Below are 253,420 nucleotides of genomic sequence, written 5' to 3'. Positions count from 1 at the left end.
TCCAGTTTTGTTATGTATGACGAACGAAGATCTTTCGTGCCCCTTTGTATAGAGTCAGCGTTCATTAATCTAGACATGCAACCCACATGGCTTACTTTGATAAAGACTTAGGAAGTTTGCTTTACCATTCTAAAGAACTTCTGTGTTACATTCAAAGTTGTCATGCGAAAAGTAAGACACGAGGTCGGCCTTTCAACTCACCTGAATTCCTAGTTTGAAAAGCGTACCTTCAAGTGTTCGTTGTGCTGAGCATTTTCCGAGTGTGGGAGATCGAAAACCTTGTAAAACCTAGTAGGGGATGGGGGTTCACGCAGAAATTAGGCAAATTTTTTAACACAGTCAATTGAATACCAATGCTTCTACGCGGGTTAAGTTTGGCAGCAAACAGGACAAATACTACAAATCCCAATTTACATACTTTCTTTTCAGCATGCCACTAGATTGTTTGGAACAAAACCTCCCTGGGGACTTGGGATCTGCATTTATAGGGAATGGGATTCGATCAGAGTGGTGGCCATGGAAGATGCTTAAACTAATACCTGACCAAATAAACACTACATCTCCCACATTCGTGAATTGAACAATGCTTTTTTCAGACTAATATCGTGATGGTCACTATAAAATTTTGATCTTTGTCAACTGTACTGCAAATGGGACACTGGCTTTTAGGAAATACCTCCCAAAATTACGGTTCTTCGCAGTGCACGTGATGACGTCATTCACCCTTCAGGATTCTTTTGTCTCGTTCCGGAAATGAGGTTACAGCCCCGAAGACTGCCTAAAAGCGCCGGGTAACGGGATTATCCGGTTACCGAGTTCGTTCCATGTGTTGCTTTACTGGAGACAATATTAACCAGTCTTAAAACGAAACGATATGGGTGTGGCATTAACACTTACTGGCTTGATGCAGAAACTAGCTGCAAAAGCGGTGGGTTTCTTTGGCTCAAGGAAATACTCGGGCACCGTTAGATGATTATCCTTCCCGTTAGCCGTTGGGCTTCTCGGAAATGCAGAAACAAAATAATGACGAGTGCTGCATCCGCCCCTTACACGCACCTCTTTAGTGACGACCAATTACTTCCCTGTAATCCATTAACTTAACATAGCTCTACTGATAAATAAAAAGCTCGGCTGACCCTGAATTACGTCATGAGAACGCTGCCCCTCCCTGTCCTTTACTTCAGTCAAGATTGAACATCCTTATCCGATATATGGCGGGGATAAATGTTAGATTGTTTTTCTAAAACAATTAAAAAATGGTTTGTTATGTTTACACTCAAGTGGTCTTTCCCTATAGTAAATGTTACTCTTTGTGTTGATAATATGGAGAGGGATCTTCAAGATTTTGCCAACATTTCGATCCTCTCCCAGACACGCTGTGTAAACTATGACTTCTAAGTTTCGGAACGCGATGAAACAGTGCACTTGGCGATATAACAAACGCATTTTGTTTTTAATAACATCACTGATCCTTCTGCACAAACATTTCTAAACAAAATCTACGATAAAACATCGTATTTACAAATCTCCAAACTCAAAACTGTTTGGAAGTTCTCATATATGTAACAAGCAGTACAAACTTTTCTCGACAAAATAGAGAAATTTACAGGACTGAAGAAAAATCAAACTACGACGAAGCTCTGAAACGAATAGAGTTGTCGCTGAAACGAATATTTGCAACAAATAACAATCAAGAGAGCTGTGGCCAAACATTTTGAGAAAAGGATGGAGAGAAGGGGGAAGGAAAATAACGGGGATTTCCTCTGGTCTGGAGATAATAAAAGCATTCGAGATTAATTTAACTTATTCTTTATCTTGGCTCACAGCACAGGAAAACGGTGGTTCTAAATTTCAATTGAGCAAAAGTTGGGATTGTTAAAGCCAATTTACTATTAAAAATATGCTTGTATTGTACAGTAGTTCTTTAAAAAACTTGACTTGTGCTTTAGAAATAAAAGAAAAAATAGCCTCGTAAGGATTTGAGGACGCGATGGGTGTGGTCATTGAGAGGTAAGTACGGGGAAAGGAGCAACGAGTACAAGTTCCATTCTATTGTTCCAGGGCACCTACGAAATAAGATCATCTAATCTCAGGCAATGTTCTCCTTACATGGGTTTCAATTACAGCGGTAAATGTACAAGTTAACTAACATTAAATGTAAAAGCTACGTTTGTAGTCAAGGAAAATTATTGGATAGCCCTCCCTCTAACCCTCCCCCTGAAACAGAAATCTGCATTGTTTCTTCTCAAAGACAGTTGGATCAGATTCCATACATTCAATCTTTCGACATTTGTTTAAAGAATAATCGGAAAAGCTTCTTAAAAATACACAACCAACAAGCATGAAGGAACCGAATAAAATATTATACAAGTAACTCAAAAATACAAAAATATACGGTAACACCAACAACTTTCGCCTTTACAAAATATTATCAAAAATAAGGCAAGATCGAGCAACTAAGGAAATATAAATAAGACCGAAAATGGTTGAATCGTATAATATGTATAAAAATATTTCTTTGAAAGTTTGATACAAAGAAAGACAAAAACGCTTTGAAAGATTTTCCAGCGTAGTTTGGCAAAAGTAAAAACCATGCAATTATCAGTCGCCTTATTACTGGCTTTTTGGGCCTAATCTTCAGAACCAAAGCCATCAAAAACAACCTTATGGTATATTTATTTATTTCAAACGTAAATGGCAAAAAAAGGCTTGTCAAGTGCTGAAAACCAAGCGATAATTAAACTGTACATCAATTAAAAGGAAGGACTGCTTTCCTTTAATCTGTTTTCTCGCAAATGATCGGTTGATTAAAAATATACTATATTTATACAATACTTTATTTCACTTACAGTTATATGTTGATCTTTTATTTAAAATCATAAATCTCCTTCTTTGATTTGCTTTTCTCCTTCGACAAGGAAAATCTGGAAGGCTTTCTTCAGCAAATGAATTCCAAGAAGTCGTTTTTTCTTCAATTTCCAAGAAGCAGCCGATCCATAATAGTCACCTTTTTTTAGGTTCGTTAGTCGCGTAAGTCCTGAGAATAAAACCCAAATAAAGTCAATTTCTATTTTGCAAAATGATAATATCCTGTTTTGACCAGTTTCACCAACAACCTCAGACAGACTTTATCAAAGGTTCAAATACGTCCACAATTTCAGAAATACGGTTTTGTGGACATGACATACCACTGCAAGTATTTTAAATCAATCTATTGATAAGAAAACATCATAACTTGGTATGAATCCTTCACTTTTCTTACGCAAAACAAAAAAGCTTGATATTTTCTTATCTTTATTGAATTCTCATTTCTAAACGATATCCTATCAGAAATTTAATTTTAGGTTATGATGAAGTAAAAAACTAATAATGCAAGACAAAAATTTAAAAAATTATTGTACTATTATGGCTGAAATCAAGTAGACGTCTGGTCTTCCTGGAAGTCGTGTTTTAATTCGGGTTTCCTGAGCTCTTCAAATGAGCTTTTAATTTTCGTTTGAACTGATAGGGCGAAGGGATCTCCCTTAGTTCTATGGGAATTTCATTCCAAGCTTTGAGCCAAGAGAGCTGTAATCCTTTTGTTGTACACTCAAGCTGAAAATTTTGTGTGTCAAGATTTCAATTGTTTCTTGTGTTATAACTAGAAATTTCAATACTCTGATTACATTTCTTCCAGAGTTTCTCAGAGCACTGCTTATTGTCTACTTTGTGTGTTTCGCTTGATGACAATCGAATGTCTCGCTTTTCTCTCGAATGCCTCTCTATATACTTGGTCTGCCTGTTGCAGTTGAAAAAAGCCTAAAAATCGTTGATTTTTCCGCATACAGTAAAATGAAAGATAAATAAAAAAGTAATAATCGGAACTGCAAGCATCGAACTGACGCAAAACAACAAGATGATATCGTTCCAGATCACTGTCAACTCACCCATTGCTTCAATCATACATGCTTCTCGCGTGTAAGCTTCAACGGGAATTGTATTCTGGAACAAATTCAGGGAAACGACGCCATAACCAGACTGCCAAATATTAAGGATCATTTTCAGCTTTTCACTTGCCTGAAAAAACAAAACCATGCGCGTGACTAAGAAGCTTAAGGACAAAGTTCTTATGGCTTAAATACGAAAATGCTTTTAAAATGCATAACATTTTGTAAAAGCAAGTTAACTCTCCTGGACTTGTAGTTTCTGACATTGTCTTACGTTGGATTGCATGATTTTATTTTCTAAAAAGGGCGTGGTCGCAGAAAATAATATAATTTTCCTCTAGGTCCCTAGAATTTTGGGGACTGGCACCACCTCTGGATAAGGATATTGTAGTGATTTTAATATTGTAAATTAGGCCATATTCCTACATCATGCCATCACCATGACATCCACCTAGGTCATTCACAGCATCACCTAGCACATGACATTCCCTTCACCATTGTACACATGTTCACACATCTATGTCATGCTGATTTCTTCCCAAGTCTAGATCTTTCCTTCTCCATTGCATCATCATTACATCATCACAACACATCATTACTCAGCACATTTATTTTGTATATAAGTATGTTAATTTTTATGTAAGTCAGTTCAGTTCACATCAGAGTTACACAGGCAACACACTGTCTCTCACACTGGCTCCGTGTTCTCTGCACGTTAGACAAGAATCGAAGCGAACACCAACGATGGAAAGTCACAGGATATGACAGGAACCATTGCAACTCTTGCCACATAATAACGTTCCTATAATACTACCATTGAGAATAAATATGAAACATAGAAAGAGAGTCAGTGTAATTACCTTTGCAGCCTGGTCGTTCGCTTTCTTTAGCTTAACAGCATCAGTTAAGTGTTCGAGAGGCCTTGATTTGTTTCCTTTTCCAACGTAGAAGATCGAGCGTACAAAACAGCCAAATCTTTCTGTCTCGTCGAGGTCTTTGTTTTTCAGTTTTGTTGTTACTCTTGGGTCTATGAGGATGTAATTGAACGACGCTTTCTTCAGCCTGAAGAGCAAACATTAAATAACTTTAAAATGTATAGAAGAAATTGGAAAAATCTAAAATCTAGCAACAGGCAAAAATTAAGCATAGATTTTCGAATAGGTTACAACAATTAATTTAGGCAATTTTTTAATTGTTTTGAATCTAGTAAAGACAGTAGTAAACAACGAGGAAGCCACCATGAAGCTAGACAATTTTTTTATTAATCAAGTTAACACTTCTCGATTCTTATCATTCCATTATTTGGTATTTTGTGCTTGCAAATCAACTTCCAATACATTTATCTTTAAATACTTACAGCTATATAGTTTGTGACAAATATTTTCTATGGATGCAAGCTACAAATGCTTTTAAAATGAATAAAACTCAGAATCTCCTAATAAGCACCATTTTTATCTCATAGAAAACTTTCAGGCCTTTGGCAGTACCAAATAGAATAAAACCATCCATACAAAAACTAAAAATTTATTCAACTATGTATTGGTCTGGAAAATTGCGTGGAAAATACCAAATCTGGTGCATTGTTGGGTATACAAACGTAGATTAGACTAGATGATCTTTTAAAAGCAAAAACCAACCCTTCTCTCCATTTGTGTTTTTGCGGATTTTCAAAATTTTTAACGATCTCTTCTTCCAGTGAACTATAGTCCTCTGCACACGGTTGTGTTAACTCTCTTCTCATTTCTGGAACAAATTCCATGAATGTTGAACTCTAAAACAAAAGTTTCACATCATTAAGTCGTGAATTGAGAAGCAAATTTAGTGATATTTACATTGTAATATAGGACGATTTGACAAAATTATTGAAAAGAAACTCTAAAACTAGTATTTTCTCTAGTTTACAGTAAATTTTTGTCAACTTTGAACTAGGTTTGATATATGTTATAATAAAAATAACATTTAGTAAAAGTATGAGAAAAACAGTGACTTAAACTAAGATTTGATGAAGTTTAATTTCATAAGATGCTTGACGATGGGAAAATATAACACTAACATTAGCAACTAGGAGTTAAACTGCTGCACTGAAATAAAAGTTAGTACTGATATCAGAATACTAGAGATAAACACGCTTAGCAAACGAAGTTTGATACCATTAGAACGGAAAGGATGAAATATTCTTAAGCATAAAAAAGTATAGCTTCTACAAAACAAACTCGTTGTGGATCGAAAGTTGCCAGTAGCATAAAGACAGAATTTTCTAATGGAAAGGGCAAGAGGTTATAAAAATAATGCAGATCAAATTCAAGACGAACAACCTACCTTCCCTTTAGTAACAACGCCAGCCTCCACTCTAGCGAGATGCTTCATGTAAATATTCTTTGTGTTGTTGGTTATAGGTCCGGGTTTTTCATCAGCTTTGATCAACCTTTGCTTTAGCTCCTCCACATTCAAAGCCTGGATATCCTTCGGCACGACAATCGATTGTTCGCCGTTCGTTGACTCCAGTAAACTCACGTCTTTCCAGTCATACTCAACTGAGACCTCGTCGAAATCACCTTCTTCGCATTCATGACATTGATCATGATCGCAGTTGGGTAATGATGGTGAAATACTTGTATGCCCTTTTCTTGTCATGCACAACTCGCATGAACAGTCATACTTATGCTCCCATTTTTTTCTTGCACGAGTCGGCTTGTTAAGCTGTGCCTTGTGGTACGACTTGAGTTCTTCTGGTAATAAAGGGCTCTTCAATTCAGTGCGATCTTCAAACGTATGGTCAACTTTTTGTCGCATTCTAAAACCCGGACTCCTTGTCAAATTAGGGCGTTTCTCAACAATATCTTTTTCAGTTTTCCCTGTCGTAGCTCGGTTAGTTTCATCAGAAGATGACGTCACGCCGTTGAGCCTTTTCCTCGGGGAAGCAGGCAAGTCGGCCTTTGTTCCATCTGGCCTATCAGCTTCGGCCAATTCCCTGCTGTCCGTGTCAGTTGACGATGCTTCTTCGAAATTCTTTCCCGACCGCTCATCCATCATGTCCTTTCTACGCCTGCTTCTCAAAGTCACTGATGGCGAATTCCTCAAATCAAATTTGGGTTGGGAAACAGACACAACATCATCCGGACTGTTCTGTTGCGAAGTGTCGCCATTATAACCAGAAGAATTTCCGTCACTCTCGCCAGCAGCCGATTCTGCATCGGTAGGGAAAACATCGGCTTGATTTGAATCTAAAACATTAATCTTTCGCTGTATTGATGAGACTCTTTTTGTTTCTTTACCTTGCAAGGAGTCTTTCGATTCATTCACAGGCTCTTCAAAACCAAATTTAAAAATCTCGCCATCTGGAATATCGCCATTTGTCATATTTCCACCAAAAAATGACCGATCAAACAAACTACGCGTCATATTTGGAGCAACAGGTGTTCCTTCGGCGTACAAATTCCTTGGTGAACCGAACGTGTGCATTATGGGAAATTCTATCTCGGTTTCTTCATTGCCAGGCTGTGAGAGAGTCTCGTCTGTCGTTGGAGTTCGTGTGTTCGTTTCTGCAGAGCCAGTGCCCGTCACTGGCGGTATCGATGACAAGGAAGACTGAATGGCTGTGTGTTGCTGCAAAAACATTGCTCGTTTGTCAGGAGACTCTCTTGCTTGTTTCGATCGATTTGAGTTCGTTGTTTTTTCAGTTCTTGCACCCTCTACTTTTGAATCGTTAGTAGCTGATCCACCATTAACACGAGAAGACTCGAAGCTCTTTTGAGTAGTTTTATCAACCATTTTCGGTTTTTCTGGAGTGTGTCCAACCTCGCTGTCTCCTGGACTAGCCTCCTCTGCAAAGCCATTTTGGAATTGTCGAGCAGGCATGTTAATCAAAGGGAATGGAGTTCGAAAGAACCGAGGTCGCCCCGGCATATAACCATTTGGACTACTAACAGATGCACCATTGGTGCCTGTCCAACTATCTTGGCTTTTACGTGATTTCTTCCCAGATTGCATATTTACAAGTTTTGCTCTCCTAAGAAACATTTTCTCTGCAGATCTCCTGCCAGAACTCCGCCTAAATTGTTCACTTATAATACTTTCATTGGCATTCTTAATAAGAGAAACGGGTATTTCACCAAGAGAGATCCTAGACTCAAAGTCAGTTCCGATTACCAAAGATGCCTCGCCACTGATACCCTTGTGTAACATATACTTCTCTTCTCCATCCTTCAACTCAGTAATAAAGCCCCTTAAAGAATCCTTGGGGAGACTGAAGTAGCTTGTAGATGAATCAATATCCGAGTCCCAAGTGAAGGCAGTATCAAGCGACTCTAGAGAATCCGATTGACAAGATTTGTCTTGATGTTCAAAGCTTTTTGCATTTTTGATCAACGAATGTCTATGAGAAGGAAGAGAGAGATCAAAAAAAGAATCTTTACCAGTATTTAGAGTAGATGGGTGATCGGGATGTTGCATCTGGTTAAAATTTGGGTACATTTTCATGTCTCCGGGTTGATGGCCCTCAAACCCAGGCATTCCTGCCCACATTGGATTATATGGAAACTGAAAATAGCTGGGTGAAGGAACCTTTTTATAAAGGGTTTGACTTTGTTTTTCTTCTAGACCGATTGATTGCTGCATGCGATAGGAACTTTCACCATCAACTACATCCCCAAACTCTGTTGATTTTCTTTTTGGTGACATCAAAGATTCTCTAAGTTTGTTATTCTTTGATCCATGTCTGTAATTTGATGTCGGATTGAATAACACGGTTCTCTCATTTGGGGAAAAGTCGCTTTCTGATGAATCATTCAAGCTGTTCCGTAACAAATCTAAACATTTCAACTCATGATCACTTGTATTTTCTGCCAAATCAAACGCGGTTAGGCCATCAGAATTTCTTATTGTTGGGTCAGCACCACAAGCCAGAAGCAGCCTTGTTGCATTTTCCCTATTCCACATGACAGCAATATGAAGGGCTGTCTCACTGTCTGATGATTTCAAGTTTGGATCTCCATTGTATCTGAGCATCAATTTCAACAGCTGCATTCCCGCAGCACCATCTAGACCTGCAGCTAGGTGGATGGCTGCAAAGCCTTCTGGTCCAATGTAGTTAGGATCTGCACCCCTCTCAACTGCTTTTGTAGTTTTCCTACAAAAAATCAAAAAACCAGATTTAGAAGCACATGAAAAGGTGTGTAAGAAGTAAAAATCACAGGATAGGCTGCCCATCGGATTCTGTGAATCTTGCAAGGAGTATTAATATGAAAGGTATTCAGGAAAAAAGCAATATGACAACCAGAATTCAATGTAATGAGATAGAATTTTAAAATGGATCAAATTCAACGAAAAATTTTCAAATTCTTAGCCAAGGTAAAAAAAAATTTGCGTCAAAAGGGAACTCTGCTTCAGAAGGAAACATCAGTTTTGTTAGGTTTTTATTTGTTAATGAGAATTTTCACCAGATTTCTTCAAGATATTTTATTTGCAATGAGCTAAAACCAATACAGACACACTAATTATAAGACAGACACAAAACAGCTCTATGGATAATTACGGTTAAGCAATTGAACTTTGTTGTAAATCATTGTAAACAATTCTTCAAGGAGCTTGATTAGATCAAGACTTAATCAACATCACAGATTTCACATCTTATGAAATTTTTAGATTAGCATCTTTAGATTAGCTTAAAATCATTCATTCGTTTCAAATGTTTGCTTTTTATTATAATGTGTAATTTAATTGATTCCATTTAAAAAAGGGAATTCATTATTTTGTGAGGCCCCCTACACCTTGAAACCCTGGGCAATTTGCCCCCTTGCATCCCTCTCTTGGCGGCCTTGCTAGCAGCTAGCTCTGGCAAGGGGGATAAATGCAAAATAGCTTGTGAAAGTCCCCAAGAGTCATCAAGTATAAACTTTTTCAGACAAATTCAGATAAAAAAAATGTCTACTCCTATTGATCAAGTCATCACATTATACATATTTCTAAGCTATCTTTCAAAAATGAAAAAATATTTTGGATCTGATAGAAAATAATATAAAACAAATGAATTTAATATCGCTCAATTGTTAACAATGACCATTTAAATTTTCTTTGCTTTTTTTAAGCCTGTTATCAGATGTGCTTTATTTTCATTGAGTCTGGAATTCCCAATCCAAAGTACATTAAAGTGAATGACCCTGAGTTACAAGTGGTCCTCAAGTATTTCCTGTTTGTCAAAAATAGATGATTATCATTCAATCAAAATGCTAAAGCTAACATTTATAGGATATGAAAATGGCTTTGAAAAAAGCAGACATTTTACAACATACTAAAAGCTTTTTCGCCTGACACTCCTCAGAGCATAAAACGTCAGAATAAGGTTCCGAAAGAACACGATGGAAAATATATACCCAGTTGTGGATCGAAATAGGCCAATCAGAAAAACGCAAGCACAAGACCGGTACAGTTGACCAATCAGTGCCGCGAGCGTAAAGAAAAATTACCACTGGAGTCCAAGAGAGAGAACAAACTCCTACAGTCTACACAATGGGGGCTTTTTCGTTTGCATGTAGATCGATTCCAAAACTGCTAGATGGAAGGACAACTGGGCTTGTCAATTATCTGAAACATGTCGTCATTATAGAGTTTTCAACAATCTGGAGTTATAGAGTTATTCATAGGATACCAATTCATAGGAGCAAAACCTAGGATACAAGCTAACAGGCCTGATATTATGTGGGTGCAAAGGGCAGCTGTAATCTTTTATTCAGAATTTGCAACCAAAATTTAAGATATCTTGACTTGGAATGTCACTAGGCAGTGTAATACAAAAACCCTTTGCCTGCATGAAATTTAAACACAAATTTTGCTTGTGTCGACTGGGCTTTTGTGAAAACTTAAAATGGAAATGTCCCTCATGAGGAAATATGCAACTGGTATGTCAAAAACTGTGCTAAATTTTCACTGAAATCTGTTCAATTTGTTAGATCAGTTTCTTTTAATCTTGTTCTGTAATTTTTATATTGGAAATAGCTTATGAATTAGAATGATTGGTTTTAACAAGATTTTCTGTAAATGAATTTATGACTATCATTACCCTAAAACTGTCCTAGCCTTAGGTATACCAGAGTATCACCCTGGGTGATATCTTTCTTTCAGCAAGGCAATGAACTGATAAGCCAAGACTAAATTATCATCATGAACTTGCTATAACAAATGGTCTTATTATAATTATTTTGTAATTACAAATGCTAATTACAAATGTCTTTTAAAATTAATTAAGTAATGTGACAAAGCAATAAAGGGATAAGGTCAAGGGGGAGTTAATTCTGCATTTTGTTTTAAACAAGAAACAAAAATTAGCTAAGGGTTTTTAGCACATCAAAGTTGTGTTTGAATTTCAATTGTAAGTCAAACATTTCTAACGCATTTCATTCTCTTGACTGAAGCAACAAAGCATAAATTGATTAGAATCTTTGTGAATTGCAAAAATCTTATAGAAAATTAGACAAACAGTACTCGTTAAGAAAAATTGTTAAAGCTTTGCTATCGTGTGTGCAGGAATTGAAAGCCCCCTTTGGCAAAATGAAAGAAAGTGCCATGGAAAATTTCAGGCTTGACATGCTTAAAGCAGACTTGTGAGTTTTATGAATAGTCAGTTTGAGTTAGTCTTTGTTGAATATAGGCCAAAAGGGTTGATAAATAATAATGTTTTTATTTGTTATTTTTACTTCATATTTCAAGTATATCTTAAAATTTGGAAAAAATTGTGTGCTTCTGTTTTCTATTAGTATTATAAAAAGGTTATTCGTGGTTAAAATGTTGACCCCAATAGTCATTACAAACATGCGTGTCTACAGCTGACAACATGACTTAAGATTGCAAAAGGAAAATGTGCTTTAGACAAAAAAATTATTGCTCAATTAGATTTTGATAAATATCACAGCTTTTTAGAAGGGTTCAGATAGCTGTTGTCCTAGAATAATTGTGACGTAAGACTCCTGGGTGTAAACTACCCATGCGCTTTACAACATCAGTTGTGGTTTATTACCCTCTGGCTTTCTAATTGTAATATTTTTGCACAAAGAACAAATCGTAATTCACTTCGCTATCGCTAACTGAGATCGAAATATACACATGAATAAATTCGCAACGAAAATCGCTTGCTAAAATATAAACTGATGGCCTCATTTACTGGCAAAGATCCATCAAAGTGTAATCTGATCAGTTACATTTCACGGTTTTTGGCGATTGTTTTTGTGGCCTAGGTTCGGTTAATTTCTTGGACAACTTACTTCACATCTTTCCGTTTCAGACTGTTTATCAAATATTCTGCAAGCTCATCCTGTTGTTCAACTTCCATTGCTATTCAGCGTGATTTGTTCCAAAAGATCTGAGGATCATGTTATATCGATCATCAATCACGATTATTCTCGATTTCGAACCACGTTTCCGACGCCATCCAAAAAATTCAAATCACAATCAAAGCTTCGTTCTACCCGCCATTCTCCTGCGCATAATCATGTTGTCATTCCCACGCAGCTGTCTCCCGCAGACCGCAGACTTCCCGCGTATATCTAGAGAAACTCATATCGAGGCTGCATGTCAACAGGCGAAGGGCGACGAGGAAGAGTTCCAGAGAGAAAGTCAAGAATACCATCTTTTCTTTATAGTTATGTTTAAGAAAATATTTCTTTAGCATTTTGGGCTTTGGTTTCATTGAGAGCAATCAAATTTTAATCAAGTGAGATAGCTTTTAATTTTGCCTTTTCCAAATTTTAAAAAAAGATGATGAGACATAACTTAGTATGACGAGCCACAGGCATTTCTTTTTTGCTTTTTGATGAAAAACATTACGCAAGTTATTGATTACCAGTTTTAAACCCGATGCTCATTCTGAAAAGGTGGCAACTGTCTTAGATAGGCAGAATGTAAAATTCCAACGCTCTTAGAAGCACAATGTCTTGCCACATAATCAGCAAGTCTAGTAAAATTCACAGTAATTGTCCCTGTTTGGTTATTTTGATATTTCGTAATTAGTGTTATCAGTTCAGTTTCATTTGATTATCAATCAAACCTATTTACAATTCTACATACTAACAATACAATTAAATACAAAAACAATTCTAAAATTTGATATATCAAGGCTAACAGAACCAAACAATTGAATACAAATACAAGACAGACTATTTCCTGGAACAACATCCAAAATTTCTGCAGGCCCAGCTGCGAGGTAAATGCCAGCCTGCACCGCTGACCCAATTCTCTTTGAAGGAAAGAATTGCTAGATAAATGCTAGATATTCCATAAAATTGTCTCTTTGTTTTGTTTTCTAAGTTCATAACATTTTTTCTAGGAAGTGAGATTAACAAAGAGTGATGAAGTTTGAAGTGTTTTTAGCTCCATCCCTAGTTCTGCTCCCTGCATTTCTGCTTCTTGGAACTGGGTTCTCAACATATGTGCCATGTGTTCAAAAAGATTTTGGCCATGGATCAATAGTTTGTGTCTGTAATGATACATATTGTGATGAATTTGTTGATGAAGAGCCATCCCTATTAGCTGGTCACTATGTTGTGTATACAAGCACCAAGGATGGTCAGAGGTTTAATGAGTCTGTGAATGAAGTTAAGAGAGAAGCAGTCAATGATCAAGTTGATGTCAAACTGCAAATCAATGCCTCAGTTCATTTCCAAACTATATTTGGATTTGGAGGAGCTTTCACAGGTCAGTTTTTCTTATGTTACCCCACCTACAATCTTTTGAGATAAAGCTATTGAGGCAAACCCCTAAACATGTGCTAAGTAGCATGTACGTACAGTCCAACTTCTACCCCCTCCCCCTCCCCCATTGAAAGTTGGAGCTTGTGTTTTTTAGTATCAGGGATATCATAATTAAACTGGTCAGGGGAGGGGGGGGGGGGGGGGTAGAAAATCTCAACACCACCTGTCCAATTTAGTTTTTTGGGCTCAGAATGAGATCACAACCAGCCCCTTGCATCAAGTGTCTCAAATTTGCCTCTACTTTTAGGGGGTATTTTTAGCTAAAGCCTAAACATGATAATCAATTTACTTGATACAGCTCTCTTGAAATCAAATTCAGCCATTAAGACACCCCCCCCCCCCTTCATTATCCACCCAAAATCCACAGTTTGGAGCTTATGAAGTCCTTATCCTAGAAATATTCTTTTGCTGTCCAAAGTACAAGCTCCACTCTTTGAAGGCTTTCAGATTTCAAACATTGTTTGTAGAAAGCTCTTAATAATTATCAATTTTTCTTCAATTTTCTTTCCAGATGCAGCCACTTTGAATATTTTCAATTTAAGTGAGGCCCTTCAGCAGAAGGTATTTGATGCCTATTTTTCAAAGAATGGCATTGGTTACACTGTTGGAAGAGTGCCCATAGCAAGCTGTGATTTTTCTACACGTGTTTATTCATATGATGATCATGAAGGAGATTTCAAGCTTGAAAAGTTCCAGCTGACTGCTGAGGACTTAATACTTAAGATTCCAGGTAAATGCATATGTTTAAAACTTTGCTTTTTAGGATTTTATCAAGAGTTTTATCCACATTTGTCATTATCTTTTAAATCAAGTACCATTTTCATTAACTTAGAATTGAAATAAGTTTATTTATCAGGGTCAAAGCCTCTTTTTTCATAAATAAAATAGTACAATAAGCTTACATTGTTTGTATAGATAAACCATTAGATTAGAGCAAATACATTGAACCAATGTCCACAACCAAAACAGCAGCAGCAAAGTGTTTGTCACAATTGGGGCTAAAGGGGGGGTAAGAGGATGCCTATTTTACATTGGTGGCCCCTCCAGTTTAAGATGAGTTGGGTGGACCCTGTTTATTGTTACACTGAGCCAAGAACAGTTATTTAGAAACAAATGATTTAGCCATTAAAACAATGCTGCTGCTAGGAAATAGAAAATGTCCTCGATTTTCATTTGTGTTTTTGTGTCTCAAGTTTCTTATTGATAAAAAGTTGTGTTGTTGACTTTTTCAGCAATTAAAAGAGCTAAAGAGACATCAAAGCAAGAAATTAGGTTGTTTGCGAGTCCCTGGGCAGCACCGGCTTGGATGAAGACGAACAAGAAAATGCAAAACCCAGGAAAATTGATTGGAAATGTGAGCGGAGAGTACTACAAGACATGGGCAAATTATTTTATCAGGTTCCTTCAAGAATATGAGAAAAATGGTGTCAAGTTTTGGGGACTGACTGTCGAAAACGAGCCAAATGCAGGCCTATCCCCAAGGTATGATCCTTTTTATTTTTCTTGCTTCTATCCAATATTTTAATCTTTGATTATTGAACCTTTAGAAAAATCTTGCCCTTCATCGATTCAAAAAAATTTACAATTGGGAACAAATGTAGGTTTTCTGTTTGAAGTAAATCTCTGCTCCGAATTAGTAAAATGAGCTATTTTGCCCGTAATAAGATCCAACAAGCCTATGTATTCATTTAGACAAGTATTGATTTTTTTGGCATTAATAATAGGCTTAACATTGAAGATTAGCCGATTGGCTCCGTAACAATAGGTCTATTGTGTAGTCTAACAAATAGGAATGGCCAGTGAAATAACTAGAACAATAAAAAATTAGAACATGGGAAAGAGATTAGAAGATACGCATATAGCCAAAAATGTATTTACAGTAAAAAATGTTGGCTGCCATTTTTAATTCACTTAAGAGGTTTATTGCCTATGTTTGCAGCAGTAGGGCTTGTGCAATACTACGTAACGCGATAAACATTTTCAGACCATCTACCTATCTAGCCTGAGCCCCAGGTGTAACCGAGCGCAAAACCTTGTCCGAGCATTTTCCTAGAGATCGAGGAAAAATTAGTTATTCGATGAAATAATTCTGCATAATTAATAAACAACACGGTAGCTGTGAAAACGTGGTTTTCCATTAACTCGAAGTGAACGGCCGGTACAGAGCTTTGGGATCTTGAACTCAGGTTACTAACTACCCTGTATACACAGGTGTTGATAAAGGGGGGTCAGAGGGGGCAAAGAAACCCTGAAAAGGTAAACTGCTGTTTTGTCGGAAAACTTCTGATCTTGTCAGAAATTCGACATCGTTGGCTTTTTTTATTCAAGTGTTACATTTTGAGAGAAAATATCTTAAAGCTGAATTTGCTGGTTTCGATCTCTTTCAGCACTTAGGTATAGCACTTAGAAATGCCTTTTTCAGAGAAAAAAGCAAGAACAATCTTCGGATAGTATGATTTATGGCACGTGACTTACGTGATGTTATGTCCAAATTTCTGAAAAAAATAGCAGCTCCTATAAAATATCGGAAAATCTAAATTTCTCGCCCCTCCTATGAATTTTCCTATCTATGCCACTGCCTGCATAATCCACAATTAAATATTTATTGGCCTTGATTCTATCTATAACCATATCTATAGATGTCCGTGTATCTACCTACCTTAGATGCCCAAAGTTGCGTAGACGTGTCCATGTATGTTTTATGCTACTTCTACTGCTGTAATTATGAGAATTAAATAGTGCACAGTGGCGGTTTTAGTGATTGCGGGGCCTTGGGCCAAAAACATCTGCGGGACCCTTGTTCTTTACAATTTCTATCTTTTTTCTTAGGTATGGGGCCCCTTTTGGCTACGGTAAGCGCGGGACCTGGGACCATGGCCCCCCTGAACCCCCTTAAAACCGCCACTGATAATGCAAAGTGATATGATCGCATGCACTCACTTTTTTATAAGAAACTCGCTTAACGAAGCATGTACTGGGCAAGAAATCCATAAACATGATTGGCTGGTTGGCATAAAAATTTAGACACGGAATAAAAATGAACCTCCCTCATCTAAGCATAGCATTGGAACAGAAGCGAACCTCTTGATAGAATGGTCACTGGAATTTGTAAAGAATAGAAACATTGACAGGTCTCAATGCTTGCAGCTATGAAAAACCTCAAAGACTGGGAAATTTCCTAGCATGAAATATTAAATATAGGAACTTAATGTGCAAATTAATGACATTTATTATTATAATTTCCTAAAGCGTTGAGAAACAGGAGTACTTAGCATCGACCTTCGTGCCTTCAAGAAACGAAGGTATTATGAAAAATGGTCAGGTTGAATTAATTCATGTTAGAATTTTAAAGCTGGAGAAACACATGATTGATACCGTTTTTGAATTTATCCTTTTAAGCTATGCGTTTCAGTGCATGGGTTTTACTGCAGAATTGGAGCGAGATTTTATCAAGAAAGATTTAGGCCCAGCGCTGGTCGCTCATGGATACAAAGATGTGAAGCTGATGATGCTTGATGACCAGCGTCTTTTTGTAACACATTGGGCAAATGTTATTCTTGGTGATCCAGAAGCAAAGAAATATGTATCAGGTAAGGAGAAGAGATGAGTGGTTTTTTAATGATTCAAATTTTGTTCGGGAGACGAAACCTTTGGTCCTTTGTCTCGAAACAATACCGTAAAAAATCTTTTGGTGGTACACAACTTGAAAATGGCTTTGAAAAAAGCAAACATTTGAGTAAACTAAAGCTTTTCGTCTGACACTCTTCAGATTTTAAAACGTCAGAACATAAACAATACCATCTTCAACCAATCAGTGTCACAGTGGCATGGCACATGCGCATTAATAACAGTATGACCACATAACTCTTGAAATTCCCACCAGGGCTTCAAGTGAAAATGCGCATGTGCAATAACCCTGAAACGGGGGCTAGTGCATGGTCTGGAGGACGGGCATGATTCACCTCCCGAACAAGCATTATTGTTGGGGAGACAAGCTAGTAAAAATCGCGAGGCACCCCTCCATCCTGGAGTCAGAGAGCATGCGTAATAATAAATTCGTTTCTTGCCCATGATTTTTGACTTCAGGATGGGGGGCTGCCTCACTCATTAAAAAACTTTCTCTCTCTCATCTCTTCGTTCTTATCGCTCCCAGCAAATAAAGATGTTTCAAAAATGTTTGACCTGGAATGTTTTGAATTTGCACTTTCCCATATCCTTAGAAGTAATTTAAATAAATCTGACATATAGACTATTGACAAATAGATAATTTAGAATCTAATCTTTGATGTTATACCGTTTGTTAAGATTTTCTCGAATCTTTGCAATATCTATACTTCACTCCACTTCCTCTTCCAGGAATCGGCGTGCACTGGTATATGGATCCTTGGGTCCCACCGGCCTTTCTAGATGACACACACTCCAAATTCCCGGATGTATTTATCCTCTCAACCGAAGCCTGTGCTGGTTATGGCTACGATGGTCATGGCGTTTCCTTGGGAAACTGGGAAAGAGGCGAAGAATATGGTCACTACATAATGCAGGTAAATTTGCCATCTTTACATGATTGTTCGTTTTCTTGTAAGCGTGAAAGAATTGTAGCCCTAGTAGATTGAATTAACAAACACCCTTAAAGACATCCCTACGTTGTCACATCCATTTATATTGAATGTCTTGAAATCGAACGATTTGACATCGAATGATTTGCCAAGCAAAGTTAATCCTAATTCCTCTTAACTGCTCATTCAATGAAATGTTTAAGGAAGCCGAAGGAAAGTTGCTTGAAATTCGTTGTAGGTTATACTTTAAAAGATGAAGGAACTATTCTTAGATTTTTATCCATATTTTTATCATTTCTAGAGAAATATTGTACTAAGACTGCAAAGATGAAAATTTAATTCTTCTTATTTTAGAAAAATATTTCAGTATCATGCTCCTTAAGTACAGGAAAAATAAGAGAAAATAATTCAACATTAATAATGCTCCACGTTTTTGAAAAAAAATTTAATCATGAGTTTAATCATCAAGGTTATTCATTAATTATTCTGAGCGCATTTGCGATATTCACGAAAATATTGACTTTTCTCTTTTTGAAACGTGTTCATGTAATGCCAACCGTATTTAGGATAAAAATTCATCCTCTCGTGGAACAAGTATTTGTCACATTTAATTGTCTCTCGTTTCCAGGATCTGAATCACTGGTCTGTGGGCTGGACAGACTGGAACCTTGTTCTCAATATGCAAGGTGGCCCGAACTGGGTCAAAAACTTCGTCGATTCCCCGATTATTGCTGACTTTGAAAACATGGTTATATACAAACAGGTATGTATAACTTAACATGTTGTCAGTCGTTTGGCAATTATTCAATCTTTAGTTTGGGAATATTACAGTGCATAATCCTATCTTTCGTTAAGCTTATTTACATCAATTCATATCTTTCATTCGCATTTCTTTATGGCAATTTTTTTTTCTCAGCCAACATTCTACCACATGGGTCATTTCAGTCGGTTCGTCGAGCCTGGCTCTGTGAGAATATTTTCCAAAGCTGATCGTGAAACCTCACTGGAATACATTGCTTTTCTCACCCCGAGCAATACCCGTGTTCTTGTCGTCTTGAATCGTCAACCCAAAGCTTTCACTTTACAAGTATCTGAAGCGAGCATCGGAGACATTGTTTGGCACATCCCACCCCGATCTATACAAACATTTAAATGGAACTTCTAGCAACGAAATCAGTATACTGGAAAACATTAAATTAATGAATAATAATTTGAAATAAAAATTGTTTCTATGTTTTGAAAGATAAATTACTTTTGATGAAATATCGATATTATTTTGCAATAAAATCATGTCACAAATCCCGTGTAGGTTTTGATTCTTTTAAGTTGAATGACAACCTCGCAATTTTGCATTCCTCACAGCACCTTTACTATAGAATTGTGTATTTGCAAATTGTGTATAATGTTTAAACTGACTTTTGTACGAACGCTAGTGTACTCTGAAACTAAATTTTTAAAAAAATTATGCTTGGCATCATTTTAACAGCTTTGTTGATTTAAAAAGCGATTTTATTGATGTTAGATTTAATTCTTAATTTTAGCTATTTTATATGAATGTTTTTATATGTAAATGAATTCAATAAGTGTATAATTTTAAGAACTTTACCACGCAATGTCCTACTTTGTTCAATTTGTAATTCAAAGTTTATTTTTGTGCTTTGTTAAGTTTTGACTGAAATAGGTAACAGGTATTTCCACACGAAATCGCAAATATAAATATCAATTTATCTTTTACAAGTTGTTTCCGTGTGTATCACCTCGGGGCAACCAATATTTTATTTGTATCTCACGTGGAAAACATTTTAGTTTTATTGAAAATGATACGATGAAATCCACTGTTTTGAATTATTAACAAATGATCCCCTGTTTTCAGGCCGTTATTCCCCTGTACTGTATGGCTTCTGAACACAGGGAAGCGCAGGATAATTATTTTAACCAAAAGAGAACTTAGCTCATGTCTTCCAGAAACATTTCCTATTGGAATTTTAAAATGTTGAACTGAGACAGAACTCAATGTACGAAGAACGATTGTTTTGTATGAGAAAAAGATAATTTTTATCTACACCATAGACAGTCAAAGGCTTTTGATTAATCCATAAGGACAGCAACAATATGTTTGTTCCTTTCCAGTTCTGTTTTCCAGTCCTTAATACGTCTGAAAAGAGCGTGCTGGGGAGACAGGTGTTTTGTTTATGCGCATAAGAATTTCGAAAACTTTTCTTCAAGAGATGGAGAAAGTGGAAGCTCTATTGCTTTTTCAAATACCTTAGAAAGTGTTGTGAGTAGACTTATTGGCCTATAATAAAATCTATGTAAAGAAACACCCTGCCTGCCTTTACAGGTAATGCCACAGTTTGGCTCATGTCTTCCAGAAACATTATTAAAACGATAAACTGAGACAGAACTCAATGTACGAAGAACGATTGTCCCTTTTTCCTTTAGTGATGTTTCCTTGCTTTTATAGTTCTGTTCAGATACAGTTGTTCAACACATAGTAAGTTCAAATTATGCAACATTTTCTTTTTCGATACAACAAATGATACTTTTTCGTACAACACAAAATGTACTATGGTCACCGATACTCCATGGACATTTCGTTCACTTTTAGGGGAAATATGGAGCTAACATGTGCCGCGGAGAGGAATCTGGGGGCTATAGAGCCCCACTTTTCATTAGAAATATAAGAAATCAACTACCAATCATGCCTCTTTTCTATCAATTTTAGCCCCCCTCCCTCCCCACTTATTTTGGACCCCTCACTACTCTCAATGCTCTGCGGTGCCGGGCTAAATCAATAACTACATTAGGGTCTCGGCTCCTTAACTTATGTTTACCTCGGTGTGTTAGGCAATATTTGATGCTTTTCTGCTTCTTAACTTTTATACTTGTATGTAGTCGTGTCTTTATATACCATTTACAGTTATGTACTTTGTGAGGATGTCATCAGTTTGATGACGACAGCAATTATGACAACTCTACTTAGCCTCGTTTCAGAAAAAAATGAGAAACTTCGAAGGAAGATAACAAGATGGCTGCCGGTGGTGACGTGGACGAGCTTTTCGAGCTAAGAAATGCGTTTTACATAGGCAATTTTCAGCATTGTATAAATGAGGCACAGCGTGTAAAGGTAAATTTATCTTTTAGTGATAAATTCATGATTGATCCAGTAAGGACGGTGTTGTATATTTGATAATGTCGTGACGGACGACACCCGGACAGATGTGTGTCGGTTTGGTTATAGAAAATATTTTATATCTTGCCGACCTAAAAAGACACATGTACGTTCGAGACTAAAAATGAAAACTTTTTCATGCTTTGGAAGACTTCTTGCTTGCCCTACCCGGCATCTCAGTCAAATTGTGGAAGAGCAGAAGAAAAGCTCCTTGTTTTTCCAGACAACTTTTATCATTTGATACATTTCCTAGCAAAACAGATCTATACTTATGGAGCACAAATAAGGAACCAAGGGGCACAGGGCGCATGTCCTCTCTAAATGTTTTTAGAAACTTGAGGTAAAGTGCCTCGTTTTGGTTCACCCCCTTTTAGAATGCTTTTTATGTCCTTTTGGTCAGAATAGAACTTGGTTATATAAACAAAAATTTCTTAAATTGTAATTATCATTCATTAATTCTTTGTGACTAAGTAGTTTGTGAAATGTACTTTCTTCCTTTGCAGTGAGGGTACTGAAAATTACTTTAAATTTACCTAATATGGTTTCTTTATAATTAAAAATCTTCAATGGGATTGAAATTCTCCACTATACAAAGCCATCGGCAATGAGAAATTGACACCATGTATCTTTTGCTGCCAGTCTTTTTATGTAACATCAAACTTTTTCTTTTACAGCACCAGGGTAGTGGCATATTTTGTAATTATTAAAGCAGCTATAAACATGAATGTCATTCTGAATAAACATCAAATTTATGATTGTATGATGCTTTAGTGTTTAAGCTGTGTTCACTACTGCATTATGTCAATTTTATGTAATAAGGTTCTTTATATGGCCACTGTCTTTCTGTTCTGTTTCTTATGCCTATTACATTTGGTTACCATTTTTTGTGCCTGCTAAACTTGTTGATTTCATTTCACAGCCATCAACACCAGATCTCAGAATAGAAAGGGATGTTTTCTTATATCGAGCATATACTGCACAGGTAAGATTAAAAACCCATGTTTGATATTTAATTTCTATTTTTTCTTATCTGCTAATTGCAATGGGACAATTTAACATGATCTCAACTGTGTTATCATTGAAACCCATATTTCATTACACCCCATTAAATTCATTAACATATCTAGTATCAGAAATAATTGAAGTATTGTATGCAAAATAATTTGTTTTCAGAACTTTTGAAAGATTCTTGGTAACAAGGGAGGCACCATTGTAAATCTCCCCACTGAAACCTTGAAACAATTTTCTTCAATAAAACAAACAATTCATATGTTTTTTTCTTTGTCATTAATACTTTGTACTATTACTCTTAAACAGGGAAAATATGGTGTAGTGCTAGATGAGGTAAAGGGGTCATCTCCAGGAGAAGTTCAAGCAATTAGAGTCCTTGCAGACTATTTACAAAACCCAGGGAAAAAGTAAGTCTGTTGTCGGATTCTGACTGACCCAAAGATATTCTTTGGAATCTTTTGTCTTATAGGTAACAGGCAATAATTCTTTGTCCTATAAGTTAAATTTGTTTATTTTTGATATGATTTTTTCAGAATATAAAATGTAAAATGATAACACAAAGTTGATTATCTTAGGAAAGCTGTAATAAAAAGAATAAATTTGAGTATTTTTTAACAAAAAGTTCAGAAATGGTAAGGAAAGAGTCACATTTTTTTCAGCATTGCAACGAAAAATTCGATCATATTTTTCTAGAAAACTGCATTGACTTTTTATAACTACCTTTATTAAAACCAAATTTTTCCTTTCTTTATAGAGAGCATATACTAAAGCAGTTAGAGGCAAAGATAAATTCAAGTGATTTCAGCGAATACTTTCTTCTGATTGCATCAACAATTTACTTCCATGAACAGGTAATTACAAGACAAGCTCCAAGTTTTTGTTATTCATATTTTTATCAGCATTTACCTTTTCATTTTTAAAAAAAACAATGATATAGAATAAATACATTCCTTTATTTCAATAAAAGCCTTTTGTTTTATGATGATGATATTTATCATGAATTGTTGGGGATGTCAACAATTTAAAAAAGCTTTAAGAATGATCCATATAAAGCAAAAGAGATTGTGAATAAATATGGTACTGGATGGAAGGATAGCATTAACCTTTGAATGAGCTTCACAAGCAAAAATTGATGTCTATTGTACTATTTAATGATCCTCGAAATTAAGTTGACTTGTATATTCAGTAAACTGAATGATCAAACATTCCTTTTATTTTATTCACTGTTACAAACCACTGTTATTTTGTTATAAATTTATTTATTTTTCTATTGTCTGTTTGTTATTTATAAGCTCTATAATGTTTTTCCTGTTTTGCAGGATTATGATTCAGCCTTGAGATGCTTACATCAGTCACAAGCTCTAGAGAGGTGAGTTTTTTATTGGAAGCTATTTCTTGAGTATTTGAAGGCTTCATTTCAAACTTCTTGTTTCATTTAAAAGATTTTATTAAGCCACAAGAAAAACGAAATGGTTACCAAATAAATTGTGCATAAATATTCAGAAAAAGATTTTAGCTTCATAGTTTCAACCATGCATTTTGCTACAAGGTTTTGGACTTTTATTTGGTTAATCAATTACAAAATTAAACTAGAAATATCAGATTTTGGGAAAACTAGTGTAACCCTCCAGCCATCTGTGCTTCTTCAATCTTCAATCGTTAACTCCTAAAGGCTATACAACCAATCTGGAGCATTTACTCAAGGAGCATTAAAAAAAGGAAAATTAACTCAGGAGTAGGATTAATACCATTTCCACCCAGCACTCCAGTTTGTTGATTTCTACAAAATGTGGCTTATAACCAGTGTTGATGTCTCTATGCTTTTAAGACCTTTTTTCTTATAGTTGGCCTCTTTTAAACATTGATATGTGTGTATTTTTTCTTACTGAAACATTTTTATTCCATGTCCTTCAAGCTATGAAATTACTTTAATGGAGATGTTAAAAGCACTTTGTCCCATCAGTCAACTGTTCAGAATTAACAATAGGCTTGGCACGAAAAATATTGAGAATTCAAGTGGCCAGTGAAATTGTTCAAGACACAGTGCCTTTAATGTTATAGTGTATTTCTAAAAGGTTTTCTGACGGTACCAGCTGTACCATAGAATTTCATCATTTGTTGAATTTCCATTTTGTTTCTTTCAGCGAAGCATTATCAGTTCAAATGTATGTTGCAATGGATAGGATTGACCTAGCAAGGTTGACTATTGTACCTTTATTTTCTGAAATTTTGTTTGTTATGAAAAATCATTTTTCTACTTTTTATGCAAGAGATTGAAATAAAATGGATTCGTTTATTTTCAAATTATGATGATTATAAAAAGCAATCCTAAAAATATTATAAATCTATTCGGAAAGTAGGCAGTTGAGTAAACTAAGAGGATACTCAATACATTGCTTGTTGAAATGGAGATATGCAAGTTATGAATCTGGTAAGAATCAAGTTATTATTAATCCAAAAAGCTCGATTATCTTCAACAATTTACAGTTTATCAAGTCCATCGTAGACTGTAGTCATTTTCATGTTGCTTCAATCTTTAAGTTGAATGTCATTTTAAATGTAGAAAACTGTTTATTTTTTAACTTTTAACTCCTGTTTTTAGGAAAGAGCTTAAAAGAATGCAGGTTTGTAAAATGAGTTTTATAATTTGCAATTGGAGTTAGGCCTTTGATTTCATTTTAAATTAAACCATTTCTATTCTTTTAAAAATCTGGAACCAACAAAATATTATTGTTTGTTTTCCAAATGAAGAATAAATTTGATTGGCTTAGTGATCTTGAAGGAAAATTGCAAGGGATGTATTGCAGCACATTTTGTTTGCAAGACAGATTTCCTTGTATAATTGTTCTTTTGCAACAAATGTTGAGATTCTACAAGAGACACAAATGGGAACTGACCAAGATAATTTTATTATATTCTAAATAATTCCAAGATAGTACCAAGAAAATTTTATTATATTCTAAATAATTCCAAGATAGTACTAAGAAAATTTTATTATATTCTAAATAATGAATGAATGAATGAATGAATGAATGAATGAATGAATGAATGAATGAATGAATGAATGAATGAATGAATGAATGAATGAATGAATGAATGAATGAATGAATGAATGAATGAATGAATGAATGAATGAATGAATGAATGAATGAATGAATGAATGAATGAATGAACCTTAACCAATTTGAAACTAGCACAAAAAACGAGAAAACATCATGTTTAGCATGTAGTACCATAGATTACATCTGCTTTTTTGTTGTCATTTTTAAATTGTGCATTACAAAGGCCTATAAAGTAACTGGATTGAAACTATTTGTATTTCGAAATGTTTCCAAAGATGATTTTTTTCTTCAGGAAATCGATGAAGATGCAACATTGACACAGTTGGCTACTGCTTGGTTTAATTTGGCTGTGGTGAGTGTCTATCTAATATCTTACAGAATCATTGTTAGTCAGTACTATAGACTTTCAACTAGTCATAGAGTAAAGTTTCTTAGCAGTTCAATTTTCCCGTGGATACAAGGATGAAACTTTGTACCAGTAAAGAATATGACCTGATGCTTGCAAAAGTTATTTTTAGACTAGGATACCTGTACCTGGGTTGTGCTCCATCGTTTCATAGCTATGCAAGTTAAACAACTAAAACGTAATTTTTTGAATGATTTTACGATGTAAACAATAGGAGATTGAGATAAACAATGGTTAGGGCTATCATGGAATGGATTGGCACATTTTTATATCATATTGTTGGGAACATTTGTGCCAAATTTCAGCTGGTTTGGTAAGGTGTGGTGCAATGCCCTGGTGAATTGACATGGAATGACCCAGACCAAACTTCAAGAATTTCCCAACGCCCCTCGTAAAGTTAACCATCCTTTTGCTAAAGATTGAAGGTGTTGGGTGAAGGTGAAAAGGGAAGGTCAAGGGCGAGAGTCAAGTATTTGACAGCTGAGGCGTCGGTGATGTGTTGAGCGAGATTTGTTTGAGATATAAGATTGTGTGATTTGCTTTGACAATCTATGTGTTTTCTTACTCGTAGGGCGGAGAAAAAGCTCAAGATTCGTATTACATTTTCCAAGAACTAGCAGACAAGTACACGCCAACAGTGATGCTGCTAAATGGGCAAGCGGCTTGTTATATGCACATGGGGAAATTTGACGACGCTGAAAGCTTGTTGCAAGAAGCCCTTGAAAGAGTATGCAGAAGTCTTTCTGTCAATACGTTTTTATAATGGCATTCTTTTTTATAAAGTGTAAATACAAGTGCAAGGATAGGAAACAGAAAGATTAATTGCCTATATTGGATAATTATGTTTTGGTTAAAACACTTGCCATTTGCAGCTTAAGTTCCTCGAGTTAGTATTTCATTGACACTATTAGCAGCGGCTACCCTATTAGCAGCGACCTCCTTGCCCCATTATTAGCAGTGACCTCGGCTACCCTGTTATTAGCAGCGACCTCCCTTGCCCCATTATTAGCAGCGACCTCTCTTGCCCCATTATTAGCAGTGACCTCTCTTGCCCCATTATTAGCAGTGACCTCTGCTACCTTATTGGCGTCTTATTGGCGTGTTCCGACCTTGCCTTACGAAGACTTCTTTTTTTTCTTTCTCAGGATAGTAATAACGCCTCAACACTTATCAATCTTGCTGTTCTAAGCCAGCATTTGGGAAAAGCACCCGAGGTACTTCTGTTTTTAACTTTCTTTCGTGCGTGTGGCTCTTAAAATGAAATAAATCGATTTAACTATTTGTATCCATTAAACATTCAAGCCAAGTTCTGATCCGAGTTCCGATCTTAGACACAGCCGTTGAGGCGTATTGTGGGTGGCATACAGCCTCACACCCCACCTCCCCCAATACAGAGTTTGCCCTTTGATCTAGAATAGATATCAACATTTGACTGTGCGAAGATATCATCAACATAGAACAGGTTTGTAGATGGGTCTTGCTTAGCCTTTCTTGGATAAAGCTAAATGGTCCAAGTTATAATGGCTTCTGAGAAAATATTTGTCTCTGAATAGTGTCTCTGAATTGGGGATAGTGTCTCTGAATACCCTTCCAAATGGAAAAATATATGGCCCGATATTGGAGCTACAAACCTTGCCAAAAATACAGTAGAATCCCGTTATAACGTACTCGGTTATTACGTGCTTTTGGATTTAACGTACTGGTGTGCTTGGTCCCGGAAAAAGGTGTGCATGGTTTTAATCAATTTTTACTTACCCTCGCTACAACGTACTTCGGATATAACGTACTTAATACGCTGGTCCCTAAAGTACGTTATAACCGGATTATACTGTAATTGGAACGCCTTCCCCTGACGGCATGGAAACAGACATAGCAAGTCAATAACTACCTTTTCAAAATATTACCTTTGGTCCACACTTATCCCCCCCCCCCCCGCAATGTTGATTTATTTTATCAAAACGGTGAGATTGGGCAACATTTTAATTGCTGGGGGGGGGATTTTCCCAAAAAACCTTTAGGTTTGCGCAAGTGTTCCAAAATTTTGGCAAGGCTTGTATGTATCATTTTCACAACATAATGCTGCAAGGCTCTTTACAAAGCAAAGTTTTCAAACCATCTGAGAAATGCTGTAGATTTGTAAAATGAATAGTTGGACAATGTTCTCAGAAAAGTTCAAAACTGGAACCCCTACACCAATTTTTGTGCAGACTCTGGATTGGACTGGACGTATCATCACTTTTTAAATTCTAATGAAAATATTTTTTTTATTGTCGCAGGTGAGCAATCGATATGTATCACAGATGAAAGATTCAAATTTCAACCATCGCTTCACGAAAGACTTTTTCTCAAAGGTAATTTTTCTTAATTTGGGATCCCACTTGCCTTCCATTTATGGAAAAGTGATTTACACAATGGAATTTCATAAATTATATTCTAATTTTTGATTAATTGTCAATTTTTTTAAATTGATTTACTTATTTCAGGGTAAATAAGCCTATTTTATTCAGATGCGTGCCCAACAAATGCACGTGTATTAGAAATATTATAAGCATATTCCTAGCATCTCCCTTCCTAAAACATATCTAGGCCACATGTTTTACTTTGTAAATAAAAGACCATAAGAATAGAAAATATTGAAGACATTCCTTTAGACTAAAATGTTTTTTTTTTTCAGGAGAAAGACTTCGACCGAATTGCCGAGCAGTATGCAGCATCAGTTAGCAGCTGAAATTTTCGCATGTAAAGGGACTTATGAACCACTATCGGCAGTTACTGTGTAAACATATCTAGTGAATTTATATTATTGTTTTAAATGCAAAATAACTGATATTTTTGGCTAGTTTTTTTGTCCACCATTCTGTTCTCTCCCTAAAAATATCAAGGATTCATATTTTTAAGTGATTTAGAGGAATATGATGCAGAGGAGCTTTTTTCGTAAGCTAAAAATATACTTTATGCAAAGCTCATTATTTTTTCAGTTTTATTTTAGGTAACATCTTTTGATTTATGTATTTATTGCTTAATGATTGGTTTCAGTACAAAGTCTTCTTAAATATCTTGAGCTCTTGTTTGGTTGGTGAAACTGGATGAAACCTGAAAGGACTCTCTGATTTTTTATTTCCGTGTCCAGTCGATTGACAAAAAAAAATTCAAGTTCTCTCCAATTTCTTGCATATCCACATAAATATGGATCGGTCCCGTTTAGTTTTGCACATGTTTGATATTGTCTCCTTTTTAATTTGTTCGTATGCCTTTTCCTTTTCAACCATTCAAACTGGAAATATCTGGGGTAAAATCTGGGGTAAAAATTTCGAAACGAGCCAAGTTTTTTATCTACTTGCTAAAATGATGTAAGCCTAAATAGCATACACATATACAGTTTTACTGCAAAACAAAGAATGGCTTTAATTTGGTTACTTGCCCCAGTTTTTATCTAGGCATGAAAGACCCTTCAAAAAACTTACCAGTACAAATGTAATCTGGTAGTAGGATATTGGAAGGACCCAGCTTATGAACAGTCTGCTTGGGAATTGAAACATGTTACGTCTAAAAATGAAATGAAAAAGTTCTTGTCTGCTAGCTTTCAAAAATGCCTTTTTTCTAAAGCAATATGCAAACAAGAAATCCTTTGACTGAAGGCTTCTTTCTAAGCCTTTTTCGTGAGATACTGAAGTTTGCTTTATGAAGAGTTAGATACCTTGGGTTCATACTGCAACTTAGGAGGTATTTTCTACTTATTCGGATGAACCCAAAATAACTCCACTTCTGTTGAACTCGATTTCGATGTGGCAAGCACAAGTAATCTTTGACAGAGAGGGAGGATTATGATGACCAGGGAGGGATTTAAGCAACAATGATAAGGGGGGGGTGTTAGATGCTAACTGGATATTATGACACACAATTGGATTTTGTCACACCCTTCAGGTCGCCTGAAAATTATAAAAACGCCCATTTTCAAAATTTGGTTCTTAACTTTAAGGTAGAGAAGACAGGAAGATGAATAATATTAAATCTTGGCGTCATTTGGTTACATTTCTAGTGAGACTCGAAAATGACTATTTAGTTAAAATAACACACTCATCATACATTGGCCTCCATAAGCAAGCATTACCCCAACTCTTGACTTCCGTTCATAGAATCAGTTTGAAAAATGGCTTTGAAAAAAGCAAACATTTCGATAAGCTTTTCTGCTGACATTCATTAAGTATTAAAGGCCAGACAGAGTATTTAATTTTTATGTAGATAGATTCTAGAAGCAGGGACGGATTTAATCGGCAAAGATTGGGGGTGTCACACCCTTGAGGTCATTCAAAATTGATGGAAACACCCATTTTAAAATTCGATTTTTAAAAAGGTAAAGAAAATCATAAGATTAATAAAGTAAAACCCTGGTGTTATTTGACTACTACTGACCATCAAAAATGATTTTTACCGAATGGAAGCAATTTTTACCTAAAGGCGCAGAAATTGTGGGGGTTGTCATACCCCCTTACACTCCTCGCTAAATCCATCCCTGACGACGACGCAGCCATAAACCGGGGGAAGCTTGACATTTTAGTAATGGTGTTTTCATTATTTCATTTCATTTAATTCAATTTCAAAATTCCAATACGTACAAACATCATTCAATATGCAATAAGTGACTAATATTATATAAAAGAATACAAAAGATGGAAAGCAGAAAATTGCTGTAAATAAATACAGAAAACTGATATTGTATAGAGGGGAATTTCTTAAGGAGGGGCTCTCTCAATAGATATAATTCATGGTATCATCACCAATTTGGTTTGCGTATTGCATGATTTGATATACCAGTGTTATCAAGCAGTGTTTTAACTCCTCTTTCAAAGAGATAAGAGGATTTTGGAGTTGTCGTAAAGGAGAATAGCAGGGAATTCTGAGAACTGTGTTGCGAAGGAGCTTCTCTAAAGTTGTTATTGGAAACAGAGCACAATAAAACCGACGCCAACGCATGCGCAACTCGGTGTCTGCGAAATCAAATTCGAATTAATCAAAATGGCTACCATGAGCGGCCGTTCCAAAACAATCAAAGCAAGCTCGGGTATGTGTTGTTTTTCTTTAAAAGTAAAGTTTCGATCTTAGCATCCTTGTTACATATCAATGCTGCTTTGACTATTTAAAGCATCGCAGCTTACATAATTAGATTATTTTGTGGCTTGAGAGGCCCATATTTTATCATTTCCCATGAAGCATTTTCTACATTTCATTAATGAATAAGTAACAGCCAGATCTCATCATAGTTTTGTGGCAAGTCCCCCTTAAATTATCAAGGCTACTCACAAGAAAACCTCTTCAAAATTCTGTAGGATAAATAACATGGAAATTTGATAATTTGGTTGAAAATATTTCGTAAAGTTGAGGTGAGAAATGATCAAAATCAATCTGAAAATGTTAAAATTGTTAGCTGCAGTTGTCACAGAAATGCAGCTGCAGTTGTTTATCAGGTGCATTTATTGAGAAATGATGTTTGATCAACATTATTTTTTGAATGACCATTCTATTTTCATCCACACGTAGCGTCACTGTTAATGAAATTTTGACAGGGAGCTGTAGAAGTGCATGATTAAAACATTAGCTGATGTAATAAATTCCTGTTTCCATATCTCACTAATAACGACGTTTCTTTTTCAGTATCTCCGACAATGTCGAGAAGAAGCCTTGGCACAATGCCTTTGAGCACAAGCAATGCAAGACCAAAATCGTCAAAGGGGAAGAAACTAGCTGCTTCACTTGATGCCTCTGGGACAAGGTATAACAAAATATATTTTTACACATGTAGCCTGATCTTTACATTTGATAAAAAGTAAATTCTCAAAACATTGTATTTTTTTATAGTCTATTTCATTTTGTTCTTAATTTATTTACTCCCATTATATTGTTTTTTGATTATGTTTACCCACAGGTAACCTATTTTTTTTATCTCCATAAGGTTTCTTTTCTGTGTTTGTTTTGTTTTGTTCAAAAACAACTCCAAGCAGATTGCTTCTTTCTTCATGCAGAAAATCTTTGGACATAACAAACTGGGACACTGGAAAACTTGAATCAGAGTATATCAGGAATTTGCAGCAGCAAGTCTATTTTCTGGAGCTTGAAACCAACTACCTGTATCTTTTCATCATATTTTTGTTTCTATCAAGAAAAACTTAATGTATTGATGAATTTAAAAGCATTGAGCCTAGCCATTTGAGGGGGGAGGCATAGCTCTTGCTCTCCTCCAGGCTCCCTCAAATGCTAGAGGGGAACTACAGACTGCTGTCCTAAACTGTTCAAAAAAAAGCTTTCCTTGAAATTAATTTTCCTTTGTTTCTATTCTTATTTACATTTATTAGCTTACCTGGAGATTACAATAGAGCTGCTTACTGCTCCCTTGCTAAAAGTCTTATGGCCAGATCTGATTAAACCTATTCGATAAAAAAGCATTTGATTTGATTGCTTATTATCTTCCCGATGATAGTGTGCATGACAATGCTAAATGTCATTAATCTGTTACCCTCCTGGCGCCCACTTTTTACACACCCAAGGCAGGCCTTGTGAGGAGCAATTATCATCATCAATAACAAAATTTGGTTTCTTGCATTTAGTTTTAAGACAGCATAAAAATGCTAGGTGCTCAACCAATCAAGCCCCTAGAACTTTCTAGGGGCATGCAGAGGCACTTGATGGAGCTTGAGTCCCAAGTAAGGACCATGACAAATAAAATGAAATTTTGCATGCTAAAGCATACATTTTCCTTAACACAACCAACCAGCCAAGAACAACTGAAAAAGGCAACAGGTAATTAACTTTCAATTGAAGAGCAAGTTGGAAAATATCATCAAATTAAATCTATCATTAAGTGCTTGAAATAACTGGTTTCATCTAATCTGGTGAACAAGGTTTTAGAAAACTTACTTCTTTCTTTCTCATCATGAAATGAACTTGTCTTTGAATGTATCTTGTTTGTGGAGGATGTGCCTTTCCTGAGGAGAGAATGCCATAGTCAAGATACATTATACAATGGTGACAAATAAAGGAGTATATTTCTATGACACTGTCAAATTTTGATGAATGTGTTTTGTCTAAGGCCAGAAAATTTAAAAAAAACTGTGTGTTTAAAAGTTGTGTATTAATAAAGCTTCTTGTTTTCCAGTGTTGCCTTCAAGAGTTACAGAAGAAGCTGACAGGATGATGAGGAAACTGAAGGCAAGACTTCAATTTCAAAAGCTGTAAAATGCTTCCTTTTCATTTACTATACATCAATGTATTTTATTCTTATTCCCTTGTTGAAAAACATGTTATCAAAAGGATGTCTTTGTTTGGGTCCAAAATATTTCTTTATATTTTTACAGTTTTGTAAAATTCAAATCTATTTTCCACAATTTGGATCTAATTTCAATCATTCCTTGCTACTGTCCAAGGATAAAAAGCACAGTATCACCCAAAGATATTGTCAGAATTGAGAAGATTTCATTAAAATCTTCTCTCCCCATTTTTCTAGGTTATGCAAGGAGAACTTGATGTTCGATCTCAAGATCTCATAAGAAAGGAATCTCAAGTTTCTATTGCATTAGAAGAGAGAGATCTTGCCATGGAAAAACTGAGAAAACATGAGGGTATGCTTTGGTTACACCAGATTCACTTTAAAACATGTGGTGACTCATGAATCCAACTTAACTTTTTCATTCTCTTTTTGATCAAATTCAGTTTTATTTTATTCTTTAGGAATTGTGCCATTTTAGGTTAGTTAGTGCTTAAAAAACACAAGAATTTCTTCATAATTTGGTTTCAGATGTTCTTCTGGCCATTTTCTTGAAACTTGAAAGACAAGCTATGAATTTGGCTTCATATCATTGATGCTGCAGCCATGCAGACAAAGCTCCAATCAGTAGCGAAGATGTTGTTTTAAGTTCTTAATTGGATCTTTTTTAAATAAATATATATTAAAGCTCAAATTCTTTTCATAGATTCATTTGCATTAGAAAAGAAGGACTTGGTGAATGAAGTTGTGCGGTTGAAGAAACAGCTTGACCGCCAACAGATGGATACTTCAAGAAAGGAAGTTCACATTAGTGAAATAAGAAGAGAGGCTGATATGGGTTTATCTGCATTGCAAGAGGCAGAAAATAAGATAAACACTTATAGACGAGAGGTGAGGCTTTCTTGCATCTCTTCTTATAGACTCTGTCATGTAAGTTGTATTATGATTGATGGGAACTGATGCCCCTTGGGTTGAATTTTTGAGCCTATAATTGTGCCAGCAGGTGACAGTTTAGTTAAAATGGGGCATTTTCTCTCACACACAGGCTGATGGAAAGACAGAAGATTTGAACCGCCTTCGAATTCAGCTCGAAGAGAAGCGATCAGAATGTTTAAAGCTGCAAACAGAATATCAAGAATTGGAGGAAAGATTTTTCAAGTCTGATACAAGATCTAAAGACGAGATTGCAAGTCAACTAAAGGTAAGTTTTTTTTAATAATTTTCACTAAAGTCCTTTTTATCATTAACAGTTCCCCACATTCCTTCCCGCTTCCTCCACCTTTCTTTTTTTGTGATAATTACGTTTTAAGAAAATCTCGGTGTTATAGCCCAGTCCAGGTTTAAGTTTTTCCAGTTAGGGTTAGCAATTTCCTGACTTGTTGAAGCACAGAAGTAAGGGTTCAATTATCCAGTTCAGTTCGGAACTGTCCTAAACTAGAGCAGTTTCAGCACCGATAAATCCCTTGCAAACATGGTCAAAATTGTTCTTTAAGCAAGGCAAATTAATTGCATGTGAAAGTATCAACAGCGCCGTCGAGAGTCAGCTTGAGCCCATTAGTGATTCTTTTCCCCCTAAGAAAACGTGTGTGACCACTCCTTTCCGTTTCTTGGAGACGACAACAAATAAAAAAATTTAGGTCACGCCTTTTTACTGTCAGAAAAGGCCCATTTACCAACAAGGAACGCCAATTTTGCCAATAAGGAAAACCCATGACCAACTTTTGGTTACGTAAAGGCATTTTCAAAATCATAGGATTATATCACAAAAAATACATTGCCAAAATTTTCCCTCCCCTCCCCCCCCCCCCCTAATCTTTTCTCATCGAATTTAGATGAAATACAAATTCGGGCCTGCCGAGAACTGGGAGGACGTGTCCCCCAGCTCCCCCTTGACAATGCTACTGAGTTCTCATACCTCTTTGGTGCCATTAATCCTTATGGTAGTACTGGATAATTTAATAAACATTTACTTACAATTATTTGACCTAATAATTCATCTTTGATATTTTTGTGGTCAGCCTTTCATTCCACCAGATTGCCTCTACAGCTACCTACATATGTAGATAAAAATCTTATTTTGTCACAGGAAGAGATCAAGCTTCTTAGATATGATTGCCGTCAGAAAGATATATCTGCCGAACAAGAAAGAGCTCTTCGCAATAAGGTCAGTTTAAAACAGAAGCTAAAATCCTAACAAAAATGTTTATCATTTTTTGTTGGAGCATGTGTTAGATGCCGAGAGGAAATTGAAGTGGAAGTTGAGAGTTAGAAGCAAATTCCCTCTTTTAAAACCTTGTTGCCTGGCTGCTGTCTCTGAAGCTAACTTTCTGGGGTTGAGTAAACGTGTAGCTTTTCTGTTGTTCAAGGATCTTGCATGCTAAGGGTTATTTCTGCGAATAGTTTTGCAGATCAGCTAAAAATAGCAATGACATAAAAGCCTGTGCAAAAAGCATCCCTTCCGTTCAATTAATTGAAACCAACTTTCTGTTACTTAGGGATCTTCTTTTTAAATCGTGTATAGCTGAATGGATTGGTTGAATAGATGGTAGTCAAATCGAAGACAAGCAAGGGTGGTCATCAAGAGGGGGGGGGGGCGCTGCCTCGTAATTAGAATATTCCAAGAAAACAGCCTTTTTTAATTGTGCCTAAGAGAAACTCCAGCCAAAATACTTGTCATCTTCAGCTAACTCTATCAAAACTTATTTGTTTTTATCTGAACAATTTTTTTGCGGTACAGAATTTGAAAATGGCTTTGAAAAAAACAAACATTTTACCACATACTAAAAGCTTTTTCGTCTGACACTCCTCAGAGCATAAAATGTCAGAATAAGGCTCCGAAAGAACACGATGGAAAATATATAATTGTTTTTATTTTTTTTTAGATATCAGATGACTGCGCTGCTCTTGTGAAGGAAAACGCTGCTTTGTCGTCGCAGGTTTTTGAATTGCGGAAACTCCTTGACGCTGTAAGCTACTTTCACGAATCTTGTAGTTGTCTCTTTTATAGCATGACTACTGTAAAATTCAGAATATAGTCCCCCCTCGATTATAGACCTCCTAAATTTAAGCCCCCTCCCGAATTTAAGCCCCCCTCCCGTTTCTGGGCGTTATCTCGCTTCAAAATAAAACCCCTTCCAAATATAATCCCATGGCCTTAACTTGAAATAAAAAATACAAACATAATTTTCCCCCTTCAGCACAAATACACACCATTACTGATGCAAGAACAAAAATAGCAAATTCATTCTTCATTTTGGTTTGCAATGCTTGTTATCTTAAACATTATATAAACAGGGTGTCTCAATGTATTCTCTTTGAGTCGATGTGCATCCACGGCCCTTTATAGCTTCACCAGGTATGATACAAGAATTACTAACACTTAGCCACGTGTTAGCAAAGATTTTGAATTACCAGTACGATAAATTCCAAACCTTTTTATCCACAGGAACGGCAATTCCAAGACGACAAGGAGCAGCGAAGGCACGCCAATATCCATGAACTTGTCACGGCGAAAGAGAACGAAAAACAGCTAACCAGGGAAGTCGAGCACTTGAAAGACCAGCTCCGACTTGAACAAATGAAGCATAAGGATGCAACAGGAAAGGTTACTGCTTTGAAAATGTATTTTGTTCTCTGTACAATAGATTAAAACAATAGCTGTTTTCAGCCTTTGTTTCGAAACCTCAAAGGAGATTCTACAAGTTAACTTTTAGACCCCGTTTACACGAGTATGGATCCGATCCAGGTTCAAAAGAGTACGGACAGGCCTTGTGTTTACACGGGCTCTGGTGGATCCGTATACTTTTGGATCCGCTATCCGAACATTTTTTGCATGGCCTTCAGAGTATAGATTCGGTATAGATCCGATCTGGACCGGATTCCGTGCAAAGGGTTGGATATAGTTTTAACCAAGTTCTAGTATGATTTTTTCCACTCTTCCGTGGAATTTTTATTCAATTACTTTGTGGAAGAACCATTTCACACTGGTCTATTCGATAGAAAATTTCCACATAAAACAACGCTATTGTGTCTAAAAAGAACGTTTTTATGGTGCATTGATTCTCTGCTACCTGGACAAAATTGATTTTTAGAGACAATGTTCAGCTATGGTTATACTTTGATGTCAAGGCAATATCGACTTTCCCTTAAGAAGTAGGCACAATAATATGGGATTAAAAGCATGGTCCGCTATGGTATCCAGAGTCACAATCAATGTACTTTAGTTAGGAGCCTGTAAGAAATCATCTCTCTTTGTTAATATTCAGTGCTTTTGTGCCTAGAAGGCCAACCGAACTTCCACCCCTCAGTGCCCCTCCAGGCTTTAACGAAGTAGCAAATAAGGAACACCGCAATGGGCCAAGAACAAACAACAACAAACACACGTGAATCAGTTATGGCTAATATTTCGCCCCGGCATATGAGGCTTCATCAAAGCACAAACACTTTAACGCAGTATTTTAGGTTCTATAGAAAAAGTCACTTCTCTACGCAAAGTGAATGTTCTGTAAAGTTATGTAATATTTCTGTCTTTCTAGCTTCTTGAGGGAGAACGTGGTTTAAACAGAGGTATGCAGCCTCAATTTCCTGTTTTATGCCTATCAATCATAAAGGTTATTGTGCAACCGGCACGCTTTGCGACTATCATTCGAAGAACCGGCCTAAAATCGTACTGCATGAAAATACAAAATACAGTCAATTTCTCAAGACAACTGCCGCTAAGCATGCCGGTTGCGCAAGAATCTTTAATATGGATTGTCCTTTAGATCCAAGCCTCTTGTTAACATTCATATACGAAAATAGCCTCCAATAAGATACTTGATCTTCGAGTGACATGTGACTAAAGTACTTGCTTTTTAAATATAGTAAGCAAAATTCTCAATTTACGCAATGGCAGTTACATATTTGATATCGATTAGAAAAGATACAAAATATTTATTGCCGGATTGAAAAGCAAAGCTATAGAATTGTAAATAATGGTCGTTGTAGCATCTTTGAAGGAACTTAAAGGAACATTCCAAAATCATGAAGTTTTTTATAGTTATTAACAAGTTACTTTTCATAAGATGGGAAAGTAACAACATATCTCATTATTTTACAGCGAAATTGCGTGGCACAAAGCTCCAATCAGAAGTTGAAGAGCTAGAAAACTTGAACACATCACAAAGCGAAGAAAACATTCAGCTAAGGAGAGATAAAATGATTTTAACGGATCATGTTGCCGATCTTCAAGCCCAGGTAAATATCGTAAACATGACATTACCATCGGAGTAGCAACCTAGGACCTCGTCAAACGCATATCACATTTTATCCAACATCTACTCCCAACAACTTAGAAAGTTCATTTTTATTATTAAGTGGGTGGTCAAACGCATCCCACATTTCGTCCAACATTGGTTTTCTGCATGTTGGGTAAAATTTTGGATGCGTTTGACTCACACCCGCTCCATTCCTTGACATCGTCTATCCATGTTCTTCTTTGTCTTGCCCTGTCTCTTTTTCCGTCAATCCTACCTTTCAGAACAAGCCTTGCCAAGAACCCGGATGATCCCCTCATAATGTGGTCAGCTAATTACCGTATTTAAATTTTTGCCGTGGAGCATTCTGTCAAATTAATTCTAAAAGTCATTAGCTGTTCTTTTAATTATCAAAGAATTTCTTCTTTCCATTCCTAGCTCAGCGAAAAAGAAGAGGAAATTGAAACAGCCAAGATTGAGCTTCATGATTACAAAGAGCGTCTTACGCAACTCGATTCGCATATGAAGATGCAAAGGAGTATGGATAGCATCAAATGGGAGGAATTTGAGAAGATGGCCGACAGTCTGAAGGAGTTCTCCAAGCACATGTCGCCTTTGAGGCATTCAAGAACCGTTGAATTCGACTCCTAATTACAAAACATTTCACAAGGTTAGCTCCTTAGCACTTGAAACTTGCAGAACATAAAAACCATTGATTGATAAACCTGTTTGAATAACGCCTCGATGTAGTTATCCTAAAATGTTAAATACCATATAATTTTAATAGATGTTTTGTCCAAGATTTCTGATTTCAAAACATGCCAAGTTATTGTTAATGCTGATAAAATTGTATTCTTATCAAAACTTATCGCAATTTTTTACATATCTAGCTGCTTCTCTTTGACTATCTCCTTAAGAAATCAGCGTAAAAACTCGAAGCCAATCTAGCTTTTTAAAGATATAATTCGCCTGATGGTCGCATTAAGCGTGAAACTCAGAGTAGCAACTTAGAACCGTCCTGTTCTATACACAAAAACCGTACACAGCTCTGCCTATACGACATCAAGCACTTTATGACTGATCGCTTAAAAGCCATCTTCATGAATGAAAGACAGAATTACAATTTTGAAAGAACATTGATGGTAAAATATGATAATTTATCTCACTTCTACTAGTTTTCTTTCAGCATAAAGCATAATAGTAAGTTTGTGATAAGATATCAAAGAATAAGACAAAAAAGAGATACGATGAAAGCACAAAATAGGTTGAATTTGATATTAGTACAAATTTTTTAAGATTAATACACCAATTTTTGACAAATAGCTAGATTGAATACACATTATAGGGTAAAATTGTGCGGAAATGAAAAATGAATGAAATTGTCTACCAACTGTGTACAAAATTATTGACAAAAAAACGTGATTACATAAAAGTAGTGTGATGTTAAGTTGCAATGATCCCAAAATGCCGCCATTCGAGTTGATCCCAAAGATTGTGTCCCTGAAGCAGTCAATCTCCTTACCCTGATACAAAGTAGCGTTGTAAATACGTCTAGGCATGTAGAATTCCCAATTGCCATCACTTTGGTGATTCTGTGATAAAAATAAAATAGGTGTCAACTGTTTGTTTATCAAATGTGATCAATAAAGAATACAATATATACATAAAGACACAGTTACGTAGTTAGAACGTCCAGTCTTTAATCCTTTAACAAGCTACTCGATTAAAACATATTTTTGGATATTACATAGTGACGTTGCAGATATTCAACTTTTTTGGCTGAAGAAAGCTAAAAATACGCCACTCCAACTACAGCATCTCTGACTTTCTTAGGCAATTTAAGGCAATTTCATCTGCCTTAAGTTTTTAAGGCAATTTCATCTTACCCAAGTTACGAAGGACGCCGGAGATAACTTACTTAATTCGCCGGTCTCTTCAAGTACAATATAACCTATTATATGTTCCACTTTTTCGCTCAACGTTGAAAAGCAAAAAAGTAAAAACTCAAGGCAAAATGAGAATCTATGAAACTCACTGAATTTGTTCCCCATCGCTGCCTTTGATCTCGACTTATAATACCGCTCAGAAGAATCTACCTCACTGCATCTTTGCTGTTCATGCATTTGAGCCCTGAAAACGACAAAGAAGTGAACTCTTATTCCTCTTAAGTGCACTGTCGCATCTTTTATTAGTCTACTAAAACAATGATATTTGTCTACAAAAACAATAGTATTGTTCGTGTACCAAAGCTAAACGATGCGTCAAGCTTGCTCAGCTCTGCTCTACATCGAAATTCTACTCAGAAAAGACCAACGAGGAGGGCGAAAGTTTGCCTTAAACATACATAAACAAATATTTATAGATAAAACTTCTTGACAAGGAACGATAAATGAAAACTTACTTTTAAGCTACCTGACACTGCACTTCCAGAGAAAGTGAATATTTGGGGTGGAGCAGAAAAGAAAAAAATTGTCTTAGAATTCGAAGGGTGAGCTCTTAAGGGAAGCTTCAGCGTTAACCGCTGTGCCCAAGTTCACTTAAAGGCATTGAGTCATGATAAAATGGATTGGGTATACCTAAGTGCCAAAATCCGCTGAGTCATGATTTCCTGCCGCAGGCAAAGAAGGCATTGAGCCATTGATTGAGATGAAAACCATGACTCAGCTGATTTTGGGACTTAGGGTATACCCAATCCATTTGATCATGACTCAATGCCTTTAAAATGTTTGAAGGTACGAGGAAGGGCCATTATTTAGGCATTTATCGGTGATAACGATAATTCCGCACTTTTTCTGAAAGAACATGTGCGAAACTGTGGGTACCATTTGAAGAAACATGCAGAATTATGGGTACCATTTTTGAAACAATTTGCAAAATCATTAGGAGGGAGATTTAGCATTAACAAAATGAATGTCCAGTTAGAAAAAAAGTATGAAATTTGTGCAATATTGAGATTTGGGGGCAAAGGACATACAAAATTTGTTTGATGATTTTTTGTGCTATAAAAATTTTATTTGCTCTGTAGAATTATGGGTATAGTTTTCATGTTTGCGGAATTATGGGTCACATTTTCCGGCCATTTGCGGAATTATGGGTCCAAAATTTTAACCAAAATGGCTCGTCCCCGTCCAAAATTAGGCTTAGTTTATCCCCCCCCCCACGAGTTTCTGTGTTATTTACAAAAGGGCACTTCTCTACCTGGTTCTAGCTAAAAGTTCTGTTTCGGAAAACAACTTAATCGGCAATACGAGGGCCCTTAACCCTACCAGTCCTGGTAACTCTCAATTGTTTAAACAATAGACTATCGTCCTGCTCCTAATGTAAATCAAGAATTGCTCCCCTCCTCCAGAAATTTCCTTTCAGAAAGGCTATGAGTAATGGAGGTATTTCTCTACTAAAACCGTCAGCTTCAATGCATAGGTTTTGATGACCGTAAAGGCAATGAAAGGTAGTTAACAATGATCAGATATCATTAGGTGTTGAATATTTACTTACATATTGATTTGGACCTTTTTGCCTTTTTTGTGCCAAACTGATTTGCTGCTCATCATAGCATTACACGTCTCCAAATCTTGATTAAGAGCGCATAAATACTCATCATTCGCATAGGATTTGGATCGGTTACTTCTAGCTTGCTGCTCGATGACCTGTCTTGCCGCTTCAAAATCATCTAGAAACATAAGACAACATTTTGTGACAAGGTAAGAGAAGGCGTTCAGGGCCAATTAAGTCACAGAGAAACTGACAATTAAGTCACAGAGATTTGGGTTTCAAAATCGAGTGAATCGTTACATACCTCGATCAGCCATTTCAGTAGCTGTATTGATAGCGTTAGTTGTCTGAATTCTGTCTCTTTGTTTGTTAACGACAACACTTCCCTTTTCAGCACTATTTTCTTCAATATCTGCAAAGTCAAAGTAGATTTAAAAGAAATCAGTAGAATTCAGTAAAATATGTATAATACCGTATTCAAATATTCATGCAATGCTACCATTTTCACATAATATTACCTAACCTTTAAAGGTCATATGAAACGAAATTTTTTATTGGACATTTTACGCAATTTGATGGCGAAAATCTTGGTTAAATTTTCGAAAGCCGAGAATTTCAACTTTAAAACTCAATTTTGGAGACCAAAAGTGATACCGGGGTCTGGGACGAGAAGACAGGAAGTGACGCAATAGGTTTGACATGTTCTTGGCCTTGAAGCCGTAGTAAACATAAACATTAAGCAACTGCAGAGGAGACGTATGGTAATGTTGATTTGGATCAGTCTTCGAATGAATTAAATGAGTGAGGGAGCATTGGCTGAATTTGGTGGCCTTTCTAGCTTTACTAGCACAGAACACCGGTATCCTCCGAAGAAGAATCATTAATCCTCGTCGAACGATGAGAGGGAGAGGACTAGGACCATCCTGGGCACAGAATACTTTTTCTCTTCTGTGTCCTGGGAATGAAGATTGCATTTGATCAACACAGCTTGGAGTTTGGTTTGAGAGACATATTGCCTTGAATCAAAGGTAAACTAAATTCTTTATTTTTCCATTATCTTTACAATTTATAGTATTTCAAGGCAGAAACTTTCACAGACACGAGCCTGGCCTACTGGCCTAAGCAAACGGGAGACTAGCCTGATAAACAGACCTTACTGTGTGTAAGCTTTCACTAGATTGGCGAACTCTATTTCATTAAATTGGTGGGAAAAGGGAAAGACTGAATCGTGATCATATTTTTCTATCACAGGTGCTCGTGTACAAAGTGCTCAACATAATCGCTTATCAGACAAGGAAGTACTGCTGCAGCCGAGAAATAAACGAGACGTAGGACACACTCACATCTGATGGTTTAACAAACAGGCATGAATAACGGTGTAACAGAATAAAACCCCTTCAAGAATCTTGTTTACAAAGAAGTTCTCCTCCTTGCCGGCTCATATTTCAAGGACAAGACTCAAAGGCAGTACGAAGTAAGAACTGCTCTCACTTGTGGAATAAAATCAACACTTGCTTTTGAATCAGGAAGTGTTGTCACAAGGAACTGAACGAACATCGAGCATTTCCCCAGGGCCACCGAAAGCAAGGCCGGGCCCAGCTCAATGCTTGGAATCCTACCTAAAATGTATTTGATATGAACTTGAAATACATAGAATTTTTTTATGTACTTGAGATTGATATTCCTAAAGCCTTTTTTCAAATTTTCTCAATGCAAATTACCATGTCATAACTACAATTTGATTATCCTTACAAAATAATTTTGCTGCACAATGAGCATATAGTTTTCTAGAACAATCTTGTTCTACGTACTTTTGCAAAGTTCCATGACTGATTTATGGGAAAACCCTTCAAATTCCTTGGACTTCCTTGTGTTTTGTAACTGATTTTTGAAAAAAAATACTCAAAGCCCTGGGAACAAGTACCCTCGTCTAAAAATAGCTCAAGGGGTACTTGACAGTTGGGGGCAGTATCCCATCTTCAGCGATCAAGTAATGTACTTGCAGCACGATTCTTGCTTTGTGTTTTGAAACTGATTTTTGGAATAAAATCCTCAAAAGCCTGGAATCGAGTACCCCAGTCTAAAAATAGCACAAGGGGTAAATTGCCAACTGGGTTCCGCATCCTATCGTTTCAGCGTATCAAACTATGTATTTTCACAAAGTTTCTTGCTTTTATCGCAATCTTAAACTGATTTATGGAAAAACTTCTTCAAAGGCCTGGAATCGAGTACCCCAGTCTAAAAATAGCACAAGGGGGCATTGGCCAGATAAGATATACATCCTATTTTTTTCAGCGTATCAAACTATGTACTTTCACAAAGTTTCATACTTTTATCGCGATCTTCAACTGATTTATGGAAAAACCCCTTCAAAGGCCTGGAATCGAGTACCCCAGTCTAAAAATAGCACAAGGGGGCATTTGCCAGACAAGATATGCATCCTCTCTTTTTCAGCGTGTCAAACTCTGTATTCTGACAAAGTTTCGTGCTTTTATCTTGTTTTGCAAGATTTTTTTATCAACATCACTGACAAAGGTTCCAATGGCTATCGAAGGGACGTGTCAAACCTATTACGTCACAGCGTCGATCTGACCGCGTTCGAGTGGCATCGCTTTTGAAGGTCACTTTTTCGGGCTTTCAAGCGCCATATCTAGAAAAGTTCAAGTCGTAGAAAAAAACGGGAAACGGCGTCTTAACAAGCGAAAAAAGCTCTACCAAATATGTGAAAATCGTTTTTCGGTTCATATGACCTTTAAGTTACCAAGCCTAACAAAGGATAGCATATCGATTAGGGTTTGGAGCCCTTACTTGTTCTTAGCACACCAAGGGAGGTGCTGGTGTTAGCCAATTTCTCCAGTAGAACATTGTAATAATTGACTTCTACATCAATTAAAGGCTGCGGCGTCGTTTCCAGGGAGGAGGGAAGGGCGTTGGCAGTCAGCAACAAGACAACATCGCGCTCTTCCTCTGACTGCAAGTCACCGAGGTCCACCTTCAAACTGAAAAACGTTTCATTCATAAAGGATTACACTCTAGAAGTTGTTATAACAATGAATAATAGGATCAATTTCTCCAATTGGAAGAGTTTTAAATTAATAAAGGAAGACGTACCAATTTTGAGAAGCGTTAACAGTTGAAGAAATGCAAGAAATGGAAAAGTCTAACCACTTGAAAGAATGAAAAACGGAAGAATGTTAGATCTATCACCTCCTGGAAGAATTTACAATGGGAGAAATAAAAACATTTCTCTTCATAGAGAACTTGCAAGGAATAAATGAAAGACGGTTTACGTCTTGGAAGAAGTGAAAATTGAATACCTCCGACCTTTAGGAAGAAGGAAAAGTGGAAGAGTGTTAGACCCATCACCTCCTGGAAGAATTTACAATGGGAGAAATTGAAGTCTAAAAGATTAAAGAGACCTCACCTTTTTGCGTCTGGTGCTAAATCATAAGACCTGTTCACATGAATCTCCTTGATTTTAACGCCATCTTGTGCAGACAGATTCAGCTGTATCCCTTGCCCTACGGTACTCAATAATCCTCCAAGACAGTGACCAAAAGATTCTGAAATCTAAAATGTTTTGGAAAAGTCTAATTTCTACATAACAAAGTATGCTCGATGTGTTTTTTTTGGAATAGAGGGACTCTAAATTTTCTGGTACTTTTAGTCATACCTTCTAGATATTTTGTCAGAAATGATATTTTCGCAGGTTTTTTAAAGCTACACCTTACCATTGCACCCCAGGATGTCTGAGATACAGCACCATTGAAAACACTCCTCTCGCCCTTTCATAGGCCTGCCCTATTTCCTTCTGCCCTATTTCATTCACCTGGGAAATTGCAATAAATTTATATTTATGCTATTCAACTTTCTGTCTGCAGTGTCTCCATCCATCTATTTTCCTACTGTTTTGCCTCAAACTTAATATTGGAACTCTGTCTCTGCATTATTTCATAAACAGAAAAAACATCCAGACAAGAAGAAGCATTTATCTTAAATAGATAAAATTTTATGTCTTCAAAACACAACTCAATGTCATCGGAATGAAATTCATATTTAGGGGGCTGCCCATTGTATTCCTTCTCATTCAGTACACTGCTATAAGGGAAATATATGACAGTTTGACAATTATTAGGGGGGTTTCAGCTCCATAACTGCATAAATTTTCAAATCTGGGACAAAATTTGCAAATCTGGTGATAGGCATAAAATTCCCGGACTTCAATATCATAAAAAGATATAATTTATGACCAATATTGCAATTTTTCATAAACAAATTTGGCTGAAAAAGTCCGAGCAAATCACTCTATGGAAGAAATCAGTGAATCCTTAGAAAACATTTTGTTTTGTTTTTGTGGGAATCTATTAATTTCTTTACAAAAGTGAATTGCTCCTCGATAATACGATAAGTATTTTAGTCCAAGTAATTTATGTTGCTAAACGGTTTGTTCCACTTCTCCCTTTTACCCACAGCTCAAGTTTGTGAATTATCCAACATAACAATGATTTTTCAAAAAATCTGTCAAATTTTGAAACAACGGTACCCCCCTGCCCATGGGGCCACAATGCCCTTGAACTGGTGTGTGTTAGTCATATTCACCTTGTCTTCGTTCTCCACAAAATAGTACATGCCACTGCCTGCATCGCTAATAGCTTTGAGCATGGCTGGGTCATGATCATTTCCAAAGCCAAATGTGTAAACACTGCATGGCAAAGTAGCTTCTTTTTTTTCTTCCTCCTTTTCTTCTTCCTTTGCTGATGACTGCTCAACATGCTTGATTAAAATTAATGATAGCTTTATTGACTTGTTCATTCAATCAATTAAGAAAAAATTACAAAAAAAGGAAACACAACTTGTGTTAGGTTGTCAAACTGGATTCCTGGAAAAAATAAATTTTATAAGGAAGTGAATCAAAACCCCCAGCTCTGGTTTCAGAATGCAGGCATTCAATTGAAAATCTTGGGCACAGCTGTTGCAGTTACAGACCCAATATATAGAGTTGGAAGGCACAAGACGTAAACAGATGGAAAATGAAATGCAAAATATCTAAACCGCGTGTGAAGTATTGTGGATCTCTTGAGAACCACAAAAAGAAGGCAAACATAAGGCAATTGCAAGGAAAATGCTGATTGGTCCTGATTGGCTTTGATTGGCCCTGATTGGCTGAAAGACCCCAAGCTGACTTTTTTTAGGATTGTATGTAATCAAAACTGATTATGTTTCTTCTAATTTTTCCTTCTCCGCAATATGTAGATTTCTCCTTGGAATATGGATCACATTGAAGTAATTTGTTTATAAAACTAGCATTAGCAGCTAAAATTGAAACTTTTTGGACAAAGCTCTAATCTCAAAAAGATAATGTAAACAAGAAGACTAAAAAGGCTGCAACCAATCATTAAACGGCTGATTGCTCCTTGGCTGTCAATGGAACATTTTATGCTTCACTAAAGGCTGCTACAATACGATCTTGAAAAGGGTTTCAAGCAACTTAATTGGGTAGATAACAAACATGCAAGAGCAATGGTAGATACCTCAGTTGGTTCTTTACTTTTTGTAAGATGAAGCCTCTGAAGCCATGATTGGTGCCTGGGGGCTTGACTTGCACTATTGCTTCTTGATGGTGAGCTAAACATATTTGGGTTTCTCATTGCAGCAATAATGCCTTGAGCACTGGTGATTCCTGTAAAGAAAAGACAAATTGAAAAGGATTCATGAATATTTATATTCAATTATGACTGTCATAAATTATAAAAATGATTGTGTGAATTTCCTTGATAAATGTCTGCAAAAAAACAACAAAATTTGCAGTTAAAATTATCTAGAAACCGGCATCACATAAAGTCAACTCTGCTCAAAGTCAGTCATACTATCTTTTTCAGATGCAAATATGCAGAACTATTCAAATTACAGTCACACTCTGCATATTACCACAGACTTTCAATCAACAATTTGCGTGACGTGTCAATGTATGTATTAACGGAGATTAATTGGGTTGTATTAGACATTTGGGTCAAAATGTTTTGTGACTGTAAATTGCAGAGTGCCTTTCAAGTGGAATGACTCTAAGCGAAGTGGATTGTATCAGAAAAAAGCTTGGAGCCTCAGAAATTGTGCCTTATGTGGTCAGTGAGCAGTGAAACATCAGCTGGGAATATGAAATTTGACCAGCACTTATGCTGTAGTTGGTGATGCAGGCAAATAAATGCTCTTTATTTTCTTATTATATATTTTCAAATTTCCCATTGGCTCGAGGCAAAGGCTAATTCCCATAACAACCTTGTTGCATACTCACCATGATTGGCCAGTCCATCTGTGAAAAGTAGAACGGAGGCCAATTCGTTTTTGTCCTTCTGTCTTTCGGCCATTTGTTCAAGTCCTTTTAGAAGTCCACCTGACAGGTTTGTGGAGTTTCCTGAAGAGATATTTCGGATTTTCTCTAAACAGGAAGTTTTGTTGTCTTTGGTCATTTTCATCAGTTTAAAATCAAGGGTGACATTAGTGTCATATGTGACTATGGAAAGCCTGTCGTCACTTTTCACTAAATAAAAAAGAAGAATTTCTTGTAAATAAAGATATTTTTGGGAAATATTGACAATCAAGATAATTTTTGTAGAATTATTTATGCCAGATTTTAATTTGACTTAATTGAGCTTGAGAAAATGAATGCATACTGATTTTATAAGATCAGAATACGTAGATCCTTGTTTATGATCAAATAGATCAAAAGCAGCAAGCTTAACCAGTAAAAATCAAAAAGTAATCAGGTGAGTACATAAAAGAACTAGAAAAAATGATTTAGGAAAATACATTTAATGATGCATTGTAAATAATTGAAAAGTTAATTGTTTCCTAAACCTAATTTCTAATTTCAAAAGAAAACCTTATTTTATTTTGTATATTTATACCGTGGTAGCAGGAATATTCTTCATTATAGTCTGTCTGATGAGTGCGCAAGCACAAAACTCGGAGTAACAGAGAACATGTCTCATTTCTAGTCTATATTCTATTTTATTATATCTATTGCTCTGTGCTTTTGCACATCAAGCTTTGTCACATCAGAATAGACAACGCAATCTGGAATAATTGAAAAGTTATACATATTTAAGCCTATAAAGAATAGATTTGTAACATACATTGGCCAACCACGAATTCCATAGTTGTTTTGACAAGCTGAAGCTTAGTGCCACTCATTGATCCAGATTTGTCAATGACAGCAACAATATCAATTGGTGCTCTGGATTCTTCCAGTTCATGGCATGGAGCCTTAACTGTCACTAATGTCCATATGTCAACCTCCTTGTTGTATGGGTATTCTTTGAATTCTGCTTCACAACTGATGGAAAGTTCCTTCGCTACAAAAATATGTGTAAAAACAAACAATTAGTGAACAAAACTATTAAATATGAGATTTTGCATTACAAAACTCAAGTTAATAAAAACGAAGCCTTGAAAGGGGTAAACTTGTTTATTCACGATCAAAACTTTTATTGCTCGATAAGGGGGCTCATGGCCCTCCAGCAGCTCTAATAATTTGATGTTTACAATGAAAAGTCCTTCTTCTTTATATTCTTTCTTCAACAAATTGTGCTCTTCAAACAGTGTGGGGGAGGGGTGGGTTTGGCTCAATAACGTTGTCAAGAGAGAGACTGTTGGAGGTTCTTGGAGGCTACTTGAACCTTGGCTAGACTAAAAACCCACCCAAATCACAAATCAGTACAATATTTCCGACAGAGAGTTGTCATTTGCCAAAGTAACAGCATTCAAAAATAAAAAATAGTCAATAGTTCTAATAAAGATTTCATTTCCTAAAGGTTTTGTTCATATTAGCACCACTTATAGGCATATAGAATCATAGTTCTTGACATAAAGAAAAGTCATCTTTATTCATAGGACAGAATTCCTGCATGGAATGCGGAATCAAGCCCGAGCTAGAGCTTGGCCTAAAATTACCGTAAAATGTGTGGGCAAACGGAGAGGATGCGATCAGATCTTGATTATGATGATTCATCAAAGCAACAAGTAAATAAACAAAAAAAATGTTAAACCTGGGACATCAAGGTCGGCTCCAGCCATGATTTATCCTTTGTAGTTTTTTCTGTCTTTCTGCAAAAAACGCCCCAGTGTTTTGTACCAGGATCTGGTTGAACAAGAGGTTGAACACGGAATTAACAATTACGTCACTCCTATGTACGTGCCGTGAGCGTATTATCATCACGTGACCGTGACTATGGCAACTTTGGAACAGGAAACTGGGAATAGAGATTTCTAGGGAGAGAATCCGGAGATGGGCACCATATGCATACATACACAGAAGAATGTCTTGTTCTTGCTTCTTCCATATAAGACCTATGTTTTTGCAAAAGCTTGAGTAAAAATCTATAGTTGTCTTTTCTGAAAATTAGATGACTTGAGGTGGTTGTTGAGATTTAAGAGGGAAATAAGCCTTCGTGGGATCTCTTCGATATCTAAACTGAGCTAAAACACTATTTTCCCATGTTTTCTGCATGCAGGCCTGAATTACTCTGACGATGCCGCACATCCTTGGGCGAAATACTTGTTCATGGGCTCCGACACAGTTTGGGAACAAATTTTTTAAAAACTAAATTGTAGTTTAGTAAATGTTAATAGTGTTTAACTCCATTAAAAATTAGAAAAATATAGAAAAATATTTTTGCTGTCAGTCTTAAATAAAGAAAAAACCTTTCAAGACGATAATAAATTTCAAAATACTGACTCATCATCAGAACGAGGATCGTACGCTTATTTCATGCCTTAATATAAGAAACACGCTGATGAAGTAAACAATTATTTGATTCAACTTTGTTTCTTGTGATTTTTATTTTTCTTTTGCATTCTCAATGATTCTGCAACCATGAAATAAGGAAAAAAGAGCAATGCCAAGAATAGTCGAATCTCGTACGATGAAAAAATACGATAAGACACTTTTCCAACACGACCTACAGCAAATAGATTGGGAAACCATCATTTCCCCTTGGCTTATGACACATCCGCCATGATCTACACATTCCAGGCGATTTTCGAATCGCTCTTGAATGTACATGCCCCAATACACCAATTCGACTTACGACCTCGTTTTGGAAATTTCTCCAAACTTGGTTATACGACTTTTCTAAGCTCAGATTTGGTTTTATCGTCATAATTTTAGGCGGGATACCATTTTTCATATTGTTTTTTATTTGTATTTTAGATTTTGCAGAGAAATGAAGTTTGAAAACCTGCAAGGGATTTGACCGCAAAAATCGTTTAGGGGGGAAACTTTACCCCCCTAGTTGCCAATCACGGTCAAATCCTTTATAAAATTTTCATCTTTATGTCGTCATAAAATCAATATCGTGAGCAATATCATAATGAAAACTTACAAGTAGACTAAAATCATTGCTCTCAATCAGAATCTGAGGTCAAAAATTTTGTACAAAAGAATTCAAAGAATTTTTCAAAATGAGGCCGTAAGTCGAATTGGTGTATTAAAAAAGAAGAGTAAGTTCAGAATTGGCTCCTTGGCTAACTCCAGATCTTAGTGTTAGAGACCTCGCCCCAGGTCCCTAGGAAGAGAGAACACGTGTCGTAGAGAGTTGTTGGTAGGAGGAGGAAGAAGGGGAGGGCGTAGATTTTGAGGTCAGTAGCAAAGTAATATGTAATTAGCTTGTATCTTATTCTTCTGAATAATAAAATCAAAAGCTGGAAAATTTTCTGTCCAAATTCTAACACGTCGAACGCAAGGTTAACAACACTTAGAAAATCGATAGAGACTAGGGACAGACTGAAAGAAATAGCAGCAAAAGCAAGTCTCCTGAAATGTGGTCAGCTTATACTAGGCAACGGAATATAGTAACCAAAGAAGTTAGGCACTCTATTCGGGATTGTTACGAAGGTTTGATTGAGAAAAACGAAGGGGATCCCAAGAAAATGTGGAAAACGATCAACAGGGTCTTGGATAGAGATAATGAATCCACAGCAGTCTCCAGTATCGAAAAAGATGGCAAAATGTTGACAAAACAACCTGATGTGCTTGAATTGTTCAATTTTCAATCTCGGTTGGACCAAAGCTCGCAAGTAGCATAGGAACGAGACCAAATGACACACGAGTTAACAACTGTAACAACGAAATGCAGTTCAAAACAGTCGATAAAACGTATGTGTTGGATGCTATCGAACAACTAAAGAATGAAAATGCGCCCGGTCCTGACAAAATCACCGTGACTTTGGTAAAAGATGAGTGGGAATTTATTGCTCACCCCCTTCGGTTGATTCATACCTCATCACTCGTGAATGGTGTTTTTCCCTGACCTTTGGAAATTGGCAAAAGACACCCCAATTTATAAATCTTGATCAAAAACTGATCTAAATAACTACAATTTTTCTCGAACTTAAGAAAGCTTTCGATACGGTCGATCATGATGTATTACTAAAAACATCGTGTGCATACGGAATAAGAGGCAAATCTGGTAATTGGTTTGAATCCTACGTAAAACATAGGAAGCAATTTCTCTCTGAATGGTCAGCATTCAAAAGCCAAACATGTAACCCGTGGTATTCCCCAAGGTTCTTGTTTGGGCCCTCTTCTATTCGTCATTTTCTTGAATGACTTGGAAAAGTGTCTTAAATTCCCCAGGGCTAACATCTATGCTGACGATACCAATATAACGATTGCATCGGATGATATAGCGAAAGTAGTTAAAGACACACATCATGAGCTTTCGAATCTTTCTGAGTGGATGAGGGTGAATAAACTTAGCCCAATTTCCCAACAAACAGGATTCATGATAATGGGGCACCCACTTAAAACTAAAAATCTTGACCAGCCAGATGTGCTGAAACTGAATAACTGTGACACAAAAAGAGTAGATAAGGCAAAATCATTTGGAGTGATAATTGATGAGAACTAAATTGGTATGAACAGTTTAGGCGAACCAAAGGCAAAGACAAATGAGTAGAGGTCTTGCAGCTCTAAAAGAATTGAAACATGTCTATAAGGGGTGTTCGAAATATAAAATAATTTCGATTTTTGGAGAAAAAATATGAATATTTAGGTTTCTTAGCTTTGAAATATAAAAAAATAATGATTCCCAGAATGAAATATCAAAGTAGCGAAATAACTGAGTGTTTTATAAATTCTATGTGAGGATTATTAATTTGATCGCAGAACACAATTGAGCTGTTTAGATATTTGTCGATCTCAAAACTCCGAGAAATGACGAGAAAAACAATTTTCCTTTCCCTAAACTTGGAGAAGTAGTGACATTCATGACCAGCGAAAAGTATTTGAAATTGGAGGGGCCAAAATTTTAAGATAGTTGAAGTTTTAAGGCCATCCCCATGGTTGGCGGAAAAATAAATTATGAAAATACATACTCTAGGGATGCCAGAAACATTATCTAAGATAGATTCAGTGGCGTAACGTACGGCGTGCACCTTTAGGCACAAAACTAAAGGCCCACAAACATTTGCCCCCCCCCCCCTCGAATTGATACTTCACCACATGTCAGCTATTGACGATTAAACCAGAAAAGGAAAGCATCCCTGCTAGTAATGTATGCATCCCTGCTAGTAATGTATGCAAAATTTTTGTCGGTTTATTAAGTGTCTTTGCCACCCCACCTCCCCCCAGAAAAAATGCTCAATTTCCGCCACTGTCACAACCATTTGCATTCATAGGAATTTTAAGTAGAAGAAAATGATATCTATTCTAAATATTTCCTGAGGATGCCAGTCAATTTAAGGCTGTTGCAAATTGACCAAAAAGATTATCAAAGCATTGGCTAACATAGGATACAGTAAAACCAGCATATAAGAACCTATGAATTTAAGAACCTTCTTTGTATTTTTAATACTCCAAAATATAAAAACCTGTTTAACCAAACAATTAACAGGTTCTTATATGTGGGGTTTAACCATTTAATTCATAGACTGTTTTTACCAAATACCAAAAAGGTCAAAATAAATTGAATTAACTCAAAACTCGAAAATGATAAGTTGAAAAAAACTTGAAATGCACAATGGTAAATTTGAGCTGTAATTTCATATACAAAACTGTATCACTGATCAATTATTGATGGGCTTTTGGCAACACTGGTACACTGATATTTATTTAGAATTTAGAAGAGACCAGATTTAATGTTATTTTATGATAATCAAAAACAGTATATACTCTGTAGAAATTAAGAACCTAACTAAAAACCTATTTAGCCTTAACTGTCAATAAGTACGCTATAATACAAGAACCTGTTTTTGCAAAACTCTGAAAAAAGTTGGTTCTTACATGCGAGTTTTTACCGTATATGGCAGTGTTTAAAGCCAAAGTAGAGAGAGTGTCTTTTAAGTGTTTTCAGACCCCCACCAAGCTATTCATAGATAGAGCGAGTAGCAAGTTACGTTCAGTTAAGTATACTTCAGTTAAGTTGGTATCAAAGAATTAATAAACCCAATTCCTTAATTCGAAAGCAGGATGGGCCTCTTGATAATTTTGAAATATTTTATAAGTTAATTTTGAAATATGAAATATTGGCAAGATTTCGTTATTAAATATGAAACAATGTCAACCCCCCTTGTAGGGCCTTCATAATCCCAACTGAGTAATGTATACCATGCTCTAATTGAGAGTCATCTTCGTTATGCCGATGTTATCTGGGGTAGTCTATCAAAAACATAAACAGCTGTTTTGCAACGCCTTCAAGATCGGGCGTGTTCTATAAAAACAAACGCAAGAATAAAAGACAGTTGGTCGGCTTCCTGGTTAAACGTAGAAAATCTTTTCTGTTATGATTGGAATATCATGACCTACAAGATAATGAACAGACTGTGCCCTGAAAGCCTAAGGAGTAAATACTGTTGTAATTGCTAAAAGCCCAGGGCATTGGTTTGGATCCAGTCCTCTTTCCGTCAGCCACAGCGTTGACAACACCTTTCATTGTTTTCGGTACACAATGCACTTGGCCACGCTAGTTAATGAGTTAGTTAGTTAATCGCTCGCGAAGCTATGGTCACTTAAATTGTAAATAGATTTATTTGGTTATTATAAACAAGAAAAACGTTAATTTATGCTATCTCTGGCTCAGAATCTTGTCTCTACAACAACTACCAGCTGAAATCTTTTCACTCGATTTATAATACGAGGCTGTAAGAAATTGTATGGTATGACGTAGTCCTCAATAGTTGATGTTGTAGTCACTTAATGTACACGTTAAGTATGCGTTAGAACCACTCATCTATAAAAAAGACTGGATCGAGCTTCTAATGTGACCAGAGTGTCCCCATCCGAGAAGGGGGCCCCAGAACAGCCCATGCGAAGAGACGGCCTTCTCTGCCCCCCCCCCCCTAGCAATGTTTTCAGCTGCTCTGGCCTTGTTCTTTTTCAGCAATCATACACACAGCATTGCAGCTCTCGTGTATCCATAACGTTGAAGTACTGGTTTTGAGGAATGGCTTCAAATTGAACGGGCTTCAAACTTTGGTGTTTCAAGACAATGGGAAGCTCGATCCAGTCTTTATTATAGCTCAGTGGTTAGAACTTAGACTAGAATAGAGAAGCCATAGAATTAGAACGGATCGAAGTTGGAACCGTACTTGAATTTACGTTAAATAATTGAAATTATACAGTCCTTTTTTGGAATTTGAGCCTAAACAATATATCGTTGTCTTTCTGATCCTGTATCTGATTTCCAGATTCCTGATATGGGACTGAATTTGCAAAAAAGGCTTTCATTATGCAGCTCTCAGATATTGGAATGATATACCTGCTGAAACTTGTTAACTACCGACACTATATCAATTCAAAAAACAACTTAAAACGTATCTTAAGAGCTGACGCTTCCCTGGAAGAACAGCAATAGGCAGATAAGATTTGTAGGTCTTATAATCTTTAATTGTTAGGCTTGTTATCAATGTAATTAGATTCTTAATTAGGTTTATTTTTGTTTTACTTTGATTTGCTGAAGGGTTTATTTGTGTATAAATATATCTGTATCAATGTGCATAAATAAAAGTTTTACAACCGACCCATTTATAATTTCGATGATTTTTGTACAGCCAAACATTTCGAATAATGGTAAGGCCATTTAGTTCCCACTTGCATGGAGAATTTTGTCAACATTATGCCTATGGTTAGAGCCTTTAAATGAAAATAAAAACCCAGCTGTATGGGTGCAACATATCCATTCCATTATTTAATTTTGTACCTCCCCTTCTCCCTCACAAGTACTCGATTATGGTAGTTGAGTGTATATGTCCTCTCTCGAATATGCCCCATTCCTGGAAGAAACATTTTTATTACGCCTCCATCATAAGATGCCAATTTTTACGCTTTTGTTAAACAATAGACTTTCCTGTTGCATGTCAGTAATGTAATTTTTAATTTTGTGCTGTTTTATGTTGAGTCAGTGGTTGCGTAAAGCCGTCAAGTAAAGTAGTTTCGAAGCCGTGCCGTTTTAAAAAGTTTCAGTTAGCCGTTGAAATAAGTGTACACGCCGAACATTCTTTTGCCGCCGATTTTTTGTTTTGTATCACTAATCGCCGAACTGTTGTCGAACTATCATACCGCAGAATTTTTATTATCATTATATTCTAGTTCTTGCTCGATAAACTGTTTGCATTTGTCTGCACCAGGGCAACAGTGTTGTTTTTTACTCTTTGAGGCATCATGGGGACCTGATCGAGATAAAACAGAAAAATAAATCAATTTTTCCATTATAACGATAACTATGATTAAAAACCCAAAAAAGAGCAAGATATCGCTTATAAAGACAATGAAGGAAACAAAAAAAGCGGATCTGTTATCAGAAACGATAGTTAGGTCACGCCCATTGACGGGTCCAGCTGAAGCTGAAACTTGTGCTTCTACGATTTTCAATACTGTTTTATCTTGCAACTGTTGTGCTATCACAGTTGTTTTGTCGTGCTATGTCATGCTTCATTAAAAAATAGGCGTTTCTTGCATAAATTCTGAGTATTCATATCTATGAACACCTTGACATCATCATTTCCATTAAAGTTAATGTGTCCAGCTGAAGCAATCAACTCTGCGGGGGTTTTCAAAAACATGTGATTTTTCATGTCATCGTCCCAGCCATTACGGTCGTTCTGTTTATCTATCCTGCTGCGAGGTTAGCTTTTCATGTGAGCAGTTTTGCATCGCAAGAATACTGACCAATAACAAACCGTTATTTTGATGTTACTTGACATGTTGGGTATACGCAGTCCTTCTATATGGACACATTACCTTTAAATCCTTTCGTTTTCGATTCCATGTTTTAGGATTCTGCTGCAACAATGTTAGTTACCGTATTTTAGTTAGATATAGAGTTATAGAATTAAAGGCAATCTGTCTCGTTGTGGATTAGTTAACGAGAACAATAGCTGGAACAATAGCCTAAACACGATTCCAGCGCTCCGCCATATTTTTTACAATGCGATAAATTAAAGGGGGACTGGAAACAATAAAAACCCCTTTGTTCTTATAACCAATCAACGTCGTGACAGATTTTCTTTAAGCTTACTTACGAGTGATACAGCAGAATGAGGCTATACCTAACAGAACGGGAAATAGATTGAGGTTTCGGAAAAAGAAGCTTAATAATGAAATTAATAACCGACGACGACGAAGAAAAAAGACATCATGTATTCGTCCACTTCTTGTTACATCGTGGACAATTCCAATTAAGACAAATCCATTAAGACGGGAATATAAGTAGAGAAAAGAACGTGAAATAAATACTAACACAGCACACGTGGGTACCCTACATCTATTCGATTGAAGGCCTTTATTCGATTGAAGAATCACTTGAACAAGTTTTCGATGTTTGAAAGCATGAAGTTAAAATACGACCACTTTCAAAGAGGGCACAATAATTGATCTTTTTCCGTCATTTGATAAGAATTATACTGAAGATTGTATCGCCTGCTATCTTTTACTACATTTTCAGACCTTTAACAGATTTTTTTAGCATCACTGCTTCCGGCATTCAAAGAAAAAAGCCTTCAACGATACCTTTTGGCCTATTATGAGACTTCAATAACAATTAATGTAGTATCGCTTTTGATACAATCCCTTTTGATAAGACAATCCCTTTTGAGATATTAGAGTAGATAAGCAAAGGTGACGTTGTTACTGTAATAAGGCAATTTCTAAATCTACCAGACTTGCTCCAAGTTTATCTCGTGCTTGAATAGAATTTTTTTTCTTCCTGTGGACTTCTACGAATAAGACGGACAGAGAAGGAAAAGGCGAATGAATGTGATTGGAAAAGTTTCACATCTGTGAAATTTTAGAATTTGACGAGAAAATAAGGAAATTGTGAGAATATTTATGAAGAAGGTTGCATCGGTGGCAAATTTAGAATTTTGCCAAACGTATAAACATATAAGTATTGATAAGCATAACCTCTGATTCATATGTTCATTTCATTTGAGTTGGTTTTTTCCTGCAACGCCTAAGCTCAAACTTGTTAACAGCAAAGTGTCCAGGTTTTCAAGGAAGGACCTAACAAGAGTTTAGGTGGTATGGCTTTGGTAATTAAAGTAAATGTATTCGATGAGTTTGCAGAAATCTTCAAGACACAAGTTTCGTGAACAGAAAGTCGGTTTGATTTCAAATGAATGATTTATAAATAGCGAATTCAAAACTGAAGAATCCCACCAGGCTCTCTTTAAGGTGCTATTCTTTTCAATTCTTAAGCTTTTGATTTATAAAGACAGAGCACATTCTTTTTTATTGGCTTGCATGCATTGTAAAGTTTATGGCGATATTTGAAACTTATAAGGGATTTGACCTCAAAAATTGCTCCGGGTCAAGCTTTTCGCCCCCAGTCACATATGATGGTCAAATTCCTTGTGAAACTTGTGAATTTACATCGTCTCAAAAACAATATCACGACTACAAGTATTGTGAGAATCCTTATTCATTTAGTCTAAATATATAGTCCTTAATTCGAACCTGAAGTCAAAAATTTAGTGCAAGGAAGTTTGAGCTATTTTCAAATACAAGACAATGAATTAAATCGGTTCATTATTTGGTGTACTTGTGGAATGTGGGAAAACCCCATCTCTTTCACCATATGGTAAGTACAATTTTCATGCAGGAGATTTGGATTTTCAAAAGGTTAATCCTGATGAAGTCAAGATAAATCATCGTCCAGGGTTGTCCAAGATTATTTGTTAGACAGCACTGTTGAATATTCACGTATTAAGTAAGACTCAAGCTAAACTTAGAGGGATTACAACGAAGGGGGGAACACAACCTCTATCTCCAATCAAGTTATTTTTTTAAAGAAAATGAGGCATAGTCTGGCAATAATTGAGGGGGGAGGGGCAAAGCGTCCCTTGCAAAACTACTTGGAATACTCAACACCACAGACAATTGAGGGACCGTTATTGGACTATTAGCTTTTACCTGTAAATTTTATAGATCTGCAATTAGATCATTTTCCATTTCATAAATTATTAATTGTTATTCATTTGATGACAAATTATACCTACATCAACAGCTCGAGTTCTACTATAATAATAATAATAATATTTCTTTTTACACGATTCAACCCTTGAGCTACCCTAATGCAATATTAATTGAGTATATATACATTTGTTCAATTAAAAAAGATATAATTTCAATCTAAAATGCTGTTCTTCCAGGGGGTCGTGTTTAAATAGACGAATCTATCAGCTCTTCAAGTGCTCCTTTAGTTGTTTTTTAAAGCGACAAATAGTCGGGAGTTCTCTAATATCGATTGGAACGTCGTTCCAGGCTTTAAGAGCAGAGTAGTTAAAACTTTTCTCAAATGCTCTGTATTTGTTCTAGGAATATTCAGATCCATACAGTACCTTGTTGCATAGTTTGATTGCGAGAATATTTGCTGAAACTTATCCCAAAAGCTTTTTGGGCTCAATTTCTTCATAATCTTATACGGCATGACCGATCGATCGAATCGAATGAGATTTTCAACGCTCAACCAGTTACATGTTCAGTTTTCCTTTAATTTGGCGCTTTCAATTATTGATCGAGCGTGGTCCTGCAGACGTTGAAAGGTAGGTCAAGTTTAGTTTTTTTGGAGGCTGCCCCAAATAGCGTTAGCATACCGTAGGTGACTTTCAACAGTGGCGTAGTAGACGCTGCAAAGTTCTTTTTGCGGAATTATATTTTTAACATTTGTAGTGACCTAAGTCCTCCATAAACTTTTCTTTTTATAACTTTGTATTGCTCATTCCACTTTAGGTTTTCATCTACAATTGCTCCTAGAGATTTAGTCTTCGTGACACGCTTAAAGACTCATTGCTAGCAATGAGCCTTTGCGAGGGTGGCAAATTATCCAGGCGACAATCCAAGCAATGGCAGTAAACTTCTACGGATTAACCATAATTGATTTCAGACTGTCTGAAAATGCATTATGGGATGCTTGCGTAGCGCAATGGCTCATTGTTAGCAATGAGTCTTTAATATCAGCGCCGTTGAGCTTGAGTGCACTCGAGATATTTACTTTACGAGAATGGCCTATTATCATATATTCAGTCCACTCCGAGAGGTTTAGTAATTCCTGCTGTGCCTCCAAGACAAGCTCTTCAAAATCATTCAATACGATCGTAACATTTGTATCATCAGCATAGATACTAGCTTGTGAATATTTCAAACATTGCTCAAGGTCATTCAGGTGTACTATAAAAAGGAGAGGGCCCAAGCAAGAGCCTTGAGGTATACCACAAATTACCTCACTTGTCATTGGTCACCGACCGTTGACTGAACAAAATTGCTCCCACTGATCTAAGTAGGATTGAAACCAATTCCCAGCTGTGTTTCTTATACCGTATCTACCAAATTTTTTAACATCATTGGGTGGTCAACAGTATCAATTGCTTTTCTTAGGTCAAGAAAGATAGTCCAGTTCAATTTTTCGGAATCGATATTTTCATTCCAGTAATCGGTACCAGTGGCGGATTTAAGGGGGGGGGCAGCTAGGGGCAGTTGCCCCTCCCTCAACGAGTTGAAGCCAGTCTGACGCCCCTTTTTGGAAATTGTGCGCCCCTTTTGAAGAATGAGAATCAGAAGGTTCTTGGACCGATAGGTTAATTTGCTTCAAGGATTACCTCAAAGTTATGTTGCTTATTCTGCAAAGGTATCTGAAATTGTTGTATACAGCGTACTCTCGTAACCAATTTTTGAAAATTTTTCATCGCCCCCACTACCAACTGTCCCTCCTTCAACTTTGCTCCGGATCCGCCCCTGACCGGTACTGCATATTAAAGATGTTATTGTTGAGTACAGTTTACGAAAAGCCGACTGATTCTTGGTGATAACATTATTTTCAAGAAGGAAGTCAAATTACTTATTGTGAACTATCCCCTCCATAATCCTAGGAAAATTTGAAATAACTGAAATTGGCTTATAATTGTTTACACCTTTTTTGGAACTCGTTTTAAATATAGGACTTACTCTTGCATGTCTCCAAATGTCTGGGAATTTACCGTTGATTTAAGATGAATTGATAATCATCGACAAAGGCTCATCAACAAAGGCCTTGACAAAAGGTCTGCCGTATCTTTGACAACAGTTATGGGGACCGTGTCTGCACCGACTGCTTTTCCATTTTTTAGCTGTTTGATTGCATTCAGTATAAAAGCATCATCGATTGTTTTTAATTCCATTTCTTTTTGTACTGGTTTGATATTCTGAAGACAATCGTCACCTGGCTTAGAAATAATTTTGTCGGCCAAATTTGGACCAACTGAAACAGAATGCTTGTTTAGTATCCTTCTCTCGATTAAGATATTTACCACCCACTTAGACACTGGAAAGTTTAACTGAATGCTGATTTTTGTCAAGTACTTTGTTCATGGTATTCCACATTTTCTTTGGATTTCCTACATTTTCATTGATTAGGCCATGATAATAATCTGTAATTGCGCTGCGCATCTTTCTTGTTACTTGATTACGCAATCTCTTTTAAGCAGATCCTTTTTTCAGGTGATTTCTCTGTTTCTTGTTTTAGTGTATTCCTTTTTATCATTAGGTTTTTGAGAGAAACAGAGAGCTTCCTCTACTACAGCTTCTTCTGCCTCTTCCTACAAAAATAGTTTGAAAATCTTGGCAAATACCATACAAAGTTACTCAAAGAAACATTTAGTTGGAAACATTTTGTCATCTGCTACAGTATTTGTTTTGGCTAGCAAATATTGTTTTCATGGGGAGAGGGGGATGGCTGAATATGACCTCGAAAACTGAAGTAAAATCTATTTGGGATAGATTTGGTCTCTTTAACAGAAACCATAGAGAGAGGAACTTAATAAGAAAATCAGTTGAAGTTGTGATGCATAAATGGTCTTGCAATTACAATTAACCTTTTCAGGATCCTATGATCCTAATTTATCCAGAAAGTCATACATGTAGTGGATGCCAATTCTTCTAGAGCACTTCAAGCAAGCCATTGCAAATGCATGGATTCTGCATAGCCAAATGAGAGTCAGGAAAACATCACGGCCCCAGAGGAAGGTTGTGGAAATAAGAAGAAACTCAGGAAGGTGATCGAAAAATTGGAAACTTAAGGAAGTTAAAGAAATCGTATTTTCTTTTGGTCGTCAATTTACAACGTTTGCAGAACTGCTATGCACTGTAAAATTTTGGCATGAACTCTTAATTAGTTTTGAAAAAAATTATGAAAAGTTTTTACTATTAATTGAAAGAAGCGTGTAACTTTATACCTGTCTAAGAAATATCTTTAAAATAACTGAAAACAAGCTACAATTTTTTTTATAAGCGTTTAGGAAAAACAGATTTGCAAAGAGAGGGGATCAAGAGTAGTTGTGTACCCTCAATTTCCTAACCACGCCCATTTTAAAGCCATTAAATATTAGCAAGATATTGGGAAGATCTAATAGTAAGATTTTCTTGGCCAGAGGAAGGTCAACAATTTTTCTGGACTCTGAGCCAAATGCAAGAAAACGTTGTCTAAAAGATTTCAAAAAAGAGCTGCTCCGAAAGCTTATTGGAAAATTTACATCAAGAATAAGATCTTTTCAATAACAACCAAATGCAACAACAAGTGAGATGGATTAAATATTAGGTTGTGAAAGCAGAAAAAAGGCGATTTTGTAAAAATGATTGTGACAGCAAACTCCAGTACAAGTGCATTTAATGCGATGTGTTCTTTGTATTGATTGTTTGTAAGTTTATCATCCACCACAATTATACTGAAAAAACAATCGATAATTGTTTTGTTTTCGGTATTTCTTTTCATATGCCAGTTATTAAGTGAGTACTGTTAAATGCATATGGCCTTTTGATGTAGCCCCCTTATTTCTTGGTTTACTTACTCAAATAGCCACAATGGAAAATATGTCTTCATGATCGCAGAAAGGCCAACAGCCAATAGAGCATAAAGTTGTTTCAGCAGCACCCCCAAATTTTTATTGCTCTGCTCTAGCCCTAGCAGCTTCTAAACACCTTGATTACTGAAAAACGATTTTGGATATGTTCCTCGATTTTTCGACCAAGGAGCCGACTGATTCAACTATAATAATAATAATAATCAATGTATTTACAGTAGGCTGGTATGATATAGCTGTCTACGTACAATTCACGTACAAGCTAATTTAGGCCTACTTTACAAAAATTTAGAATAGAAAATTAGGAAAGAATAATTAATAATTAAATGCAGAAAACAATTAGTTGATAAAGAAAGAAATGAAATTGAAGGTTAATTTTTTTTTTAAATTTTACAACGAGTTTATAGTTAAAAGATGTTTGAATTAGCCTGAGGGGAGGAGTGCTAGACTATCTTCTCCATCTCAGGTTTGTGGAGTTGTACATTTGCCCAAATTTTGGGATCTCTCCAATTTTCAAATGTCATTAAAGCTTTTGGAAAACGTCCTTTACTGTCCCTCCCTACCTATTTGCGTCCACCTTTGAAACACTTCCGGATTAACTGGGCCTAGAGCAACCCCCTTGCGCCACCCCTGCCTCATAGCCTATTCTAAGGGAAATTAGCTCCAGGGGCAACCCTTTGTTTATATAAAGAGGAGGACAATGGACTATTGTTTAAAAGAATGGAAAGTCACTTGGGCTGGAGGGGCAATTGCCCCCCTAGTTTGTATGTTAAAAGGGGCCCTGCGCTGCCTGTAACAATGAAAATGCATTGAAACTTGGCCCGCAGTAGAGCTTCCGTTATGCATATGCAGGAGTGATTAACCTCGCGCGCGAATGCAGACGACGAGAAGCGGTTCTAATTACCCAACAGATCCGCGTTAATTTGACGAACGTTAAAGCCGCGTCAGCACTTGTCCAGTCAAAATCTTACGTTTTGTTGGTTATGTTTTGAAAAGGCCACTGCTGGCCGCCACATCATCTAACCCGAGAATACGACATCATTTATTCTGATTACACGCAAATCCAATTGGTGATCTATCCAAAAAGAGCCTCGAAGCTTAACTAAACCGGTTGCTCACCGAAGATAGCCTCGCTCCGTCCAGCCCATCAATAGAATTCATAATCACCTGTGAATAAAACCCTTGAACTTTATTGACACCGATCACCATATATGGCAGAGGTTGTTATGGCAACCCGACATTTGTTCCTCTTATCATGTCAAAGTTCAGACGTTTCAGACAGTGTCACGCTTGCCTAATTGCTGTCGGCCTTCGGAGCTGTGTCCAGGTTTCCATGTTGACTGTACATTAAAGGCATATGCCCCAGAGGTCACGGAAACAAACCCGGCGAAAATGGAGAGCCAAGCCAAACAAGAGTCTCCAGTGCAGGTCAGATAAAGACATGTTTTAATTTCAAGGCATTTTCTCGCAAATTCCGCTATTTTCCTATCTTAATCTGTCGATTATAACATTGTAAAAAGTTCATATTATGCGCAATAATATCAGTTAGTCGATGCTCAATGTTACAGGAGATGCCGAACGACGTGCCTGTGTGGCGGGAAAATGGGGTCAACGAGGACGAAATAAAAAGTGAAAACCAGCAGATTCATTGTGCAGTTTGCGGAGATAAGTCGTCAGGAAAGCATTACGGTGTATTTACATGTGAAGGCTGCAAAAGCTTCTTTAAACGGAGCGTGCGACGAAACCTAACTTACACATGTCGGGCATCGCGAAATTGCCCCATCGACCAGCATCACAGAAACCAATGTCAATTCTGCAGGTTAAAAAAATGTCTCAAGGAGGGGATGCGGAAAGATGGTAAGTTGCTTTTCTGGCATTTGAATTCCCATGAGACGATCCAGACGTCTAGATCGGTAGGCCCTAGGTTTACCTGCATACCTTCCAGTTGAGTAGTCGCGCTGGCCTAACGCAACCAGGCAGTAAATGAACTCTCGTGTAAATGTTTACGAAAGGAATAGACAGGGCTGATTTCGCATTACAGTTTTCGATTTTGCGAATTTTCCAACATTTGTATATCAAAATCAATCAGCAGTGCCACTCTGACTGACAATACGATTGTCTGGAAATCTGTCTGGCTTTTCCCTAAACGCCAGTCATCGAAGACAGTCTTAGCATACTTTGTCAAGAGCGACAAGAGGAAGTCATTGCTTGCAATCATGTTCAACAACGGACTTGTTTATGGTAGAATAGGTTTTATTGTAGCTGTATGATGAAACTTGGGCTTTAATTGACCGATTTTTATTTGAAAAGAGTTTATTTGAGCCTGCAGGAAGTCGAGCAAACTGGGATTCACAACAGCCATTTCTGCCTAGTATCCTATTTCAACTTCTTGGCCACGCTGTTCACTTTAGAGGCCTGAAGCAATGATGTGTTTATTAGCCTGTTATTCACACGTCTTGTGTTCTTTTCTTCGGTGTTTATAGACCTGTCGTTATTTTTATTATGTAAATGTACTTTCAATTATATTCTTTTTATTGTTATTCCGACAGCAGTCCAGCGCGGAAGGTTATCGTCATCCCCGGCACAGCCCCTGGTTCCAGTCAGCTTGGTAAATGGGGGTGTTGTCAATGGCTACCCTTCATTATCAGGGTTCGTTTCGATGCTGATGAGAGCCGAGCCTTACCCAACAACGAGGAGCATTCAGAACTCAGTTAGCCTACCAAGCTATGTTATGGGCATCGATAATGTCTGTGAGCTGGCTGCTCGTTTGCTATTTTCCGCTGTTGAGTGGGCTAGAAGCATTCCCTTTTTCCCCGACATGGGTGTCTCTGACCAGGTAGCCCTGCTAAGACTCAGTTGGAAAGAGTTGTTTATACTGAATGCCGCTCAGTGCCCGATGCCGATACAAGTTGCCCATTTGCTAGCTGCTGGAGGGGTCCACAGCACCCCAATCAATGATCGCATTATATCATTCATGGATCATGTCAGGATTCTTCAAGATCAAATGGACAAACTCAAGAATATGCACGTCGACCCAGCAGAATATGCTTGTTTAAAAGCAATAGTTCTTTTCACGCCGGGTAAGTAAGTACTTGTGCTGAAAAATTTCAAGCTCATTAATGTCATTGCAAATACATAAATACCGTTTCTGGTTAACCATGACCAACAGCCAAGATTAAATATCCTAGGATTTTAAACAAATTCCAAAGTGGCTCTCTTTTGATAAAGAACTCCCCTCGAACAGAGCAATTTTTCCTGATAAATAATCTTTCCTCTGGATTTTCCCCTCTAGAATTCACTTTGTGTCACGGTGAAAGGGCTTTTTGGAAAGAAAACTGTTACGGAGGAAATAACATAATTTAATGACTTCACTCTTGTGTTAGAAATATATTTTGCAACATAATTCTTTACAAGCTGATCACTACTACATAATTTCAAGGAAATAAAGGGCTTGTAAAACTCATTAAGTTTATAAAAATTAATTGATTTATTTAAATGAATTAGCCATGTTTGTGATTTTAAAATGCCAACAATTTGCATCTTCAAAATGAACATATCTTGACTGCAGTAAGAATTTTTGAAATAATGGATTCAGGTTGGCACTTGATACAGTTTTTTGCCTCCATCTTCAACATTAACTTTCACATATTAGTAACTTAAATTTAACTGAACATGGTGTAGGTTATAGGTTGATGGTTTTAGATGCTGGCTAAGAAAGTTTAAGCCACAATATCGTTAGGTTTCAAGATCCTGTTTCAATAGGGACCAGTCAGAACATGCTTGAACCCAAAAAACCAATAAAATAAATCAATTTGTGATATTAAACACAATAACCTGGGGAATATTCTGTAAATGGTATTGGAATAAAAGAAGCAAAAATCTTGCAATTGGGAAGTCATCAATCCCCTGTTTTTTATTGTTCATTATTTTATTGGCCATTTTTGAAGCCAATTTTGTGAATAAGTTGGCTTTCAGGTAAAGGAATTTTTATTATCTAGAGCAGAAAGCTTTAAGATTATCATGCTAATTCATTATTTACTGTCAAGTTTATAATAATAAAGAATTTTTGATGCTGCTTGTTTTTTGAAAAGAAAAGGCTTTATATTAGAATCAAAACAAAAATTCTAATTATGCATAGGCTTTCTTGAAGATCATCAGATTAAATTTGTATTTTAAATAATTTTCAGATTCTATGAACTAAAATGCAAATTTATTCTCTGGGATTTGATTTACTTCTTAGCAAAACACATCAAAAGTAATTTCTTAAGAAAAGGTTCTTAATAGTTCTGATATCACCCCCTTTTATTGACAAACTGTCTTTATTTCCCATCTTGCAGAGAGCTGTATGGGAAACAACTGAATTGGTAACCCCTACCCCAATATAAATTTCCTTCAGACCATACCGATTCCAGGATTATAGCACTGCTAAAATTGTTTGGGAGGTCAATTTTAAAAATGTTGTGTTAAACTCATTCATATAGGTTGCTTTTGATTTTCCTTTAGAAATTATTGCATGTCATTTGATTTTCCCCCAGGTGCTAGCTTTTTGGATATGACACATAATGGATTTTTTATGCTTTGCTTTTGTTGGCTCAAAGTCCTAGAATATATCTTTCAGTATCAGAAGTACATTTTTTTGTTCTCATTGATTTCTACCAAAATGTCTACTAGATCACAGAATAGAAATATCACATCATTTCTATTCTGTGACCAGATCTTGATGTTTGTATGGTGCTGAACAAACTGTACCCTTCTCATAGTTCAATGTTGGCAAGTCTGATTTAAAAATCCATTATCTCAAGTTTTAAAGGCAATCTGTCTCGTTGTGGATTGGTTAATGAGAAAAATAGCTGGAACAATAGTCTAAACACAATTCCAGCGTTCCGCCATATTTTTTAGAATGCGATAAATTAAAGGGGGACTGGAAACAATAAAAAATCCCTTTGTTCTTATAATCAATCAACGTCATGACAGATTGCCTTTAAGTGAAAGAGGGTAGAGTAATAGGTTGTACTGTTTGCAAACATCTAACAAACAATCAGAGATGATGATCAATTCTCTGACTGTGGCAATCTTACTGCCTGGTTTGTTGTTATAAAATTTATGGCTTGACGAAGTCTCTTCAATGCTGTTGGAACAAAATTCATATTGGGGGGGGGGGGGGCTGCCCATTGTATTCCTTCTCATTCAGTACACTGTTGTAAAGGAAACAAACTACGGTTTGACAATTATTGGGGGGCTCCAGCCAGTTCCAATGGGCCTGTTCGTGCATTTTGAGTGAGTCTCACCCTTTCAAGAAGCAACAAGTAACAGAAAGTTTAGTAGAAGCAATAGAACTAATTAGGTAAAAACCTAATTCTCTTTTCATTTTGGAGCATAAACTTGACAGATATGCATAAAGTGATTTCTTCAAATTCTATTTCAGGTCAAATTATTGTTCATTTTTGTCTTAAGGATTTCTATAGACTTCAGCTCCTTTATTATGTGAAAACTAACAAATGGGTTTCTTTCAACTGAAATTTGTTTGATGCTTAGGTTCAAAGCTATTTAAACAAAATTTTCCAAGAATAGAACATACTGTCTGGAATTATTTTATCAATAATTATTTTAACAGAGCTATGTCTCTTGCACAGTTCAGTTTAATTTGTTATCTGCAAGGAGAAAAACCTATCAGTTATTGTTATCTTTTAAGATGTACGATTCTTGTGGGTGAAACACAATCCTTACTGGAGTTCTAACCCATGTTTTGCTTTAGAAAACAAATTTTACAATAGAAAAGTCATCTCTAAAGTCAAGTTGGGACAACAGTTCTGTTTCTTTTGGTCAGAAGTGAGCATTTCCAGATAAAGGTGAAATTATCAAGCAAAACAGCCGCTAAAACTACTTCAATTTCCCTCCTTGCTTGCAATTCAAACTCTTGACCTGACATATCATATTTCCTTGAACTATGTCAGGTTATTATAACAGCTTTCCAGAACTGTACAAGAGAGGAGCAATAAATGAGATCACCTTTTTGGGACAGCTGCTGTTGGATAGTTCGCAATGTTGTCTTTGAACGACATCCAGAAATTTCTTGACAGAGGTTTCAGTGGCTTTTAAACATAAGTTTAGTACTACAATGGTAACAAAACTAGTCACATTTGACAGAAACACGCTGATCTGACAAAGCTCATTATGTGAAGCTCCCAGGTAGTACTTTGAACAACAACTTTCAAGGTTTACATCTAAGAAAAGCTTTTAGGTCTATCGTTTAGGGCCTGATTCTGAGGACTGTAGCGAATATTATTGGGGTTTGGAAAGGATCAACAGCCCCAACTCGACATAACTCGGAAAATCTACATCCGAATCGGATTTTATTGAATAGGAGATAGAACGGAAAAAGCCGCTTTACAAGAAACTCTGGAAAAAGCTCCAAAACCCACCACCCCACCACCAAAAAAGCTCGATTTCCGCCACTGCTCGTTGGTTGTTTTTTGGCATTGGAAGATTAATAAATTCACTTCATTCAATTATGTTTAAAGAGGTTTACATTACACAAAATTTGAAGACAAAGTAGAGTTTACACAGGAAAAAAAATTTAAACGCCATGACTTACTGCTAAGTAGTTCCAAATATGACGAAGTGATGAGGAGAATCCTGAAACATTCTGCATGCCGCTTTCTTGATTCTTGATTGATTTCGGCCAAGTATTTTTCTTTTTTTTCTCCAAATATCATTTGAATTCTTGGCGTCGCAAATTTTATTTTAGGCCGCAATTTCTTTAGTTACAGTAACTTTTTTATCTAAACTGAAAATACCTTGGGGCGATGCATATCTCAGATTGTGGTATTGATTGTTCTTTTTCATCTTGCTGATTGTTCATTTTTGCGTTGACATGATGTAACATTCTTTTCTTTTTTACAAACATGATTTTTAACATTCTAATAATCTTGTTTCAACACGTGCATGACGTGCACACGCTATCGTGAAAGTCCCGCCAAAACTACTCGTTTCCAGGCTCTTTTTTCAGTTTACAATCTTTACAGTTGTTCCTAAGAGAAACAAAAACTGTGGGAAAACTGAACTGTCTTTTTCTGAAAAATATCAAGTCCTTCAACAACCAAGTCTACACCTCAAATTCTTATTTGTTTAAAACAAAATATTTTTTCTTACATTGCACTGCACCAAGCTCGAAGCTAGAAATTTCGTTGCAGCAAGTAGTCCTTTCGTCAAAAAGGGCACTTGCCCTCTTGAGCTTCCATAAAGACTAATCAAATTGATTAATGGGCTTGTGTCCAGGAGTGGGAGTTCTTTCACAGTCGGTTAAAGGCATAATCGATGGTTACGAAAGGTGTATAATACCTCCATTTATCTAAACTTTCTTTTATCTACCCTCAGCTGCAATCCTAAGAATCCTAGGCCCTGAGTTCTAGGGACATGTTGTTGTCGCAGCGCAGTTGATCTTCAAACAATCTTGATATTGAAAATCTTCCCTTTTTTCACAGATGCACCAGGCCTGTCCGATCCAGCATATATTGAAAGTCTGCAAGAGAAGAGTCAGTGTGCTTTGGAAGATTACGTCAGGAGCCAGTACCCGACGCAGCCCAGTCGCCTAGGTAAGATTCTGCTAAGGCTTCCGTCAATACGCACTGTCAACCAGAGCGTGATAGAACAGGTCTTCTTTGTCAGGCTGGTGGGAAAGACCCCCATAGAAACCCTAATACGGGACATGCTTCTCTCTGGCACATCCACCTCAAATTGGACCACGTACGTTGGAAACAGGCCTTAGTGCAAGAAGCTTAGAAGGCCTGTTGTGTACGATGACGCAGGAATGTCTAGCGACAGCACAGATCCTCAACGAAGACCGATAGCATGCTTTCAAGTAGGAGGAAACTTTACCTAATTCAATAGATCGGACCCATTGAACGGTCCCAGGGGACTTTGTTTGGGTTTTATGATAAATCAATGCTTTAATAAAACTAAGGCCGGGGCTGTCGTAGGCGGGGGCTGGGGGTCAGTAGGTTTATAGAAATGCTCTGTTACCAAGCTATTACCTAGTTTCATTAATGGGCAATAACTTCTTAGCCTACCCCCGCCCCCGTGTCACTTTTTCTGATGGCCCTGAAAGATGAGTGTACACAGGTGACTAATGACAAAGTAACCCTGCCCGACCTCTGAAGTACTTGAAGTATACAATATTGTTGAGGGTTTTTTGTTGAGGCGTCAACTGTTTCATTTAAATATGGCTGGTAACTTGAACACAAAATATGACTGCGAACATGACTCTTGAAAACAGTATTTATGGACATTTCTTGTTGATTGCTTGAGCCATTTTCGCACTTAAGCCGTTGTCACGTAAAAGCGGAATTGTGTCAGCTTCAGATTTCAGCTACTTGTGTTAACAGATAAATCTTGCTTTCTTGCTTGCTTGCTTTCTTGCTTTCTTGCTTGCTTGCTTTCTTGCTTGCTTGCTTGCTGGCTTTCTTGCTTTCTTGCTTGCTTGCTTTCTTGCTTGCTTGCTTGCTTGCTTTCTTGCTTGCTTGCTTGCTGGCTTTCTTGCTTTCTTGCTTTCTTGCTACTTTTTACTACTTTTAAACTTTTTCTAGGCAGCGAAATAGTAAATTGCTTGAATGTAGCATCCACTCTTTTTCTTGTAATAACCGAATCCAAGACTACCTAGGCCAAAGCAAAAAAGCTGAAATGATTTCTCTGTTACCACGAATTAGCTGCAACTTCAGTGCGGTGTTGGAAGAACCTATTAGTCCTAAAAATTTGACTTGGAACGCTTACAAATCTTTGCTTTAAATTCTGCAAGACTGAGAGACAAAAGAATCTCCTATGCAAGTATGTTTGATGTTTAGACCCCGATTTCATTTATATGGCTAGCTGACTGCTCTGTCGAATTTATGGTTGTCAGGCGTTAAGTTATCGATTTTGGTACAGTAAAACAGTTTTTCTGTATAATAAAGAGAACATTTCGTTATTGGAGATTGAAAATGAGATGTGCGTGGATTGATATAGTTGCTAGTCCTTTAACCTGTACCCTATAACCCCAAGCCATAGTGCTTGAACCTACGCGACCATTTTCAATGTGACAAGCTTCGATGCTGGTGGTATTTTCGGTCTTGATTATGGGATTTTAGTGTTGGGATGCAACTTTCAAAGCATAGGCTTGTTGCGTTCGTGGATCTCAAAGTGCAAAGGTCGACCAGTTGATGTCGTGTCTAACGCTGTGCACGAAATATGATTTGAACAAGTGGCCAATCGTTAACAAATATCTATGTCGCTTGTGTACAGAAAAATAACAAAACAAAAAGTATATTTGTAAGCTGGTGTTTTGATTAGCAGCCAATCAAATATGTTTTCATTTACTTTTTTTGACGGAGGGTCCTTTTCGCGCCAGGGTTTGGCTGTCATGGCCCGGAAACATTGGCCTAGCCATGGCCTTTCTTTCGCTCAAAGCTTTGCTTTATTAAACCCTAGTCATCATCACTTTTTAACATTTCATCCCATTGATCGGAGGCTGCTTCTTAGCTGAGTTTCAAGAATCAATGTCTTAGATAATGCTGTTCTTGCTGAAATGAAGTTTATAAGGCACGTGATATTGAGGCGCTGATAGCTTTCAAAGGCCTAAATTTTCTGCCTGTTGTGACTGCTTGTAGACACACCGTCTCACGTGCAGATTTGTTCGTTCCGTTATCTTGCCCGTGTCACGATTATAAACAATCCGTTATCCTTATTATTTCAAGACGCCACAGTTTTGGTTAAGAGGTTTACAGTAAGTGTTTTTTGACGAGACATGGCCTATGCAGCGAACAGCTGTTTAGCACGTTTGGCGGTAAAACGCCTCGCTGCTGTGGTAAATGTCTCAAAGAGAGAGGCGAGAGGCAGTGATGGGACAGAGGCTTCGCAAGGTTGGTCAGAAACAAAAGATCTGCTTTTTCATAGCAGCAGATTATTTGCATGCACAGGTCACTTGCCCTTATTAGCATAGACTGGGCTGGGTGCTCTATCGGAGTGTTTGGTTTATGTGTAAACGCCTTTCTCTGTCAAGTCATTGTCGCATTGAAATCATTGTTATAATGGATGACATTGCTACATTCGCTATGCGCATAGTTTTTGTTTATAACTGTTAAAAGAGTCATGTTTGCAGAAACCGGCCTAGTTCTGCTAGCCAGAGCCTTGAGAACGCATTGCGTCATATAGAGCCAGGCTATGCCGCATGGCTTACATGAGATTTTCAGAAATATCGCGAGTCATGAAGCTCCATTTCTACCCTACTTCAAAGGAATAAATCAGTTTTATAAAGTTCAATCATTTCAAGACAGTCACCTGTGTACACCTCAATCTATTTGCCTGTGTTACCTAACCAAAAAGTTGTAGATTTGTCGATTTTTACATCGTTGTAAAGCCTTTTAGAGAGGCCGCGCCGCTATGATCAATGTAAAATTTTTAGAAAACATACTTTCAAGGGTAGTCCTTGAGCTGCTGTCGGCCAAGACGATAAAGGCATTATAGTGTAGAGAGAGAGAGAGAGAACTCTAGAATCTGATTGTACGTTTCACGTTTTCAGTTTATGGTTGTCTCTTAAATAAAATAGATGACTAACGTATGAGAGCCGTAATCGATAAAAAAGTCATTCTCTAAAAGATTTGATTCTTACCCAGTCAGTGAAAGACGTGTATAATTTACAATCCTAATTTAAGTTTTACCTTTTATTTGGTGTACCTTATTTTACGTTATGTGAAAACATGAAACATTAGTCAGAGCGAGGCTTTTTCCTGCGCACCCCCTCGCCATCAATACGAGGCAGCTCCAGATGCCTAAACTGGATTTGCTCTGGAACTGTCACTTTACGGCTGTTATACGTTATTATTAGTGATGTAAATATAGATTTTATAGATGTGGATAACTTAATTCATGCATAGGAAAGTAGATATGTTTCTAAACAAAACCTCTGCACGTGCAATGGCCTGTTGGGTCGGTATAATCAACCTGCGGATTCTTAAATCTTCTACCTTCTTGAACGCCTTCGTGGAAGTCACGAAACTCTTTGCTTGGCGTGGTATTCATCGCGTAAAGCTGCTAGCGTTTGATAAAACCGCAGTTTTAACGTTTTGCAGTAGCAACTTGAGGTTACGACTTCATCAAAGCAAGCTTGCGAGACAGTTGAATAATCCAGGACGAATGGAAGAAAACTTATTTACGAGATTTTCTTCAAAATTCTTAAAGGTATTGATTTTTGTTTTCTGTCTGCCGTATTCTGCTTTAGAAGTTTAAACCCTGTACGCAGACAGAAAGCGAAAATGAATACGTCAAAGGTGTATGTTTTTTTATTTTGATAAAGAGACACGTTGAGCATTCTTCCAAATCGGCAGCAAACGGACCCATACGGCCACTGCACAAACTACTCTTCACCTTTTCTACGCTTTATTTCAACACCCACCATGAAACGTCCATCGTCCATATATCCCTAAGTCCGCACGATCACAGAATAGAAATGACATTTCTATTCTGTTGCACGATCGAACAAGCCCTGATAAACATTATTTTTCATGATTTGACGGTGTTTGTCAAGTCTGGAACGTCGTTGGCAGAGATAAGTTAAGGAGGTGAATTAGCCTAATCTGTTTAATGTCTGGGTGGGTTTCATTTCTAAAATGCTTTCTGTTGAACCCAAAATGACTCCTTCAAATCCAAGAAATACATTGGATAAATTGGTAAATATTTTTCAACCAAACATGAAATAAATTCAACAGTCCCCAGGGATGCATTAGGTATCTGATGTATCAGCATCGCATTAGGAAGAGATAATCTGTTACCCTATTCTTGCAGGTATCTATCGTGAAATGGGTAAAGCAATTCTTTGGAAGCAATTTGTAGTAAAGCAATTCGTTTTATGAATTGCAGCTTCCAAGAGAATAAGGTTTATCTTATATCTAAAAACAGCGGAAACTTGCAGACCTTTGAAATTTAGGACTTGAATACTTTAGTGCCAATCAACTGTTTTTTTTCAAAATATCTTGTCGTGGTTTTGTAGCAGGCATTAATAACGGGTAGCAAATCCCTTGATGGTATTAATTGCAGCTTGATATTAAAGTACAAAATTAATGTGCGTTTTAAAAGTGGAACAAATCCCATCATATTCCATTGTTAACTTTGAAATCGTTCTCGGCGAATTAGGCTTAACAACTTTTACAAGACTGTCCTCACAAAGAATTTCTTGTGTTTCAATTTTTATGATTAGCAAGGCCAATAATCGTTGACTAATGTATTGTTCAGTTATAAAAACACTGTCAATGTTACGATGAAGTTTTGTTCCAAAGTTTACCCCAATAGATGTTTATATGTTCCAAACTCGTTACCTTCAGTACCTTTTGTTGTCATTACCGCCAACTGTGTCCTGCAAGCCCAACATTCACATAGGTTTAACGTAGCCCCTGATTGCATGGTGCTTTTTCGCGATAGTGTTTTTTGATATTTTTTTTCGTTTCCCATTTTTCGGAAATTCATCAGAGCTCCAGGTCAGAGCTCCAGGCTATAGACTTTTACAGGGTTTTGTATGCTTTTAAAGTTTTTGGTAATGTAGAGTTTAACACTGTCAGGAAGTAAAACCGTTTTTACATATTAGGGCTGAACATCTGTCCCGGTGAATTACCACCAATAGACCCTACCCTGGGAATGTATTATCCGTTAGCTGGAAAAGTAATAATAAAATTTCTCAAAAAAGTTGCATGGATATTGACCATACGTTTAGTTTTTTATACACGATTTAATGAGAATTGACCAGGGTATTGATTTAAAATCGACCAATCATACACACAATATCACCCAATTAAAGCGTTTTTATATTTTGGCCCTCCCAATTACAACCCAGTTTTTTAAATTCACCCAATGACATAATTTGAATGAATTTAATTGCAAATTAATCTTTCATGGACAGTAGCGCCAGAGTGATTTGCGGGTGAGGAACCAAAAGGCCCCTTTCTCATTGAAATACCCCACCCCCCCCACCTCTGACAAGGGCTTACTTATATAATCATCCTCACATTATCAGCTCACCGATTCTTTATTATAACTATGCCTGCCCGCTGTAGCTTTTAACTTTTAACAGGAAGTAGTTGTCCTCTCGATTAAATTGATAGTTTTCTAAAGACTTTAGAGAGAGGGACAGTTTGTCGTATTCGTAAAATTGTGTGCACACCGTTGGCACTGTGCATGGTAAACTATTCTTAGAAATGCCAGGTGAGACTTGGCCATCAACAGAAGACGCATGATTTTTAGTTCTGTGGACGTTTTTTACCGTTCTTTGATAGCTATAAGCAGAGATTAACAACGCAGTCTTTTCTTAATGTAAACGCAGTTTAAATGAAAAATATCAGGATGTGGTACCTCGAGAAAAAACAGTTCTCTTCTATTCAACAATGTCTCTTTGTGTCGCAATATTTGCTGTCCCTCGTGTCACGTTTCATGAAATTCTTTTGTTGATATGGATTTGATGCTTTAGCCCTTTTGATCATTAGAAACGTGGCTTGCATTCTAGAAATTTTGTTCCACTGTTAAGATTTACTGTCCCTGTTAAAGTTATGAATTGATAGAGCGATTAACCACAGGAAAAGGAGAAGGAATTATTATATCAACAACTAAAAAAGAACGCCGATCTTTTAGTGGGGAGGGTTAATTTAGGGTTTACGAGCTTTTTGTCATCCAGTGCCGGAGAACATGCACGTTGGCTTAGGGTTTGATCAATATAAATATATTTGGCACAGCTGATATTCATCCGGTCATTAGTTGGTCATTTATATAGGTATTGAAAAAGAGAAGCAAGCCCAGACACGGATCCTTGAGGAACACCTGAAGTTTCTCTCCGCGAACTCAAAAGAAATGATGCTATCATTTCAAAGAAAGATCAGTCTTGTGTAACATGTCTTTCTCTAGTCACGATTTCTAACAGGTAACCGCACAATAAACGACAATCAAAATCTGCTTCATCCAATCACAGAAGTGCAAGTGAAAACTCATTTACAAATCTTAGGCCAGAAAATTGACTTGATTCAACGACGCGAATTGCACGAAAAAGGCCTTAAGACTTTTCAAGTTTTCAATATTCTGTATTAATAAGAAATGAGTCACATGGTTAGCAGTCTCCCTGATTTGTCATATGTGATATAGAAGCCAGGAATTTGCTATAAAGATTTAGGTTTGGATTTAATGAAAGTCGGCTGTTCTTGTATGAGAACTGGTGGAGAGGGCAAATTAAATAAATTCATTGGCTTTGTCACTAAAGCACACTTAACAAAACCTAATTTTGTTATTTGAGTATTCCATAATTGGACAAATGGTTTCCACAGGCAAGTGAACTTCAGGGGTCAAGTATAATGTGGAAATTATAGAACGATAGCAAATGATTCGAGTGAATGTGAGGTTACAGTCCTTGAAGTATTTCAGAAAGCAATGAAAGAACAAGGGGTCGGTTTTAAGTAGGTAAAGTTGCCCAGATGAAAGTAACGAATTTATCGAATTAGCATCTTTAGAAGCATATCTGGTTAAAATAAATTCAGGCAAATGAGTTGACCTGCTTAAATCTGTTTACAACAAAACATGGAACAGATAGGGCTTTACTGGTACATGCAAAAGAAATCCAATTTTGAAGGAGAGCTAATTCGTAGGACATCCGAGTACCTAATCCATTTGTTCCCGATAGCTAGGCCATAGCTAAACGCTTCTCTTAAGATATATTTCTAAGCTGCTCCAAAGTTTCAAACACCCAAATAAAGTTATCAAAGATTTTACAATTACGCAGAAGATAAAATTTAAAGATTAAGCTTTACCTCGTGCGTATACTTGGTTGTAAATCCTCTAAGCTCATTGTATTGCGAAAAGCCTTCAGCGTAGAAATGAAATAGGCCCATGTTCTGAGTACCGAAATATTTTTTGTTTCGTTTGTGTGAAATACAATCGACGCTAAAACCGGGAAAACATGGGAATATGGTCCCGAGGGGGATAATTCAAGGGGGATTACACCTAGGGATTTAAATCGAGTATGAAAGCAAGACTTGCGTTATTGCGGTAAGGCTTTTATAACTGCCCCAAGAGCTTTTCTCCTCACCTGAAACCTCCCTAGTGAATTAAGATACATACTATTGATCATTAGCTTATCTACCAGAGTGTATGCCAAACACGTTAGCAAAAGATCCAGACAAAGGAATTAGAAATGCTCTTACGTTGGCCCAAAAAATTAAAAGCGGTCCAACTGGGCGGTCCTCAGTCTCCAGAAATCCAACACTGAGCAAGCAAAGTTTAACGTTACTGGATTTTCCATTCGCAATTATTTGAAGGATTGGATTTCAAAAGGAAATCCCTCTGTTCAGGAAAGAGCCATGAAGGGTCGGTTCTGGTAGGGGCCGGTCTATAGGGGATAGGCCAGTCAATAAAGAGGGGCAGGTTTCCCCCAGCCCCAAACCGAGAGGGTCTTGAAAAGGTTTGTTAAACATTTTCCGTTATAATGAAATTAAAAATTTGAGCACTGTAAATCCTCGAATTGGCCCCTAAACCTCGAAAAAGCCCCCCCCCCTCGAATAAGCCCCCACCCTAGAACTACAAATTGTCAATAAGCCCCCCTACCTCGTATAAGCCCCCACTGCTACTGTAAATTCTCGAATTGACCCCTCCATTTGATGATATTTGCCATCTGAGGTTGCATATGGCGTTTTATTGAATTGCCACAACAAATTCATACTTTTGGTAGTAATTAATTAAATGCTCATAAAGAAATTTCTACTAAAATAAACTAGGTCTTTTAATAATGTCTTCTTAATGTCTACAACAATTTTATAAGTTCCCCCTCGTATAAACCCCCTCCCCTTCGAAAAGGCCCCCATCCAAAAATATAAAAAATAGATAAGCCCCCAGGGGGCTAATCCGAGGATTTACGGTAGTCCGTAATATTTTCTCAATCATGACGTCATCAAGGGACTGGCCAAGTTATGAGACACGGTTTCCAACAAAACTTTTGGTTAGGTGGATCGCTTGTTGGAAACCCTGGTTAAGAAACGAAGATTTTCATCTTATCAAGGCAAACGGTTTAATAATTTCATAGAAGTATTTATAAATAGGAATTAAAGGAATGGGAGACTTGATGTGCATATTTGGGTCAATTTGTTGCATTTTAGTAACAAGAGAACGAAAAAACCACCATGGAAGCCGTCTACAAAGAAAAATTGTGGTTAAAATGAAGGATACAATTTCTTTTGGTGGATACCTGAAAACTGAGTTCAAATCCAAATAGATTTTAAAAACCAGTGTTTCGTATGTTGTATTAATTAGGCCTTAGACTAGCGTTTGGGTTGCGACAAATAATCGACGACGAAATCTCGAGGATGAAGCGAATCTGTAACATTTCTTCTTAATGGCTGTGAGGGGATGATTTATCCTCATGGCTTACCCTTTAACCCAAACCCATCTACTTAGGGGGTGTCTCCTCTTCAAATGGGGGGGGGGGTATCTCCCCGTCTTAATGGGGGGGGGTTGTTAATGTTAAATGTCGGAGGCATTGTCTCTTTCATCTTTTCATTGTTTAGATCAGCTGTATCCATGTATATAAGGTGATATTGTGCTTAATAAGAAATCAGTCCAAAGAAAGGATGATTTTCAGCAATCAATTCTTGCTACTTCCAGAAGACAGAAAATAAAAGGAAATTTATGGCCGATAATGAGTTCATTTTTTAACAAGTTGCAACGAAGAACGAAATGAAGATATCAGATTTCTTCTTTTAACATTAAGAACAGTAGGCCACAATACGACGATAAGAGCTTTTGTTGTGATACAAAGTGACGAAGATCCTTTCAGTTCTAAGGCTATCAAACAGAGATCGAAGTGCCAGATGTGGATACCATGTTTAAATATATATTTAAATCACTAACGCTTTTGGTTTTGTTTTACCTAACAAGTCAGAAATTTGAACGCTTGGGTAATATTTAATAATCTAGTTGAAAGAAACTGGATGAAAAAGATGACAGCATAAAAAGAACAAGATCGGGAAATTAGAGGCAAATACTGCAACAAGCCACTGCCGGTATTGACAAAACCTACGCAATCATGAAGAAAATTATCTGCATAACCAACGAACTTAGAAATAGTTCAGAAAAAAATATTGTTCTTTTGGCGATGGCTGAAATCACCAACCTGCTTTTTAAGGCAAAACAAGCACTTCTACCTCTGACAACCTTAGTTGAACCGTCCGTAGCCGGTATCTATCAAAATCCGGTTCCTATTTCAAGAAACGCGGGTCGTGTTTTTGCATCATCGGTCTTATTTTAGTCATCTGCCTTCGATTCTTCAGTTGGTGCAGCACCGCTCCCTGTGCCCTCCTTCCCACCAGCCTTCTTGGAACCGGACACGATATCATCGATGCGCAGCAACAGCATAGATGTCTACAAGAATTAATTGCAAGGAGAGTTACTTCATTTAAAAAGCACCAAAAGTCGTTAAACAGATTGGATGTAACAGCAGGTATAGCCCTGCCTTAAATGTCTAAGTGGGGAGGGAGGATAACTTCAAAGCAATGTGGTTATTGATTATGAGGGGTTTAGTTTTAGTTTGAGGGGGAATTAGGGTAAGATAATGTGCTTTTTGGGGTTTCTTTGATTCAAAAGAGAAACAAGGACCCGAGGGGCGATTCACTCTTGCAAATAGCGTATGAGATTTTGCCTAAAACAGAAGGATTTCTGAGGATTTTCAGAAAAAACAATAGGATTTTCACAAAAGGTGTACGAGATTTTCTTAGAGTAATTTGCCCCTCGCCAGGACCCATCAAAACCTTTGTTTCAACCTAATTCGTTTTGTACTAGTGCGAACTAATAAATAAAAGACTATTAATAGCATACATTAAATTGCTCGTAATTATTTGAAGCGCTAGTGGCTGCTGATTGGTTAAAAACAAACCAATCAAAGGCATCCTTCTCAATAAATTTATCTGCTATCCGAAACTAGATATAACTGTTCACTTTTAATTATTACAAAGTATGAACAATTTTTTTGCAGTACAGAATTTGAAAATGGCTTTGAAAAAAGCAAACTTTTTACGACATACTAAAAAGCTTTTTCGTCTGACACTCCTCAGAGCATAAAACGTCAGAATAAGGTTCCGAAAGAACACGATGGAAAATATATACCCAGTTGTGGATCGAAATAGGCCAATCAGAAAAACGCAAGCACAAGACCGGTATGGTTGACCAATCAGTGCCGCGAGCCTAGAGAAAAATTACCAATGGAGTCCAAGAGAGAAAACGAACTCCTTCTGTCTACACAATGGCGGCTTTTTCGTTTTTATGTAGATCGACTCCAAAACTGCTAGATGGAAGGACGACCGGGCTCTGCCAATTATCGATTACCAAGTACTTCAATTGATATCTATATTGATGGGTATTTTGTTTCAATATTTAGTATCCTTAACAGGAACTGTCGTTTCATCTACTCTCTAGGAGCTCGATCTCTCCCCCAGGACGCTCGGACGTTGCCAAAAACGTAACTAAATTCCATGGTTTTAATTTCCGCATGCACTTTCTACTATGGATCGATATTCACCCTCATAAGCCTGGTGGACTTTGAACAAGAACCATAATCTCATGGTTTGGTTTAGCAGGCAGAAATGGCTGGTTATCCAAAGCCTTGAAATTACTCTCATTTCTACGTCAGCAAAAGGCTTAGCAGATCATTTTAGAGATCCTGGAGAATGTTAAAGTGATCCTGTTGCAAATATGAAACCTTATATCCAGTGTGTGGGATGTGTTTTCCAGACAGAACTACGGCTAAATATTCTCAAAGCTTAAAGATCCCTACAAAGATGTATCTCTTTTCAGTATCAGATACCCTTAATCACTTTTCGTCTTTTGATACCTTTAAGCACTTTTTGGAATGAAACGTGAGTGCTGTTTGTAAACGAAGAAGGAAGTCTTTAGGGCAAATCAACATTGGCTAGGGGAAGATTTTAAAAAGTTCCTCTAGGGTATATTGTTGAATGAATCTTTGCAAGTTCTTTAGGACAGTAGTGTGAAATACCTGACAGATCCGAATAACGGTCGGTTTGAAATAAGCAAGGATTGGGAAACGATCAGGGTCAAAAACAATATCCGCAGTAATGAACACCGGCTTCAAATGAAAACCGGGTCAAATAAATTGCTCCTGAAAAGAAACGACAGTTGCAAAATTCCAGCAATGCATAATAAAAACATACCTCCATGGCAGTTTTGATTGTCTGCACTTTCACAGCGAAACAATCCCATATTCCTAACTCCTTCATATCAGCAATGGCTCCCTTTTCTCCGTCAATTCCCCAGCATGAATTGCCTGTTTCCGCGTGCTTGGCCTGGCAAAAAAGAAGGGTCTACCCTTAAAACAAACGGCATGTTTTTTATGTCTAAAAGGCCGAACTGAAAGGCTGAAATTGGGAGTTCAAATCTACACAACCTGACGGCAAGAAGGAGATTTGGCCTAATCTAACTTACATCTCCAGGCAAGGAAAACAGTCAATGCTGAACATGGAATTTAAAAGCATTTTAATGGTACTGAAAACCATAATACTTTCTATTTAAAATAAAGTCAATGTTACCCGTTTGAATGGATAAATAGCACTTAGACGAGGTCTTGTTACATCGAGGCTAGACCAAAACCTACCTTCCTCGGGCAACGTATATTCAACTCACAGAACATCGAAGTCAAATCATATTTAATTCCTCTCTACACTAAATTTATTTAATGAAAATTATAAGAATTGAAGCTAATGCAACAAGATTTTTTGCATTGGGTATACTGAACAAAAAAATTATCTCTACACAATCAGATATTGCAAAACCGGACGTTAACACATCGAAATATCACACTTTCTTTGCTTGCTCAACTAAGAAGTAAGGTTTTGTTAACTTCTCAAAAAGTTGCAAGGAAGCTTCCTGGAATGTTTTTTAAATATATTTGCAATGAATCCTTTATTTACAAAATACTGGTTGATAAGAAACTTGTTGCACAATATTACATCATATTCCTCTTTAAAGTATATTATAATACGCAATGTATATATTACAAATTATAATACATCGCTTTCTATTATAATTCACCACATCATACTAAAAATTATTATACAATATCGTATTATGGGCACATCACATCATATTTTTTACATTATACTTGATTATATTATATTTTATCAAATTATATTATATTACATAATATTATATTCAATTAATCATACTAAATAGCATTAAATTTTAGTTTACTATATTGTTTGATAATACATTACATAAAACTTAAAAGTTTATTAAAAAACGACATTAGCAAACGCCATTTTTCTGAGTTTACCTTCAAAAATTGTTCTTCAACATTTACATTTTTACGATCATTGAAATAACATTTTCAAATTCCCTAGACATCGAAAAGACGTTTCATAATTCCCTAGACATCGAAAAGACGTTTAAAAATTCCCTAGACATTGTAAAGACGTTTTCAAATTCCCTAGACATTGAAAAGACGTTTTCAAATTCCCTAGACATTGAAAAGTCGTTTTCAAATTTCCTAGACATTGAAAAGACGTTTCCAAATTCCCTAGACATTGAAAAGTCGTTTTCAAATTCCCTAGACATTGAAAAGTCGTTTTCAAATTTCCTAGACATTGAAAAGACGTTTTAAAATTCGCTAGACATTGAAAAGACGTTCCCAAATTCCCTAGACATTGAAAAGACGTTTCCAAATTCCCTAGACATTGAAAAGACTTTTCCAAATTCCCTAGACATTGAAACCTGCCTTTCTCCTGAAATACTCAGCTTTCAACCGACCGATAATTTATGGAAATAGTAGATCCACGCTTCTGCAGGAACTAGGACAGTTTTTGATAACAGATAAAAAACTTAAGCTCTCCTCTTATTGAAAAAAGCCGTGACAAATAGGTGATTTCCTTAACCTTTCACAGTTATCACCGAGAAATGGGGAGCTACAGGCCGAAAAATCCGCAAGAACACATTTCCTTTTCCTACAAAATTGTCCATTTCGGTGCCTACAAAACACCAAAATGGCAGAGATCAAAGATTCTTAGGAACGACGTTTTGGTTCCACCTACATTTGACAGCGCGGAATACAAAACAACTTCTGGTTCATTAGTTCTAGTTCAAAACTCAAAAACATCAACAAAAGCTATTTTAGGTTAGGACAGCCAAAACAAGGAAACATTTTATAGAAGGGTGCGTAATGCAAGGAAGTTACCCAAGTAGTTTAAAAGCCATTGTACTTCTCATTGGTCTGCAGATAAAACGACAGTAGCCTATTTCTTAAAACATAAAAACGCATTCTATGTGAATACACGTTGGCCCAACCGTAATCTGTCCCTTTTCTTTCTCTAAATCTAATTTTGTTAGCAAAATTGAAATGGATTGTTAGGGGTTTGCACAAGTCAACTGCAATGCTTACGGGGTTCAATACAAGAAAAGACCGTGAAAATTTGCATTGTAGACTAACGGTAAAAAATGAAAGTTTATACAGAGAAGCAGAAAACCTATGGGCTAGCATAGGGTCGTTTAGTTAAGTTGATTTATGGTATAATCTTATGTGGAAGGAAGGACGTTTTTCTTTTGTTTTCAATAAGAAAGAAATATCAAATCGATAATCTCCTTTGCTGAGAGCTTTCAGAGGTCAATAAAGTTGGAGAAATCTTTTGGTGAAATGGTTTTGCAAACAGTGGTTTTCTTAATTTGTAACCATGATGCTGTGATTAAAATGCGGAGGGTCGTAATTAAATGGCAAGGAAAGTGGTCAAGCTGGATAAGATTACAATGCAATAAAGGGCTTATTTGTAGATTTATAAGAAAAATAACCATGTAACTGAAGGAAATCTGAAAAACTGGAAAAATGGACCACCTATCAGTTAAAGGCTAACGCAAACCCCCCTTTCTTGGAGTTACCCCCCCCCCATCAAAGTCAAATGATGCGACTGATGACTTTTAAGGGTTTACACACCACTTTAACGAGTCATCAATAAAACATCATAATAATAATAACCTTCATTTCCACATATATGGAAAATGAAGAGAGCAAGTAAATGGTGTGTTTGGCTTTAAAAAGACAATCGACATGAAAGCATTGGTCTGTGATACTTACACGTAAGGCAGTCAGTGTTCGAATGGTGTTTCCGCCGCAGTTCTGCACGAGTGTTCGTGGGATCACTTCTAAAGATTTGGCAACTGCGATGTACGGCCATTGCATAACACCGGATATTGCCTTAGCCTTCTCCTCCAGGGCCTAAAAATTAACAATTGTTACGTGTGTTTAAAACTCGCCTCGAATCCGTGACAAACAGTGCTGTGATTTACCCCCACCCCCACCCCCAGTTAAACGTCTTTATACATCTGACAATAAAATGTCATGGAAATGTGGTAGTCTTTTTTTTAAGAACCAGTAAATTGAAGTTCAGGCTGGCTGTTCTTATTTTTTTCGAAAATCTGATGCTGAATTGTTCTTAGTTTATTCTTAAAATTATTAGAATCTAAAAAGTGCAAGTGGATTCACTCTAGAGAGGGGTTTAGGCCTCATTTGCCAACAAAGTGAGCGAGACATCCTTTACTTGCCGACAAGTTTAAAAATTCCCCGAAAAAGCACCCATAGTTGGCAAAAAACTCCTCACTTTTGAGATGATACATCGTTCAAAATAACATTTTACAGTAGCTTAGCCTCTGCTTGTTCTTAACTTTACTTGTGATAAATTTTGAGGCTTGTGTTTTTATAAAATTGCTGTAAACGACAGGACCGAATTACGTCAAACCTGTAGAAAATTTAGTCATGGATGGCTACAGCAACACATTCGCATTTTTTGACAGCGCAAGCAAAGATGAAAAGAGAGAATATGATTTTGGATAATGGCAAGAAGCTATTTCCTATTATTTGTTTGGTAATCTCATAGAGAAAGTCTCCATTAACACGCATGGGAAAAGTGTTATGGAGATCGCTTGACCTTGTGTACTGGGTCATTCTCGCATCCTAGTAACTCCATTATGATGCGTGACCCAGCAATTCTCCCTTCACAAATAGACGATGTAAAGCGGCAGGGATTTCAACCGGCACCTGTTTTCTGGGAAGCAGGTCAACTGCTGACGTTAAATAAAACATTTTATTCATTGCCACATTCTTGACATGATCAACTTTGAGTGAAAATAAATGACGGCATCAATTTTGTTTCTTATACCTTCTTATACAGTAGTATTATGTTCCGTACTTTTGCAACAGAAAAGCCCTTCGATCAAATGGAAAATGTTGGTACTTAGGACTAGACGATACCATTTTAAGGCGAAGGTGCATAAAAAAAGATTCAAAGTCACTGGGTAAAAGTCAAAGGTAAAAAAACAAGTTTGAGGAATTGGATGGTATAAATATCAACAAGAACGAGATCTATAGGTGTAAATGTGCACTCAAGACAATAAGCCGAATAAGGTTGTCAGAAGTACAAATGACCAGAGGAAAAATAATGGACTAGATAGGGGTCAGGGGGTTTGGGGTGTCACAATTCCCCACATCCACCTCCAGTTACCACGGTCATGGGTAATCGAGAATCCAAACTCTACCCCTGCCCTAAATAGCCAGACGATATGAATAGGGGCACAAAGGGAGCAAGTCTTTTATGTCTTATGAGTTATTCAAATGCAGTGTAACCCGTTTGTAAACAGGACCTGTTCGCTTACAAAAACAGACTTCGTCAGTCTCCGAAAAGTTCTGAAAGGGGCCTTTGACATCGTTAATCGGTTATTTGATTCTGTTCAATGATATATAAGCAACGAATTCGCTGGATGTCTAACTCTATTGTTATCGAGTAAGGTAAAATCACTCAAAAAGGGCAAAAAGATGATTCCATATGAGCAATCAGTACGGGGAATTCCGAAGCTGGCAAACGAAACCCAAAATTTTAGAAAATCTATTTAATTTAGGAAGGTAACTTATATTTTGTCAGCTTACCGTATGCATTTAGAAGGTTTTAGGCCATAATTTTTGTTTGTACACGGGTTTTGAGATATTTATTTACCGTGGTGTTGATAATGGCACTCTGGTTTAGAGAATATTTATATTTCTAAGAAGATTGTTTTTGGGCTTATTTACAAAATTTCGCGCTTATGAAAACATCCTGTGTAAATTTTTTATCGTAACATTAAGGAACCGTGGTAAAAGAGGTCATCTTCATTTCTGATAAGCCACGCCCTCTTCCTACAACATCCTGATGTCCGTAAATAAAAGTCTGATTTGCTGATGAATGTTAGAGGGAAGGTCTTGTCATAAGAAAGACTTGATATGAATCATAAATTTTTCACTCCTTACATCTGAAATTTTTACCAGAAGTCATATGCAGGGGGTTGCCGAAGTAGGGGAGTGTTCATTTAACAAGTTGTCATAATGTTATAAGAGTACTTGCTTACATCTACCCTTTTACTTTTAAAATACAAAATAAAACCAATTTTGAAATTATATTTGGTTTTTTTGCAAATAAACCCGAAACATTACCTAGGCCAGAGTGGACCGTGCGAGCGCCGCAGCAATAAATAATTTAAAAATCTTGAAACCCTGTTTAACAACACAATTTATGGCTTAAAACTTTTGAAATTAATACGGCAAGCTAGCAAAATATAACTAACCTTTCAAAATTATGCTAATTTTCGATAATCTTGGTTTTTCTTCGTCTAACTTGCAATTTCCCCTACTGAACCCTTATGCGGAATCGTCTTTTTGCCCTTTTAACGCTTAAGTGATTTTGCCTCACCAGCTCAATGGGCAATTATGCCCAGTTAGACATCTAGCGCCTTTGGCGCTTCTATATCATTGATTCTGTTCCAGCCAAAGGAGACATATTGTGCCTCCATATTTTGAGCGCTTAACCAGTGATGTTTGCCAAGGAATAGAATGGGGGAATTGATGTTAACACTGCCTTTCGATTTCTCTAACAATGGACAAGGCTGCTAGAAAGCTTTGAAAATTCGTGAATGACAAATACAGGGTTTGCTAACTACATTTCATCAAAACGTTTCTCCTTGAATAATTTGGACTGTAAAATAGAGTTAGGAGTATTACTAGTGAATTGACATTTAGCTTGGCAAATATATTCACGCTTCGTATCTTGATTAGCTTTCTGCACTCAATAAATGAAAGGTCATTGGATTCAATTACTAGAAGTTATTAATATTCATCAGAAGTCAAAACGATTTCAATGCAAAAAATAAAATAGCCAATGGAACCGGATTTCTTTGCAGGAATCGTCTTTAAAATCTAAAAGCCTTGATCCTGGGTAATGTTGTATTTTGGCTTGAACTTTCGACGCTCTAAGATTGATTGCAGTGTAAACTACATTTAAAATGCAAAATACTAAAATTGGATAATTGGAATGCTTTGCTGGTAGCAGTGTATTGGAGCTTAGGAAATGATTGTTTAGGGCTCGGTTGTTACAAAACCACATAGGACAATATAGTGCAATACAGTAAATAAGCAGTACAAAACAATACAGTTCAAAGCAGTAGTGTAGAGTAGAGTAGAGTAGAGTAGAGTAGAGTAGAGTAGAGTAGAGTAGAGTAGAGTAGAGTAGAGTAGAGTAGAGTAGAGTAGAGTAGAGTAGAGTAGAGTAGAGTAGAGTAGAGTAGAGTAGAGTAGAGTAGAGTAGAGTAGAGTAGAGTAGAGTAGAGTAGAGTAGAGTAGAGTAGAGTAGAGTAGAGTAGAGTAGAGTAGAGTAGAGTAGAGTAGAGTAGAGTAGAGTAGAGTAGAGTAGAGTAGAGTAGGGTAGAGTAGAGTAGAGTAGAGTAGAGTAGAGTAGAGTAGAGTAGAGTAGAGTAGAGTAGAGTAGAGTAGAGTAGAGTAGAGTAGGGTAGAGTAGAGTAGAGTAGAGTAGGGTAGAGTAGAGTAGAGTAGAGTAGAGTAGAGTAGAGTAGAGTAGAGTAGAGTAGAGTAGAGTAGAGTAGAGTATAGTAGGGTAGAGTAGAGTAGAGTAGAGTAGAGTAGAGTAGAGTAGAGTAGAGTAGAGTAGAGTAGAGTAGAGTAGAGTAGAGTAGGGTAGAGTAGAGTAGAGTAGAGTAGAGTAGAGTAGAGTAGAGTAGAGTAGAGTAGAGTAGAGTATAGTAGAGTAGAGTAGAGTGAAGTAGAGTAGAGTAGAGTAGAGTAGAGTAGAGTAGAGTAGAGTAGAGTAGAGTAGAGTAGAGTAGAGTAGAGTAGAGTAGAGTAGAGTAGAGTAGAGTATAGTAGAGTAGAGTGAAGTAGAGTAGAGTAGAGTAGAGTAGAGTAGAGTAGAGTAGAGTAGAGTAGAGTAGAGTAGAGTAGAGTAGGGTAGAGTAGAGTAGAGTAGAGTAGAGTAGAGTAGAGTAGAGTAGAGTAGAGTAGAGTAGAGTAGAGTAGAGTAGAGTAGAGTAGGGTAGAGTAGAGTAGAGTAGAGTAGAGTAGAGTAGAGTAGAGTAGAGTAGAGTAGAGTAGAGTATAGTAGAGTAGAGTAGAGTGAAGTAGAGTAGAGTAGAGTAGAGTAGAGTAGAGTAGAGTAGAGTAGAGTAGAGTAGAGTAGAGTAGAGTAGAGTAGAGTAGAGTAGAGTAGAGTAGAGTAGAGTATAGTAGAGTAGAGTGAAGTAGAGTAGAGTAGAGTAGAGTAGAGTAGAGTAGAGTAGAGTAGAGTAGAGTAGAGTAGAGTAGAGTAGAGTAGAGTAGAGTAGAGTAGAGTAGAGTAGAGTAGAGTAGAGTACAATACAGTACAGTACAGTACAGTACAGTACAGTAAAGTACAGCACAATACAGTACAGTAGAGTTGAGTACAGTTTGGTATAGTAAAGAGTAAAAAAGTACCTCATTGTAAAAGTTTCCCAAAAAGTCGACGCTTGTTAACTTTCATATAAAAAGTACGAATTCTCCTTTAAAAAGTGCAACAACCGGTAAAAAATAGATTCCAAACTGATTAAGCTTTATACAAACCCTGAAATTATTGGCTGTTCTTTTGCGTTAAATATTATTTACTAATTTTCAAGTCAGAAACTGGAGCTAGAACCAATCGACAGATACTAAAGGGGCTTAAACAGTCTGTCAATAAATAACTAGCCAATCAACGAGCACGGTGCCATTCAGACGTTTATTGATTGGTCAAGATTTAACTGACAGATGGCTGTAGCCTCTTTAGTATCTGTCAATTGCCTGCAAGGTTGATTGTGTTTTAAGAATCTTATCACATTCCAACAACCGTGTTAAAGTTCCTTTCAAAACCTGAATACAAAATGAGAACGTTTATCTAAGATCATACAAATTGGAGGAGAATAATTCATTAAATATCCCCGTGCTCTGTCCAATTAAAAAAAATTAAATAAAAAGTATTTTAGGTGAAATTAAGATATGCAAACTTTTAAAAACAGATCGAAGAAACTTACGTGGCTAAGAGCCATCTCGGCAGCACCGCCGCCAGGGACAAGGCGAGGTTCCAAAAGCACGTTTCTTGCAACATTTAAAGCATCATTCAAGTTTCGATCGACCTATAAAGAAAACATCAAATAAAGCCTTTTTTGCTTGATGGTTTCTAAAAAGAGCTTTTATCTAAGTTTAAATACTCCTATGACTTTAAAATGGGCTAGGCCAAGGGCCTATAAAAAGACCTCATGCTTCAGTTAAGCTCTGGGGGAATTCTAGGCAACTTATCAGGGACGAGCCCTAGGGGTCCCGAGAAACATTTTTGGCTCCCGAAGTTGATGTAGTCTATTAAACGCTGCCCCCTTGTTTTCAAAGGGGGCCCGTGATCGCTTGTTGCTCCACTACGACTTACAGTTTCTTAAAAGAGTGATTAAAAGTGTGAGAAATGCTCAAAGAAAACAAAAAATTCTATGTGGAACAAAGATCCGACTTACAACTAGAACTTCGGAATACTACAGTTACCAGGTCTTAACTAATTTTTTTATAAAACATGACACGTATTTTCTAAAGAAACCCCAACTTCAGCAAGTACAATAAATTAGCTTTATGAGTTTTACTTTCATCAAATATAGTCTTGTCTATACCAAACGTAACTTGTTAAAAGAGGGCACCACCTGCCTTTTCTGCTCTTGATAATCCACAACTATTTTTATTCAAACAATCTTTTGGTGGTACAAAACTTGAAAATGGCTTTGAAAAAAGCAACCATTTAGTAAACTAAAGCTTTTCGTCTGACACTCATCAGAGTTTAAAACGTCAGAACATAGATCGAAAACTCTACGCTAGGAAATTTCCTACGTTTTATAGCAAATTCACAACATTATCCACGCCATGGAAATAAATCATCAAATTCAACAAAATGCGATTGCTATTCTGCTGTTTTTGCCCCATTCCAGTTCCCACACAAAAATTTTACTACTAACGTCCTATTGTGAAAAAATTGAAGAAAAAAAACCCTTTTACAATGACAACCTTGGCTATTGTAGTTATCTTATATAACTTTCGTCAGGGAGCACCTCCGTAACACGTGGGACTTCCACAGCGTTCACATCACTATATCCTATTGCCACTATCAATCCAATCTTTTGGCTTGATTAGCTCCCAAACAGCAGAACGACGTTCACTGTCTGTCAGTCTTCGCTTACAGTAACAAAATTCCAATCTTGTCTGGGTCTCTGCCTTAAACAGTCTAGGAAATAGACTCGTTTTGAAAACCAATACGAAATGGGCCTCGTTTTCAGATAACGGACAATTGCTCTTAGGAAATTGATTTAAAGACAATTAGCAAACTTGATATTGTCCTTGCCATCCAACCTTGCCAAGAGACAGTCTTAAATCTACAGCTGTCGGCCATAAAGTTATCATACAGGACCGGGAAAAGTCCGAAAAACCTGGATAGGCCAGGAGCCCATAAAAAGACCTAAGGCTTCAGTTAAGTTCTGGGGGAATTCTAGTCAACTTACCAGGGGCGCAACAACAGGGTTGGAAGGCTCAGCGAAACCTAGGGGTCCCGAGAAAGGTTTTCAGAGACGTAGCTCCCGAAGCTAAAAAACTTGAAACCACCAAGTATGAATTGAATGAATATCCAAACCAGTGTGTTGAAAGACTTTGGCGATTTTTCACCTCTTGTCATCCGATAAGTATTTGAGCGACGTTTGGGAGAGGAAATTTCCTTGGAAACTGATCTGCTTTGCGTAAATGCGTATGAGATCTGAATCGATTGTCCTTGGGCAAAACCACATGACAGGAATTCCAAAAAGTGGGCAGGCTAAGACAGTAGATACTGGTACTTGAAACACTTGTGGGTAATTTAATTGCGTTTTTAATGGAAAAACAAGTTGCAGCGACCACGAGATTAATATCTAACGGATACTTGCACCAAAGATACAGAACAAAGAATACTTTAATAATATCAAGGAGGGTATAGGAGACAGTAACGAAGGCTTATCTTACTCTAACAACCAAAATCATCATGACCACATTTATTAGTCTTCATGTAAAATACGCGAATGATAATACTTCATGTAATTCCATCACAGCTACGCCTAAAAACTTAAAATGACTAGACAACTGATGAGACGTGTTTGAAGAATTGAGAAAAGCTAGGTGGGTTTTGTAACTCTATATAGCACAGCATAATCAAATTTATAATGAAATGAAGCTTCAAAGTTATAGAGTAACAAATTGGGTTACCAATTACACACTTCTTAGGAAATTTTAGTCAATGTTGTGACAAAAGACTTTGGAAGCTTAGCACTCCTAGAGACAAGCGATGTCAGCGATAAGAAGAATACGACTCGCAAACACAACAGTTTGGCCGAGTTTCAGTGGCGGCACCAAGGGGTGGTAAGGGGCTCAATTACCCTCCCCCCACACTTTTGTCAAAACATTGTCAACGTAATTCTTCTTCATAACACGTAATACATTGGTAGAGGTGGATCATATATCTTTAAGATTTGCCTAAAGAAAGTGCACTCGGTATAAAAAATTGAAAGGAGACAAAAGTAAGTGGTTTCATGGGCTACGCCCCCCATCCCCAATTTCCAGTAGCTGCCACCGCCACTGTTGCCTTTTCTCAAAATAAGAATCTGAATGAGGCCCTGATCTGGTTTGACAGTAAGAATTGTTGCACGGTCTTACTCTGATATCTTTGTCTGAAGGAAAAAGTAGCCACAAAATCGTCACCTCATTTATACCTTTAATCTCGATCGGAGGGATGTGCTTATTTCCCAGTTTTGGCAAGATGAAGTAATATATTGCGAAAGTGGTAAACCAAGATCTTATTGGAAAGCTAGAAAGGGTTTTCACTGTAGGTTCGGTTCGGAGCAACCGGAACATCATTTAGCCAAAAGCGACAGGGAAAAGGATGAATTGTTCCATCCAGGCACCGCGCAGCCATGCGCTACCAGGGGGTATAGCCCCCCCCACACTTTTTTGCAGTAATAGGCTAGAATTTTTTTGAAAGATTTGCCTTATCGCAACTTTGAATAGCTTCCCCCTATGTAGTAGCAGTTCTTCTTGACTGGTAACCTTTTTTGTTCATTTTCTAGGTGTTTTATTTTGTTTAGTGATATGATGATTTTCTAACTTGGTTAGCTTGGTGTTTTATTATCCTCAAGCTAATTTTATCTATTTTTATAGTTATTGATATCCTCTCTGAACCAGACTATTAACAAAAGCTCAGTAGAAATGAGTAAACATTTTCTAAAAGGGCGTTTTCCAGCATTCAAGAGGTTGTGGTCTGAAAAACTTTCGGGCACACCCATTTCAGTCCCTCCACTTTTAGACTGGTGCGCCGTCCATAGATCCCATCATACAGGACAATGATAGATAGACACTAAAAGGTCCTGAGAGGAAATCAAGGCAGATTCGATGAATAGTATAAAAATGGCTTTGAAAAGTAAACTAAATCTTTTCGTTTTACACTCTTCAGAGTTTAAAACTACAGAACAAAGATCGAAAATTTTATGCAAGGTGTAACATGTTTAGTTTTGGTGTTGATCAATTTCGTATTATGTCACCACGTTCAGCTTATACAGTTCATTGCAACGTGTGTGTGTTAGGTTTTAGCTTCCTAGCAATGTGTTTTCGCATTTATGTGTCATTGCGTCATTGGCGCCAATATGTTGTCTCTACGCTATTCGGAAACTCTTGTGATTTAAGTTAATTGTGTTTTTAACATTGAATGATCAAGATCAATCTTCGGTTCCTAAAAGTGTTGTATCTCTCAGCTTAGGCCTTTGGGCCTAAGCACATCTTCACTCGGCGCTGTCGAAAGAACTCGTACACGCTATAATGGAAATATATATACCCAGTTGTGGATCGAATTAGGCCAATCAGAAACGCGAGCACATGACTGTTGAGGTTGCCCAATCAGTGCCGCTTGCTGATAGAAAATGTAGTCTACAGTTAACTCCGCTTACAGTCACTCCACTAAAAATCACACTACTGGCAACAGTTACATAAAATTTAGGCCCAATTATATAAAACCATCATATTTAGCTCCGCTCACAGTCATACTCCGTTTACAGTCACAAGTTTTCAAACAACATTTGGTATGAATATAACCGGAATCTACTGAAATATAGAAACACAAAAGTGTCGATATTGAATACAAGGGCTTGGTCAAGAAAAACCATAATTAAAACATTGTCCACAGAAAAGCTGGAGGAAAGTCTGTCCTACTCAATTCAAAGAAAATAAAGAAATTCAATCCACGAAATCAGACATTTTTGGGGCAAAGTAGACATATATAACATTTCAAAACATTTCTGAGTTTAAGTGGAGCTGTGTCTAGAATTAGAAAACAGATAAATCTAGATAAAACTAAACCAGCCCTTCGTTTGGCAAAATTTCAAAATGACAGGAAAAAGTGTAACATAACGAATTATATTTAGAACGAAAGGTTATTATGAACATATATTTAGTCAGTCAACAAACACACAAGAAAAGACCTTAATCGGAGATTTATGGATGGCTACTACAACAAAATTCGAGACAACAAGAGAAATTCCCTTCTAGACAGACTTTAAGCCGGATTTGTTATTCTCAAAGCAGACGTCAATTACGAAAGGATTCCTGGCAGAATGAAACAGTGTTATCAGATTGAAAAGATGCTTCTAACAGAAAAGTTCTTAAAATGTGTTTTGATAGATACGAAAAATCTTATCAGAATGGCCGGTAATGAAAAGCATCAAACACACAGATTAGTTACTTGATGATCGCATTGAGCGTGAAACTCGGAGTAGCAACTTAACGCCATTCTGTCTTACACACCAGATCATGTGCGAGTATGCGGCAACAAGCAACAGAAACGATCTTCGCTAGGCGTGGAATCTGGTATCAATTCACCGAAAAAAGTTCTACGTCACGATGCTTTAGCTGATGAGCGTATAGACAAGAGAAAACTAAGCCAACATCAATCATTGGCAAAGACCATTATAAAGCGACTGAGCTTAGGAATAAATCAATGAATGGATAACTTGGCAGCGCGAGTTGTTTATAGTAAATACACCCTTTTCTTTTTATAAGAACCAGTAAATTTGAGTTCAGGCTGATTGTTCTTAATTTGTTCTTGAATTTATATATAGTGCAATTTCTAGCTTTTCGCTCTGGGGAGGTGTTCAGGCCTCATTTGCCAACATAGTGCGTGAGACAACCTTCACTTGCCGACATGTTTGAATATTCACCCAAAAAGCACCCACATATGGCTAAAAATCCTCGTTTTTGAGATTAAACGTTGTTCAAAATTTCATTTTACAGTAGCTCAGCCTCAGCTTGTTCTTAATTTGTTCTCAACTTCTAACCAATTTTGAGGCTCGTGTTCTTATAAAATTGTTCTTATAAAAAAAGAGTGTACTACTCGAAAATCCCTAAGAGTTGTAAAAAATTTGCCTGGTGTCGTGGTTTTCGTTACTGTTGGCATGCCAAGAAAACGAAATTCGATTTCTTCAACTTAGGCCCAAAAGTCACTATGGGGCATTATTTATTGTACAGTGGCATAAATATATCTTTTCAGCTACTTGAATGAGACAAAGAGTATCAAAAAATAGGATAAAATGGCTGGGTACATACAGCAAGATGAGTGCAGAGTTTGAGAAGAATGGGAATTACTAAATAATATATAGAAATTTATTACTTGCGTAAATATAAGATTAATGATGCAAATGGTACGAAGTATCCAAAAAGTGGGATCAGATTGGAATAGGGACGGTTTTCTGACCGTTTTGTAAACAAAATGAAAGACAGAAGTTATGCTTGTTTGTTAAAAAAAACGAAAAGTTCTCTCAGAAGAATAGTCACAGAGCGAAACTTCTAGCTACAATCGAAGGATGAATCTATGTCACAGATTCATTTGTGGAAGAAGCATAGTCCGAAAAACCGGAACTATTAAAAAGGATTAGCTGATAAACTATCAAAGGTTTAAAGCAAGTGAAATGTCATATCCAAACAGAATATGGTTAGACAGGAAGGCATCGTAACCACATATGAATAGCAGTTACAAAACATTTGGGCGTTAACTGTGTTTGAATTCATGTTAACCTAGAAACAAGGACGATATAATGTACAAGGGGATGATGTGGCAAGTGCCAGGGTATTAAGCGTGCGAATAACGGGCAACTTTAAGCAATTGTCATTAATTCAAGCAATGCACAAGCAAGGTCTAGACAAAAGGACGACTTTCTACGCGAAATAATGAGTCTGGTCAAATATGTTGGTTTGTTTCTACCTAGCATCCGAAGGTAGTTTTAAGGACACTGAGAAGCTATGCTTATCGAGCAGTGTCCTGGTCCTTCCTCTCGATGTGACCAAACCACGTGATTCCTACGCCTGGAATTACAGAGAGCTGGCGACTCTTAGTGAAAATTTGGTCATGTCGGGGGCTCCAACCTAGACTCTTGGATCTGTAGTAAGCAACCCTTACCACGGAGTCACCCTGGCACCTACATGTGCCCCCAATCTAGGGTAATAGAAGGGTGATAGAAAAGTTGAGGGGAGCATGATATCCTTAAAGACTCTAGTACTTTCGTCAGTAATAATCAGCCTTTTTAAGATAACCTATAATTACTCATGGTGTTTTTATGGAGTGGTTCTAAGTTCAAAAATAATTGTGGGAAAACTTTTCAGGAATCAGTATAAATGGCACCGAAAAAGATCCCCGATGAAGTTTTTCAAATTTTTGAATATTGCTGCTGGAAAGGAAAATAACATTGACGAATGGAAGGTGGTTAAAGGGTGAATACCCAGCCTGGCAAAGCATCAAACAGAGCAACTTAAATGGCTGACTCACTTCGTGTAGAATATCCTTGCTTGCTCCCCTGAGCAGGATCGAGCAAGCCTTTGGGTCTTTGCATTTTGTTATAAATGTGAAATACCTAAATAGAATATAGATAAAGATAATAAAGTGTATATACAATTATTGAACGAAATATTAAACAAATAAATAACTAGCTTTAAATGTACTTTTTGATTGGATTTTAGCTTGATTCGATAATCAATCTTCGAGTTATCTTTTATTATCGTTGATTAATGACTGTTTGGTTTCTGTTGCACCAACTCAGCTGTTCAAAAATCCAATGTTTAGTTTAAAAAAATGAAATCAAGATGATCCAATCATTGAGGAATTTAATGGTTAATTCGTTGCAGCTCCTTTTCTCAAGCAACCAAAACCTAAACATCTTCTAATCTAATCTGTTAACTATTCAATTTTCCTAATTATCCATTTCGAGTATCAATAAACAGATTGCTTACAGTCTAAATATTTTTTATTCACAGGTGTTTTTGCAATCAGTTCACAGCCGCTTACAACTTGAGAACCGAGCCAAGTCAGTAACTACAGTCACTTATGAGCCTATTACTCAAAACAAAGGATTCGCAATTCCTGAGTTTACAAAGAGCCTAACTCTACACCGATTGCTATCTTTTAGCAGAAAGCAAAACTCAAACTCCACAAGAAGACTTGAGACTAAACTACAGTAACTGGCAGTAGATTTTCATTAGAGAAACTAGCCTTGGAAGCATTACTGGTAAGCACTCAAACACGAAAACGAATAAGAGGTTATGATGCAATGTCATGCAAATGAGGACTTACTCGTCACCAAACTTCTTGATTTCAAATAAGCCTGCACCCTTTCCGATGTCTTCTTCCTTTATTTCTTCAGTTCTATTGACGATCGTTGCACCTATGGCCCTGTGATTGAAAAATACTCTTTATACTGGCATTCATCCAATCCAGTCGTTTCAAAATAGGGCACTCAGGTTTAATATGTAATTGATTTTATAACTTCCCTGGCTAGCAAGAAGTTAAGTAATAGAACATGTGGTGTGATTCAGAATGCCCTTGTATAGTGCCATGATAAGTACCTAAGATCACCTACAAGCTCCTTTTGAAACAGACCAGAGAGAAAGATTGCCAGGGAGGTTTTGCTTAAATTGAACAATACAGTTGTCAAGATATTACCTAAATCTTTCAAACTTCTAAGGTATATACTATTTCGAACAGTCTCTTTTAGCATCGTACCATGCACACACCCAGTTAACTTATTGGGCATTCACACAACGCCTTAAAACCCAGTAAATGAGGCAATAGCCAACTGGAGTTTGAAACCAAAGTTTAAGGTCTTTAAAAAGTTTGGAGACTTTGAAAGTTTGGGGGACTGGCTGTGCATGCTGTAGGCTTATCTAGATGCCACACCTTTGGCCACACCTTGTCAATATGCAACTTTAGAGGCCGCTGCATTAACAAAAAAGCTCTAGTATAACAAAACGGTTCACAAATAAACTTGATATTTGCTAATTCGCTCAACCAAATTAAGACCCCTTCAAATTTTTCGAATTTTAACCACAGGGTTTGAGCCATCAAAAACAGGGCGAGTGATTTTCTTATCCTGCTCAAAATTTAAATCAGCTGTTCCTACTGGCAGGATCTCATACATATCTTGCCGAAACTGTTCGTGGACTGTTTTTTGCAGACCTATCATGAGGTGCGGTCAAATTATCTGCCGTTTGCAATATGCCTAGCCTGTTCGGAATACTTGCCTTTTGACAAATGGAATTTGATTACAATGTTCTTTCTATGAATTTAATACACTGCCTAATTGACCATTGCTCAAGCAGCCAGTGATGTTATTAGGCGACATGAAGTCTTGGTTGATTAAATCCACTTACAAAGTCGAGCAAGGCTTGTTAATTAACGAAATTTGCAGGCACGCCATCTTCGCATCAAACTAGATTAATAACATCGGCAAAGGCACCTTGCAACTTCATTTTCCATACAGAGGATTATCAAATTTGCAGAGACAGTCGATGCGCGAATGAGAATAAAATTAGTCATTTAAAACATCAATCAATCATGCGAGTTGCAGGCAACGATCTCATTACACAACACCACTAGAGACCGTCCTAATTTTTAGGATCATACTTGTACACGCGTAATCCACAGATTAACTGGCAGTTAGGCACTGATAGAAATAATTTCCTGTTCTGTCACAAATTACATAAATGAATCGGTTATTAGAAAATATGACCTCTTAATCTGAATCTCAGTTCAGGTTTCTACGAGCAATCCTATTTTTATCGACAACGAAACAGCGTCAGTAAACAAAACACGATGAACCAAAGAAATGAAAATTGAAAAAATTGGACATGTAAGTTGAAAATGGACACAAATTTGCTATGAATTTTTTGGCTTGGCTGTAAATTAGAGTTCAACATCTATAGAAAGATTCTATTTTAACAGGTTTGATAATGGTCTTCTTACACAGATCGAACTTGTCTTTGTTTAATGAAATTTAAAAGCGACGACCTTAATAAAATATCAAATGTTCTTGAGATGCCACCCAAAAACCGCCGTTATTCAAAGCAGAGTCCTTATTAAAATAAGAATCTTCTTTGCTCACGTTTTGCTGCCAATTAAATGTTTACCCGACAAAATAAAACTTGCAAAAGGGGCTAATTATTAAATTGCCTTTTCTACAGTTTTATAGGTTTCAATTTTTGTAATTTATGGGGCTTCGGAGGTCATTATCTGTGGAGTTTTAAACATAAATATAACAACTAAAGTAGGATATAAATAGATAGTCAGAAAGGAAGCAGAAAATGGAAGCAATAAATCAAAAGAGAATCCTTAATATTTTGTGAAAATTTCGTGCGTATTTTGCAATGAATAAGGTGCGAGTTGCACATTCCTTTATATAATTTGCAGTGATAAAAGCCGATCAAAAACTATTTTCTCTTGCATCACTAGGGAAATACTGACTTTCTTCCCTCACAAAGGATCGCTAGACCATTGGGCCTTTCAATGGCATTCTTTATTCTTAAGAAAATATTACCTGGCAAGTCGATTATTGTCCGTCTTCTTGATGCGTCGAATGACAGAAATATTTGCTTTAGCCAAGAAATGCTGGGCAAGATCTGGGAAAACAAAACCACGAAACACAATTAAAAAATAGTTTATGAGGCTTAAGGATGCATGAACGGTTGAAAATCATTTACAATTATGACGTAATTTTCCACAACAGAAGCTGGAATGCAAGGAAAGTTATATGAATCAAACGCTTTGTTGTTTCTATTGAATCAAACGACTGGGAAAATGCTGATAGACATCGTTTGATTCACAGCCTTTAACACCCGCCATTCATAATTCTAGCCAGCAAATCAGGTTATGTAAGGAGAATTCAACCAGTTCAAGCCAAAAACTGGTTTTTCGTTTCCAGTTTTCAGACACCCTTGATACTTGTCAATTTGAACAGTGGTTCAGTTTCCATTTACTAGTTTCACCACAGTCAATTCACGACACTTAAACATCTACATTTCAATTTAATATTAACGGTTTTAAATATGAGAGCCTTTCAGTCTAAGGGATATTGGTACATTATTCCATGTAACAGAATACTCGAAAAACCCAGACACACAGCAAACATACACACACTGGTACTCCAGTAACTAGGCTTTTTTGACAGGCGGATTCAAAACTGAATTTTGGCTGCAGCCTTATGGAAGGATTTTATGCTGGGCTCTTCAGTTCAAATACAAAATCCTGGACACTGCTTTCGAGATAAAGTATTAAACATATTATGGGCAACCTCTCATGCATGTACTGTCCAACCTCTCTTCCTCCAATCACAGTTGGCACGTCTGTACTTAATAATAGAGATACTTGCATTGACTTAGGAGAAGGATGTAAAAACCTCCCTCTCTTTCCCTCTCCAGGATAGTTGATATGGAACAATTATAATATGTGGACAGCATTCCAGTAGTGTTATTTCAATTCACGTTTAGATATTCTGATCAGCAAACAAACATTTGTATGCACGAGGAAGTACTTACCAGATACACCCTTTTCAGTGAAAACAAGATCAGGCTTATGTCCAATGATCTCATTGCATACTTTCTTTATATACTCCTCTTCCAGCTGAAGAATTTTGCTAAGTAAAATAAGCAGAAAGAAAACGATATTAGGCCATTAATACTTTCTTGCGTTTTACAACAAGGGAGCACTCTCTTCCCTACAATTTCCACCAGGAATTAACCCCCCCCCCAAGGACAAACTGGGCCAGTTTCAATAGATGACGTCAGTACTTCTTTAAAGGTTGTCTTATCAACTCGAATTCACAAAGGAACAGAAAATGTTTACTACACCTGTTCTAGTTTAACCAATCATACCTTCTGTTTCTCGTTAAGTTCTTACTTCATTAATACATGTATACTGGACTGTTACTCATTCTTAAGATGTCTTACATCAAAAGTTGGTATTTCTTTCAGTCGGTGATAATATGGAAAGGCGCGGGAAACTATAGTAAGGCCCTTACAAGGGAAGTTCTGTAGAGGAATGATGAGTTGTGTGGGACAGAGTTCTTGAATTAGGCAAGGAGATTTGGAAAGGGTGCGCACTGGAAGTGTATTTGGTATTATGTACTTGAAAGAACTGTGCTCACTACATAGCATTCATTAGATCAACAACTATTTATTAATTAAACAAGGACAAGAAAGGATTAAAACGACAAATTTGTACTAACTTGAAATCTTCTTCTTTGGTAATTTCTATATTTGTCTGCAAGAAAACAAAAAAAATCGTTGATAGTTTAATGTTAGGGAATATCATAAGGAGATATACAATTAAGAAGCAAAATCAAATGGCTCCAAACATCACATTTTATTCTTGACAATTGGCAAAAAGCTAGCTCCTTTTCACGATGAGGCTTGTGGGACAGCGGTATGAAAGTAGCACTGGGCAATCAACTGTGATGTTGAAAGAAATACAAGCCATAAAAAAACAAGGTTTGAAAGAAAAATTTACGTTTTCAGAAACCTGATGTAGCTAAAAAGTAAGGGCTAGCAGCATACAGATAACTAGTAGGGGAAAAATACAATTAATCTACGAAACAGAAGATCGTTAATCTAAGGAACACTAGATAAAGTGGAAATCGGGTTGTATCCAAAACGAATATTTGATTAATTAAGAAAATTGAATCTTACCATACTCTCCCCTTTCTTATACTCTAATGTACAATCTAAAAGCAGGATTCGTGGATTCTCAATTCGCCTGCAAGAAAAACAATAACCAATTTTTCAGCTTGAACAAACATTAATTCAGGTTTATACAATAAATTTAATAAATACAATAAATTTAATGAGCACAATAAATGTATAAAGAAACGTAAATATTTAAGTTACCTTAATATTAAAGTAAATATTTGAGAACCTTACAAACTTTACAAACTTTTTTTAACAGGACCCTTAGTGATAGCAGTATTATCTTTACTGAAAAGGCTATCCTGTATAAATATGGTAGATTATTATTATTATTATTAAGACTTAAGCACTGTTTGTCGATTAAAAGAAAACGGTATGAGGGAAATAGATGTTCCTAAAAATTGAATTGAATTGTATAACCTTCTCATTCTTGCGTTAGTGACATCTTTGTTCAACATAATGCCATCAAGTACCCTGGAATCTTCCAATGAGCCACCAGGAACCTGAGAAGATTAAAAGAATAACAGAATCATAGATGTAGCAGCATATTGTGAAGCACTGAAAGCAAAAATCATGGAGCGAAAGGGGTCTATGTGGAAAGATGTCAGACAATGACGCGATGATTGCTTAAAATGCAGAAGATATTCGCACAGAAAGGCTTTGAATTGTGGGAACATAAAGGGAAGGTTCTTTCAACATTAAAAGAAGGGTAGGATTGCAAAAGTTTAAGTTCTAGAATCTCAAGGAAGTTTTCCAACTATAGGGAAAGTTTCAGAGACAATAAGACAATATGATTTCTCTGTCCATAAGACAATGGGTTCAAGAGAAAACACTTGAAAGCTCCAGACATATGACCCCCACACTATGGCGCTACGTGGCAGAGAAATCAGACAAAGAAATAAATTGGCACCGGGCCTAAATTAGAAACTATGGAAAATAGAATCCCAGAAATTGAGATAAAAACAAGTTTATCTTCCAAGTAACAGATACACTGAAACAAAGTACGGAAATGGGATCGGAGACTCTCTAGATTAAGAAGATTAGAGACAGATTAGTAACAGAACTGAGATGGTGAAAAAAATTGTGTGGGAGGTAGAAATATGATTCATTTGACGTCAGCATGAGAACACATATCAACGAGTGAATAGTTTAACTTCAAATGTAATTATGTACCAGAAATGAAATAATTTCACAGTTTAATAGCAAATATTTACATCATTTGATAACGAATCAATGGCATGGCTGAATAGTCTAGACATTAAGGGGTATTGCTAACACAACGGACCTTTTCGACTTTAGCGTATCGCTTGATGTCAATCTCTCTTCTTCCATTGTCATCTTTAAGAACAGTCCTAACAGCTTTTAAAGCAATAGAGCAGGCCAAGTCACCCCTGTAATCAGAGAGGCATATCATTACAATAAATTACAGAAATAGGGTTTAGAAAAGTGGTTAGAAACATCGGTTTAGAGAATGGGGTAACGAGAACGGGTTTCAGAAAAAAGGGCTTAGTAAAAGGAGTCGAGAGAAAGGAATGGGTAATCAAAAAGGGTTTAGAGAAGTTTTTTAAGCAAAACTTCTCTTGGAAAGAGAGTGAAGACTTAGGAAAGACAGTCTTCATGGAAAACCACTTACTTGCAGCAAGCTGTTTTCTACTTGTTGATATTTTCATTCATTAATCCAAACTCAAGAGGAAATATTGTTCCATTAATAAATTATTATATTCACATAAAAATAATCTTAAGCAGGAAAACACTGCATTGAAACTCATCAATCCACTTCTTTCATGCTGTTTTTAAAAGCCAACGCACTTGCTGGAGAATTCACACAATTTGGTAAACTAAAAGCCTAAAAACCGCCCTTGAAAATCAAAGCAACTTATAAATTTTTGTCTAGGAACTTTTGGTCAAAAAAACAGAGTTACTTACCAGTTGCCCATTAACTTAGTTCCCAGGCAACTCTGAATGATTTTCATCATCTCCTTATCGTCATTCACATCAATTGGTGTGCTTTAAGAAGAAATCAAAGACAACATAAGATAAGTTCAATTTAGATACCCATTACACTTACAGAATTAGTGGGGCAGAAATATTTTTGCTTTAAACAGACCAAAACTCTGAAACCAAGAGAACTTTAACTTGCACCCTCATCAATCAAACTAATTTTAGTATAAATGTAGAGATTTCTCTATAATTCACTGATCGTATGTAACAAAAAAAATGCAGACAGTTAAAAGTCAGTACAAAAAACTGAAGCATTTGAAATGAAAGAGATCACTGCAGGAAACCATTGGAATCAAATAACTGGAAAAATTTGGTGCCAGTAAACACAATACAATTTTATCTCCATTTTATAATTCTTCATTTTTTGACATCTTAACAGTCTTTCAATTTAAAATCAAATTTTACAGTTCAGCATTTCTGGCCTTCAAATACCAATTCTAATAACTATTGACATGATGACATTTCATAGGCATATATATCTTAATAAATGAAAATTACAGTTCACCAGTCTGTCAATAAGTGATTGGTGCCGTAAAGGCAAAGCTGAACACACTGTTGGTGTAAAGAACAGGACGGTTCTAAGTTGCTACTCTGAATTGCCTTATGAGCATATTAGGCGTGAAACTCAAGGTAGCAACTTAGAACCAACTTAGAAGAATTGCCCCCTCCCCTCGAATAAGCCCCCACCTTAGAGCTACAAATCTTCAATAAGCCCACCCCTCGAATAATCCCCCACTGCTACCGTAAATTCTCTAATTGGACCCCTCCATTTGATGATTTTTGCCATCTGAGGTTGCCCATGGCGTTTTATTGAACTACCACAACAAATTTGTACTTTTGGTATTAATCAATTAAATGCTCATAAATAAATTCCTATTAAAATCAATGAGGTCTTTTAATAATGTCTTCTTAATGTCTACAATAATTTTATATTGCCCCCCTCGTATAAGCCCCCCCTTGAATAAGCTTCCATCCAAAAAATATCAAAAATAAAGAAGCGCCCAGGGGGCTAATCTGAGGATTTAGGGCAGTGGCGGACACTTGGGGGGGGGGGGGGCGAGGGGGGGCCATCACCCCGCCAATACTGTAGAGAACAATGGTCTTTTGTTCTAAAACAATGGGAAATGTGACATCATCTTATTAAAACAATAGGCTTGCCCCCCAATATTTGACCAAGTTTCCGCCCCTGATTTACGGTACTCAAGACGCTGCACCTACATACCTAATCTGGTTCTTCAGGATATCAATCATATCATCTAATGCTTGTCTGTAGGCAGCAATAATCAGCGTCGGATGCATCTGATCCTCCAGAAACTGACTTGCAACACTGAGCATCTCCCCAGCCAAGATCACAACTGATGTTGTACCATCACCGACTTCTTCGTCCTGTGCTCTGCTAATTTCAATCATACTTTTAGCAGCAGGGTGCTGAACAATGATTTCCCGCAAAATGGCATTACCATCGTTGGTCATCACAATACCACCCATAGGATCCATCAGCATCTATTTCAAAATGGCAAAATACAATACATAAATTACACAGATTTCAAGCTTAATAAATTTCATTCTTGCTTTCTTACTATCCTAGAGTAATATTGCAAAGATTTTGAAAATTTGAAGGCATTGAGTCATGGTAAATAGACCTTCTTTATAGGGGGTCATTTGCTTTCAGGGTGATCACTGTAGTTTCATATGATATAAGTATCTGTTGTTGACAACTTGCTATTAATGGAAATTGCTTTGTCAATCAGTTTGAGGTGAGCTCATGTGATCAGTAGCAGATCAACAAACAGCATCAAGGGCACGAAATTTATGACTCAGCAGATTGGGTACGTTTGGGTATACCCCCGTCTTTTTTAATGACTCATTGCCTTTAATGGGTTAATAAATTAGGCTCCTCGTGAGTTTAAAAGCTCAAAATGAAAATACGTTTTGATATAAACATTAAAGGTGAAAGTTCTCCTTGTGTTTCTGTATAAGAAATTACAAAGATATAATAAAATAAGAAATTCTGACCTTTAACATTGCTCTTGGTCCAAGACATGTCCTTATAACATCTGCAACAGCCTGAAATTCGTAAGCAATGATAATAATCTTTTTAGTTGGCAATGCTATGTTAAAGCTCAAGTACTTATAGCTAAGCCCTAACAAGAGAGAGAGAGAGAGGAGTGATTAGGATAGCGATAGGAAAGATCAAGCTTAATTATTTTCGTTTTGAATAAAGACAGGTTGTGAGAGTTTGGGAAACAGGAAAGGGGTAGAGCATTGCAAGGTTTAAAAGATCTAGGGAGGAAGAAAGAGTTGGAATTGAGTTTTTGTGTTTGGAGAAGAGACTTGCAAAGGGCGAGCACTGGAAGAGAATGTCTCAGGGAACCTGGGATAATGTCTCTGATCTCCTGAGAATAATTAAATATGCCTTTAGACTAACATTGTATGTACTTAACAATCTAGCAAAAAATAATTTTGACTTGGTGACCTTGTTTCTTCTCAAAGAAAGACACTAGGTGAACAGTTAGAAAGAGTGTGGTTGAAGGTTGAATGAATTTTTAATAATTTAAGATTTTCTAAAATTTGCATCATTTTTAATTTAATTTAAGAAAAAATTCTCCCTTGTTGGGTTTTTAATCATTCCTGACTATTATTGTAGTGCTGAGGGAAAACATTTTTTAAATTAGTTGTGGCACAAAATATTTTTGCTTCAGTGGTATAAACATTAAAGGAATTTTTTGAAAATATACATCTATTTCTTGATTGTAATGCTTTTAAAATTCGCCAGCCAGATTGGAGAATATTTGCCAGTCAAGACTTTTAATCTAATCTAAGAAATGAGCATCAAGCATAAAGATGTTACCATTTCTGGAAAAATATTTGTTAAACAGACATAAATATCATACATAAATAGACAATAAAAGCAGCTAGAAAGATTAAAGTCTTTGCATTGTTTAATGGATACAAGACAAGTCAATTTTTCTTAGAGAAATTGCCATTCGGAATCTATGTTCTAAATTTATGAGGTAGAAATGAATTTTTGAGAACAATAGAAAATTTTTTGATAGATCTATAAAGGAATAAAAAAGGTGCAATAGAAAATTCGAAAAAACTGGCTATTGCTCAGTAACTTTTATTGGGGAAAACTGGGGATGCTGGCACTTTCTTTGAGATACTCGGCAATTTTGAATTTCTTTTAGAAACCAAAAGTCCTTTTAACAGAGACAATTTTGAACATCTGGGTACACCAATGCAGCTACTTAAGAGAAGACTTAAGATTTCCATGTTTTGCAAATGAACAGATTATAAAAGTTTTCAAAAAGCTATTTTTCACCTTGGCTGCTCCAATATTTCCTAACTGTACTTTTTTTCCTGATTCTCTTTGGACGGTGTCCTCTGCAAATGGAAAGGAAGTTTTGGTTACATAGTACGACAGATGGATATACTATTTTTTCATTAGATTAGAGAGCAAAGTAGCTAAAAAATTTTTAATATTATTTAATTCAAAGAATAAATCCAAATGCTAACTAATTAACGGGTGCAATGAGCCTGATGGTCTGATTATTTGAAACAGAGCTTTGAACTCCCAAAGTTTGGACTCCGGAACCTTTAAAAATTATCAAACTGAAATGAAATGAATGTTTGTTGTTCAAAATAAAGAAAAGTGAAGTTCGACTCTCGTTCAGCAGCTTGATGTCCATGTTGGGGAATGTCTTCCTTGCTAAGCGCTGAAAACAAGCATTCAACACGGCTGAAGCATAACCAGCAGTTGCAGCCACTCGGTATATCATTGTGAGAACTGGTGCACAATTGATCTGGGTTCTCCCCATAAATGCACAGATCTTGTTGAGGTTGACTGTTCTACGACTTTCATGTAAGAAGGCTCCTTTTTGCATTCCTTCAGCAATATACAATGATAGACACAACCTTCTGCATCCAAATCAACTTTGCCCAAGGCTTCAGACAGCATTCCTGTCTTCACTTTAGGTATCGTCATCATGTAATGAAAAAGGGACTTCAACTCATCCAAAAACAAAAAGGAAGGAATGGAGGATTTCTTTTGACGAATGGAGGATTTTGTTTACAATTTAACAAAGTTTTGCACATCCAGGGTAAATGTGTGAGGAAAACAAATTCATCAGTGACGGCCTACATCCAAAACCCAGTAGCTGTTGCATGATCAGTACTATCCAGCTTTGTACTTTTGAAACCATTTCCAATGTTTGAAGTATATCACAGTAATTGTCTTCAATTGCTTTGCACATGGCTAAATGTCAAGACCATCTTATATATATCAATCTCTTTAGTCTAACTCCAGCATACTGTTCTTTTATGGCAGCTAATTTGAAAAATTTGTACAAACCAGAAACAGTACCAAAGTGCTCCTTTAGTTCTGGAATATTTTTCATTACATTTTTTACAACAGTTTGCAATCTCCCTCTTTCTCCTGACATAACACTTTAGCTCCGTCAAACACTTGTGATACCAACCCATCAAAGCCAAGTCATTGTCATCTAAAGTTTTCTGTATGAATGCAAAGATCTTTTTAGCAGATCTACCTTGCTAATTTGTAATTTTCTTCAATTTCCCCTTTCTCAAAGAAAAAAATTGTGTAACAACACCTCAAATTTCATTGTTGTTGCTGTCTGAGGTTCCAACCACCATTAAAGTGAAAAGCTCTGATTGTCTTAGTTTTGAAGCATGGACATTCCTTACCATATCAACCATAATTTGCATAATTACATTCTGAATATCAGATGACAAATACATGGCTTTGCATGGTATCTTTTTTGCAAGGACTGCAAGTTCTTGTTTGCGTTGAAATACCAGATTTTGAATTGTATTCAAAAAGACCACCACAATGGCCTTGGTTGAAATCATGGTTCTCATCATCACCTCTTAGAAGCAGTCCATCAGCAGCCAGATACCTGATGATGTGAAAAATTACTTCCAACCATTTCCTATTGTCAGCATCTGATTTAGACAGAATATTTCCCAGAGTCATAACAGAATACTTCCCAGAGTTGTGCCAGTTGCACCCCTTCCTTCCTTCCTTATCTTTCCAAGCTGAAAAGTTTTTTGCATGCCAAGTTGATGCAGCATTTTTTGCAAATTGTTTGAGTTTCCTCTTATTTTCAGAACATTCTTTCAAAGTGTCAATAAGATTCCACCCAACCAACGCATGCTTCCCATCTTTAAATCCCTCTTCCGTAAAAGTAGTAAAATTTGAATTAATTCCAAACACGCAACAAGGAAAACAGACAAATTTTGATAAAACCTGATATCAGTACTAGCAAACTAGATACTATTGAAGTACTGACGTATCTTTTAACTTGCTCTGGGTCTCAGTTTGATGTTTAGTTTTATTATCAAAGCTATTAGTTTATGCAACATGTAAGAAGACTTTTTGTTTTTCAATTGTCAAAATTAATGTTTTAAATAAGGGCTGGTGCTAGAGGCAAAGATCTAAGCTCTGATGCTTACATCCTATTAAGCTAGTAATGAAAAATGTATGGGAATGCCAGTAGAACATATGGATAATAATGGACACATCCACACAGGCATTTTCACCTTCAATACAATTGACATAACAAGATTGGCTGTCTTAAACTGTTTTCAATTTATCTAGAATGGCTAATGTAAAAAGAGAAATAAATTCTGTTCTAGCTTGATTGAAGTTAACTAGTAGCTGAAAATTATGCCCGGGAATTTGGTATAACAGCCGCTGATAACACCAGATGATTGTATTTTGAAAGCAAATTTTGATAGTTATTTGTTAGTAGTGCAGAACAAAAATTATACAGAATGTACTCATATCACAGGAAGACAGTTTTCTGCACAAAGGGAGTAACAAATTTAATGTTCATATTAAAATCAAGCAATTGAGATTTCATGCTAAAAATTCCCTGGCAAACAACAGCATTTCCCTGCAACGAATGTGTGCTTAAAAAATTTCCTGACAATTTCCAACCCTGTTTGTCAGAGACTAGGCAGCTCTGAGAGAGGCAATAAATGTCATGATTTGTCAGTAATACCATGAACAAGAACAAAATGCTATGCCAATATCATAGGGGATTAGGCCATACACTTAGGAAAGCTTAGAAAAGGTGTGCAAAATATTTTCAGTTGATTTGATCAAGATAGTTAGAATTTATATTTATGGCTGACAAAATCTTGTGTACACAGTGGAAGTATCTCCCCTAAAACTTACATTTAAACCAAACTCACACATGAGGCCACAAAGTAGCACTCACAAAGAGTAGAGGTTTGTCTCTGGGCTGGGAAATTTGCAATCATTTGCTCATATTCAAATGGGAGATAAGAATCCAATCTTTGCAGCTCAATCTCTTTACTTGTGTCAATTCAACTGAAATTTTATGCTAACAATTCAAATAATAAATATGGTCGCGGTTACTCGTTGGCTTTCAAAATCCTGATTCTCTTTGGGTGTAACCATCATATAAGTCATATTATATCGTATTTTTCCAACATCCTAGATTACAAACAAACTACAAATGATTGCCAAGAGACAAAACAAAATAGTTCCATTTAAGTGATTTTCGTTCATAAACTTAAACAATCTTGAAATCCAAGGGCACGAGTTAGGCTACTAGACGCCGGACAACAGTTGCCTGGCTAGGCCAATGCATGTGGCTTAGGACAGACGCTCCTTCATAACGGCCATCTTAGGAAAACCATGAACTTATACTTACTGAGAACAAGTACTGGTGCTTTCATCATAATTAACTCTTGACTATAGTCGATGGGTAACTAAAACTCCTCTTTTTGCAAGGTTTTGCCTTACGGAAATTTGGCAGCGTGCACCTGTTTTGCCAGAATGTTCGGAGAAATTTGAAGGGAAGGGCAAAGAGGCAGCAGCGCGGAAATGAGGCTGGGTTTAGATGGAATCTGGGAATGGGGAGTTAACTCTCGGAGTGGAAGCAAATCTTGACAAATCTTGAATAAAATGAAGATAGAACTGCTTTTATAAGAAGCATATCTTGTCTTCCCAACATAATATCGAAGCTTTTGCTACAGTGGCTAGATCCAAGCGCGAAAATATTAGCATAAATTTTTTTAAAACGCTACTACATAATAGTGTTACATACCGTAAATCCTCGAATTGACCCCCCCCCCTCCTCGAAAAAGCCCCCACCCTAGAACCACAAATTTTCAATAAGCCCCCCCCCCTCAAATAAGCCTCCGCTGCTACTGTAAATTCTCAAACTGGACCCCTCCATTTGATGATTTTTGCCATCTGAGATTGCCTATGGCGTTTTATTGAATTACCACAACAAATCCATACTTTTGGTAGTAATTAATTAAAAGCTCATAAAGAAATTCCTACTAGAATAAACGAGGTTTTCAAATAATGTCTTCTTAATGTCTACAATAATTTTATAAGCCCCCCTCTCGTATAAGTCCCCCCTCGAATATGCCCCCATCCGAAAATATCAAAAATAAATAAGCCCCCAGGGGGCTAATTCGAGTATTTACGCTATGTCTGTACACAAAGAAAACTTTCTGTTACTATTCACTGAGATTTCCAAAGCAATATTAAATGCAAACCCAAACTTTATGAATGAAATTTTATAAAATAGAAAAAAACCACGATTTATCACAGGAATAAGAGCACATTACCACTCACGAAAAGATGAATTACAACGTAAGGTTTAGAAAGACTTTTCTTGCTTGCAGGTTACTGAATAAATTATTATCAAATTAGATAAAAAATCAAATTGCCTTAAAATTGTATTAAAATTATTATCTTTAGCTCCCTTTATCATTCACCTGTGCATATTTTAATTTGCATCCATTCTGCTGATTATATTTTTCCACATTGACTTGAACGCGTAATTTCCAAGACAACACAGCGAAACTATTAGAACTTGCATAGAAAACAAAATCAAAGAAAAGTGACTGCCAACATGATGGATTTTCGTTGCTTTTCTCAACTGGTTAAACCAACTACAGCTACGTATATCTTAAACAATTAAAATATAAAATATAGGTTGCTTAGCTGAAATGAGTAAGGATTGGCAGAAAACGAGTAAAGGATGACCCAGTTGAATAGAGGTGTACACAATTATTGAAGGAATGATCTTTGTAAGGGGATTGCATGGAAGGAAATGATGGATAAGCAAGAAAATGGACGATTGAAGATAGCTTGAGTATTAGATGGCCTACGTATCATAGTAGTCTTTCTAATTAAACAATATGTTTTTTACAAGCATAAAACTGCAAAATAATCTCAAAACTACCGAGGTACTCAATTAAATAAATAAACTAATCAAATTAGACAACACTAAAGAGGTCAATATCTGTTATTAAGTTTATATTGTGCAAACTAAAAGCTTGAAACTCTGTTCCATGTTTAATTCATCAGCAACTAGAGCTTGAATCGTTCCTCGAAATCAACGCCTGTCCGCAGAGATATTTTCACGTTGGTACCATACAAGCTAAAAGCTGGATAGTAGGTTCCAGATTTTATTCTGAATGACCGCTTGTCCTTTTTCTTGCGCAGAACCAAACAGCCTTCAAAATGAAAGATTCACGAACTTTATCAAGATACACAAACCAATGTTTACTGTTAGCTTACGAAAAATAGCAGAAATGATATGGCATACTATCCAAGATTGAGACGGGGTTCCAGAGCAACTGAGGCAGGGCAATGAGGGAGACTCGTTTAAGTTCTTCACAACCCTAGCTAGCTTTAACAATGATCTCATTTATAACTTCTCATTTTAGTTTTTGCCCACTTCTATGGATGTTCCACGATAGAAAATTAAATTATAAAATAAACAAGATTCACGAGCCTGCACTTCAAATCATATATTAACTAAAACAAAATCAGTGTCTATTCATCAGAGAAATTTTCAGCTGCTCTTGATCTAGATATCTGAAACCGTTAATAACTTAAATCCAACATTAATGGACGATGTTTTTGTTACTAGAAACATAAATATGAATTTCGAACAAACGACAACATTATCTCGCCCAGTGCAAGAACATCGAAATATGGCACAGGGACCGTTAGATTTATTGGCCAAAAAATATGGCAAAAGCTATCTACTGCAATAAAGAGTCCAAATCACTGCACATCTTTAAACGAAACATGAAATCTTTAGAAAACTTCGAGTGCAGCTGTAGATTGTGTAATACATTTATTGTACATTTATGCTTTCTACAAATAATTACTTTCCATATAAATTGGCTTGAATTAAATAGTTGGCTTGAATTAGCTTTATGCTAGATCTCATTGCCAAATAAATTATTCATTTATTTATTTATTTTTTATCATTTACAAATACTATCAACCCTCGGTTTCACCTTGCTATCTCCATCACTTATTGTACATTAGCTTACCATTATTGTAAACATCCATCCATTTGGCATCTAAATCGATATGTATTCCAATTATAATATCCTCAGCTTCTTTATTTGTTCGTTTTATTTGTATTTTATTTGCGGTGTTTTGACAAATGATTTTCGGATATTGATGTATCTGCAGCGCGTATGAATAAACATCTTCGCCTAGCACTGGATCAATAAGCTCTCTCTTTGCGATTCCAACGCCTTGGATTGAAGAAAAGGCGTTGTTTAATTAAGATGCAAATGAGAGGGTAAAAACTTCACAAGAATGACTCTGTTCAGAAGCGTCTAGAAGCTTTCAACAAAATTTGATTTTCAGGCATGTACTGCAAAATTGGACTCTTAACAAAAAGTTAGAAAAACGAATTGACGCATTTGATATGAAATGTTTCCGAAAAATTCATGGAATATCTTGGAAAGATAGAAAATCCAACGAATTTGATAGAGGTGAAATCCAACGACAATGTGGCAAAATTGAAAACCTGTTGGATATTGTAAAAACGCGGAAGCTAAAATGGTTTGGGCACGTTACCAGGGAAAAAGACGCCATCTGTGGTCTGGACTTAACGGAAGCATCGAGAAGAACTGAAGACAGAATGAGACGGAAGACGGATGTTAATACATGGGTGCACCGACCGCCTCTTCAAGGGCTACGGTCATGATGATGACTGCAAAATTTGATAGATGAAAGAAAATCACGATGATACATTTTATTAGGATGTAAAAACTATTTGTCAAAAATTCATCAAAAAGTGAGACACTGGATTGTAACAAGAGAAGTTATAGTCAATGGACACATCTGATTGGCTTTGTTTCGACCAATCAGGGCCTTCTAATATCTTGCGTCATTCATGAATTCATACAATAATTTAAACTCTTCCTCACGACACGAAGTCTAATCACTTATCTCATACCTATCACAGCTGATTGGTTCTGGCAATCAAAAGTGTCAATCACGACCTCCCAATAGTGGCAGTTGCTTGAAAGCGAGACATTTCCAAGAACTGTGGCGTACACAGGACTTGTCAAAGAAACCCAGGCATCCTTAATCACAAGATCTGGATGGCCAGTTGTTTTGTCGAATTCAAACTTCAAGCCTGGAAAATAAACATGGCATTATATAAAAACCATTTACAATGACTTTAAATATAGTTAAGAAAATTTGCTTTTTGCAGTGAAGATACAACCTGGCTTGTTTCCTAAACAATAGAACAATTTTTTACGGTACAGAATTTGAAAATGGCTTTGAAAAAAGTAAACACTTCACAACATACTAAAAGCTTTTTCGTCTGACACTCCTCAGAGCATAAAAAGTCAAAATAAGGGTCCGAAAGAACACGATGGAAAATATATACCCAGTTGTGATTATGAATGAACAATATTACTTCAGTATAGTATGAGAATGAATTGGCAAGCAGTTAGATATTCAGCAATGTGCTTAAAGTAAGTATAAAAAGGCCTAAGAATGTTCTAGCAAGGAATCTAAAAATAGTTCATGTGTATTAAACTATCATTTCAAATATTATCTCATACGAATAATAAGGAACATACTCAATGTCTCTAAAAGTTGGTACATAGTTCTTAACTGTTCTTTAAAGCATGTTTGGTATTTTCTAGATATCTCTGCATTTCGTGGCACAGAGCAGGATAATGTGAACACTTGATGTAAATTTCCATAAATTCCTACGCGTTCCTGAATTTGTGACAAATATATTTTATTGAAACTTGGAGAGACTCATGGCAATACCCACTTGAATCTCTCCATCTGCTAAAAACTAAACTGAAACAAGGTTTTAGGCTATGCTAAAAGAAACATACCTCTACAGGTGCTTCCTTTGAACAATGGGCTTACTTTACTCTTCCCTTTGCCATTAACGCTGAAAACGCGACAGGATATTTCACTGTTATACGGCAGATTCTTGGACTCGAATTTTGTCCTATTTCCTCTAAAAACTTCTTGAAACTCCTCAGGCTCAAGTCCAACAACGCTATTATGCAGAACAGCCATTTCAACAATAAAGAAGTCAACGCAGTCTAAACTGCGGACTGCCCATTCCAAACGAAGACTGTTCTCTGTAACTTGGCTGTTGTGCTCATTTATCACAGGAGAACCTTGCAAGGGAAGAAAAACAAAGCTGCAAGATGTACATGAAGCAAGAGCGCTGGTTGTGAATTTGAAGTCCTTGGAGGCAACAAAATGAGCTCAAGCTTTCACAGCCAAAAACAGATTTAGATGCAAAAAGCCGAAAAGTAGAAAACAGCACTCTGCTAAAAAGGTATGCTATGCTAATCTAATGCTAATCTGGACATCAGCAGTTGGCAGCGGTTCTAGCAACTAAACAACATGATATGCCATCAGTTTATTTACTTTTTATGTCATTCTTCCCATTTGAGACATATGAATGCGAGCGACACCCCCCCCCCCCTAACTTAAACACGCGAGTACTTTTGTAACAAAATTATAGCATTGATACTGTCCTCAAGCACTTTTTGCTGATTGGACCAAGAGAGACTGACCAACTCTTAGTTCTGTGCTTGCTTTTATACATATATCTACTGGGTTCATTAGAGCCTCTAACAAACTAGAAAACTTGGACTAGTTTACGATTGAGCAATAATCCTTTGTTTTAACAATCAGCTGTGACCTTCTTGGAAGAATTTATATACATTATACTTACCAGGCACACCTGGTGTTTCCAGTTCAGTCAGTGGCACAATTTGTACCATCCCACCTCTGATCCACACTGCAGGTCTCACACAACGCGCGACATTACGAAACGTAGGCATAGATATTTCTAAATCTGATACTTTGTGAATCAGTAAACCATTAAGATAAACGCGTAAACTTTCACTATCAACATCAAACACCACCACTAAATGCATTTCTTCTAAAGATGTCACCTGCTGAATGATGATGTTTTTGCTATCGATCAGGAGTTGGTTTTGCAACAGTTTGCTTCCATTGGTGCACATGGCAAAACAGCTGGCTGATTGATGACATATATCTTCCAGCCTGTTTGACTCTTTTGCAAGCCCAAAAGCTATGGATCAAATCGCAAAGCTTAAACCAATGGTGAAATGAAAGAGAACAGTTAAACAACTTTGCGCTCTCAGATTTTCAAGAGAAAAAATAACTTAATTCACATCAACTGAACTTTTGGACTTTTCATAAAATCTACTCTCTACTAGACACAAAACTTTAAAGAATATCTCTAAAGAATTTAATGTCGTCGGCTAAAACAGGTTTACTTCTTTTTCATATCATTCTAAGTATCCCTGAGTATGAGCAAAATGAAAAGAAAATATAAAGCCACACATAGTACTGTACGACTACAAACATATCTTGAAAGCTTCAGTTTTCATACACGAGCCTTCGGTTTCAAATTGACTCATACCTCCATGGCACAGTAGTTTTGAAATTCACTTCAACGAGAGCAAGTTGTCTCCTATACTTGATATCAAGTTCTGTGTTAAATGATTCTTTTACAACTTCTTAAAAATCATAAAAACTTCAGTAGTTTACAGAAATAAGTGAGGCATGGAAAGCTGAATATTTCAAAATACAAATGTCAGGAGATTATGACAAAATTTTCTTCATCAATACCTATACACAAACATAGATTAGATACATTCTTCCAACATAAATGTGAGTTATCCACAAATATTGGTGTATATTCAGTAGCAATAGAAGGGACTTTGGTCACCTATGTACTCTAGTTTCTCCCCACCATAACGAATCTTGAATCCCCACGAATGACAGCCCTTCGAAAGCACGACGTCACCAAGAAAACACGACTCTTCATGGTTCGATTCACAGCTAATGACTCCGTTTGAGGATATCTTAACGGCTTTTGGCTCAGCAGATGCCATGTATGAAAGCCCTGTGTCAAACTTGAAGCACAAACCTAAAAACCAAATTTGCTGGTACAGCAAAATGCCATCAGGGTTAGGCAAGAGAAATAAATTAAGGCAAGCAATTAAAGGAAATCGTTACAGATTCTTTCATCTTAGATGTTAAAGTGTCATCTTGCTCAAGCATCAAAGAAGTGCACCACTTATCATGAGATAAAATGAAATTACGAAAATTTCCTTGACATTTCTACAAGTTGTGGATTGCCATGAACAATTAATGTTTTATAGTTAAAATAAACATTTTTTCATGTATTTTGATGAACAATTAAGTTAATTTGTAAAATCAAAGTTCAAAAGAATTATAGCTTTGGCAATGTCAAAAATGATCTAAAAATGAGATGCAAAAGAAAAGTAAAGTACAATCCTAACAAAAAAAGGAAAAAAAATTATAAATAACTACTTGCTATAGAATTTTTTCGTGTTTATAACCTAAACAAACTCAAAGAAGACAGAAAATCTAAGGATTGAAAGTCTATACACGCAATCATAAAACGAGGTTCTGACAAAGTACAAAGGCGTGTGAATATATTGAAGGAAGTTTTGTAGAATCAATTCTCGATTAAGATTTATAGCTGTTTTTTTGTTTTGCAAGTTACCTTTTGGTGTTTGAAAAACCATTTCTTCACTCGGGCTTCCGATCCCAACATGATTCACACAGCTCACTCGAACCTTTATCTTTGCTTTGTATTCAGAAGCATCAAATGTGAACCATGTTTTGCAACCTCTGTAAATTTCTTGAAACCGACGATCATTGACACCAATATATTTCATTTCAACGATGTAAGCCGTGGTTTTGCGTGGTAAATCATGGTTAACCTCATCACCTGGCTTCCAAACTACAGTTATTTCAGTGTTCTTCACAAAACATTTCTCGTGAAGTATCTCCGGTGGACCTGCAAAGATAAAGATATAAAAGTGATGGAAAAAATATACCATTAACAGCTAAGATAAGATTGATACAGAGAAGAAGTGTAAAGATATTACCAGGTGTTACATGAAGTACTTCCAGCTGTGAGATGAAATCAACGCGCAGGCCTTTTCCCGTGGTAAGCACACAAGGGTAGAACTTTCCAAATATATTCGCAAATGTTGATCCAGAACCACCAGAAGATATCAAAGTTCCATTAGTATAAATGTCGAAATACCCTGCGCTTAGATTTAGTATGAACTCCAGAACCATGTCTTTTATATCATAAACTGATCTCTTGAACAGTATTTTGTTGGAGGACAGTTCTTGGTCATGGGTGTCATCACTCAAGGGTATTTCAACTTCATATGTCGATCTCACTGCACCGTCTGAAATAAAAAACATAACCTAAAAATGTTGTGGATAGCAAAAAGATTAGCGCGTATCAAACTGGATCTCTCTTACATTGGAACCCAAGAGGAAAAAAGGTGCTAGTTATAATCTTGTGGTGGAAAGTTTGTTGTGCCATCCTCAAAGTACGTTTGTTAGTCATTTTTTCCTACTAAAAAACTTCAAAATATTTCTGTAAAAACATTACGTTTTCCTTCAACTTTCCTTCAACATCTTCCATCTATGCATAAATAAACATAAAATAAACAATAGAAGTCCCCAATGGCTTGATTATTTTGAAGATTTAAGCATCAAACACAATAAAAATTCCCTGTAGACTTTGTTTGATCTACATCAGATGCCGTTCACAGCTTTTAGAACCATACGACAATCTGTCTAACTGAGTTTTAAAAAAGAGATCTTGAAATTAAAAATTACTTGATACACAATAAAGAATCAAAATAGTTGCAAAAGTAAACAATTCAACTGCTTTATAATAAATTCTAAACATTTAAAATTTTATTGACAGGTCCTAAAGCTTTGATTTTGTTCCTTAGATATTCATGCAGAATTATTACCTTCCATATATTGTTCAAGCTGACGCTGTGTAATAATTCCAAACCCAAGTTTACAATTCTGTCTACACGGAGCTTTGGTAACACGTGCACACCAATAATGAATGCCGCTGGTAAGGAGCGTGTCGCCAATGGCAATTGATGGTGAATCTTTCAGTGTCTTGATGCTGCGGAGGTCAGTTGACAGACTGATATCGAGGCTAGTGAGTTCGTGTGAAAACTGGAAATCGAATTCTGAAAATAAGATGATTCGAAGACATTAGAATGTATAACAGATTTATGAAAATTGATTCTAAAGCACAGCAAAAAGGTCTTTAATTTTTACAGACAAACTAGGATTATCAAAAAATCCGAGAGAAAACATGATCAAGGGAAACGACCAGGGCAGGTAGCGAAAGCTTGACAGCGTACCCAAAGGCATGGTTACTAGAATATCGTCACTTGGTGGTCCTTCCCCCGCGTTATTTCTCGCGCTGACCCGCGCATAAACTTTGCATCCATAGGCAACATCATCCAGAACGAACATTGCCTCTTTCCCTTCGTAAACAACTGAGAAATCATCGCCGTTGCCGAGAACCTTTGCTGTTAAAATGTAACTCTCGACGGGGCCTTCAGGTGGTAGCCATCGCAAATGAACTCGGCAGTTTCGTCCAAAGCATTCTTCTACAACGAACATCGGTGGGCCTAAAGTAGAGAGAACGGTTTAAACTTTGTTGTTACTATTCATATTCCTAAATGAGAATTAACATGTTCAAATGGTCTTGTTAAGAACTTCCACATATTCAACAATTCGCTTATTTTATTTGTGTTTTATCTTGTCATTTACTGCAAAGTGGAAGCAGCATTACCTAGTCAGTAAGTCAGTGTTCCATCTAACTTTTGTTAGAAAACGCTACCAAGGCCCTTGACGAAGGAGGGCCGGAGAAGCTTTTTCACAATTATTTTTCTATGATTGTTAAAATCTCCCTGCCCCCCCCCCCCACTTTCCAACCTGCGTCGGAGCCCATGACTACAAATGTATGCAAAAAGTGGTACTAGTATGCACTTCTGCTTGCATTTCGCCAGAACCGCTGGGTTGAAAAAAAATGAGAAAGAAAAAAATCAATAGTGCGTTAAACGTAAAACATAAACGTTAAAAACGTCCCTTGGAATCTAGAACTCAAAAACAATTGAAACAAGTTTATTGAAATTGTTGTCAAAAATGTTGAAAACCCCACTCAAAAAGAAGGTCTAAAAGTATATTTTATGATGTCAGATTTGATGACGTATCTCATGCAAACTATGTAGGACGTTCGTGCCACAGCTTGGTTTTTTGTAATTCTATCTTTTAAATAGCTCAGGTTTTTATAGTTTTTTAATGGATCATTTTGTATTTAAAATTTTATGTATTTAATCTCGTATGTATTTAGTTGATGTAGTAGTTTTAACAGTTGGCTTGGATTAGCTCATTTCTTTGTAAATAGCTATGTAGCGCCAACTTTAAATAAATTGATTATTATTATTATTATTATTATAAGATTATGGTCTAATTGTATGATTATCAAAATATTATCTAAAAAGTATCTTTGTCGTTAGAATGTCTTCAATACTTAACTACAGAACGATTAAATGAGTTATAATATTACGATATCATTAACGTTCCTACAAAAATCTCAAACATTAACCTGGTGCTTCAAGCCACGAGATTGCATCAATAGCCTGTCTCTGCATCGCTAGGTCAATCGTCATATTGTTGAATTGTGTTGCTATTGACCAATCAGGTTTTGCGAGAGACGCAAGTTGTTTGGTAGTTTCTGCTAGCCTAAAACGTCAGGCCAATGAAACTTGTAAATGAAACAATATTTAAAAATATCTACCTAAAGACACACTAAATATGGTTATTGGCTGCTGTGAATAATTCGCGTACTCAATGGAAGTATATTGTAATGATTATAGCTTAAGTAGCAGGGACAGAAATTATCAAATCAATTAATAAAATGATTCTAAATCGCTATTAAGATTTGAAAAGATACAAATGAAATTTTCAAACGAAGATTGAGAAAGATCTGGAAGGAAGAACAACTTGTATGAAAACACTTTGTAAATTAACATACCGTGACGTCATTGGTTTTACGACCTAAAAATAGAAGCATCACTCGATTACTATGTTACAAACAGAGAACTTTATCTCTGATCAATCATTTAAAAAATAGCATAAATTCTGAATGTGCAAATGTTTCTAATACGAAAGCTATCGATTTATCAAATCTCTCGATGACTGCCACAGTAAGCATGAATTCATTATACGACATACCTTGTAAGATAGTATTCTTAATGAAATAATGAAGGTTTGAAGTAGCTTGTTTCCTGATGATAATACTAGACAAGAAAGACAAAGTTGCAACTTAGAACCGTTCTGTTCTAAACACCAGAGCGTGTACAGCTCTGTCAGTACGACACCGAGCACTCGATACTGTATCAGATGGGAAACTATACTATTCCGTATGAAATGATAGTTAAATTTCGCACCTGAAGAAAGTGAAGGCTGTTTCTTTCTTCCAGCAAAATCGCAATGTATTCAGACAAAGATTCACTTGCAATCCTAGCTTGCTGGCAACTTTGAGAACCCTCTGATATCTTACAGGCTGCTATTTGGTAAGCCTTGCTCACGTCCTCGAGCAACTCTTCTCTCTTTTTTTTGATCAAAAAAATCAGTTTATCAGTCTCTCTTTTGACATGGGCCTCGGTTTCGTTTGCAACTGTCTAAAATGGAAAACATCGCACAAATAACTTGTCCAGCTTCATATCGACATTTAATCAATAAAAATGCCTGCTCTTGTAAATATGTTCGGCATAAGATAATACAGATTTGTTATTCTGATAGATACAGACAAAAAGAGTGAAATTCTTCGCACCAATATATGGCGATTGGTAGTTAAAAAACAATGTTTAAGAACTCCGATATGGCGATATGGCAATGGACTAAGCAAATCCGTAGAGCAGAATTTAATCGGTTGCCACCGAAATACTTCCCCATAAACTTTGCAGGAAAATGTTTGGCCCATTTTGAAAGCAACTCGTTATCACCCATTTCAGCTATCGCTCAGTGCTAGCCATTCAATCACGTGATCTCAAGAAGACGACCAATGATATTATAACTACATAATAAATAACCTTTTACACAGCAAAGAAAGCAACAAAATAAACCATACATATTTACCTTAAGGAAAGCAAAAAGGCGCTCGTAATCATCACACTTGCCCTGGACTCCAACAGATGCTTCTTCCACTGACTGTAAATGCTTAGCAACCAACTCCTGGTGAATAAATTTGAAACGCGAAATCTTCTTATTCGACACAGGAAACTCTTGTCTTATGAAAGGGCGTAAAAAGAAGCCAAGGTTCAAAAGAGTTGCTCTTTATCAACTGTTTTGGCGTTGAAGATAAATCTGATTTTCGTGTTTATTGATGTTTATCAGAAAGATGTCTTTGGTAAGTTTTTATGTATCATAGAAATGTAAGGGAATGAATAAAACGTTTTCTACATATTTGGTTAATGTGTTGTTCGATTCTCTTTTGAAGCTACAAATCTGATATCATCTGACAAGACCCCTCTTTAAGTTCCTCTGGGTAAACACTACCTTCTTTCCAGGGCCTTTTACAACATAACTAGGGGGCAACAAAACAGTGACTTTCCATTGTTTAAAACAATAGGCTATTTTCCTCCTCTTTGTATACAAACAAAACAAAGGCTTGCATCCGCAGTTAACTGCCTTTCGGATAGGCTATGCTTGGCTCTTGGGTTACCCGAATTCAAAATTCCTTAATTCACTCTTTCATGTTGCCAAAACTTGCATAAAGTTAGCCAATGAATAAAAAACATTTTCTTATAGAATCACGTGCTAGTTATATGTGATAATATGCGATAAAACCATTGAAATTGGCAAAAATATTTTCAGCTTTTAGTAAACATCAGTATTTATGGCTTGTAAGATTACACAAACAGGTCAGGACTTAATACCTTTTCCCTTTTGCAGTACTGCACCAATTCAACCACATTATGTTCTTTATGGATTTGATGCCTACAGATTTTACATCCCACAACGTTGCAACGAATGCAGAAATATCCAGCATCTTTTTCAGAGTGAATTTCACATTTAGGCACAACCTCATCTGGGCTCAATTTCTCTCGTGGCTGTATGATGACATGTGAGCTTAAAGGACCTCTGTGAGGGTGCATTGTCTCAAGACAAGAACTACAGTACCAATAATTACAGGTTTCACACATTGCAGTTGCCTTGGCAACAGGGCAATCACAGAATTCGCAGTCAAAAGTGTGGATATTTGAGTCTACGAAAAAGATCATTTGGAGAATACGTCAAGTTTTCTTATAGAACTACCTATTTTCAGTTTCATAGCTAGGGGACCAAAGGTAGGCCAAAAAACCAATCGTGCATACAACACGACCCCCAAAAAGCTGTTTGGAATTTCCATCAAGTATACCTAACTATGTTTAGTCAAAGGATGTTGTCTTTCGACGAGAATTTCTTAAAATAGATCTAAAAAAGGAAGACTTATCAATGTATTTAGCACATTGAAACAAAATGAATGAAAACTACTTATATATCGATACGCATGATCATACCGACAAGAAAGAAAGAAATTTCTAAATGTTAACTTGCATCGAGAAAATGGAATAGGATTTCATTTGTGAAGAATTTAAAGTAAATGGAATACTATTTTTCAAGCAAAATTGGCAATATTTCGAAAGGAATGCATGGATGCAATCTAATACCTCTCGATGCCTCAACTTTTGCCATGACACCCAACATGCAATTGTTCTTTACCAAACCATAAACTCCGCCAACTGGAAAAGAGAATTCAAACCCACATACCGGGCAGCTGACACTGTATCCCTGTGACACTTTAATTGATGTGGTGCAAAGCATGTCTTTGTTTGTTTCTGTTTCTGGCACATATCTGTAGCAGGTCTCAGCACATTCCAAGCATAGGCTATGGCCACAGGGCAACAGCACGGGGTTGCTGAACAAGTTATGGCAAATTTTGCAAACTAGCTCAGCCTCCATTCAGTGTTGCAAGTGCGGCTGTATCTATGACGACTAAGATAAACATCAGTGGACTGACGAAAAATATGCAGGAAAAAGACTCTTGAAAATAGAAAAAAATTTATACCCATGTAGAAAGTTTATTATCAAAAGTCGATTGCAAAATGCATATTTGTTCTTACTGAGCGAACTCTAAAGCAAGTTTTTTGAGCCACGTGAACCTCAAAAAAATGAAGTCAACAAGCATTTATCCTCATCAATAAATTCTCTTCAGTAAAATTCCTAGTTTAATGACAAGTAACCTTTATCAATAATTGGCTTTCGTTATCACGCAATCAACCAAGCAAAAACTTGAATACATATCAACTACCTTTGAGTCTCCTAAACAGCGATGTGAAGAGAAAAGGTGAGTAAAGTTCTTTGATCTCAAAGAATAATTAAAGAAAAAGGTTGAAAAGCGTTTGATTTTGCAAAGGTGAAAAAATTCTCATTCTATTAACAATCATAGAACTGGGTGCATAAATATGGAATAAGGTAAAACACAAGCACTATGTTAGGCAAAAAAGCTGCAAAATCGATGGGTAAATAAAATATTCTTTAAAATAATTCAACAGATGGTTAATACTGTTAATTATGTTAACTATGTTAAGTTAATTATGTTATCAAAAAAGAACTAGAAAAAGTAAATGATACGAAGTAAAACGATAAATTCATACCTGTTTGAGCAAAGATATTGTTCATGAATTTGATAAAGCAATTCATTGACCAAAAAAACTATGAATTATTAAATACAATGAGCTGGGTGAAAAAATAACACAATCTTTGTTTTGTGGTAAAAAATACATTATATTTATTGTTACTGCAGGGATCTCGAAAACAAAGACACGGAGGAAGTATCTATAGAAGCTCAGTTGTTGACGAGATCAACTTCATTCGGCGATGTATCATTGTGTTTTGGTATTTCTCGACACTGCAACAGAATATAATTTTGTATTCTCATACACTAGGTAAGGCATTTTAGTAAGCTTAAAGTTACTCTCCTTTAAAATTTGATTTAACCTTCGATATGTGCTTGGTTAATGGGTTTATTTTTCAATTTTACAGGTATTGCTTGCGTAAACCACTGCTATGCAGGGATTGATATCTAATTCAATACTGTTATGGTTCAGAAAAGAATGAGAAATGCACCTGTCAGAAATGGTCTCTTTGACCCACCCTTTTAATTAAATTGCCACAACGCCCCCCTGCTAATCGCATGGTGAGAAAGAACAGTACCGACGGAAGCCTATTGGCTTTTTGGAAAACTATTGAGCGACTATTTCATGGTTAACTGGCTAGAATTCGAACCTTCGACAATCAGCTCATTGGCAAAGCACCAACGACTTTGATCAAATTTTAACAGAATTTGAGAAACTTCTATCCATTTATACTTTCTACAAGAAAAGAAACTATATGTAAAAATCTACAGCAAAAGCCGAATTTGTTTGGTTTACAATCCGCGTGGATAATTTGAGATATTGCCTCTTGTTACTACCCTTCCACCTTGAATCTTGCGGAGAGAGAGAGATAATTAAATGAAGAGGCATTTGAAATACTTAGAAATTAGGCACATTTAGGGGATATGTTCCATAGAAAAAGGGTAAAGTCAAGGCTGAGTTAAAGGAATTTGAAAATCTGATAACTCCAAAGGTTGGAAAAAGCATTTTCTAAGGCTAAACATGGCATTTGTTTGACAACAACTTGATGCATAATTTCTGAAAAAGGGAGATACATACTTACCCAATTTTTAAAAAGAAATAGAGAACAAACAAAGAAAAAACTTTATGAGAAAATTTGCATAGGTATCGACATTTTTCACGAAATATGAGCTAAATATTAAACCACATTAATTTGCGTCTGCTAATTGTTTTACTATGCCTAACTTAAAAAACCACACAACATGACGAGAATTAGGTTCCCGTAAAATGGCTGGAAAGTGTGAATACATTGAAGTTAGAATGTCATAGATCACTTAGGAACTTAGTCCAACTTTGATCGAGGGAAATATTTATCAATTTATGACCGAAATATCTAAAAGGATTGTTAAGTCCTAATATAAATGTTTGCAACATTTTCTGCTTGTAGCAAGAGCATTTGATGAAACTTACGATACATTAGAAAAAATGCCTCTGTCTGCAAGGCAGACATTTGCTTTCGATGTGCTAAGCTCAAAATGAACGGGAGAAATTCAGTTGGTATTTCGAAAACCCAATAAATATGATGCCCTTTTAATACACTGGAGGAAACATTTAACATCCCTTGATGGATTCTTTCAAAATATATACAAATTATTAAATAAAGCATTAACAAGGATTTCTTGCAAGGGAAGGTTTTTTTCATTTCTAAACATGCTATCAAGAATTGGGATACTCTAGAACTCATCAATTTTAGTGGGTCGTTTCAGGGCTGGAAACTTTCAAGATGAATGCAAGATGTTTGATATTTAAAATAACGGAAATATTGTAGGGGATACTGGATTATTGGTGTGAGAATATTAGCATCCCCAATTTTTACTACATCCTAGGTCAGGTGTTAATATGAATAAACAACTAAGAAACATTGGCTCTAACAAATATTACAGTTATATAAACACTACAGAACGTCTTAGCTTGAGCTGTCTGAATCCTCGCGTTGATTGCGTTCAAGCATATAATTGTCCATGTCAATAGCACGGCAATTGTGAATAGCATAGCGTATTCTCTCAGTCATTATTTCCTTCGATGTGTAAGGTGGCAATCGAAGCACCAAGAAACATGTTTGTGCAGTCGGAAGGCCATCTACAGGCTGCAGAAGAAGAATTTATATTGTTAAAAACTGATGTTGCGCAAGACTCTCAGCTCGTAGCTATTTTATTGATGATTAAAGTAATGGACATGACACATTATTAAATGTCAACAGAGATAATGCAGTATCCGTTTATCAATGCAACCTACAGTATTTAATTGACAACAGAAATATAAAAAACCATGAGTGAGAATTTTGAATTTTTCCCCTAAGGCCATTATTAATTATAAACAGCCCCTAAATATTTCAGAATATTTCTAGAAAATAAGCGATGAAGTACCACTTAAATCTGTGTTCTTGGAGATCAATTCGGGTGCTCTTTCCAAGGGGTAAAAGAGACTGTAGTCAAGAGGGCGCTTTACCAAAATGGGCGTCAAAGGATTGATTGTATCCGAATTTACGACTACAAAAAAGGATGAAATACCTTATCGACTCCTATAATTTGCAGTTTTTGCGGAAAATCAGAAATGTTCGCTGGCAATCGTGATCTTCCTGATATGAATCTCAAAAACAGCATCCGTTCTTCCTGGTCTAAGGACTGGAGAATTTCCCACAGCCAGACTACTGATGTACTGCTTTGCTTCAGTTCTCGGTACCTGGAATAACAAAATCCTTCATGAAAGAACAAAATCTGTTCTCAATGGTGTTAGGAGTGATAAGAATTTCCAATATTCAAAATAATTAAAATTATTGCAAAACTCAGGCAATTATTCCAACGATGCTCCATGCTAAAAAGGGTATTCTATTTTCAAATGTGTTGACCCTGGTGTGAATACAAAATGTCTAAACCTTTCTAGCAAAAAATTTAAATTACATAAATATGAGACAAAACTTGAAATGATTTCACGTCAGGGCTGTAAGACGAGACTAAATCACTCGAAGGAAATCATTAGAAGAAAAGGCATTGACTCCACATGACTCCAAAAACAAAGGAAATGCCACAGTTGTTTAAAAAATGCATCACGAGCACCGGAAATTTAACCAAAAGTACAAAAAATTGAGCTATGGTAAAAATATACCACAAAACGAAGAAAGGTTAACAGTGTTGTGGTATTTTTGTATCCATTTCAGCAATTCAATAAATTTTTCATGAATCAACTTTTATCATATCAATTCATCCTTTTCAAATCATAAACATGAGCATAATATCAACCGATGTTCGTCGATCTCAGCAAAGAGGCTTTGTACCAACCTGACTATTTTCTTTAGTACTTCAGTATCAATAGTACCGGCACCGCAAACAAGCTCTTCAAACGTCTCCGGTTTCATAAGATTAAGAACCGGAACCGGAATGATTCCTTTCAGCCCCTCCTGGACGGCCGCGGCCTGCGCAGTTGACTCTTCAAGCCGGTGCCGGATCGCATGGTCTACATACTCAACTCTGTTATTAAAAGTCAGCGGTTTACTTTGACCGCCCGGTATAACAGGAACAAATCTGCCGTCTGAGCCTTGGCTTTCGAAAGACTCAAGGGGGATTGTCTAGAAATGACAAATAAAAAGGTAAATAGCTGAATCGCATAAATTGTGTAAATGTTGCCCCCGTCCGAACCTACAGTGTATTATAAGTTAACACTACGAGGAGCTAGAAATGTTATGTTATCTGTACTCAGACAAGGGCTAATGTAAAGCAGGAACTGAAGTAAACAATTTAAGCTTCAAAGTTTAAAGATAATGGATGGAAAGTTCAAGATTAATCGCTCTCTGTGGGCCTAAACTTAGCAGCAATAGGTCATTTAGGGACATCGTAGCAGTGCAGACAACCATGAGCTCGCTAATTATTATAACCAATACAGGACTAGGCTTATACCTTGCTTAAATACAATTACGAAATGCTTACCTCTGAAAAGGAGTCCTCGTCAATTCCACTCTTTTCAATATCCCTGATGCCTCGAATTGTCCTCAGGAATAGCATATCGACCTAAAAGAATTAAAATATGTCAGAATATATAAAAAACCCTGATCTTTAAAAGTAGAGAGGTCTACAGGAAATATGAAATCTTAAGAGGTATACAAGAGGTAACTCGTAAGGATAACTTCCTTGGGTCCAGGCGTCACAACAAGTATTTTCAATAAAACTTTCGTGCTAAATCAAAAATCATCATAAAATCAAAATAAGAACAAAGAGTTCATTAGCAATGGTTTAACTAAATTAATCTTTTACAGGAGAAGAAGAGTATTTTTAACTTGTTATTAAACTGACAATTGGAGAATTGGATAATTTTCTTTCAATATCTTCATTTTTGAAACAAGAGAGCTTTGTTTTATGCTCGGGGTCAGAATAAACTGTCCATACGTTGTTAAAATTCGACATCATTGCACATCAAAAAACAGAACAAAGCGAGAATGAAAATTGTAAGAAAATTTGGAAATTACTTCTTCAATGTCTTCTACAGAAAGCTTGATGCTGACGAGCTGTTTCCAAACAGTTGGAGCTAAATGAAGATTCAGGGGTTTTTTCGTTCTAATTGCGATTCCCATTAAGATGCCTAGAAATCGTAGATGCTCCAGCTCTTCTTTCGAATTTGCATTAGGGTTTAAAATGAACCTAGTACGAGAAAATATGGATAAAATTAAATAAAAATAGTGAATTTTAAGAAATTTAAATCTTTGAGGGTAAAAGAGACGAGGAAATTTTTAAACATCATTTCGAGCAAAATATTTGTTCGAAGAAATCTTCCCAGACTAAGTCCCCAGTGCGTTGTGACAATCTGGGAATAGCAAGGACAATATTCTAAAAGGGTTTGAAGAAATATTTGGGATGTGATTTGGGTATATCAAGGCAAGCAACTACAAGTTAGTTTAAAAAAATATAAAATACTTTTTAAACTCAGCAGGAGAAAACAAATTATGAAAAAAATTAAAGAAATGAAAAGAATTCAAGTTGGACATTGTGTTTTAAATTAAGTCATGTTTTAACTCGAAGGGGGGAAAATTACCGATCTCTATTATATCCAACATCAGAAACACTGTTTGGTGTGGGTATTAACAGCTTCAAGTCAAGCTCATCTGATTCAAGCTCCTACAAATATGAAATAAAAATAGCAAATAGTTATAAAAAACTTGAGATAATACGTATCACAGCGTAACGTGTGATAAAATAAAAAGTACATCATTATATGACATCACAAAACAAAGTTCGTCCTCAAAGCTAAAGATTTAATCCATTTTATGAGAAGCCAAACTCCTGTTTAGGAATGAGGTTTAGCAAATTCATTCAAATAAAAGGGAACGTGATGTTAAATGACGCGACACATTGTAACATGATATGATCAAGGTGAGATAACGTGAAGAAATGCAACATAACTTCGCGCATTGAAACAAATCGTGACGCAACGTTACATAATGTGACGCATCGAAATACAACGAGAGGAAACGTAACATAGCGTGACGCAATGTAACATAACGCGAGGCAACGTAACATAACGAGACGCAATGTAACATAAAGGAGAGGGATCGTAACATATTGTGGCGCATCATAACATATCATGACACAACGTAACACAACGCAACACATTGCAACGTAATGTAATGTGACAGCATAGAAAACCGTAACATAACCTTCCATTGCCACCATAAAGTAACGTAGTGCGACGAGTGAATAAACGCGACATACCTGACACATTTCAGTCATAATCTCATCAAATACCCCACCAGCATCATCTGCAGCCTCATCGACCAAACGAATCTTCCATGCGCGAGAAGGGAAACATAAATCCCTTGGTTTGTGCTTCAGGACTTGCTTTGCAACCTGCCTGAACACGGAGTCGCATTTCTTGCCCCTTTAAGAGAAAAAACTCCCCATTACTGTCTGAGCCCCCAGAACAGATCCGCTTCCTATACAAACTGGCAGATCTCTACAAAAAGACCAGCCTAGGCAATTGGAGCTCTTGTGAATGTTCACTAACAAATTTTTATTGCGACTTCAAACTTCTCAAAAGGATTGAATTCAAATAGGAATTGACAAGGATCAGAATAACAAATAACAAAACAAAACAAAAACAAAAGTTTAACAAATAAAAAATATATCTTACTTAAAATGACATTAACTCCAAAAATACTGAAGCGGTTTCAAATGACTTCACCAATTTTGCGTTGTTGGTATCACCTCTTCAGAAAACATGAATATACATAATTGCGGCATTTTACGACTACTAAATCATGCCACAGAATTAAGTCCCTGGTCCAAAAATTGAAATTTCTCATGCAATGTTTATGCAGACTAAAGTCATCGCAAAATATGCTGATATCTTTCGTAATAAAATAAAGAAGTCAACAAAAAGTAAGCTTTTAACTTAAAACATAAAAACGATTCACACTCACTTGCTGTCGAACCTCTTCACTCGAATCTGGGGACCACTATTTTTATGGTTGATCATCGTTCTGTTGACAGCACGCACAAGAGGCAGCGAGTGAACACGAGGCGACAATAAAGAACGCAGTCTACCATTGCGAATTCCTTCGACAGATCGTGACAGAGCTCCCTGAAAAAATGCTTAGGGTCACAAATAGCAAATGCAAAGGTTAAATGAGAGAGAAAAACTAGTGAATGGGATGAAGAGTATTAAATTACGCCTAAAGCCATGATACACTTAAATCAGGAAGACCTATTTTATCCGTATAAAGAATCATTTCAAGATACTGCTTTGAATTTAACGCGCTACAAAGAGCCATGTTTGATAAATCTGCATGTTATGATTGGAGTAACTTGGCAGCAGGACAATATTTCTACCAAGCAACAACTATGACAGGACAGGGCAATTGCAAAACAGGTTTTTTAACATTGAATTGCAACCCTGTATAAATAAGTACAAAATTAGAATGAATATGACTTACCATGGCCTATCTAGCCTTATATCGAAAGGTAACCTTACTTCACGAAATACACTTTCCTTAACAGCCAGTCAAATATTTTGTAACACTACAAAAGGAACCTGGCAATTTCCATTCAATTCCCTTTTTTGGTACACAATGGCTGCGCGTCTAATTAAAATAAAAAAATTTTGTAAACACACCTCATTTTCTCTAAAATCGATCAATCTCCATGACTTAGAAACCAGATCTGAAAATCTCTGCAAGATCCCCAGTCGTTCTCTAACATCAACGATTCTGCATTCTTTAAGAGCAGCAAACTCTCGAGGGATGTTCTTTGGAACACCCAACTCACTCAGGCCGGATCGATTAACGGGTAGGGGGGAGGCCATCCACGCTGCACTATGCGACTTTCCTGAGCAAGAAAACAGATAAACCAGGTAAATTTAATCAATATGTTTTAGCGCAATAATGATAATCTTTTTTTGAATTTAAAGGCACTATATTCCGACGCATTTCGCTGGCCAGTTAAATTCAGATTGGTTAGACTAGACAATAGACCTATTGTTACGGAACCAAATTAAATTCCCATTGGTTAGACTATACAATAGACCTATTGTTACGGAACCAAATTAAATTCCCATTGGTAAGACTATACAATAGACCTATTGTTACGGAACCAAATTAAATTCCCATTGGTAAGACTATACAATAGACCTATTGTTACGGAACCAAATTGAATTCCCATTGGTTAGACTATACAATAGACCTATTGTTACGGAACCAAATTAAATTCCCATTGGTTAGACTATACAATAGACCTATTGTTACGGAACCAAATTAAATTCCCATTGGTAAGACTATACAATAGACCTATTGTTACGGAACCAAATTGAATTCCCATTGGTTAGACTATACAATAGACCTATTGTTACGGAACCAAATTAAATTCCCATTGGTAAGACTATACAATAGACCTATTGTTACGGAACCAAATTAAATTCCCATTGGTAAGACTATACAATAGACCTATTGTTACGGAACCAAATTGAATTCCCATTGGTTAGACTATACAATAGACCTATTGTTACGGAACCAAATTAAATTCCCATTGGTTAGACTATACAATAGACCTATTGTTACGGAACCAAATTAAATTCCCATTGGTAAGACTATACAATAGACCTATTGTTACGGAACCAAATTGAATTCCCATTGGTTAGACTATACAATAGACCTATTGTTACGGAACCAAATTAAATTCCCATTGGTTAGACTATACAATAGACCTATTGTTACGGAACCAAATTAAATTCCCATTGGTTAGACTATACAATAGACCTATTGTTACGGAACCAAATTAAATTCCCATTGGTAAGACTATACAATAGACCTATTGTTACGGAACCAAATTAAATTCCCATTGGTTAGACTATACAGTAGACCTATTGTTACGGAACCAAATTAAATTCCTATTGGTTAGACTATACAATAGACCTATTGTTACGGAACCAAATTAAATTCCCATTGGTTAGACTATACAATAGACCTATTGTTACGGAACCAAATTAAATTCCCATTGGTTAGACTATACAATAGACCTATTGTTACGGAACCAAATTAAATTCCCATTGGTAAGACTATACAATAGACCTATTGTTACGGAACCAAATTGAATTCCCATTGGCTAGACTATACAGTAGACCTATTGTTACGGAGCCAATCGGCGAATTGCTAAAACAATTAAAAGCCTATCGATAATTCTGAACGGCTGACTGATAGGCCATAGCGCCTTTAAGTGGACTGTTCTAACAGGAATCATTAAAGGTTGATATAACCCGACAATATTCTTCAAATATTCTATTTAAAATCCTACTACAAAATTTCATTTTCAAATATAACCCCTTCTGAAGTACTCTAATACCTAACAAGAAATTATTTGAGTAGGCCTACCTGCAGATATCTGTGCAATGCTCTTTCCCACTAGCTTGGGAACTTTCGTTGGGATAGGCTGCAAGTCAGAGTGGCTCAACCCAAGCTGTCCATCATTGTTGTTACCCCATGACCAAACATCACCTTTCGAGTCGAGGGCTAAAATGAACTCACAGCCAACTGCAACGTCCCAAATTACAGCGTCACCGAAAGAAGACACCAACATCGGGTATGAATGATCATTTCGTCTTCTTTCGTTCAATCCAATAGACCGGGCTAAAAGTAACAAACAACGGGATAACAAATGAAATTCTTTTTAGCATTCTGTAAATTATCCACTAACGGATACATCCAAAAAGCAGAATAAACGAATTCATGATAAAATTTCCAGTGGCGTAGCTTGATCTTTCATACTAGAAGGTGAATGGTCATCAAAAGTATAATTTACTGACGTAAACATGAAGGAAGAAAAGTTAGAGGCAATCGACAGATATACAAGTGGCTTAAGCCACCTGTCAATCAATATTAGCCAATCAAGGAGCGTGTGAGTGGAATCAGGCTCACTGATTGGTCAATTTTTGATTGAAAGATGGCTTAGGCTCCTTTGGCATCTGAGGTGCTATTTCACCTTCCGGTAGTGTAATTTACCGACTGACTAAAGATTTTGTGGACCAACTGAAATTTACCTAACAACTCATAAGGGTGGGGGTGACGCACCCCCTAAAACCCCCGCTTGCCACGTCATTGAAAAATTCTTTCTTACAGTTAAAGCAGTGAACACATTATGCAAGATACTAAAAGTGTTTGTCAGCGAATCTTTTCTAAGCTTTCTCTACCATTCGACAAAACACTTAGAGCAAAAACATTCATAATAATAAATAAACAAAAATAAACATACAATATCCGAATATGTAGACTTTCCCTGCCTTTGTAAGAGCGACTGAGAATTGAGTGCCACAAGCGACCTTTTTGAGCTCCTTGTTGCTTAACTGGCTCACAACAGTTGGCGTAGACTTGTGTGAGCATATTCCGATTCCAAGTTGACCAAACTCTCCCTCTCCAAATGCAAAGAGGGTATTTCCATCAGACGAGACCACAAGCGTATGGTTTAGCCCACAAGAGACCTTGAGACAGACAAAGGAATGATTAGTTTTGCAATAGGATACAACTGCATCCATTGCGACCGCATCCAATTGCGACCGCATCCAATTGCGACCGCATCCAATTGCGACCGCATCCCATAAACCCCTAGTTTCTGGAGATGATGCAAGGTAAAAGCTGATTAACAAAAGAAAACAAGATTTACAGCCCGGATAAACCGACATCTCAAAAGCAGTGTTCGCTGGAACCAAAGAGACAAATAAAACGCTTGCCCTATCATATGGTAACTTACTTGGCCAAACTTTTCACCGTTAACTTGGATTCTTTGCGGCAGTTTCTTGTTCTGTGAGGTACCATCTCCCAGCTTACCAAAATCACCATTTCCAAATGTGAAAAGCTTTCCGTCCGAAGTAATAACAGCAGAACTCTTGTGTCCGCAAGCGACCTGTCCGGGATAAGAAAAGAAATTTAAATAAGTAAAAATCGTAATTATAGGGAATCAAAAACAAAATCTAAGGTTTAAAAACTTAATAAAAACTACCTAATAAAAGGTTTAAAAAAGCTACTAGAGAAGCATTATACTTTAATAGTTTATAAACTAGACTGAATTGTTCATTTTAAAAACAACCAATGTCTTGGCAACCAAGAAGCATCTTAAAAAAGATTGAAATCTAATGGTGATTTATAAAGTCACCAGTAATACTGAAGTACGAGATTCAAAGAGCAACCAAAAATCACCAACTGAGACTTTGCAATTGATCCTACATTGAACTGGGAATCAAGGACAATGACACCTTGCCCCTTAAGGGAATAAGTTTTGAATCTCATGAACCGGCCAGGGAATTTAAAAACAAATAGATTTCCCTTTTGGATAGCTAACCAACAAGTCATTTAATTCCGTCAGGAATACAGTAATTCTACATTATAGGAATAGCTTTTTTAATAAAATTCATTAGAAGACTGCCTGTGTTGTGGCTTTAAGAGACTGTTGCCAAGCAACTCATCAAGAATGCGTTCCAACCAATCAAAAACGATTGGCAGTATATCCAATTGCCTACCGTTTTGAAGCCCGGTAAGCAGGATGTACTCTTCAAAGAAATCTGGACATAGTTTCCAAGAGAATTAGGTGAAAACAGGGGCTTTTTTGACCAACGAAATGTGTTAGGCCATTTTTGCTGATACTGAATATAAGAATACCCTACTAGATTGGGGAAAAAACTGGCAATTAAAGGCTTGAGAATCAGTCTACCTGGATGACTTCCTCTCCTTGCAGAGCCATTATTAACTTTGGTTTTCTTTGTCTTTCACTTGATCCATGACCAAGTTTTCCATAATCGCCGTCTCCCCAACTGAACACTTCCCCAGAATCGGTCAAGGCCAAAGAATGCCCGTCAGATCCAAGAGATGTTGCTAGCTGCACAACAACGTAACCTGTTGATTAAAGAGTATTGAATTTCAGACTCGAAAGTAAAATTAGGCTTTCTCCAATCATTAAACTCAAAATTATTCCCCAACAAAGCAAAGCTGGATCGAATTTACAGGGCAATATTCGACTGTCGGTAATGTTTCTGTTATGGAACTAAGAGCAGTTTGTCACAAAAGGAACTTATATGTCTCTTTTGAACAGGGTGCGTGTGCTAATTGACAGCTCCAAATTGAGAGATAGCTTGAATCGAACCTGATTGCTTCTTACAGGGCTAGGATAATGTGAAAGAAGATTAAATAGCCCGTCCCCGAGTAGCTCAAAAGTTGGGTCCTAAATGTCCAATTAACACAATTAGGTCATCATATGGTACATAATATGAACCTCATTCGAAAAAGATATATTTCAGCATGTGTTTCTGTACAAGATTAAAGAAAAACCTTTAACAAAATGTTTTTTACTAATTTCCTAACTTTTTCAAAACCATGGTAATTACAACCACGCGAAAATACCCTTTGAAATGGGTGCGAGGATGGCTCAGTTGTTAGGGGCGCTGTTTACAGACCCAAGGGTCGGTGGCCCGAGTCCTTGCCATGACCAAACATCCACCTAGAGTGAAGAAAGTCGCAAGCTCTCTGTAATTCCAGGCATAGGAATCACGAGATGTGGTCACATCGAGGGGAAGGACCAGGACACTGCTCGATAAGCATAGCTTCTCAGTGTCCTAAAAACCATCTACGGATACTACGTAGAAACAAAAACGAATTCATATGCGAATTCAATTCAAATACGAATTAAAATGAGGCAGAGACTCGCATACCTGCAAGCGCAGATATTGGTGTCAGTGTCACCATATCATCTGAGTTTCCTTGCCCCAGGCGTCCATAACTTCCTTCGCCACAAGCGAGAACTGTTCCATTTACTTGCACCACAAATGTGCAGTTTTGCCCACATACAATCTGCCTTACTTGGGTAGCTGATGTCGCAAGTTCTGGCTCTGAAATGCTCGTTCCAAGGCCACAAAGTTGGCCATGAGACCCAGATCCCCAAATGTAGACATCCTTTGGGATTTCAATCTCCCAATCCCCTGGCCGTTTACTGGCCCATAATGCGATTTGCTCATCCATTGCAAAAGTCCACCTCAAATTATCCTACAAAGAATTTTCATAATCAGAAAACATATAGAATTTGTAAACAAAATGCTAAGTGCAAAGATACAAACGAGATGAACCTATACCACACAAACCAAAATGCATTGAACTTTAACCGATTAGTAATTTGTAAAGTCAAGTTACTTTCGAACAACAACTTTTTGCTCTTCAAACACGAATATCGTGTTTTGTAGCTATAGGAAAGTTTGTTCCCTGTTTTAGGTGCAATGTCCCCTTCTGGTTTCCAAGGTGATTGTATGCAGAGTTTATAAATAGTTTCTAGAGCGTCGATGTTAGTTTAAGTGAAGATTAATTAGTTTAAACGGGGAACTTGTGATTCACTCATTAGAAGCTTTGGCCATGGGTAACCCCCCCCCCCTCTCCCCAATAATGATGGACTTAACATTTACTTACCAATCCAGCCGAATCCTTTGCCTCACTGCCTTGGATAAATGCTTGTGGAAGTTGCTGTCGTTTGAAAATTGCATCCGTAACTCCAGCTGTCAGGCAAAGAGTTTGAAACCAGGACCAATCTTGTATACAGCTTTCATTAGAAAGACGGTCTTTTGCAGACGGCGTAAAAATATCTTCGAGCTTCAGAAAAATCGCTAACTCGGCGAGTGCTGACATCAACTGACTGTGTTTTAATTGTGTGAGAATGTTAATTTGGTTCTGTAATTGAAAGAAGAGGAAAATTAACGATCTGGATTTTATATTCTGTGAAGATGTTTAAATATTGAATTCAAAATATCCACTCCACGAGAGCCTTAAAGGTTGGAAAAGTTTACTTAGGCCTGGACACATGTCAATAACAATGGACAAGAGCAAGTACAGTACAAATACACGACAATTTTTCAGGCAATCTCTTGTTGGTTCTTGATCAAAGGGTATAATGTTTGAAATGATGGTTACCGAGTCTTAAAAGTTCTTACCATCCATAAACACTGAAAGACTAAAACTTCATACATTCGACCAAAAACTGAATTTTTCATTGACCTTGAGAAGTTGAAGAATGTAAACCAGAACATAAAAGCAGAAGAATTTAACAAGGGGAACATTTTAAGTGACTAAAAATTAGAATTTAAACTAAGAATTTTGTCGGCCTAGCTCAAAACAAGATAAATTATTTAAATCAGAATATAGGCTAAGATTTAAATCAAACTATAACTGAACAGTTTCTGTTCCATTACCTCTTCATAATTGTATTGGTCCTGTAGCATTGTTGGTAACCTCTCTAAAAATGCTCGTAAGTAGAAAGACTGACTCAACCCAGAGATGCCATGTTCAATCAGCCTCATTCTGCAATGCGCAAGCAGCCTCAATTTTTCCCTTTGGTCTTTTGTAACCTTTATAACAGCGATCTCGTGACTACCCTTTGAAGTAACTGCTAAGCCATGATCATTCATCCAAACGAGATTTGTTATCGCTGCCTCGTCACGGTGCGTCTGGACAACAAGGCCATCTTGAAGGGACCAAATGTTCACGATACCATTGGCACAGCCTGTTGCAAGCATTGTTCCAGCATTGTTATAATCTAAACAAACAATGATTCCTTCATGTCCACTAAGAGACAAGGACGGTTTTTCTTTTCCAGTATTAAACTCCTGCAGCCAATGTCTGCCATCTTGCTGTCCCTCGCTTGTAACTAGGGTACCGTCAGCCGCTGTTTGAGGCTCTTGGTCTGATTTCGAGGTTGATGTGTCAGAGAAAGCAGGTGCATCGTCACTTTCTATATCTTCTTTTGTCAAGGCTTTGTGCAGATTCCAAATATGGATTTCTCCAGTGGTACAGCCACTGAAATGTCAAACACGAGTGGTATACACAAGGAAATGAAACCTCCATAGGGTTTGAAACTGCTGAACTAGATTTACTGCGCGGAGAAGAATGATGTCCGTAGAAATCTTTGTGACGTCAGGATTGGGATTTTTGTGAAAAACTACTTCTCCGTTGTTTCGAGATGTCTTTTAGTGAAAGGAGTCCGAAAATGGAGGATAAATGTGTAACATTACTATGAAACTTTTCCAAAGATCCATAAAGGTCTTACTAGTTACAAGCTTTCAAAAACAATGACAACCAAAAGGCTTTAACAGGCCGCACTTTCATCTGCGGATTGCCTAACGTATCCCTAAAGTTATTTGTCTAACAGGTTTTCTATTTCTTTCCTTAAGTTATTTTAAGTTTCAATTTATTTCTAAGAAATTTTGCAGCAACTTTGGTCATGTTTAGCCAGGGCTAATTGTGTCATGTCACAAAAGGCATATCAAATAAGCTTTGTTTGAAGATAGCACGAAAAAGCGAACACATAGCATACAAAAGTACTTCTCATGCGATACTCTTTATAGTATAAACGTCGGATATTGACTCAAAGGCAATCCAAGGTAAAGTGAGTACTCCCTTGTTTTGACCAAGCCAGTCGCTAAAGGGAACGTGTGGGGTGCGATACCCCCTTTGAAAAAAATCCATTGCAAAAACGAGGAGTTCTTTGTCATCTAGGGGGTGCTTATTCTGCAAATTTCCCAACTTTTCGGCAAATAAAGGATGGCTCACGCACTTGGGACTTTAAAACCCCCTTGGGCACAATGGCCAGCGACGGGCCTGACTTCTGACCGACCGGGCGATCAACGAGAAAAGGAGAACGACAATGCTGCTATTTAATCCCCCCCTCCTCAAAAAAGCTCCTTTGTGAATAAAAAGATGATTGGCACTTACGTGGCTATTTGAATTGTGCCATCTGGGAGGAGCGATGGATTCCAGCAAAAAACGGTCGGGCTGCAACAAACGTGCTTCAGAGAGTGGAGTAAAACAACACCATCTTGGACTTCGCGCCAAATCTTAAAAATAAACATATCCCATTTAGCCAAAAGGCAAGTACGCGAAATCTCTAATGATTTCTAATCAAATTGAACGCAATCATATTAATAACAGCAACACTGGTCAGAATCCGATTTCTTGTAAAAATCATAAAGGAAACATGTTCGTTTGTTCCAGCCCTTTTTTATCCGCACGGGGTTAGTACCCGTCAGTTCCCACCTGGATTGCTTTGTAACCTTACGCAAAATCAATATGAGACTCGAGAATATGCATAGAAGAACTTGTCAGAATGAAGTTTGGACATTAGATAACAGTAGTCACAGAAAATGCTACTCAAATTTATAATATCACTGTTTCTCTAAAGAACGGATATCAATTTTCGAGTATTCTATGCTTTGCAGAAACGAGCCACTTTGAAAATATCAAATACTACAATAGCAAAGTTTTGTTTAATGCAAAAATATTCTAGAAGATACGTGTTAACCCGATGATATGGGGCCTTTCTGCAAGAAGCAAGGGCCTTTTTGAATATTACGGTGGTCCTAAGTAGTTTATTTGCAAAACAAAGGCTTAACAGTATTGAATAGTTATATTAACACGCGTCGCTGACATGACCAAATTTTCACCCAGAGTGAGGAGAGTCGCAAGCTCTCTGAATTCCAGGCGTAGGGATCACGAGGTGTGGTCACATCTAGAGAAAGGACCAGGACACTGATCGATAAGCAAAGCTTCTCACAGTGTTCTAAAAACTACCTTCGGATTCATGGAAGTAATAAATACTAATTGGATGCAGATTGAGGTTCGATACCAAATCAAGACAGTTACCTTGACAAATTGATTTTCTGCCAGCGATGCAAAACATTCTCCAGTTGAGGAAAACTGCAGCATTAAAATAATCTCCTAAAAGAGAATTGCACTGTTACTGTGATGCTGGCGGGAGGAGGTCATCACAATATGTTTAGCTTCTTCCACAGAGATTTTTAGTTATGACGTCACAGAAATCTATTTTCAAAATTTTCATTTTTAATCCCATAACTTGAAAGAGCATCATAAAATGCCTCGCAATGTGCAAAAACAGTTAAATGTGTTACGAATTGGCTGAGATATGGCCACATGAGCACAGGCTCTTGCCCCATCAAACCTCTGTAAATTGATCTTTGTTCATAATGAAAAGGGCCTAAACGACAGCAATCCGTTAGCAAACTTCAAATCTTTCATTAGCCATATCTCATCCAATTTTCGATATATTAACCTAATTTTGCATATTTAGAAGTATTTCTTGTTGCTCATTTATTTTATGTGGATACAATCCCAAAACTTTAAAAAAATGCTTTTGTGACGTAACACTTAAGAACTCTATTCACTGAGCTCGCTAAGGCCTGTTAATATATACTAAAGATTTATTACGAACCTCGTGTCCCTGAAACTTCTTCATGAGTTCACTGTCCTTCCTAGCAACGATAACCACTCCATCAATGTAGCCGATGACGAAAGATTCCTTTATGTTGTGCCAAGTCAAGGCGCAAACGGGAACTAGAAAAGCATAAATTTGATCACTAAAAGTCAGTAGGCGCCGAGATTGAGGTGCATAGTGAAAACTGCGGAAGCGACAGCCTTCTATATTGGAAGAGAGACAACTTTAAAAATCGTGGTCTTGCATGACAGTACCTTAATCACAGGTCTTCCAACAGTACAGAACTACAATGGAGCTTTCGTAAAACGGACGCCGTTCGGAGCAGTATAACTGGCCATTAAACAGAGGTGTTTGTTACATAAAGGTTCCTTTGAGAGCTTTTTAACTATCATGGACAAAAATTTCTGTCCGCTGCTAGGAGGTGTCCGATGTTGAGAGGTGTCCGTTGTTGAGGGGTGTCCGTTGTTAAGAGTTGTCCGTTGTTGAGAGGTGTCCGTTGTAGAGACGTGATCGTTGTATAAAGGTGTCCGTTATTTAGAGGTTTTTAGAGGTATCCGTTAATAGAGGTTCACCTGTGCTCTTTATGACCAGGTAATAGACTGATATATCATTTAAAACTGGCTATACAAACACGCAGTAGCCGATAAGCATACTCAATCATATAAAGAACAAACCTTCCCTTCTGCACTGCTCTACCTCTACACGGTTGAAATTATTGCTATCCTTGATGTCAATAATAGCCACTGACCCATCAATGCGCCCAAGCAGTAGCGCATCTTTGCTCCTGCCTTGTTTCAGACTTGACTCAGAAACACTAGGCCATGCTAAACACATGATATGACTCGGGCTGCTATCCACGTGTGGGTGTCCGCCTGACACCGCCCATATGCTTATCAAACTGCCTTTTGAGCCACAGATCAGCGTACCAGAAGGGTTGCATCGTAAGTTACTGATGTTCGTCTCTTGGTTGCTCCAATCACGGAGGCAGTGACTGTAGTCTAGGAAATCCAGTTTCTGTTGCATCATACTTCGACCACGGCTGCTAAACTTCCATATTAGTGTTGTATCCTCACCGCTAGATGTTAACAAAAGGGGTCATCGTTTAAAGGCAATCGACAGATAGTAAAAGGGCTCTGGGCAGCTTTAAATAAAAAGTTGACCAATCAGTGACTGTGATTTTACCCACACGCGTATTGATTGGCTAATATCGATTGACAGATGGCTCAAGCCTTTAAATTCTGAAACCCAAATCGTACTTGTAGGAGCAAAATTTGGACATTTTTCTTGCAAAACACCCAGTGCCTACCCCCTGTTGTCAAACCTAACTAAAAGGGGCAAAGAGGGGTTGATCAAGGTGCTAAATTCTAAAACATCTGTTCATGGGGCTGCTTGCAAAAACAAGGTCAATATCTTTTTATTTTCAATTTCATTTTTATTGACATAGATAATAACCTGTGCATAACGACTAAACATTTTCAAATTTCAACGTCTTCTGACCACCTTGTAAAATCACTAAGAAAAAATTCATGTCGTACGGTTTAGTAAAAATACCTTGAAATAAGAAGACTCTTTGCAGCATTCCATAAGCAATCGAAGATTTCACCATCATCATTTCTGAATGTTGACATACCGCATTTAGGAAGGTCACCTAAAAGGAACGTTAAAATCAATGAAGAGATAGGCAATCTTTAGACCTTTTTCAAGTGTATTTATTTCGTTATTATTGTATGTAGCAGAACTTTAAAATCAACTGAACGTAACTACATATGATCAAGATCGTAACTACATATGATCAACAACCCAAGAGCTAAAATGGTTCCCTGTACATGGCTTTAACTGCATGTAAACTATTTTTATTTGAAAAACTGGCAGCAAGGGGAAACTAAATGTAAAAAAATGGTTGATTGTGACCTTGATTGGAGTGAGTCAAAATCAAATTGGAACAGTGTTTTTAACATTTCACATTTTTGTGAGGCTTGATCGATATGGGAGCTGAGGAAAGTAAAGGTACTCCATTTTGGAAAGAAGAGGGCATTTTTTAAGAAAAATGTTAAACTATTTGAGAAAAAGAGTACATTGTTGACTTGAACTGTCGAGGAAATAACTACAAAGTTTTTAGGCCAATATATAATTATCCCTTTTGGTATTTAATTGATAATAAAATGAATTTATCGATTTAAAGAATTACAAATTATTTAAAGAGGAAGGACAAGAATGAATAAATGGTCAACATACCGTTAAGATCTGCAGATGTAAGTTTCAAAGGAGCTGAGCCTCTGTTTGCCATTGAAGAAAAAATCCTTACCATTTGCACAGCAGACCATTGTCGAAAGTAAGATGGCAGATGAGTCGAGAGACAGCATGCCGATAAAGATTCGATCAATTCGAGAACTGTCGTCTTTTTACTACAACTGTTAAGTGATCCGGAAATTTCTATGAAGCAAGGAGAATTATAAAATTTCAAGGCAAAGACGACAAACTACAATCCTTGCCAAAATTGTTGGAACACTTGTGCAAAGCTGAAGCTTTTTTTGAAAAATCACCTGAGGGCTTGAGGGCAAGACGCTAGGGGGCTTGAGGTAACTGGACATTTCTTCAAAAAAAAGCTAAAAACTTTAGACAATTTTAACTAAAACATTTTATTGGTTTAAAAATTTTGAAAGGATTTTCTAGTGGATTTTGATAGGTAAAAGGTTCACATGAAAGCAATAAAATGCAAATTATTAAAAATAACCTTCGCAACTGAACAATTCGACAAGCGACTGAATGAACTTGACTTCATTTCCTCTTCCGCTTGAAAGCTCTTTTTCTTCATCTGTAGTTTCGTTATTAGAAACTTTCTTCTTTGTGGCATTTCTTGAATCTGCAATTGGGTTAGGGTTAAAGAATGAAATACTTAGGTATCTTTGCTAGCTTGAAAATAACACTTATCTTAGCAAATGGACTAATCTTTAAGAGGATTTTAGAAAAAGCAAGCGCCCGGATAAGATATTCTTCAAAAATTGTTCTGAATAGAAGTTGGATCATAGATTTTTTACTGGTGTAGTCTGGCCTACAACATTCTAATATTAATCAATTTTGTGGCCTTAAAAAGAGAATGGAGTGGCGTTGGAAAAAGCTTTTTAGAAAACTCAAAACCAGCCATGCCTTGACTATATGCTTTGGTGTTTGCAATCTTTAGGCCGATTTCAGATCTCAGAAAAATGCCTAAACTATCTTGTACTATAGAAAGTGATTGATTTTTATTTTGCGAATTTTCTTGGTTAAACAGAAGAATAAATTGAGTATTTACCTTTGGCTTCTCGTAGCAAAACATCACTGCAATACCGTGCAACATTGTTCATCGATCTTTCATTTTGACATATAAACACTTTGATAATGACCGACAAAACTTTGCAGCCTGAATCACTTCCATCCCGACCACTTTCAGCTAGGCCATCAGATCTAGTGCGCTCATCAGTTGATATGTTTTGATACATCAATAAAAAGTCTATAAATGCCTGTACTTCATTTAGACCTAGCTCTGCCAAGGCGACACTAATTTCGTTGAAGCTTAATATCCTTACCAGGGCATCGAGAACTGAAAACACAATACTTCTTGAAACAAGGACCCTGCTGGCTTTAGTTATCCGCTCTAGGGCATACAAGCGACCTTTCTGTTGCTTGATGCTGTTTGCTTGAACTCCTAACGGTTTTCTAAAGGACAGTGGAGTTGTGCTTTCATTTGAATCGTTCCCAAGGAGGCTAGAATAGTTTGTTTCAACCGACATTTGCCCAAGAGGATCTTGGCTAGGGAATTCAACAACGGGAGGCGTGTATTTGCAGTCAGTTAGGCCAATCGCAGAAAGTTGACTGTTGGAATCAGAGGCGGATTCTTGGATGCAAAAAGAGACACGCTTTGTTTGTGGAGTAGGTGTTGTGCATGATGGCCCTATTAAGAGAAGCAAATTCTGCATAAAACTTTCAATAAGATTACCATATTCTGTAATAATTTCCTGCTATCATCTTCTACAACACAAAAATTTAAGTTCATAAGCCCAGCACTTCTAATGTAACGGTCTAGTATCACGTGACACAAGAGCACTCCTGTCACCAGGTTTTTAGGCTTTCAATGAGTTTCAACATCTATATTTCTAATTATTCTTAAACAAACTTAATGGAAATCCATAATACTTAAATCTTCTTAAATATCTACAGAATATTCAAGAATACTTTTTGTAGACGTCTTTACTATCTGGTTTGAATGACTTTATTAATCCGCACCACTATTATTACTTGAAATAACAAAGTCTGATTGCATTTTACCATTTCAATTTCTAAGTAATATTACTTTATGACATTAAATCATTTGACCATTTAGACACATCATATCATACTTTATGATATCACGCCTCAACAAGTCAAGTCAAGTCAAGTCAAGTCAAGTCAAGTCAAGTCAAGTCAAGTCAAGTCAAGTCAAGTCAAGTCAAGTGAGGTCAGATGAGGTCAGGTTAGGTCAAGTCAAGTGAGGTCAGGTCAGGTCAGGTCAGGTCAAGTCATGTTAGGTCATGTTAGGTCAAGTCAAGTCATATCATGTCTCTGTCTCAAAAATATCTATCATTTCCCTGTAAAACCCTCATTTACTTCAACTTAGGCAGCCTTCCCACTTTCCTGGGTTAAAAAAAAACCGGGTTAAAAGTTATCCGTTTTTAAAATGAGTCAATGGAAACGGCATTATTCTTCGACCCACTTTTAATCCATGTTTGATCGTTCCCACTAAGCCGGATTAAAATGTATCCAGGGCGAAATATTCGAAAACGTACGCAGAGTTGTAAAAGAAATCAGTATTTGAATCAATAATCCTTCAATTTCCATCGTTTTAGGCCAACGGAAGCAACATCGACATCGAGGATTTTGTTTATTGATTTTTGGCGCCATCTCAATTCTTAAACGTTGATGTTGTTGCAAGTGGGTCAGAAGTTATCCGGGTTTCGGCGTTTCCATTAACTCGCAGGTGGGTCAAAAGATACCCGATTAAAAATTGACCCACTCTGAGACCCGTTTTCAAACTTTACCATTTTTCAAGTGGGTTAGTGGGAACGCGACGCAGAAGCGGATAACTTTCAACCCGTTTTTGTTTTAACCCTGGCTAGTGGAAAGGCTGCCTTAATCTAGTAATATTGATAAATATTATCAGCGTAGAAAATTTTCCAAATAAAATAAAAAAAAATTAATAAACCATCAAACATCTTACCCTCATCTTCAGTTATTTCAACTCCAAGCAAATCTGGCGCGTCCGCAACTGTCCGCAAATCGAATGGATGACTAAAATTGGTGAAAATACAAAAAAATTATTCCTTTTTTCCTCAAGCCGTTTTTGATTGCAAATTGTGAATGCACGAATATTGTGGGTATCGACTAAACCATGCTTTCAGTTTTTCAAACCTCAAATCTCTTTGTTTGAATAATGTTTTTCTTACATCTGGCATACCAGTTTAAAATTAAATACTTACTATAAATTTCTTATCTTAAAAACAAGTTTAGATCTCCTCTCAAAATTTGGAAAAATAGTTTTAAGGAGAGATTATAAAATATACCTTTTTATCAAAATCATTAAGTTTTATCTGAAGGGCTAAAAACTAATGCTCCTTTTAGTAATATCATCATAGCGAAGACAAAATCAACTAAATGTTGCTTGGGAAATATTATCTAAATGTCAGACAAAATCCGCTCAAGAAAGCACGCAAAAAAATACCCTGGGTACCAGAGCCGCGAAAATTTTACGGCAGCAAAAAATATTAAATTTTTGCGACTCTGGTACCCAGGGTAGCAAAATAAGGGCGAAAATTACAAAAAGGCCAGCTTAAAAAGAAGTATACTATGAATGGAATGAAATAGCTCTCTTATAAGAATACAGTCACTGGAAATCTTGGAAAAAAGACGGGCATATTCAAAGGCTAGTTCTCACGACACGCATTGTTTTGATGCACAGATAAGGTACGTAAAATGTCATTCAAGAAAGAAGCGTTTTAATGAGAAATTAGTTTTTACCTCTGAGGGAAGGCTGCAAAATACTCTCTCTCTTTATGCTGATCCATGTACATTTTACGACAATTTATACACAACAGGTAATAAGGACTGCCCGTGCCACAGGTCCCACCAAACCAACCATCAACATATTGCCCATTGCTACGGTAACCATGACGACTGTTGCTAGTGCCACAGCCAGGATGCTGCGCACGCATGTGGTTATTAAATGATTTAACAGTTCTTTGGCAAATTTCACAAGAAACAACAGCATTTGACGAGGATGGCCTAGCTGGTTCGTTTAATACCATCAATGGATCATCAACTCTTGGCTAAAAGTGTTAAAAACAATTTTGAAGGAACTATATTCAGTCAGTCAACCGTTCTGAGTTAACAATAGGTATTTAATGTTCTTTAAGTAAAGCACCTTTCTTACACGAATAAAGGACCCATTTTAACCATTATATTTCAAGGATTCCCCTCTTTGGATTCAAGCAAATTGAAATTGCAAATTGATGTCACTTTCAAATTAGAACTCAACATGAGTGGGAATATGGTCAAAAGTGTAACTGAAACATCAAAAGAATGGCGATATAGAAAAATATTATGCCAGAATACAATTGAAAATGGAGTTCGGTTTCAATTTTTCGAAATTTTCAAGCAGGAAACAGGGTTCAAATGTATGGGAGGTGATGATGCTAATCTGAAAAATTGGTATTTGCAAGCAATTAAACAAATTATGATTTACATTGGGGTTTTAGAAAAGATGCGAAGGTTCAAGAAGGGCAAGGCTACAGTAATATGAAGCGATGTTTAACTGCCTAGGTCCCCAGCTGGATAACAGAGTCCCTACCTCTACAACATATTGTAGCAATGCTACAATGTGTTTGAGCTAATGATAAATATTATTTAAATATTTGTGCAACGATAATATGAGAGATCTAAAAATAAATAGACGTTGAGGACTTAATCATTTGCTAGGGGATGATCCCATCTTATTTCAGCTGCAAAGAGATAGATCGCATTTTGATTGATATACTGCACTCCTATTGGATGATAGGCTTGATCTATATTTAGATCTTTGTGCAAGTTGCAATAGCACACTTCTATTTTCGCACAAACCCTTTAATCTTACCTCTACGAAGAATCGTTCTAATGTGCTAAGATCCCCAGAAATGGCACCAAAATTAGGCGAGCTGTCATCTGTTCCAATGTCGCTATCATCACTATCGGCAGACATGTCCACCGTTTCATAATTATCCACATTGCCGCAGCCATCCTCGTCTTCTTCGCCTATTCTCATTTCAGCCTGCATAACCGTCCTACCCACACTGTCAATCTCTGTGGTACTGCTTGCACCCGTGGCATTTTCTGTGTCATTATCCTAGCAAACGAAAAAGATGTAAGAGTGTTGAATATGATTTCTTCCAAGTAACATTTGCGAAATTCTTAAAACCAGCGCTCTTTAGCTTCTTCACAATGCTACAATGTAAAACACATTGCAACAACATGTACGAAAAAATATAAGATTTTTTAATATGCACGGATGAAATGAGTGTTGTTACTCGGCTACCTCAAGCAGACATTTAGAAGACGATAGCTTACCTCTGTATCAGAAAGAGGGTGCTCCAATAGCCACGTGACAAGACTCATTATGCTTCTTCGTCCATTATTAGCACTGAGCGCCAAGTCAATATGCCTCCTTGTGAACCCCATTTCAATAAGAGGCTCAACCGATGGAAGCGCGTTAGTCGCTCCACTTGTTAATGAGGCTGGGGCATCAAAATCTATACGTCTCCCCCGTCTAAATGCCAATGAAGCCAACGATGGTGCCAAACTGCTACCTTGTTCCCGCGAGCTCCTTGTGGCCGGACCGAATAACGGATCCAGCGTAGCTATCCGGCCACGGGCGAGTCGACGCTGCCTTAGCTCGCCGCTTTCCCGACATTGTTCACGCATTTGTCGTACTGAATATGCAAATGCCTCTCTTTGGTTTGAAAAGTGGGGTTCAGATCCGGAAGCGGTCAATGGCGATGAACCGGGCAAGTCGGTCTCGAATTTTTTGTTTTTTGCATCTGCGTCTGTCGTATTGTCAACTAGAGTGGCGTTTTGGATCACATCTTGAACCAAATCACTTTCACTTTCACAGGTAGAAACATCGACACCTTAAAGAAAATATACTTGTTAAAATAAGTTAGGATGCGAATCACACGGAGGACAAATAAAATCGTCTTTATGCTTGTATTGTATTTGAATTTGTGTTTGTTGCTACCTAGCATCCAAAGATAGTTTTAGGACACTGAGAAGCTTATGCTTATCGAGGAGTGTCCTGGTCCTTCTCTCGATGCGACCACACCTCGTGATTCCTACGCTTGGTATTACAGAGAGCTGGCGACTCTCCTCACTCTGGGTGAAAGTTTAGTCATGCCAAGGAATCGGGCCAAGGACCCTTGGGTCTGTAGTCAGCGCCTCTAACAACTGAGCGATCCTCGCACATATCGAGACTTCTCTGGCAGCCATCTCAGTATCACTAATAATTTCCCTCATGAAACGTTCAAAGATCTTGGAGAAACATTGTTAGCGATTAAAATACAGCGCACCATTACTTAATCAACACCTCAAAATAACAGGCAATGGAGGGGAGAATGCTACTGCTGACGAAACAGCATCAATGCAGATTTTATCAATATGTTGATTTTATCAATTCTACATAAATGTGTGCTTTTTATTGTGAAAATTCGTACAAAATTAACAAACATATTTTAAGCAACATTTTTCAGCAACAAACAAACTCCAAATCGAAATACTGTTTATCATAACATTGAAATAAAATACAGGCAAACAAAGAAATAAAGGGTTAGAATTATAAACACAACCACGATTTCTCACACTTACCGCCATTCCCTTCCTCCACAGACTGCACTGCCTTGCAGTAAAGAACTGATAGGCATCTCTCAAAATCAGTAATTTCAAATTTCGCGTTTATTGGGCTCTTTTCCAGACTGAATTGCAAAAGACTCTTGAAAAGCTTTCGAAATAAATCGGTGTTCAAAACGTACTCTTCTTTATCTTCTTTGTCCGGAGTTCCTCTTTTTCTTGCCTTGTATTTTCTGAGATGATAATGCTTAAAAATCAACTGTCCGAATGTCGCCGATTGAACCAGGGCGAGAACTGATTTAAGTCCGCAAAGCATCAACTGGCTTAGTTCTACGTGATTTAGTTCTTCTTGTGGGCTGACACCAGTCCGTGATTTAGCCAGATATTCAAAACTAATAGACTCGCAGGTTTCTGAGGTCAGTGTAATTGAGGCTTTGAGTAGCTTTAAGAAAAACGGAACAGATTCGCCAAAGCTGAGTTTTGATGATTGCACGGGCAGAAGCACTGAGCTATTGTACAGACTGAAAAAGAACAATAAAAATATGATGAAATGTCATTTAGTCACATGGTAGAATATGGCGCTTCATTCGTATTTACAAAACTATAGACAAATGGTCAGAGAGCTGGACAATACCTAAGAGAAAATGCAATCGAAAGTTATCTAAAAAAAGGTAAAGGAAATATTAATAAAAAAACAAGAATGAATAAATAAAAGCGAGAATATAAGGCTATACTTGAAGTTCTTCATTTTTGAAGTACGCCTGCTCTTAATTCTTTCCGCTACAAATTATGACGTCATGATTCTTTATTCGTTATCAAGCATTGATGTAGCAGATAGGACACAAGCTATCGTTTATATTGTTCATAAAAAACAATGTTTGTGCAAATCTCCTATTTAATGACGTTATCTTGCTGGACCAAATCATTGTACCATGAAAATTTGTTTATGCAGGCATAACCTTGATATGGATTGAAATTTTGTAATTCTTTTAATTAAATTGAATAGTCAGGGTGTGATCCATCCATTACACGGGTAAAAGACGATTCTTTGCATTTTAGTGGATTCAGATATCTAGTTATATCCAAGGGTAGCAATTTAAATAAATGTATTCTCTGGTTTTGCCGACAGCATTTTCTATAACTTGTGCCCTACTGAAAACCCAAGCTGGATGTCTCCAAAGTTTGAGTGCCTGCTAAGGGTTTAAAGAGGGGTATTAAAAAGTTTTCTTTACCTTTAGGTATCAGAATACCCCAGTGACGGTTTTACAGGAGGTCCAGTCGGGCCGCGGCCCTAGGCCCCGCGATAAGGGTAGCCAGAAGGGTCCCCACACCTAAGAAGAAAAATATTGTAAAGAACCCGCAGATACTTTCGGCCCCGGGCCCCACATTCCCTAGAACCGCTGCTGGAGTACCCTTCTCTCCCTAGGTAATGCAATTAGTGAAACAGACCTATTTCGTTTTCCTTCTTCCATCTCTTGCACCCTTAGCAATGAACAGTTTTGGCTGACTCCACCCATCACATATCCTTTGGCACTGTTGTGTCGGCATTGGCACCCAATTCGTAATCCACTATCGAAGTCACCGATAAAGCCAAGCAATGAAAGCGCTCCAGGGGCTTTCTCCTCGATTTGATTGGACAATCGTTTGTCCTAAATGCAAGTTACGGATAAAGTGGCAATGGTGGACGACGGACCTAACTAAATTATGAGCTGTCTTTGATAGAGCAAACAGAAAAAGAGAAAATTGGTCTTGTTTACATCAACAGTTAATACCAATCTCGACAAAATTCATACTGGTCAATGGACTGAGGCATATCAAAAGATAATATGGTACAGAAACAAGATAAAAATTACAGAAATAAAGTCAATGCTTTAGCAATTCGGTTCAGCAAAGGAGATACATGGTCTTCCTTGAAGCAACAGTAAATAATTCCTGACCAAAATTCACACAGGCAAATGGAGTGATACAAAACAAAATCACAACACGGTAAACAAATATTTGCCAAAATCTGTTGAAAAACGCAGAACATTGCTCTTTCTATCTCTCCAAATCACTCAACTCTTAACACCATACACTGCTTCCTAGGCCAAAAACACAAATTACGCATATCACGGTTACTTAATATATAGGCTCGAGTAATTACAGTTGAATGCAACTTATCGACAGATAGCTTAAGCCATCTGTCAATCAATATCAGCCAATCAATGAGCGTGTGAGTGGAATAATGCTCACTGATTGGTCAATTGTCAAAGAGACAATAATAGCAAAGATGGCTCAGATATTTTCGATAGGCTTTTAACCAACCACCACAAGATTCGCCAATATTGATGGAAAAATGTGGCCTACCAAAAAAATAATAAAAACAATTTGAAAACTTTAACTTAAAAAATCTTCTCCCTGTTCTACAAATACTGCAAAATAAAGATTTCATGAGGAACTATAATAGCATACCTGAGGGTGATCCATTGATAGGCCATCAAGTTTCTCGACAATATCTGTGAATGCTTTTTGCATTTCCTCCCTCCAAAGGTCCTGTGCGTACAGGGTTCTCAACAAGCAAATTGTCTGCTCTGCAATGGTGAAAGATGGTGGGGCACAGTAAGGAGTGCCATCATAAACAACATCTTTATTTGAGAAACGCTTCATTTCGCTGATTGTCACCTGAAAAAATCAAAACTGAAAAATAAACGATGAGCAACTCTTCATCGAGAATGTCCATACGTAATTTGGGAGTTAGTGTGGGTATTTGAGCAAGGGAAACAGGAGAGAAGGCAGCATTAGGGAGCCAGAAGCAGAATCTCACATCTTGTTGCAATTTGTCTTGAAAACAGCGAGAAAAAACGCATCTTTGAGGTATTCTTGTTTCTCGTTTCAGAATATCTTGGCAAGCCACCTTCCTCGTTGCAGAAAATCTCACTGAAGCTAAAGTTAAGGTTACGGTAAACGTTTTGAACACGAAAATTGGTTTTTTCTTCCTAAAGGCCAAACGGCTCAAGGAATCTAGATAAACTATGTATCATTCGATGCACAAGGTTATGGCGTATCTAGCCAGATAAACATTATTGGCAAATAATGTTAAATGTTATTTTCCATGCGAATTTACTGGTCAAAAAGTGTACCACCTTCAAAAGCTATTATGTACCCTTGCGTTTGAGGTAACAAAATCTGACTTAGACCAGCAGAAAGTGCAGGTCCTAAGCTACCAAAGTGTGTCTCAGATTTTTTAAATTCCTCCTCTTCTTGAAACTATACCCTGTCAAAAATTGGCAAATAATTGTTCCACCCTCCCGCAGCTGTATTTGGGTATAAAAGACGGACCAGAGAAAATAAAAAAATTTTGAGACACACTTTGTTTGCCCAACGTCTGCCCTGGCCGTGTGCAAATTTTCGAGCCATTCGATTGGTTCCCTGGGTACATAATAGCTTTTTCGTACCTGCATGTAGAGGAATTTCGAGTCCGGAGAAAACGGGATTTTACTGATCGCACTTGCAAGATACACTCGTAAACCACAGTGTAATCCGGGTCAAGTCACTTGAAGATTTAAGATCAATAAGCCTGTTTAAATAAACACGGCCGTACATTGGGTATATGGATGTGCCATGCGATATTGTAAATGAGACATGCGACTACAACCGCAAAGCAACGATAATCGGCTTAAAAGGTCAAGAGATTTTCAGGCCTCAACTAAAAGTTTTGATAAAGAAATTATGGAAACCTTCGTTTACATGGGATTTTTTCCACTTTCAAAATTTCTGTTTGTTTCAAATTTGGTGTCATTGTGTGCCTTGAAAGTTCGGGTACTGGAATGTGAAAAAATCGAAAAAATGATGTTTTCATCCAGCAAACGTTTACCGTAACCTTAACTGATTTGAAGTTCGACTTTCCCCCAAAGCAGGGGCGGACACTTGGTCAAATATTGAGGGTGAGGAAAGCCTATTGTTTTCTTAAGATGACGTCACATTTCCCCGTTGTTTAACAACAAAAGACCGTTGTCTTCAAAAAAATTAAGGGGCTCCTTCGTCTCCCCAGGTGTCCGCCGCTGCTCCAAAGGGACCACTTTTGGAATTCCAATGAGACAGAAATTAGCAATGATAAATTCCTAAGGGAGGCATTTTAAAGGCAAACCAATGGGGACCCCGTCTCGTATGACAATCAAACTTAAAATAAGGCAAGTCCTATTGTATAACTAACGGCAAAAAATGGAGAGAAAAAATTGTACCTGTCCGACTGGGGTGTTGCTGTAGAAGATAACACAGGGGTAGAAGTCAACATATGGTAGATTGTGAAAGGCGACGCGAGGCTCCTATAGAGTAACAAAAATTGGTGAAAAAAGCAATATGTTAAATGGAGAATTTTCAATATTAAAATAAATTAGTTGCAGTGTTGAGAAGAGCAAACCTAACAATTATAAGAATGTTTTCTACTCAATGCCTCCCTGCAGTCCAGGGCGTAAGCACAATCTGTAAGCTGCTTAAATGTATATTACTAAAGGAGAAAATCATGTTCAGAGCGCTGGCTGCTTGCAGGCTGATCAACAGATATAACAAAACTTAAAATGTCGCTAAATTTTGGAATCAAAATGGTGTTAAACTTTGGAATAGCCTAGTTACCGAAGCTAAGCAGGCATTATAACTGACTAGATTCAAAGCTTTGTGCTAAAAATGTTTTGTTTTAGCATCATACTTCAGACTTTTGACTATTGGATATATACATATATTGTTAACGAAATTGTAGATGTTGAGGGAAATAGAAATGAAAATATTGTAAAAGGATATCAAAAATTGGATGGGTGGGGTAAAGCAAAGTAAGAAAGGGTTGGGTAGCGTATTCTGTAATTTTTAAATCCATTGCAACTATTTATCTTATTTTACTTTATGTTAACTTTTCTTTTATTCTATATGCACGACCAGTGATTGAAAATGAAATGAAATGAAGAAAATAAAATGAATGAAATTAAATGCATTTATTTAAGCCCACCTCTCCGTTTTTACCAAACAAAAGGATTCTAGAGTTCAGATCCAAAATGCAAGTGATATAATCCCCTTGGCTGAAGCATTCAAACACCTCCTCTGATAGCTGGCTGCCTGAGTGGTAGACAAGCCCACTATAAGCTCGGTAAACCCATATGTCAGACGAGGTCTTGTAGCTGAGATCTTCAAATGGGAACTTTGTTATACCAATGCATGTGCCCTCGTTTCCCTTTGTCTCGTGTTCTATATATACCTACAAATAATCAGAAGGAGGTTGAGCGGTGAAGAAATGACGGCTGCAATGGAGCTGTCTAGTTTCCATACTGCTCGACCTGATGACGTAATTAGTTTACCCTAAACCTAACCCTAACCCTCAATCTAAACCTAAACCTAAATCTAACCCTAACCCTTACCCTAACCCTTACCCTAACCTTAACCCTAACCCTTTACTTGAAATAATTAATCATGCTAATTTATGACCATTAATCATGCTTATTTATGACTATCAGGTCGATCAGTATGGAAACTAGACAATTCCGGCTGCAATGGACAGCATTTTCAAGCACGTGTCTGGCCTTGGAGCAATCATAGCATTATTGCTTCTTGAAAAAGACGCATTACAGTCTTCCTACCTCTCTTGACCACACAGCTCCTAACACAGCAGACCCCCTCCCTTTCCAATGGCCCCAAACAATTTTTGCTAGCAGATTCCTGTTCAAGTTTGATTGCAGCGTCATTTGGCAAGTCAACAATCATGTCCATAAAGAAGTAGCAACAAAAGAAATATCTAGCACTGTTTAGGGGTAGGGGGGCTGGTGCAATGTTTAGGGGCTTTTCAAATGTTTTGGCAGGTATTGTAGTTCAGAACATTAGCATTCTCAATGGCGATTATTACCAGAATAGCACTGCCTCAGTCAGAATCTCAAGGTTTCAACTTTTGCAAATTTTCATTTTCCCATGTTGTCCCTACTTATCTCCTGATCTTATCTGTACCCTGCAAATTCAGACCGTCTTATAATGCAACGAAAAAGTTGCAATTTATAAAATAAAACAACACTTGAAAAGATGGCTGAATGAAAGCAAATTCTAGTGGCATCGCTTATATAAAAGGCTGAACAAGACAAAACGAACTCCTTCTGTCTACACAATGGCGGCTTTTTCGTTTGTATGTAGAGCGACTCCATAAAATTCTAGATGGAAAGACGACAGGGCTCTGTCAATTATCCGAAACATGTCGTCATTTTAGAGTTTTGCACAGTCTGGGTTGTCTAAAAAATGTTGACAACTGGGTATATATTTTTCATCGTGTTCTTTCGGACCCTTATTCTGACGTTTTATGCTCTGAGGAGTGTCAGACAAAAAAGCTTTTAGTATGTTGTAAAATGTTTGCTTTTTTCAAAGCCATTTTTAAGTTCTGTACCGCAAAAAATTGTTCACATTTTATACTTGTACTGAACATAGACCTTTAAAACATGGTCTGACAACATCTTATAGATAGAAAACTAGAGTATTTATCTACGACCCAAACTTGATTTAAAATACCCCAGTATTTACAAAAAACGAAGAAAATTAATCCTGATAAAATTACTCACATTCCATTGGAAACACCCTGTTGCCATCGGCTGCTTCACAACGCCAATAGCTTTACCCCCAACTGAATGTTTCACTGTATTCGTATTCACGATACCGCATCCCTTGCCACGAATCGCATCGAAAACAACGGGAAGAGTCTCGCAGTCAGAAGGAGATTGCGACCAATAAGACGGGGGTGCTGATCTCTGACACTGCAGAGGCTCCTTCAGAAGGGCGTTGGGTATGATTGAAAGCAGCCCAGAAATCGTCTGGAGAAATTCAATTTTTCACAATTAATCATCGAAAAAATCTTAAATAACAAGAGTTCAATGATTAATTCTTAACGATCCTTTGATTTTAAGATCTACTGCATCCTCAAGATATAAATCTGCATTGTGATACCTATAAGAATCAAATTTGATACGGGCTAAACAAACTGAGTTGATCAAGACTGGCTGAGTTCTTCACCAGATTTCTAGATCTGGGTTTTTTCGCATCCAAGAAGCTGTGGTTGACATATTTAATAAAATGATGTTCTAACAATCCTGAAGGAACAGCAATTGTCAAAATGACGCCAAATATAATATGAATAGTGCACATTTAGTTTGAAATCTGCCGCACTGAGAGTCTAAATTGCCCTTTGACTATGATAAGGTACAGTGAACAAAAACGTTGACAGCATGGTTTTCAGTCTCTTGTTCGAGTTTGGAAAATCGTCTGAAAGGATCTTGCGTGGAAATATATTCTACGGTTGCATTGAGTACTTTTGCATGATTTTTGATTTGGCCTTCTTATGTGCATTTTGGCCTAAAATGGTCATCCGCCCGGTCTTCTTTCGTAATAGGGTGGACGAATATTACGGCTTTTATCCTTATATGGGCGCTTATCAAAGCTTCTTTATCTAAGTGCTTACTTGGACTGGGCGTTTATATGACTAATGGGCGTTTATATGAGTCCTGGGCGCTTAATTCAAAATTACGGTAATGAGCCAAACGAACATTTTGAGGTTCAAAATCAGAATTCAGATTCATCTTCTTTTATTACCTGCTCCGGGTCGATTTTATTTGAAGCATCCGATGAAATTGATGGTAAAATAATTTGTAACATCTTCAAGGCCAGAATTCTTGTTTTAATGCCATAACCAGCACACCCTAAGGATGAAATTTTTAAATTGTTAATTCAAAATTAGCAAAAAGATGTCACAAAAAGCAATTCACATATATATTCATACATACATAACTTTATCAGGTATCTTTCAATTAGGTTTGATAACCCAAATTGACAAAAAAGGCTTAAGATGCTTAAATTTAACTCAAAATCGAGAATTTGAATTTATAGGACATGATATGAAATGCAAAATAAAGAATATTGATATATGGAGTAACATGGAGTCACACCAAGTGAATTCTTGCTAAGCTTGCTAAGCTTGCTAAGATTATCTGTAATATTAAATAATTAATGATAACATAATACTGAATATCAATAATATTGTTTAATGAGAGAAAGATAACTACATTCGAATGATATTTTCATGGTCATAAAGGCCAAAACAAGAGAAATGTTTTGAGTAATCGCATGTAACAAGGATGGTTTTGAATAGTCACGCACCTAATACAAAATATATACTACTATTAAAGATTGGAAAGATGTGTGATCGAGATAATAGATTTTTGGTACCGCAAAATTTAAAGATTAGACCAATAAGCGGAAATATCCAATATTTTTCGTTCGACACTTATCAGAGTATTAACGCATAACAATGTTCGTTTTTTTTCTTGGATTCTTCAACTAGGAGCTTGGATTCAATAACGGTCGCTGATTGGTCAAAAAAGAACCAATCAAATGCTTCTTTCTTCCTCTCACGTTACTTTCGATCCACAAATAGTTTTTATGCATCACATAACAACTAATAAACAACTATATTCCTAGAAATGTAATTATCATCTGATTTTTATTTTTTTTAAGTATCTTTTAGTTCTACAGGACGAACATTGATAGCAGCAATCAATTGATGAAGTTTTTATCCTGAATAAAAATTCATTTTATTATTATTACTATTACCTTGATATAATTTTCTGCTTACTTTCGGTAATTATCCGATGTAATACTTCAGTATGTCGTGTTTCCGCTATTTCGTGCCATCTTCAAATAACAGACTTTCGACAAAAAATTGCCCTTTGAGTAAAACATGCGACTTTGATAAAGCTTTGAAAAAGTGCCAGTCCTACACCCTTTAATGTCATGTTTGACATTCGAGTTTCTATTCAATGAACAATGACCCCCCCTCTGAGAAATATAAACTTACAAACAAATCAATGCAATATTTGGTTTTTTAAAGGGGGTTTACCTGCAATACCGATAAGCTCAGAAGGAAATCCCTGCGCTACAAAATGCTTTCTTGGTGCGTTGCTCATTAAGGAAAATCTTTTCAGGAAAACCAAACAGTCGCATAGATCAATTTCACCATCATGCAATGTTGCCACGTTACTCTTCAGAGTTCGAAATACAAGCATCTGTGTGGACACCACGTGACTAAGGCACTCTTCTGACGTCACATCGTTCATTCTACAAAAATGAAGCAGGCCTTAACCTCGAGGATACCCCAAAAGGTGGGCTAGTTCAATGAGCATAAGATGCCAATAAAAGCAAAATGAATTGAAAGCGATTTATATAGGGAACACTATTTCATGAGCTAAAGCTACGAGAAAGGAAAGTCTGGTAGAAAACTGAGATTTCAAATAACCTAGTGAGGAGCTGAAAGCACCCCAAGTTTTCAGTTTCTTTTTCTATCAGTTTTGAGAACAGAAGACCTAAGAACTGCAAATTGTAAAGAAACCAATTTTCATCAACCATTTATTAGCAAAAAAGTTTATATTAACAGTGTCACGGTATTCCAAAGAAAAAAGATGAGTATTGAATAAAAACAAAATTATTTAGAAATACGAAAAGCAGTTACTTATAGTTAAGGAAACAATTGTTTAGAGGCAAGCCTCTGAAGAAAGTTTAGAGAACATATATTGAGAAACTGGATTGCAATGCTGTAAACAAATCTTAGGGAATATACTCGTAAGAGTTGGTATGTTCTGGTAGTTCCTAAGGAATAAAGGTCTCCTGCTTTAACAATGTCATCTAGATAGCGTTGAGATTTTTGAGCCCCTCTTCTAAGTGAATTACATCGTCTCTGCTATTAAAATAAATACGCCCCAACTTTCATTGGGGAAGGGGGTAAGGGGTTATAACATAACGCACGCGTCTCCCATGAATCTAGGAATTTTCTCTCATTTTCGAAGGTCGTGCCATGCGTCTTTAAGTCCCTAGTAAATACATATGACAATGACAGTATACAAGTTACAGGAAAGTCAAATGAGCTCACCCAATTTGCAATGTCAAAGTCTTCATTAACGTAGTGCATATACACTCAAGCTTTGATGGCTGCTTCTGAGTTGTTTTGTTCATCAAGCTTGGCAAAATATATTTGCTCACAAGAACAGAAGACAAATCTTTAATTAAACGAAGCTCTACATCTGTGCTTTGCAATCTGAACTCTGACAGCGCCATCATGAAAACACCGCTAAACATCTCTGCATATCCTGCGAAATAGCAAAAATACTGGCCTGAAAATACAGATCATTGATAGAGAACTGAAAAAAGGTTATAGGCTTACAGCACTTTGACAGCCTGCCGCTCTGGAACAAACTGGCAATAACTTTACCAGTTAAATCCTTTTAAAACACTTTCTAAAATTTATCCATAAACTTTCCAAAAAGTTAAAAATTATGAAACTTCACTAGCCCCATCTTACTAATTCCAACCATAACATGGAGCGTTCTATTGGCCTAGTGCAACTATCTGTAATTGATGAACAGTCTATATACGTTTTGCAAACATTGCCCTCAAATGATATTGTGCAAGTATCAGAATAAAAAATAATTCAAGATATATTATCACTAATGCAATGACACTTACAATATCCAACACAACAAAAATTTAAAAAGACAATTATTAATATCTTTATAAAATCACATAAAAAAGTCATAATTGTATCACCAAATTCATCCGTTATAAACAAGATAATGTTTATAAAAACGTTACCTCTGTGAATAATTTTTTCAGCATTGCGAATGTGGTGGACAATGTTGACAAAATATCTCTCGATTACTTCGCCAAGTCTAAGAAGTGTCTCAGAGGTTGCATTCTCAACATTTTGCTGCAAAATCAGATTTTTTCAACTTGAGAAATCAGATAACCAGTTGATTTACAATAATAATTTCAATTTCATTTAATAGTTCATGCCATTTTTAGACTAAAGATAGTCTTCAGTCGTAGATGAACGGATGGCTATTCGTGAAGACCAAAACCATATTTTAGGCCAACTTAAGTGGAATGCACGAAGCTCCATTGCACATTTTTCAGACTTCCGTCACTAAGCAGCCTTTACGTTGAAATACCCAATAAGACAATCTGCAATAATATTTCAATCTTTTCGCGTTTCTAATACTTCTTCTCAAGACATACAACAACAGCAATACTTTTCATGCCAAATTTTTTCAACTTTTTTATGCCTTTATTTTAGCTCATTGTAATATCTGCTGTCTTGTCCATCTCAGAAGCCTTTCTTTTATCACAAAGCAGTCATCTGCTTCCAAAGAAAATTGAAATTAATGTTTACCGTTCTGTCAAAAAGTGCTCGATACCTTGTAGGTAGAGCTGTACACGCTATTTGGTGTATAGAACAGGACGGTTCTAAGTCGCTACTCCGAGTTTCACGCTTAATGCGATCATCGGGCAATTGTTTCCAAAGATAAACATAATTCTAAATCTCCTTTCCCGAATTAACTGTGCATTTTTCAAAGATAATCAAAGTTTTGCCTTAGGCAATCGATGCTTCTTTAGACCAATATATACAATTTAAAACAGCAAAAAAACATATTAGATGATCATTTGTCTTGCGAATAACATTATATCGATACCTTCCAACTCATCATTCCATGATCTGTTGCGTCCTCTGCGCATACTCCCAAACCATGAGCCTCGATCAGGAAATAAAGCTGCGCAGATGGCACCAAATTCTTTAGAACTGCCGCAGAAGCTTCGAGGGCAGTCGCCTCGTTATCTGGATTCGAAACGAGGTTGAATGACGACAGAAATTCCAGGGCCTTGATTCTTCTCTGAAAGAAATTGAGGTTTTCTGTTAATGCAAAGAGCAGGATTCGCAATTATAGAATAATATGTCTTCTTTAAATGTTTACATAGATTTCAACAGCATAATCGCTTTTAACAAAGTATGAACAATTGTGACAACAAGAAGGCTACAACTTTCAAACCTTGTTATCAGGGACGCCGGATAAGGGGAGCGCCGGGTGTCAACCGCCCCTGTTACCTTCTGATAGCAGGGGCAATAGGGGCCAGAGTGCCCCATTGATTAAAGTACCCCTTGAAACCGGCCCATTTTAATAATCAGAGGGATTCACATGAAGTTCCGATTCAAGTGCTTAATACACCAATTCGACTTACGATCTCGTTTTGGAAATTAATTATACGACTTTTTTAAGCTCACATTTGGTTTTAACGTCATAATTTTAGGCGGGATACCATTTTTCACATTGTTTGAGATTGTATTTTAGATCTAACCGAGAAATGAAGTTTGAAAACTTGTAAGGGATTTGACCGCAAAAATCGTTCCGGGGGAAACTTTACCCCCCTAGTCGCCAATCACGGTCAAATCCTTTATAAAATTTTCATCTTTATGTCGTCATAAAATCAATATCGTGAGCAATATCATAATGAAAACTTACAATTAGACTAAAATCATTGCTGTCAATCCGAATCTGAGGTCAAAAATTTTGTACAAAAGAAATTAAGGAATTTTTCAAAATGGTCGAATTGGTGTATTCATGACGACATTTCTCAAAACTTGTAAAATAAATCGTTATCACAAAAGTTAGCGAATGTTCAAGATACCTTCAGAAAATCGAAATAAAATGGCGGTTATTAGAAGGAATTAGAAGAAGCTGGGAGCTTTCTTTCAAAGGCCTTTTTACTCAAGCCTGCCCCCTTGCCCCCCTGGTCGTTCCGGCGTACCTGCTTGTTATTGTAATAGGTGACTGATTTGACAAACCTCTGCTCTGATTTGATGTGACCTGAAAGTAGTTGTTATATCGGCAAATGCAATGTTCATGAGTTTGTTTAGCGCGTACTTCTTCCGATCGTGATCTGACAGAAGATCTCGATCAAAGTCTTTCATGATGAACCATAAAATAGCTTCAAGCAGTGAATTCTTATCGTCGATCGTCGGACGGTCTTCACTTATGCACGGATTGACAAAAGCAAGAAGATAGAGGCAATTACGAACGATGGATTTGCAGTTTTCCAGAAGCTTTGCTGTGAAAGATAAGCACAAAAATTTCACATGTTGTTGCAAAAACACACTTAGTTACAAAAATGTTACAAACAGACATAAGCGACGGCAAGAAAATGGCAGGATATTTAAAAAATTCAGGCAATAAAAATGAAAATACCAGCCAACCTAAACTGCCAGAAAACAGTAACTCAAAACTTCCATAAAGATGAAATCTTTGGGAGAATGCCGTTCTGAAGCCAAGGTTTAACATCAAGGTTATTTTTTAAACTTGTTCAAATACTTCTTAAACTTCGCTTCATCACAATTTGGTATCCACTCCAAGCAAACAAATTTAGGAATGAAAAACAAAAATTAATCGTCAAACTTTGATGCCATTTTGTTTAGAAATTAAGTTTGGTATTATGGCCTTTAGGGAAACTAAAAACTTCAGTAGGATTAGCATTAATGAGAAAGTTAAAATAGGAAAAACATATGTGAAGGTTTTTTATGTGAACCTAATGTGAAGACAACTTTAAAACAAAAAAATACTGATTATGTGTTTTGTAATTGAACTTTACAAAAAGAGTATATAAGTGAAAAGCAACGAGTCCCCTTAACCCAAATATTGAACCAAGTACAGCGAAATAACATACCTTCTATTTCGTTTTGCCCAGTAGAGCCTTCCTTCTGCGCTACCCCATCAGTTTTCAAAATGGTATACACGAGGTTTTCAATTGAGAACACAGCTTCGTATATGCTTGTGAGATACGGACTGCAAAGGAAAACAAAATTTATTTCTAACAAAACTCAGTATTTATATTTTGTACTTTGCTACCTAGCTTTTGAAGGTAGTTTTTAGGATACTGAGAAGCTTATGCTTATCACACAGTGTCCTGGCTCTTCCTCTCGATGTGACCACACCTCGTGATTCCTACGCCTGGAATTACAGAGAGCTTTCCTTCTCTGAGTGAAAGTTTTGTCCGATGCTAAATTTCAAAAACAGAGGCAATTAAACAGAATTTTACATCTGTTGACATAACACGTGAAAAATGAACAGTGATCCAAGGAAAAAGTTTGAAATCTGAAAATCTTATTCTGGAGGCCTAAACCTATGCCCACTAACTTTGCCTAAATTGTTCTCTTGGGTAATTTCAAAGGCCGTTTGTATGTAAATAGCTTCCAAAAATGTGATAAATGTAAAAATAGAAGAAATATGCTTAAAATCGTTAATTTAAAGTTCATAATTAGCGAAGTCTAATGAAATACCTTTTGACAAGGTTTTTATCACAAGTGATTCCAAATTGCTTGATCATTGCAGCGAGTACAAATTTCACCGTGACTTGTACGAAATCTATTGAGCTTTCTTGCGATTCATTCGCAAGCTCTGAAAAGACAAAGTGTGGCAAGAATTGAAAAACTTAGCAACTTCTCACGAGATTGAAATTCGATACAAACATGTAACGAGACTGATGATTTTGGGAAGGTAAGAAGTTGCTCTGAGAGCTTTGTAAATCCACAAAGGAGCTTTAAAATTTCAACAAAATGGCGGAGTAGATGGGCCTAACCTCGAATAATGCCATACTCAACGAAGTCTCTCCACAACGTTTTTGCTTCAATGTTTGACGACCCGTTTCCAAGGTCGATTGGCAAGTCATTTTGAAGTTGGCCTAACTCTGACTTGAAGTTGTCAATGGTTGCATTGTCAAAGAAACGTAGCGCGTTGTCAACAGTGTCAAGAAATGAGCCTAAAAGGACGAAAAATAGGCAAAAGTGTAAACAGAGAATTCACTAAGTTGGGAACAAAAGAGGAGCTTTAACTTGCTTAAAATTGTAGCTAAATCAATAAAACGTTTGAATTTTGATAAAAAAGACCCTCGTATAGCTAATAAGACCCTCCCTCGTATGATTGGAAGACGATTGGAAGATCTAATTTTTAGAATTGAATTTTAATTAGGTCATCGATGACTTAAACACTTTCAAGATAACACAGATTATAACATTATTTAACAGCGCCCCTAAGCAGCTGATGCCAATAAAAGTTCGCCTGCGAATAATTTTCTATTCATAAACTCCACCTTGGAACAAGAGGCTCCCCTTGTGACAAAACCCCCCTTTAAGGACATACCTAGCTCTGCATCCTTGCTGCTTTTTAACCCATTTCTGAACAAACAAAGCTCGAGCCACTCAGCTGCCCTAATTTCTGAATTCAGCAACGGAAGACAATGCAGCATTTTGTTGACGCATCGGCCAACTAGGAAAGCGACAGTCCTTTCTAAGTCAACGATCCAGGTCCAACTGTTTGTAGGCTGCGGGAGCGGCAGGTTGCACGGATCGAGGGTCCCGAATGACTCTGGAAAAATAATTTGAAAGATAGCCGTTTCAAAAAAATACGAAAGAGGATTAAATTCTCATGAAATTGAAGTATTGTGTATGAAAGTCTAATACAGGGCAACTCCTTGAGCCTCAAAAGGGAATGAGTGCAAAGTAAAAAAGTGGCAATGGATTATTTACATTATAACTTGCTAAATAGTTGATGACATGGTCACCTAGCCCTCTTTGTGACAGCCCTTCGAATACATGGTCCAGAAGAATAAAAGTCAGTTAGATTATGGGTTTCAAGTTTTCAATAATAAAGCTTAACTGCAATTCTCTTCTTTGGGCTGTTATAAAAAAGGCCCCCGATATCTTTACCTCCTTACCTAGGCCTCCAGGCAATCTACTTTATAACACACGAGCATTTGAACTTTTGCTAGCCCTCCTTAAACCCCCCCCCCCCTCCAAAGACTAGTTTACTATAAGAAACAATTTCCTAAAACCTCATTACCATTTTTGGGCCATGAAACTTCTTGCTGGTCCAGAACCTCCACCGCAGAGGACAATCGTGACAGTTTGTCTAGGCCAGGCAACAGATCACAGACAGCGTCAAAGTAAGGAATGGAAAGATCAGAAGGCAAAAAAAGAATGGCGTGAACGATCATAACGAGCATGTGACCAGCTGCTGATTCCGAAAGGATATCTAGGAATGGAAAAATTATATAACATTTAAGATTGCGACGTGGGAGGGGTAGAAACAAAGAGATTATTTGTGGTCTTGCGCTTAGAATTATCTTTATCAACTATGGTACAATACATATAGCGATCAATAACGTATAGGAGTAGGGGAGGTCCAGAGGAGAAGGAGGCATCAAATTCACATCACATTAACAAAAAAGACTAAGAATATGACGGCAAATTATCAACATGTTTAAATTATATATTTTAACCATTAAATAAGAGCTAGCCCAGCCTCTTTTGAGCATTGTGTTTTCCAGTTCGGGGCGAGAGATGCTGAATACGCTCGTATAAGGAGGGGTAGTTCGCGAAAGGTTGTAACGGGGAAAGAAAGAAATAAGGGGGGTCATGAAACCAAGACCTCTGGGCATAAGTATCTAATAAGCTATCAAAATACGAAGAAGAGCATGCTGGTTTTTTAGCTAACTTTAATCAGAAATACAAAAGAGGCGCGTTATTTTTGAGACCAGTCTTGTGAATCGAACAAAAAATATCGTTTAACCCACCAAGCAGGAGCCATTTACGAGATGCCATCTTGCCCATTTCCTCAACCTTCGCAGCAGTCTCCAAGCAGTCAATTATGGTTGATTTGGCAAGAGACAATGCCAATTGGAAATGCCGATGCAAAACCGCCACGTATTCCTTGATATGCTGAGGGCACAAAAAATGATACCTTGAAATATGCATTTGAGACCAAAGAAAATGAGATATTTCATGCATTAAGGGAAACGTCTAGTAAAGAAGATAACGGCGAGGAAGGCAAATTCTAGAATTACGAGGAGATTTAAAGATAATTGAGTGAGCTGAAATTAGAAAAAATGAAAACAAATAGTAACGTGAAAGTAAATAATGGAATTAAAAGTAAAAAAGAAAGTTACATGATTTCTTTGAAAGTAAAAAGTAAAAAGCCCTTGGACGACGTCAGATGTTGCAAAGTAGGCAAAAATGGCTGGTTGCTTTGATGCAGAATAAAAGTATGATTTTGTGAAATTCCCAGTTATATTAATTTCGAGGTTGGATCTAAATGGGTGTTTTTGAAGTTCAAACATCAATAATTGTTTACGTTGTCAATAAAAAGATTGCTTCCTCCACCATTGGAAAAATAAACGTGGAAATTGGTCGAGCCTGCTTCTGCAAAGGTCTTTAAAAGTGACAACGGAAAAAGTGCTTTTGCGTTCCAGGGAACCAATTTTCCATAAATGAAGGTTCTTAGCAAACTTCAAACAAGCAATAAAACGAAATGAATTTGCAATTTTAAAAGCAAGTTTTATAATTTATTTTCTTTCATCTTTTATAATTATTTCTTATTTTTCGGTTTATACGGCCACAAACAATAGCGGTATTCTTATTATTGTAAAGGTTTTCCTGTGCAATTTCGTCTGGTTTATCATAACCATTACAATCCCAAGAACGAAAAATGCCTACCACTTCAATTCAGAACGTTGAAGAATTTATACCCATTATATTTACTCTATATAATTGTATTCACTCTATATATTTACCCATTTTGTACATAATTCCTAATAAATTCCTTGAAGTTTGCAAATATATTAAAAACAAATGCAAAGATTATATCATATTTTCACCTTGTTGGTTTTCTTCCACATCAGAGCAGCTAACAAATGTTTCTGCATCGAGTGCAGTAACTCGACTGTTTTTCTTTCCATTGAAATTTCATACTTTCTTTCTGTGTCGTCAGTTTTATCTGAGTCCAAAATTCTTGAAAGTCTTTGCTCCTATGGATAAAATCCTTATATGTAAAAAGTTATACAAAAATTTATCCAAAGCTGATACAAAAGTTGTTAGCGAATTTTATACAAACAGCTCAAAGAAATAATTTAAAACTTTTATGGCAGTATAGAGACACTTTTATCTATATTCAAAGGTAGTGGTATGAGACCACACAGGTTTGACGTAAAACCTCCAGTCCAGTAAGTGCCACTTCAATAACCGATATTTTACACAAGGGACAAGAAATGTTGCTTGAAAAGCTTAGAAGAAGATCCCTGGAGAAATGATCTCGAGGCAAGAGACAAATAATCTCAATGGACAGTAAAATTACACTCACAAGGGATTTCATTTTATCCTGATATGGGCCAATTCCAATATTTAATGATAATACTTGACTATTATACCGTAGTTGAATCCTTATGTACTCACTAAACTCATTTCTAAAAAGCAATTTTATATGAACTTGTGCCTCAAAATTAGTCGAAAATCAAGAACCAACTAAGAACAAGCTGAATCAAAGCTACTGTAAAATGCAACTTTGGATAATGTTTAAGCCATCTAGGGAGTTTTTTGCCATAAAGGGGTAATATTTCCTTGAATATTCAAACTTATCGGCAAATTAAGGATATCTTACTCCCTTTGTTGGTAAACGAGGCCTGAACGCCCCCCCCCCCTTGAGCATGTAATGGGGTTTGAGTAGATCGAGAGCGAGAGATTGCGTGCAGCTCGTATTGAGATTATGAACTGACCAATGATTCCAAACAACGATTACGATAACATATGCAAACAGGAAGATTATCATTAGCATAATTAGCATGAATTAGCGATTAGATCTCAGTCCTATTACAGAGCAAAATAGCTAGCAATTGCAGCGGCCTACATCCTAATAATTAAAGAACAAACTAAAAACAATCCGAACTAAGAAAAAGAAAAAATTAAGAACATCCAAACTGATCTTCAATTTACTGGTTCTTAAAAAAAGAGTGCATGTCTTATGAGGCTTTATGTGCCAATCTCAAAGATAGCTAAGGATAAAACAAAAAATTGAACTTACAGTAAAGAAACCAAGATTCCAAAGGAGCATTTTCATAAGTGTTTCGCATGATTTTAATCTCAGTGGAATCTCATCAGCTATGGCAATATCATCCGATGCGTTATCGTCACTTTTAATCTCTGAGTTGCTGGATTGGGTGAAGCCAAACAGTTCTGAAATCTGTAGATCATCATTCAGACTTTCGAGGACTACTTCAAGCTGTAGCATCTGCAAAGAAATAAGAAAGGATCGTAGAGTAGTATCTAAACAAGAAATTTGAATACCAGAACGATGAACTTGATGAAATAAAAGACAGGGTTATATAGAAATGGCGGAATATACTCAAAACAGAACGAAATAGAAGCAAATCTTTCCTTGTAAAATTTTACCTATCGTTCATTGGAAGAAGCAAACTTTCTAAATGTATGGCTTAGAGACTCCAAAGTAAAATCAAAATGAACAGCGCGCACAAATGCTCCACTTATTAGGAAAAAAATAACAACCTAAACATCATCAAAGTCCTTCATAATAGCCGGTGTATTTTGATTAATTCAAGCTATCACTGACATTTTCCTGAAACCTTAGGCCACGTTTGCAAGTGTAGAAGAAACGATGCCAAAAGATACAAGACGAAATAATCCTTACGTTTCCTCTTGATATTTGTCCAGACGAAGAAACTTGCTGCGGCAGAAGTTCGTACAACAGCTCAACACACTCGTGCAAATTTGGCAAAAGGATCTGGGCACCAAGTTTCGTCGTTTCGATGATGGCCTACAATGGAAAGGATTTTCAGTACGATGTTATAACATGTCTGAAAGAAAACCTTAATATATAGAAAAATAATAAAAGCTTGTACGTAAAAAAATAAATAGTTCTAAAGTGTTATGTCATATAAAATATAGCTTTAGAACATTTGTTCTTAGACCACATAACCTAAAACACCATGAAATACCTTCAAATATGGAAATAGTTAAATTTGTAAATATATGGGTGAGATGTGGCAAATTATTAATTTGAAAGAGATTTGAATTGTTTTTTGATAGGAAAAAATCCTGTCCTTTTGTGGCCTAATAATTTCTTTTAGCTAATTTCGCATATTTAGAGTTATTTTATGATGCGCTTTGAGGTTTTGTGATCCAGATTCAAAAATTCTAAAATAGACATCAGTGACTTTTTTCCACTTCAGAACTCCAGGGTTGACTCAGATTCGGTATTTCAGGGCTTGCATGCTCGTAAGGATAACTTGACATGTGTAGCCTTAAAGATATTGGGAAGAGCGTACTTTAAAAGCATTAAAATGCAAGACGTAGACGAATCAGTTTAGCAGATATTCCTGCAAATAATCCATGCTGATATTTTGAACCTCTGCGAAGATTAAATGCAGCTGCAGAACATAACGGGCATGCCATAAAAAAACAAAAGCTCGACAATCAAACAAAAGACCCTTTGTGTAAAAGAACTCGTTATCTTATACACAGAATATATCATTTTGTATACAGATTGAAATAATGATAAAAAATAGACTGATGGCGACAATTGATGACGAGAATCTCTGCCCAATTTTGTAAGTCAATCGAAATTTTGATAAATGGGCCATGGAGTTATTATTCTGTGGAATGAAAGTTGCCAATCATATCTAAATGATAATTATCATTTCACTCAAAATTATTTTCTGTTTATCTCCGCCGACTAAAGAACGTCATCTTTCGTCAGCATATGAGACGCGTAGGCCGACCTTTGTTTACAATATGACGATATCTCGCAGTCTAAGAATGTCTGCGTTTATCCCACCATGTTGAATATGCCCAAATGATCGCAAAACAGATCTTTGTCAATCGACTGTGCACTGTCCGAGGATGTGAATTTACGAAATAACGCGCTCTACATGGCAATAGAGTTTCAAAGCAATGATGTCACAAAAATCTATTTTAGAAAAGTTTTCAATTTTGACCATATAACAAAAAAACACCACCAAATATCTCTAAATGTGCAAAATCAGGTGTATTTGTTACAAATTGGCTTGGTTCAAAATTTTGTGATCTAGGGCAGAAGGACGATAATCCGTTAACATGAAATCATTCATTGATCACATCTCGCCAAATTTTGAGCATATCTAACTGATTTTGCATAATGAGAGGTATTTGATGCCGTTCTTCAGATTATGTGGTCAAAACTAAGAAATTCTCAAAATAGACTTTTCATGACGTCACCCTTGGGTACTCGATTCAACGCCGATATTATCTAGGCCCTAATTTGCTATAAATTAGGAAATTTTGGTCTTGGATTTTTGGTATAAATTAAGAAATTAAGAAATAAATTAAGAACTTTGATGCAGAACAAAACATACAACAACATCATGATAAAGAACTAACATTTGGCTGCCAGTTGATTTAAAGCCTTTAAAAACGGCGGTACACGGTTAGGTGTGTAGAACAGAATGGTTCTGTGCCGCAACTCCGAGCTCCATGCTAACATAATCACCAGGCGACTAGCCAATACCGCATTCTAAAAGCTAACTGGCATGTCGAAAGTGCTCGATGACCAATTAAAGACCTGGATATACATTTGTGCATAGAACATGCGAGTTTTTTGCCCAGTACGAGACGCATTTACATATAATGTGGTATAGTGGAAATTACTGTTACATTTGCCGGTCATAAGTGGCTTGATGTCGTATAGGCATAGCTGTTTAAGCTGCCTGTGATCGCATTAAGCGCGCAGCTCCTCGTTGCAGCTCAGAACATTTGCTCTACACACCAAAGCGTAAAATGTGACATAAACAAAGCATTTTTTGCTACCTTATATTTTGATATAAAATACCTGATGCACTTTGGCAGAAAGCGGTAGGTCGATCAGGCGAAACAACAGCTTCCGAATCTCTTTGGCTTCACCTTCCAACAGATCTCCTACAGATATGTCTTTTATGGCGAGGACAAGATGGCATTTTAGAAGATCCAGGACACTCAGAACCATTTCTTCACCATAACTAGAAGTGTGAGAAAATGATATTGCTGATAAACGTGGAGGTCAATATGTGACAGATAAACAGGTTGGACTTCGCTGTCACCTACTTAAAAGTCTTCATTACATCGCAAATGAAGATGCATTCCAGAGAAATGATTATTTTTAAAGGTCAATGAAAGTACGGCATACGATTTGTACAAAGATGAATTGCCTGTTAGAAGACATTGACAAACAGAAGTAATAGGTAGGCCTAAAACAGGTGCAGTAAGTTAGCGAGTTCTTTTCATTGCTGAATTTAGCCTTCGCATTGGTGCCACGGGGTGACAAATTGAGACTACGTGGGAGCATGCCAGGCAAGTATGCAAATCGTTGGGTGAACCTCGGTTTGATCTGGCAAGTCTGAGGCTGCGGGCAAGCATCTCTGGGGCTGCAGCTAAGCATCTCTGGGGCTGCAGCTAAGCATCTCTGGGGCTGCAGCTAAGCGCCTCTGGGGCTGCAGCTAAGCGCCTCTGGGGCTGCAGCTAAGCGCCTCTGGGGCTGCAGCTAAGCGCCTCGGAGGCTGCGGGCAAGGGCTTCTGGGCCAGCGCTCAGACCAGCTGGCAATTTTATCATAATTACTAAGTGCTTTTTTTCAAAAACGAATTTGTTACAAGGTAAAGTTACCAAAAAAAAAGTAGTTGTTAATCAAAAACAAATTTAGTTATTGCAGTTTTTACAAACCTCTCTTCTTCCCCTTTCATCGATTCTAAGCTCTCTTTCTGGCATCGAAAAAACTCTAAAAGATCTTTCAGTTTTACAAAAGTTTCTTTTCGCAACTGAATACAGTAGGGGCGTTGTTGTGCTATTATTCGTCTGAAAGCAAATAACAAGTAAATGAATAGATGAATAAATAAAAAAATTAATAAAAAGAATAAACAAATAAATAAACAAAACATATAAATCACAAATAAATAATGAATGTATAAATTAGCGAATTGATTAATAAATGACACATAACAGAAATAAGTGTATAGATAAAAATAGAATTACGGACCATCATATCAATAGATAAAAAACAGATGCATATATAAATACACTCCCCTTACAAAAGTATTGCACCTCGAAGGAGGGAAAATGGCACAAGAGTTATCGAAAGCTATTGTTGTGCGAATAAATTGTGTTTTTAAGTGGCGAATAGGAGTGGGTCGGAAGTGAAGCAATCAAAACTTCAATCTTTTTAGAGCACATTTCAAAAAAATAATGGAAAAAGACGTCTTTTAACAGTTTCAAATTTTAATATTTTGACGGGAGCCGTGAACTTTTAAAACTGCTTTATGCCTAACCTGACGAAGTATTTCAACTAACGATTTTTTGGTTGTTCAAGCACCACTAAAACCATGGTTCGTAATGTTTTTCATACGAAGCCAAACATTTTCAGCGATGTACAAATCTGGACTTGATTGACGCAACGGGACAACCTGAATTCTTCTTGTTCGGAAATAAATCGTTGTAAAAATGGTTTTCTAAGTAATTTTTTATCTTATATTTGCGTAAGACACTCATTATTTTTTGTTTGGACGAATTTTGAGCTGCGAAACATTGCTCAGCGTCGAGTTTCATGTCTTTCACTGTTTGTTAGTGCAAACACGGTGAAATAAAATAGATAAATTCTTTTCCACTCTAACGTCAATCTTTTTGGTCGCCCCATTCTCAGTTTATTACAACTGAAACACTCTCGAGAAATCTTCTTTGGCTTCTCACAGCTGCTGTGTGGCTACATCTAACTTGGTCAACAATTTTTAAAAAATTAAAGACCACTTCCCCGTAAATATTTTATAGCGACTCGCCTATCATTTGACAAATTTTCTCCCTTAGGCGTGGTCTACATTTTTTCAAACAAATATGTTTTTGAATAATATTTACATTTCTAACTAAATTTTCCCACCTACATTTGCTTCAAAATACGCCTATTTCACCAGATTCATGCATTCAAATGTTTGGTATCGTCAAAAGTTGACAAAAAGTGTCGCCATTTTGAACAAGGTGGCGCCATTATGAACATGGTGGAACAAGGAGTGTACGTCGATAAACCAATAAAATAATGAATAACTAAAAAAAGAATTATGATTGCGAAAGGTACTAATAGATATCAAAACTTTTACCTACATAAATGAGCTTGAAAAAGTTACAGTTAACTTTTGAGATTGAAAAAGGAATCGGAACGTTCCCTTGACAATGAAGCTTTATTCTCTGGTGAATGAGAACAATAGGTAAGTGATGCAACCTCCTATTGGCCCTGAGGCTGCTCCATACATTTAGATATCCCCTTGGCATATTTAAAAATCCCCTTGGCATATCTAGTTTTCCTTTGGGGAAGATGTCTTTTGGCCACATGGGTATTCTGACTCACTGAAACTTAGAGTACTAAAATGTATGAACTAACAAAAGATTAAAAAGTAATTGAAAAATAAATAAGATGTACCTGTTTGGAGGGGCTGCAGTGCAGACAATTGAGTGAGAAGTGCCGGCTGCAATCTGTTGAATTTTGATGCCTTCAAGACCTGGGACCTTTCTTGGGGTAGCAACGGGGGTAACGCAATGACCCAATCCACACTGACCCATTGAATTATTTCCCCATGCTATGACTTCGTATTCTAGAAACAGAGTGGGTTTAATGTCAATGACCGATGTCATATATAAATGGAGCGGGAGATGAGGTGTTGAAGCTGAGATAGTTGAAAAATTAGGCCGTTTAACGGATATTTGAGAGAAGAATTGCAGTTACTTGGCGATGAGTTCATATCTATTGTCGAGTAAGAAACATAGATCTAGATGTTGCTATATTTGAATAAGAGGTTGCTATATTTGAATAAGAGGTTGCTATATTTGAATAAGAGGTTGCTATATTTGTTTGAATAAGAGAAACGTTGTAGGTGCTATCAAGAGAGCTGCTACAAAAGGGTATTAGGCCATGAATACAATATGTAAGATGAGTTTCTATTTTGTTCAAAACTTCATATGACTGTGACAATGGATTAACACCTTGTCTACATAGGGAAGACTTGAAAACTTTCTGGCGAAAAAAATTACAGGTTGGTATGACTCACGAACGCTCTTCAGTAAAATGCTCTAAGAAATTTAGTACTTTAAAGAATAAACGAGTCTTCAGATTATAATTATGCATTATCATGTCTTCAAACTACAAGAAAGTTCTTGTTTCAAAGCAATAAGGAGCCTTACGTCTTGTTAGAGCTAAGCAGTGATTGTCACCCATGACAACGTCCTCAATGAAAAGGCTGTCCAACGACTCAATGAGCTTTGGCAAGAGATGAACGGAATCAGCTGATCCTGTAGCCAGACAAGGACCACAGCCCCAGGCATAAACCTGCATTGAAACGAAGCATCGGGTTTATATAGAGGGCGGTTGCTAGCTGTTGTACTCAAAGGGGTTCCAGGTTACACTTGCCGACAAAATTGGTGAGTCACCCTCTATTTGCCAACACCTCTAGATGGCGAAGAAAACACCTCGAAAGAATTTTCAAAGGGGATTTCACATCACTCACGCCCCCTCCCCCATAGTGACGGTTCTAATTATATGGCTCGTGTAGAGCCAATCGTTCGAATAACACTCGAGGGCTTTAGAGAAGCAAGCTTTTCAAAATGAAAGTAGCAGCGTCTTGCCTAATGTTGCCTTTCTTATGGCATCAGCTTTCAGGGGGTAAGTAAAAAGAGCTGAGTTTAACAAGACCAAGAAGTGTCACATACATAACAGTCTACTATGAAACAAACGGGCCTAGAACTTGACACCAACTAGTTTTTTGACACTATCTAGACACTCAACTAGTTTTTCGAAAAGTAGCAAAACACTATTTGACCTCTATCTGAAAATCAGTCGCAATGTAACAGGATTTGATAAGAATTCTGTCAAAAACCAGATTATTCATTGAGCCTGTGTTAACAGATGCGAAACGATGCAATAGATAGTGATGCTGGGCTTATTAAAAATTGGCTCCGAAAAAACCAAACTTTTTGAAACATGTTACTAAATCAATAGGCAAGCGGTACTGATTGGTCAACCTTAACAGTCACGTGCTCGCATTTCTGATTGGCCAATTTCGATCCACAACTGGGTATATATATTTCCTAGTGTAGAGTTTTCGATCTATGTTCTGACGTTTTAAACTCTGAATAGTGTCAGACGAAAAGCTTTGTATGTATCAACATGTCTGCCTTTTCAAAGCCATTTTTAAATTTTGTACCACGAAAAGATTGTTTGCTTATTAAAAACTTGTGAGCGAAGGTCCGGCATTAAAAGAGTTTGGCTCTCATCACGATTTTTGTATATTAGGCACACTGAATAAAATGGGCGAAGTAGCAAGAGTGTGGCACTTATTAAAAGCTAAATGGAAGACTGATCTTGATGCAACGATTATTATCGAATGAAGCCGAGATAATTCAGTTCATCTTAAAACATTTACAAAGAATAAGTCTCATGTAGTGTTTTACAAACCGACCCGTTAAAACAAATAATAGAAAAACGTGAAACTAAGAATAGAATAAATCAGAATGCAACGATGAAATACTAGATCTCTTGAAAAGAAATCTATAATGGATTCAGGAGTATCCTATAATTTGACAAAAAGCCCTTCTCCAAAAAAATTCTCTTTTGCAGTGGCAGGCAAAGAGCAAGTGTGCTGTACTGATAAAATCATTCCTGTCTATTAATGTTTACTTGATGCCATTTTCTTTGCTTGTTCAATCGACGCCTCGATATTTTTAAAGACTTTAAGGGTTGTTAAAGGGTTCATGCTTACCTGACCCCCAGAAGTGAGGGCAACCGAGGCTTGACAGCCAGCAGCAATTTTTCGCAGATGAATTCCTTGCAGAGATTCAATCAACTGTCGGATGATGCAAAAGTTTATAAGTAGGGCAGAGTATGAAAATAATTAACAAAAAAAGTTACAGGTGCAAGTGGATAAAACTTAGGCAAACTAGTCTTACAACCTATCAAACACAGTTATCCCATATGAGATACCGGACAGCAATATTAAGCGGATAGTCCTACAAAAATCCGGATACATTTACCTTCGGGTTGAAGACTCTATTGTTATCTCCATGCCCAAGTTTGCCTAGAATAGAAAACAGGGCTAAGTTTATCAAGAAGTACAATGAGAGTAGTTTTTGAAATTTTTAAGATCCTAAGCATATAAAGATCACCCAAACCAATCACTGGGGTAATAGGGAGGATAATTTCAGTCCCACATACACTCCTTTTTATAGAAAAAACACCCTAAAAGAACACTGGGGCTCAATTGCCAAAAAATAACAACGAAAGAACATGCTTTAAATGAATCAACAACAATGCGTTTTTGGCAATTCGTAGTAGGTAGTTGTAAGAAAGTAAGTTTTGAAATAAGAAAAACATCAGAAAACTCGAGCCAGAAACTTTAAAAAAAATAACCTCGATAGAAAGTTTCTGGGTCTTATATAAAAAAAGAGTGTAGCAAAGCAGCCCAAAATATCAGATCATGTGCCATTCTTTAGTTAGTGTACTGCAGCCATTGAATATTTTAGGTCTGAAAAATGGACTAAACATGTAAAAATGTAATTGAATCTCCATAGCAAATTTTGAAATGATTGGAACCGGAAGGACATTGAGATATCAATCCATTGGGCGAATGGTTTAACGGAAATGTCTTTTGGCCAAAGCCTTTTAACATACACTTGACCTGCATAAATGGTGTCTTCGTTCTGTAAACTATTTAACTGTTTCTAATGACAACACGAACGCAAAGATTTAAATTACAACCAGTTTTGAGGTTTTTCAAGTTCTTTCTGTAGAAACAAACTCATGATCTGCACAGAATGAATTAAATTTCCTTGAAACGTATCCCATATTAAATGGCCTGACCCGCAAAGCGATGGGCAAAGCTTCTAACGTTGACAAATATTTGATTTGACCGATCACAGACTCTGAAATTGCATCAAATACAGAGACGTCTAATGACCCAGGAATCATTGCCACAAGTAGAATTACAAACTTGATTTCTCCCAAGCAGATTAATGCGACATGACTAAAAGACAGGATTTAATTTTCTGATCCAGGGATTAACCAAAGCTTTATTTGAAATGAACAACTTTCATGGAATGTGAGAATTGGTATTCTGTAGGAAATCGTTTTGGTCTTATGACGACGAGCCTCGATCCCAGAATAAGATAGCCTCGGTATCATCAAAACTGCACTAACCATCTTATTGTGACCAATGTTTTCATTGAGGGCTGCTTGTGAATTTTGCAGCCCTAACGATATCTCTTTAGAGCTATGTTTTAGGCTTGTTACCTAAAACGTTTTAAGCAAGAATCCTGTATCCAGTTAAAAGCTTTGACAACAAGAAAGAAAGTTTCTGGGAAGTCGTTCCTCTGTTTTTGGTGGTGTCCATTATTAGGAGATTACTGGAGGTTTTACTGGATTACGTAAAATAATTAATATAATTAATAGTGACCAGCGAAAAGATTGCTCTATTTCAGCCAGTGTACAAAGGTTTATGATTGCTATTTTCTGTTTTGTTAAAAGTGAAGTACCAACCGCTGTCTCCAGCACCAAATGACCAAACAGAAGTTCCGTCCTGTGACAAGGCAATTGTATGAGAGCTTCCACAAGCAACCTGGCCGATAAGACCAACATTCTTGACCAAAGTTGGAATGCTTTTGCTTGAACTGTCCCCGTGTCCTGAAAAATATTGGTACTGTTTAAAAGCCGGAGAAGCTGGAAGAGAGAGGTGGTGGGGAAAAAGAGGGTTGAAAGGGGGGGGTGGGGAGTAGGAAGAGTAGGAAAAGGAGGGTTGGAAGAGGACGCAAGTGGGAGAAAGAGAAAGTTGGGAGGGAGGAAATAGAAAAAAGAGGAAATGAGGGAGGGAGGAAGTAGAGGAGGGAGAAAGTAGGAGAAGAACGAAGTGTGAGAGGAACACAGAGAGAAAGTGGCATGGAGATAAGAACAGATTGGGATAGAGAGAGAGAGAGAGAGAGTGTGTGTGTGTCTCAGGAAGGGACATAAAAACATCAGTAGAAGATATAAAATACAGTATGTGAATTCAGTAATAGTCAGTGAACTTTTTCACAGCGCTTTACCAAAGAAAGATTAAACCAATCAATTAAAGATATATAATATATGGATTGAAATGAGTAATCTATCTGCCTTGGTAAGTGCAAGGATGAGTGGATAAAGGTTAAAGAAAGTGCGAGCATCATCTGCCCACCCCTTCCCTACCTCCTCAATGGTTAAACACTTGAAGCAACCCTACCCTAAATTTTTTGATAACCGTATTCTTTCAAAACAGCCTACATGTTAGAAACAAAAAACCAAGGAAATTTGATGTCAGCTCGATATATTTTATCTTTTCAGAAAAGCCTAATTTCTTATACTATATGTTAACCTTTAAGCGGGGTTGTAGATCTAGTGGGGAAGGGGGGGGATATTACTGATAAATACGTCAATTTTTTGTATCTGCTTGCATTATTACCTACCATAACAGGATTAAGCCCTGGTACACCCTAATACATATTTTAATACTTCTAAAAATTTTCCTAGTCAACACTTGTTCAAGGCGGGAATCGAATATATACGAAACATCAGCATCACGTATTGATATAGGTTCAGTTTGCTTTTGAAAATTTTCTTTATAATTAAACCTGACTCACCTAGCCGACCATAGTCCCCTTCACCCCAAGTATACAACTCGCCTTCATCTGTCACCGCGGCGCTATGTCTGTTGCCAGCTGATATAAACCTCACGAACTATAGAAAAATTAAAGATAACTTGAATCATATCTGAATTAGGAGAGAATACAAAATTTGGACTTGAATGAAAGCGAGCATTTACGTTTTGTTAGCAAATTTGACGAATATTTTTTACTCCTGTTATGCAAAATGCCTGCCAAAAGACGTCGAGCACTGACGTCAGATTTCAAGGTGGAATCCAGCTATTCCCTTCTCCCCCATGGTATCTGCTTTTGCAACATTTGTTAACACAATCAACATTGTTCTAGGGGGAAGGGGTTGGAAGTAGTGGTTTTTTCCATGAAGAGAAATGAAAGATATAAAATACAACGCAAATTGCTGGGTGTTCAAAGTATTTTAGGCAAGCAACAGGCAATGTAACTGGCAAGGCGGTAAATCTCCGAAAATTACTGGCATTAACGTAGCAACTGACTGTGGTAGCATTGCAACTGATATACCTTTCCTTTCAATACACATTGTATGCGTTTCGGCACTTTCTGCATCAGGGTGTTGCCATGCCCAAGCTTGCCATAATCACCTTGAAAAAAGAAACACAATCAAACCGCTACTGTGTAGACAAAAGAAGTTCGTTTTCACCTTAGGACTCCATTGGTAACATTCTAATAGGCAAGCGGCACTGATTGGTCAACCTTTACAGTCATGTGCTCGTGTTTCTGATTGGCCTATTTCGATCCACAACTGGGTATATATATTTCCTAGTGTAGAGTTTTCGATCTATGTTCTGGCGTTTTAAACTCTGAAGAGTGTCAGACGAAAAGCTTTAGTTTACTAAATGTTTGCTTTTTTCAAAGCCATTAACAAGTTTTGTACCACCAAAATATTGTAATCAGGAATCATTCAAATTCTTTCTGTTAGGTTTTTTGGCAAGAAAGTAAAAATCTCACGAAACAGCCACTGAAATTTTCAAAAGCAGTTTGCAGCCAGGACCAGATGAAGTCATGTCTTCTTCTACTTTGGATTGCAAAAATGCTGTATTTTGTTGTGTTTACTTTCAGCGGAGATATGAAACTACTTCGTGCGAAACGATGTGATTCTGTTTGCCTTTTTTACCGGTGCTCAGAGAGAAGATTAACCATTCACTGCCTAAACTCCATCAGTTTACCAAAAGACAAACTGACGAAGAATGCGCTTGACTCAGGTTCGTGAATTTCATCATTGCACCACGTGACCTTGAAAAACAGCAAACAGCCTTACCAAGTAACGTGTCTTAATAACATGTTGACTGACGCATGCGTACTAGCTATATAAAAGGCATTTTCGGGATTTTATTATGCTAAGAGAACTTATAAAAAATTGCTTGAAAGGATCCCTACTGGCATTTTCCAGTCTCTTTGTCACAATTTGCTAAATATTCAGATCACTATAATCATTTCCAAAAAGAGACTCACCATCTCCCCAGCTGAAGACTTCTCCATTCGTTGTTAAAGCCAGGGTATGACCGTCAGAGCCTTTGGAGGACGATACTTGGCAAACAACTTTCCCAGATGGCAATAAAGTCCTTCTTAACTTTGGCTGGTTCAGTGAATCACCCATGCCGAGTCTGCCATAACTTCCCTTGGAAAAAACACCACATCATGTCAAAATGTTATGTTTCAAAAATGAGAAATAACCATAGTCATCATTTACTTGAGAAGCAAGAAGAGTAAGATGTTTCTCGGTATATGATGACTAGATCAAACTGCTTTCCCACAACAGTAACACATTGCTTGATACTGTGCACAGAAGGTTTAAGGTTCACTAAACCAATCATATCTTTAAATTATATTGCTGCAAACCAAATCAGGCTAGTTATGTTACCTCACACCAGCTAACTTTGTAATCTCTTTATAAGATCCTTTTTGGGACAGAATTAAATCACAAAATCTAGTACTGGGGCCATGTAATGGCTCCTTGTGTATTGCAACTAAAATAGAAGCAACACTCAGGTACCACGCACCAGTCGAGATGAAATGGGTGTGCCTGAAAATTTTTCATACCACAACCTCTTGAATGCTGGAAAACACCCCTTTTTGGAAAATGCTTACTCATTTCTACTGAACTTTTGTAAACAGTCTGGTTCAGAGAAGATATCAATAACTATAAAAATAGATAAAATTAGCTTGAGGGTAATAAAACACCAAGCTAACCAAGTTAGAAAATATATCATATCATTAAACAAGATAAAACACCTAAGTAAATAAACAAAAAAGGTTCCCAGTCAAGAAGAGCTGTACCTAGGAGTAAGCGATCCAGAGTTGCGTTAGAGTAAACCTTTCCAAAAATTTTCTAACCTATTGTTGCAAAAAAGTGGGGAGGGGGGGGGCTTTAGCCCCTGTTAGGCCAATGGCTGCACAGTGCCTGGCAACACTAAACACTTACTATCCAAAAAAAAGCAAATTGCTGAAGGATACCAAAAAGCAAATTTATACAAATAATACCTTCCCACAACCAAAGAGGACTCCATCTTTATCAACAGCAAATGAGCAATACTGTCCTGCTTCCACCTTCAAAAAATAACATGTATTTGTTATAGGAAGCCTTTGAAATTATCGGGAAATTATCAAGAGGAATGCAAAGGAACTCCTTTGTTTTCCAAGAACCTTGCTTTAACAAAATACCCATGTAAATACTGGTAAGCAACATAGAATTGTAATGCAATTTGAGAGCGCCATTTCAAAACTGAATAAATATTAAAGCAGTAACTGCACACCTGACATGCTTTCACAAACACTTTGCTCTTTTTACATAACATAACTTTGTCATGAAGCTGTTCTCCAAACTGGCAGCTGCTGTTGCTTCCCCAAACAAATGCTTCATTTTGCTTGATGTCATCTTTATCTTTGCCACCACCACTCACATCATTGAAAAGGGACAAATTTCTCACATAATCAACAGCCAGTTTAGATACCTGAGATGAAAAATGTTTAGTTCCATTATACATACCATAGAGTTCTATGCTTTATCAAATATTGTTGGGATTATATGAAAAGTTGCTGTTTTAGTCTGTTGCAGTCCTGGTAATATGAACTTTGTCAGAGTGCTGGTAATCACATGCCTTGAAAAGTTTGGATGTGCGATGGTGTGCAATGATGTGCGATCTATAAAATTGAGACCTTACCTTTTTTATGAAGACCTGATAACATTTTAAATGCCATATATGTATTTGAAAGGGGTGTATCCCTCTTGGGGAGTAACACTGTTTGAAAAACCGTTTGAGGTTTTCATCCAACCAAATAGTTTTTATGGAATTTAGAAGATGTTCTTGAGAACAAAATAATTTAGTCATTCCATCTCAGCAAAAATAGATTGAACAAAGAGGAAAAGGGAGACATACATAGGAAAAGAGAGTAATGGAAACCGGGCCCCCATTAATGCCATCAAGATAATGCAAACAAAAGAAATTATAAATTACTTTAGAAAAAATTAAACAAGAAATCAAAAGAAACAAAAGAGAAAAAGAATGGTAATTCAAAACGTTGAACTGGTCGTGTGATAATGCACATTATTATACATATCAAGAGGAACCTGGTTTTTCTCAACAATTTAGGAAATAAGTGTCAAAAAGGCAGTAGGTGATTGATTAAACGACAATTCCACCATTTAAAAAAATGGTTAACAAGGTTTAAAAGAACTACTGGATAAGGTTACAATTAGGTTTTAGAAGAGGAGATTTAGATACAAACCTGTTTAAAAATTTTCAATGCTGCAAGGCACAGAGGCACAGTTTCATTGTCTTGCTCAACTTGCATATTAAGCTCTTCAACCTTTTCTTCTTCTCCATTCTAAATATCAATTGGCTTGATTTAAAAAAAAGATCAACAGCCCAGTGTTTCTCACAATGAAAAAAAAATCGATTACAACAAATGCAGTTATCTTATAACTCTTATATTATCTTATAACTTATAACTTATAGCAATTGCCATAAGAGTCAGGTGCTCTGATCTACTAATCATTTGCTTGCTCTGTTGGGCGTATTATCTAAAGTACTTGGAGTAGGGCAAATTATTTCTGGATGAAAAGTTCAAGGGTGTATTTCAGAGAAAAAAACATTAACAGCCTGTCAGAAATATAAGAAATTAAGAGCTATGTTGTCTGGAAGCTTGTGAGATTTTATAAGTAAGTCCTGAAATGTGACCATGCAAACGACAGACTTTCAATTTATACCTGAGAAGATCAAAAAACTCAGTCTGTTATTTAAAAAATGATTCAGTTTTGTCCACTTGATTCCTAATTTCCATTCAACTATTGTTTTTCAAAAAAACATCCAGTTGCTGAACTTGAGAAAAATACAGTTTAGCTGACCAAGGTTAAAATTATGATTATTGAAGAATAGCAGCAGTTTTAGAGACTCAGGGGGCCAGGACCAAAAGCATGAGGGGTCTGTGCTCTCTACCATTTGCATTTTGTTTTTATAAGATTTGGGGCATTGTCTGGCTACCATGAAAGCAAAATAAAATTTGGATTCAAGGCCCCCCTGCACCCCTTAAAACTGCTATTGTTGCTGAATAAAATACAAACCCCTGAGTTTTGCAGTCTTTGCAGCCACAAATTTACAGTCTCCTTCTCAAACTGGACACTATGTGAGGCCAAACATGACATAAATCCAGTTTCAACCCAGTCCAAAGCTGCAAGCAGTGACCCACGCTGCAATGCCAAACCCAACAAAATTTCTGCACACATACGCCTTCCAGTTGCACTGACTTGAAATTTCCCTTTCATGACTTCTTTTAAAAACTTCATTAACTGGTCAAGGCTGGTTAATGCAAGCTTTGGTAATTTGGAATCATTCGCTAGTGACAAAGGTGGCAGAGAACTCACAACACTAGACACTGTATCCAGAACATCAGTACAAATTTCAGATGATTCTGTATTTTGCATCCATGCTTGCTTCATCAGAGCAAACAAAAGAGATAGGCCTGTTTTCACTCCAAGCTGGATCATAACATCAGCACCCTCAGCTGATATTGCTGCAGACTTCTTTCTTTCTAAATCTTTTCCTTTGGACTTCGGGGCTCTCAGCTGCTTTGAGCAATGAAACTGTTTAGAAAGACATTTAAAAACAGTTTGCAAGATGCTCAACCTCTTGAAAAGTACGATTGAAAATGGGTAATTCGCGTGATAATCAACCAGTTCGCCTCTCTGCGTTTTCACCAACTCAGTAAGGTAATGCAATGGATCTTCTTGTGCTGGAAATTCTTCTTCGTATTCTTGTATAAATGGGGCTGCAGGATTGCTTGTTTGCCGACAACAATTTTTAGCAAGCCTTTCGGCACATAGCGATGTTTTCTTGCGATCCATTAAAACCTTGGTATCAACAGTGCTCCAGAATTCGCAAGAGACATCATCCCTTCCCTCATTTTCTCCAGACGATCGTCTTTCATTATTAGTGTTAGCAGCTCTCTCCTCGTCTTCTTGCATCTCTTCATTATCTTCCCTCTGCTGAGTGGATTCGAATAGTTCCCTTGACTGGCTATTCAAGAAATCTAAGAAATTTTCGATAGTAAGCTGGTTTGGCTCGCTCATATCTCTTTGCTGGGGTCTAGGCCAGCGGGCCTAACCAACTCAGCAGCAAGCGGCCGGGAATTAAATAGAATTTTAAATCACATGTCACTTTTCTTGATTGAATCAATATCTTATGATATCAGATATTGTAGTCTGTTTCACTTCTTTATTGCCGACTTTGCGAATCAGTTCTGGCAAAATCAGTTTACATTTTCCTTCAAACCAACTGCCAAAGCCAAGCATCCAACTTCATAAACAATGCTGTCTATAGAACTGTTGTTGCTGTTGTTGAATCCCCCCTCCTGGAAACCTTCAACTTTTCGTGGCTTTTCCCAAAAGAAAGACTTGCTCGGGGCAAAAAACACTTTGTCTTATGTTAATTAAAGATTGTACGTTTTTCACATGCTGCCTGGCATCGGTATCAGCTAGGATTGGCTACGTATGCAGCACCAATCAGTGGGGTGTCTAAAAAAAGTGGGGGAGGGGGGCTAAAACATTATAAAAAAGGCTTTTCTGGTAGTTTGATACTTAATATTTGGCATTTTTTTGCAAAAGTGGGGGGCTAAAGCCCCTCCCAGCTCAGCCTGCCAATCAATGAATCCCTTCGCATTTTCGATAATAAGCTTGTACAGCTCCTATATTTGTTTAATAGACTCTCCAATATGAAATGTTTCTTAGACTTTGGGGCAGTAAGTAGCCCCCTTTCAAAATGCAATTTCCCAGACTTTATTATGAATTCAATCATTATTAAAAAAGATGGCTCCAAAAGATCCACGAGATTCAGATGCATCGGCTTGTTGCTTATTTTTTGAGATTTTGATATAGTGCTAGTTTGGATTTCGTTTGTTTTCCATCTTGTAACCTTAGTAATTTTATCACGATTGTTTATAATTCCTTTTGTTATCTAATTGCACGTTTAGATTCATTAACTATTTCTTTTGGGATTTTTAGTATCATTATTCAGTTTATGTAATTAATCTTGGGACTAATATATTTTGTATTCACTATTATTATGCAAATTTACGTAGCTATGTAGCATTACAATTAGTTCTTGTTTAGTTATATTTCGGGGCGTGTTGCATTTAGAGTTAGTTGGAGTTGGAGTTGAAGTTGGAGATGGAATTCGGTTAAGATCGATTAGGTTAAGTTTTGATATTTTGAATATTTAGGTTCTCGACGTTTCACTTATGTGGCAAGATGCTTGTGAAAGATCTTGTCGGCATAAATTATGGATTTATAGGACACGTATAGCTATTTAAGACATCGCGCGTGACGATTATTGTTGATTATTTGACATATTTGAGAGGACAGTGCTTGAGAAAGACTGTGCCTGACATTAAGAGAACGAATCGACGTTACGGGACAACCGTAGAGAAACTTTATATTTATAGAACCTTTTATCGCGGAAAGATCGTTTGATCTGAAGAAAGACGTTTCAACATTATCATTGTGTCTATTTGTTTCTTTTATCATTGATGGAAGAACCATTTAGTCTCGAAGATAATGATAGGGTGGATACATTCATTTGGCGAAAACCCCTATTACAATTTCAAGATGAGATATTAAGAGAATTTAAGATGAGCTCCCATAAATTTTGGGTGCGTTTAATACGGATTCAAAATACAGAAAATTCTTTTTTAGTCACTTTATTTACTTTTCTCTTTATATTACAAATTATATTTACTTAATTTATAGTACAGCATTGTTTAGCTTTCCAATTAAAAAAATGATGTATACTTACCAAGTTATTGATAGTCATATTTAAGAAAGGGACATTTTACTTACCACGAGCAATCGCTCTCTTTCTACTCCTCTCGGTGGACCTACCCAAAGCTTTCATTTTGTAATGGTTACTGTCGTCTCATCAAAATGTCAATAATCCATTTCTTTCATTTGCTTCTCTACCATTAGCAGTAGATGATGCACACTTTCCATGAACAAAATTCCTTACTTTCCTCTTCCTTCTCAGTGACTCAACGACTCTGATATAATGTGATTTATCGTTTCAGTGAAGATTTTCAGAACTACAACTTTTGTCACCACAACAGAAATAAAAGAGACACCAAAAACGCTTTTCATTGCTTGATTCCTGTGAGTGTCGTGGAGGCTTCTTGAATTATCAAAAAACAGCACTACTTAAGTTGCTTGTTAAATTATTTTTGGTACAAATCTCGAATTACTGAGTTAATCGACTGAAGATCGATATTGCTTTGCCAAGTGCACTGCGTAAGCTATAGACAAAATGCAGAAGGTGACTTTTTCAAAAAATTTTAGCTATAGGATATACGATATAAGGAGGGTATGAAGGAAACGAGCAAAGGGACAGGGGGCTCGTTGATTGAAAAAACTTAAAGGTATTTTTTCAAAAAATTTTTCTTTGTGTTCTTTCGGACCTTTATTCTGACGTTTTATGTTCTGAGGAGTGTCAGACGAAAAAGCTTTTAGTTAACATGTTGTGAAATGTTTGCTTTTTTCAAAGCCATTTAGCTTTCTGTTTAGCTGTATGGAAATATATATTTGTAAAGAATACTAATAGCGAAATCAAAATACATATGTATCTAGAGGTAGCCAATTGCTATATTGCTGAGATCTTTTGTCTTTGAAAATCTTGTGTCATTTCTTCCCGAGCGATGCGTTCATAAGAGGATTAATGACAACCGAAGTAAGCTTATATACAATCACCAATTTAAATGCTCTCGATGGTTTTTATCTTTTGATGTATTCGCGTATAATACCAAAGTTGACAATCTCTTATCTTAAATTGAGAATCTCATCGATAACTTTATCTTATCTCGCATTTGGATATTGTATTCATTCCCAATTAATGTACCAATTTTCATTTTTGACATGTCTTAGCTCTCTATCAGCCACTTTCTTGTCTGATTTAATGCCAATGCTAGTTCTATCTGCAATGGGGCCGAAAATCTCGTTAATACCTATCAAAACAGTAAGGGACCAAAGACTGAGCCCTATGGTACACCACTCATTCCTTTGTGAATATTGGAGATGCAACTCCGTCATTCAAGCTCTTAACTCAAACTCCGTCCTGGTTAATGATGCATATTACAATAAACAATACATTTTGCAGTGCTACTCTTATTTTCATTCCATTTTATATAATTAAAACTTCTTTTTAAAATTAATATGTTTTCTTGGACGTTAATCCATTCATTTTTTTCTTGATAAATTTTGCTTATTAATCCTAATAAAAAATCAGTTCAAATACAACGATATAAAGATTTATGTTTGTTGTTGTTTATTCTCGTCGCGTTGCGGTGTCCCTTATACACTACTATTTTATCGATTTTTCGCCGCAAGACTTCCTCCGGAGTCCGTCGGGCAGCCTGCTATCGTGGCCTCTCCTTTATTCGCACACTACTTATATAAAGATTGTTTATTAAAAGCTGGCTGAGTTTACACTGTACACATTTGCCCCTTCCTAGTTATCAGAGCAGCTTAAAGATTTTTCTCTTCCTTTCGCCGTACAAATTTGACGATTTCAGACCTGAGACATATAAAAGTCAGACTTTTATCTGATTTTTGGCAGCATCATTATTAAGGAGAACTATGACGGAGAGGGAGCAACTTGGCAATTCCAACAAAGAATTTCATGTTGGGAAATTCTCGGGAATAACACTAGGATCTCGTTTAGTCTGATAATACATTTCTAAATGGAGAGGGGGGGGGGGGGCAGTTTTCTAACTAATTGCAAATTGCCAAGAAGGAAAATTGGCTTTCGAACATGTAAAAGTATACCCAGTGACCAATTTCATGCAGCCAGTAACGTCACAAACGTTTGGATTTTCTTAATTGCTGCCATTCTTGTATAATTAAAGTTTTGTAACCATTTAAACAAGTCTTATTATTATTATTACCATATGCTGACTTCAAAAGGCTTGGAGAGTTGTTTGGTCCCTCAGACAAGGATGATTGAAAGCGTGAAAGGATGTCAACAAAAATAAGAATATCAGAGCAAAGAAGACAGCTTAGTTCACCTAAACATTCTTAATGATAATAATGATTATAAACATCGACTATATTCTATTAACTAATCAATATATTAAAAGATCTATACTTCTAATTTCGTATTTTCAATTTTAATTACAATCGGTTTCAAGTAATGAGGATGATCAAATTCGATCGAATAAACTGCCTCGCAGCCGACAAGTCGTTTCAAAGTGCTTCGGGCCTCTTCACGATAACGAGGGCTATAGAGAGTGCATTGATCCCTGGGAAGACTATTCTATTTACTAAAAGATGCACATTTTCCACAATAAAGCAAAATATTTACATACCTACGAAAAATGCTTAATAAATCAAGTTTCTTTTCTGGAAGAAGTTTGCCGTCAGGAAGATTCCGACATTACCTAATAAGAAACCGGCTATTTTGGTCGGTCAATAACACTTGCAGGCGACTTAAGGCACCAACGGTGAATATAGAGTTATCAAATAAATTTATCTACACGGTCTAACAACGGACGAACATTTTACAACTGGCGCAATGATCGATACTACTTTCACTTGACCAGAATATTTTCAATCCGGTCCAGGGTATTCCAAATTATAACCCGGAAGAGTATAACTAGGAACGGTATGTCCGGGACCATAACATTTTAAACGTAACTGGATAGTTTAGATCAAGGTATCAAATCTCCAAAAGTGGTACTGATTGGTTGTGTTTTTTAGAATGTCTTAGTTTTATGTAGCTTTGTAGCAGGATCTTTTGGGAAATGCTAAGGGAAGAAGGGTGAGTATTGTTCAAAGAGGGCAGATTCTTGCTGGCCGTAGTGTATTACAGTAGATTTGGGCGGAATAATGACGTTCTTAGAATGAAATTGCCATGGCAGAAAAGAATCTGACATGGATAGCACTGCATTGTTCACCCCCAAAGGCCTTGCCTTACAATACCAAGATACGAGGTATATAGTAAATGCTTCCGACAGTTGAAAGATTAGAATTTTGGTACGGGAAGGGGGGGGGGGGTTAAGTAGTGTGCCATATCCTTAAAACTCTCTGTTTTGGGAAATAGGCCTAAGGAAAGTGAAAAATGTGATAATCTTCGCAGGCATGCCCTCAGATTTTGGGTACGACAAATGTCATTTCTAAAAAGATTAGCATCCCGGGTTATTAAAAGGGTTGGCGATGCTTTGGGGGTGAGTGTATACTTGAAAACCTGTCCTTGACACCCAAGGAACATTACCCATAATATTGTGACCTCGAAGATCCGAAGTCCTCTAAAGCGTCTTACTTTTTCTAATACTTTTATTACATACATATATTTATAGACCTTATCGAGTCTTTAAAGCAACACAATGACTTTTGAACGCGTTACTTGCAAGGGAAAGTATTACAGCTGACACTGGGGTTGAGCAAAATGTTCTCTGAGAATCTAACGAACACAAAGTACAACAGAATACAACGAGCTACTCGGGTGTAGAGACATTTCTGCACTTGCAAATACAAGGGTGGGGATGTCCCAATCAGTAACTTGGTTGCTAGGTAGCAAAGCATCTAAGGGGCATTGCTTATACTAAACAAGTCTCTCTCTGCAATGTTATCTAGGGACCCGGCTTGCAGGTTTATTATGCTAATAAGTTATATTTTGGGAATATATAACAAGATTTAATCTGCTTAGCCAACTGGCGCAATGCTGGAATCGTAAAACATTGAAGATCTAGTGAGACCATCTGAGACTTCCTATCAAACAATGAGAAAAAGGAATATTTTTTCACGGGAAATTTCTGTCAACACAGCTTTGTGGGATAATGAACTCTGGGTGGGAGAGGCAATCTGGGTGGGAGAGGCAATTAAGAATGTTCTTTAACCCATGGCGTTCTACTGCAAAGGGAACTGGACTAGCAACTACACGATCATAAAATCGTAGCGATCTTAATTCTGTCCTCTGTTATAGATAAAAATCTGTACGTTTCTTTCCTGATAAATAAACGTCTCGCGGGTAAAAAGCAAACTTATCTTGTCGTTTAACATATAGAGCAATTACTATTTACAGTCCTTTATTACTTAACAATAGCCGACTATTTTCATGTATATCCTGGGATACACAGGGATTTCTGCAACGTATTTTGACGCGAGTTCTTACCACGTACACGGTACCAATAACGCATTTGGCCTCAAAGTCAGTCACTCACACAGGCTGGTGGTTAGTTCCTCACAAGATAAACAGCTGTGGGATATATCATTAAAAACACGATATATTCGCAACGAAACAAAGTGTAGGCCGATAGTTCCTGGATTAGCATTATGGTCTGACGTACGGTGTGCAGTCTCTGGCTGTGCGTATGCAGACGGGCCTAAGCAGAATAACACTGCAGACATTCAGATTCGGCCATTACTCAACGAGCTGAACAATGCAGCTAGCGTCAAATGTCACAATCTTTATGGGAATCTGTTCGATATTAAACGACAGACAAAACAATTTCTCTTGAAACAGTTGAACGTAGAATGACTGTAAAAAGGCAGGCATCGAACGTGCCGCCATAAATCGGTCAGTTACAGGCAAATAAACTCCGTAAGACAGACAGGTTCAACATTTCATAATTTCATCTTTGTAGGCCTTACATTTTCAGACATGGTAGTATATACGGCGTGTAAGAAATCCCAACAGACATCATGTATTGTGATGCCAAAATCCCAAATCAATTAGTAAGCACCTCGATTAGTGTGTTCATGCCACGTCACATCTGTTTTTGTTATAGATTATCGTCTTCCATACTCCTATCCTCGGTGGCACCACCATCACGGCTTGCCCGTCTTTTCTGCTCCCTTGACTTCTCCTAGAAATAGCATTCAGACACGTTCTTAGATTAGAACATCCAGTAGCGGGTACTAGGGGGGGAGGGGGGGGGGGGTGAAAGGCGCAACCCCTTTAAAGATGACAACAGCACCCCTCCCTGAATAAAGAATGAAAGAGGGTTTAAAGATCTGCTTCCCAAGGAACTGACAACTGTAAAACACTTGATAAAAAAATTCTGAAATCTTAAAAAAATTGCCCACATCGTTTGATCAAACCAACTCTAGACAAGGCACTATTGATAAACTGGCGTTTCTATCATGGCAACAAACTTAAAGCAATTTCATTCCAGAGAAAATTCTTCATTTATAAAAGAAAATGATAGGATAGAAAATTCTTCATTTCTAATAGAAAATGATAGGATGGTAAGGAATTCAGCAGGATGCTCAGCGAAATCAATGCAAGAAATTTCAATCCATACCAGGCTGCATTTAGGTAAATAAGCTGATTAAAATCTCAACTTACAATTTTTTCCGATTCAGCTTTCCAGTAATTGTAATTACTGTTAATGTATTCAATGGCCTCTGGCACAAATGCGAATTCTGAAAGAAAATCGACACGGACGGTTAACAGAAAAATACAGCAAGGACAGACAAGCTTTTGGCCTCTAAATAATCTTTGGTGCTGGTCACTTTGTATTGTGAGTTCTCGAAATGTGACTACTGCGCTAGTTAACTTAAGGGAAATGAATATCAAATAGATCTTCTACATCTCTGCAAAAGAGCAGTAATGGGTGACAACGGAAAAACCAAGATGGCCTAATATACCAAGTACAGCAATTTATATCAAGTAAAACACTTATTGGTTCATTAATACTAAATTTAAATGCATATAATTTCATTGATATTGTTTCAGACAAAAACATAGAAACATTGATTTTGGTGAGAGAATCCAAACAACAGAAGATGGTGTTTTTAGACAGCGAATCATACTGTAGCTTAAAACTGTAATTCAAACAAAGAAAATAAGAAGTTTTGGCAAAATACTCACTGTCCCAGGCCGTGTAAAGATCTATCACGAAGTAGTCAATAAAAGACACCTTGATGAAGAAAAATCGGAAATTAGTTGCACTAATAACTACAGGGTTTTAAAAGTTGTAGCTAAATGTAAAAAGTATTGACTACGGTCTTATAATATAACGGTAAGAACACAGTTCTAAAATCATTTCATCAAATTAATCGTTGATTATGATGATATAAAGAATTAAAAGCATTCAGAACTTCCTGAAGAAACCCCTCCTCTTAAATCTCAGTTCCCTTTTTCTACGATGGTTTCTCCAGGAACTTAGACAAAAACTAAATCACTCACTTGTGACTGGGGTACGTTGCAAGTTTGCCTGTCGAATACAGGCATAATAATTGGCAAACCTCTTCTTTTTTCTTCTTCCGTCTGAAAAAAGTAAACATTAATGTACAAGTAACTGATATCAAGGGCTTGCACAACATACATTTTTTGTTTACATCAAAACGCAGCAGGGTAAGGAAACAAATTTCAAATCTTGTACACCTTGAAACTACAGAAAATTCACCAATAAAGTTTCTTGAATTTGAGCAACCAATTTCCTACTTTTATCTTGACAGTAGACAGAGGAATTATTGTAAACCAAAATTATATAAAACTGAAAAGTCGTTCAATATCAGGTCGGATATTCCTACAAATGTATTAGTGAGGAGTCACATTCAGAAATATGTGGTCAACAGTTTATTGAGGCTTAAGTGAAACATTAGATTACAGAAAGTTCTTTCAAGTATTTCCCACATACTATATTGACGTTATAGATTTAAAGGCAATCCGTCACGACGTTGATTGATTATAAGAACAAGGAGATTTTCTATTGTTTCCAGTCCCTCTTTGATTTATCGCATTGTAAAAAATATGGCGGAGCGCTGGAATTGTGTTTAGGCTATTGTCCCAGCTATTGTTCTCGTTAACCAATCCACAACGAGACAGATTGCCTTTAAGAAATGAAATAAAATTGCAACAAAATAAGATGTTATAGAATGTAAGGAGACATAACACACTGAAGACTTACTTGACAGAAGTATTCCTCTGCGATGCGAGTTGCCCACTCTATACACAATTTGATTGGTCGAGCGGGGTTGGCAATGTCTGCGCATTTAATAATCATTCTTTTGATAAGAGTCCTGGACTCGTTTGAGCACGGGTTTCCATGGGAAACGTTCGATTCCGGTGTACCTTTGCCACTCTACGGGAAAAAGGAGAATTGATAAGACACTGTGTCTTTAACAGGAAGATTAAAGGAAAGTTAATAAAAGAAAGGTGAAAGACAACGAGAAACTGCACACTTAAGGAGATGGTAATAAAAGCTGAGATTTTGGTTTGGCAAATTGTGAAGAGAATGGGGGAGGAGACAGATTCAGTCTACTGAAAAAGCGGATGGCTTCCACAATGGGAAGAGCAACTCTAAATGAAATATTAGATATACATTTAAGGTTCAAATCACACTGAGAGTAATACGTTTAAAACTGGGCTTTCTCCAAAAGGATAACATTAAGGCTCGATCCTAAACAGGGATTCTGGGGTTAACAACGGCCAATGCCCATACCATTGATCCAGCGTCATCATGCATCAGGTTCCGGTTGTTGAGGCTGTTGTCAAACTTTGACAGGTGCTCAAAATGCTGCTTCATTTCCGTTGCCATGATCATGTCAATAATCTGCTGTCGCAAAACCTTGAAATCCTCGCTGCAAAAGGATGGATATCAGTGCAGTGACGTCATAAACAGGGGGAAACTTGATCAAGACTTGGAGGTCTGAGATCCAGAATCAAAGGTTAACAATTCTTGCCAAAAAAGGTTGGAACATCACAATATTTGCGTTCAAAATTTGACTACCCCTGGATTCAACTACCTTTTTAAGTCATCAACGCTTTTGCTATATCCTCGCCCCCTGTACTATATTGATGCCTCCATTAGAAGTGTTTATACGTCGAATATGAGTTGTCACTGATGGTCACCGACAGCCAAGCACTATTGATTAGAAGCAACACTTAAAATCTGTGAAGATCTTTGCAGAGTTCCTTCAAATTTGGCAATATATCAAGTTGCAATTTTCCTTTCTGGCCTTCTTTTAAGAGATATATCAACCACTATACACAGGGAAGCAACAAACAAATTAGATACGAGAATGGCTCACCAGATGGTGAAACAGCCAACCGGACAAGAAAATGGTAACTTGGACAAAGAAATAGCTAATTGTACTTTGATATAAGGAACCGAAAAGGGTGGTAGGCAACCAGACAAGAAAATTCTAAAGCGTGCAAGGAAATAGCCAATCAGAAACGGGAAAAGCCAACCGGAAGAAAAACGCGTGACATGGTATGAAATTAACCACAGGACAGTAAGGAGATAGTCAGAACTCAAAAATCTAAGAATATTCCATAACAAACAGGGATGTAACCCAACATATGATACGTCTATTGAGCAAAATTAAAAAAAGACAGGCAGACGTCACCCGACGAAAATTCACTGGTAAACTACAAATAGAAGCAACATTGCAGTAGCAAAATATTAAACTGAAAGCCAGAGACTGCCTAGCAATAAATACTTCGTAAAGGAGACAGTCCTCAAGAAAATACTTTCAGCAGGTAATTGTCATTTGGGAGTGGTTTACTATAGTATTGAAATGGTAATTAATGGTTTACTGCAAATGTGAGACAGTTATCCATCATTATTTGATGGTTTACTGTGGTATGAAAAGACCCATTTATAACTGGCCTAACTGATAACAAAATGGCGGTACAGTTATGGAATGTTTCGACTCACCTTTCAATATTCTTAAGAATGTTTGATTTGCTGTCTTTTGACGTCAACTTAAAAGCCATCGCTGCATGATGGTTCTCTAAAACGGCACTGAAATAAAAGAAGGAATTTTCACAAAATATATACTGGAATGAAAGAGGGGCGAAAAATTTAAATAACAGAGTTGAGGGCCTATTCAAATGGCGCTAGGCCAAGAATAAATGATCTTAGCAGCAACATAGAAAAATTCAGAAAATAAACCCTATATTTGGAAATAAACTTTAACAAAAAAAGAGTGAGACAAGAAAATCCTCCGCAAGTCAGGTTGCTGTTCAGGACGCATTTAACCAGGCCATAATCAACATTAGCCAATCAATAAGCATGTGAATTGTATAACACTCACTGATTGGTCAATTATTGATTGACAGATCAATAAGCATGTGAATGGTAAAACACTCACTGATTGGTCAACTATTGATTGACAGATCAATAAGCACGCGAATGGTATAACACTCGCTGATTGGCCAATTATTGACTGACAGATGGCTTACGCAACTTTCGCATCTTTCGAGGCTCGCTATTACAACACTTTGCTATCATCCTTAATAGTATCCGATTTCTCTTCCCTTCCTTTCAGCATTTCAACCAAATTCCTGACATTGGATCCAGGTTAAAAAGTCCAATAGCACCATCATCTGTGCAATTATTGCACACGCCGGTTTCTCTACTAAAAGTGCATGTCAAATTGACCTACTTGATAACACGAGTATATGGCTGACCGGAAACTCAAGATAAATGTATTTCATTGGCTAAATCCTAAAATTGTTTGAATTTTACATGATGGAGTAAACAAATAATATAGGCTAACAATAATCTGCCCTGGGTCAAACAACCAGATGAAAGTAATTTGTCCTAGCGAATTGGCATTTTCAAGGACACGTTGAAGTATTCGAGAGCTCTTGAAATCCTGAAACAGTCGACTCCGCTTATGGTCACTTCGCTCAAAGTCACTCTTCCGTTTATCACATTCACATTGAATTTAGACCCAGATACACAAGACGGCCTAGTTAATCACCGTTTTAAGCCACACTCGGCTTACTGCCACAAACTCTCAAGCAATATTTAGTGGGACTAGAACCATTATTATGAGAGCAACACAGGTTTTATGGGAGCGGTGCAGTTTCCATGAAAGCGATGCAGTTCCAGAATTAGAAGTGTTGGCACTCTCTTCAAATTTTTAAATTGGGTTGGCAAAGATGTTGTGACTTGAAAATATTCACAAGAAAGTTCTCAATAAAATTCGCACTTTGAAAGTTCAGAACGCAAATGTGTTCTTTGTTTCAGATTAATAAAACATGCTCCAATAGCAGAATTAAATCATGGGACAGAGGTCACTGCTTGAAGGTGTTCATTATTTTGAAGTTTCAGCTCATGGGGGCTATCGGTGAACTTTGAACACTCTTCCATTCCTAGAACAATTTTCATCAAAACTTCATGCGTGAAAAATTCATTTGTAAATAACTCTTTGAGCGGGTTGTGTTTTAAAGCTTTACTGACCTGGCACATTATAGCCGCTGTTAAAATTACCAACACTTAAAACTGGCCTATTGTTGAAGGTCGCGCGGGGTACATTAACAACTTAAAATGAGATTAACGCTGTTACGAGGCCAATGTATAAGGGCTTCACTAGGTTCCTTCCACTAAGCGCAGCATTAACACCCGATTAGCAAAACAAAAACCAACTTTTCCATTTGAAAGAACCGATTGCGAATTTCATGAATCTTGAACTGTCACACAAATTCCTGTCTGTAATCTAAGTGTGTGGATTAAAGGTTGTCTTCAAAACTGACGTCTTTTAAATTTAGTCTGGGCAATGCATCTTTCGGCTGCTTAGCCCTCGTTCATTCAAGACAGCCAAGGTTAAAGTGCGGATCCCCTGGTCCGTCACTTTTTCAGAAAATATTTTCCTGTAAAATAGTTGTCTGTCTACTATTGCCAGTGTCGAATATTGTTTCCTTCTTAGAAAACAAAATCTTAGCTAAAGTCAAATTAACTATTATAAAGCAATATTTGATCAATTTAACATTTTTCCGAGGTACACGCACCGCAATATATGTACGAAATTGATGTCAATCTAGTTCTAAATCAAACTAAAGCGTTTTTGGAATTTCCTTGCGATCTTGTTATAACTGCCATATCCATAAGGAAATTCTAGGGCAATAGGCACTCGCATGAAATGAACTGGCAATCTCCTTACGACTCTGTTGAGACCAACCTCAGCCGAAAGTACTTCATGTAAAGAGGTTTGCTAAAATATTAAAGACTCATTGCTAACAATGAGCCATTGCGCTACGTAAGCATCCCATAATGCATTTTTAGACAGTCTAAAATCAATTCTGGTTAATCTGTCGAAAATTACTGCCATTGTTTGGACCGTCGCCACGCTCGCAAAGGCCCATTGTTAGTAATGAGTCTTTAAAGTTTGGCACTGCGACCTGTCACAACGAAAACAATCAGGAGCTGCCAGTATAATAGATTTAACAACAGAAAAAAAACCACCGACACAGCAGACAAAGAGAGTGCAAGTGGACATATAAAAGTGACTATCGTTTGAGATTCCCAACTATTGAAACTAGACGAAAAGAGACTATGGTACAATATTTAGAAATCAGAAATGTAAAGAGTTTAATTGGTTTTTTTTCATGTTAACAGAGTTTGCTACTAAACGAGTTGCAAAACTTTATAATTTTCATAGTTATGGAATCAATTGAAGTTGATGAAAAAAGTTGCGTTCCTGGGTGATTCGATTTATTTCTGCTTCAAATAATTCAAATATTAAATAGGAAATTTCATGATACGGAAAAAAGGATCACTTTGAAAAACATTACTCACATGTCGTTATACAACACTGCCAAATCGCTGCCTGCGTTGCATAGAAACGAATTTGTATAGCCAGGGTGATCAACATCGTGGACTGTCGCCGCAATAAGGGCTGTAATCTCATCCAATGGCTCCAATGCATTCTGGGAGATGGTAAAAACAGTTTTGTAGATGGAAAAGCGTGCAGGGAATATATTGAGCTGTATTAAGGATGACAATGTTCTGATCTTTATAATTAATTGAAAGGCTTGCGAAATAGTCACATTTCACAACTCATTCGCTTGCAAACCTACCACAATAATTATCAAAAGAGTTAGAACACCACAATATTTATGGTCAAGGCTTTTCAACTCCAATTTTATTAACCTCTCGAAGCTATCAACGCTGGTGCTATATTCTCCCATCCCTACAGTACAACGTTGATTACTTCGCTTGAAGTTTTTATGAGTCCAATCCTAGTACTATTGTCACTGAACAGAAATAACAAAGAAAAATAGCTTCCTCCAGTATTAAATTACAACCCTTCCCAAAATTGAAATGCAATTTAATAAAACAAAGATGGAGCTGATGATCCTGGGAATCGTGTTTTGGTTAAATTCAGCTCATCAAATGCATTTTGAGGTGCTTTTTAAATTGTCGCAGATAAAAAATTCATTGGTATTGGCAGTGATGTCATTCCAAACAATTAGTCCCAAACAGTGAAAGCTTTTTCAAGTACTCAAGATCATACGTGGGAATTTGAATATCCATGTAGCTTCTTGTTCTGTTACTTAAGTACCTTTGTCTAGCTTTACATTTATCCCAAAGGCTGTCAGAGCAGATTTTATTCATCACCTTGTAGGTCATTACCCATCGATCAAAGTTTATTACTTGCTCAACCATCAACCAGTTACTAGACAACTGATCCTTGAATTTTGCATTCTCAATTATAGAGCGGTCTTTGTTTTGAAGTCATTGGAGGGCTTCTGTTATTGTGTTGAAGAGAGACCCCCATATGATGCTTGTATATCGTAAGCGACTCTCCGCATGGGCATAGTAAAAGTTAACCAGCAAGGATTGCGGAACGATTTTCATCAACTTTTAAAGAGACAAAAGTCCACCAGGGACTTCCCTTTAACTTTCATGAAATGCTCGCTCCAATCCAATCCCTCGTTAACGGAGTAGCACGCGCCAAAATGGGGGTAATGTTCCCCATAACGGTCTGGCAATCCTCGTTAAAATTTCGGGTGTTTTGGACGGGGTGCTCCAGACCTATGTGAGTATTTCAATTTAACATTCATAACACCCGTATTTCGACCAAATAAACAATCCCCGGTTCTATACCAAACAGACTAGGACACTAAAATCTTAATACCATTTAAAAAACCAGCCAGAAATTTCGCGGAATTCAAATTGTGATTACCTTTACATTTTCCTTCAAAAGAAAGCACGAAGTAGCGTGGAGGACATCAGCTGCGTGTGTTGACGTGTGGTAGGCGTTCGTGGAGTGGTAGTTAGACTCAATCAGCTGAAAGAAAGAGAAGTTTTTTACAAAATCTGGGTTGCACATCTCTACACTATTCCTTACTGTAACATTCACAAAATACAGCAAGAAGCTTTGAGGTTGCACGCCGTCTATGAAGGGTCCATCTCTAAGATCAGACATATGGCCTAACTTTCGATTATAAATTATAACAAGAAAAGACAGGAGCAGCCACAAAAAATCTGCCTAGATTAATTAGTTACGATATAGAACGTGCTGTGTGTAGAATTTTATTGAGAACGTTCTCAAGGATTTTTTAGGACGCAAAATTCAACTCGCTAGTAGTTAAATTTTAAAACTTACAGCCACAACCAAAATTGCCCACTTTAATAAGCTTACAAGAATAGATTATTCTTATCACTATATAAAAAGCATAACATTGGAAAGAATCTTCTCTAACAGTTTATTTCAAGAGACAGTTAAGCTCGTCTCATGAAACCGGACTTGAATCGAATGGATCCGCATCTTAATTAACATCAACAGGAATTGAATTTACACGAGACCTGATAGATCGATGGTTATTTGGGTAAAAACTGGTTTTAGATCATCATAGAATACTATCTTATTATAAGGATCCAGTCATAATATAATTCGTATATGCAACTTTGCTTGGATTAAAATGCTGCAGCCAAATCCCAAGATGATCTAAAATAATCCGGATAAGTTTCGATCCGCTGACAAGTTAACGGAGCTTTATAATTAAGTAACCGGAATCGAACCTTAGCCGAGCTAGCGATAAGCAAGTAATCAGGGTATTTACGTAAATGAAAATAGTAAAGTGGAGAAAAGCTGCCAGAACTCACCTGCAACCACTTTCGCAGAACGTCATCACTGATACTTAGAAATTTGCATGCGTTGAATCTGCTAAATATTGCATATCCTAAATAGTAAAGTGGTCTGAAAAAGAAACAGGTGTGTCATTATAAACACCGGAAATTCTAGAAAAACATACCGCATAATTAAAAAGCTAACTTGCAAGGTCTGAAATAGTTGCTAAATAGCGACAGAATTAGGCCTACTGTTCTGGAATATTATACAAAGTGCCCAATGAACTAGCAACTGGCATTTTTGGAGTGGGATTGTTAACCATGGCCTAAAAATTGAGTGCCTTCCCAGAGCTGCAGGAACCTCGGAACTGGGTTTCCAGAAAATGTTAGAATGGCAATTTACCAAGAAAATTTACCATCAAAATCTTAAAAAATGAATCTCATAGTAAGAAATATAATCATATACCCTCGAGTAAAAGCGTTTATACCCTCGAGTAAAAGCGGGAACAAAGAACAGAGTCAACATCGAATGGCTTAAACGAATCTAATCTGACAAGATTAAGGGCTTTTAGCACACTGTTACCTTTTGTTTGTAACTCGTTCTAACCGAATGATATCAAACTGCCACTTATGCTCCCCTTCAAGTGCACTTTGGATTTCCGGGGGAGCGTGTAGAGAATGGAGAGACAACGAAGGACCATGTCCGGAGTCTCGGTGAATAACATGGCCTGGAAAGGAAAGGGAAAATTTAAATATGACTTAGAGAGCGATTAGAGACATATATTCTAGTGCAAACATTGCCCTGTGGAACACAAACACTGACAATTGTAGAAACAAACGTTATAAGAGAACACATTTCGTGACGCTGCAAAAATAAACGAGCTTAAATGATCTTTGAATATACATAATCTTCGATGCTCAACATATTTTGCTAGAATATCTCTTAGTTAAGGTTGGAAAATATCCTGAACTTTAATGAATAGGAAAGGATGGCTTTGAATATTCAAATACAGCATGGAACATAGGCTACTTTGATAGTGGTATGTAGAAGTTAATTATACAGGGAATGTTCTAGTAAAAATGCGCTCATCCCTAAAGTTAATTGGGGAATTCAGTGCAGTCTTTTGATGACGTAACGACAATGCTTGTTTGCTGCTATCTCCTACTTTACAAATAACGCTAAATCAAAGTATCTTGTTTCACAAAGACTAAGTTCGCTTCTCCACACTTTTCGAAGAAACTATCCATAAATATTTTGCAATTGTTTCAAAGGCAATCTGTCACGACGTTGATTGATTATAAGAACAAAGGGATTTTTTATTGTTTCCAGTCCCCCTTTAATTTATCGCATTGTAAACAATATGGCGGAGCGCTGGAATCGTGTCTAGGCTATTGTTCCGGCTATTGTTCTCGTTAACCAATCCACAACGAGACAGATTGCCTTTAACCATAATAATTAGAAAGTCTTTATTCTTAAACTAAGTCCGAAATCCCCTTGGTGTTGACAGAGACATTTTTTAGGAACACAGAGATTTAGAATGACGAAACGAAATCATAAAACAAACAATGTACGATACCTTTGATATTAGCATCTCCAGAATGGCGCCGTCGCTACAATGAGAGGACAGAAAAGTTAGGCAAGCACAACACAAGCTTCAGGGAAACTAAATATAATAGACAATGAATATACAAGGTGGTTCCTCTAACCCTAACCCTAACCTTAACCTTAACTTAAAGCGTAATACGAGCTTTCATACAAATGATGTACGATTGTTCTAGAGATGTACTGTTGAGAAATGTGCCTACAGACTTCAGTCCCTATTTGCATGCATTTGCTACAGAAATTAAGTACATTGAACCTAAATGGTTCTTACTGTCCATATCGGAGTTGAAAATGAGAGACAGTTTTATAAAAAAGTTTACCAAGGTACATCAAGACCCATCAAGGTACATCAAGACACATCAAGGTGCATTTTTGCATAATGCATTAGAAAGAATCAATTTGATGAAATAAATGCTCTTTTTTGTTCTATAAATTCGGTGATGAAAGGATAAAAACTGCCAGCCATAAACACAAGACCAAAACTCCATTGAACCTGGCATACCACCGGATTTCCTCATTTACTTCTTGCTTGAACCAATTAGGGCTTTATGTTACGGTATCTAGATTTGCTAGCATATCAGGGGGCGGGGGGGAGTGTTGAAAAAATTGCGATACAAAGAGCTTCCTTTGACGTACCGTGTGCATGAGACCATCCACAAGGTCATTTTCAACTCCACCCTTGTCTTCCACTTTGTCAGTAAATGGGTTAAAGAGCTCTGTTGACCGTAGAATGTCCTATGAAAAAAAACAAAATATTTTCATAAAACAAATCTAGTTGAGCGCTGGAATACAAAGGCATTCAAGCGGTATTGAAGATGCTTTGTTCGACGAGCTCACAATGCCAAAAAATACCTGTTTACTGGAAAATTTTTATGTAACTACAAGGTTCAGCGAAAGGCAGCTCTCGATAAAGCCAACAAATGCCGATAAAGCCTTTAGTCTGATAATCGCACCTAATTAATTGTAAATCTTTAGCAGACTATTCTTACAGTCTAGCTCATTGTCATAAAGGCAAGCCAAAGCATGATAGGATATTACCAAAAATCGATTGGGGATTTAAACTGGTCTATAAAACTTAAAAACTGAAGCTTACAGAAATAAGGAAGGAAGGGTGATTTTTTTCAGTTTCTAGATGCAAGCATCGGACACTATAAAGTTTGCTTCTGTGATTTAACTCCGCAAAAGAAAGTTACAGAACCGCTTCATTTGTAAAAGGGTTGCTAGAGTAAATAAGATCTTCAATTGTTGGTTAAAAACACATCTTGGAGCCTTGGGTTGGAAGAATAAACTAATTTGAATCTGAAATTACACCTTAAGAGGCAAGATTTGGAAAGAAATTCAGAGCACGATGAAAAAAGACATACAGATACTCGTACGAGCCATCAGTAAGAATAATAACATAATGAAAATGAAGATAAATTAAAAAATATAAATAAAGAAGAAATGAGTATATAAGAACAGAGGATGATGGCGATGGCCTAAAAAAGCGTGCCCGAAATTCTTGGAAACCAAAAATGGGTAAGTAAAGAAATGAAACAAATATTTGGATTATAAAGGATCGAATTATGCCGAGAAGGCACAGCTGTAATTGAGATGGCAAGCTCTAGAGCACGCCCAGCTTACGTAGCTGGGAAATAGCAAATGCCAGATTTTAACCTGAATCGTAAATATATGGAGTGCGAATAACGAACTGGCTTGCAGTCTTGCCACAGAACCAGATCAGGTAAATCTGTTTTTACTTCGTTTTCAGTCTCACATGATTCGATCGTGGTTCATAAAACCAAATAAAATTTGCACGCTTTTCAAACACAACAAGGCAATTACGACGCCACTGTTTTCTTCAGGGCACAAAAATGTACATGTAATGAAATAAAAATATTCCAGACTTCAGAAACAATTGATAATATCAAAATTATATGCAAAAGTCGATCATAAATTTCGACCTTCTTATCAAGCATCTTAAAATGACATCATGCATTTTGGGATTTGAGGCAACCCGCAAAAACCTTTCGTTTCACATGGAAATCGTACCTAGTTAGAAAAAAACGCTTTCCAAAACAAAGACGACGTGTGAAAAGGTGTGCTCCAAAAGGTTAGGGGGAAGGGGGGGGGATGTACTGGAGTCCTTGCCAAGGGACGTTACGACATCATTTCAAGCCTTGCATTAGATTAAAAAAAATAGTGTTTTCTTAATTTCTATTCTCTAAATCAGACAGCCCAATCTAGAAATATATAAGATATCTTTTTGTTTTAATTGGCGCAGTATAGAGCGTCAGTAATTACAAAATATCTCATAGACGTAATCGGGGCCCCGTCTCAGGTATTTAACTCGGGCTCTTTAAAAAGCTTGCTGTCTCGATAACAGAAGACTATAGTCTACTATAGTAGACTAGCTGAAGCTGAAAGTTTGGTCGACTGATTCTCAGAACACTCTCGGAATATATTTAATGGGAGAAGAGGATAAGAGTACAATCGATGAATTTTAACAGCGGAGTAAGAATGTTTCTAAATTAACAAGTCAAGAAAGCATTCTATTGGTCAAATTCCAAACACTTTGACATTGCAAAATTAAGCAGTTCGGAGTATTAGATTGAGAACAAACTGGTTTTCCGATATAATAATTCCTCTTATAGTCGCACTTTTGAATAAATCGAAGCAGATGAAGACTTGAAAATCGAGATTTTCAAGGATCAAAATTCTTGATAAAATGGAATTTATCAAATAAACTTGCAACAAAAGGAGGAGTAGCAAGCATCTTATGATTTTACAAAGCGCAAAATCGAATAAATTTCACAGATCTAACATGGCGAAAAGTATTTAAAGAACTTCTCAAATGATAAGAAATATTAAAACTTACGATGACTTTTTCCAAAACTTGAACAACGTTGACTGGGCTGTTCTCCTGAACTGCATTTAACATGTTAATAACCTGAATAAAAAAACACCATAATTATTTTTTAAATTACCAATTATTTAAATCTGTTACAAATTACGAATACTAATGGAGTCATGAGAAGAGGATATTATGGAAATATACAATAACATAATATATAAAAATAATGAATATATGTAATGAGAAATCGAGGATGAAATGCTGAAAATAAAGATGCTTAATAACCATTATTCGTTTGATCATTTATTTTAAAGTTATTTCATGTTTAATTTGTTCTTTGCGCTTTTTGAATAAGATGGCATTCTTACGGATGGCATTCTTACGGATGATAAGAGAGGTATTCTTACGGATGGAGTTATTGTCAAGAAAAAAACATCGAAGAATAAAACTGGAAATTGCTGAGTTCAGCCATTGCAACAGACAAACCTTTGTGATTGGCGCTTCTATTCTTGTCGTAGTCATAGACTGCCTTCTGTTATAAGTCATGTTGCCACCTTGATGAAGAAAAGGGTTATTTCTTTATAAACATTCTAACATATTGTGGACATCAAAGACAGTACAATGTATGCTCCGTGAAGCTTAAACTTGGGTGACCCGAGTTTTTGCCCATTGTACAGAGGTGTCTGTAAAAGGGAGGTTTATATTGCAGGGTTTTGATGGCAGTTGAGCGGAAATTTCACTGTACAACGGATATCGAGAAAGGAAAGATTAAATGGAATACCAAAGTGATGACGCCACAAAATTTAATTTTAAAGTTTTTGAATTTGCATCATATAATCTGAAAGGCCAGTATGAAAAACACCAGAATGCACAAAATCAGCTATATATGTACGAAATTGGCAAAGATAAAGCCACATAATCAAAGGCTCTTTCCCTGTTACATAATCGAAGGCTTCAAATCACTGTTATTTGGTCCTTGTTCCAAAATCTATGGACCAGGCTTAAACAACAGTATCAATTGGCATAGCGTAATAGCGTAATTTAATGGCTATATTTCAGCCAGTTTGCAACAGACTTAACGACAGTGTAACAATAATTTGAAAGGTATTTCTCAAGGCTTTATGGCCAAAAGTCAAAAAAGATTTCACAAAAAATATATCTCCGATGACGTAATATTTCGGTACTCCATTACTTAGATACGACCAATGAAGTATTGCTTCTTTCTTCTAAAGTGTCAAGGAATTAACATTAAGCTTTTCACCGAAAAGGGGGTTAAATATTTGCGGGTTTTAACAAGCCTAAAAGGTTTGGGAAAATAAATGAAAGGATCACTGTGCTGGGCCAAGTGTGATGGCCGGTGATCTTTGCGCTCAGGATGTTGGTGGCACCTTAATACGATAAAATAGAGCAATTTTCCACCTTAATGTATATAGGACCATATTACGATGAATAGAGCAATTTTCCACCATAAGTATAAAAAGGTGCGAAAGCATTGTCACCCGCAAAAAGTTGACTGATTAAAAAGCAATTTCTTAGCCCTAAAGAATGAATGTTTTGGCTTTTATCAATTCAGGTAGGAAGTGGTTGCTCTCTAATTCGCCATTGTATTGTTTTGTTAATCACAGTGTCGGATAATCACCATGAACAGGGAACTGTCTGTCATGATATCATGGGCAAAGCGATCTTAAACCACCTGGCTTATTTTTTGGGCAGTTAACAAAATCTTGATCATAAAAAAGTGGGTCTATTTCACTATTTTCATAAATCTATCGAGCGATTACAAGAAATTATTGTTTTTTTGAACTCCCAGATACTTGTAAATTGTGACAAAGGGGTGAATATCTGAGGGAACAAAACAATTTGATCCCTCAGAAAAAATGAGACATGAACCCTAGTAAAGTTGAAAATATGCGATATTTGTGAGCAAGCGATATTTAAAACCATTAAAATTGCGAAAATGTGAAATAAAAGGAAAATTGTAGTGGGAATGTATTAACAAACAATCATTTTGCTAAGCAGAAAATTGGATAAGCCGTTACAGAGCTGTTCTAATATGCCGCAAAGTCTATTCATTTTAATCCGTCCATCACATGGCATCTAATAAACGATGGTGTGGGCCTAGTTATCTCATTCTAAAGGCCTTTGTTAATTCTACTCGGGAACCAAGTGCTTTTCAGATAAGACATTATCCTGAATCTAAAATGACTTGTTGGCTGTTACCATCAAAGTTAACACCTTAACTAAGTTCAGCACCTTAACAGGGTTCAGCACCTTGACTAAGTTCGGCACCTTAACTGAATTCACAGCTAAGGAAACGATATCACCCACCCAGTAGCACGTAAAGAATGAACTATGTGCTCTTACCGTTCTGCAGAATTTCATATTGATCTCTTACGCCTCGATCAACGGCCGACATCGACTGCTGCATCTGAAAATAACAAAAATTTCATGTAAATGAACCCGAAAGATATCACAGATTTTGACAGAAGCAGCCCGTCTCTAACCTCACAAAGACCCTTTGAAGCTGGCTAAACCAAGTGACTTACGATCGGAACTCCTGGTATGCGACTTGGTCCACATGTTTACCGAGGATGAGTATCAAACTCTCTCGAATAATCCAGAGGCCACGATGATTTTGAACTCTTAAAGCAGTGCACAGAGCAGTAAATCGCTGAATCCCACTATGTACATTTATGATTTCCAAATCACACACCCACTACAATACATACGAGGCTTTGTTGACAAACGAGGCTTTATTGAAATCTACATAAAACAATGAGCTGCATTGGACAAAGAGAAGGCGCTCGAAGTGATAAAATCTTTGCATTTTTACCCCCGTCAGAGAAAGAGCAAATGTATCTTAAAATTTTATGAATTGGGGTGGCTTTACAATGGGGTAATGCGAACAGTAACATAAAACGTGGATTTAAATATAAACAGGATTTAAGGACGGGCGGCCAGCTACTACAAATCACATGCAATTACAATTAAAATCTAGTGAATAAAAACGAAAAGCCTCTATAAAACATCTAGGACCTATATGCCGGTCAATTTGACCGAAACAGAATGTGAACTGTTTCCTGGAAATCCTTTCAATTTTTTTGAAGAGGCATTCAATGAGGCAAACAACAAACCGGTGGACGGACAGACAGCCTCGCGCAAACCATGGGTGTGCAACGTTCGGGCAATTAACGATAGGATAGATTAACGATAATTCAGTACCTTGGATTGCGATGAAAGTGGTACTGCATCTCAGATCAGCCTGGCTCTCCCGTGATTTTGAAAAGAACATACCATAGTGCTACGAAATGATACACGTGCTTTTCTGCACACGAACGGTGTTGCCTCTGGCATGAAGTCTCCGTGATTTGGAGGCGTGACAAAGAGGGCTATCGTATGACTCAACCAGAAGGGGACACGTAAAATATTGAATTTCGATATAAATATCGGTGCGGCAGATTCTGTGGTTAGTAGCGACAACGAGTTTTGAAACCACACGGTGTGGGTGCGCAGACAAGTTATGTAGCCGTCGATAGCAACCAGTGATCTGGCACAGAAAGTGGAGGGAATAGCTGAGGAGCAGGCGTGGCTTGAGAGAGAGACAGATGGGCCACGAGGGGCAAAGACGAAAACGGGACAAAAATGGGACAATGAGGTTATCAAGACGAAGGCAGAAGCACGGGGACTGGAACTGAACATGTAGCAATGACGAGGAAAGGAAACAGATGGTTCAGGGGGTGAACGGGGAAAAGAGAAAGAAAATGAGTAAGGGGAAGGAAAAAAGGAGTAGGGGAGGGAAAAAATATTAGGGACGGGAAGTAAGGGTGAGACAAACAGAGGAGAGAAAAGAGTGCAAGGACTATATAACATAAGGAAAAATGTTCAGGCGAAAGAAACAGAGGAAAACATAAGGGCGAGATAGTTGGGGGTGAGGGGGGGGGGGGGGGTTGACTGTGGTAATAATCTTCAAATAAATTTTCATATTTTTAAAACAGTGTCTGTAGATATAGAGTTACTTTGGTTTTGGTTTCTTAAGTTTATAGCCAACATTTGTAATGGTTTCAACTGACCCTAGCCAAGCCCAAGGCTATCAACAAAACAATGGAGACGAATGATCAATTATCATTAATTGCGGGGGCAGGGTCGAGTTGATCCAAACTACGTCATAAGGTAGCTGACTAAACTGCAGTTTTTGCTTGTGTAACAGCTGAATTTGCAGTTAATAATCATAAAATTAGGCTTGACAATTTCCTCAGTCTGCCCTTCCTAGACCAAGTAGCTAGACACTGTGAAAGATTCAAATGAAACCTCGGTTGCGTTTCCTGATTCCTCGATATCAATCACATCGCTGTTTATGCTGTCTCTCAGGCAAATTATCACCACGCCCCATTTCCTATTCCACGTACTCTCCTCATCCAATGCGTTTGCAAGGGCATCGTATGAATGGAGCACATGGGCAAAGTAGTGAGGCCAATTTTCGAGCAAAAAAAGCGTACGAAAATTCAAGACTTTTAGTTCTGCCTATTATGTAAAAACATTTCACTCAGACTGATCGACAAATCCAACTTCTTTTTAAACAGGAGGAAGGGCATCATATGAATGGAGCACATGGGCAAAGTAGTGAGGCCAATTTTCGAGCAAAAAAAGCGTACGAAAATTCAAGACTTTTAGTTCTGCCTATTATGTAAAAACATTTCACTCAGACTGATCGACAAATCCAACTTCTTTTTAAACAGGAGGAAGGGCATCATATGAATGGAGCACATGGGCAAAGTAGTGAGGCCAATTTTCGAGCAAAAAAAGCGTACGAAAATTCAAGACTTTTAGTTCTGCCTATTATGTAAAAACATTTCACTCAGACTGATCGACAAATCCAACTTCTTTTTAAACAGGAGGAAGGGCATCATATGAATGGAGCACATGGGCAAAGTAGTGAGGCCAATTTTCGAGCAAAAAAAGCGTACGAAAATTCAAGACTTTTAGTTCTGCCTATTATGTAAAAACATTTCACTCAGACTGATCGACAAATCCAACTTCTTTTTAAACAGGAGGAAGGACCTCCTAATCCTTGGACAACATACCCCAGGACCTCAACCCCCGGACCACTCAACCCCGGGACCACTCAACCCCGGGACCACTCACCCCCCCCCCCCCCCCCCCCGGCCACATATACCCATCATCAACACCAAAATCTGACCGAACAGCAACACCACCATCCCTAAAAAAAGACTGGACCGAAAACTTTCATGCTTGCAAAGCATTTTGAATACGAATTTCATTTTACCGGCAGTCGACGTTTGAATAGGTTCTTAATTTACATCGAGTCGCCTGTTACTGCGTTGGTCAAGTTTTGAGACGGTTCGCTTAAAGAGACGGGCGTGTCGTCTACCTAGAGACAAACCAGTGAGAGATAACAGTGGACTGAAGCGGAAAAGAGTTACCGCGCAAATAGGAAATACTGTTTATTTGTTTAAGCCTCAGTTGAGCAGCGCCTATTCTTGTGCTAAGGCGAATTAAACTTTTCGTGCCCACTCTGCAGGATTCTCTTTGATTTTTGAGCAGCTGCAGCACGGAACCTGCTTCAGTCAATAAAACCTAACTAAGGGATCGCGAGGCATATTAATGGTCGGTGGAAGGGGAAGGCGGAGGGGGTGGAAGGGTGGAAGTCGGGAAGGGTGAAAGGGGGAAGGCAAATTACTTTTCAAAAAACAAGAGCATTGCATAGGCGAGTGCAACAACAAGGGGGTTGCCCAGAGGGGGTTTGTTAAGAATGATTTTTATCACCAAATTTCCAGACGTAAATATGCAACTAGCAAGGGAACTTACGATAATATAGTTAGCAAATAAATTTAGTACCAGAATGAAAATATAACAGTTTGATTGTTAAAAACACGAAGTTTCGAGGATGTACTCGTTATCAAGTGGCTAGAAAAGAAACGAGCCGAGCAAAGAGAAGGCGAGACTCGATAAATAGAAAATAATGCGAGATGCGATGCAACCGAAAAAAACAGAATAGGAAAATGGGAGGGAAGTAAGAAAAGAGTAGAAAATAGATATAAAAAGAAATTATTGAAGGAAATTAAAATGTTTACTAAGACCATCAGGATAAAGAGTTTTTAGGCTAAAAATTAAACGTTTCTCCAAAGTCTTCCGTTTGGTGGTGTCTTGGGGTGCATGCAATAAGCCAAGGATGGACATGTCGGCAGTAGAATGATTGGAGGAGTTAAAATGTTGAGATATGTTGCTATCTGCATCGCTTTAGTGTTCTTCTGTCAGATGGATTTTCTTAGCAACATTTCTCAAGTGTTCTCCGAAACGGTTGTTAATTTGACGGGAGGTTTCGCCGATGTGAAGATATTGGCATTTGGTGCAGATGATGCAGTAAATCACACAGGAAGAAGAGAAGGGAAAATGAGATCCGGTGTGGAAGGATTGGTTATGGTTGATGATAGTGGTCGATTGGGTAATGTGTGTGCAAGTACGACAGAGGCGATGTTAGCAGGGGAAAGTACCGGGCTGTTAGGATGTTTGGTGTAAGTTTGTTCTGACCAAGTGGTCCTTTAGGGAACTTGTTGCAATAAAACTCTTCTGTTGAGCTAACTAATAAACAATGAACTATGAAAAACAGCCAGTACTTCTTGCATGTCAGAATCGACAACCAAAAATCATCCTTCTCGCCCACTCAGAGACCCTCCTTGCATAAAAACATGAGACCTTCAACAAACGACTAAGACTCTAGCATTCTAGTTAATACAGATTACAGAACATTAGAAAACAAACAGGGCCTGAAAGGAAACAGAAAAACGTGTGTGTGTGCTTGAAATAGAATAGATCTGGTATGATAGATTAGCGGTTGCAGACGGTCAAATCTGTGCAAATACCATCTAGCCGAGAGGCATCAGATCACAGAGCCATAATGCAAATACGAATAGCAAAGATCTGACAGAATTTTCACTGGCACAAAATCTAAGCAGAATGAGAGAGAGCACCAAAATTGACACATAAAATGAAACGATATCATGAACATTTGTAACGGTGGGGTATAAAGGGAGGGGAGAGAATCAATGTGACAACAGTACTGCATGTACACAAACTCATCTCAGGAGTTGTAAGGGGACACATCTCCACAGGGACATCAGAAAACTCCCTTCGGGTAGCGTATTATCCCCCCTGCGAGTTATAACTTACTCGTCACTACATCAAAACTGAAACATGGCTATTGTCCTTGACTGTAAGAATACTCTTGGGGACCCTTCAAAGGTCTTGTGGGAAACGTTATCCTACTTTACACCAAAAAACATTTATACATTTGCCATGTCCAAGTACTCCCGTTTAAACTTAGTACACTAGTAAAAAGTCGCCTCTACAAATACGATTTCATCACATTAATAGCAAAAAACCTAAAAACCTACCCTAGAAAGTTCTTGCTGCATCTGCAAGGATTGTACATCTCTATGAACTGCACTCATATCCCTCTTTATGCTAACATGGTGGGTTACTTTCCTGTAAAAAGAGAATATTCAGTTACCAAGGGTTTCGACTATGTATTAATACAAAGATTTTCACACGTCGAAACGGTTTGGGACACCAATCTTTGTACGAACTTTGACATACTCAAATGCCCTTATTTCTCAGTATTTCTATTTTGCTCTGCCGCTTTTGCAGTATTTTTATATTAATCTTTACAGAATTTGCAGGGAGGTCGTTTCTAAAACAACACAGATTAAATCTATAGATCACCGAGAATGCAAATTTATATCGAGAATGCACGGTTTAAATTAAAGCTTAAATTTACAATCCTTGCCAAAATGTTGAAGCTCCTGAACAAAATTTTCACAGTTTTTAAAAGTTGTAATATTGTATGGAGGGAGGGGAGGGAATAAAGCATCTTGGAGAGCTGTTAAACTTCGGGTTGTCAACTTTAGAGGTGAATATTGTGGTGTTGCACCTACATTTTGACAAAGATGATAGTTCTGAAGCAAGTTAAAGCAAGAAATGGTTAATCGATGTTGAAATACTTACAAATCTTTCTTTAATAGTTGCGTTCGCAAACTAATCAAATTAAGACATTTTAAGACAATCTCTAGCTTTAAAAACAAGCGATGCTTTGAATTAAGGCAGCTAATATGGTTTAATAATACGTACCCATTGGAACCTATAATTGGAATAATCTTTAGATTTTGAACGAAGTAATCTCCATTCTTTCTACGTGCCACAGACATACCTTCCCAAGACTGAGGGAAAAGAATTTGAATAAACATGAAACTTGAAAGACTTTAGACGAAAATAAAACACTTAAAGATATTATTCTTGTAATTAAGTAAGGGAAAGACTTTTTGGACAATATGAAATGACGATAAAAACAAGAGACAGTTTATATGCACCATTCAGACTGTTCAAAATAAACAAATTTTCTTCCAACCTGATGCCTTATGTTTTATCTTCCCCCTATTTAAATCAATCACAAACTCTCAAGAGATACAAATTTAGTGAAAACGCATTACCTTTCCTTTGCTAAGTTGCTTTGGAAGTCCCTCGTGGAACTCCTGCAATATAAATAAAATACTATTTACAAATCATTAGAGATTACATTGCATGATACTATTAGTGCGAAATTTCCATTTGGATTCCCGGGGTGATAAAATCAATTCTACTACTGAGAGCTTTGCTTTTTTCAAGCGGTTTCAAAATTTGTCATTTTGTTTTTCCGTCATCATGCATTTTATGTAAAACATAAGAACAAATGAAAAACATCGCCATTAAAGGCAGATTGAAATTTGGCAAAACAAAGGGCAGTTTCTGTTAACCATTTTGACAATATACAAGTAAAGGCGAAATATACCATGAGGTTTGTCAGAATCAAAATGGTCGCATCTTATGTTGGGTTATGGAGGCAAATGCACTCAGGGTCCACTCACCGATTTTAAGGCCTCGTGGGCTGGCAGGCTTGAGTTCTTTGGAACAGTTGAAGTAAGCTCCGATCTCCAGTTGCCTGTCACACGTTCGTACGCGGGGTTGACATACTAAAATGAAAAATTCGATTAATATTGCTTCAGCACATGGATAATGAAAATTTTGAGGCAAGCCTGTAGTTTATAGCAAGAAATACTTTACAGTAAAATTCCCAAATAGCAAACACGTGATGCTTTGAATTACTGTTGGTGGTAGGGAGGTGTCTTCTGATTCGAGGTTTCTAGGTCAAAATCAATACCCTATGTCAAAATAATTAACCCATTGTTCGAAGGTGTTTATCATTGCGAAATCTCTGCTACTAGAAGCTTTAATGTATTGAGTTGAGATTTTCCGCTCATCCTCTGACGTTTCTTAAAACTTCAAGGTGAGAAGTAGGTGCGAAGATTTTTAATTATCACAACACTCGTCAAAGTAGGGAGCACTAGATAACATCAAAAGATGGTTAAGTTTTATCAAAATCTGCAGATCGAAATGGGCCAATAGGAGAAGCATTGATCCTGATTGGCTTTGATTTGACCAATCAGCAACAGCCTTGCTTGCAAGTAAAAAAACTGAATGGCGTTTTCGGAGTTTAGGCAAATTGGCGGTAAAAAATGAAAGGTCCTTTGTAAATTCAAAGTAATATAAATATTAAGATTAAATGAAGACATTATGGAAAGGTACACAACAGGCATCCGCTTACCTGAAACTCTGATTTGTCCGATTCAATACTGCGGATTTCTATCGCATCATATACATTTTCAAGTGCACTAAACAAACAGGCGCTCGCCCTGGAAAAAACCAAAAAAATGTGTTGAAAGAAATCCGTTAACGGCTCGTTAAAATACGCGGCGGTAGAGAAATGCTAGGAAGTAAAAATTTGGTTAAAGGAGCCATTGATTTTCCTAAACAGGCTGACGGTTTACATATTCCTGTACTTTTATAGCCTGAGATGCTTAATATGCAGTTTCTTTTATGCGGGTTTTCACTCAATGTTTATTGGAAACCATTATGACAACAATCGATCGAATTCTTTCAGTCTATAAAAAATCTGAAATGACTAGTCGTTATCAAACAAATATAGTTATCAAAGCTACAATTCTTGCTAAAAATGTGAAAAACTACAAAATACCCGCGACAATGCTAGGTTTTCACTTCCTTTTACAGCTAAAATTATCTCCCTTCCTCTTCTCCTCTCCTCTACCCACACCTCCCACGTCTCCCTTTTCTTTCCCTTCCTCTCTCCTCCTCACCCTGCTTTTCCCACCTCTTCCTTCCTCTCCTCTCTCGACCTCTTCTCCCCATCGTCTCCTCTCCCAACCTCTCCTGTCCACCCTCTCCACGTCCCTACTCTCTCTTCCTTTACTCTTTCCTCCCTTACTCGCCGGTTGTGTTCGCTTCTCCTCGACGACGCAAAAGACACTAGCGGGTTCACACCACTCCCCCTCTCCCTCTCCCTCTTCTCTCTCCATTACCCCTCATTACAAAGCCCTCTGATTAACCGTTACCCTTGCCCCAACAACAAAGCTTGATTGGAATCAATTCAAGCACTGAGGTAAATCGCATTTATGAACAGAACGATCCTATAACAGGGCACGCATGTTTGATTAACATCACTGGCCAAAGTATATAGTTAAGTATTTCCACGACTGCAGCCTATGGACGGGTTCCTTTAACCCAACAAAAATCCTTTATAGGGACAAAAGTGAGGGAATTTAACAATTAAATGAATAGTTGATTAGAAACAAGCACTGGATAGACTCAAACATGGATCGTAAGTGGCATATACCAACAGGTAGGCCTGGTTGCTTTAGCGAGCGCTGAGCCCGTCAAACAATTTGATTTTGGTTTATAACTCCTTAAGCAGATATACGAAAGGTCGTAATAGAAGAAGCAATCAGTTTTGGAAATAATCCTAAGGTTGATCGACGGTCAAGTAGAGGTCACTCATTGGTCAAAAAAAGGATAGAAAATGACTCATTTGTCAACGAAATTCTTGAGTTCAAAACCGAAGGAAGCCAAAATTTTTTTCTTGAAACTTGACTACTTGGAAAGGATTTATTGGAGCCATTTAAGGACACCTAAGCGATAATGAATGGCTGAAAGCGTTAATGAATGGAAAAATTCAACGTGGATTTATTGAAGAATATTAGTAAACAATCTGAGTGAAAGTTTGAGAATGGACGACTAGCAAATTGAAAGAGGGGGTGGGGAATAATGACAAACAGGACAAAGAAAGGGGTTATTAATGGAGATTCTGAAGAAGAATGTATTGAAATCGTTAAATATCATCAAGAAATGATAAACAACAGAAAAGATGAGTGACAACTGTTCAAACAAAAATAAAAATCTGAAAATGAGAAATACTTGACCAACCGAACAATTAAGTAAAAGCTTATGTTATTATGAAAAGATAGGTAAAGGGGATAGAAGGATGTTGATAGAAAGTTGAAAAAATACAGATATTTACCTGATTTTGGACTGTGATGCAATTTCTCCGAAGTCAAGCATAAGTAACTCATTTAAACACGCTTTCGGGTCGTTGTTTTCAAATAACCTCTGCGATGGAGAGAAGAAAGTTGGCAATAGAAAGCAGCAATACAGGGTGGGGAGTAACAGGGACAGTGAGTGTATATTTAAAAGCCTTCGACTCTGATAGGAAGTTAACCGCTATGATGGGTATACGACTATGTACAAAGCTGAGGATTTCGCCAAGATATTTAATACATTTAATACCAGTTTCGATGTCCTACATTTCTATTGCCGTCGATTCGAAGTTAATTGGAATCAATCCAAACAAATTCAGTTCGTATAGTTTCAAGAACAGGAAAAAGGTCCTGCAAAAAGTGCGCCGAGGCTGGTTATTCTATACTTAGGCCATATTTTGACAGCTTGATGAGGGAGATTTGACAATTACTTCATAGATTAGAAAAGTGATACTCTTTGGGGAAGTGGGTTTCGATTCTAGGAAAACATCACAGAGACCAATGCTATCCACTAGCCAAAGATCAACACAAACCATGGGAACAAACACCTCTGTGTCTGGCTTTCGAATTCTAAGCAATGAAACTGTATCTTGACAAAAATCTCTTTCCCCTCAATCCGCCCCCCTTTACCTCAAATCAATGTTGTGATTAGGTTGCTAATCTATGTGTTAATTCCCACTTATTCTGTAACAACTACACCAACATTGACCCCGTGGGAAGGGGGTTTATGTTACCATATAAAGATACAGCATATGAATTCTTTTTCTATTCTGAACTCTCGCCCATTTTTTGCCAAAATTGTAGATGTAATTGCTGAAGCTACTGTGGTCCCTAATACTTGAATTGTTCCAGATAATTCAGTAGCGATTAATGCCTGACAATCAGATTCTTCACCAATCACTTTAAATTCGATTGCGTTACTTAACATTGGTTTTAAATTTGTGGCACTTGCTAAATCTTAGGATAGCCAGACGGTTTAGAAAAACAGAATCACACACGATAGCAAAGTGTAAGCTGCAAAACACTTGACCTTAAGTCATTGTTAATAAAGAAACTTATTGAAACTCTGGGTAATTTTAGCTTTGTGTGAATTGTCCAGCCATGATGTATTGGATCCAAATCAGCAGCTAATTAGAAACTACTTCAACCTAGATTTTTCTGGTTAGGCCTTTCACCTCAAAATCATATTGTTAATTAGCTTTCATTGCTTTTTTAAGGGGATGAAATGTAAAACCCAGATGCACTTCAATCAATAATGTCGAGAAGAAAAAAAAACTGGGTCGAAGAAACTACAAAGAGACTTCGACAAAGCATTTTGTTACGGCTAGTAATTTGTTGGCATTTAAACTGTAAAAGGATTGACCGGCTTCTCTTAAGTGTAGGAGTCCTTTCCACTGGTGTTTTTCGGATTTTGGAAACCCCTCACCCTTATTTGAGCCCCCCTATTTCATCAACGAAAACCTTCAGTTAAAATGTTGATATAAGAATTATTGATCTTAAGAAATGGCTAGTAATCAAACTGACACAGTATTTAAGTAGGAAAATTTGACTGACAAATGCATTTGGTGGATGGTACAAGAGTTTCCACTACTATATTGGAAAAGCCACCCTTTTTGTTCTTCTCGGATACAAATGTATGGGAATTACAAATCTAGTAAGCAGGGGATCGATAAGGGAACAAATTTCAGGGGGTGTATCTTTAGAAGTAAACGGGGGGGGGGGGGTATCGGTACATGCGAAGTGAAAGCTTGATCGCAATGTATTCATGAATATCAATTGACAATTTTGAAATGAAGTGCAACGAAGTAACGGAAATGACCAAGACAGTGCTAATGTGACCAAAATGGAATTCAGAAAAAGGAATACAAAATTGCTCACCCTATTGAAACCAGCTCTTAATAATGGGAGTACCGATAGCTCTTTTGTTTCACTGGTCCTACAACAAAAATCAAAATACAGATAACAAAACAGGGTATTGTTTAACGCTTTGCCAAAAAGCACGGTTGAGACAACATAAGCAGTGAGTGGCGTAACAAGGGCATGCGCGGCCCTTAGGAATAAAACTCAAACGGGGCCTTTTCTACAGACTGTGAGAAGGTATCGTCCAATGTTTAGTAGCATAATAAATAGAATAGGAAATGTTAAAGGCTTTTGCGCAACCGGCATGCTTTGCGACTATACTTTCAAAAACCGGCCTAAAATCGTACTGCATGAAAATACAAAACACAGTCAATTTCTCAAGATAGCTGCCGCTAAGCATGCCGGTTGCGCAAGAGCCTTTTAAATGACAATTTTTCTCGTTAACCAAGGGGAGCTGAGTAACATGTTTCAGTTGAAAAAGTTTATGAAAACAATATGAACTTGAGCGAAATCTTAAAAACATGGATATAAAAACATATATGGGGTATTTCTGATCGGTGGTCCTTAGCTCTCGAACTATGATACCTTAAACTAGGTTATGCCACTGAACACAAGGTTGGGCGAATACACTAAACATAAGGGGACTTACGGACTTTTCAGCAAGCCAACTATTATTGTATTTTCATTTGGACGAGTTGCTCGAATATTCCTGCAATAGAAAAAAATTCAGATATATTGATTAAAGGTTCAAAATGAGTTAACAGTATCGTTTGGGTTGAATTAGAACTGGTGTTATCTCAGGTGCTCTTCTAGGGGTACAGAAAACTGTTAACCATAAGAATATTTCCAATAACCACATTACAAGATAAGAACAGGGTCTAGAAATGAATGAAAAGTAAAGTCGTGTATAAAACATGGAACAAATACGGTTTGATTACTTCAAAACGAATCTAACAGCTCTTCATTACACTTGGACTAAGCTTTTTCACTTGGAAACTAATGGTAACATATGTTTCAGAATTATAATACACAAAGAGAAAAAACTAGAGTCATCAAAAATCTATACTTTTGGGTCAAAAGAACAACTAGGGTTATGGATTCTGGAAGATCTTGGCCGCCAATTTCGTCAAGTTACTTCTTCGAAATTATAAAAAATAACATTCACAAAGTCTAACCTGCAGAGAGTTTCTCCTTCAAAGAAAACATTCGACCGCAGATCGACAATTGTAACCTAGAAAGAGAAACTGTCGTTTGAGGGGAACTGAAAATCGTTTCTGCATAAACTTAAGAAAAAGAGACGTTGCGGATAAAGTTTGAAAAACCGAATACCAATGAGTTTGGCTATCCAGTTGTGACTTTGTCTGCAGCGTTCAAAATAAGGCTTCAGTTAGGACATAAATTTGTATTTACATTTTTCAGACATACAATCCCGGACAAAAATGTTGAGACAAAATGTAATTTTTGTAATTTTCTCTTTACCTTGCCCCTGTAAATTCGAATTCCCCTCTTTCCCCCCGAAGCAATGTTGGATTTGTAGTTCTATCATTTCTCCCTCGAAATCATGCATTTAACATTGAATTGGGGGAGGGGAGTTATTTTTTAAAGGAAAGTGAAAATACAAGCTTTTCTTGAAAAGTCTCAACCATATTTGTCCGGGATTGTAGATCTGATTCAAATATGCTTGAGTGTGCCGAGTTTGGCAACGAGTTTACAACAACAAAAACCATGGTTTTCACAAAGTAACGAGCTATTACTCTCCTCAGGATTTCCCTTACAGTTTACGAAAGCAAGGTTTTCTGAACCATCCGGGAAACTTTACTACGCCCAAAAATTTGATTTCAACTAGAGCGACTTAAAAACCAAGCTGTGTGATAGAAAGTTGTTAAAAATTGATGTTTTGAGGATGTAGCGAAAAAGACGACGAAGGTATAAAATGAATTTTTCGCTGTCATCTTAGACGTCCATTGATTGAAAGAGAGTTTCAAGAAGAGGTCTTACCTCCGGTTGTCTTCTTAAGTAGTACTCCATCGCACTTTCAGAGGTGTGAGCAATCTTACTTCGATACCCCCCTTGGTTACACGCGGAAACGAAAGCATCCGTTTGTTGGTCTTCTTTTCCAAAAACGAGAAGAACCTGCGTTGAAAGAAAGATAGTGGCTTTAATTTACAGGTTTTCACCACTTTGTTTTAAAAGCAGAAACTACCGTGCAAGAACCAAGCGAATTGCTTGTAGTATATATTTGTATCACAAATCAGATACGACACGCAGTGGCTAGAGAATGCCCATTCGGTCAAGTGGACTTGCCAAGACAACTAAAAAAATCTGTGAAGATATGAAATCATAAGGTATATTTCAAAGCCCCGCAAAATAAATACGTCAATCGTTTTCAAGTGGGTTAGCCCGACGCCCCCCCCCCCTCCCCAAGAAACCCCTATGAGCCAATTTTTAATAAAATAACGGGGAAACTGGCGACGCAGATGCAACCAGAAGAAAATCCCCTAGAGAACGACAATAATGATTTATTAAAATTCATCTAATCCCGGAAATTCTCTCCACGTTTTCGAATAACTTGCGAGACTGTTCAGGTCGCATTCTCAGGTTGACTAATCAGTTAATATTCGCGGTTTCACATCCGAAAAGGCAGACATACAGTTTGGTCGTTCAGTTGTCCAACTGGGTGGTATTCAGGGGAAACTTAGAAACTAAACAAAGAATTAACATAGAAAATAAAAGATAAACGACTGCCAATGAAGTAAGAACCTTCCAATGAAATAAAAAAGCTTCTTAGATCTTCTCCAAAAAATTAGGGCAAGCAAATACGTGTTTGACGACACCTGACTTTTAGACATCGTGAATGCCTAATCTACATGAAACTTCCCTATGCCTGATAACAAAACGACTGATCCAGGGGTATATTGCCAACGGGTCAGGGAGCTGCTGAGAACCCTTTGCTAATGCCAAAGGGAAACAATGTCTATTTTTGCTATTGCTTTTTGGCACATTTCGCCCAAAGGCCCCCCTTTTGCTTTTTCTATAGCACTACAACCTTGGCCAGTAACCAGCATAACAAATTGCATACAGATTAGTGTCATTTACGAAATTATTATATTATCGAATTTATAGCGGTTTTAAAATATATTATTTGTTTCAAACGTCTAACTTTCGAATTGTCATGAAAATTCTGCAGACAGAAGTTTCCTAATAACGACACTTCCAGATAACAACACCTTCGAATAACTGGCACATTCAAATAATGGATATCATGTAACGGACACCTTCTAGAAACCTTAAAACCAAATAACGGACATCTTCTAATAACGGACACTGTCCAAGAGTGGACACGTTCCTCCTAACGACAGGCACCTCTCCCCCAATAATACGAACACATCCCATTAATACGAACGTCCAAATAACGGACATCTTCTAATAATTGACACTTAATTACTCCCATCACGGACAATACTTAACAACGGACACCCCCCAATAAAACAAACGTCTCTTGGGTTCTTTGTGGTCTTATGGGGTAAATTGATAAGCTCGTTTGTAGCATTGAAGCCCCCAATAGACATGTTTGCTCAGGACAGACGCATGGTTGCAATAAATCAACATTTTTGTTGAAAAGGACTCGTGGAAATGATCCTAGCGTAAGACAGCAAAGAGACTGCAAAACCCTGCCACCGTCGAACCACAACAAAGCCACACATAACAGGTCCGGTTTCATTTCAGTCTTCAAAATTCTGTAAAGAGCTCGATCCCTTTTCGGCTGTCGAGAAATTCTGGTGTGAAGCCAAAGTGAAGGTTAAATTGGGAAGCAAGGCGATTGTGAGGTACAAAGGCAAGGGGCCTGATATGACACTTATTCAACACATTTGCAAATCATAGGCGAAAACCTATACGTGAAACCGCAGTGGAGGGATTTCATCACTAAACAATCTAATCTACAAGGAAATTATTCATGTACCATTCAACCAGTCACTGAAATTTTAACATCTTTGTCGAAAGGCAAAAAACGTGAAAAGAGGGTGAGAAAAGCCCTGAATACCAGTGAGAAGTTATTCAACTCTGTGAATGACGACCCGGAGGGCTCAACGTGAGTTACGACATTTCAAGCGCCTTTGTCAAGAAGCATTCGATTTGAATTCACTTGTCCTACTTGCCTCTACCTCCTCAACGGTAATGTCCAAGGTCATTGTACTCAAGTTCAAAACAATATAACGGTGGCACCACTGGGGTGGCAAAAAGGTTACCTTCAGCCAGGGGTGCCGTCCTGAAAAGTTGGGAAGGGGGGCTTGGCTGTAGAGAACGTCTTATGAAGCCACACCCATTGCTTCACCCTATGTACTTGCTCTAAGATGACTCTCTAAAGGCTTATCGAAATTGCCCATTCAATCATTAGCACATAAAAGGGTTCAGTCACATCCCCAAGTAAGGAATTTCCCCAACCAAACATAAACTGGCTTGCTAAAGGGGGCTGCCCCCCTAAAAATCTCTATTAATTGTGACAATGGAGGCTGGGCACCACCGAGCCCCAGTCCCCCTCCACGACACCACTGCCTTCGGCTTTGGTAACAGATGAGGTTGCAGTTTCACGGATAATGGAGAAATAAACATACTTTTTAAGTTGCGTGGCACATCTGCCAATTCACGAAAGGCTCTTATATAACACTGGCCTCGATAAGGTTAAGGCCTCGTTTTTGTGGCGAGAAAGGATTTTCTGGCAATCGGCAATACTACCGTTGTTTAGAACAGCCAAAATACATTATAGGTGTCGATTTCTGAAACGAAGGGATGAGAAAGAATTTCTGGTAAACCAGGAAGTTTGAGAAAAATCCTCAAAAGACATTTCCATGGGATTCTGGATAAGGTGCGTGGGCAGCCACTGTAAACGAATCTGAGTATGGCTAAGACATACTTCATTAAAACCTAGAGACATCCTTCAATATTTAACAGGTCCAAACCAACAGAACAAATAACTTGGAATATTTATTAAAGCGGTCATTGGCTTCCAACCAACTGCAGAGCTGATTCACGCCGTTAAAAACGATTCAAACAAGTAAGGGAATCACTTACAAACTCAAAATAGATCGTTTTAAGAGAGGGGAGTGGTCTGTGAATCAGATATAATGAAATTAATATCAATGGCTACCTCCCAGTTACGGACAGTTCCCAATAACAAACATCTTCTAATAAAAATAACTCCTCATATAACGGACAGTTACCAATAACAAATACCTCCCAATAACCGGACACTTCCCAGTAACAGGCACCGTCCAATAAAGGACACCGTTCAATAACGGACACCTCCCACTAACTGGTATCTTCCAATACCGGGCACTTTCCAGTAAAAGAAACCTACCAATAACGGACACCTCAAAATAACCAGTACCTCCCAATAACAAACACATTCCAATAACCGCTATTTTCCAATAACCATTCAATACCGGACACCCCCATCTTCTAACGACGGACTTTTCGCTACAACGAGTACCTCCCTACAACAAACAACTCCTAACAACGAAGGAATCCCGCTAAGAGACAACTCCCAATGACGGACACTTTCAAGCAACGGACATCTTCCTACAACTCGCAATAACGGATACCTTTCAATAACGGGCATCTTCTAAAAGCCGACTCTTCCCAACAACGGACATCTCACAACCACAGGCAACTCTTTTTAGCGGACATTTTCCCAAATAATTTTCGTCTCCGACACTCTACAGCGTACAGACATCCTATATTTACCAAAAAGAAAGCAGAAAGTCATTTTCAGGTGCGGATCGAAAGCAACATGAGCCGAAGAATGACACGTTTGATTTGTTCCTCGTTTTTTGACCAATTAGCGGCAGATTTCAGCATTGAAAATTAAGATTCAAGTTTAATGACTTTCTTGACAAGCAAAGGTTATTATGCATATCTGTACAAACACTGTCTAGAGTTATACCCAGAACTGAAAACATCGTCAACATCTTGCAAAAGAAAATAACCATTATCGTAGTGATCATAAAATTCTCAAATATCACCAAGAAGCAAGTAATAACACTTGCATTAGAAACCATTTATATTAACAGAACAAATATTATTAAAAATGCATAACCGTGTGTGTTTCTAAGATCACATAATGGTTGTTTTTTGCTGGTTAATCATGTCCTAGTAAGTGTTTCACACAAGGGCGATTTCGAAAATCGTAATTTGCGAAATTTCTTTGCTTTGAAAAATCTAGTTCTGAAGTTTCAATGCTTCTTGAAAAGCCAGGTACAGCTTTTGCAAACACAACTCCCATTTAAAATGAAGAAGAAGCAATCCACTACTCTTACAGGCAACTCTAATTTTCATATGCAAGTATCTGCTAGTAACAAGGGTCAAATTGCTTGTTCCTCAAAACGCGCCCAGGCTGTAGAAAAGCTGTGTGTAACGAAAGTAAACACAGTCGTGAAAAAGACAGCTGGCTTGCAAAAGCAAAAAGATTCTTGCACGAAGCAGACCGTTAGGCCATCGGCTGGCGAGTAGAAAACGCTATGGAGCTCAAATCATAGTCACGTCAGCCAATGGTTTGGACGCGGAACAAACAGGTATCAGAAAGAGCGAGTAAATAAATAGTTTTGTTGTTAGCAGGTAGAAAAACGGGACAGTAATGACACTAAGGCTTGTTTCACACTGACAAGAATAGCTGAGATAAGAAATTCTGATTTTGTGTGACATTGGAATCATCAAAATTGTTAACCTTAAAGTTGAAATATTCTTAACGGTAATGTTGGTTGTGAAAAGCTTTATTGGAAAACTAAAAGACAAAAACATGGTTTATGAAAGATTTGTTTTCCTTTAATCAAACTTTTTACAGATATTGCATACTCTGAAGCACATAAGTAAACAATTTATGTCATATTTTTGATAAAGCTGATAGGGATTTGTTGAGAAGAAAAAAGGTGACACGGGATTAAAATTATTTCGACAAAAAAGAGTTTACTGTACTCATGTGATGATTAAAGTATGAGTTGATGGTTCCTATCTAAAGCAGCAGGGGTGGAAAAGTATCGGAGCACCGGACCATTGGTCTCATAAAATATAATGTGTCCCAGAAAAAAAAATCAAATAGAAGAGGAATTTATACAGAAAGATACTAAAACCCCAGCAAGAAAGAATCTGTAAAATCATGAAGGAGTTTAAAAAAATGAAAATCAACAAATCTGACAGCCATGATGAAACAATCGTGATATCAAAATACAGAAATGCCCTGAAATGATGTTGGATGTAATAAGCTTAACAACCTTCGGTAATCAAGTAAAATGTTGCTGCAAAATTGGAATATAAATGTAAACAATCTTTTCGTGGTACATATGGCCTATTTCGATCCACAACTGGGTATATATATTTCCTAGCGTAGAGTTTTCGGTCTATCTTCTGACGTTTTAAACTCTGAAGAGTGTCAGGCGAAAAGTTTTAGTTTACTCAAATGTTTGCTTTTTTCAAAGCCATTTTCGAATATAAATGTATTGAATCATTGGGAAACGCAATCAAAATCAACAATTTGATTGCTTTGTAAACCAGATTAGCATACTATAAACTACCAGCAGCATACTGCAGAATAATTTTTGTCAACAGTAGGCAAATGCTCAAAATGATTTGACAGTTGTCTGCACTGCTAGTTTCAATAATTTATCATAATATTTGCATATATTGTAATATCAGTAGCAGGTAATGGAGGGTAACAATAGAAGTTTGTGAGAGACCACGGGGCTTCACACAATTACCGTTCATTTCAGAAAGTTTTCTTAATAGCTGAGAAAGGTGGACCACATGATTGGAGGAAGGACGAAAACTCTGCTTGACCCTGGTCTTAGTTTTCGAGTGACTAGCCAATTTAATTTTGCATTGATAGACGTAGGAAGATCACGCTGGTCACCAATGCAACAAAAAGTTTAAACCCCAGAAGATCGTATACCCACGACAACACGAGACAGCAAATGATAAACACAATACCTGGTCCCTGGGCTAACATAAATCTTCTCGATAGCACCAAACCATAATCATAAGAGGTTTCTTGTATCGTGTTTTTCAGGAATCTTAATTACCAGCTCTTTTTGAATAAACATTTGTAAGCTTAAGCCCATTAGATAGTGAATCAATTTTCATGTCTCCCGTTTCTTATTGAATGAACGTGATTTCGTCCGTTTATGCTATGTTAATATTAGCTAATTTGGGTTAATGAAGACGCCAAGACACCCCCAATTGCTAGAGTCGCCCCTCAAAGAGACTTCGTTATTTCATAGCACTCTCTTTAAGATCCAGAGATCGATTGATTCATTAAATGGCGCCGTTGGCTGAACAAACACAAACAGGTCCTATTAACGCAAATATTTTGTCATTATGGTTCTATAGCTTATCGTTGACGTCATGAGAGATGATCGTTGTAAAACCGCGCCCCCAACTAACAAAATTTACTAACATTCAATTCAACTTTGTTAGTATTCACCAACAGCTTCTTTTTAAAACAGACCTTGGTTCGTTGAAACGAAACGATGCTTGTTTAAAGGGCTGATGTTTGTTTAAATCAATCGCAACACCTTTTTAAAACGCGCCACCTTAATTTCAATCAAAGAAATTTAGCAAGGTAACAGGGTAAGGGCCGAGGGGCAAATCACTCCCAGAAAATCTCGTACACTTTTTGCAAAAATCCTATTGTTTTATCTGAAAATCCCTGGAAATCATTTTGTTTTAGGGATAATCTCGTACGCTATTTGCAAGAGTGAATTACCCCTCGGTAAAGGCAATCATGCCAGGCCGAAAATTGCTTATTGTTTGCAACCAGCCATGCCTATGTGCAAAAGAGCCTCTGTCAAATAATATCCTTTTTAGAAAAACAAATGATTAATTTATGTGCAAAATCTGGGGCAAGTTTGGGGTACTAGAAAATTATGAAGTACGGGAGCAATGGCAGAAAGAAATTAGTTCGGGGACAAGAGGTTCGGGCGTATCTTGAGGGGTAGAGTATGTTGTTTGACGAGTTGTAAAAAGGAAGGCCACTGAAACAAGATACTTAGAAATTCAATCCGCTTGCTCCTAACAAACAAAGGGCATCTCCCAACAGCACTGGAACAGTTTCTAGGACTCCATCACTGCATGGAATCCAGCAAATGATTTCTCCTAAATTTCAAGCAGGTCACTGAGAAAAACTGACCTCTATTGTGTGAGCAAAACCTCCAACCGCAAACGATAACCACATTAACTGGTTTCAGACTATTCAATCGCGAATACAACTAAACGATAATTGACACCTGTCGTTTGGGAAAATAGATAGTCGCAAACCATTTACTTAAATAAGACCAATTACGCAAATGAAAAAGACCCGTACAGAAACAATGCACCCACTGTAATACCGGCAGCGACATAAGGATACACTAAACAAACACCCAGTTACTGATGTAAGCCCCCTAAATCCAAGATGAATGCCATTGGAAGCTATGTACTACGCAATTGCAGGGAGCCATGATGCTTTCCATTCATTGATTTTGCCTTGCTACAATAAAGACATGGGATAATAAACCTTTCTCTTTCGTTATCTTTCAAGTTTTGAATATAATTTTCATAGGTACATTGATAGAAACAAATTGTAATTATGCTAAGGCCCAACTAGGCCTATGTACCTATGTTATAAAAACAATCAAATTGTCATTTTTTTGGCTGAAACTTGAAGCAATTGCTAGAAATATGGTGATATTTCACTAAGTGGGGTGATTGTTTCACAGAACTGCTGGTGCCATGATGAATTTGAAAACTCTCCAAATTAACTAAGCTTTTGACTGGAGAATGGCCAATTCACACATTAGTTGATGTAATAGGCTCCCAGGTACATAATTGATGAAAAGCTAATGAGCTGGCTGCTGTCACAAAACGTTTTCATTTTCCAAAAAGGATTTGTATTTGATCATAAAGTGAAAATTACAGGAATTCCAAAATGCATCCAGACAGTGATGTAAAGTAGGAGAGCGCCTATGGAAGCAAGCAAATATTCATCCAGGAACTGAAATCTTTTGCCAATAAATTTAGAGGGAGCCAAATGAGGTGCCAGCCAAATTGGCCCATCTATCCTTGGTTGCTCTCAACCTATAATGATTTTTGGGTAGCAAATGAGCCTGTTTGAATGGGATGCATATTTGGTACAATTAAGGATCTCCTAAAAAACAGCTAGCTTATAAATCAATTAAGCTTCCATTTGCCAAAATACCTTCATTTCAATAACTATATTCCTGTTCTGATATTGAAGCATCTGGAAACTTTGGAATGTCCTTACTGGCAAGTGGCAATTCACTTTTGGAAATTGCATACAAGATTTCCACCAACACAAAAGGATTTCTGCTGATACTCTCATAAACAATAGGGGTTTCACCATAGTGTGTGGGATTTTCATAGAATGATCTAGTTGTTTGTTTAATAGGAAATACTAGCCTAGTATTTTTTATGGTTTTGCCATCACAGACATCAGAGACACAGGGGCTGGGTGATCTAGCTGTTTGTTTGATAGGAAATACTAGCCTCATTTGCTAAAGGAAACTTTAAAATATTACAAAGCAATGAAAAAAGGGGGGGGGGGGGTAATTATTGAATCTCGTTTAATGGGGTTTTACCATCATAGACATCGGAGACACAGGGGCTGGGTGGGGTGCAGCCATCCTAATCAGGTAAAATTAGTTGCCTTCCATGCTTGATACAGGCAGTTCTATCTCAATACAGCATTTGGGCAAGATCAAAACTAAGCCCCTACCCCAAACCGTTACCATTTGCTACAACCATGTTTACCACAGCTCTATACCTTAGTCTTAGGTAGAGTTCTTTCCCATCATTCACATCAGCAAATATAACTTGCATGCCGTACCCATGCACTCCAAGATAATACATTTACAGAAGGCATAAAGGTTATCATCCACGCTTTCAAACTTATTTTCATATCTTCTTAGTTACTTCCTAAACTTGAAATTTCATTTACAGGTTTGAACATCATAAAAAATTTGTTAAAGACAAAGTTAATTTGTGGTAGCTTCTTGCACAGAAAAACTTATCAATAACAAGGGAAATATTATTTGAGCAGCATAAATCTTTAAACCCAGATGATTGCTAATGAATGTTAATAAAAATGCAGGCCAATTTGAATTTTTTGAAGTGGAACTTTTCAAATGTGCCATGAGACACATGCTGTGACAAGGGCAACTTTAAATGTCATGTGCTGTGACAAGGGCAACTTTAAATGGAGGTATTAAATTCTATTTTTTGAGTACAATCAAGTCATCTATCAATTGTTGTTTTTAGCTGTTATCAACTTCCATAAGGATATTTTCCAAATAAAATGTGCAGCTCATTAAAAATTGCATTGCCCTATTCATCATCAGCTGTTAATAAAGGGGTGCAATCATCTGGGGTATAAGGGTATTCAGGGGCTCTTGTTCTAAAGTTTTACCTACAAAAGATCTGTTTGTCTTTACAGTTGATCATCTCTCATTAAGTTTTAAGCATTTTTGACCATATTTTCTAGCATTTGTGACCATGACTGTCTTGCAGATTGAATTTTAATAAGGGAATATTTTCCAAGAATGCTTTCAACTTTATTTTCATAGAAACAAAAAGTGTAGGCCTTAAAGGAGAAAATATTTTCCAACAAACCTAAATAATTAATCAGCCCACAGCATTAATGGTTTCGAGAGAAGTTGGATTAGTGGAAGTTGTGACAAACTAACAAGTGTTGCAAAGGACTGTGGTTGAAATGAAATGCTGATCTCACTACTGTGTGAACGGAGAAACTTGAATGTTCAGACGAAAAATATCAGAGAACTATCTACTTTACTATCAAACAAAACTAGAAGTGGTCTTTTCTAATGTAGAATGCATTTTGTAGCCCATTTAGCATATGGTATCTGACAGACAACCAAAAAGCAGTTTGTACGCACACTAATGAAGAATACAAACATTAAGTAATTAAAACTAAAAAAAGGCCCTTAACATTTATCCAGTAAATTTATTTTTTTCTTAGAGACTGGCCAACTCATTGGTTCTCTAAAAAATGGTGAAATATTTCTGTGGAAAAGGGTATTTCTTCTAAGGTCTCTAGAACTTTTTAAAAAAAATTGGCTAAAACCGGAGCTGGGCATATATGTAAATTTTATTAGATGTTTTGAGCAGCATCTTAAGATTTTTTCAAACCAGGTAACAAAAACAGCTAACAATTTCAATAAAAAATAATTAAGGTTTCAGAGTACTTCAAAAAGAATGTCATTTGAGCTTAGACAGAATGTCAAGTTGGTTAATTTTACATTTCTGAACAGTAATTGTTGAATGAAGAGTGACTTTATTGAGATCTAATTGATCAATGAAGAATGTCATGATGCTTGACATGGCCTACAAGAAACTTTCTGTGGGATTGTGGTAGAAAGACCATGGGATTCCGCGATTTTATATTTTGCCCTTGGGGCAAAGTAATATAAGTGCCATTATAATGTTGGTAAATAGAACAACTCAGACAGAAAAGCAGTTGAGATTTTTCACTTCAAGAAAAGAACAAACTACCTTGTATCTGCCATATAAAAACCCAAGCAATGCCTTGAAATTCAAAATGCCACCAAAATCACCCTGATCGTTATTAAAATCGAATTTTCTTTAAAAGAAACGGGGCTTATACTGCATTAAAACACAGAGATGAATTTAAAATGAAAGGATCTTAAAATTGATCTTTGAAAGTCTGAACAAACGGATGTCTTATGCAAAAATCTAGGATCGATAACAAATAATTCCGAACAAGAAATCCCTCAAGTTAAAGACCTTACCTCCATTGGTTGTTGAATTACTTTCATGGGGCCAAAAAGCAGTTCACGTTTAGAGGCCTAAAACAAAGACATCAAAAGTTTTATGATCACCTGTTCGGTGTCAAAGAATAGACTATGGTCAAAGCAAATGCTATCGTAAATTCGCAACTGTACGATAAGCGGTAGTTTGTGATTTTAAGTACTGAGCTGCAAATGATACGACAAACTGGATTAAAAAACGCATAAGATCTATCGGTTAGTAATATAAAATCAGAAATAAATACAATTGCACCATAAAACGAGTCAAGTTATGACTGGTTGCTAAATACTGGCTTGAACAATATACATAAACAAATTCTGTTTGACCTTCCTTCCAATCGGCCATATCGTGCTCATAATTAATCACAGGTATAAATTTACTCTGCCTTTCTGCGACTAAATTCGAAAATATTTCAGGATGATAACATGAAAGAAATTAAGTACAGGAAAGCATTGCATCGAATTCATGGTTGGAAGTGACTGAGTGGGAAGACATTTCTCGTCAGCGACCAGCAGGTGAACTCGTGTTAAAACAAAACAACTTGTCCAAGCTCGTTCTAACGTTTACTCGACCAGTTTTTAATGCCGAATATGTGTGTTTTGAAAAAATGGAGAAAAAAACTAAGGAAGTGTCGCAAAAGAGCATTTCAAAGCCAATGTTATGAGTAACGCGACCATGAAATTTCAAGAGTGTAATCTGAAAATGTTAATGATATCGGATATTTTTTGCTAGGACGCTGTCCAGTGAACAGGAAAGCCTTTCTTAGTTACCTTTATAAAGCTAAATAATATATACATGTTAGTGGATACTTCTATGCGAACAACTTCAGCATTAGGCGGTTTTGGCAAGCTGGGATTTGAGCAAAGTGACAAATAGGCCTATCTCAGGCAGGCATCGAGAACAGTAGTTTGGGAAGAATTTGGTCAATAGGGGTGACTGAAAACATGGAAAAATTCAAAAGAAAGATGAGTTTAATTGCTTAACCCGCTAACGAATTAATGAGAATAAGCAGGCTGTAATCTATGAAGACGAAAAAAACCTTGACTTCCATGCCGGCTGACTGATGCACTGTCTGATCAAGTGTTTGAGTTTCGGCCTCAATCCAAGGAACAGCACGGGCAGAAAAGCTGCTTTCCCTTTCTTTGTCGATCTTCAATGCTCTGTTTTCTGTTATCAATGTGTCACTTTGATTTTGGGGAATATGACTAACAACTTCAGAAATGCTAAGTGATGTAGTCCTCGAATGTTTGAGTGTTTTCAGTTTGTCCTCTCTGCAGTATACAACTCCAGTACTCTGCGAGACGTGTATACTGGGAGCACAGCCCATCAGGGCACCGTATCACAAAAAATCACAACCAACAAGGTCCCCACAATATCCTTCGAAGTTTCTGGTGAGTTTTCAGGGGAGTTTGACTTGTTGCTGCCAACTCGAAGCTTGGATTAAAAAGAAGCAGTAGACTACGACAATGGCTGTTTCTGCAAAGAAACCGGTTGAGATCAACAAGCAGGCAAATTTTCTTGATTTAGGCAATGGTCCGATTGCTGATCACGGCCTTCATAATACAGCTAAAACATGTAACATTGACGAATGCATGTTTTGTCACATGTTGCTGAGCTCAAAGTGAGCAAAAACAAACGGCAATTTGCAAGCAACATTTTCTCAAAAAAGACAACCAACATCAAGTGTCTTGCTCCGTCCTTCAATCAGTGTTGACGCATCGATTATTACGCATGTGAACAATTGAATGACTTGCGATTGGCTCGAGTTGATTAGCCTCCAGATTATGCCCCGTGCTTTTCCCGCGTTTTCTCGCGATTTGTCTCTCGGAAATCTATTGCCTAGCTACAAATAACAATCCGAGTGCAGGCCCTATTGATCATGCGCGATAAAAAACATTGTATTTTTAAAACTTATCGTGACAAAAGGATTATTCCATAATGGAATGTCACAACCATTAATACAAGCGTTACAATAACTCCTTTGAACAGTGAGGCTTCAATGAGATATTTATGTATTTGAAATGAGTGGGCCTAAGATTGTCTCATCGACTGTGTAAAAAGTAAGAAATTGCAGGTATGAAAAATCTGATAAAAACAGAGAACAAATTATTCGTTGCTCCTATTAGGCTGAAAATAGATGAAACATCCACATGAACTCCATTTTTGACGAGCCTATCTTACTGCACTGTTATCACTAGAAGCTCAGAATAAATACGACTGAGCTTCAGATAGACTATATGAAAGGAAACACGTGATTCAACAATGATTTACATAGACTATGCTCCGGGGTAAGAGGTCTGGCATGACTCCAACAGGAACGGATTTTAGAGGCCAGAATTGGGGTATGTTAAAAAGTGATTTGATTTTAGAAACAAACGCTTTACTGTTCTAGAGAATGATGGAAACCCCCATTTTTATAAATCTATTTTTAACTTTAAAAAAAATGGGAATGAATAAAGCAAATTTTTGGGTAATTTTTTACTACTGGCCACCACAAAAATTGTTTCCTGAATAAAGGCAAAATTTAAGCAATAAAGCAAAATATTTGTGGGGTGTCGCACCATGGTAAGTCCGTGCCTGAATTCCAAGCTTTGTACTTAGTTGTAACTCCAAAGTTGCTTTAACCATGTTAGCTACAAAGATATGGCAAAAAAATGCAGCCAGACTGCAGTCTTACCCCAGTTTTAACTAATACACTTTTAGCAAGCTCAGAAGCAACACCAACACCGTTCTCAGGCCCTTAGTCACAAATTTCCAGGGGCTCGTAATTTCAGCACAAAGAACCCTTGGCATCATAAAGAAAATCGATGGCGTTTTATTGCTGTAATGGTTCTGTCCAAGAGTCGTCTGAATACATTTTAAATTTTTGCATTCTGCTGCTCCTGGCTTCACCAGATATACTTTCATTCTAGATAGAAAAGGGTAATGCTACGAAACAGATCATGACACGATGCTCGATGTTTTCACAAAATATTCCAACAAATGCTTCGTCAGGTCATCGTGAAACTTCGGACAAAATTTGTTTGAAGCCTGGTGAGGGGGCAGTGGCCGCCGGCCCCCCTTAATCTACGCCACTGATCTTCGGTTACAATCTAGGCATATCCAATGTTTTCAGCACTTTATTAAACCAACTTTTTATTTCATTTAAGCGATTGCTAGGTTGATTGCTTTTGCTTTGTAATTTTGTAACATATCTTCAATCTTGTTACTACGCAAACAGAAAGTTGTGTCATTTACATGAAGATATTTATCAGTAAAAATTGATCGTTTATAAAAATGTTAAACAAAATAGTCCTTAAGAACGATTCTTGAGGCACTCCCATTTTTGTTTCCTACCATGCGTTAAAGGGCAAACACCTTTGTCTTTTGTTTCTGATGTACCAAAAAGCTTTTAACTTGAATCTTTAGGCAAGTACTTTTGCAATTAGCAGTTCATAATCAATGCAATCGAAAGCTTTTTATAGATCTACCAACAGAGCACCGCATTTTTCCCTGGTTTAAACATAGTGGTCTAAAGCTATCTAAAAGTTCCTTAAAACAGCATTGAGGCATGTTTGGTACTATACCCTGCTCTTAACCCACATAAAGTGGTGAAACGATTTGAAAATTGACAAATTGGTTCATATGTACATTAGCGTCCCGAATATCTTTGAAAATAAAGGTAGGATAGAAAGGGACCTAAAGAAGCATCATCGGATCGGCAAACTGCTGATATAACCTCATCTTTTATTTCATTTGGAAAGAAGATGCCACAATTGAGAACTTTGCGATCATTGTAGCAAAGCTGGCGTATCTATTTGTGTTGCTATGTATTTTATTACATTTTGCAAGACAACCTAAAGTTGGACTGAAGAAAGCAAAAGTTTTTGCACTATTACCTAACTAATTGAAATGCATTGGTATTTTCAGCATTGCTATAACTAGATGTGCTAGTCGTTGGAAGATAGCCATTGGTTACAATGGTGGATTTAGGGGGGCAACTAGGGGCAGTTGCCCCTCCCTCGACGAGTTAAAGCATTGCTATAACTAAATGTGCTAGTCGTTGGAAGATAGCCATTGGTTACAATGGTGGATTTAGGGGGGCAACTAGGGGCAGTTGCCCCTCCCTCGACGAGTTGAAGCAAGTCTGGCGCCCCTTTTTTTGAAATTATGCGCCTCTTAAAGAATAAGGATCAGGTGAAATAGTTTCTGCGACCGATAGGTTAATTTGCTTCAAGGATTACCTCACAGTTATGTTGTTTATTCTGAAAATGGATCTGAAATTGTTGTATACAGCATACTCTCGTCATCAATTTTTGAAAGCTTTTCCGCGCCCCAAATACCAACTGCCCCTCCTTCAAGTTTGCTCTGGAACCGCCCCTGATTAGTTATCATTCTTTATTTCCTCAAAACTATGGGGATTTACATATGGCCATCTTTGCGATTGGCGCACCGACAGCCAAGAAATAAATGGTCCAAATTATGTGAGAACACCAGCTTCAGTCTTGTGACTGCAAAGGGGAAATTATTCTGAGGTCTATCTTAGCTGTATTGTCTTAACAATTTGTGTGGAATCCTGGAACAAATATTAATTTGCCAGATGTTGATGATTCACCTCTGTGTGGATTACGATCTGACCTTTTTATTTTACACGAACAATCGCCCTCGCCTGTGCCAGCACTATGGAAGAGTCATTATTCCTGCAAGAGACATTTGCAAAAAATTAAGGCATTCCCAGCTAACGTGTCAATTTGCTACTAAAACCATAATTGTTTTACCTTAGAAATTTTCTAGATTTATTTTTTCAGCATTGACATCGATCTTAATCTTAAATACTTTGACATCGAAATAACTCTGTTCAGGGCCTATGTTCACATTGTTCCGCTATGAAAACGGATGAAACTGAAGACGACTATAAAATCTAGATGTGCTTCAATTCCTAAAGTTGGAGACGACACTGCTAACTCCCAGGACCGCGCACCACTCTGAAAGTGGAGGGGCTGAAATGGGTGTGACCGAAATTTTTTTGAGGACACGCCCTATTGAACGCGGGAAAACGCCCCTTTTAGAAAATACTTGCTGATTTCTATTGAATTTTTATTAACCGTCTGGTTCAGAGAAAATATCAATAACTATAAAAATAGATAGAATTGGCCTAGAAAATACATCATTTCATTAAACAAGATGAAACACCTAGAAAAAGAACAAAAATGGTTCCTAGTCAACGGAACTGCTACTACATAGGAGTAAACTATCCGAAATTGCGTTAGAGTAAACCTTCAAATAACTTTCTAGCCTATTATTGCAAAAAAGTGGGGGGGGGGCTATAGCCCCTGCTAGGCCCATGGCTGCACAGTGCCTGGCTAACTCTAACTAAAAACCAAAATTAGTCATGTCAGTCGTCTGGGGCTCTTTGAAACAAGCTGTATCATTACAGGTTTACTTGAGTGAAAATTGCCTTTCCTCTGACAACCAATCTGGATTTTTGAAACTTTGATCTACGGCAAGATGTTTACTTAAAAGTACTGAGGACTAGCACAGGATGGAAAGGTTGTGGGGTTTTTGTTAATTGATCTCAAGTGAACAATATATATTGCTGCTCATCAGGTTTACCTCGCAAATCGTAAGCTTAACGGTGTGCAAATTTTCTAGGTTTTAATCTTATCTCTCATTTTAGCAGGTTTAGCAGGATGGATTAAATACTTTTGGATATATACAGTGGGTACCAGAGCTACAGAAATTCGAGCGCGTAAACAGAAGGCCAAGCAGAGAAGCGGAGGAGCGTATAGCTGAGAGGAAAGACGCTCCTCCGCTTCTCCTCGCCTATCTTCTATTTTCGCTCTCTTATTTCTGTGACTCTGGTACCCAGGGTATTTCAGACAAGGACGTCGGGGTGCCACAGGGTACATGCCTTGGTTCTTTGCTTTTTTCAATCTAAATCAATGACCTAGGCCTCATTTAAAACTTTAAGTAGATGATCTAATATGAAGAGCAATGCAAGCAAACCAAAAGGAGCGTTCATATTTCTTGAAAGATTTCAGAGGTGCTATATCTTGTTAGGTAATACATCCTCCCTTTCTACGTACAGCCTTACTTGCAAACAGCCTCGATTTCATTGTTTTGAATCTTAAAAATAGTAGATTGTCCATAATGCTGTATTGTCAGTATTGTCCTTTCTACCAATCACAAGATGCTGATCGAGGGAATTAATAGAGATCCTATACTGTTGAGCCCTATACAGTTGATCCTATACTGAATAAATAGAGATCCTATAGGGAACAACGTTAGTTTCAAGGTGACAACAACGTTACCCGCTTCTCTCTATTAACTAAACAGACACACCATTCCTCTTTAAATATAAATGATTTAGAGCAATAGTGCCAGGAACCGGGAAACCTTTGTAAAACAAGGTTGGGTTGGCACATTTTGACCACATATTTAAAGTCTATTTACTCCTGCCTTACAAAATGCATGCACAAAAACTACTCATTTTGGGATATATCGAAGTTCGCTTTGTGTTGATAGTTAGTACGTAACAAAATGTCATGTAAGATTCAGTTCAAAGACTAACTTCTTTGTTCAACTCATTTTTCAGCTCTCGAAGATGTTTTTCGGATGTTGAAGATTGAAATAAACTACAATAAATTAGATATAACATTTAATTTTGTTAGAACAGTATAAGTTATTCTAGATACGTTTTGTAGAATATAGCAAGTCTTTGGTGTGAAAGATTCCCTTCTCAAGCCAGCTCCCTCTTAAAAGCCCTCTCTCCAACAATGAGCTTTGAATAAGCATAATCCCATTCTTACAGAAAAACAAAGATTTGGCACATAGGTTCAATGACCAGAAGAAAGATCTATCATTTGGGGAAAGCTAATTTCTTAGTTAGGCAACTCCCATAATGACGAAATAATCAACAGGGGTTCAAATTTCGAAGTCATTTTTCATGCTGAAGAACTTTTGTTAGCAAGGAAGCGACCCATCTTTGACCTCCAATTTTTAATCGCAAATTTTCGTTTTAAAATTTTTCATATTGCATCTTTTTCTATCAAAAACAGCTTTGCCACTCAATTTTCTAAACAGATAAATATCGTTCATAGGTAAGATGAGAGAAGCAGGGTGCCCTCTTGTGAGGCTATTTTGCTGCAATGAAAGCCAAATGAACTAGAAAAAGTTAATGAAAGGATTTTATCTGTAGCTCTCTCAAAGTCAATCACCTCTTTAGCTCTTGGAGTAAAACTTTGCATTAATTGAACCAGAGAAGCAGCTTTTCCTCAGAAGCACATACCGTGGCCAACGTATGATCAATTAATCATCTTTACATCCTAAACATAAAGCCCACTGTTACGATATAAAATCGCTAAGCTACTAAGGTCCAAAGATCTGGAATTCTCTTCAAGGCAAAATCAAATAAACTACAAAAGAATATACAATTAAAATGGATTTCATTGATAGTTTACGATAATAAATGCAGCAGCTAAACATGTAATAATCTTAGTCATTGCTGTCGATGGTAATCTAAAGTAAACTGATCATGATCTAAAGTAATCAAATGAGAAACTACAATAAAGCTACTAAAATTAATTACAAACTACAGTTAACTGTTGGTTAACGACAGTAAACCGATAAGAAAATATAGCTATCTGTAGGAAACGAAGATAAACCAAATGGAAACCACAGTAAACCAACAGCAATTTACAGTTATGTAAACAGAAACTATACTAAACTGACTGTTTTCTACAGTATACCGACGACAATCTACATTGACCCGATTGTAATCTACAGGAAAGCGATGGTAATCTGCAGTAAACCGATGGTAATTTACAGTAAACCAATGGTTTTTTACAGTAAACCGACGACAATCTACAATGATCCTCTTGTAATCTACAGTAAACCGATGGTAATCTACAGTAAACCGATGGTAATCTACAGTAAACCGATGGTAATCTACAGTAAACCGATGGTAATCTACAGTAAACCGATGGTAATCTACAGTAAACCGATGAGATAACTTTGATAAGGAATAAGAGACCACTTGGAACCAATGAAAAACTTAAGTGAAACAGTTGTAGTCTACGGTAAACGAGAAGTAATCTACAGCAAGCCGATGTAATCTTTAGTAAGCCAACGATACTCTACAGACAACCAATGTGAATATTTTGATAAAACAATATGAGGTCACTGAGAACAAATGAAAGCAAAAGAAATTTCATTCTCCTTTAAAATATTTCTTCAAAAACAGTAAGTACCACATTAATCAGCGCCATACATTACCAGCAACTTTAACGTGTGAGCTATAACATTGACTTCGGAACTGTGAGGCTTCTTGCCTATTACATTACATATCAGCATCCTTGTAAAACATATTATTGTTCTTGTGAAACTCAAATGTGACTATTTAATTAAAATAATACAGTCATTATAAATTGAGCTTCACACGCAAGCATTACCTCAACTCTTGACTTCCGTTCATAGAATCAGTTTGAAAATGGCTTTGAAAAAAGCAAACATTTCGATAAGCTTTTCTGCTGACATTAAGTACTGAAGTATCAGAGTATTCAATTTTTATGTAGATAGATTCTAGAAACAGGGACGGATTTAATCGGCGAAGATTAGGGGTGTCACACCCTTCAGGTCATTGGAAAATGATGGAAGCGCCATTTTTAAAATTCGGCTATTTACCCTAAGGTATAGAAGATTAGAAAATTAATAAAGGAAAACACAGGCGTTTTTATTACAACTGACTACCAAAAAAAAATTTCCGAATTGATGCAAAATTTTCCGAAGGACATAAAAACATTGGGGAAGGGGTGTCACACACTCTACACCCACCTCGCTAAATCCGTCCCTGTCTTAAACTGCTAAATTGAAGATCACCAGGGCACTGGAAATAAATAGTCTTGAAAGTTTTAGGCACAACCTGAGTTTTCTAGCAAGTGCTGCCCGACTTGTTTAGAATTTGCTTATAATCAGAAACGGCCAAGAAGCAAAGGCTTTAAGAATCATAGTCAGCTTTCTTTTCTGCCATTTTTACTTCATTTTGTTACTGGCATCTTCAAATAGTTTGACTTATGGCTTGTGGAATTTTTACGCGTTTTGGTAAACATCATATTTCGACAAATTAGAAGATTGATTGTCAAAAGCAGTACATATAGTCAGGAATTGATGAAGCAATTTCTTGCTAATTTAATTAAATTTAGTTCCGTTAATTTCATTTTAAAATTCTGCTAAATACAAATGCCACTAAAATAATAACACAGTGTATCAAAGTAACAAGTTACAAAAAGAGAAAACAAGCTAACAAGTTTATACGGGGACTCGTATGCAGGGAATTTCTGGAAAGAAGGAACTCTCTCAACAGGTATACTAATCAAGGAGAGAACACCACCTTGGTTAAAAACCAAAACTTTAAAATGATTTGCTAGGCCAATGTCAAGAACGCATTAAAAAGAACACTTTTTATGGGAAGGGCATCTTTGCCCCCTTGCTCCCTTTCCCAAAAAGAGAATAAGAGGAGCATTTTCCCTTCAAAGGGCAGCCATGGCTTCTTCTCTATAGCAACAGAGAATATTCGATGGCTTGTAATTGTTGGTCATTCCATAGCAGTGTCGTCGGAATGAAATTCATATCGAGGGTGCTGCCCATTGTATTCCTTCTCACTCAGTAAACTGTTTTAAAGGAAATATACTACAGTTTGACAATTATTGGGTTCCGACGGGCCTGCATAGTTTAAAGAAACTATAGTTATTTCAAATACTGTTTTCTATCTGAAGAGTCTAAAAAATTTAAAACTTGCTTGTATCAAAACAGAATCAGTTATGCTCCAAGTTTGAAGAGATAAGTTTCTGAGTCAAATATATTGCCTTGCTATGCATTATTGATGATTTTCTATAACTTTTCAATAAAAAGTAGAAAAAAGTCAAGCAATGTTTTCCCATCCAGAGAACTGTGTTTCTCTTTACCAAGTTACGTAATACAGCAAAAAGCTATAAAGTTAACCCGTCGTTTGGTTAATATGTATGCATTGCATTGTCCAGTTCAAGATAAAATCGACACAATAATAAGATAATTCGACCAAGATAAACATTGATAGTAATAGAAATAACAAAATTTAACGATAATCAGAATAAAAAATAAGTTTAAATTTCTCATAACCTGCCCACCCCCAATTCCGTATTTCCTGAGATATCTCCAGCGTCATTGATTCTGACATTTGTGCGATTGAAACTTGGCTACAATTTTTTTAAGTCATGTTTTGTTGGAAAATTTCTCTTTTGGTGATGCAATTTGCCCCCACTACCCTCCTCCTCAGCATCATCAAATTCGTAGCAACGATGGAAAAAAGGTGACGCTGCGAGAATCATTTTTAAAACTTTGAATTTTGAGCACATGATTTGAAAAAACACCATGATCTATATCAAAATGAGCAAAATCAGCTATGTTTTTTACAGATTGTTTGAGATATTACCACATAAACACAGGCTCTTGGCCAGTCAAGGCACAGTAATCAAGCTTTAGTCGTACAGAAAAATTGTGAGACAGCATTGATTTCTACCCCCCTCCGAAAAAGCAAGGTTGTTAGCGTGCAATATTATCGTGAGATGTTCAATCCCAAAAAAATTGTTTGATGAGGAGAGGGGAATTACAGTTAATGCAATGTCGTTTAAGTGAATAAAAAAAAGTGTTTTTGAAAAAACCTGGAAAAAATATACCAATGGACTATTAGGGTTTATTATAGGGGATTTTTATTACGAATTTTGGTGTTGCCTTTTGAAAAATTTTTATGACCACACCTATTAAACTAACTGCATGTGAAATTATTGAATTACACTAGCTCTCACCAAAGCTTTACAAGTGATTTCAACGTGGAAATCAGGCACCGCGGAGCGTTGAGAAAAGTGGGGGGTCTAAAAAAAGTGGGGGGGGGCTAAAACCGTATAAAAAGAGGCTTTTCTTGTAGTTTGATACTAAATATTTGGCATTTTTTGCAAAAAGTTGGGGGGGGGGCTAAAGCGCCCCCAGCCTCTCCTGCTCCGCGGTGCCTGGAAATGTGGCCAAGGTTTAAACATGTTTTTGAGAACAAAGATCTCAAAGGAGAAGATGAAGAACAAAACATGCTAAACAGCTTCTAGTTATAGCCTTTTCCAAGGGAAATTAGATGCGGGGGCAAACCCTTGTTTAAATAAGAAAGGGATAATGGCCTATTGTTTACAACAATGGAAAGCCACTTGGGCTGCAGAGGTAATTGCTCCCTTAGTACGTATGTTAAAAAGGTCCTGAGTTCTAGATAATGAATTCGATGAAAGGTTAGAGAGCTTTTATATAATAATTGTTAATTGCTTCTGTTATGTTCTCGTTTTGAAAATTGTAATGCTCTTCTATAAGCTTTATGTTTCTACTGGTAGTTATTGCAATTTTTCTTTTTTCACTAGCAAATCTTTTTTTGCAGTTTTATCACTGCACAGAATTTGAGTTCATCACTCTACAGTTACGATTTACCATAGCACAAATAGGTTATCATTGCATGTTGAAATAAACGCTGCAATGGACACTGGTCTCTATATGGTTCTAAAACTTATGAACCAGACCAAAATAGCAGTAATAAACTAGCAAAATGGAGTCTTTCACTCGCCATGCCTCAGCCAATTTCATCAGATATAACTGATATTTTATATTTGTAGTCATCTTATAATGTTTTCCTGGACACCTTTTCCCTCCTGCCTCTTTTCTGTGATATAACTCTCATTATCCCTCATTTCTAAAGATCTTTTGCTTGGGGCTTTGATTGGGGCTTTGCTTGGGTATAAAATACACGCTAAAACACTATATCTCATTCAGGATTCATGTCATTGTTGATTTCTGCCTTTAAGTGTTGTACATCTCCATTTAAAAACAGACTCTCTCTGACTTGAAGGTGACTCATAAGCACCTTGCATTAAGAATGTAGACCTTTTTTAGTTGGTGATGTTAGGCAAAGGCTCGAGTACCTATAGCAAAGCCCTAACAATAGAAAGGGGGGAGGGATTAGGAATAAGGAGAGGAAAGATCAAACTTATCTATTTTTGTCTTAAATAAATACAGACCTACTAGTTATATACAACAAATTGAAAGGCCGCGGTAGCAAACTGTTCAATGGACTCCAGAAAAATACTTGCGACGAAATGTTGACAATAAGAAACATTGCAGCACACCGAGAACAAACGCCAAAATCAAAAATAACAATTCGCCCAAGCATACCTACTGTAGTAGGATTAATACTTTGTTTATCACTCTATTGTTGTAATTGCACATGCGCACTGTAAATAGTATAACAAGTCTTGTTATTGTAATTAAGGGGAAGTTGTTGAGTTTTTGATGAATGGTAATCATGTAAAGATATGGTGAAAATTACAAAGTTGAGTCTACGAGTCCCTTGTGACGTCATTGCAGAAGGCTTTCACAACAGCAACAGCATTCTTGCTCGACTTGTTGTTGCGGTTGTTTTTGAAGAGCCGTGAAACATAATAACAAATTCATGGACATCGGATCATATTGGCACATTTATTAGGAAGAAACATTTATTAGGAAGAAAGAATGCTTAAGTGGTTAAGCAGCCCACATATTCATCGCAGAGTAAGACTGAAAAAGGAGAGGCTTCTTATTCTAAGAGATGTATCTAACAAATCAGGTGCGATGCGACCTTTCATCGCATCAAATGCCCAGGCAATAAAAGGCAAAGAACTCTGGTTTTGGAGAGTGCAAACGTTTTCTCCTCTCTTCTCGTCTTTAAAAAAGGTATTTATCTTAATTGTTCTGAAATTACAAGAAGCAACTGTATGGCTCTAATTCGAATTTCAATTATTCCCTAATTCCATTGGTCAAATATTTAATTTGCTATATAAAACATTGAACTGAAGAATGAAAATATTCAAAATTTTCCAAACGATTTAAGAACTCTCGTATAAAAATGTTTCTCTTCAAATGCTTTTTCAATTCTTAGCTTAAGTTAATCTGCAATCGATTGCCATTAAATTAATGTGAATGAATTTTTAAATCTGATACATTTATATGGCAATAAAGAAGACGGGTTAGATTTTCTGATTTTCCTCTGAAAGAATGATTTTTAATTTCAGTTCAACTTTTTTGGTGAACACCAGCCTGTACAAATTTTTGCACACAACTGCACAACAAGGTAAAATATAAGGTTTTTGTTCAAATCATCAGTATTTGTATTTATTTTTTGTTATTGTTACTTCATAAATAGGCAGTAAGTTGGTTCTCATTTGGCAATTAGATTGTATGATTGCTGTTTGAGTACTTGCCAGCATTCGAATACAGAATGTTTGACTGGCAATCCAGGTTGGAAGACATGTATGATCTTGCCACACAAGCAAAAATATATTTAGTATGGCTGCGAGCATATCCAAATTTTCCAGCCTGGCTGTCAATGGACAACCTTACTCTGTTTGTATTGCATTGTATAGATTATTTAATGTTAGTTTTTACAATAGTGAATATACACTAAGCTAATTCATTATAAGAAACTGGCTATAAGAAACGAATACTGGATAGTCAGAAAAAATTAAGAAACTTCAGTACTCGAAGCAAAAAAATTAAGAAATTATTAAATCGTGATAAAACTGAGAACAACGACATTTTGTAAAATCCAGGAACATGATTGCTCTGATGGCCTAGAACTTAAGACACAAGAGATAAAAATATTTCCACATCTAAATACAGTGTCAGAACGGAAGCGAATCTCTTGACGTGTTAAAAAGGGTCACAAACATAATATCTTTCATGACATCATAATTAAGAAACTCTTAAGAAACAATGAGAATTGAATTTTCCAGAACATTTAGAAACTGGAGTACTCAACATTGACCTTTGTTTCGTATAAAAAAATGAGTGTAATTAAGACTAACATGGAGCAATTTCAAGGATTGCATAAGACAGTTCATTTACTGCAAAACAAGCATGCACAACTGTTTTCAAAGAACCAAGTTTTGATAAAATTCTTAAATTATCTAGTATTTTGCGCTTTCTTTATTGATTTCGGGAGTGAATTCCAGATTTCAGGCCCCTGAAAACTTAATGATCTCATACCGTTATTGGTAGTTCTGGCTTTTGGAATGTCAAGAGAGTTTTTGAGTCGAAGGTTGTGACCTGTTGTTTTAGGTACAAAGTAAAGTATTTCATGAAAACAGGACTAAGGCTGTTAAGTGTTTTATAAACTTGAACAATGAGAATCTTGTAAGTTGTCATTGGCACCTTCTTGCTCCCTTCCTACATTATTTCCTTCCAACTTAATTGTTTTAATGATTCAGAAATTAATTTGTGTCCAATCAGTTCCATCAACACAGTATAGTTGAAAGCTCTCTAATCAACAAATGTTTTCAGGGAGAGGGGATGTTAACTGAAAGTAATTTTAAAATGGCAATCTTTCTTTTAATACCAGTAGAGTTATTACTGCTAGAAAGTATCTGGTGTGATATCAACAAAAATCTAAACATTTTGGCACATATAAATTTTTAATCGAGGCCATTTTTTTTATGAGCAATATCAAGGTTCCATTGATGTTTGTGTTTTGTGAATTAAAAATTATTCTCACATAGCGATTTTTATTAGTAAAGGAGTAGCATATTGCCAGGGTTTTCATAAATCTTTAAGTAGAAGGCTCACATTTAAAAGTAGGCATCTATATAAGTTAACCAAAGTGTGTGCATTCTTCAGGGCGAAAGTAGGTGACAAAAGTTTGGTGAATAAACGGCTGACTTTTGCCAGTGGCTGTCTTCTAATGAAATCCCTGTATCTTAGCTTTAATCTTATCCCTCTGTTTGTATTTTTAGCCAACTGGGTGCATTCAACTATGAAGAAATTGCAAATAATACTTTAGAATTACTTGCAGAGGTTTTTGAATCAGTGGCAGATGAGGGCTCTTGTCCTGATGATTATGATGTCCAATTATCGGTTTGTTTTTCTTTCTGAAAATCTTATTTTTCAATATTGCGATTTCCAGCCTTAGTATTCCTTTACACTATGTTCTTTTAAAAAATGTGCTTATTATTCTACGAAATACTCTAGAATCTAAACAGTTTCCTATAATTTATATTCCTATTATTTACAAGATTTCTATAATATTATAAGGCATATAAGATTGTAAATCTTATATGCCTTATAATATTTGTTTTTCATTTTGCCTTTCTGAAAATCTTATTTTTTAAGCTAAACAATATCTCCTGTGTGGGATATTCTATTAGTTTTTATTAATATTCAGAATTCAGAATATTAGTATATTTAGCTGTCAGGCATAATAAGAATCTAGCATTTGCAAGTGTATAATTTCTGCAAAGGCCATGATACAATTATTGGACTATATGGTTACTTTTTTATTAAGAAGAAATCTACTATCAAACTAAAATTAGTAAACTTTTTGTTTTGAAGAATATGTGTAAAATCTTAGCTTATTTTTTCAAGTATGCGGTAACAATCAACTGATACCTTTCTCCACCAGTGGGAGGCAAGTGGAGTCAGATGCCCCCCCCCCCTATTGGCAAAAATCTCTTTGTTAAAGGGTGCTCTCCACTATTCCAAAGGGTGTGGACCACATTTTCTCTTGCTCAACTCACCTTTGCCCCCAATCTTACCATCTTGGCTACACTTCTCCTTTCTGCATAACTTTGATCGTTTACTTATGATCCTGCTGATTTCGTTGAAATTTAAATCTAGCTATTGTTGCTTTACATAAAATTGTAAAGTATCATAGAACTATAAACTGTGACAGCTGCAATAGATATTAATTAATACTGAAATTATTGCTCTTACATGTAAGACTTTTTTATATTTTTGTTGCTGTGGCCATGAATAAAATCACCAAAATTTGCTGTACCTAATACCTAGTTATCTCAGGACCTAGGAAACCAACTGAGTTCAAGTTTAGGGACATAGCTTTCCTTGCACATAGACCAACGATTTTTTTCTCTATTTACAGAGAATAATGTTTTGACATTTTGATTGTTTCGAATGGACTTATCATAAAGGCTTAACAATCAGAAAACCAGATTTCAGTTCGGTGCCACTTGTTTTTTGCGATCAATTCTCCGAGTCTAGTTATTTTTACAAAGTTTATTTTGGCATTCAGTGTCTTAGAAAGAGCTCACTTGATCTCTTAAATGACGATCTTGGTCCAAATAAGGCGAACCTCTTTCTTACTGGCTAATTTAGCTCCACTTACGGAAAAAAACTGGGCGTGATGGCCTGTTTCGATTCCAGGTGTTACTATCTTGGGACCTGCGATTTTTGCACGATCGGCTGTCAATTTTCACGTTTTTTTCAACTATAGCAGTCCAATCTCTCCACTCCCCCGCATTGCTGTCAAATATTCGATCAGCTAAATCCCAAAATGACTCTTTTTCCGCGTTAACATGAAATTACTCGGTAACCTTGTTTATGATTCAGCTGCTTTTCCTATTTATTGGAATAAGCTTTCCGGGTTATATAATGTTATATAGGCTATCACTGGTTATGTAAGCTTTCAAAGGTTATAAAGTTTTTCACAAAGAGCTATATCATTAGGTTTTGCGTTTGATGCTACCATAAAGAATATGGATTTTTATTTTTTAGTAAACTGACACGCTACAAACGACATATTTTCCAAAATCGTCAAACGCTTTATACGTTGGTCAATGTTTGGCAACAAACTGTTAATTTGCACCAAGAGTGCTTTTCTGTCATATCGCTATTTCTACCACACGGCTAATTCTAACACTTTATGTTCAGCAACGAGTTAATTAACAAGTAGATGGTTAATCACGTCCTATAACAAACTCGGAACTTATTTGCAAACACGAAAAAGACTCAATTTTTGTGAAAATATAAAAGCTGAAATTTAATTGTTATAGTCTACAGGATATGAACCGCGAATGAATTGAGGATCACATAGCGATAATTTCGTTTATTAAGGAACTTACAGTTTTGAACTTGTATTTATTAATATCGAGTTTCCAAAGGTAGTTTTAGGACACTGAGAAACTGGGGTTATCAAGCAGTGCTTTGGAAGGGCCGTCGCTTCAGGAGATGGGTGGAGGGGGTGTGGCACCCCCTTGGAAAAAATTTCATTGTATAAGGGAGGGGATTTTGCCATCAAGGGGTGCTTCCTCGGCAAATTTTCAGATTCGTCGGCAAATAAAGGATGGTTCATCAACTTTGTCGGTAAATGGAATCGGGGCAGCCCCCTTAAGCACAATAGCTAGCGACAGCCTTGTTTCCTGGTCCTTTATCTTGATGTGACAATACCCTGTGATTTGTACGCATGGAATTATAGAGAGCTGGCGACTCTTCTCACTCTGGGTAAAAGTGTGGTCCTGCCAGGGACTCCAACCTTAGGCCCTTGGATTTGTTGTCCGCCACCCTAACTAACGAGCCATGCTCACACTAAAGAAAGGATAAAGAAAAACCAACTGCGTATACGAAAAATGTTCATGGTTTCACGCGTCTTACCAATTCTTAGACTTCGTAAACTTGATACCATAGGAGCTGTATTGCATTCTCATTGCTTTTGATAATGAGTTTCAACTGAATAGAAATCACCATTTTAGTCAATTTTTGTTTCAATTCACAACTACTATTTATCACGGCTTTTTTTTCTAGAACGGAGTTTTGACGGTAAACATCGGAGGTTTGTAGAAATTTTTTAATAGGCCATTTATTCGTTTAATATTGAAAGTCCTATGCTCTTTTGGTTTAGCTGATTTCGCAAATCAGGAGGTATTTCATCATGCTTTTTCAGTACATGTGATCCAAATTGATAGAAATAGATTTTGTGACATCATTACCTAAAATTTCTATTAAGAGCACATTTATCGTGTCGAAAATTTCGTTAATACAGTTAGCAAATAATTTTAGTACCAGAATGAAAATATAATAGTTTGATTGTTAAAAACACGACGTTTCGAGCATGTACTCGTTATCAAGTATTCTGGATGAAGTACCACACGCAATGTACATATCCAAAATTTCGTACTTCTTTACTTTTTGGAATCCGTTAGAATTATAAAAGCCAAGATCTCTCTCTGAAAAGCCAAGATCCCTCTCTAAGGTCTTTGTAAAGCTTATGTCTAGATTTTTATTTTTCTATTGACAATTTGCCAATTTATTTGGCAATAGTAGCAAAAGAGCTACACTACTCCCGTTTATCAGCCAGGGTCAAGTTACCAGACTGATTTGAAGAAGGGAAATTTGGGAAATTTGGGAAATTCACTGTCAACAACGACAAACGCATATGGAATTTCAAAAAATACTCAGAAAGTAGTCAAAATGATCAGAAAGTAGCCTGAAGAATGCAAGGAAAAATGTCCAAAGAATTATTTGTAGGCTTCCAATAATCCTAAATACCAATTGATCAATGACGATAAAAAATTATGCAATGATCGGAATGGTCAGATAATGAGAACACTTCAGCTAAAGTTAATGGACATAAAAAAGATCAGTTTACACTCAAAGTGATAAAGAATCATGATTTTAACAAAAAATTCATTGTTATTAATTACAATCAATTTTAGGGAGCCATTTGCTCCTAGACTAAAGTTACTTCTCTTCTTTATTTTATATTTAATCTTCCTTGTTTTTAAGTGTATAAATTTAAATAAGACTTTCTACCTGTTTTTGAATGAAAATGTCACCATTCCGTTGTGTTTCCATATAGTCATCACGACATCAACGATAGATTTTTGACTGAAAATGCAACCTTCTAATAACGCCTTCCAGTGTGAAAATATTTGAAAATGGAGGATTTTTACAGTCTTGCCCTTTAAAACGCAAAATTTCTGATTTGTTTTCTTTAAGATGGAAATTCGATGTTTTAGTGTTTAATTTCCTTAGCCGATATTTTCTGGCAAGGTCTGAGAGTATTTTCTCTAATATAGTTGGAATTCGAGTGCTCCTCGTAAGTTTTCATTGCTTACTAATTAGTTCTTCCTAAAGGTATTTTTAAAACAAAGGCCAGTTAGGTGTTCAAGGCAGCCACAACCAATTTACCAAAGTGTATCTAAATTTAAGAGATTTGTAATGAAAGATAGAAAACAGATTTTGAACCTGTCGGAATTTTATAAAGGTTTCTGAAAATTTTGCCAAGCTGTTAGTTTTTTGTAGTTTTGAAATTCCAAAAATAGTTGGGTATTAACGGATTCCCGCCAAATTTGCGAGCAGTGGTGGAATAGTTTCCATTGGACCCCTGTGTCTAATGAGCCATAATCATTACGTCGCATGAATCGGTGTGGCGGCAAATTTACGAAGCGACGATCGCAATGGCAAGACGCGATGTCGAAGTAAAACATTGATCGTATATTTACTTTCCTTTTAACTTATTTTTTCTAAGCATGATTTAAAACATTGCTTAGCCCCGACTATGGGTCTAGGGATCCTAAATCAAAGTTCGTAATCCTAAATCAAATCTTTTAAACAAACAGAGTTGATTTTCCAGTGGTGTATCAGAACTGGGGGGAGAGCGATATGAATATTCTTGAATTACCTTAGACTTGTTGTACAAATGAACAACTATGTTTTCATGATATTTGAACGAAATTTCGTTCACTTGCAATTTATCCTAAACCCCCGAATCATCATTGAAACTAGACGCAAAATAGAATCCTTCCGTTATAAAAAATCGTAGTTTGCAACTGGCGAACAATTTGGTTCCGATAAATTGTATAAATTGTTTCTTTTAAAAACTCCATTGCTGCCATTTTTCACTAAAATTTACAGATAAAATCAAATAAATCGATCGATTTCTTTAGCTTCTTTTGGTCTATAGCAATTTTTTCGTACTAACCAAGACATTTCATTTTTCGCAATTTTGTTCGCTGATTTGAAGCGCGGTATGAAGGATGCACTCAGCAGAGACTAGACGGAAGAAGTATACAACATTTTTCATCATGCGTCAGGTAAAAACGCATAAACGTAACCAAAAATCCATTTACTCACAGGAGTAAATTTTCAATGCTTAAACCTAATGCGATTCAGCCATAGGACAATATTTATTTGGGGATTCAAAGCGCGTTCAAACATTCTCTGTCGAAAAATTGTGACCGCTCGGCCTCTTCTTCTACGTAGCGCCCCTGCCTCGCACTTTATATTCATAGTGAATTTAACAATACAATTATTATTTGTATTCATTACCATTTCTTTCTTTAAAGATGGCATTTGTATTTGAGTGTCGATCTTCAATAAATCTTCCATTTCTAACTAAAGTATACTTGCAAGTAAATTACAAGCGAAAGTGTCATTTGGAAGCTAATCCATTTGTTCTGAGAATATATGATTCTATAATTCTCCAAGAGAAGAGTTTAGAATATAAAGTTTTTTACAGCAGAGCTCAAAGATAGTAGGCATCTTTTTATTTTATTTGAAAAATTTAAGGAGAATCCCTGCAATACTCACTGTTTGTAAGAGGCCCTTCAATAAAAACGTACAAATGTATTTTAAACCTCACAACTAAAACCTAATTGCAATTTGTCTGGAAATTATCATAAAAATTATATCATTATTAATCTCAGTACAGATTTGATTTTTGAAATTGAATTAGATATCTTTGTATTTCAATTCAACTTAAAGAAAGAAACGAAAGGGGAAAGTAGAATTGTGTCAGAAAGAGGAAGTATTTTTAGACAAACAAGTGATGGAATAAATACAGAATAAATACATAATGAAATCACAATTCAAAGAAACAAAGAAGATTGTTTACAAGAGTTCGTATTCTTCCATCCCTTTTTCTGTCTATGACACGGACGAGGCTCCTATGAGTTGGAATAAGCATAAATTAGACCACGAGACCGGCGAGTCTTCCCAGCAGCGCTACAAAAGCCTCTTGCTCATTTAGCATCATTTTCGTACTTTCCTGTTGATGTTCCAGTTATTCAGAGATAGTTCGAGTCAAAGCTGCTAGCGATTTTGTTAGTCGCCATGAAAGGATGCGACCGCTTGCTAACTGAGTATTTGAAGCCTCGTTTCTGCTTGCTGCTTCATTCGGTTAGAGGTTTTTGGCTGCACAAAGACCAAATATGGTCAACCACTTCACCCCATGTGATGCAGATTTGATGTTAAGTGGGCAATGATTGGATTTAGGCCTATAAA

At 36.9% G+C, this 253,420-nt stretch overlaps 11 protein-coding genes across 14 annotated transcripts in view; 5 read left to right on the top strand and 6 right to left on the bottom strand.

The window, feature by feature from the left end:
* Nucleotides 1-1,434: 1,434 nt before the first annotated feature.
* Nucleotides 1,435-12,406, bottom strand: LOC135687100 (uncharacterized). Its single transcript, XM_065203558.2, has 6 exons — nucleotides 12,182-12,406; nucleotides 6,246-9,054; nucleotides 5,564-5,697; nucleotides 4,787-4,988; nucleotides 3,927-4,056; nucleotides 1,435-3,037 (listed from the first exon to the last, which is right to left on the bottom strand). Exons 1-6 carry the CDS (start codon nucleotides 12,247-12,249, stop codon nucleotides 2,877-2,879), a joined length of 3,504 nt encoding a protein of 1,167 aa, XP_065059630.1. The 5' UTR covers nucleotides 12,250-12,406; the 3' UTR covers nucleotides 1,435-2,876.
* Nucleotides 12,407-12,470: 64 nt separating this feature from the next.
* On the top strand, nucleotides 12,471-19,987 carry LOC135687101 (lysosomal acid glucosylceramidase). The gene is made up of 8 exons (XM_065203559.2): nucleotides 12,471-12,630; nucleotides 13,243-13,610; nucleotides 14,178-14,396; nucleotides 14,899-15,148; nucleotides 17,066-17,256; nucleotides 18,023-18,207; nucleotides 18,851-18,985; nucleotides 19,139-19,987. The coding sequence occupies exons 2-8, from the start codon at nucleotides 13,265-13,267 to the stop codon at nucleotides 19,385-19,387; spliced, it is 1,575 nt and encodes a 524-aa protein (XP_065059631.2). The 5' UTR covers nucleotides 12,471-12,630; nucleotides 13,243-13,264; the 3' UTR covers nucleotides 19,388-19,987.
* Nucleotides 19,988-21,193: 1,206 nt separating this feature from the next.
* LOC135687104 (coatomer subunit epsilon) lies at nucleotides 21,194-28,702 on the top strand. Its single transcript, XM_065203562.2, has 12 exons — nucleotides 21,194-21,349; nucleotides 22,314-22,376; nucleotides 22,712-22,812; nucleotides 23,160-23,256; nucleotides 23,725-23,774; nucleotides 24,550-24,603; nucleotides 25,008-25,029; nucleotides 25,760-25,819; nucleotides 26,445-26,600; nucleotides 27,019-27,087; nucleotides 28,150-28,224; nucleotides 28,548-28,702. Exons 1-12 carry the CDS (start codon nucleotides 21,251-21,253, stop codon nucleotides 28,599-28,601), a joined length of 900 nt encoding a protein of 299 aa, XP_065059634.1. The 5' UTR covers nucleotides 21,194-21,250; the 3' UTR covers nucleotides 28,602-28,702.
* Nucleotides 28,703-30,844: 2,142 nt separating this feature from the next.
* Nucleotides 30,845-45,252, top strand: LOC135687103 (uncharacterized). 3 transcript variants are annotated; one of them, XR_010516151.1, is made up of 15 exons: nucleotides 30,845-30,935; nucleotides 31,526-31,643; nucleotides 31,894-31,998; nucleotides 32,643-32,668; nucleotides 33,024-33,076; nucleotides 33,372-33,486; nucleotides 33,838-34,022; nucleotides 34,177-34,332; nucleotides 35,218-35,295; nucleotides 36,014-36,097; nucleotides 36,577-36,735; nucleotides 37,667-37,697; nucleotides 38,230-38,366; nucleotides 38,804-42,885; nucleotides 43,109-45,252. XR_010516151.1 is itself a non-coding variant. In XM_065203561.1 (14 exons), exons 1-14 carry the CDS (start codon nucleotides 30,890-30,892, stop codon nucleotides 39,014-39,016), a joined length of 1,506 nt encoding a protein of 501 aa, XP_065059633.1. In that variant the 5' UTR covers nucleotides 30,845-30,889; the 3' UTR covers nucleotides 39,017-45,252. The 3 variants fall into 3 exon arrangements, 1 of the variants encoding a protein (XP_065059633.1); XR_010516152.1 differs by having other exon boundaries at nucleotides 38,804-43,061; XM_065203561.1 differs by having other exon boundaries at nucleotides 38,804-45,252.
* Nucleotides 39,614-50,027, bottom strand: LOC135687102 (uncharacterized). Its single transcript, XM_065203560.1, has 11 exons — nucleotides 49,903-50,027; nucleotides 48,991-49,209; nucleotides 48,150-48,395; nucleotides 47,389-47,537; nucleotides 46,457-46,630; nucleotides 45,282-45,427; nucleotides 44,666-44,856; nucleotides 42,162-42,269; nucleotides 41,861-42,035; nucleotides 40,401-40,495; nucleotides 39,614-39,957 (listed from the first exon to the last, which is right to left on the bottom strand). Exons 1-11 carry the CDS (start codon nucleotides 49,928-49,930, stop codon nucleotides 39,944-39,946), a joined length of 1,545 nt encoding a protein of 514 aa, XP_065059632.1. The 5' UTR covers nucleotides 49,931-50,027; the 3' UTR covers nucleotides 39,614-39,943.
* Nucleotides 50,028-64,445: 14,418 nt separating this feature from the next.
* LOC135687107 (nuclear receptor subfamily 2 group F member 1-A) lies at nucleotides 64,446-76,577 on the top strand. 2 transcript variants are annotated; one of them, XM_065203567.2, is made up of 4 exons: nucleotides 64,446-64,609; nucleotides 64,750-65,038; nucleotides 65,734-66,261; nucleotides 70,666-76,577. In XM_065203567.2, the coding sequence occupies exons 1-4, from the start codon at nucleotides 64,574-64,576 to the stop codon at nucleotides 70,947-70,949; spliced, it is 1,137 nt and encodes a 378-aa protein (XP_065059639.1). In that variant the 5' UTR covers nucleotides 64,446-64,573; the 3' UTR covers nucleotides 70,950-76,577. The 2 variants fall into 2 exon arrangements, with proteins under 2 accessions (XP_065059639.1, XP_065059638.1); XM_065203566.2 differs by having other exon boundaries at nucleotides 64,450-64,609; nucleotides 65,731-66,261.
* Nucleotides 76,578-80,183: 3,606 nt separating this feature from the next.
* On the bottom strand, nucleotides 80,184-111,438 carry LOC135687106 (T-complex protein 1 subunit gamma). The gene is made up of 17 exons (XM_065203565.2): nucleotides 111,278-111,438; nucleotides 107,899-107,960; nucleotides 106,593-106,643; nucleotides 105,799-106,079; nucleotides 104,502-104,582; nucleotides 103,861-103,966; nucleotides 102,996-103,078; nucleotides 102,579-102,645; nucleotides 102,119-102,153; nucleotides 101,430-101,527; nucleotides 100,433-100,514; nucleotides 98,194-98,292; nucleotides 97,393-97,477; nucleotides 90,566-90,667; nucleotides 85,302-85,442; nucleotides 82,396-82,527; nucleotides 80,184-80,593 (listed from the first exon to the last, which is right to left on the bottom strand). Exons 1-17 carry the CDS (start codon nucleotides 111,303-111,305, stop codon nucleotides 80,477-80,479), a joined length of 1,650 nt encoding a protein of 549 aa, XP_065059637.1. The 5' UTR covers nucleotides 111,306-111,438; the 3' UTR covers nucleotides 80,184-80,476.
* A 128-nt stretch (nucleotides 111,439-111,566) lies between these two features.
* On the bottom strand, nucleotides 111,567-126,432 carry LOC135687693 (uncharacterized). Its single transcript, XM_089114286.1, has 16 exons — nucleotides 124,494-126,432; nucleotides 123,720-124,048; nucleotides 122,920-123,015; nucleotides 122,229-122,462; nucleotides 121,814-121,836; nucleotides 121,385-121,521; nucleotides 120,054-120,404; nucleotides 119,724-119,960; nucleotides 118,833-119,144; nucleotides 118,445-118,741; nucleotides 117,641-117,841; nucleotides 116,615-116,977; nucleotides 115,755-116,048; nucleotides 114,851-115,033; nucleotides 113,931-114,140; nucleotides 111,567-113,099 (listed from the first exon to the last, which is right to left on the bottom strand). Exons 1-16 carry the CDS (start codon nucleotides 124,783-124,785, stop codon nucleotides 112,954-112,956), a joined length of 3,705 nt encoding a protein of 1,234 aa, XP_088970412.1. The 5' UTR covers nucleotides 124,786-126,432; the 3' UTR covers nucleotides 111,567-112,953.
* Nucleotides 126,433-127,193: 761 nt separating this feature from the next.
* Nucleotides 127,194-186,304, bottom strand: LOC135687105 (putative E3 ubiquitin-protein ligase HERC1). Its single transcript, XM_065203563.2, has 63 exons — nucleotides 185,048-186,304; nucleotides 184,213-184,311; nucleotides 183,240-183,437; nucleotides 182,968-183,033; nucleotides 181,939-182,104; nucleotides 180,988-181,067; nucleotides 180,451-180,547; nucleotides 179,339-179,482; nucleotides 177,838-177,881; nucleotides 177,567-177,650; nucleotides 175,993-176,137; nucleotides 175,235-175,406; nucleotides 173,494-173,625; nucleotides 172,630-172,795; nucleotides 170,455-170,580; nucleotides 169,831-170,037; nucleotides 168,632-168,781; nucleotides 167,552-167,696; nucleotides 166,819-167,010; nucleotides 166,120-166,344; nucleotides 165,560-165,739; nucleotides 165,261-165,378; nucleotides 164,648-164,766; nucleotides 163,773-164,035; nucleotides 162,625-162,822; nucleotides 161,747-161,861; nucleotides 161,028-161,244; nucleotides 160,002-160,219; nucleotides 158,699-158,805; nucleotides 157,675-157,923; nucleotides 156,090-156,335; nucleotides 155,332-155,415; nucleotides 153,563-153,772; nucleotides 152,561-152,760; nucleotides 151,130-151,632; nucleotides 149,840-150,399; nucleotides 149,370-149,618; nucleotides 148,259-148,566; nucleotides 147,462-147,532; nucleotides 145,521-146,159; nucleotides 144,963-145,091; nucleotides 144,464-144,661; nucleotides 143,780-143,876; nucleotides 142,903-143,303; nucleotides 142,226-142,347; nucleotides 141,640-141,714; nucleotides 140,713-140,834; nucleotides 139,194-139,797; nucleotides 138,418-138,675; nucleotides 137,673-138,003; nucleotides 136,679-136,860; nucleotides 135,722-135,874; nucleotides 135,227-135,452; nucleotides 134,350-134,604; nucleotides 132,600-132,811; nucleotides 131,908-132,068; nucleotides 131,201-131,366; nucleotides 130,524-130,606; nucleotides 129,961-130,132; nucleotides 129,425-129,505; nucleotides 128,780-129,066; nucleotides 128,012-128,183; nucleotides 127,194-127,587 (listed from the first exon to the last, which is right to left on the bottom strand). The coding sequence occupies exons 1-63, from the start codon at nucleotides 186,050-186,052 to the stop codon at nucleotides 127,408-127,410; spliced, it is 13,164 nt and encodes a 4,387-aa protein (XP_065059635.2). The 5' UTR covers nucleotides 186,053-186,304; the 3' UTR covers nucleotides 127,194-127,407.
* A 3,717-nt stretch (nucleotides 186,305-190,021) lies between these two features.
* On the bottom strand, nucleotides 190,022-234,090 carry LOC135687074 (high affinity cAMP-specific and IBMX-insensitive 3',5'-cyclic phosphodiesterase 8B). Its single transcript, XM_065203520.2, has 28 exons — nucleotides 233,373-234,090; nucleotides 232,315-232,371; nucleotides 221,504-221,638; nucleotides 220,681-220,736; nucleotides 220,155-220,214; nucleotides 219,524-219,581; nucleotides 217,630-217,718; nucleotides 215,863-215,950; nucleotides 215,126-215,230; nucleotides 214,712-214,753; nucleotides 214,353-214,441; nucleotides 213,620-213,710; nucleotides 208,572-208,635; nucleotides 206,694-206,761; nucleotides 206,232-206,303; nucleotides 204,011-204,109; nucleotides 203,349-203,382; nucleotides 202,355-202,499; nucleotides 201,808-201,901; nucleotides 200,885-200,989; nucleotides 199,495-199,625; nucleotides 196,627-196,713; nucleotides 195,409-195,547; nucleotides 194,875-195,048; nucleotides 194,151-194,231; nucleotides 193,833-193,881; nucleotides 193,308-193,384; nucleotides 190,022-192,825 (listed from the first exon to the last, which is right to left on the bottom strand). The coding sequence occupies exons 1-28, from the start codon at nucleotides 233,658-233,660 to the stop codon at nucleotides 192,742-192,744; spliced, it is 2,661 nt and encodes an 886-aa protein (XP_065059592.1). The 5' UTR covers nucleotides 233,661-234,090; the 3' UTR covers nucleotides 190,022-192,741.
* Nucleotides 234,091-244,779: 10,689 nt separating this feature from the next.
* The window catches only part of LOC135687288 (frataxin, mitochondrial), a 15,282-nt gene continuing 6,641 nt past the window's right edge, over nucleotides 244,780-253,420 (top strand). Inside the window, exons 1-4 of the mRNA XM_065203814.2 lie at nucleotides 244,780-245,086; nucleotides 245,425-245,483; nucleotides 247,141-247,261; nucleotides 249,941-249,968. Coding sequence (XP_065059886.2) covers nucleotides 244,886-245,086; nucleotides 245,425-245,483; nucleotides 247,141-247,261; nucleotides 249,941-249,968 — 409 coding nt within the window. The 5' untranslated portion in view covers nucleotides 244,780-244,885. The remainder of the gene's footprint in view (nucleotides 245,087-245,424; nucleotides 245,484-247,140; nucleotides 247,262-249,940; nucleotides 249,969-253,420) is intronic.

The sequence above is a fragment of the Rhopilema esculentum genome, chromosome 20, assembly GCF_057945365.1.
Source record: "Rhopilema esculentum isolate cy_ngs chromosome 20, ASM5794536v1, whole genome shotgun sequence".
NCBI lineage: Eukaryota > Metazoa > Cnidaria > Scyphozoa > Rhizostomeae > Rhizostomatidae > Rhopilema > Rhopilema esculentum.
The sequence above is the reverse complement of the archived record's forward strand: the minus strand, read 5'-3'. Positions and strand labels throughout refer to the sequence as shown.

Bases quoted from the DNA above. Each gene is read 5' to 3' on its own strand.
- LOC135687074 (XM_065203520.2), bottom strand. From the start codon at position 233,660: ATGGGCTGTGCTCCCAGTATACACGTCTCGCAGAGTACTGGAGTTGTA. The intron at 206,304-206,693 runs GTTTGTCTGTTG...TTTTTTATTCAG, and splicing joins TAGAAGCGCCAATCACAAAG to GTTATTAACATGTTAAATGC. The intron at 195,548-196,626 runs GTGAGTCGAAAC...ATCCTTTTGCAG, and splicing joins ATTCTTAAGAATATTGAAAG to CGAGGATTTCAAGGTTTTGC.
- LOC135687106 (XM_065203565.2), bottom strand. From the start codon at position 111,305: ATGATGAAAGCACCAGTACTTGTTCTCA. The intron at 104,583-105,798 runs GTATGTAGGTGC...TTCTTCTTAAAG, and splicing joins ATCCTGAAGAACCAGATTAG to CACACCAATTGATGTGAATG. The intron at 90,668-97,392 runs GTGAGTCAGCCA...TTTTCTTTATAG, and splicing joins GCAAGGATATTCTACACGAA to GTCGATCGAAACTTGAATGA.
- LOC135687107 (XM_065203566.2), top strand. From the start codon at position 64,574: ATGGAGAGCCAAGCCAAACAAGAGTCTCCAGTGCAG. The intron at 64,610-64,749 runs GTCAGATAAAGA...TCAATGTTACAG, and splicing joins AACAAGAGTCTCCAGTGCAG to GAGATGCCGAACGACGTGCC. The intron at 65,039-65,730 runs GTAAGTTGCTTT...TTATTCCGACAG, and splicing joins GGAGGGGATGCGGAAAGATG to CAGTCCAGCGCGGAAGGTTA.
- LOC135687102 (XM_065203560.1), bottom strand. From the start codon at position 49,930: ATGGCTGGAGCCGACCTTGATGTCCCAG. The intron at 47,538-48,149 runs GTGAGTATGCAA...TTTTCTTTACAG, and splicing joins AGATGGACTGGCCAATCATG to GAATCACCAGTGCTCAAGGC. The intron at 40,496-41,860 runs GTAAGTAAATAT...TGTCGTTTTCAG, and splicing joins AAAAAGGTCCAAATCAATAT to GGCTCAAATGCATGAACAGC.
- LOC135687101 (XM_065203559.2), top strand. From the start codon at position 13,265: ATGAAGTTTGAAGTGTTTTTAGCTCCATCCCTAGTTCTGCTCCCTGCA. The intron at 13,611-14,177 runs GTCAGTTTTTCT...TTTTCTTTCCAG, and splicing joins ATTTGGAGGAGCTTTCACAG to ATGCAGCCACTTTGAATATT. The intron at 17,257-18,022 runs GTAAGGAGAAGA...TTCCTCTTCCAG, and splicing joins AGCAAAGAAATATGTATCAG to GAATCGGCGTGCACTGGTAT.
- LOC135687105 (XM_065203563.2), bottom strand. From the start codon at position 186,052: ATGAGCGAGCCAAACCAGCTTACTATCGAAAATTTCTTAGATTTCTTG. The intron at 180,548-180,987 runs GTATATCAGTTG...ATTTTTCTATAG, and splicing joins AATGTGTATTGAAAGGAAAG to TTCGTGAGGTTTATATCAGC. The intron at 168,782-169,830 runs GTAAGTTCAATT...TTTTATCCATAG, and splicing joins GGAATCTTGGTTTCTTTACT to GAGCAAAGACTTTCAAGAAT.
- LOC135687103 (XM_065203561.1), top strand. From the start codon at position 30,890: ATGGCTACCATGAGCGGCCGTTCCAAAACAATCAAAGCAAGCTCGG. The intron at 30,936-31,525 runs GTATGTGTTGTT...TTTCTTTTTCAG, and splicing joins AACAATCAAAGCAAGCTCGG to TATCTCCGACAATGTCGAGA. The intron at 33,487-33,837 runs GTATGCTTTGGT...TTCTTTTCATAG, and splicing joins AAAACTGAGAAAACATGAGG to ATTCATTTGCATTAGAAAAG.
- LOC135687100 (XM_065203558.2), bottom strand. From the start codon at position 12,249: ATGGAAGTTGAACAACAGGATGAGCTTGCAGAATATTTGATAAACAGT. The intron at 9,055-12,181 runs GTAAGTTGTCCA...GATTTTTTGTAG, and splicing joins CTGAAACGGAAAGATGTGAA to GAAAACTACAAAAGCAGTTG. The intron at 4,989-5,563 runs GTTGGTTTTTGC...TTTGCTCTTCAG, and splicing joins AAACACAAATGGAGAGAAGG to GCTGAAGAAAGCGTCGTTCA.
- LOC135687693 (XM_089114286.1), bottom strand. From the start codon at position 124,785: ATGGAGGCTGAGCTAGTTTGCAAAATTTGCCATAACTTGTTCAGCAAC. The intron at 124,049-124,493 runs GTATTAGATTGC...TCTTTTTCGTAG, and splicing joins AAAAGTTGAGGCATCGAGAG to ACTCAAATATCCACACTTTT. The intron at 119,145-119,723 runs GTAATAATTCTG...TTTTTATTTCAG, and splicing joins GCTTGAACAATATATGGAAG to ACGGTGCAGTGAGATCGACA.
- LOC135687104 (XM_065203562.2), top strand. From the start codon at position 21,251: ATGGCTGCCGGTGGTGACGTGGACGAGCTTTTCGAGCTAAGAAATGCG. The intron at 22,813-23,159 runs GTAAGTCTGTTG...CTTTCTTTATAG, and splicing joins TTACAAAACCCAGGGAAAAA to AGAGCATATACTAAAGCAGT. The intron at 28,225-28,547 runs GTAATTTTTCTT...TTTTTTTTTCAG, and splicing joins CGAAAGACTTTTTCTCAAAG to GAGAAAGACTTCGACCGAAT.